The sequence below is a fragment of the Acomys russatus genome, chromosome X, assembly GCF_903995435.1.
Source record: "Acomys russatus chromosome X, mAcoRus1.1, whole genome shotgun sequence".
Taxonomy (NCBI): Eukaryota; Metazoa; Chordata; class Mammalia; order Rodentia; family Muridae; genus Acomys; species Acomys russatus.
Window position 1 is genome coordinate 51,626,800 of NC_067169.1, and position 288,358 is coordinate 51,915,157.

The 288,358-nt window shown below is 38.4% G+C and overlaps 2 protein-coding genes, 1 non-coding gene and 1 pseudogene across 3 annotated transcripts; 1 reads left to right on the forward strand and 3 right to left on the reverse strand.

The window, feature by feature from the left end:
* Positions 1–13,446: 13,446 nt before the first annotated feature.
* Positions 13,447–236,448, reverse strand: Tex11 (testis expressed 11). Its single transcript, XM_051141799.1, has 29 exons — positions 236,421–236,448; positions 235,948–236,069; positions 231,913–231,997; positions 225,206–225,285; positions 223,107–223,187; positions 222,904–223,023; positions 210,459–210,539; positions 201,568–201,653; positions 169,425–169,479; positions 163,209–163,304; positions 161,452–161,533; positions 157,907–157,985; positions 140,554–140,705; positions 136,282–136,367; positions 130,015–130,152; positions 118,003–118,105; positions 100,095–100,219; positions 93,242–93,327; positions 90,722–90,778; positions 71,709–71,749; positions 70,391–70,477; positions 68,363–68,433; positions 66,749–66,870; positions 56,915–56,982; positions 25,885–26,034; positions 23,965–24,073; positions 22,456–22,576; positions 14,272–14,436; positions 13,447–13,602 (listed from the first exon to the last, which is right to left on the reverse strand). The coding sequence occupies exons 1-29, from the start codon at positions 236,446–236,448 to the stop codon at positions 13,447–13,449; spliced, it is 2,832 nt and encodes a 943-aa protein (XP_050997756.1).
* LOC127185964 (U6 spliceosomal RNA) lies at positions 61,605–61,711 on the forward strand. Its single transcript, XR_007830230.1, has one exon. It is a non-coding gene; the product is annotated as a U6 spliceosomal RNA (small nuclear RNA).
* LOC127184594 (transmembrane emp24 domain-containing protein 2-like) lies at positions 193,387–195,468 on the reverse strand (annotated as a pseudogene).
* A 28,023-nt stretch (positions 236,449–264,471) lies between the features above and the next one.
* Positions 264,472–270,402, reverse strand: Slc7a3 (solute carrier family 7 member 3). The gene is made up of 12 exons (XM_051142158.1): positions 270,235–270,402; positions 268,826–269,225; positions 268,219–268,377; positions 267,871–268,048; positions 267,613–267,725; positions 267,269–267,491; positions 266,957–267,096; positions 266,765–266,867; positions 265,773–265,939; positions 265,163–265,329; positions 264,758–264,866; positions 264,472–264,627 (listed from the first exon to the last, which is right to left on the reverse strand). The coding sequence occupies exons 2-12, from the start codon at positions 269,193–269,195 to the stop codon at positions 264,497–264,499; spliced, it is 1,860 nt and encodes a 619-aa protein (XP_050998115.1). The 5' UTR covers positions 269,196–269,225; positions 270,235–270,402; the 3' UTR covers positions 264,472–264,496.
* Positions 270,403–288,358: the final 17,956 nt, after the last annotated feature.

Genomic DNA, 288,358 nt, shown 5'->3' on the forward strand with positions numbered 1-288,358 from the left:
TGTGATGGGGAAGCGATTCTGGATGAGACTAACCAGGTTTGAGTCCTGCCGCCATGTCCTGCAGCCAGTGAAGGGTCTGGGTTGCCTTCCTTGTGGGCTTATAAGACAGGGGTGAGGGGTTAGGTACAGAGTATGAGTGACCTCAAAGCAGCACACCACCAGAAAGTCTTACCTCAGGATGGATGACGACTTCCCCATAAGACGTAGATGGAATCACCTCCTCATTATACAGTCATTGCCTCCAGAGACCATGAGGATTACATACAGCTTTGAGAGAAAAGTCTAAGGTGACTAGAATCTTAGGTGAGGTTCTAACGGCCCTCCCCACTTCCCTTTTCAGGAGGGAATGCTAACAGATCCAGTCTGGAGGGTGGCTTGCAATGAGTCAGCTACTTTGATAAAGTTGGCTATAGTTGTTATGCTCCGAGGACATCATCCCACACCTTCTATGTCTTTGAGTCCTTCTGCTCCAGTCTCTTGCATGTTACCTGAGCCTTGGAGGGGATGATGTAGATGACTATTTTCTTCCATTTGGATGAGCATTGGACCACTATGCTATCGCAACAGTCACTGACTCTTTCCCACTTTACAAATCAGAGGCTAATGTGGAGGAGAGTATAACTTTTTCTCGCTGGAATTCCCCCTTATGTATTCAAGATTTTTGTTTCTGTTTTCCTGCACTCTAGTTGCATGTCATATCACCCACCCATGAAACTGACACCACAGCTCCTTTCAGGGACTGTGCTATGTTCCCTAGTTCATCAATTGTTTGGGGGGACATCCCAGTCATCAAGCAGGCACGATTCCCAAAAATACTAAATAGAGAAGACAGTTACCATAGAATTCTGACCAAGAACACTCCCCTCTCAGCTCGTCCTTGGTCTCATGTCCTGTCACCCACTGTAAAAGGCATAGGATTACCACCATAGCAAAGAAGCACACTTTCCCGTGCATATGGGGACAGGTAGCCGTATCAGGGTGCCCCTGTGGACTCTCTCCTCTTACATGGATCAGCCTCAGTTGTATTCCTCAGCATCTGTTGCAGGGGCCATGCAGTTACCCCTCCCCAAGCTATCTTTGGTTCTATCATGTCTCTGTTTTAGGTAAGAAGCACTTGGGAAGTTCCCCCTCCCTCAGGGGGATATGAACAAATGCCTACTTACTCCTAGATAAGGCATCAATCACAGACCAAAGTACAATACCAAAGTCCAATTTGGTGAACTAATTAGTTTATTTGACTTACTTATAGAAGCATGGGCGAGAGGTTACTTAAGCACAGTTGACCTCAAAACAGCCATACCACAAAAAAGCTTCACCCCAGCATAGATGAGGACTTCTCCATAGTTTTATAAGTGAAGTCTAGCCTTCTTCAATTAATCTTTAACACTCTTACTTCCTGAGACCACAAGACCATGTAGGGAGCTACAGGAGGGCGTGGCTGAGAGCTCAGGTAAGAGTCTAAGGGCTCTCCCCACCTCCTCCTATGATGAAACATCAACAGACATGATCAAGGGTGTCTGCTCTGAGGAGATAATGGCTGCTATCCAGAGGACATCTGGCTCTGTCCTTGTATAATCTTGGAAGTGATCAGACAATAATCACACAAATATATAGTTATCAACTGACAAGTTCTATTAAGGAATGCTCAGTGAGCAACTGTAAATGGCCTCCAAATTAGCCTTTCTTCCTCTTCACTCTCCCTTCTATAATTTACCCACTGTTGCCTAGGTTAACACTCCTAGGGGCCATTTCTGACTCTGCCAATTTCCAGCTTAAACCCCTTCAGAGGTTAAGTTGGTTCTGACTCAGAAAAGTGCAGCTTTTCCTGACTCTTTCTTTTGGATGCTTCTCAAAACCTAAGTATACCTTTTCTGATACTTTGGGCTTCCTCACTCTCTGTTGCTGGGATACAATGCCATGATCAAAACAAGGAAGAAAGAGTTTAGTTTGGCTTATGATTTCAGAGGGAGAGTCCATAATGGTAGGGGAAGCAGCAAGTGGCCAGAGCAGAAAGTAGAAAGAGAACAGCCCCAACTGCAAATGTGGAACAGAGAGAGCTAACTGAAAGTGGGATGGGCTATGAGCTCTTAAGACCTGCCTGCAGGGACATACTTCCTTCAGCAAGGCTCCACCTCCTAAGGGTTTTAGAACTTTCCTCAAACTCACTACCAACTAGGAACCTAAGTATTCAAATATATGAGCCTCTGCAAGCGGTGGCTCATTCAAACTACTGTATTCCACTCTCTGGCCCCCATAGCCTCATAGCCATATCATAATACAAAATTGCATTTAGTACTTCAAAAGTCCACATAGTCTGTCATAGTCTCAATGCTATTTTAAAAGTCCAAAGTCTCTTCTGAGATTTAAGGCAGACTTTTAATTGTAACCCCTGTAAAATAAATCAAATCACATACTTCTAGCATGTAATGGGACCAGAATATACCATCCCATTTGAAAAGGAAGGAATGGGGTCACAGTGAAGAAATACTGGACAAAAACAATAATGGGCTCCTTCAGGGTAAACCTAAATCCTGTAGTTCCATATCTGGTGTCTGGGACTTTACCTTTAGAGGGCTTTCATGGCTCCATCTTCCAGCTTTGCTTCCTACAACATACAGCTCTTTTTTGGGCTGGTTCTACTCTCGTGTGCAGCTGTCATTGATAGATGTCTCACAGCTCTGGCATCTCCAACATCCCGGGGTTCCCACTACAGTACAGGTTTCACCTTTGCAGCTTCACATACCAGCCTCTCGGGGCCCTCTTCTTGCAGCAACTCCAGCATTGCCACACTTTGCCTGCCCTCAGTGGTTCTCTGAAACTGTAAAGGAAGAATACATGGCCCCCTTACTCTTGTACTTTTCATGGCTCCAAAGTCTGTGGATAGCACAGTCAACTTTGAGTGGACCCAGGGACGAACCCTGGCCCCTTAAGTTGTATTTGCAGTAACATTTGTATATTTGTATGCTGGTTTCTGGGAGCATAAAACTCATTAGGCCTTTGCCTTTCACAAATTGGAAGCTTAGCTATGTGGAAGTCTTGACCTGAGGGTACCCTGTGCATTGTTCCAAGGCTTGGTGGTTCTAATCTCCTGAACAATGACAGTCTTTCTCATCACAGGCTGTAATGTTAAGCTTCCTAGTGCTCCTTTGCTGCCCAAACTGTACCTTTTAAATTTCTTTCTGCCCTACTTGCTCTTTTTACATTGTACACCCAAATAAGACAAATCAACAAGGGCCACGTGTCCTAGTTAGGGTGACTGTCACTGTGATGAAACACCATGATCGTCAGGAACTTAGGGAGGAAAGATTTGCTTTGCTTGTGCTTCCACATCATAGCCGATCATCCATGGAAGTCAGGGCAGGAGCTCAAGACGGCATCGCAGAGACAGGACCTGAAGCATGGAGGAATGCTTCTTACTGTCTGGTTCATCATGGCTGGGTCAGCTTGATTTCATATAGCACTCAGGACCACCCGGGAGTGGGTCCACATCAACTACCAACCAAGCACCAGAGGCTTGCCTACAAACCAGTCTGATGGGCACATTTTTTTAAAAAATCAATTTAGGTTCCTTTTTCCAAAATGACTGGCTTGTGTGAAGTTGACAAAACTAGACAGCACAATTGGCCCCTTGTCAACCTGACACACAGACATGTTATTATTCAACTAGAACCTTTTCTTTCTCATTTATCTACAAGATGGCATATTAATATTAACATCACAATTCAAAACATAAATAACTTTAAAAATTCCCCAGTCTGTAAAGGTTTAAAACTTCAAAAGTTTCTTTCAAAGTCTTTCTACAATATCTAAAGTTTCTCTAACATTTCCATGGTCTCTCTCTAAAATATTCAAAGTCTCTGTAAAATTTCAATGCTGCTTAGCTGTAGGTGCCTATAAAATGAAAAAAAAAATTATGTCTCATAGTTTCTTACTCCAAGAAAGAAGAACCAGGGCATGGTAACAATCTGAACAAAGTCAAACCAAACTCTTAACAGTGGCAAAGAACCCAGTGTCCAATATGTGGGATTCACTCATAATCTGGGCTTCAAAGGGCTTGTGTAGCCATCCACACACAGTACACACAGCTTGTCTTGCAGGACCAGGCCAGCACCACTCCATGGTTCTGTTGTCCTAGTATACTGGCATCTCTAAAATGCTGGAGTCCCCATTGCAACTAGGCTGCACCTTCACCAACAGCTTCTCCTGGGTTCTCTTTAGGGCTCTAAACCTGCCACATAGTACCAACTCTCAGTCTCTTTCCATACTTCCTTCCATACTGTGTTTTCACTGATACTGGGTCTGCACCTTCACCAATGGCCATCCTTGTGCATCATAACATCAAGCCTTAGCTGCTCTCCATGACCCCTGCATACTTTCAAAACAAGGATCACCTGGAAGACTCTTACAACAATAAACTCAGCTGCCACCTGGAAGACTCTTATAAAACCAAATCCAGTTCCTCACTTGCTCTGAGCCGTAGCTTCTGTGCACCAGCCCGAGAAAACACTTTCAAAAGATTTCGATTATACTAGCAAAGCAAAGCTTCCACTTTGGTTGCCTTGGTCTTCTGTTAATGACAGGTGACTCTTCAGCACCACAGGACCAAGCATCACATTCTTAATTAAAAATACAGAATTGCCCTAAGAGCCTTCATAAACCATCATCTGCATGTCTGCCAACATTCTTATCTCCCATGCTCCCACAGAACAGCCCGCTGAGCTCTGAGTACTCAATGGGTTTTCCAGCCCCAAGGTCAAATGCCACTAAATTTTCACCAAAACACATACCCATGTCTGTCAGAGCAATACCCCATGACCTGGAAGCAATTTCTGTCTTACTTGGGTTTTCTATGGCTAGATAAAAATATCATGATTATAAGAAACTTGAGGAAAGAATTTCTTTTGCTTATGCTCCCACATACCAGTCCATTATCCAAGGAATTCAAAGAAGGAACCCAAGGCTCGATCCTAGAGGCAGGAAATGAAGCGGAAGTCATTGAGGAACTCTTCTTACTGGCTTGTTCCTCATGGCTTGCTCAGCCTGATTATAGCGCCGAGGATCACCAGCCCAGGGGTGATACCATCCACAGTGAGCTGGGCCCCTCCCACATCAATAAGAAGTCAAGAAAATGCCTCACAGGCTTGCTTCCAAGCCAACCTAGTAGGGACATTTTCTCAATTGAGGTACCCTTTTCCAAAACGACTCTAGCTTGTGTCAAGTTAACAGAGAAGTAGCCAACATAACATGACACAGATACTTCAGATGTTATGCAGCCTTGAGACTTCCTTTGCCAAAGAAATTAATCCATCACTTTCTATTTGACTTTAGGAAAGTTCCCAGAACATGGGCTGAGAAAGCAGCCAATTTCTTTGCCAAAATATCAAAGAAATGGCCTCTAGCTTTGTTGCTATTACAGTCCTTGCTTCCCTCTGAAATCTTTAAGCCAGGCCTCTGCTGTCCAGTTTATTCTTAGCATTAGTTTTCCAGGTTTCTATTAGAAAAGCTCATTAGGTTCTACTTACAGAATTCAACCGCTTTTTTAGTCCAAAGTTCCAAAGTCATCCACATTACTTAAAAAACAAAACAAAACAAAACAAAACAACTTCTTACACCCAAACCCAACATGGTCAGGTTCTTCACAGCAACTAGCCATTTCTTGTACCACAATCTGTACAGACAGATTTCTCTAAAGGAACAGAACTGATGGCTGTCTCACACTGGAGAAGAGGCCAAGAATCTGGTAGTTGTCCATTAGACTGGAGGTCTCAGCAGTCGCAATCTGGCACTGGAGTCCCAGAGGATTCCTGGAAAGCTACTGGTCTTCAATGTTGGAAGCTCTAAGAGGCTGTGTCTAATATTAGTGAAGGAATGCTGCAGCAACAGAACTGATGAACTTGACAGTGAAGGTGAGGTAAGCAGGCCCAAAGTCATTTCCCTCTTTCATGTCCTTTTATCACATTTAGAGTATTTTTCTGCTTCAAATAATCTGATCAAGAACATCCCTCACAGGAGTCGCAGCAGCTTGTGTTTTGGTTGGTTCCAGAAGCAGTCAAGTTGGCAACCAAGATTAGCCACCACTGCCCCACCTCTAGGCCATGTAGCTGCCTCCTGCCATATGGTGGATCTCCATGCTCATAACTCAAATGGTAGGGATATTTTCCTTCCCTCTTACTGTCTCCTCTGGGAAGATGTTAAGATTTACAGCTTGCTTGCTGGTGTGTTCTTCTTTTAAACTCTAATAAAATTATTCTTGTGTTTCATAAAAACAATCCTCCAATGGATTGTATGATACAGTCCAAAGTCCTTGGAAAGATAATGAGAATTCTTCACCCTACCTTTTTAGCTTCTACCCACACAGTATTCCCCTTTGAACCCTCCATGCAGCAAGTCCACAGAGCTCCTCACAGTGCCTCAGACAGAAGGACTTCATGCCTCCTTCATTCTGCTGTATTTCTTGTGTTCAAATCTTATATATTGTTTCTTTTTTGTTTTCTTTAGCTTTTGGGTTTTTTTCTTCCCTTTTTGGTTTTCTTTTGGTCTTGCTCTATTGCCCAGAATGGCTTGGGGATCCTCTGCCTAGCTCCAGAGTGCTGGGACTATAGGCATGCCCCACCATGGCAGGTTCAAATCTTATCTTTAAGGCCTACTTCAATATTCTCCACAAAGCATGTCCTGGTCTTCTACTTTGGAATCCTTGCTCTTCCCTGAGTAGACACTCCCACATAACTCTATATCTAATATTGTACTGGCTCTAATCTAATAAAATTTAAGGCCACCTTTTCTGCTATCAGCAAATAAAACTCACTGAGTGAAAGATCTTGGTCTAAACCACAATCATTTATTGTCTAGAAGGACAGATGAATGAATGTATAAATGAATGTATGAATGAGTAATCATTGGTGGCTTCTTGATTAATAATAGGGAACAGGCTGTGGGTATGTGGCTGCTACATTCCCATCATCATTTTCCAGGAAGTTTGTTTGACTTACTTTCACCTTCTTCCATATCTTATTCTAGCAAGTGACCTTCCTATAGAGATGAGTGGCCTCACAAAAGGTGAGACTCTTCAAGGTCTATAAAGGTGTGTGCGTGCGTGCGGTCTGAGGACTTGTGAAAACCAGTTGGTTTTGTTGTTGTTTTAGAGACAAGATCTCACTTTGTAGTCCAGGCTGGCCCTTTCCTTGGCCTCTTTTTTTTCTTCTTAGATTTTTTAATAATTTGGCTGAGTATAAGGCATAGACTTTAGGGATAATTGTAGATTTTACATTATGGATTTTTTTTGGCCAACAGTTCAGTTGATCTTGATGACTTCAACTGAAGGGACACAAAGATGAGTAAATGGGAAAGGATTGGATCTAGGAAGAATTATTGGAGAGGAGTAAATATGATCAAAATATATTGTGCGGAATTCTTAAAGAACTAGTCATTTTTTTTTCAAATAAGGAGGTGCAACAGAACAGTATAAATCAAATATTATAATAAGCTAAGTACAGTGACACATGCTTATAATCTCAACAATTAAGAAGCCAAGGAGTTTTCCCTCTAGAAATTACTAGTAACTAGAAAGTTACTAGAAAACTCTTTGGCCTCTTAATTGTTGAAATTATAAGCATGTGTCACTATACTTGGCTTATTTTATTTTAATTTTTTTTACAAAAGGAAACTGGAATAAGAATACTAGGGATTTAACACAGGGCCTTGCACACTAGTCAAATGCTACACCACTGAGTTACATTCTTAGCCTGAGATGGCTGTATTTAGAGATGGAATTTTAGAATAAAGTGGTGTAAAATACTGGACTACTGGGCTCATAGCTAAGGACAGAAATTTCTGTGATAAATGGGAAAAATATGTTTCCAAGGGCTTTGATTATATGATAAAGAAAACTTTAAATTGAAAGCAGAGAGGGAAAGAAAAAAGTACTCTGATATTAAACTCAATTGCCTGTAGATAATCTTAGATATGACAGCAAAACCAGCTATCAGGGAGCTACTCATGAAGCCAAAGAAGGAATCTAGAAAACATCACACAAATAGAACTTACAACTTCAGATGTTTCTATTCTAATACATAGCATACACATTTGGTTTCACTATATAAAATCACCAATAGTCAACTATTTTTGACACACAAAATGGCAGCTTCATACGGTTATACCTAACAGTATAAAATAAAGTTTACATGTTAACTAAAGCATAACAGATTAGGTGCAAGTTTCACAGGGATGCAACTTATAAAAGGAATCTGGCATTAGAAGAAATATTGAGCAGTTACTCTTAGAATGGGAGATGACATTGTCTACAAAGGTGAAGGCAGTATCCTCTACAGAGTTGTGACAGTTACAAGGAGAACGGACAAGAACTTGCAGAGTGAATTACATTACATACCACCACCCAGGAAAGAGGCAGAAATGGATGTCCTGTATTGCTGATGGATGCAGAACACAAAAGTTTTAACACGACTAAATACAGCAGAAGTGGGAGATTTGGACCATAGTTGCTGTGTTGGATGATGACACATACCACAATCTGAGCACATAGATGATGGAGGAAGGAAACTCAGGGTCATCTTCAACTTTATTATGAGATAGAGGCTAGCCTGTATAAAAAAAAAAAAAGTACTGTAAGATTCATTGCAAAACACTTAAAGATTCTTTACTTTTCTTCCTGACAGTATTACCTACCAGAAAGAACAGCCACAAAGTCAACAAGAGGGATTCTTTGTTATTCGTAAGTTAATTACATACCGTGATGAATTGACCCATGCTGATCTGTCAAGCAGAAACTTGAAGAGTGACCATATACAACATCTTAGAATTTGTGAGTGTTTCAGGCTAGACAGTACTGAAGTGTTTTGTCTTAAAATTTAAGAAGTCATATTTGAAAGAGTTCAGAGGAAATAAAGGTAATGTGAAGGCAGGGGCCTTGGGGTTGTGTGCATGCTAGGCAAGGGCTATACCGTGGAGGCATCTTTTAGCCCCTTTTGCTTTTTATCTTTAGAGTCCTGCTAGACTGGCCTTGAACCTGTCATACTCTTACCTCAGCCTCCAGAGTAGCCAGGATAACAATTATACCATCAAGTCAGCTTAGACCTGACTTTAAATTACATCTGGGTCACTGACCAGCTGTCATGTTGTGTTGTGGTTTGAATGTGCAATGTCTTCTGTAGACTCATGTATTTGAACTCTTGGTCCCTACCTGGTGATGGTATTTGGAAAGGTTCTGGAACCTTGGAAGGTAGACCCTTCCTGAAGGAAGTGAGTGCTTTATGGCCTGGCCTCTTCTTCATTCTCTGCTTTCTAAAATAGTGAATTCAATGCAACTATGCAGCCCGTTGCGCCTGCTATCATGCCTTCCCTGCCTGCTACTATGTCTTCCTTGCCACAATGGACTGTATCCATTTGGATCCGTAAGCCAAAATAAGCCCTTTCTTCCTTAAGGTGCTTTTGTCAGGTTATTTATCACGCCAACAGGAAAGTAACTAAGATACTTTGATTAAGTTCTTAAATTTTCCAAGCTTCATGCTCCACAGAATAACAAGAGTAGTGGAGAGGAGGAGAGAGGAATGGAATCCCTATCTGACAAAGCTTGTTTTGACCATTAAATGAGAACACATGTGTTAGATTTCTTTGTAAAGCTGGACATACAAGCAGGTAATTAATGTCAGTATTTATGAGAAAACAAGCTTAGAAATTTCATGCATTCTTTCCACAATATTTATGTGAAGTGTCAGGGACTTAGTCACAGGAATGTACAGTTGTAAGGAAAACATTGCAGACTTTTTGGAGCTTTAAAGATACTGGAGGATGAGGCTACGGGTATAGTTCAGCTGCTAGAATGCTTCCTAGTATGCATGAAACCCTAGCTTCAACCCCCAGCACTCCAAAAACTGGATGTGGCAGTGCAGACTTGTTATATCAGCACTTGGAAGGTGGCGGCAGGAGGATCTGGAGTGAGAGCTTGCAGATGACTGGGACGTAGGCAGAGGGGCAATGGCTTAGAAGAGCCGAATGGCTGGGAGAAAACATACAGAGAAAAGGAGAAAAAGGTCAATGTTGAAAGAGTCACAAATATGTCAAGGAGGGAAGGCTAGAATAAATCTGAATATTGGATTGAAAATGGAGGCATCAATATAATCTCATGATTTTATACACGTGTGTGTGTGTTGGAATCATGTATAGGTATGTTTATACACATACCCACATGTTTATTTCCTAGCTCTGATCACTCTGAAGATCTAGAAACAGAGTCATGCCAGTTACGAATGGATGTAGCTAGGAACTAGATCATGGGGCCTATCACCATTCTCTATCCAAAGGAACCAGATCTCTGAAAAAATCATGGATTCCAGGATTGGGGTAGTAAATGCCTGAGAGGAGCCTGGAGCTTCTCACTGTCCACAAGTAAAGAAGTGCTTGCAAAAAATGGGGACATATCAAAGGAGCAGAGAACAAATAATAGTGGTGAATTAGTATCCACTGAACAAACAAGACTATAGTAATGTATACTAAAGTGTAGTTTGACAGTACAAATGGTAACTAAGTGGAGGTGAGTTCTGTGGCAGAGCATCTGCATGGATAAGGCCCTGGGCGGAGTAAAAAGTAGAGGAGCAGAAAGTGCGTTATCAAGGCCAACTAGTAAAAGCAACAGTGGAGACAGAGAAACCAACAATTAGCAAGCCATCACAGTAAAAATGGACCTAGGTAAGAAACTTGCTTGTGAACGTTAATGAGAAACAGGATATTTACTTAGTCCCAAATTATCTTCCACCAAGGACTTCATAATTACTTACTAATTACTAAGTACAAAATGTTTATCAATTAACCTCACACTGGAGAAACCTGACAGAACCATCTTAACTTTAGTCAGTAATAGGACAAATTGACACTGAGTGCTTGCTGGTGGGCCGCACCAGGAACACATTGCTTTCAAAGCTCTGCCTGTCCAAAGTGGGTAAACAGAATCTAATCAGCAGGAAACATCGGACCCACCGAAACTGAGGTCCACGCTACAAAGCCATTAGTCTGTTCTCTGAAAAAATGTTAGCGTCATTTGCAGGAGATGAAAAATACAACAACTAAGTGCCGCTTGTGGATTTAAATTTATGAAGGACTATTAGGACAACCATGCGAGTATGAGTGGACCTGTGGAACAGATGGTAGAATTGTATCACTGCTAGTTTTATGATTCTGGTATTTGTGCTATGGTTATGTATGTAGGGGAGTTTTTACAATATGCACTCTTGTAGTGGTCAGTTATGTTTTGTTTCTGGCTCTTCTTATGCCCTACTATGTATTCCTTAAAGTGATATTCTAGCCACATGTCCAGACAACCGAGCCAAGCAACCACACACTGAAACCTCTGGAAATGTGAGCCAAAATTAATTGTTCACCATCTATGTTGATTTTCTTAAATCTTTGTCACAATGGAAGATAGACTAAATGGTACCCCTATATTTCTGCATGTAGTCCATATTGTTTATAGTGTAGACATTTTAAGATGTTTTTTTAAAAAATCAGCATGCAAAGAATTTGAAGTGAAGACTTCAGACACCTATTAAGAACCTGAGAAAATTATACTGGCAAAGACAAGAATAAGAAGTATTACAGGGCTGGAGAAATGGCTCAGAGGTTAAGAGCACTGCCTGCTCTTCCAAAGGTCCTGAGTTCGATTCCCAGCAACCACATGGTGGCTCACAAGCATCTATGATGAGATCTGGCGCCCTCTTCTGTTGTACAGATGCACACAGAGCACTGTATATATGATAAATAAACATTTTTAAAAAGAAACATTTATAGTTAAGACTAAACTCAGATATCAAGCCCTGAAATATACATAAGAAACTGAAATCCATCTAGCTCCAAACACATCACATCTTACAAAATTTACATTAAATACTATTATTGAGAATATGTATGATACTAAATATTATTGAGAACCTGCATAACAAAATATCTCCCATATTTTGGAACTAGGAGCAAACTGAGTGACCAAAGTTTACTCAAGCACATTCTAAATAGCATAATTAGAGGGTAATAAAGGAACTCAGGCTCATGGTGGTGTGTCCTCATGTCACCTGCCCAGCAGGATTCCAGAATTGCAGAGTGTTCCTCCAATCTTTCCTCTCAATGGGAAGCATATATTGCACCTGCGATGTTCTCACTATAATGCTAAAAGGTTGGCACATACCCGTTTCAGTGCATGGATAACAAGAAGTCAAAGAGTCACTATGAATCTGATGCAGAAGACTACCTGTCCCCAGAATCTGGAACACAATCTCAAGGAATTGAGGAAGAAAAGAAGCAGCAATAAGGCAATGTGGCCAATCTGCATCCATAGGGAGGCAGGTGAAGGATGCACAGCAGGTGCACTGTGACTTTTATTACATATGCAGGTATTTGAAAACCAGTGGTTGAAAATGTTATAAACAGAATATAAATTAACCACGAGAGGGGTAGCAATGCGATACTTCACCACACTAACGTCAGTGCAGGCAGAACGAGCATTCTGAGCTCTGCAGGTCAGGCCTCTTTGGAATGTGAGATTTGTCTCTTGGAATGTAAGGTAAGGTGACCAGAACACAGGAGGAATGGCTGAGAGGCCAGAGGATGTTGAAGCCTAAGAAGAAAAAGCTGAACGACAGGGCAGTGATGAGTGAGGCCAGCTTCTGTCTTTGATTCTCTAAAGGGCACCTGGAATGGAAATAGCAGACTTATTACTGGGAAACAGATTTTTGTTCGGTAGAAAGAAAAGCTTTTTACCAATTAGGCAAACCAAAAGAAGGGTGCGTTTGATCAGTCATAGGATATGATTCACTGTCATCCCCACACTCTCTCACAGGGTCTGACTATGTAGCACAGGATATGTTTTAATAGACTGGGTAACACATTCCCAAGGATTCTGAAGAAAGATTTCATGAATCTGGTAAATTCAAGAGCCAGTGACCACTAGGCCCGTCCAGTGATGTTTACTGTTTTGTGTTATCTTTCAGCTTGAGGTTCGAGCACATTCCATTTTATTTGCATGGGGCATCTTGTTCCAGCATGGACAGTTTCAATCGAATCCTCAGCAGGCAGGAACATTCATTTTCTTCCTAGAAATTAGTTGATCACTGAGGTGAGAGTCAAAATGCTTTTATTTGAGAAAATTTCATTGAACATAAAAGTAGGGATTAAGACAGCACAAGGTCAAGGAAACATATGGCAACAACTGAAATATTCAATATTCATGAATATACACCTCTGAGTTGCTGTGAGCCAGCCTGCTTTACACGACTTCTTCCAACCATTATAACTCTTGACTGAAAAGTGAACTCACTCTTAACAACAACAAAAGATTACTTTATTTTTATTTTATGTGCATGCCTGGTTTTCTTGGAGACCAGAAGAAAGTACATGCCTGGTAACCTTAGAGACCAGACGACAGTGTCAGATCCCCTGGAACTGGAGTTACAGAGGGTTGTGAGCTGCCATGTGGGTGCTGGGAATTGAACCCTGGTCCTCTGGAGGAGCAGTCAGTGCTCTTAGCTGCTCAGCCATCTCTGCAGACCCTAAGTCCCACCGTTTATCTAATGCTTCCATGAGGGTGGCATATAGAAGATTCACCTGGAAAATAGAAGAGCAAACAGATTTTGAGAAGAAAATCAGTGTGGGAAAGCTTCCCAGATCCACAATGATGGCAGAGAAGTCAGGCCCTTGCCTTCTGAGATCTGAGTTGCTATTTGGGTACAAATAGTCCTCTCTGGAGGAATAGGAATCCTAGGGCACTAGGCCTGTTTAATTAGGAACAGGCAGCTCTAGTAAGGGAGGAGGTAATCAAAACAGAAAAGATTCTTTGTTCTTATTTGGTAATAAGGCCTTTTGGTTTCCTTACCAAACCTAGCCTAGTTAACTAATGATCTAGATGCTTGAAACCGAGAGTAATAGTCCCTGGAGAGGTGCCTGTTTGACCAGCCATTGTTTGCACAGAGATCAGCCCTTATCCACACACACTGGCACTGACTGGATATGTTTCTTCAGAGCATACTCCTGGCAGTCCTCGTAATTAGATTCCATTCACTGCCCCTGTGTTTCCTGTTCTCTACCCTCCTTGGTTTTCACTCTAAGAAATCACTACACAGTCTCCTACCCCATGAAGTGACAGGGAAGCACTGAGACCTTCAAAGAGAAAGATCTTTATCTAGTCAGGCAAGATAGAATATGTCCTTATGGGAGCCTGTTATGACTTCCATGCTCTCTAAGTCATGTCCCCCACTGCAAGAGTCTCCCTCATACCTTAGCTTCGTAGTTTATTTTGAGGGAGCCAAGGCGGCCAAGGAAATCCAATGCCATCCCAGCCCATTTCTCTGCAGATACATACTCGTTCCTGCTATACATCAATACGCCAATATTCCAAGACTTGGTCATTAGCCATAGAACCTCCTCCTCTGGATAGCCCTCCTGAAATCCAAGAAGAGTGGGTGTTTTACAGTTGTCATTGTCACTACTGATTGTTACACTGTATCATGTCCCACTGTCATTAAAGAAGAGGTGCTTGGCTAGCAGTGAGGAAAGACTGCTTCTGGAGAACAGGTGAGTACTTGAAGATACAGCAGCTGTAGAAAGTCCCACAGTGAAGTCTCATGAAGTGACACAAAAATGGGGGGGAAAGGCAATGAATCTCTCTTCTACTAAAAGAACATATAATCAGATAGCAATATCTGGTCTCTCTGAAGCAAGAGAAAAATCTGTATCCTACTTGCATCTTTTGTTGCTCCCATACTCAGCCAATTACCACCCCAATTCCTACATTTCCTTTTTTGAGATGGTCAAGAAACTGTTTTTATTGAGTCTCTTAATTTCCTTAACCAGAATGAATTTCTATTTTTGCGGGGGTGGTGGTGTTAGTTTTTGGTTTTTCAAGACAGAGTTTCTCTGTGTAGCCTTGGCTGTCCTAGGCTCCCTTCGCAGACTGGGCTGACCTTGAGAGATCTGCTTGCCTCTGCCTGAGTGCTGGGATTATAGGTGTGTGCCATTGCACCTGGCTTGAATTTCTATCTTGCAACAGAAATAATATTAATTTTTAGTGCTGAGATAATCAACTAAGTTACGAACAAAGGTCACATTTCTGAGATGGTCCCACAGCCTTATCAGTGGTTTCAAATGCCACTCATCACAAAATTATATTAGCTGCTTCGTAGTATTTTGCAATAGTGAAAAGGATTCGTAAAAAGAACGGCTTTCCCTGTCCTATTATAGGAGACGAGGAACAAAGAAAGCACTCGTGTTGAAGCCCTTCATTTACCCAATATATGTCAGGCCCTGGAGGGCGAAGATGTGAGAGAAGACTGTGGAAGAAGCTTCTTGAGAGTCAAGGATGTTGTCTTGGCTTTTATGTATTACTGTTGTGTTTCAGATGGGGATCTTGCTATGTTGCCTAGTCTATTCTTGAACTCCTGGGTTCCAGTGATTATCCCATCTCAGTTTCCCAAGTGCTGGAACTACAGACCACCATGCCCAGCTGTCCTTCAATTAGATCTACAAAAAACTTCTATGTATATCATACTGATAATGAGGGTACCAAAAGAGATGACACAAAGCTCTCAAGGACACATGGCAGCTTTGTGAAAACAAGGCATCTGCATATAAGGATGACTTCCTGAATCTCAAAGTACAACTCAGTGACAGAATGCTTGTCTAGTGTGTGAGGCCCTGGATTCCACCTCTAGTATCACAGGAAAAATGAGTTCCCAAGGTATGATTAAGGGTTTGTTGGAGTGACATGGACATTAGGTTCCCTGAAAAGGTGACAGAAAGGAACAAGAGCAGAGCTTGGTCAGAGGCAGTCTAGTTTGCCTGAAATATTAACTTCATAAATATCTACTTTTCAAATTTAGTCATTTCTTTCTCTTCATTCTTACAGCAAGCTTTACAATTTCTCTAAATTAGACCACATAAATTTGAAGTGTCACATATTTATTTCTTTCGGCCTGTTGAATTCTTTGTTTCATTTTTGTATCCTTGGAGTCCAATACTATGCCTGACACACAATAGAGGCACAAGTTTGCTAAATGAATTAATGAACAAATGTTTCAATCCTCAATCAAATGTTCACCTTGATAGTTCACAATTACTTCCATAAACTTTTGTTCCCTGAAATTTTGCTCACATACTGGAAAGCATTCTAACACATCACTGTCTTTCTCCTTTATTCAGCAGGGATAAAGTTTTTTTTTAAGGTAAAATGTCATTCACTTTTGTGTATTCACAGCCTGGAACACTATAAGAATGTGGTTATCTTAACTACGTGTATGGAAAGGTGATCAAACAAACGTGATGCTGAATGGGAGATACGAATAAGATCTAGATCTACAGAGATTCTAGGAAATGGCTAGACTAGGAAAACCCACAGTGAAAGACAGCAGGCTAGTGTGGTTACTAGAGGCTGCAAGAGATTAGCAGTGCTGCCAGGAGCTGGCATGTCCTCTATCAAAAAAAAAAAAAAGCTTCTTTTCTTAAACATTTGAAATGCCATATTCAACAGACCTCTGAAGAGTTTGAGGATCATCTATCTATTAAGTATACCTGATTTAGTTACTTGCTTTAGGCTTAACTTTGAAAACATATATTGGAGGCTAAATAAAACTCATTCCTGTAATTCATTATGTTAGTACTTTACTATAGTTAGAAGTATCAGTATTAAGGATTGAATCCATGGCTTCACGCTTGCTAGGTAAGCACTCTATTAATTGAACTAGTACATTCCTTGGCCCACATAATGACTTTAAGTTTCATACATGCTATAGCATGTATGAGTATGCCATTCCTTTTTTATTGGGTCATTTGGTTTGTTGGTGTTTAATTTCTTGAGTTCTTTATATATTTTGGATAATAGCTGTCTATTGCATGTAGGGTTGGTGAAGATCTTTTCCCATTCGGTAGACTGCTGTTATGTCCTGTTGACAGTGCCCTTTGCTTTATATAAGCTATCAGTTTCATGAGGTCCCATTTATTAATTGCTGCTCTTAGATACTGAGCTGTTGATGGTTCGGTTCAGGAAGTTGTCTCCTGTGCCAATGAGTTCAAGGCTCTTCCCCACTTTCTCTTCTAATAGATTTAGAGTATCTGGCTTTATGGTGAGGTCTTTGATCCACTTGGACTGGAGTTTTATGCAAGGTGATAGATATTGAGCTATTTGCATTCAGTTAGACATTCAATTAGATCAGCACCATTTGTTGAAGATGCTTTCTTTTTTCCATTGTATGGTTTTGACTCTTGTCAAAAATCAGGTGTGTGGTTTTATTTCTGGGTGTTCGACTTGATTCCATTGATCAATCAATTTCTATACCAGTAGCATGTTGCTTTTAATACTATTGCTCTGTAGTACAACTTGATGTCAGGGATGGTGATACCCCCAGAAGTCCTTTTATTGTACTAAATTGTTATAGCTATTCTGGATATTTAATTTTTACATGTGAAGCTGAGAATTGTTCTTTCAAGGTCTGTAAAGAATTGTGTTGGAATTTTGATTTTCCCATTGCATTGATTATGAAGATTGCTTTTGGTAAGATGGCCATTTTTACTGTTAATCCTACCTATCCATGAGCATTGGCGATATTTCCATCTTCTAACAGCTCCTTCAATTTCTTTCTTCAGAGACTTGACAGTTTTTTTTTTTTTTCATACAAATCTTTCACTTTCTTGGTTAGAGTTATAAAGGATGGCTACTGATTTTTTGCATTAATTTTGTATCTAGCATCTTTACTGAAGATGTCTATCAGCTGAAAATCTCTGGTATAATTCTGGGGGTCACTTATATATACAATCATATAATCTGCAAATAGTGATACTTTGACTTCCTTTCCAATTTGCATCTCCTTGATCTCCTTTAGTTATCTTATTGCTCTAGCTGGGCCTTCAAGTACTGTATTGAAGAGATAAGGAGACAATGGGTAGCAGTTCCTGATTTTAGTGGAGTTGCTTTAAGTTTCTCTCCATTTAATTTGATGTTGGCTATTGGCTTGCTGTATACTGCCTTTACTGTGACCAGGTATGGGCCTTGTATCCCTGATCTCTCCAAGACTTTTAACACAAAGGGGTGTTGAATTTTCTCAAAGGCTTTTACAGCATCTAATGAGATGATCATGTGCCTCTTTTCCTTTCAGTTTGTTTATATGGTGGATTACATTGATCAATTTTCATATGTTTAACCATTCCTGTATCTGGAATGAAGCCTACTTGATCATGGTGGATGATGTTTTTGCTGTGTTCTTGAATTTGGTTTGCAAGTATTTTGTTGAGTATTTTTGCATCAGTGTTCATGAGGGAGATTCTCTTTGTTGGGTCTTTGTGTGATTTAGGTACTAAGATGACTGTGGCTTCATAGAATGAGTTTGGTAATGTTCCTTCTGTTTCCATTTTGTGGAAGAGTTTGAAGTATATTGGTATTAGCTCTTCTTTGAAGGTTTGGTAGAATTCTGTGTTGAAATCATCTGGCCCTGGGATTTCTTTGGGGGGGGGACTTTTGATGACTGTTCCTATTTCCTCAGGAGGTATAGGGCAATTTAATTTGTTTATCTGATCTTTTAGGTTTTTAAGTCTGATATTTATGTAGTACATACTGGACTCAAACTCTCTATGTAGTATAGTATGGCCTTCAATTCCTAACTTTCATGCCTCTGAGTCCTGCGTGCTGGGATTATGAGTGTCTGCTACCATGTCTGGTCTTTTATTACAATATTGTTTTGTAAGTATTATCATTGGGGAAAGCTGAGTAAGGAGTGTACAAGATTGCTATGTTATTTCTTATAAGTATATATGTAAGTATATATAACTATAATTATTTCAAAATGTAAATTTATTTTATTTTATTTTTTTCATTTCTGTCTTATTTATTTTTATTTTTTAAATAATTTACTCAGATTACATCCCAGTTGTTATCCCCCACTTGTATCTTCCTGTTCCCCTTTCCCCTTTTCACCCTATTCTCCTCCCCTAGACCTCTGGCAGGGGGTATCCTCCCCCACCACATGAGCACCGCATATCAGGTCTCATCCAGATTGCCTGCTTTTCCTTCTTCTGAGTGCCCCCAGGCCTCCCCACCAAGGGGAAGTTTTCAAATATGGGGCACCAGAGCACATGTCACACTCAGTCCCCACTCTCCACAAAACTGTGGAGAATGAGATGTCCACAGGCTAAACCAAAAAGGGGTTCTATGTTTATAGCATCAAAATATAAATTTATTTAAGAAACAACCTAAACAATCTAATTCTTTTTTTGTTTGTTTCTTTCTTTGAGACAGGGTTTCTCTGTGTAGTCTTGGCTGTCCTGGACTTGCTTTGTAGTCCAGGCTGGCCTCAAACTCACAGCGATCTTGCTTGTCTCTGCCTCCCTGAGTGTTGGGAGTAAAGGTATGGACCACCAAGCCCAGCTAACAACTGAATTCTTAAAGAAGAAACTAGAATATGGACCTATTATAGAGTACATAGGAATACCTACTTAAGCATGTGCCCCCTTCCCGCTGGGCTTTTTCTTGCAACTAGCTCTGAATATCAGCCTAAGGCTCTCATTTGGCCTGAGATTTCCTTGTAAAAACTGGTAAAAATGTGTGTTCAAATAGAATGAGTCCAGTAATAATGGGAGAATTGAATGAATATTTAGGTAAACTCCAAAGTAACCTGTTAAAATATTAACCTTCAAATTACCAATATTAAAAATTGGTAGCACTCAGGGAGGCAGAGGCAGGCAGAGTTCAAGGCCAGCCTTGTCTACAAAGAGAGTCCAGGACAGCCAAGGCTACACAGTAAAACCCTGTCTCTGAAAAAAAAAAAAAAAAGAATTTGTATCATCAGGATGTGATTAGGTAGTAAATGGCAGTCCTCAGAAATAAGGTTAGTTATAAAGCATCCCAGAGAAGCTGGGTGTGGTGGCCCACACCTTTAACACATGTACTTGGGAGGCAGTGGCAGGTGCTTGTCTGTGAGTTCAAGGCCAGCCTGGTCTACAAAATGAATCCAGAACAGCCAAGCATACACAGAGAAACCCTGCCTCCAAAAAAAAAAAAAAAAATCCCTCAGAGATCCCTTGTCCATCTTGCCATCTGAAGTTAGAGCAAAAAATTCTCTCATCTGTGAGGAAGCAGGCTCTTACCAGAGACTGTACCAGGGCAGAGGACAACTTTTGGGAATTGGCTCTATCATAGATTCTCAGGATTGAACTCAGGTGGTAAATATTTATGTGGCAAGAACTTTTGCTCATTGAGCCAACTTGCCAGCCTAATTTCTATTGTTTGTAAGGCACCCAGTCTATAGTGTTTTGTTATAACAGTCCAAACTAAGACATGGTCAGAAGACCTGGGTTCTATTTCTGACTCCTATTTGTTAACCACAAATGATTTTAACTAAATTAGTAACTTAACTTTTTGAATTTAAAAATGTCAATTGTAAATCCAAGATAAATAATAGTGGCACTGTCTATTGAATCACTGTGGGAGGAGTTGTATGAGACAGTGAAACATGGATGCAAACTCTAAATCATAATGTATGAGGTAGAGGTTTTATATTTGTGTAATAGGCATTTTGCCAATGCATGGAGGTGGCTAATATAAATTATCAGCTTAATAAATAATAAAAAAGATAATGGGAGAATTTTCTCCTGAGCATTTGAAACACAGCAGATATATATAGCACATTCCATCAAAAGGGGGGAAAAGGCAATACACACACACACACACACACATATATATATACACGTATGTACACACACATACACACACACATATATATACACACATATGTACACACACACATACACACAAACATATATATGACAAAGAGCTAATAAAGCCACTAAATTATTTTCTGTATAAAAAGCTAAGCATATAATCATGTTTCAGCTATGGGCCAATAATGGACAGGAAACCCTGAGCATTTAACAAGTAAGGAAACACAACTCAACAGAAAGATACCGATATGCAAAAGTATGTAAGAAGCTACGTAGACTCTTACTTTTTACCATATATAACATTAATTTAAAATATATCATAGACCTATATTCAAAAGATAAAAATCTAAAACTTCAAGAATACCTAGGAGTGGATATCTGTAAACTTGGATGGGGCAAAGAATTTTTAGCATTACAATACTACCTATAAAAGAAAAACTTGATAAATTAGACTTCATTAAATTTTTTTCTTTTCAAATGATACCATTGGGGAAAAAAGAAAAGTTTGGAGAAAATATTTACAAATAAAAATTTATCTAGAATATATAAAGAACTCTTACAACTCAATTAAAAGACAACCCAGTTTTTAAGGAGTGGGAAAACCAATAGACATTTTTCCAGGAAAGAAATACAAATAGTCAATAAATATATGGTCAACACCATTAGTCATCAAGAAACTACTAGTCAAACTACAGTAAGTTACCATTCCAAACTCACTAAGATGGTTACAATAAAAACACAGGCAATAACAATGCTGGTGAAGAAGTAGAAAAAATTTGTTTTAGCTATTTTTCTATTGCTGTGATAAAATACCATCACAAAGGAAGCTTATAGAAAAAGCTAACCACAGAACTAGGAGGGGACCCTACAATTCTACTTGTACATATACATTTAAGGAAATTAAACATGTTTGAACCCGTCAGACTTAGTGGTGCATGCCTTTAATCCTAGGACTTGGAATGCAGAGGCAGGCAGATCTCTATGAGTTAAAGGAAGGCCAGCCTGATACGTGTGTGTGTGTGTGTGTGTGTGTGTGTGTGTGTGTGTGTGTGTGTATGTGTGTGTGTAATGAGGTCCCGGATAGCCAGAGCTACACAGTAGGACTTTGTCTCAATATATATATTACATAAACAACTGTATGCAAATGGGCATAGGGGCATCATTCATAACAGTTAAAAGTGGAAACAACTTAAATGTTTAACAACTAATGAACAAACACAACGTGGTATAGTATTTTTCAGCAAAAAAGAGTGAAATACTGGTAATGTGATAACACAGATGAACCTCAAAGGACATTAACTGAAAGGCAGCAGGAACCAAAGGAATTTTCACTGAAAAGAAAAAAAAAATCAATGGAAAGGGACTAAAATACAGATCTTCGTTCCTTCTACTTTATTGCCTGCCTCTGAGAAATGGTGAGAATAATAAGCCTTCTCACAAAGTTGATATAATCATAGGGGAAAGAAGTATATTAAGCTCCAAAAATATAAAACAATTCAAGATGCATGGTAGTCTTGCTATTCTGACCGAATCCTTTAGTCAACTTGTACTAGAAAAATCCTACCATTAATTATATTTCATAAACTCAGAGATACTTTGTCATAGATATTTACATTGTAATATGAATTTATCATAAAACTCGTATCAGCAAGTATCATTCTACACAAATTCAATTATACAAAACACTTCAATTTAAAAAAAAAAAACACTTCAATTTTTAAAAATCAGCTGAAAGTTCAGTATTGCTCTTTGACTTACAGTTTGGCTAAGGAGGCTCAGAGCATTTTTAAAATGGCCCCAAATTTCTTGCAGAGGATACAGCACGATACTTGATACTCCATCTGACACCAAAAGGTCAATCAACTTGCGTGTACATTCACTGGAAAATAAGAAATGTAAAAGGTCATCCTGTAAGGAAAGACACCATTGCCCTTGTTGCTAAGAGAAGACAAATCTGAGTCTCATCACACACCAAGAACTTCACATCAGTTCTGCTCGTTCCTCTATTTTTATCTTGCTTCTAACCTGGGAAGATGGATTTCTAAAGATGCAAAAGGGGTTGATCATTCCTTCCTTTGAACATGCCTGTGGTTGTCTTTTTAGACTTCATCTCCCTCATAAAGGAATTATTTAATGAACTTGTTATTTTTAGTGTGTGTGTGTGTGTGTGTGTACATGTGTGCATGCATATGTGTATGTATGGGCATGCTTATGCAGAGATCAGGGAACAACTCAGATCATTAGATTTGGCAGTGGGTACCATCATCTGGTGAGCCATTTGGCTAACCCAATTATGTCACTGTCATATTTTATGAGCTGATTCAATTTATAGGCATGTAAAGGATCATGCTACATCTTCAAGTGGACAAAGGAATTGGGATTTAAATAGAAAAAACGGAAATCTCACTAGGAAAAAAAGAAGAAAATATAAGAAAAATGGTGAAGCTGAGTGGTGGCTACTGATTGCTGATCATTTAGGATATTTAGCAAATGACATGAAAGAAGGAAAGATGCATATTATTTTAGTATATGGCTATACTGCTGGAGGTTGGTTTGGTGCTATGTATTTTGATGCTAATTACTGGCTCCCAAGACCTAGATGCTGCCCTGACTAGCATATTCTATGTTACCCACCCCTCCCCCAATATTGTTATGTAACCTTATCTCCTTGTTTGACCAATAAAAAGTTGATACTTGGGCAGAGCCAGTGGCAAAGGTTTGCAGGCTTTGGGAGAGAAGGATGTGGGGAAGGAGACGCAGACAGGTACTAAAAGAGGAAGAAGGAAGAGGATTGCCATGGGATAAGAAAGAGCCACATGGGCTAAGAGGAGAAACTCTCAAGTTCCACATAGAAAGAAATGGTCCAGATGAACAACCTGAGGGAGTATTCTGGGCTTTTGGACAGGAGGTATGGCACGGAGGCTGCGATATAATGGAAGGCAGCTATGGAGTTAACATCTGCCATGCCCCAGGTGATAAGGCTACTCTAAAATATATCAGGTGTCCATCTTTACTGATTGTGAAAGCAGGTTAAATAGTACTGCTGTAATAATTATAAGCCTAATAATAAGCATTTATTCAGCCACACCATTAAATGAACAGCAACAGCAGACAAAGAAAATCAGGACATACCCCTCTTTTCAGGATAGTTTCCCTATCATCTCTGTTGGCCCAGTTAACTATGGTGTGGGTGACTTAGGAGACACTGACTACAGTTTTTTTGGCTTGCAAAAAAACTGATTTGAGTGTTGGATTGCATTTACTAACCTGTATTTCAAAACATCAATTGGCTCTTTCTTTTTATAGATCAATAAAAGTCTTTTCAAGGCCTCCTGTGCAATAGTAGGATAGTGTGCAGGCTTATCCATAGCTAGCACTATAGGAAGAGAAGGAAAAAGGTCGTTGTGAATGCCACTATAGTCTTATTGATCACAATTTTCATGCAGGACTATAACTTGTATTCTCTAATGGAACAAAGACACACACACACACACACACACACACACACACACACACACACACACACTAACTCCACAGATACTTTCAGAGAGTCTTTTATTTCCAGGTAGAGTACTATGGTAGAACTTTCAGGACTATCAGCTTATAGTCTTCAACAGTGACAGAAAACCTACTGTTTCTGTAACTCTGCACACGGTCCTACAAGTGATGCAACGCTCTTATTAACCACAGTGAAGGAAGGGCAAGCTAAGAAAGAAACAGAAATAGATCAATAAAGCCAGACAACAAACACTACAATATACTGGTTTGTTGTTTCCAGATGCTGCAAATAGGAAGCCTTTGGCATTGCTGTGTCTCTGAGACTTCCAGATGCATTCAACAAGCCTGTAGAGCAGTTCCATTATATAAGGAGTTGGCAGTCACAGAGTATGCCTCATTGGTCCCATGGCTCTAGAAAATTCAAGGCAACTGTAGTGTACCGGAAGCTACCTAATACCTTTACTAACCATGCTCTAGCTCTTGAGGAGAGTAACAGGTAAAAGGGAAGGAAATCAGGGCATTTCTTGCACCATATTCTCCAGACGGATGGCTTCGAGGCCCTTAAGTCCTACATTATAGCTTAATAAATTATAATAAACAAAAATAAAAAAACTCATAATGGCATTTGCTGAGCAGTAGAATATGTTGGCTTGCTTGCTTTCTTTCTTTTTCTTTCTTTCTTTCTTTCTTTCTTTCTTTCTTTCTTTCTTTCTTTCTTTCTTTCTTTCTTTCTTTCTTTCTTTCGAGACAGGGTTTCTCTGTATAATAGTCCTGGCTGTCCTGGCTTTGTAGACCAGGCTGGCCTGGAACTCACAGAGATCTGCTTACCTCTGCCTCCCGAGTGCTGGGATTAAAGGCGTGTGCCACCATGACCAGCTGATAGTTTTCTTTTAAGAACTTTTCTAAATTCAATGTTTTATTTTACATACTAATTAGCAATTAATAAATGATTTTTTTCTGTAAAAAAAAAGAAATTTGAAAATGACAGTTGTGTTAAAATACTTCCAAATTTCTAGGGGCAGTGAGTACAGATACTTGCCACCAATCTTGATGACCCGAGTTCAATCCTTGGGGCCCATATGCTGTAAAGAGAACTGACTTTGCAAGAGTTCCATTGACTTTCACACATGCATGCACACACACACACACACGAACACGTACACGCATACACACAGAGTTTATATATGTATAAATAAACTGTATCAAAGTATTTCCAAATTCAGTAAATTACTAAGGTTGAGTCATCGTTGATCATCAAAGCAGCTATTTATCATTTCTAGCTACTTAAATAAAACTTACTTTCCAACGCTTAAGCTTTCACTATATGTAGTTACATAATTAAATTCTACATATAGACTACATTTGAGCACCTATTATGAGCAATGATTGTCACCAATATTTATTAGCAATATATATTTAATTTATATAATTTAATATATTTTATAATATATATAATTTATATAAAATATAATTTAATATATAATTATTTCTCATGATTCTAATGAAATTATAATTTTTTAGAGTGAAAAAGATAAGTTTATAAATAATTATAGTTCAAAAGAGCTTAAGAATGCCACCAGAGAAGGAGAAGCAATGTATTATGAGGAGAAATCATTTCCTATCTCAAGGCCAGAGAACAGTAGGATCTAGATGGTGCTGGCCTTACACAAGCACAAATATAGTACTTACATGCCATTGTTTCAAGTGTTCTGCTTTCCAAATCAGTCATCTTCCAAACTGAGTCCATGAAGCTGTCCAGTGATGGATCATTCATTTTGGTTTTAACTTCAAACTCATACAGCAGAAGCACTGCCTCACAGTCATCACCTGAGAAGTCTCCTAAACAGAAGACAAAGTTTAACATTTCCTGTTACTACACATTAGTACTCTCTCCTGTTCTAGCCTAACTGGACAGGTTTGCCAATAAGGGAAAATTAATTTCACTTGCCATTTGAAGGCCATTCCAGTCTCTATTGATGGACTTTAACCATTAAACATCTATAAGCACACCACTAATATTACTACCCTGTAATACATTTACTAGCATTTCCCACATATTCTGAAACTTTAGCTGTGATGCTTGTAACTGGCTAAAAAGGTGCTCTGTTTGCGATGGCTAAGATTCTAATTAACATACCTGCGTCCTTTGAACTTGTACGTATGTCCATGCTCATTGTCATGGCTGAATTAAACAGACACTATAGTGCTGTGTGAACTAACAGTTTTATGAGAAAACGTTCCAAATTTGTTTTGTTTCCTCAGTCAACAGTATGTCTTGGCGCTCATCATGGAAAGACTACTATTTCAGGTGATGTACAGCATCCTTTGGTTTTATTCGCCTTCTGAATGAATATTTAAGAAAGCTGGGTGCAGTAACATGCCATGGAGTGCATGGTATGGGGCTACACACCTGCAATCTTGGGAAGCTCAGTTGTTCTGAGCCTCTTCTAGGCAGCCTGCTGCTCTCTGCTTCTTTCAGGCAGCTTAGCCTGAGTGTCTCTCAGCACTACTTACTGCTTATATATGATTGGAGATGGAGGGACCTAGTGTATTTGTTCAGTTTCAGGAACTTTCTAAAGCCACAGAGCTATCTATTTCCTAAGCTTAAGGAGTTTCCCTGCAGGAAGGATGTTTTACTTCCCGTTAGAACAACCTGTTGTTTGACATCCCTACAAGCATCCTGAGTCTTAGAGAGCCCCATTCCACAGCACATCCTGTGGTTTCACTTGCCTTTCAATATACATCCTGCCTTAAATAGCCTACTGTTGCATACCCTTTAACCATCCTGTGTTTTAATGAGCTTCTTTCCAAGATGCACTTTCAGGAAACTGCTAAAAAATAGAGTGGCCCTTTCTAAAACTGCTTAGGCATAGAAGTATTTGTTTTCTAGATTTTGAATATCTACATATCAACAATGAAATACATTGAGAATTAGACAAACTCTAAAGACAAAATTCACTTATGCTTTGTTATTATGTCTATGCAGAGCATGAAAGTCATTTTATATATTAGTTTTTTCTACCACTCTCTCACCTTTCTCTCTCCGGTCTTCCTTTCCCTTCTATTTATTTGTATGTGTATGTATGTGTGGAGGCACTGTGGGTATGTGGAGTTCAGAGGCCAACATGCAGGAGCTGGTTCTCTTCACCTACCATAAGGGTCCTGAGGATCAAACCCGGGTCATCAGGATGGACAGCAAGCCCTCTTACCCAGCAAGCCATTTTGTGGATACTGTGCCCTCATTTTTGAGACAGGTTTTTGGTATGTAGCCAAGGTTGGCCTTGAACTCATGGTTCTCCACTCGCCACCTCTCAAGAACTGAAATTACAGCTATTACAACATTCTCAGTACATTTTTGTTTTGACTGTGACTGGTCATATGAGGTCAAAAGTAGATTTTTCCACTTGTGGCTTTATGCCTGTCCTAAAATGTTTTGGATTTTGAAAAATTTTGTGACTTAGATTTCCAGATTTCAACCTATAAAATAAATCATAATTTATAATCACTGCCAATAGATAATCAACAACCTCTGTACCTGTTATTACCAGTGTTGAAGTTAGAACATGATTCTCTCACAGTTATTTGTTACCTCCTAAATAATACCAAAATGTACCCTGCCTACAAGATGTGCAGGGATAAAGATGGAGCCAACCAATGACTGGCCTAACCTTAGACTCATCCTATGGGAGGCAGGCAACCCCTGACATTATTAACAATACTCTGCTATGCTTGTAGACAGGAGCCTAGCAGAGCTGTCCTCTGAGAGGCTCCACCCAGAAGTTAGGCGGAGCTTGGGGAGTCTTGTTGGAAGAGTTGGGGGAAGGATAGAAGGACCTGGAGGGGACAAGAACTCTACAAGATCAAAAGAATCGACTAACCTAGCCCATGGGGGCTTCCGGAGACTGAAGCATCAACTAGAGCATGCATTGTGTAGACGTAGGCCCCCTACACATATATAGTAGATGTGCAACTTTGTCTTCATGTGGGTCCCATAGCAAGTGGGTGCTTCTGACATGAACTGTATTGCCTTCTTTTGTATCACTTTCCCTTAGCTGGGCTGCATTGTCTGGCCTCAGTGAAAGAGGATGTACTCAGTCCTGATGTGCCAGGGTGTGTTGGTGTGGGGTGACAACTCCCCTTTTCTAAGAAAGGGAGAGGGAAAGGGGGAAAAGGCTAGGAGGATGGGAAAGGGAGGAGAAGATGGGGGCTGTGATCAGGATGTAAAGTAAAAAAATAAAAACATCAATTAAAAATAATACTATTATTACATTTAAAGAAACATTAGTGAGCCCTTCCTATTCTGCATAATATTCCAAATGACTTTTCTCTCCTTGCAGAGCATGTTCATTCCTTCAATCCTCCCTCCCTTATTCCTCGGAAAAGGGGAACACCCCCCTACCCATCCACCCATGCTCACTGAGTTGCATCAGGACTGAGTTCAAGTTCATCCTCTTCTCCTGTGGCCTGCCAAGGCAGTCCTGTCAGGGGGAAGTGATTGAAAAGCAGCCAATTGAGTCCGTGTCAGAGACTTTTTCCCCCTGACATTAGTTATATTAACAGATACCAATATTATTTGCTAAATTGTTTTTTTTTGTTGTTGTTGTTTTGTTTTTTAAGACAGGGTTTCTCTGTGTAGCCTAAGCTGTTCTGGAACTCACTGTATAGACCAGGTTGGCCACAAACTTAGGACTCAGAGGTCCACTTGCCTTTGCTTCCTGAGTGATGAGAATAAAGGTGCATGCTACCACCACCCAGCTTCTTTTGACTGCATGTACATCTGTGTGAATGTATTATAAGGCCTGGAACTGGAGTTACAGACAGGCATGAGCTGCCATATGAGTGCTTGGAGTTAAACTTGGGTCCCCTGGAAGAACAGCCAGTACACTTAAACATTGATTCATCTCTCTAGCCCCTGCTGATATACTAATACATAACAAATGTAACTATTTTTGTATAAATTAATATGCCAATGTTTGGAAACTTTTCATAATTAGGCAATTAACATTTTCCAAATGACAATGTATAGTATTACATGATAACATCATTCATAAGAGACCCATTCAGAGTACCAGACACTGGATTTTAGGGTTACTATAAGAAAAGTACATGGGATTGTTTTAGATTCTACATAACAGGCAATTAAAATAACAATCAATTGAATTTTAGTATAGTATGAAAAATTATATTCACAGGCATCTAAAAGATTATTAAAACATTTCTCTCAAATAAAGTTAAATAAACTAGCAAGTTCTAGTGTTCAACAGCACAGTGAGTTAACTATAGTTCACAATAGCCTATATAATAATACCCAGAAGAGAAGAGCATGAAGTCTTTAAACAAATAAGGAGATGGAAATGTAAATTACCCTGATTTGATCAGTGAATACTGTATTGATATATGACATATATAGATAACATTGAAATAAAGACATAATAAAATGGAAAAAAATAGCCCATGTTCATGAATTAGAAGATTTAAAACTGTTAAGATGGCAAAACTTACAAAAAAAAAACCAGGAAGTAATGGTGCATGCCTTTAGTACCAGCACTCAGGGACAGAGGCAGGTAGATCTCTGAGTTTGAGGCCAGCCTACTCTATAGGATAGCCAAGGATGAAAAACCCTGCCTTGAAAAAAAAAGATGACAATACTTTTCTAAATGATCTACAGATTCGATGCAACTCATCAAAATCCCAGATGAGGATATTTTCCTCAAGAAATTGACAAATTGACTTAAAAATTCATATGGAAAGTCAGCTGAAAGACATGACTGAATAACCAAAAATAACCAAAATAATCTTGAAAGAAGATCAAAACTCAGTGGCTAAAACTTCCTGATTTTAAAGCTTACTACAAAGGCACAAAAAGGCTGGGTCAGTGGTGGTGCACTCCTTTAATCCCAGCACTTGGGAGGCAGAGCTGTGAGTTCGAGGCCAGCCTGGTCTACAAAGTGAGTCCAGGACATCCAAGGCTACACAGAGAAGCCCTGTCTCGAAAAACAAAACAAAATAAACCAAAGCAAAACAAAACTCATAAAGGAACAAAAAGATGGTATTATAGTATTGCCATGAGGACAGATCTATACATCAATGAGATGTAATTGATAACCTAGAAATGCAGACATATATTTGGCAAACCAAATTTTCACATATGAAAAAAAAATCTATCCATAGAGAATGACTAGTCTTTGAAACAAAAAGTTCTGCGATATGTAAAACAATTACATGTTAAAGAATTAAACTTCTCTTGTACTTGATACCACATACAAAAATTGACTCAAAATGAATCAAGCCTTTTTCATAGAATGGAGTGAATTGTCATTCCAAAGGGACTAGCTTAGTTACTGTGTTAGTAGGTTCTTATAAAATGGGGCTGACCTTCCTTTTTTGTGTCTTGTTTATCTTTTCACCTTCTGCCATGTTATACTCTCATTACGTACCTTCACTGATTTTGAACTCCTCAGCCTCCAGAATTATGAGACAAATTATAGAATAGACAATAGCCATTTGAAAAAACGTGCACTATTGGTCATGAGGAAAAATAATTGCAAGAAAAAATCAAAGCCACCACTATACACTCACTAAGATGTCTGGAATAATAATAATAATAATAATAATAATAATAATAATAATAATAATAATAATAATAATAATAATAATAACAACAACAACAACAACAACAACAACAACAAAAACATTGCTAAGGAGGTAAAGAAATTTGAAGCTCTATACACTGTCAATGATAAAATATAAAATTGTGCCACTGCTTTGAAAAGCATTTTGTCAGTTTCTAAAAATGATTAAACATAGTTATCATATGACTAGCAATTCCACTTCTGGGTCCATACGTAAGAAAAGTAAAAATATGTACAGATAAGAACTTCTAGGTAAGTGTTCATAGAAGCATATTATTCACAATTACCATTAGATAGAAATAAGCCAAATGCCTATCAATTGATGAATAGATAAATAAAATAGTGTATTTGTACAATGGAATATTTGACTATGAAAAGTAATAAAGTACTGATACTTGTTACATCATGGGTGAACCTTGAAAATATGAAATAGTCTAAATTAAATAAGCCAGTCACAAACTATACATATTACATAATTCTATCTATATGAAAGATTCAGAATATGCAAATCTATCTGAACAGAACATAAATTAATGGTTCAGAAAATGCAAGGGTTGATAAAAGGTTCAAAGTTTCTTTCTTGGGTAATGAGATGTTGCCAGGCTGTGGTTGCACATATCTGAACACAGTAAAGTCTACTGAATTATCTATTTTACTGGTAAATTGCATGGCTTGAGTGATATCCCAATACATTCATTTTTTTTCAAACATTTAAATAAACTGGTTTATTTGTATATGTGTGAATCTGTGGAAGTGCATGCCACATGTGTGTGGGTACCTGCAGAGGCCAGAAAAGGCCATTAGATTCCTTGGTGCTGAGTTTACAGGCAGCTATTCATTGCCAATGTGGATGCCAGAAACTGAACTTGAATCCTCTGAAAATCAGCAAGTATTCTTGACTGTTAAGCCATCTCTCTTGCCCGCCCTCATTCACTTTACAAATTGAATCCTTTATATCCTGTTGTCCTTGATTTCTTCATGATAATGCCTGTGATTTTCATCTATATTTTTGCGTGGACCAGAGATTATGTCCTTTTGTTGCTTTGCAGTATTCCACTATACAAACACAATTCAATTAATTTAATTCATCCTTCTGTTGACATAGTTGTTTCTGATTTTTAGCTCTTAAGAATAGAAATATTATGAAGATTCTTGTACATATTTTAGTGAATAGATACATTTATTCCATTTGAATATGCCTATGGGTGAGATTGTAAGGTCATTGCTAAGATGTTTGTGTATGTGTGAGGTTTTAGTAGACACCACTAAGCATTTTTACAAAGTGATTTTACCATTTTATTGTATCTTTTAAATGTTACTATCCTCTATAATTTTTCTTATAAATCTTATTGTTTTACACTATGATATATCATTTTGTGAGATGGGATCTTACTATATTGCCCAGGATGGCCTTGAACTCCTGGTCTTAAGTGGTCCTCCTGCCTCAGCCTCTTGAGTAGCCACGATTACAGAATGTGCCAATGTGCTTAGCCTGTCTCAAATCAATGTTTATGTATGGTGTGAAGGAGGGGGTCAGGGTTAATATTTCCCCCATATTGACATGAAATTATTTCAATATTTTAATATAGAACAAGAGCAACCCAACAGACCTTTTCCCATTGTAAGACACTAGACACATTTCTTAAAAATCAAATCACTACTTGTGGGTCTATTTCTGGATTCTGTTTTGTGATGTAAGTCTTAAAACTCTATCTTTTCACAATTGCCCTTTGTATATCCATAAACATTTTCATATTATCCTGTCATTTTCTACAATTAAATTAGCTGAGATTTTGACTGGGATTCTTTAAGTCTATGGATCAATTTAGAGAAAACTGCATAACAACAGTGGCTTTTCTAGCCCATGAACATTGTATATATGATATGCGTATATACACACACATGCATAATCTTCATTTATTTAGGATGTTAAAATTTTCCAATGTTTAAAAATCAGTTTTGCGGTCTTCTACATCTTTATTGTTTAATTTCTAAACATTTAATGGATATTGATGCTATTTAAAGTGATGTTTTAGACGTTTTTTTCAATTATTTCTTGCTAGAATACAGAAATAAAATTAATTTTGTATAATGGCCTTATTTACTAACTATACCAAATCACTTAATTTTTCCAACATTAATAAAAATAAAACACAGATACTGAAAACCACATCATCAGTGTGCTCACTTCTATAACATGCACATGCACTTGCAGTGCTAGCATTTTTTGGGGGGGGGGAATTTCAGTTTGTTTCCAAGATGATTGGTATATCAGGGAACATTTACATATAATGTAAATTAAGTGCTCACTTATATTCAAAATTCTACGTAAAGTAGTAGACGAATGCAGAGAAGTACTCCTAGCTGTACTACGCTGTATAGAAATACACAGAACACATGCAAGTGCACAGCTCAAGTGTGTACCCATCACCTCAGTTCCCTGCGTGTATTATGAGCTATATACATCTATACCTAGTGCTACAACTTCCCCTCAAGCTCAGATACTCCTTCTTCCATGACTTCATATTTCACAAAGCTGCAATCCTTTGAATCTTCTTCTACAAGCAGCCATGAGGTCTATTTCAAGCCAAAATGCCATGTTTATTGTAGTATTGATGTATTTTAGTCATTTAACATACACCAAACTATAATTTTATTAGGTTGGTATCTTTATAAAATGTCTTTTAAGTTCTCATGTATATTCCTAACCTTATTTTCCCCACAGCTCCGTAGAATTTATTATACACATTTGCATGGTAGAGTCATTTTTAGTAACACATATGTCATGCTATAGCAGAAATGACTATACATGTAAAGTATATGCATAATTGCTAACCTATATACCCATGAAAAGCAAAGTTCTTAACTAGAGCACAGCATTGTGCACAATATTTTTATCTTCAACCTTGTATTCAAGTCAAAACAGTATTTTTCAAAGTTAAGTCAGATTTCTTTCATCAGTTCCTTCAATATGTTTCTGTGGTTAATTTTTTATATAGTCAGATTCATTTATCAGTGTGAATTCTATCTGTAGTTCCCTCCACTATCTGCTTATTTTTGTTATATACAGTGAAATTACTCTTTATGGCATATAGTTATATGTGTTTTGATAGTATATATGTAAATATATGCATATAATAGCATAGCTCCTTACAAAATACCCTTTGCCCTATTTCATTTCTTTCTTTTGTTTTTGTTTTTGTTTGGTTTGGTTTTGGTTTTTCAAGACAGGGCTTCTCTGTGTAGCCTTGGCTGTCCTGGACTCACTTTGTAGACCAGGCTGGCCTCGAACTCACAGAGATCCACCTGCCTCTGCCTCCCGAGTGCTGGGATTAATGGCAAGTGCCACCATGCCTGGCTCCTACTTCATTTCTTCTATTGCCCCTCACAGTGGATTCATTACATTTCAAGCCTCTGGCAATCACTAAAGTTATTTTTGGTTCCTATGCATTTATTTATTCCAGGATGTCAAACAAATGTAACTATATCCATACAATCTATATAGATATAGGCTTGCATTTTTAACTTAGCAAATACATTTAATAGCAATTTATTACTGAATAGTATTTCATTGCAAAGGTGTATCACAGTTCATTTATCCATTTCAGTCATGGAAATGGTTCTACTTTTATGATCTCTTTGGAGAGACAGAAGTTCCAACCAATATATATCTAGGGCAGAGTGTGTTTCCTTTATTTTTCAATACACAAATTAAGGCTGAGAGTCAGGTATGGTAGTATACCCCTGTGATCCTAGCACTCAGGAGGCTGAAGCAGGAAGATTGCAAGTCAGGCCAGCTTGGACAATATAAGGTTGAGAGATTAAATAATCTGCCCATAGAATCCCAACAAACTAATGGAGAGTCAGGACTACACTCCTAGGTGGTGTGAGTCACAGTCTACTACCAAAAGACATGTAGGGGAGAGGTGCACCTGGCTAGACAGTTGGAGAATAGAACCCATGAGACTAATTTTTGAAGTATTTGGCCTAACAAAGAGAGAACTAGCAAATTTTTGAAAATAGCCTTACATTAAGATGATCACAGATGGTCTTTAGGAGCCAGCCAGTAGAAAGTGATCAATTAAACCCAACATGTGAAATTGGTGACTGGGAGTCCTGGAATTATTCCAGCACAGTGTTGGGTGGAAGCAATGGTAGCATATAACTCATTTTTTGACACACGTGGGGGATTCATCACATCACATCACTAAAAATTAATTAAGGAGTAATCTTGGTAATAATTTGTCAGAGTGAAGATGTCATTTTCCATTCTTACTTTTCTGCATATTTTTATCAAGGATAAGCATTATTTTTTCTTTCATGCTTCTCTTTCATTAAGATGAGCACACTTCCTCCTTTCTTTGTTTAATGTGCACTACCTTTTTCATTGTAGAATTCTTGTACTAATTGTCACAAAATATTGTGTATATTATTAGACTAAACTTCCCAAAAATTTTTTTTGCAACTTCAGCATCTATCACTCCAGATAAAGACTTGTAGTTTTGTTTCTTTGTTTTGTGATTGATCCTCTTTTCTGATTTTGACATCAGGGCCATGGTAGCCTGATAAGAACAACGGGTTATTTACCTATTTTTCATAATTTGAAACTGAAATAGAATTAAATCATTTTGCCTCTGTCCTTCCTCTAGTCCTTTCCAGTTACGCTCCCTCTACCCCTCCCATATCCTCCCTCCATTCTCAGACTGAGAACCTCTTTTTCTGATTATAACTGTTTTACACACACACACACACACACACACACACACACACACACACACACCAAGTCCATCTTCGTTGTTTATGTGACATGGTTTCAGGACTGACTACTCTGTACTAGAAAAACAATCAGAGAGCTCATCCGGGAGAGGCTAATTCTCCTCCTCTCAGCAGTCATTGGTGCCTACAGTTATTCATCTAGGGGTGAGTAAGCTTCTTTGTATATTTGAAAGAATCTACTAATAAAATAAATTTCTTTATGTATCGGTATTTAAGATTTCATTTAACAGGTGCAGAACTATTCAAAACATTTGAAATTGGCTTATTCAGATTCTTTCTCTTTGGGCCAATTCTGATGCATATGTCAGTGAAAAAATAATACAGTTTTAAAAAATGTATCCATTTTGCCCATGGTATAATTTGTTGGTATGATGTTATTCATTATGTTTTCTCTGTCTCTGTCTGTCTGTCTGTCTATGTCTTCGTGTGTGTGTTTGTGTGTGTGTGTGTGTGTGTGTGTGTGTGTGTGCAGGTCTACTTGCATAGATGGGTGCATATATATAGAGGTCAGAGGTTTAGACTATTGATTTTCAACCCTCCATTTTTCTATTACATGCATTTGAAGCTATATTTTCATTTATTTTAGCTGTTCATAAGGTTTTACATTTTAATTTTTAAAGTTCATCATATTCTATAGCTTTCATTCAATTTTTTCTTTATTTGAGCTGTTCCAATTTTTCCTTCGTTCCTTCCTCTATCCATTTCCAGTGGAGTTTATCTAGTTATTTTTCTATTGTGGCTTTTTTTGTTTAATATTTCATTGTACGGTTTCAATTGCTTGAAATGAGACTTGGTTTTAGATTAGCATAAAATCTATATTGGCAAATGTTAATAAATCTCTCAGAAATAGTGTACAATCTATGGTTAATACGTGTATTTATTCTATGTATAATCTCAATTAGGGTTAATTGAGGTTTAAAGTTTGGGAAATCCTGCACAAATAATGACTGTTTGTAGATAAACTATAGCATATAGTTTACTCTGACCAGGAGACACCGTGCTAAGATAATTGTATAGGAAAATTTCTTGATTCACATCTGTATATTTATAAAGGCAAATTGCAATGAGATACATGCTAGGACTTCAGAAATTTGAATAACATTACTAATTAGGGCAGCCATTAAGGAATGGCAGTTGCTACTATCTCTTGAACCTTCAAGAAACCTCAAATCTACTGTACTTACTGCCATTAGGCCTTTGTTTTGTGTTGTTGGAGTAAGTTTACAAAGCCTGTGAGGCATAGTTAAAATAAACTGCTGCCAAAATTGAAGACATTTAGATCAACTTCTCCCACAGATATCTGAGTATCTCAGTGTGTTAGTTTTCTATTCCTGTAACAAAATACCCAAGATAATCACCTGAAATTGTGAAAATGTTAATTTTGCTTCACAGTTTGAGGTTTCAGTCTGTGAGTAGTTATTTGCCCCATTGATTTGGACATGTGATAGCACAAGGCATCACAGGAGAGCCTAGTACAGGAAGTTGCTCATTTCATGGTATCAGAAAGCAAGAGAGGGTGAAAGGAACGACCATGGTTCCAATATCCTCCTCAAAGGCATGCTTCCAATGACTTTACTTCCTTTTTCCCTCTACTAGGCCTCTTCTCTCTCTCTCTCTTTCTCTCTCTCTCTCTCCCTCTCCCTCTCTCTCTCATTTTTTTGTTTTGTTTTGTTTTTTGAGACAGGGGTTCTCTCTGTAGCCTTGACTGTCCTGGACTTGCTTTGTAGACCAGGCTGGCCTTGAACTCACAGTGATCCGCCTGCCTCTGCCTCCCAAGTGCTGGGATTAAAGGCGTGCACCACCACACCCGGCTAGGCCTCACTTCTTAAAGGCTCCACATAATAGCATCACACTAAGGACCAAGCTTTTAAGAGATTCGTTTTTTAGAGGACATATATGTAAACTAGCTAATTATCTAATTTCCTCCAAAGGAAACCCCTGAAACTCATGTTTTTATTTATGTAGCCAAGTCTTAACCTAGAATGTACCTAGAAAGTTCACTTGCTTGTTTAGCATATATAAAGATTAACTACAATTGCCTTTTCCTTTGGACAATCTGAAAACAATCTCTAAATGTTTCTTAGCCATTGAGAACAATTTTTACAACAAAAGTAACCCAGGACTAATTAGTACTTAATAAATAATGGAACTACTGAGCAAAGACTACCTGCTGAAGGAATATGCATGTAATCCTAGTTTTTGTGTACACAATTCAACAGACTTCCCCCTCTAAATCCAATGTAACTCTTCTTAAATGGTAGCTGTCATTTATGGTATTTAGATCAACTAGAACAACCTTTTCAGTTACAGGCTAAGAAGCCCATAATATATAAATATGTGATATAACACACACACATACGCATGCTCACGCATTCTCTCTCTCTCTCTCTCTCTCTCTCTCTCTCTCTCTCTGCCCTGCCAGCTGAACTGCATTTCTGCTGGTAGAAGGTCAATGCTAGGCTTTATTCTAAAGCTCTCCAGTGGTGTCTTGTTTGTCTTAATCACTAAGACTTTCTATAATGACTGTTGTTATTTTATACCAAAGTCAAAATTTTATCACTGGAAATAAATGAATTTTTTTCTTTTGATGACTTATGACAGAATTGAAGATTTTTCTTTATACTATGGCCTTATGACAATTTTACTCATTTTAAAAAATAAACAAGTTTAATAAATTCAATAACTAAGATTATTTTTCTTTGGCTACGTTCATTTTGTATTTATAAGAGAATCGTTATATTTTAGGACTATTGACTGAAATGCTCAAATAGATACCAGTAACAGAACTAGGTTAATTGTATTGAGGGAGAAATACAACACATTGAAACTTAATTTGTCTTGGCTCCCAGATTGAATCCCAAGTAGCATGAGGGCTTTGCTGAGTCTTTCTTTGCTCTTTCTTTTTATAATTGGGTGTATGTTTTGTTTTGGCTTCTAGCTTGTATATGGATAAAAATAAATTATTCTCTCTTAGTAGCATAGATGGCTGGGAATGTGTTTTTATGCTTTGATCATTTGGTGATCTTGGAACTGGATTAATGGACTGTCTAGTCTCTGATGAGTTAGAAACAGCAGTTTAATTTGTCCTTTTTCTCTCTATCCATTTTGAGCTCAAATTAAGAATTTCATGCCCATAGAAAAAAGAAAATAACATTTTGATATCTGGCAAGTTCCCATGTAACTCTTCACATGAATCTGAAACTGTAGATCTGAATTAATAAGTTCTCTGCATTTCTGTGTTTGTGTATCTGTAATTGAGAGAAGTCTTGACACTGCATCCTGAATGTGGAAAATATTTTCTTTTCTCTGGGGAATACTGATAAATTAGAGTATAAAACTATTCTAAATTAAAGGATATTTTGTTCCAATTGGTTTAAAGACATACACACTTACATAAATTCTTAAAATACCGAGGGAAAAAAATCCAAATTTTCAATAATAAATATACTAAAGGTATTCTTGCCAAAAAATCCTCCCTCAGAAATTGTGTGTGTTTGTGTGTGTATGTGTGTGTGTACATGTGTGTGTATAAATGCATAGATGTGTATATGTAGAGGCCCAAAAGCAACAATGGATATCATCCTTAGAAATACCATCTACTTTCTATTGAGGCTGGGTCTCTTCCTAGCCCAGAGCTTACCAATTAGTCTAGACTGGCTGGTCATTGAGCCTCAGGGATTTTTCTGTTTTTATGAGTTTGAATCCAGGCTGTTCTACATAGAGAATTCCAGAGCTACATAGTGAGGTTCTACCTCAAGTTTTTGTTTACTTGTGTAAAGTATTAAATATATATGTTTTATTTTTCTCATTTCTGTTTTTCCTTAATATAAACAGACATAGTAATTTCATATCATTGTATATAACATTTAAGGGGGCTGGGGAGTTGGCCCAGTAGTTCCTAAAGGACCTGGGTTCAATTCCTAGCACCCACATGGCAGCTCAAAACTGTCTAACTCCAGTTCCAGAGGCTCTGACATCCTTACACATAAAATGAAATTAAGTTTATTTTACAACTTTAAAATAAAAATTAAAACAATTTCAGGCAGAAAATATAAATCTCACTTAAACTGACTCATTGTTCTGACAAACTCTGCCTCATTAATATTTATGTTTTGTAGTGTGTTATTCTTAGATTATTTAAAATATACTTAAAACACTGGATTAATATTAAAGTTAGTTAACTAATGCATAACATTGTATGGCTATATAATTCTTAAGGAAAATAGAATACTTTCACATTGATTATTCATTACAGTTTTAAGTTTATGTAGATAACTTTTAAAAATAGTAATATCATTGGGTCATGTTAATGTGTTCATTTTTTTCTTTCTAAGATAATGGCAGCAGGTGGGTGTGGTGGTACATGGCTATAATCCCAGAACTCAGGAGACAGTAACAAGATCAGAAGTCTGAGGCCAGTAAAAGCTACAAAGTGAGACCCTACAAAGGAAGAAAAACAAAGGGAAGGGAGCTTACAAAGACAGAAAGTATGATACATATGTTCACAATCTCTACTAGTCTGCTGTGCTGTGTGTATATGTAAACTGTAGCCTTCAAATTTCCTTTGAAGTTGACATTTTGAATAAAGGTTAAACATAAACCAAGTGGTTGTTAGCTTATGCCTGCAATTCCAGCCTCAAGAAGCAGGAAGCAAGAAGATAACAAATTGAAGGACAGTTTAGGATACAAATTAAGTTTGCCTCAAAGAAGGACGAAAGAAAATAGAGGCAATTCCCTCTCTAATAAACAGCAATAAATAGTTGAAATTATATTATGCACAATGATGAAAATAAGTATGTGCTTCTCATTCTCAAGAAAAATGAAGTTGGCTCCTGAGGTAGGATATGTAGAAGGCAGGGTACTAGAAAGAGGACCACGAGCGTGGGGAAAAGCTTTGAGGCGGATAGAAGAACACTTTTAATCTGAAAATGCATGGGACGATACTGAGAGTAGAAAGGTTTAAATGGGGAGGAGGAACAGAGAGGTGGAGAACAGGAGGGTTAACCAAAACCAATGATATATGAACACTCCCACCCCCACACAAGCCTGACACTTGTAAGATAATTTTAAAAATATTCCTGATGATCCATACCTAAACACACGTACATATGATCAACACTCAATGTACTCAGGTGTGTGTGTGTGTGTGTGTGTGTGTGTGTGTGTGTGTGTGTCTGTGTGTGTGTGTGTGTGTCCGTGTCTGTGTTTAAAAGTAATTAATGAAGAGATCATGAATTTGAGGAAGAGGCACAACTGAGGTTGAATGGGGGAGGGGGAAGGGTAGAAATGATGTAAATACTGTATCCATGTGTGAAAGTCTCAAAAATAAAAAGTTTAAATAAAAAAGACCGTTTGAATAGAATTCTGGCCTCTGGACAAAACACTCAGGAGGCAGTAACAGGTAACGTGTCTCATTAGTGATCCAGTGAGCAAGCCTAATAAAACTCAGTAAGTCACACACACACACACACACACACACACACATACACACACACAGCGTGCAAATGGAAGGCAGCTTAGGATCTAGGAAAAGTTGGAGAAGTTAGGAGGGTGGATATGATCAAAAGCTATTGTAGACATGTATGAAGTTCTTACATATATATTTATCTATTATGGAAGAAGCAGGGGTTCATGGGACCCCACCCCTTCTTGAAGATGTATAGGCAATTATGGTTGCTGGGAGACATCTTTTTTCTTTCACTTATGTATTTTTCAATTACATTTCTATTTTTTAAGAATTTCATGAGTACTGTCTTTACATCATTCCCCTCTCCAATTCCTCACATGCCTGGCATTCTTTCTCAAATGAATGGCCTCTTAAGTCTTTAATCCTGCTACATATATGTAATAAATGTATAAATATGACTTGCTGAGAGAATGTAAAGTTGATCATATGTGTAGGAAAGGCTATCACGGGGCTTGTCTTCTAAAGGTGAAGTCTTGTGCGAATTCTCTCATCCACGTTGAGATGTCAATAGGTGGTGTCATGTTTTAGGTTTTACTTTTTTAGGGAATCGCATTGTTGAGAATTCCTGTATACAACTCCCCCTAGCACATGTAGAAGAGATATCTCCTAGAATATGTCCGGGTAGAGCCATAGGTTAGGTTTCATGAGTGATCAGTGAGCAACCCTAATAAAACTCATTGAGTCACACACACACCAAAGGTGTGAAAGTACAATGGAGACTAGCTGGGAAGAAGGAAGTTATCAGTAGGGGAGGACAAAAGAGGACCACGTGGAATGAATGCTATAAATACACTAAATAATATGCATGGGAATATACATAGACATAAAACCCATTGTTGTGTATAATTAATCTATGCTGATAAATATAAAAGATGGCAAAATCAGTTATATTTCTACATAACAGTAACAAATGACTTAAAAGAAAATAAAATAATTTGGCATATAATAGCTGCAAAGGAATAAAATGGTCAAGGAGTTGAAAGAACCACATTGTAATAACTGTAAAACACTTATGAAAGATATTAAAGAAGAATTAAATAAATAAAATCCCACACATCCATGGGCTAGAAGACTTAAGTCTATAAATATACTCATGCCCTAAGCAATTTCTACTAGAATTTGAAGACTCTTTCCCCCTCAGAATTGAAATATCCAATTTTTAAAATAACATGGAATTTTAAAGGCTCTTCCCCAAATACCAAAAGAAATCTATAAAGAAGGAAAAACAAAACAACAAAGACAGAGGATTAATACTTTCTTATTTCAAATTTCAAAAATGTCACAAACCTACAGTAATCAAAACAACTTGGTAATGCTATAAGGTTATACGCATATATTGGTAGGGTAGAATTAAGGGCCAAGAAATAAGCTCATTTATCGTCTATAGTCAGCTGATTTTAATAAAAAGGTATCAAGACCATTACGTGGGAGAAAGAATAATCTCTTCAGCAAATGATATGAAGGCAGTTGGATTTCTACAGATGAAAGAATGAAATCATATGCCTACTATACCACTAAGTACAAACAACAGCTAAAAACGGATCAATGCCATAACTAAAAAAGCTAATACAAAATTATTTTATAAAGTAGCAAAATGTTTTATTATATTTTATTTTTAATTATATTTATACATGCATATCTGTGTAGAGGATATGGGCATATGAGTGCAGGTGCCTGCAAAGTTGAAGAAAGGGTGTCAGATCCTCTGTAACTGGAATTATAGGCAGCCAAGAGCCACCTAATGTGGGTGATGAGCACAAAACTCCTCTGCAGGAGCAGTACTCTTAACTGCTAAGCCATCTCCCCAGCTCCAAGAGGGGCACATATGTCCTTAGACTTGGCAATATATTATGAGATATAATACCCAAGGAGGCATAAGCAACAAAAGGAAAGACATAAATATAATATAAACATAAAGACTTGAGTAGATAGGTAAGTATTCCTCCACAAAGATGATACGGAAATGATCAGTAATTATATGGAAAGATGTACAACATCATTAGTCATTAGAAAATACAAACCAAACTATGACATACCATTTTATACCTAGCAGAATGGCTATAATTTTTTAAACAAGCAGAATATTGTGAAGAGTTGAAATTGAAGTGTATTATTGCAATTTCAGGGATTTCAAACAGGAATAGAAAATGGCACAGCTGCTGTATAAGAGTTTGGTAGTTCTTCAAAAAGCTAGATATAAAAATGTCAGATGACCCTTTACTTTTACTTGTATGTATATATCTCAAATGAGAAAGCCAAATACATAACCACCAAAAGGTCATACTATCATTAATCACAATAACTAAAAAACTGGAAACAAAACAAGTGGCTATGTACTGATTGAAGGATGATAAAATGTGACCTATGTATAATGGAATATTATTCAGCTAGAAAAGCAATCAAGTATTCATCAATACTATAACATGAGCTTTAAAAACATTGTGCTGAAAGAAATAGATCACAAAGGAGATGTATTATGTGATAATATATAAAACAAATAATATACAATGTGGAAAATTGTAGAAGCAGAAAAAAAACCTGCTTAATGTGGCGCCCAACCTTTTTACTGGAGAAACCAAATACAAAATGTTAGATAACATCATAAGTATAATTAATAAGACTGACTTTTAAATTTATTCATGTATATATCTGTATTGCACATGTGTGGGGTTGCCTGCTGAGACCAGAAGAAACTATCAGATCCTCTGGAGGTAGAGTTAAAGGCAACTATAAACCTTCTGACTTCTGTACTAGGAACCAAACTGTGGTCTTCTGCAAGAGCAGCAAGTGCATTTAACCACTGAGACATCTCTCCAGACCTTCTTTTTTTGAGACAGAAAGTCAATATATAACCCTGGCTAGCCTGGAACTTTCTTTGTAGCCCACGCTAGCTTTCTCCTGCTTCAGTCCTCCAAGTGCTGAAAGGACAAGCGTGAGCCACCATATCCACATGTGACAGTGCTGGATTGTACAAAGTACACACTAAAAGTGGCAGAAATATTAGATTTATGTTATATATGTTGCTGCAATCAAAGCTCTTCTTGAAACAGTTATGCATTATAGTCCAATAAAGGATCTTATTGGGGCTAAGGAGATGGCATTTGCCATGCCATTATATTTTCAACAGTCTTTCAATTACATTCTCAATCATCCACACAAATAAAGCAGTAGTAGGTGCTTCAAGTTACTAACATGAAAGATGAGATTGTTATGGCTTCTGAGCTGACAGTGAACAGACAGTTTTCAGACCAGATCAGCAGATCAAGTCAGGCTTCCCAGAAATCAGTTTTGAGTTCAGAAGCCCATAGATTCATGAAAGTATCCAAGATCCAGCAGGACAGTAATCACATAAGACTGAATAACTCGCTAGGCACTGTTGTCACACACCTTTAATCCCAATACTTGGGAGGCAGAAGCAGGTAGAGCTCTCAGTTCAAGGCCAGCCTGATCTACAGAGCAAGGTCTACAACAGCCAGGGCTACACAGAGAAACTGTCTTGGAAAACCAAAAAGAGTAACAAAAGACTGAGTAACTTTGGTGAGAGAAACTTTTTATTGTGGATAGCTTTTGAGTACTGTTGGTGTTATATACCTTCAGGCAATAAAGTTCTTCTCTTTTTTAATTTTAATTTTTAATTATGTGTGTGCTCGTGTGTGTGCATGTGCATGTGTCAGTGTGTAAGTGCAGTGAGTCCAGGTGCCTGTGAAGATCATGGATATCAGATCCCCTATAGCTGGAGTTATTTATAGGCAGCTGTGAGATGCCTGACGTGGGCGCCTGGAATTGAACTCTTCCTCTGCAAGAGAAATATGTGCCCTTAACTATTGAGCCACCTTTCCAGCCCTCCTTTTCTTTTTAAATAAGTAAATTTTAACTAAAAAATATAGTGGATGCTCCTTCTATGAACTAAATTAAAATATTTTAAAATATACTTTTTGGTGATCTCCCCATTTGGACACCTGCTTATGAATTCAGAAACTCTTATTCAGTCTCTATCTTAGTTATAGTTCATATTGCTATGATAAAACACCAGTACCAGAAACAAGTTGAGGCAGAAAGGGCTTAGTTTGCTAACACTTCCACATCACAGTCCACCATCACAGGAAGGCAGGGCAGGAACTCAAGGCAGGAACTGAAGCAGAGGTCATGAAGGAAGACTCCTTAGCAGCCTGTTCCTAAATGGCTTTGTGCAGCCTGCTTTCTTATATCCTGCAGGATCCCCTACCCCTGGGCGGCACAACCTGCAATGGGTTGGGCCCTCCCACATCAACTACTAAGAAAATGCCCCACAGGCTTGTCTATAGGCCAGTCTGATAGAGATGTTTTCTCAAGTGTGGTTCCCCTTTTCAGATAACTCTAACTATTGAGTTGACAATAAACTAGCTAGAATACTCTCCCTACTTTTCATGGCAATATAGTTATTTGCATTGTTATATAAGAATTTTCCTCTTTTTTTTCCAACCAGGATATAAGTGGAAAAAAAAAAACGTAGTATACAACTAAGGCCTCATCTAGAGAATCATAATTAAACTTATATATATGTAATCAGACATGATGGTTATGAGAAGCTCTATATAAAGAATGTAGTGGACTTTCCTGTAACTTCATGAAGTAAATGCTCACAAAAGTGTCTCAGAGAATTAAGCTGACTGATAAGCTCTTAAAAGAGTAGAATGTCAGTGCAGGACAGTCAAGGCTACACCGAGAAACCCTGTCTCGAAAAACCAAAAAAACAAAACCAACCAAACAAACAAGAGTAGAATGCTTGGTAAATTTGTAGGTTCTCGAGAAAGAGGACTTCTCCAAGTTTGTAAGAATGACAAATGAAACATGACAGCATTCTTGGAGACCATTGCCTAGTTTTGTAATAGTCTACAAGAGGGTGTAAGCAATCTATCCTGAGAGTCCCTATAAGCACTTCTATTCAGAAGTGGCCTTAGTAGTTGGTTAGTGATACATGTGTGTGTGTGTGTGTGTGTGTGTGTGTGTGTGTGTGTGTGTGTGTGTGTGTGTATCTTTAGACTTACAAGGTAAATTTGAGGAGTTCTATTTGATTATTTTTGAGGCAAGGTCACACTATGTAGGCCTGGCTGTCCTGCTGCTCACAGGATCTACCTGTCTCTGCCTCCTGAGTGTTGGAACTAAAGATGTTTTCTATCATGCCGAGTAAAGAGGTCTGTTTGGTTATTATAACTATTTTGCTGTGCCTATGTAAGTAATCACTGCAAAACTAGCAAAATTAGCCTGATTTGTGATCAAGAGTAAAAATTCTCAAGATTCTCATGACCATAGATGAGAGAAGTAAATGGGACACTAGCCAAGAAAAACTGTGAAAGACTTTGAAGGAGGGAAAAGAACTTACATATCTTATCTAATGTACCCTTCAGAGATATCTCTACTTAGATTGTTTCTGAGTCATTTTTAACTCAGTAAGTCATAGAAAAATTCTTAATGTCAAGTTAATATTGCCTAAAGAATGAGAAATCAGTGTTTTGAACATTGAATAGTTTTGCATCTATTTGTAAATTTATTTCAAAATTATTTTAATTAATTAATTGTATGTATATAGGTGTTTGTATGCATATGCACTTGTGTTCCTGGTACTTGTCGAGGCCAAAAGAGGGCTTCCGCTCTCCTGAGACCGTACTAACTAAGGTTGTGAACTGTTATGTGGGTGCTGGGAATAAAACCAGAACCTGGATCCTCTGTAAGAGCAGCCAGTATTTTTAACCATTGAGCTATCTCTCCAGCCTCTATTTCAGAATTCTTTTCAAAAATGATTTATTTTTATTTTATGTGCATTATTGTTTTGCCTGCATGTATGTCTGGGTAAGGTTGTCAAATCATTTGAAGTTGGATTACAGACAGTTAAGAGCTGGGATTTGAACCTGGATCCTCTGGAATACTAGCTAGTGCTCTTAACCACGGAGCCATCACCCCAGCTATTTCAGAATTTAAGAATATTGGTAGGTGGAGAATCAGTTAAAAAAAAGAAAAGAAAAGAAAAGAAACCCAACATATACAGAGTTGGCAAAGAAAAAATAAAATAAAAATAATGGAATAAAAACATGGTTAAAGACAATTATGTAGAACATTCTAGAAAGAAAGTAATACTTAAATTTACACAGTGAGGTTGATCCAAGATGGCGGCGAGCAGTGTGGACCGCGTTTGGAGGCTCCAGTGAACAATTCAGGGAATTGCACAGATTTCTGAGCCAGGAACACCGAAGTCCGAACATCACGGCAGCAGGAGTGCTCCACGGTTCGGAGGGACTAGGGTGCGGAGGACCTGCGTGCCCCTGCACACGGGAGGAGTGTGGTTTTTCTCTGATCGGAGCGGCAGCGGCAGAGGCAGCAGCACCAGCGGCACCAGCAGCGGCGGCTGAGGTTTGCAGCTCATAGCCTTCCGGTGGAGGCGATTGGTGTGGTGGCTGGTGGGAATTGCTGCGGGAGAGGGGACTCAGGGCAGGATTTGGGTCGCGTGGAGCCTTTGAACCCAGACTGGACTCGGCGGACAGTTCAGCCCCAGAGTCCCGGGTATTGGCCCGGCCCAGCAAGCAATTCTGCCTGAGGCACTAACTCAGCTCCGGCCACAGCTCCCCTGCTGTGGCGCAGGCTTAGTTGAGCTCGCTGCTCCACGCTAGGCACTACCTCAGCTCAGCGGCAGCTCCCCTGCGGTGACACAGTCTGGGCGGAGCACTTGGTTTCACCACAGGCGCTAACTCAGAGCAGCCGCAGTTCTCCTGCTGTGGCGCAGGCTTGGTGACGTGCTCGGTTCCATCCTAGGCACCACCTCAGCTCAGCGGCAGCTCCCCTGCGGGGACACAGTCCGGGCGGAGCACTTGTTCCACTACTGGCGCTAACTCAGAGCAGCCGCAGTTCTCCTGCTGTGGCGCAGGCGTGGTGACGTGCTCGGTTCCATCCTAGGCACCACCTCAGCTCAGCGGCAGCTCCCCTGCGGGGACACAGTCCGGGCGGAGCACTTGTTCCACCACTGGCGCTAACTCAGAGCAGCCGCAGTTCTCCTGCTGTGGCGCAGGCGTGGTGACGTGCTCGGTTCCATCCTAGGCACCACCTCAGCTCAGCGGCAGCTCCCCTGCGGGGACACAGTCCGGGCGGAGCACTTGTTCCACCACTGGCGCTAACTCAGAGCAGCCGCAGTTCTCCTGCTGTGGCACAGGCTGGACAGAGCTCTCGGTTCCACCAGCTCTAAGACTCTGGTTGGACACAGTGTACAGTTTGAATCCAGAATTCCTGGCTGAGATTGGTGGTCAGTTCGGGCCCTGAGTCAATAACTGACCACAGCACGCACTTTGGGCCAAAAGGCCCTAGTGGAGCTTGGTGCGTAGTCCCAGCCCAAAAATTCTGGCTGGGCCCTGTGTGCATTTTGGGCCCAAAATCCCTAGCTGAGCTTGGCAGACGGTTCTGGCCCTGAGAATCTAGCTGAGTTCTGCCCGTGGTTCGGTCCCAGTGCTCCTGGCTGGACTTGGCAGGGAACACAGAAGGCTGTGGATACCTTGGCCTGACCCAACGCTCATTCAGAGACCCAGAACAATTGCAGGATCCACAGCAGAGGGGGACTGAGGATCACTGGCTGTGAGAGACCAGAACAACAGGGCTAACCTCCTAACATCCACACCAGTGAAGCTTTGAGCTCGCAGCCTAGGGAAATCGTAAGAAAACAAGTGAATCTATCGTCAGACACCCTCCATTCAACTCTGGAAGCTACCCAACAAAAACAAAGACGGCAAGATGTCTAAAGGACAACGAAAAAGCATACGCAAAAAAACCCCAAAACAACATGGCGTCTCCAGTTTCCAGCTATCCCAAAGAAAACCACCCAGAGAACTCAAATACAACGGAAATACAAGAAAATGACCTCAAATCCTTAGTAATGAGGATGATAATGGAGGAAACAAATAAAATTCGTAATCAAATGCAGGAAGACGCAGACAAACAGGTGAGAGACATAAAAGAAGCACATAGAGTGGAACTGGAAAAATTGCAGGAAAATGCAAACAACCAGATGAAAGAGATAACTAAAACGGTTCAAGCTCTGAAGACCTATAAAGAGGCAATGGAAGAAACTCAGGAATATACAAAAAATCAGATGAAAGAAATCAAAAAATCAGTTCAAGATCTGAAAATGAAAATGGATTCAATGATAAACACACAGACAGAAGAAAAACGAGAACGTGAGACCTCAGAGAAGAAGGCAAGCAACACAGAGGTGAGCTTTTCTAACAGAATCCAAGAGATGGAAGAACGAATCTCAGGGCTAGAAGATACAATCACAGATATTGAATCAACCATTAAAGAAAATGCCAAATCTGGAAAACTCCTGACACAAAACATCCAAGAAATTAAGGACACCATGAAAAGAAGAAATTTGCGGATAATAGGCATTGAAGAAAGAGAAGACATCAGACTCCAGGGCCCAGAAACTATTCTCAACAAAATCATAGAAGAAAATTTCCCCAATCTAAAGAAAGAGATGCCTATAAACATACAAGAGGCCTACAGAACACCAAATAGAATTGACCAGAAAAGAAAAACTGCCCGCCACATAATAATCAAAACACAAAACATGCAGAACAAAGAAAAAATATTAAAAGCTGCAAGGGAAAAGGGCCAAATAACATTTAATGGTAAACCTATCAGAATTACACCTGACTTCTCAGCAGAGACCATAAAAGCCAGAAGGGCCTGGACAGAGATCCTGCAAACCCTAAGAGAACACAGATGCCAGGCCAGACTACTTTACCCAGCAAAATTATCAATAACCATTGATGGAGAAAACAAAATATTCCATGACAAAAACAAATTCAAACAGTACCTATCCACAAACCCAGCTTTACAGAAGGTACTAGAAGGAAAACTCCATCCCAAAGGGTCAAGCTACAACCAAAACTACCCAGGAAATAGATAACTATCCCATGGCAAAAACACAACTACACAAACACTCGACTGGAAACAACATCAAAATTAAGACTCTTAACAGTCACTGGTCATTAATATCTCTCAACTATCAATGGCCTCAATTCTCCAATAAAAAGACACAGACTAACCGAATGGGTACATAAACAAGACCCAACATTCTTCTGCATCCAAGAAACACATCTCACCCATAATGAAAGGCATTACCTCAGGGTAAAAGGTTGGAAAAAAATATTCCAAGCAAATGGTCACAAGAAGCAAGCAGGTGTAGCCATTTTAGTATCGAACAAAATAGACTTTCAACCAAAATTAATCAAAAGGGATGAGGAAGGACACTTCATACTCATCAAAGGTAAAGTCAACCAAGATGACATCACAATTCTGAACATCTATGCTCCCAATACAAGGGCACCCACATATGTAAAAGATCTCCTAAAAAAGCTTAAACCACACATCGATCCCCACACAATAATAGTGGGAGACTTCAACACCCCACTCTCACTGAAGGATAAGTCATTGAAACAGAAACTAAGCCGAGAAATAACATCATTAACCAATGCCATGGGTCAAATGGATCTAACAGATATCTATAGAACCTTTCACCCAAACAAGAAAGAATACACCTTCTTCTCTGCACCCCATGGAACCTTCTCCAAAATTGATCACATCGTAGGTCACAAAGCAAGCCTCAACAGATACAAGAGGATTGAAATAATACCTTGTATCCTTTCAGATCACCATGCTCTTAGGCTGCAATTCAACAACAACAGAAATAACAAAAAGCCTACACGTTTGTGGAAACTAAACAACTCTCTGCTAAATGACACCTGGGTCAGGGAAGAAATAAAGAAAGAAATCAAGGAGTTTCTGAAATTCAATGAAAATGATGAAACAACATACCCAAATTTGTGGGATACATTGAAAGCAGTGCTAAGAGGAAAATTCATAGCACTAAGTGCCTTTAAAAAGAAATTGGAAACATCGCACATAAGCATCTTAACAACACAACTGGAAGCCCTAGAAAAAAAAGAAGCAGAAACACCCAAGAGGAGTAGACGCCTGGAAATTATCAAACTCAGGGCTGAAATTAACAAATTAGAAACTAAGAAAACAGTCCAAAGAATCAACAAAACCAAAAGCTGGTTCTTTGAGAAAATCAACAAGATAGACAGACCATTAGCCAAACTAACTAAAAGGCAGAGAGACAGTATTGAAATCAACAAAATCAGAAATGAAAAGGGAGACATAACAACAGACACTGAAGAAATTCAAAGAATCATAAGATCCTACTTTGAAGGCATATACGCCACAAAATTTGAAAATCTAAGGGAAATGGACGATTTTCTTGATCAAGTTCACTTGCCAAAGTTGAGTGAAGAACAGATAAACAAGTTAAATAGTCCCATTTCCCCTACAGAAATAGAAGCAATCATCGATGGTCTTCCAACCAAAAAAAGCCCAGGGCCAGATGGTTTCAGTGCAGAATTCTACCAGACCTTTAAGGGCGAGCTAATACCGATACTCTTCAAGCTACTCCAAAAGATAGAAATGGATGGAAAATTACCAACTTCATTCTATGAGGCCATAGTCTCATTGATACCTAAACCTCACAAAGACTCAACAAAGAAAGAGAATTTCAGACCAATTTCTCTTATGAACATAGATGCAAAAATACTAAATAAAATACTTGCAAAACGAATACAGGAGCACATCAAAGATATCATTCATCATGACCAAGTAGGCTTCATTCCAGGCATGCAGGGATGGTTTAATATACGGAAATCCATCAATGTAATCCATCATATAAACAAACTGAAATAAAAAACCACATGATCATCTCCTTGGATGCAGAGAAAGCATTTGATAAAATTCAACACCCATTCATGTTTAAAGTTTTAGAGAGATCGGGGATACAAGGCACTTTCCTCAACATAATAAAGGCTATATACAGCAAGCCAATAGCCAAAATCAAAGTAAATGGTGAGATACTCAAGGAAATTCCTCTAAAATCGGGAACAAGGCAAGGCTGCCCACTCTCTCCATATCTCTTCAATATAGTACTCGAAGTTCTAGCCAGAGCAATAAGACAACAAAAGGAGATCAAGGGTATCCAAATGGGAAAGGAGGAAGTCAAATTATCCCTCTTTGCAGATGATATGATAGTGTACATAAGTGACCCTCAAAACTCCACCAGAGAACTCCTAAAGCTGATAAACACCTTCAGCAAATTGGCTGGATACAAAATTAACTCAAAAAAGTCTGTAGCCTTCCTATACACAAATGACAAGCTTACAGAGGAAGAAATTAGGAAAACCACACCCTTCACATTAGCCACAAGCAATATAAAATATCTAGGAGTTACCCTAACTAAGCAAGTGAAGGATTTGTATGAAAAAAATTTCAAAACTCTGAAGAAAGAGATTGAAGATGACCTGAGAAGATGGCGTGATCTTCCTTGCTCATGGATCGGGAGAATTAACATAGTAAAAATGGCCATCCTACCAAAAGCAATCTACAGATTCAATGCAATCCCTATCAAAATAACTACACAATTTTTTAAAGACATTGAAAGTTCAATTCTGAACTTCATATGGAAAAACAAAAAACCCAGAATAGCTAAAACAATCTTGTACAATAAAAGATGCTCCGGAGGAATCTCCATACCTGATCTCAAACTGTACTATAAAGCAATAGTACTTAAAACAGCATGGTACTGGCACAGCAACAGGCTGGTTGATCAGTGGAATCGAATCGAAGACCCAGATATGAATCCACACACATATGGTCACTTGATTTTTGACAAAGGAGCCAAATCCATTCAATGGAAAAAGGATAGCATCTTCAACAAATGGTGCTGGTCTAACTGGAGGTCTATGTGTAAAAAAATGAAACTGGACCCATATTTGTCACCTTGCACAAAACTCAAATCCAAGTGGATTAAAGACCTCAACATAAAACCAGAGACACTAACTCACTTAGAAGAAAAAGTGGGAAAGAGCCTGGAACATATTGGCACAGGAGACAACTTCCTGAACAGAACACCAACGGCCCAGGCCTTAATGTCAACCATTAATAATGGGACCTCATGAGGCTGAGAAGCTTCTGTAAGGCAGGAGACACTGTCAAGAGAACAAAGCGACAGCCTACAGACTGGGAAAAAATCTTCACCAACCCTACATCTGACAAAGGTCTAATATCCAAAATATATAAAGAACTCAAGAAATTAAACACCACCAAACCGAATAACCCAATTGAGAAATGGGGCTTGGAACTAAACAGAGAATTCTCAACAGAGGAGTATCAAATGGCTGAGAAACACTTAAAGAAATGCTCAACCTCCTTAGTCATCAGGGAAATGCAAATCAAAACAACTCTGAGATTCCATCTTACACCCATCAGAATGGCTAAGATCAAAAATTCAAGCGACACCACATGCTGGCGAGGATGTGGGGAGAGAGGAACACTCCTTCATTGCTGGTGGGAATGCAAACTAGTACAGCCACTTTGGAAATCTATCTGGTGCTATCTCAGAAAAATGGGAATAGGGCTTCCTCAAGACCCAGCTATTCCACTCCTTGGAATATACCCAGAAGATGCTCCAGCACACAACAAGAAAATTTGCTCAACCATGTTCATAGCAGCCTTATTCATAATAGCCAGAACATGGAAACAGCCTAAGTGTCCCTCAGTAGAAGAGTGGATAAAGAAACTGTGGTACATATACACTATGGAATACTACTCAGCTATTAAAAACAAGGAATTCCCGAAATTTGGTGGATAAATGGATTGAGCTAGAAATGATCATAATGAGTGAGTTAACCCAGAAGCAGAAAGAATCAAATGGTATATACTCACTTATATCTGCATACTAGCCCAAGGGGCATGTCCCACGAAAGCCTTCACTTACCAGGAAACTGGGACAGAGGGGAAGGCATCCTATTGGGACTCTAAATGAGAGACGCATGGGAGAACAGCAAAATAAAAGGATCCAGAGGGTCCTAGAAATCTACAAGTAGAACAATATGATAGGCAGATTTGGGCCCAGGGGTCCCGCTCAAACTAAGGCACCAGCCAAGGACAATACAGGAGGTAAACTTAAACCCCTTCCCAGATCTAGCCAATGGTCAGAATATTCTCCACAGTTGAGTGGAGAGTGTGATACGACTTCTCACATACTCTGGTGCCTCACATTTGACCATGTCCCCTGGAGGGGGAGACCTGGTGGCACTCAGAGGAAGGACAGCAAGTAGCCAAGAAGAGACTTGATACCCTATGAGAATATATAGGGGGACGTAATCCCCCTCAGGAACAGTCATAGGGGAGGGGAATAATGGGAAAATGTGGGGGGGGGGGAGGAATGGGAGGATACAAGGGATGGGATAAACATTGAGATGTAACAAGAATAAATTAATAAAAAAAAAATTAAAAAAAAAAAAAAAAAAAAAAAAAAAAAAAATTTACACAGTGAAAGGATTTCATTTTTAAAAAATGGCCCAGAATGGACTACTGCATAGTAATCCATTCCTAGCAGTTTGTTCTGTTTCTAATTTTTCAGTGAATATTTATTTATTCATTTGAAATTTATTGCATCTGTGCACATGTGGAGGTCAGAGAATGACTTATAGGAGTCAGTGCTCTCCTTCCACCATATATAGGATTCCAGGGATTAAACTCAGCTTTTCAGGCCTGGCAGCTGGTACCTTTACTGGCTGAGCTATCTCACTGGCTCTGAATGAATAGCTTTTATTTTTAAAGCATCTTTAGGTTCACAGCACAATGGAAAGCAAAATACAGAGGGTTCCTTCAAGCCCTCCCCACTGGATGTCCATCTGTTTGTGCATTAGTTACAAATGAAGAACCAGCACTGACACATAATTTTCAACCAAATTCCATGTTTTGCTTGAGAGTTCCTGCTGAGTTGTATTATCTATGGGCTCTGGTAAATGTATGATGACATGTATCCACAATTGCCACAGTCACATAGAATAGTTTTCTTTCCAGGGAAACTGTTATTACCCACATATTTATCCTGGACATGGACAATCTGATTTTTTTTCTCTCTCTCCACAATTTTGCCTTTTTAAGAATGCCATACAGTCAGAATAACATAATTTGTAGTTTTTCAGACTGACTTCACTTAGTAAAATGCATTAAGATTTCTCCATGCCATTTTCTGGCTTGATATCTAACATCTCTTTAGTGCTGAATCATGTTCTGTGTATGAAATACACCATGTTTTATTGATCAGTTCCCCTATATTGAGAGACATCTAATAGGTGCTTTTAAGTTTGGATAATTTGAATAAAGCTTCTATAAACATGCATGTGCAAGTTCTTGTGTGGCTATACACTTTTACCTCCTTTGGGTAAATACAAAAGTAGCACGATTGCTGAGTCATATTGGTAAGATTATGTTTAGTTTTTAGAGGAGCTCCAAATTTCCAAAGTGACTATGCTGCATCCCCATCTGTAATATATGAGAGTTCTCTTGCTTTGTATAGTCACTGGGATTTGTTGTTGCCAGTGTTTTGGATTTGGTAATTTAAATATATGTCTAAGCTGGGTGCGGTGGCAAATGCCTATAATCTCAACACTCAGGGAGGCAGAGGCAGGCAGATCTCTGTAAGTTTGAGGACAGCCTGGTCTACAAAGCAAGTCTGGGACAGCCAGGGCTACAATAAAGAAACTCTGTCTCAAAACACCAAATTTAAAACAAATAAATATGTGTCTAGTGGTATCTCAGTATGGTATTCATTTGAAGTTCCCTAATGACTGTATACCTAAGCATGCACACACATACAAATACATACACATATACCAAAATGCCACAGATCACTTAATGATGGGTAGGAATGCACCATTATGTAATCATCATAGGATTATACTTAGACAAGAGTTACGATGTCACTAGGCAATGTAATCTTATGAGGACCATTGTATACTCAATCTATTTTTAACTGCTACGTTGTTAGATAATGAAAGAAACATACATAAAAGAAGATATGCTTTCTGTTCTTATGATGTAACACATAATTTCAGGTATAAAACCTAACAACAGTAGGTATGTTACTTAGGTCTTTTTGATCTTGACTTTTGCTGTTTTATTTACTTAAATGGCTGCCATAGATAGAGATATCTTAGATGTTTATGTTCACCTCTAATTATTAAAATCTGTCAAAGATATCATATATACACAAAAAGAAAACAATAGGAGAGTAGTTTCTAAATCCCACGAAACATGATTCATCCACATATTAAAACAACAACATATCATGACCGAATAGATTTTATTCTAGAAAAGCAATTATTATTTAATTCTAGGAAATCTATTATTATAATTCAGTATACTCATAGTTTAAAAAAGGAACATGATTATCTCCTTAGAGTTGGAGAAAGCATATAAACTGACTTGATAGCCACTGACTCAAAGCAATTGTAAATTATGAACAGATGAACATACTTTAGAAATCTAAAAGCTGATATGTACTAAGGAAACAGTAAGAAGCTTTTCTATAACTTCCAAAGGCTTACAACAATTTTGTTTATAAAAATATTTAGCAGTATTTGAAATGTACTGGTAAATTTGATTAAAGTCCAGTCTAATTATGTAGGAGCAATAACACCATGTTAGACAATATTATACTTTCTCAGAAAGTATTATTCTCACTACAAGCACTGTGCCATGAAGTAAAAATTCTAACATACAGTATAGAAAAATTCCAAAAGAATTATTTTACTGGTTATGAAGAATAGTGCAAATTTCTGGTAGCCAAAGTTTCTGGTGACTTTTTGCTCAGTTCATAAACTCTCTTCTGCTTGTAGTACTAGGCAAGCACTGTACTACTGAACTACATCTTTAGCATTAACTCACTTTGTAAATGTGTTACTAAACCCACTTCCCATTGTACCTGTTTGTTTCAGGAGTTTCCAAACATATTTGCATCTCTGGATCTGCTCAAGTGCCATTCTCAGTAACCTTTTCTATATAAAAAATATAACATATAATTAATCAAATTCAAAGAATTTTAAGCAAATTAAAATAATTTCAAACTGCATTCAATGAAAGTTAATAGTAAAATAATAAAAATAATTGTTTAGCCAAAGATTTTTCAATTAGTATAGAAATACTAGCTTCTATATGGAAATGTTTTTCTTTATTATATCAAGAAAGTGAAGATTAGAAAACCGTGAGCATTACCAATTTATTTAATAGTATAGAATATAATAATAATATTTCTCCTGGATAGGAGTATGAAGAATTCTATAGACTATTCCAAACAAAACAGAAATACCTGATAAAAATTACAAGCTACATCATGTGGCGCTGGAGGCATAGTAAGTAATATATGCTAAGAGCTTGCTTAGCATGTGAGCTAAGCTTAGCACTGGTTCTTCTATCTCCTCCCAATAAAAATAAACAAAATGCAATCACATAAAGTCATAGAAAATTGCCCAGAGAGTATGTATTTATTTGCTCCCAGAGACCTACTAAGCATCAGTCAGAGCAGTGAGAGCCCATACATATGGGCCATGACATGTTTAAATTAACCCTCATGTCAGTGTGATGTAAGCACTGCTTTAGTCAGATGTGGCCAAGTTTCTAGGCTAGGATTCTTAGGAGGTCCAAGACCAATAGACTTCTCTCTTCTCCACTGGGTCTGTATTATAAATGCTCTATTCGAAACAAGCACAAGTTTGAGTCCATATTTATTGGACAAAAACAAGGCAAGTTCAAAATACTTGGTCTTAATTGTTGTCATGTCAGCTTACAGTATAGTTTCCATGCTGAGAGACAAAAGGTAAAATAACTAAAGACCACAAGTTTCTACTCAGAGTTGAATATCTGATAAAAATCAAACCACTTCTATCTTTGCCCCCAAATCTAAAACAGTGGTTTTGTTTCATCTTAGTAGAAGACATGTTATGAGCTTTGAAGTTTTCCCTAGGGAGAATGTCTTTAACAAGCACAGAGCCTAGAGATATTCAAGTCCAGATCACTGGGGAAAACCCTGGACCTTTTGTTGGTGAACAAGACTAGTAGCTTAACACATAACAGACCAATTTGAAGTTACAGAAAAATTGGGTAAAGGGGAAATTACAAATATCCTTATCCATTCAAAGGGGCATTGGAGTGGATGTAGACATATTTTTGTTTTGATCCCAAGTGTGTGATGTGACAGACTTGTGGAAGGGCACTAATTTAATTGAATCATACTGTAGAGAAACTCATGTCCAAGAGTACTAGAGAGTGAGATCAAAATCACCTAGTAAGTAGTGAAGACTAAGGGTTAGGGGTGACACCAATAGAAGTCCATTTTGGAGCTTAAAAGGGAGATCAACCTGTATTTTAAAAAGTGACATGAATGTAGAAAGGAGACAAGTTGGGAAGGAGAAGGGGATCATTAGGAGTTGGAAGGGAAAGAAAAGTGAGGGGAGGGGGTTGGTGAATACGATCACAATATATTGTATGCATGCATAAAATTATAAAAACTAAAACTGTAGTTTGAATGTGAAATGATCGCCACAGCTTCATTTGTCTGAACACTTGGTCCCCAGTTGGTGATACTATTTGGGAAGGTCGTAGAATCTTCATCAGGAGGAGTCTCACTGCAGTAAGTGGATGCCTGGCAAAAGGTCTTAAAGCTTTACAGCTCAGCCCCACTTCCTGTTTACTGACTGCTTCCTGGATGTGGATGTAATGTGACAAGCTTATTCTCCTGTTCCTGTCACTTTGCCTTTCCTGCCTGCTGCCACATCTTCCTTGCCATGGTGGACTCGGTCTCTCTGGAACTATAATCCCAAATAAAGCCCTGTCCTTTAAGTTGTTCTTGTCAGGATATTTTATCACAGCAAAAGAAAAGTAAGAGAAAAAACTGGTTCAGAGAAGTGGGACTTGGGAGACTGTTTTGCAGTAGAAATGTAAAAGACTTTGGAACCTTGGGATAGAAAAGCCCTTGAGCCAGGTGGTGGTGCACACCTGTAATCCTAGCACTCTGGGAGGCAGAGGCAGAGGCAGAGGCAGGCAGATTGCTGTGAGTTTGAGGCCAGCCTGGTCTACAAAGTGAGTCCAGAACAGCCAGGGCTATATAGAGAGACCCTGTCTCAAAAAAAAAAAAAAAAAAAAATTAAAAAAATCAAAAGACAAAAACAAAGCCGGACTTGAATGCAGAGCTTAAAAGTTTGGGAGGCCAGAAAACAGAAAAAAAGTGTAGACTATGGAAGACCAGCTTATGAGGCTTTAGAGGGTGGTAGGGTGTCTTTTGAGAACTGGGCTAAAGGCCATTTAGTGTATATTCAGGCAAATAATCTGGCTGCATTCTGCTATTGTCCCAAGAACTTGAGTGAAGGTGAATTCAAGTTTCAGCCTTATTTATTTGGTAGAGGAATTTAAAGACAGGACAACGACAAAGATATGCCAGTTATTGGTCACTGCTCTCATTTGTATCTATATTAGGAGAGATAAAGTGGAACAAAAGAAAATGTATTTCTTTATTTTACATCCTGATTGTAACAGCCCCCTTTTCTCGTCCAACCATCCCATCCTTCCCTCTTCTCCACGCCCCCTCCCCTACTCCTAGAAAAAGTGGGGCCCCCTCCACCAGCCCACCTGAGCTCATCAAGTTGCATCAGGACTGAGCCCCTCCTCATCCACTGAGGCTGGGAGAGGCAGCCCCGCCAGGGGGAAGTGATCAAAAGCACGCAACAGAGTCCATGTTTTTAAATGTGAAGTTTGGTGAGGAAAAGTATATAAAAAAGCTTAAAGTTGTGAACAAAGAAAATATAGATAATAAAGCATCTGTAATTGTTAAAGAGGCTACTTCCATTAGCAAGAGACCTCCTGTTCTGGACAGAGACTATAATGGAGATGCCTGAAGGGCAAGATTCTCTCTAGCTTGTGAAAATGCAAATTCATTCGAAAGGGCAAAGTATAAACTCACAATGCCAAAGGAGCTTCCTGTTCCTGATAGCAACTGTCCAAAGAAGTGTTTCTCCAGGGTTAGTGCACAAAAGCTGATATGATTGTAGTTCAAAGGAACCAAGTTTCATCCTAAGGTCAAAGTAGAACCCGGCACTGTCATTCATGAGGTAGTGGTTTTGCAGGCACAAAGGTGTAAAACTGAGGGGGTCATGAAGTCTTGTAGCACAGTTCCAGAGAGCTGCTAAGGACAAGCAACATATTGCAGGGTCAGAGTCCCTGCAAATGTGTCCTGAAAGGCCACTGCATAAAGATGAGAAGATAAAGAGTAAATTGCAGTAGAGACTCAAGGCTACTGGAGAATCCAGAACCAGGAACGTCCACAGACTGAACCAAGAGAAAGGCAGCAGAGCTGGAGGGTCAGGGCTAAACAGACCCATTGGAACTGGGATGAGTCCATTATGACTTCCAGATGCCAGACTGGGCTGCAGGATTTGATGTTGCTTTACTGGCTTTTGCTCTTGCTTTGGTACAATCTTTCCTTACTATACCTCATTACTCTGTTTTGGAATTGAAATGCATAGTCATGTCTCATTATATGTTGGAATTACACAATGTCTTTCTATTTTACAAAAGGTCATAGCTAAGATACTGCCTCCATTCTCAGAAAATACTTTAGATTTTGGACTTTTGAACAGTGATGGGATTGGTAAGATTATAGGAACGTCTGAAGTTGGACTTCCTTTTTGCTTCAAAATATGGGCATGAGCCTATAGAGACTAGAGACAAAATATTGTGGTTTGAATGTTAAATGTTTCCCATAGGCTCACAAGTTTGAATGCTTTAGACTCTAGCACTAGTAGCACTAGACTCTAGTACTGCTGTTTGGGAAAGATGTGGAATTTTTAGCAGATAGAGACTTCCTGGAGGAAGTGAGTCACTGGGAGTAGGCCTTATAGCAAGTCCCAATTTTCTGTTCACTCTCTGCTACCTAAATATAGGTGTAATGTGACCAGCAAGCCTTCTCATGCTGCCAATATACCTTTCCTGCCTGCTACCATGTCTTCTTTGCCAGGATGGACCATACTGCTCTGGAACTGTAAGCCAAAATAAACCCATTCTCCCTTAAGTTGCTTTTGTCAGAAAAGTAACTATACAAAACTAAAATTTAAAAATAAATAAGGGTGATTAGGAAAAAGGTATAATATTAAAGCACTCTACTAAAACCACCAGTATCTCATTTTAGGAGGAGGGGTCAGGACAGATTGCCTTCTGTAGAGCAAAAACTGAGCCATTACACTGTGGGGAAAGTAGAGCTCAATGAGCTAGTTCAGTCAGTTCACTAAACAGTGACAAAAAGTGAACTAACAAGAGAGAACAGTAGTTAAGAACATTTACTATTCTTGCAGAGGACCTAGGTTTGATTCACAGCACTCACAGAGCTGCTTATTACTATCTTTAATTCCAATTCTCGTTTCTGGCTTCCAAGAGCACCAGACAAGTATGTTGTGTACATGCCGGCAAACATATGCAAAAAAAAAGAAAAAAAAAAAAGAAATGACTTTGTAAAGGTTCAAATGTTAAACTTAGCAAACACACATTTCAAATCACCAATTTTAAGTATAATTAAATAACTAAAGGAAGCCATATTTAAAGAACAAACATATAAGAATGTTCACCTAGTGCTCACTTCGGCAGCACATATACTAAAATTGGAATGATACAGAGAAGATTAGCATGGCCCCTGTGTAAGGACGAAACCAAAATTTGTGAAGCGTTCCATACTTTTGATGTGGGGACTCCCTCTTGGGACTCTAGGTGAGAGAGGTATGGAAAAATGGGGAAATAGAAGAATCCAGAGGGTCCTAGAAACCTATAAGAAGAACATCATGACAGGTGGATCTGGGCCCAGGGGGTCTGCTCAAACTACTGCACCAACCAAGGACAATATATGCAGTAAGCATTGAACCCCTACCCAGATCTAGCCAATGGACAGGACGTTCTCCACAGTTGTGTGGAGAGGGGGGACTGACTCTGACATGAACTCCGGTGCCCCATATTTGACCACTTCCCCTGGATGGAGAGGCCTGGTGGCACTCAGAGAAAGGATAAGCAGGCTACCAAGATGAGACTTGATAGCCTATGATCACATAATGGGGGGAGGCGGTCCCCTTCTGTCACAGGCCTAGGGGAGGGGAATAGGGTGAAGGAGGGAGGGAGGAACTGGAGGATACAAGTGAGGGGATAACAACTGAGATATAATCTGAATAAATCAATTAAATAAAAAATTAAAAATAGGAATGCTCACCAAATGTATTCCAATAAAGCTATACACATTATAAAAGTAATCAAATGGGAATTCTAGAATTGAAATTGAAATTGAAATGTGTGAGAAAAGCAACATTCAGTGTGAATTGACAGAAGCAGCAATCAGTAAATAAATATTTTAAAAGGTGATTATTGAGCATACCTTAGAGGTAGACTGTGTGCCCAACATGCACAAGGTTCGGTCCCCAGTAACAAAACTAGCAAACAAAGCAGTTGTATAATACATATAATGTACACACACACACACACACACACACACACACACACAAGAGTCAGATAAATTCAAACCTATATTTTTCACTCCTAGAGCAACCACTCTCAACATTAAAAAACCCCATGTGTTTATTTCAAGAGAAAGTAAGCAATGAGGAATAAAAGACACATTAGATGTCTGAACGGGAGTTATGACCCAGTGGTGAAGAGTGCTTGGTGTTCTTGCAGAGGACCCAGGTTTGGTTTCCAGCATGCATATCAAGTAGCACACTACCATCTGTTACTAAAGATTCAGAAGGTATGATTCCACCTTCTGTCCTTGGTGGACACTTTCACACACATAGTGCATATACAGACAAACAAGTGCACTCACGCGCATGCACACACACACATATGAAGGAAAAGATAAGTTAGATCTATAAAAGACAAAAAATAAAATAGCAGTTGAACTATAAAATAATAGCAATTATCAATTTATTAAAACTATGTACTAAAGGACAGGTAGTTTATATTCTGTCTGCAAGAGATAAGCACTATATCTAAAAACACAGGTTGAAAATAAAAGGATGAAAAAAGGCTATGAGTTAGATATTTCAACACCTCTATAAATAATAAACAACTAGGAAGAACATCATCAAAGATATAGAGAATTTAAAACCATACGTCTATAACTAACAAGCATATATCAAACATACCATCAATCCAACACCAATGTATATGCTCAAAATGAAAATTTCATATAAATATTTGTATATGAATTTATTAAGAGATTATTCATAATATTTAAAAATGTTTTTATTTTATGTATAGGAACTTTTGCCTGCATATATGTATATGCATGCTTAGATCCTTGACATCTATACAGTCCAGATGAGGGTGTCAGATTCCCTAGAACTGGAGTTACAGACAGTTGTGAGGCATCATGTGGGTGCTGGGAACTAAATAGAACAGCAAGTGCTTTTAACTAATAAGCCATTTCTCTTGACCTGAGGCATTATTAATAATATTTAAAAATTGGAAAGAACCCAAATATTTATCAATGAATGAGTGGTAATGAAAATGTGATATATCCAGACAATGTACCGTTACTCAGCTACAAGGAAGGATGTATGAAGTACTGATACTTACTAAAAAACAGAATCTGAAAATTTTTTATAAACGGAGCCAATCAGAAAAGAGTATAAATCATATTATTAGATTTACACAAAAAGCTCACAATAGGCAAACTATTTAGGCAGAAAACAGATTACTGGTTGCTTAGAGTAACTACTAATGGGTAAAAAGTGTCTTCTTAGAATGATAAAAAGATTCTAAAATTAGATTGTGTTGATAGTTCTATATCTCAAAATATGCTAAAAATGTTAAGATGTGAATTTAAATGGATGGTTTAGGATGGGGATAAAGCTTGGCGGCAGGACACATGGAGTATAAGACACTGTCTTCAGTGTGTTGGTCCTAGGCTTCTTACATTTTTTGTTTAAGGCTTCCTGACAATGCATTGGAAGACACCATTGTTTTTAGAGACGGAAAAACTTTCAGATTCTGCTAGCTCTTTTAGGCCCGAACTGCTGAGGCACAGGAGTACCTACTAGTCCAGGAATAGTCTTCTCTCCTTTTATTTTTTGAAAAACAAGTTGAGAACATTCAGATTGGCATCCACAATGCATCTCAAAACAGAACTGTGCTTCCTGTCTTTAGTTCTTCTTGATTTATATAACAAGAATGCTCCTTACTCAAAAGCAGGTACCCCCTGGTATGGGACAAGACACCTTGCGTCACTGGAAAACCTTTGTTTTTCATTTCCACCACTGACCCAGACTACATTAATTAATAAAAAAAGAAATGTGCTGTATATGTCTATGTTGTCCATTTTATCTGTGATGTCATTTACTTCAGAAGTTTCTCTGCTTACTTGTTGCCAAAATGACCTATTAACTGGAGAGAATGGGACACTGAAGTCATTTAACATTGTTCTGGGGTTAATCTGTAACCACATCTATTAGCATTTGTTTTATGAAGTTGAGTACAGCTGTGCTCAGTGTTTATATGTTTAGAGTCATAATATCTTCTATGTCTCTTGTGACTAGTTTTGGTTTTTAGTCTTTTTAGTCAGTAGTTTTCCTATATAGTATTAATAAACATGCTGAAGAGGAAATAGAAGAAATGATCTAATTTATAATTTGTTCAAAAGATAGCTTAAACTAAATTTAATAAAAAAGTGAAAGAACTCTACAATGAAAACCTTAAGACATGGATAAAAGAAACTGAAACAATCCCAAGAAGGTGGAAAGACCTCCCATACCCATGGATTGGAAGAAGTAATATGTGAAACTCTCTTAACAAAAGAAGTCTATAGATTCATTGCAATATCAAACAATAATATTCCGATTCCTCTTCCAAGAAATAGAAAAAACTTCAATTCATCTCACAGCATAGAGACCATGGATAGCTACACAATCCTGAGCAAATAAAATATAGTTAGAGGTGTCACCTCATTTCAAGTTATACTACAGAGCCAAAATAAAAATCATTACACTCCTGGCACAAAACCAGACATGTACATCATGGGACAGAATAGAGGACCAAAAGATAAACCCATGCAGCTACAGTCATCTGATTTTTGTCAAAAATGTGAAAATACATATTGGACAAAAAAAAAAAAAAAACAGTCTATTTAACAAATGGTGCTGAAGAAAATGGATAACCACATAAAGAATAAAATTAGATCTTTATTTCCCACTCTGCATAAACATCAAGTCCAAGCGAATCAAAGATCTTAACATGATACCTGAAATTCTGAAACTATTGGAGGAAAAAGTAGAAAAAACGCTTCAAGACACTGAATAAGGAAATAAGGCCAACAACTGACAAACGAGACCTCATAGAATTACAAAGCTTCAGTATAGTAAACAAGTGACTGACAATGGAAGAAAATCTTTGCCATCGATACATATATCAGAGGATTAATATCTGGAATACACAAAGAACTTTTAAAACTAACCATTAAGAAAACTAGTAACTCAACCAAAAATTGGTTAATGAATTGAGAGTTCTCAAAAGATGAGGAATGAGCCAGCAGTATCCTAAGGTAAGCACCCAGGTGTAGGGAACCACTCTACATGGTGGAAGAGGTGGTGAATGAGCTGGCAATGAGTTAAAGTGAACAATTATGTGCAGAGCACCAGTCCATGGGGTAGAGTACATACTTGGAAATGTTCAGCCTATAAGGAAGTACAACACAGCTCTTTATCAACACAAAGTACACACAGGCTTAATTTGACCCACTGAGCCTACCAGCTATCTCCCCTACCTGAGCAAGTAGCTACAGGGCCCAGTCTATGATACTCAACTAAGGTAAAATTGGGGCCAGTGTTTTCTAACTCAGTGTGTTGGCCCCTGAATAGAATGTTATTGTGGACATCAGCTGAATCTTAGGAAAGGGCTATGGATAGCCTAATCTCACAGAGAAAGATGACTCCTCAACCCTACTACAACTAAGTCCTCTCCAGAACATTGCAAATGCCTTCAATGATAGAAGAAACAACTTGAATTTTAAAAAGGACTACTGGGTTCTTGGACCTTCGGTTGGTCACACCCCAAATAGATCATGGTTGGAAAGGCTGCATTAATTCTTTAAAATCAAGCAGAGTTGAAGGTGTATGGGAGGAGATAATGCTGGTAGCTCCTAAAGAGGTAGGTTTAAGAAAGTAAGAGGGGAGGCAAGTGTGATGGCTAACATCTATAATCTCAGAAAGGCTGAGGCAGAAGAACTACCATGAGTTTGAGGCCAGTATGGTTTACAATTTGAAACCTTGTCTCAAAAAAGCCATTAAGAAAGGAATTGAGAGTGGAATTTCAGGCAAAGGTAAGAGATTTTGTTCTTGTTAGACATGAGATAACAATGACATGCTTAAGCAAATGTAACTGAGTAAAGAAAAAGTAAATCACTTCACTTGGCTATCAAAGCCTTAGAAACAGATGAGGTCTTCCATAGCAAATGTGTAAAAGGATCTGGAAGTGGAGGAAACATTTTAATGGATCATATATAGCCACAGAGAGACAATGAAGATAAACATTAATAATTCCATGGTAGGGGGCATCTAAAAAGAGGCAAAGCCAAATGTAACCTTTGCTTAGGAAGGCATTAACAAGTGTAAACCTTGAAGTCAAGATGCTATCAAAATGGAGGAAAAGATCCTCTAAGGGGAATAAAAATAAATGCGTCAGGGAAAAGAAATATCCTAAACAGCACACTTAACGCTCATTTGTTCTTTGAAGATTGCACATTACCTGTTCGGAAATTGTTGTAGCTTTTCTTCCTTGCTCTAGATCAACTGCAGCTGCTACAAGTAAACATGTTTTCTGTGCAATCAGTAGTCCTTGATCAGAAGGACAAAACAGGGACAGCTGATAAGAAATAACCAGAACATCAATGAATAGCGAGAATTCTGTCAGGTGAATACAATCAGAATGAAAATCAGCAACATCTTGTCTGAATGAAAAAAATTCTGCTGGAAAACCACATGTTGCCATAAAAATGATATAGACTATCATACTGATTTACAGTTTTAATATTATGGTCCTTTTCGTTGTTTTTAGCCCCTTTCCTTGAGATAAAAAAGCTTCTCTTCTTCAGTTGTCTTTCTCAATGACAAGTACTGTCATTTGGCCCTGAATGCCTATCTAGCAATTTACTTCTTGGGTGATGTTGTCATTTATAGGTGATTTCCCCCCTGGGAAGTAGTTTTTCCTTTGTACTGAGCAGAGCCCACATCAGTACTTAAAATTGCTATGCTTGAAGGGGACAATGTCAAATTTTGACAAGCATTAAGTATAACCTCATCATTAAACCTTGTCCTCTAGTTTTAGGAAATACTAAGAGCTTTTTACAATAATAAAACTCAAGGCCACTTTGATTCCCACATGTCAGTCTTATACGAGCATTATCACAAATGTCAAAGCTAATTAAAACTGCACTTATACATAAACTTGCAAATGCTTTCTTCTTGCTAGTACTAGTGATTTAGCCCAGGACCTTGTGCATGCTAGGCAGGTAGTCAACCACTGCGCTACCTCCCCAGTCCTCCAAAGACTTTCTTAATCTCCCTAAACATTTAGGGATAACGACCATGACCTTCACTGAATTAATATCATTTTAAGTTGTCCAGTCGCTTTAGGTCTTGGGTTACTCAAAGTGAGGGAACTCTGCTCTTCAGTTCACTCCAGCTCTAAAATTCTAAACATTTAATTGGTCTCAATTTGTCAGACTGTGATACTTCTAAATCCAGATGGGTCTATTCTGTAACCCTAACCCTCTGCTTCCATTCCTCCATCAGCACTTGAACTTCTTTCTAACTTTTTAATGTCTACTTTGGAGCCAGCCAAATGACTGCTTTCCAATGCTTAAAGTGAATCATAACAAATTCTGACATGCTAGGCATGGTGGTGCACACCTTTAATCCCAGCACTTGGGAGGCAGAGGCAGGCAGATCTTTGTGAGTTCCAGGCCAGCCTGGTCTACAAGGTGAGTCCAGGACATCCAAGGCTGTTACACAGAGAAACCCTGTCTCAAAACACTCCCCGCCCCCAAAAAACAAATTCTAACATACAGAACCTGCTCTAGGAAAAATAGGAAAGGTGACTAAAAACTTCTTATATCCCTTTTCAATCTCTGCTGTTTACAGGTACTTAAACTACATGTCTACACACTTATTGCATGGCCTTTCCTAATGTGTTGGTAGCTAGTAACATTGGAACATGCCCATTTTAAAGGTACTTATGTTTTAATATAGGACTCTGGAACTCCAGGTCCCTTCAAAAGCAAAGGAATAGTTCTGTAATGGTACAGCTCTATCATGTAATGGTAGGCTCTATAATAAACATCTGTGATGAGATTTACCTTATAAGAAACCATGAAAAAGTCTTTCATTGTCTCTAGATCCTTCTGAGATTGCAGAGCTAAGTTCCAAGCTGAAAGTTAATGTAAAAAAAACTTGTGAGAAATCAGCTGTTTACCCTGTATCATTATATTATCTGCAGTCAACATTTCCAATGCTATATACTGATTGGGGTGTTCTTGGGATTAATTATCTTTTAACTTAAAACTTAAACTTAATTAAAAAGAAGTTAAATAGGTCAACAAATTATTTTGTTATTAAAAAGGTAACTGACTTCATGTTTGTGGAGAAACATTTTGCTGAGAAATTTAGTGATTCCTATCACTTCTAATCATCCATTCTAAGTCAATAACACATGAGGCACTGCTTAATTTTTATTAGAAGATTGAGACATACAAAAAGAATTCTCAGTACTATATCAATCTGTCTGTCTATCTCTCTATCTCTCTATCTACCTACCTACCTACCTACCCGTAATAGTAACAATTAAAGAAAGATGCCATGAATTTGAAGGGGAGTAAGATGTTTGTGGGGCAAGGGATAGGATAGATTAGGGGAGGAAAGGGAGGGGAGATGATACATTTTAATTAAAAATAAATACAGAATAAAAGAGTCACCAAGTGGTAACTGAAAGTCACCAACCAGTCAACTGAAACTAGTAAAAGGAAGACAAAATTTACCAAGGATCAGAATATACTAAAATCAATGGTTACAGTATTTCTGGAACATTTCCCATCTTCCAGAGTTTAGTAGGCAAACCAATGTGAGTGACAAAAATATCTCTCTTTTCAAACCTTCCAAAGGTCAGAGTCATTAAATCTTTCTGTATTTTAAAATGCTTACCTTCCCAATATCTTAGAACTCACATTATTTATTCCCTTTGCCTAGATTAAAGCCTCAGGAAATTCCATAAAATAGGAACAGATTCATGTAGAATCAGTCTAGTCTGTGATGGTATTAATAATAGCTTTTAACTACCACCATAATTTTAATACCGTTTTATTAATTAAATCCCAGAAAGTGACATGACTAACAAAATAAACATATATCTACAGCAAGAAATATTTTGGCCATTATCAGAACACTGCAAGATCCTTTCACAGCCAGGCTCCCTCCTTATGGTAAATACTACCTAAACTTTCCTTCAGATTATTTTCATTAAAATTATTTTTATATTATTTACTTGCTTAATCATAGCAACTTCTCCATACATGAATATAATGCATTGCGATCATATTTACCCTCTCTGTTTTCTTTCTTACCTCTTAAATAGATCACTAGTTTGATTTCTAATACTAAATCAGTTTGGTGCGTTTTACTCTGTCTGTATATACACTGAATTTCGCATTGTGGTCTTTTTTTTTTTGGCACTTAATTTTTATTTTAATAAAAACTTTTTATAACATTTTTACATATACATTTATATTATTACATATATATATACAATAAACTGCCTACAGCAAGAAGAACCATGACACAATCAGGAATTATATAAATATTACATTCTTAGTGTTTTGGCTATTTGTATTTGATAGCCTTGCAGAAACATCTTTCCTATCTCAGTACACCTAAAATTCTGAACGTAAATCAATATCTCTCATACTCCTTAATGTCTGGCTGTTTTTATTTAACAATATGTTGCTGAAACGTATCCATGTAGTTTATTTTTGGTGGATCACATCAAAGAATATATTCAATTTTCTACAGCAGGTTTAGGAAAATAATTTGGGAAACTAAAGTTATCTAATTCATTACTTTGTTTTTTGGTCACTTCTCCATAGAAAGGGAAGAAAATAAGAATAGAATACTTTGTTACGTGTGAGATATATACGCTGTTTGTATGTAATCCTTAATAAAGATATGATCCAACATAAAAGATGTATGTATTTCTATTTTATATACAATGAAACCAAGATAAAGCAAATTATTCATGTATACTGTAGGCTGAAGAGAAAGAACCAGAATCTGTAAACCCGTTTCTGATTCTATTATACCATGAAGTTTTCCATGCTCACAGATTTTTCTTTTACCTATTTTTCTGAACCAACTGGCATCATTGAGCCAAGAATCCAAAGTTGGCAGATCTTCATCAAAATGCTGAGAAAACTGGTGGAATGCTATATCAAATAGGAAAATAGGACATTTATCTTAGACACTAGCAAAGTTTTTAATCATCCTTTTAATATGGATCTAGAAAGTTCATTTCTGTGTATATGTATATGGTTGCATATCAAAAACTATCCAAAGGAGGAAAAAGCATTACTAAGCACCATTAAGGCATTAACTCAAACTTTGAGAGAATAAATATATTCTTAGAGAGAATTATAAATTTATTTATTACTCTTATTCACTGCTTGAGGCACATGCTAGGAAATATAGAATATGAATAATAATTCAAACACTAAAATAATCTTAGTATGCATCAATCCCTGGGTTCACTCTCCAGCACAAAAAAAAAACCCCACAATAACAAAAACAAAAGCACCCTAAAATAACCATAGTATCAGGAGACTGGCATAATATTTACTTAGCTTCTACAGTAGATGTAATACAGAATCAGAACATCATCACCACAAAGCATTTATTACTTACCCCACATGCTCTTCTAAGAAAAAGAATACCAACCACCAAAGCTTTCTTCATTTGAAAAGGATTGGCCTCAAGCCCTTTTGCTATGTTTATAATCCTATATTTGAGGTATAAAATTCAACTATTGCAATAAATAGATTTAAGTGTATTTAGAAATGAGAATACCTTTTGAGCAAAAGGGATACCACCAAAGAAAGTATAGTGCTGGTTTAAAAAAATAAAAAGAATGTGATGTTGCTAGACACTAGTTTAAGGAAGTAGATAGGAGAAAGAGTGTAAGTTGGCAGAGGAGAGATGGCACAGACTTGTGTAAATAGGCAAAAGAAAAGAACTAACAATGCAAGTTAGGTTAAGAGGCCACATAGAACCAGTAGTGTTCAGAGAATTTCATGTGTCTTGAATTCATTTTTGCATATTTAATCATAGGACAGGAAATTAAAAGGGAGGAAGGAGGGAAGGAAAGAAGGAAAGAAGAAAGAGAGAGAGAGAGGAGGGAAAGATGGAGAGAAAGTAGGAAGGAGAGAAGCATCTTTAAAACAAATTAGGATAAAAATGGAGCTGAAATCACATGCAGAAGTAGATGCTAGTGATTAACTAAACACTTTCCTTCTTGTGGATACAGAAGCTAAAATAGATCCCTGTGGTAAACATTAATAAAGAGTATGAGGCTTAACTAAAATATTAGTCAGTATATGCAATATATTTTGAGAGTTCAACAGAGGATAGAGGCAAGATGAAAATAAGCAAAATCATAATTACCTGTATTCAAGTAAGTAAAAAGTCTATCCATTTCTTTCTTTCTAAGAATTAAAGAAAAATAAGTTTTTAATTGTTCCAAGTGTTTACCATAGGAAAATAACTAGAAAGACTCTATTCATGTTTGAGAATTGGGCTAAAAATGACAAAAATGTACACACAGTTTCTAGTTCAATGATAATCTATTACTTTAACACACTTGTCCACTGTAAGATACAGTTACTCAAAACCAGTGTCCTCACAGTTTTCTCTCTATTTCTTCCTCTATTCTTAGCAAGTGATTTTAATGGCTGGAAAGGTTTCGTATAATGTTATGAGGTTACAATATTTGGGAGCAGGTAGTGACCTCTGTGATCTTTAAGTTCTCGTCATTTTTAAAGATTTATTCATTTTATGTGTATGTGTGTCTGCCTACATGTATGTATGTTCATCACATGTGTGCAGTGCCTACAGAGGTCATAAAAGCATATCCGATCCTCTGGAACTACAATTAAAAGTGGTGTGAGTCACCATGTGGGTACTGGGAACCGAATTTACACCCTCTGTAGGAATACATGCTCTTAACTGTTGAACCATCTCTCCAAGCCCTCTTTTGTTTGTTTGTTTGTTTTAGGACAGGAATTTGAATCTCTGTTTTAAATAAAATCGTATAGAAGTCTAATGTCTAAGAAAAAGCAAGGCTGATGGGCTGGTGCAGTGTAATACCTGAGATTCTGTCTCGTGTTCTGAGGGAAGCAAACATAGATGGTGGACTTGAATCTCATCTTTAGGAAGTACCACATAATTTGCAGCATTCTAAGGAAAGCCATCTATAAAAACCATTTATCTAATACAAACTCCTCATTTTACAGCTGAGGAAACATGCCTCATGGTAGAGAACAGTTTATGTAAGGTGACACAGTTAGTGAAAAAGTCAACTCTAGTACCCTAATCTTTTAATCCTATGTCAAGTTTGTTTAAGGGGTTAACAAATTTCAGCAAAATCATTTTGGCTTCCCATTCTATTTTTAGGACTCTGAAAGTTAACATTCTGACCTAACAAGTAAAAACCAGAACAGACTGAAAAAAAAAATCAACAACTCTTCTTGGATCCATAACAGTAGTGAGGAAGAAGGCCAAGTTACTGCCAAAAAGATTGCTGAGGTGGTACAGGTGAATGCAGGGAGATATGGAGCAGAGACTTGGGAACTAATGCCTTAGTGAGAAAACCTGGACTACGGTTAACAAATCACTGGATGATAATCCTGGACAAGTCTTAGAGGTAAAAACTCCAAAGTGATCTATTCATAAGGAGGTTTCAACTCTTCTATAAAATTCAGCACGGTAGCTTAGCCAGATATTCACAGAGGCATTGGGGAAAAATCCCTTCATGTTTCTGGCAAGAATAGGGAAAATATATCATTTGAAATATTTTTATTTTGTGTGTATGAATATTTTGATTGCATAAATGCATATGCATCATATGTCTGCCTAGTGCTCATGGAAGTCTGATGAGAGTGTCAGATGCCCTGGAATTGGAGTTATGGATCGTTATAGATCACCATGTGTTCACTGGGAACCAAATTCAGGTCCTCTAAAAGTACTTCCTATCTCTTAACTGCTAAGCCATTGCTCCAGCCCATGTTCTTTTAAAAATTATTTTTTATTATTGTGTATGGGTACACATGTCACACACAGCACACACCTGAAGGTCAGAGGACAACACTAGGAAGTTAGTTCTATACTTTCCCCTTTATCCAGAAACCAAACTCAGGTTCCAGGCTTTCTTACAAGTGCCTTTATCAGCAGAGCCATCTTCTCAGCCCAATATTCTTTTAAAATAACATCTGCCCTCTATCCTTTACCAGAGTTCAATTTCAGCGTATTGCTGGAGCTTAATTCAGTGGAAATAGCTAAAAGCAGTTCACTTTAGTCACCTTGTCCATATAAAAGGGAAGAGAAAACTATAGAACAACTTCCCTCCCCCATAACTTGCCATCACACAACTAAAAAGCCTATTTGTATCAGTTCGTTTAACTTGGTTTATCATGTCTGTCTCGTGAGGGAATAGAAAATCATACTAAAAGGCAAAAAATAATTGGGGGAGACAGAGCCACCATTAGACAGGCAAGCAGAGATGATAAAATGATCAGATTGGGAGAGAGAGTGTGTGTATGCATGCGTGTGTGTGTGTGTGTGTGTGTAGGGAGAGAGGGAGAGAGAGAGAGAGAGAGAGAGAGAGAGAGAGAGAGAGAGAGAGAGAGAGAGAGAGAGAGAGAGAGAACGAGCAAGAGAGAGCGTGAGAGAGAGCGAGCAAGCAGGGAGAGAGAGACAGAACTTACTCCAGAGAACACTAATATACAAACATACATGGGCAGTATAAAAAGAGTAAAAGAAATTCTAAGAAAGAATCAAAAAGAAATTCTGGATATTAAACCTTTGTCAGATGTAGGGTTGGTGAAGATCTTTTCCCAGTCTGTAGGCTGTCGCTTAGTTCTACTGACAGTGTCTCCTGCCTTACAGAAGCTTCTCAGCCTCATGAGGTCCCATTTACTAATTGTTGACATTAAGGCCTGGGCTGTTGGTGTACTGTTCAGGAAGTTGTTTCCTGTGCCTATGTGTCCCAGGCTCTTCCCCACTTTTTCCTCTAACTGAATTAATGTCTCTGGTTTTAAGTTGAGGTCTTTAATCCACTTGGACTTGAGTTTTGTGCATAGTGACAAATAAGGGTCTAATTGCATTTTTCTACATGTAGACATCCAGTTAGACCAGCACCATTTGTTGAAGATGTTATCATTTTTCCATTGAATAGATTTGGCTTCTTGGTCAAAAATCAAGTGAGCAATAAAGAACTCAAGAAATTAAACACCACAAAACCAAACGACCCAATTGCGAAATGGTGCTTGGAACTTAACAGAGAATTCTCAACAGAGGATTATCAAATGGCCGAGAAACACTTAAAGAAATGCTCGTCCTCATTAGTCATCAGAGAAATGCAAATCAAAACGACACTGAGATTCCATCTTACACCCATCAGAATGGCTAAGATCAAAAAACTCAAATGACACCACATGTTGGCGAGGATGTGGAGAGAAAGGAACACTCCTTCATTGCTGGTGGGAATGCAAACTAGTACAACCACTTTGGAAAGCTATCTGGCGCTTTCTCAGAAAAATGGGAATAGGGCTTCCTCAAGATCCAGCTATCCCACTCCTTGGAATATATCCAGAAAATGCCCTACCACACAACAGGGACATATGCTCAACCATGTTCATAGCTTCTTTATACATAATAGCCAGAACATGGAAACAGCCTAAGTGTCCCTCAGTAGAAGAATGGACTAAGAAACTGTGGTACATTTACGCTATGGAATACTACTCGGCTATTAAAAACAAGGAATTCCCGAAATTTGTGGACAAATGGATTGATCTAGAAATTATCATAATGAGTGAGTTCACCCAGAAGCAAAAAGAGACAAATGGTATATACTCACTTATATCAAAACACTAGTCCAAGGGATACGTACCATGAAAAACTTTACTTACCAAAAAAGTGGGTCAGAGGAGAGGACATCCTATTGAGACTTTAGGCGAGAGTAGCACGGAAGAATGGGGAAATAGTAGGACCCACAGGGTCCTGGAAACCTACAAGAAGAACTTTATGACAGGCGGATCTGGGTCCAGGGGTCCTCCCCAAACTAAAGCACCAGCCAAGGAGAATATAGGCAGTAAGCTTCGAACCCCTACCAAGACCTAGCCAACGATCATGATATTCTCCACCGTTGAGTGGAGAGTGAGATCTGACTCTCACACGAACTCTGGTGCCCCTTTTCTGACCACGTCCCCCTGGATGGGGAGGCCTGGCGGCACTCAGAGGAAGGATAGCAAGTTACCAAGAAGAGACTCGATATTCCAAGAGCATATATAGGGGCAGGAGGTCTCCCTCAATCACTGACATAGGGGAGGGGAGAAGGGGGGAAGCGGGAGGGAGGGAAGAATGGGAAGAAACAGGGGAAGGGCTAACAATCAAGATGTAATATGAATAAATTAATAAAAAATGTAAAAAAAAAAAAGAAAGAAAGAAATGCTGGTGCTTCAAAACAGCAGAAATGAAATTCCTGTGATAGGCCTGTCAGCAGACCAGACACAGCTGAAAGGGGATATACCAACAAAGATTTCAAATACCTCAAACCAAAGAGAATAAAGACAAAAAGCCCAAGGACTGTGGAACAACTGAAAAAAGTGAAATGTATAATGGTAACACTGAAAAAAGAAATATCGGGAAAATGTGGGGGGGGGGAGGAATGGGAGGATACAAGGGATGGGATAAACATTGAGATGTAACAAGAATAAATTAATAAAAAAAAAAAAAAAAAAAAAAAAAAAGAAAAAAGAAATATCAAAACAGAAAAAATATGCAAAATCATAATGGCTGAAATATCCTCTCAAGTTAATATTATGTATCAAACCAAAGACTTAGATCAAGAAACAAAATTAAGGGGATAGAGGGGGAGGGCAGACAGACACAAGCAGAGCCTTAGCAGTATAGTTTAATACACAGAAAATAAAATATCTAGAAAAAATCTTCAGGAAGCCAAAAGGGGTAGGGGAAGACCCTTATAGATAGAGGAACAAATGAAAGAATTTATCTAACTTTTGCTCACAAATTTATTAGACAGCTTTTTATTATAACAACAAAATAGCTAACATTTTGTGTGTGTGTGTGTATGTGTGTGTGTTTGTTTGTATTAGAAACAGGTATATTTAGTATATAGTGGATTTGTATCTGGTAAGATTGCCAGATCACAGCACACCAGGCAGGGGCACATGTATGTAGAAGAGCTCACATAGCCAAGCAGAAATCATAAGGGGTGCAGGAGAGAAATTAGGATTTCTACAATCTCTTCTGAGGATACACTCCCAGTGATCAAAGGACTTCCAAGTAGGCCCTGCCTCTTTAAGGTGCCACAAAATTTTCAAATACTGCCTTCCTGTGATCCAGACCCTTGAGATACCTCAACCTATGTCCAAACTGCAACAAAAACCTCACAAAAAATAATGTAATGGTGTACTTTGTAAAGATCTTTTAAAGGGGAAGAATAAAAAAAGAAAAGCGATGAAAACAAAAAGTGAATGAGAACATTACTATTTCTAAGGAATTAGTCACAAAACATTGAATCAATAGCAAGCTAATCTTAGGATTTCTGGCACTCAGAATTGTACAGTATTTATTAAAGCTTTCTAAACAGAAAGACGATGTAAATTCAGTGAGAGAGCACTTGTCTAACATGCACCAAGGCCCTGTCTTTTATCCTTACTGCTGGGGATAAACACGACTTTTTGTCTGTCATATTTTGAATGGGAGAAGATATCTATCTATTACAGTAAACAATAAAATGGGGGGGGGGTATTCAGACAGGTAAGAAAGAACTATATTTCTTCTCAGATAATTTGTTTGTCTTTATAGAAAATCAAAGTAACAGACTCTACTGGCTCCCTCCCCAAATTCCACCCACTCCCACCCTCAAATACTGGAACTCATAAAGGGTCACCATAGGGTTTCAGAGTACATGGTAAATATACAGAAATCAAGTACTTTCCTATACCAACAAAGAACAAATGGAACTTGAAATGAAAAATATAATACTAGATGACCTGTCCCTGCCTGCCCTAACCAACAAATCTTTCCCATGCTTCATCCAACCTGTCAACCGAGTAAAAACCCTGCACAACCTTCTCCAAGATCTAACCTGGTGAGTCTTCCTGCTTCCCCTCACCAACCCTCCCAAATTAGGTCTAGCCCAAGTCCTATGTCCAGTGCCCTAGCCTAGTTAGGCCACCACTACCTGCTCTGAAACTAATCTATAGGATTCCTTAAGAACCCTCGCAGACCATGTCAAATCTTTCCACCCAGTCAGATACGCCAAACTTGGACCAGGACACACATCCTGAACACAGAAATTGAGCTGGTGCCTCTTAAGACCCTTGACCAACCCAGCTACAAACCCTGCCATTTACAGTGGTGACATACCTGCATGATATGCTGGTACAATAGTGGCACAAATATTGTGAGAATAACCAACCACAATTTTATGGGATGAAGGCCCACTCTACAAGACAGAACCCATGATTGACACTGCTTAGGTGTCTTAAACTTGATAGGCCATGGGCTTAGAAAAAATCAAACACTACTGATCTGCTTAAGAAATGTAGCAATAAAATGACTCCTTATGATATTCTGTTATACCCATAGAGTTGTGTCTTCCTCAATTATCATCAGAAAAGCTTCCTCTTGCAGTAGATTAGAACAACAAATACAGAGATCCACAACTGGACTATGGGAAAAAAGTGAGACATTTCAGAACTGTCAGTCCTAAATGGGATATCGTCATCAAAACCCTACCCTCAGGGCTCAGGAAGCTATGCAGAGAAGGAGATGGAAAGATTGTAAGAGCCAGAAGGGATGGATGACGCCAAAGAAACTTTGTTTTCCAGACACAACAGAACAGATGACTAATGAACTCATGGAAACTGGGGCAGCATGCACAGGTTCAAGCCAGACAGGGTCCCAGTGCTGGGAGGGAGAAGTGAACGCCATTTCTCTTCGCTAACCAATCTCCAAATGTCAACCATCTAAGAAGGAAAAATTAGTTTTGACCAATGGAACCACACTCAGGATAAGCCCCCATGCCCAGAAGTAGATGGCCAACACAAAATGAAATCAATTGTTCTGGGGGGATCAAAAATGGTGGCGCCAACTATGCAAGGTGTCTGAGCAGCAGGACAGACACTAGAGACTGGGTTGGGGGGCTACAGACCACAAGACCTGGACAGCCCTTGGTGAGAGGGGTCCACATGGTGCAGAGCACAAGTGGGTCTGGCCACAGGCCATCCAGGTGGTCCATGAAGGACTGGTGCCCAGTCACCAAAAACTGGCTATGTACCCGCCAGCAAGCTATAGCTGCTCCCCATATTTCAGACTCCGTATCTGGGACTGAAGTGTGGACAGTGAAGTGCCAGCATCTGGATCTGCTGGCCCAGGGGAGAACTCAGGAGAACGGGTGGATCTGACCTCAGAACATCCCATCAGTCCACAAAAACCTCACGGTCCTGTGGCCAAGGGCAGGGTCTCCAAAGCCCAGCATAGTCTAATTGGGCTGTACCTGCACTTTCTCTGACTGAACAGTGGGTTACATAGGATCAACATCAGTGTTTGCTGGCCTATAGGGGAGCCCAGAGTGTGGACCTAGGATAGATCTGACTTCAGATCACTCTGTCAGTTCACGGAAGGCCTCAGGGCCTACTCAGGGACTCAGGGACTACGCAGGGAGCCCAGGAGGCTGTGGACACATTCTCTGGCTATGGCACAGTTCCCACACTCTCTGGCAGACTGAACAGAGGCCCCAGGGCCCAGGTAGCTGAGGGCAGGGTCTCCAAAGCCCAGCCAAAGGCTGATAGTACCTAATACTATCTTAGACTGAACCTTGGGCTGCAAAGCAGCAGCACCAGCCTCTGCTGGTCCAGTGGGGAGCCCACGGTGTGCAGCAAAGTCCCCTGGAGCTAAAACCAGGTCATATGCCTGATCCAGGGAAGGGTTCCCTGATCCCCACAGGTGAGAGGTCTCAAACTATATACATTCACCAACAAACCACTCTCAGCAACCAGTGAAGGACACCAGAAACTACCTCCCAATGTCAGGAACAACAAGATGACTAAAGGCTAGTGTAAAAACACAAGCAACAAAAACCAAAATATTATGGCATCTCCAGAACCCAGTTATCCCAATGAATTTAACCTTGGGAACTGAAACACAACTGAAGCATAAGAAAATGACCTCAAATCCTTAGTAATGCAAATGATAATGGAGGAAATAAATAAAATCCATAAACAAATACAGGAAGATGCAGCCAAACAGATTGAGATTGAGGACCTTAGAAAGGCCCTGACAGAGGCCTATAGAGAAGGAATGAAAAAAAAAAATCACTAGTAGAAATTCAGGAAAATGCAAACAATCAGGTGAAGGAAATCAATAAAATGGTTCAAGATCTGAAGACAAAAATGGAAACAATGATAAAAGCACAGACAGAAGAAAGCTGGGAAGGAGAGAACGTTGAGAAGAAAACAGGAAATGCAGAGGAAACTTCGCTAACAGAATTCAAGAGATGGAGGAAAGAAAAGATACACTAGAAGAATTTGATGCAACCATCAAAGAAAGTGTTAAGTCTGAAAAATTCCTGACAGAAAACACCCAAGAAATCAAGGACACCATGAAAAGATGAAACCTAAGGATAATAGGAATTAAGGAAAAAGAAGACACCCAGCTCCAAGGCCCAGAAAATATTTTCAATAAAATCATAGAAGAAAATTTCCCAACTTAAGAAAGAGATGCATACAAACATACAAGAAATATAAAGAGTAATGGGATTAAGGTGAAAGTTTAAATGAATCCTGGTATATTTTGATAGGCTTTGCATAACATGGATGTGTCTCTTAAACCTGATTGAGGGATAAAGTTAGGCATTATAAACTGATTGGGAAAATGTTAAACTTACTATTAAAAAATAAAAGATACATAAATCTACTAATAAAGTATTGTTAATTGGATGAATTAAATGTGTCATATGAGGATATATACTACCTTGCTATTGGAAGTTAAAATTAACAGAAACTATCCCATAACTGAAATACATACAATTTCTTCTTCAAAACTGAAATACCCACAATGTCTCAGGTGACATTGGAAAGACATTTTAATGGGGTGGGTAGTGCTCAGAGTTCCATAATAAAATGAAAGTGTTTTTACAGCAACAAATAAAACCATGATCATGCTACCTGGAGAATGCAAAGAGAATATACACTTGAGCAAAAGTTTCTTTTCTTCTAGGACTGACTTTAAAATGGCATAAGAAAACATCATAGTTATTTTGACAGTGTCCTATAAGCAGCTCTCAACTGACCAGAAATGAGTTTTTTAATACATGGATGCCAGTTCCAAGGTTTGGAAGGACACATTTTATTAAAAGGTAAAAACAAATCAGCTCAACAGACTACATACTGGTTTCCCAGCAGTAACAGAAAAATGGAACACTGGTAAAACACTGTGTTTGGACACTAACTTGTGGGCAGGGACTAATGGCCTGGCCATATAATCAGACAGAAGGGTAACAGAAAAATGGGCTTTAAAAAGATGTAGTTGTGAAGCACAGCCCTATAAAAATCACTATGGGAATTTGAGGAGTACATTAAAGTAGGACATGTTGGCTTCCTGGTATGATGAAATGAGTGAACATCGGGGAACTGCATCAATGAAGAAGAAGGCTGTGTGATGATGCATCCCTTTTTATATCCCTCCAAGGTATAAAACGCCAACAATTGCCTTTCCTTGTTCTGCCTTTGCACTTCTACAATCTTTTGTTCTTCTACAATGGATATGATGATTTTTTTCAGGAGGGTAAGAACTGATATTTGTAGTTACAATGGAATAAATAGTAAGGACTGAAGCTGGGTGTGGTGGCACACACCTGTACCCCTATTCCCCAGCACTCTGCTGCAGCGCCCAGATGAGGCCCAATGGACAGTGAAGGAGGCTTCCACACTGCTCAATAATAGGAGTACCCATGTCTGCTGGCAAACCACATGACACAAAAGGAGGATCCCAGCATGGTAGAGCCTCAGAATGGTCCTGGTCTGCACAGAAGTCTCCTCGGATGCTGGCAGGCCTGGTACCTCCTCAGAGTGGCAATGGGATGGTTGGCTGCCCCAGAGCTTGTGCCAACTCCCCATCGGTCCAAAAGCTATATAACAATGCTTGCTGCTGTACAATAAAAGTAGATCTTCACAGGATGCTGGTCTCAGGAGTCTGTTTCCTGGGTTGGTGACTCCATCTCCCTTATCCCCTCCTAGATCCAGGTTCCCACAGTAGAGTCATACTAATAAAAACAGCCTGATATTGGCAAAAATAATAGATATAATGACTGGAATGAAATAGAAGGCCCAGAACTAACTAAATACACTCATCGTCAGACAGACAATTCTCCATGAAGGTCCCGAAAGACTGTATGGTTTAAGCCCTGGATTCATATGGTTAAGTGCTTTGACTGAACACTGAAATAAATTTTATTTGTGCCTCCAAAAGAAAAAAAACTAAATTGGTATGATCCTGTCTCAAACAAGCAAACAAATAAACTTCTTTTGTATACAATCTTTGATCCAGGATAGCATCTAGGTTAAGGAAATTGTCAGAGGTGTTTGGACAAACCTTTTCATAAGTGTTATGTAGCACAATGAAGAAGTGATGTGATGGTTTGGATAAGTACCCTTCAAATATCTATGACTGGGCATGGTAGTACCTGCCTGTAAATCCTAGCTAGTACTTGGAAGGTGGAAACAGGAGGATCACTGTGAGTTCAAGGCCAGACTGAGCTACAGTGAGTTCACAGCCACCCTGGGCTACACAGTGAGAACCTGTCTCAAAAAATGTATTGAAGAATAGCAGCCTTTTAATAAATAGTGGTGAGTTTAAAAGTGCATATCCATATATAGAAGACAAAAACTAGAGCAGTGACTCTCACCCTTTATAAAAATCAACTCAAAATGATCAAAGGCTTTAATGTGAAGCTTGAACCATTTCAAGAAAATGGACAAACACTTCAAAATATTGACATAGGCAATGATTTCTTGATAGGACCTTCAGTAGCTTATAAAAAGGCATGATTTCATAAATTAGATGTTGAATTTAAAAACTTCTGCATAACAAAGAAAATAATTAGTGAAAAGATAACCCAGAGATAGGAGAAATATCTATTAGCTAATCATATGGTAAGAGACTATTATCCAGAATATGTAAATATTTTTCTTTTTTTATTTTTTTAAAAGATTTATTTATTTATTATTATGTATAGTGTTCTGCCTGCCTGTACACCTGCAGGCCAGAAGAAGAGATCAGATCACATCAGAGATGGCTGTGAGCCACCATGTGGTTGCTGGGAATTGAACTCAGGACCTTTGTAAGAGCAGGCGGCGCTCTTAACCACTGAGCCATCTCTCCAGCCCTGTGTTGTGTCTTTGTTTGTTTGTTTGTTTGTTTGTTTTGTGGGTCCTTTGGTTTTTTTTCTTTTTTCTTTTATTAATTTATTCATATTACATCTCGATTGTTAGCCCTTCCCCTGTTTCCTCCCATTCTTCCCTCCCTCCCATTTCTCCCCTTCTCCCCTCCCCTATGTCTGTGATTGAGGGAGACCTCCTCCCCCTATATATGCTCTCAGAATATCAAGTTTCTTCTTGGTAACTACCTATCCTTCCTCTGAGTGCCACCAGGTCTCCCCATCCGGGGGACATGGTCAGAAAAGGGGCACCAGAGTTCGTGTGAGAGTCAGATCTCACTCTCCACTCAACGGTGGAGAGTATCATGTTCGTCGGCTAGGTCTTGGTAGGGGTTCGAAGCTTACTGCCTATATTCTCCTTGGCTGGTGCCTTAGTTTGAGGAGGACCCCAGAATCCAGATCTGCCTGTCATAAAGTTCTTCTTGTAGGTTTCCAGGACCCTGTGGGTCCTACTATTTCCTCTTTCTTCCATGCTACTCTTGCCTAAGGTCTCAATCGGATATCAAATGGCCGAGAAACACTTAAAGAAATGCTCGTCCTCGTTAGTCATCAGAGAAATGCAAATCAAAACGACACTGAGATTCCATCTTACACCCATCAGAATGGCTAAGATCAAAAACTCAAATGACACCACATGTTGGCGAGGATGTGGAGAGAGAGGAACACTCCTTCATTGCTGGTGGGAATGCAAACTAGTACAACCACTTTGGAAAGCTAACTGGTGCTTTCTCAGAAAAATGGGAATAGGGCTTCCTCAAGACCCAGCCATCCCACTCCTTGGAATATATCCAGAAAATGCCCTACCACACAACAGGGACATATGCTCAACCATGTTCATAGCTGCTTTATACATAATAGCCAGAACATGGAAACAGCCTAAGTGTCCCTCAATAGAAGAATGGACTAAGAAACTGTGGTATATTTACACGATGGAATACTACTCAGCTATTAAAAACAAGAAATTCCCAAAATTTGTGGACAAATGGATTGATCTAGAAATTATCATAATGAGTGAGTTCACCCAGAAGCAAAAAGAGACAAATGGTATATACTCACTTATATCAAAACACTAGTCCAAGGGATACGTACGATGAAAATCTTTACTTACCAAGTAAATATTTTTTAAAGAATAAATACTAGAATCAATTAAATTGGCAAATGAACTGAAAAGACACTTTCTAAGATGAGTAAGTACAATAAACCAAACACAGAAGAGATGAGTACTAGATATTTTCTTTCACATTTGCAAATTTAGAAAAATGACATGAGAGTAAAAGAAGAAATTTGGAAATTGAGAAAGGGGCTCTGGAGTGGACAAACAGGAAGGAGAAAGTAAAAGGAAAGATAGACATGATCAGTGTATGATATATACATGCCAATGTCACAATAAAACTAATTAATGTGTGCAATTCATACAGATTAATAAAAAAGATGGTGGACTCATTCTGTTTCTATGTAGCTATGCCCTACATAAATAGGAGTTGATTCGTTTACTAGACTAGTATTGTCTGAATCGGTTCAGCACAGTGGCTAAATCTAATGTTCCTACTAAAAAGTAGAATGTTTTAGTTAAAAATAGAGAAAAGGAGAAATAGTAGATAAAAGTAAGGCAAGAAAATGAGCTATATATGGGAGAATAGCAAAGTAGAAGGAATCAGAGGGCCCTAGAAACCTACAAGAAGAACATTATGATAGGCAGATTTGGGCCCAGGGGTCCCGCTCAAAGTATGGCACCAGCCAAGGACAATACAGGCCGTAAACATCAATCCCCTACCCAGATCTAGCCAATGGACAGGACATTCTCCACAGTTGAGTGGAGAGTGGGGTCTGACTTTCACATAAACTCTGGTGCCCCATATTTGACCACGTCCCCTGGATTGTGAGGCCTGGTGGCACTCAGAGGAAGGATAGCAGGCTACCAAGAAGAGACTTGATACACTATGAGCATATACAGGGGGAGGAGGGCCCCCTCAGTCACAGTCATAGGGGAGGGGAGTAAGGGGAAAATGGGAGGGAGGGAAGAATGGGAGGATACAAGGGATGGGCTAACCATTGAGATGTAACAAGAATAAAGTAATAAAAAATTTTTAAAAAATGAGCTATATAATAAGGGGAATGAGATATTACATCAACATCTCAGAGAAGCTAGGAACATATGATATTGTCTCAGGACAGCAAAATGGCTTGACAACTCAACCTGGGTTCAATCCCGAGGACCCACATGGTGGAACGAAAGAAAACATGGACTCTTCAAAGTTATTATCTGACTTCAGTATAAGTACCCCTCTCAAAAATAAACAAATGAATATAATATAATTAAAACACTATTAAAATCTAAGAATATGACATATAAAAAGATGTTCCTTAAGCTATGTCATCAAGAAAATGTGAAGTAAAACAAAAAGATGTCACTTATTTACCTATTACATAAGCCAGAAATCTTGCTCCAAAGTATTGACTAAAGGAGCTAAAATCTTAATACTACACAAAGGCCCGCAGATAGAATGTTTATAATACCATTTAAAACAACTAATACATTTCCAAATACAGAAGCAATCATGATGCCCTTTAATGGGTAAATGGAGAAACAAGATGTGGTACATTCAGTGCTGAAATGATATGTGCTATCAGTCATAAAATCAACATGTAGCAGTTATAAATGCTTATTACATGAGAAAAAGCCAAGATAAGAACACGTATGCCTATATCTACATGACATTGTGCAAGACAAACCTATGACTGTAGCAAGGAGTTAAAAAGGGAGGGATAAATAAGTAGAGGATAGAGGATGTTTAGAGCAAAGAAAGTACTCTGATACGGTATGGTATGGTATTATGTTCATCTTTGTCTAAATCATAGAATATAGAACACTGAGCGAGAACCTTAGGGAAAACTGGGTAAGGTGACAATGTATCAGCTTAGTTCCCTTAGCTATGACTTCTGTACTTATCTGGTAAAGGGTGTTGATGATGGAGGTTAATTATAGGTAAGCAGGGAGAAGGGATATATAGGGAGGGATCTCTGCACCTTCCTCTCAATTTTGCTCTCAACCTAAAACTATTCTCTAAAAAGGATTGAGTTAACCCAGCTCAAAAAGACAAACACTGCATGCATATTTTCTCTTATCGGTGGTTCTTAGCTCCAAATCCTCAATGTGAGTATAAAACATGGAGGAACCACAGAAACCAGGAAAGTATAAAAGAACAATAGGTGGGGGAGCGGTATGTGAAAGGGAAATAGCAAGATGTAGGTGATATGAAGTGGAAAACAGGAAAAAAAGGTAGTGGCTCCAACTCGGGAGGAGGTTGGTCAATACAGACAGAGATGAAGGACGAGGGACAAATAACACCAACATTATTTGATAAAGCCTCAAAGAATCATATTATTTTGTATTTTCCTAGAATTATATATAATACATATAAGTGTGTTTATGTATATAATATACAATATTTTACATATGCATATCTTAAAGAAAGTTAAGCTTGGAGTACCAGTGTTCCCCTAAAGAACTATAGACTAACAAAAACCCTGGTACCAGGCATAGTAAACCTCCCTTGGAATGGTTGGTCAGTATAGCCCAAGTGACCTTCGAAACTAGACTATCCATGTAGGCCTTGGTTGCCTCTCAGGTTGAAGGTGACCCCTATTGCTGAAGACACTTAGGTAGAGCATTCAGATGATCTGAAAGCTCCTTCCTGCACTCTAGCTCCCGCAGTGACAGGAAAGTATGATGCGCGCAGCCAACAGAGGAGGCAACAGAGTAGTCATACCCAGCTGCTACGCCTATGAACTATGACGATGGCCAGCAAGGTAAGGCATTTGTAATGATGCAGTAAGTGGCACTCACATGTTGGTGACAAACAACAGCTGCCCAACTGGACTACTCAAAAGGAGGGCAATCATGCCTGGAACTAGAAACCTAGCCAAGTTTCTGGGGCTAGTGAGGCCATGGACTTCAGAGAAGAATCCACTACTGCCACTTTGCTGGGCCAGCAAAGTTCCCTACTACATTCTAAAGCTTATCCTTACACCCTCTGATACGTATACATGCCACCCCTCATCAAAGAAGCCTCTCTTTACAGCAAATGGAGAAAAAAACACAGAAAACCACAACTGGACACAATGCAGAGATCAACTGATGTGTGGAGCCCTGCCGCCCTGCCGCCCTGCCGTAACGGGCACATCTATGTCACGCCTCCCCTGTCTATACCTCAGGGAACATTGAAGAAGACATGGCAGAAGACTGTAAGAGGCTGAATACCAGGAGTCTGCTGTGAACCAGTCTCTCCTAGGAATGGCTGCAAAGACAAGACCAGGACAATGACTATATTAATGGGCATTCTAACATGGAAGGGGAAACTGTCACAGGGTCCCACCCCTGGACAAAGACCTACAGGCAACAAAAATGACTGCTGGGAAAAAGAGAATTAGACTCTTCCAGGGATGAGCCCACTTCTTAGTTGTTGTCCAATGCAGAATTGTCAGCCCTAAAACAATATATACACAAACAACAAAAACAGACTAAGTAGGTGTTGTGTTTAGATATAGTTGTGCACACTCACATGTGTGTATGTGTGTGTGTGTATGTGTGTGTGTAAAACAATCATAAAGAAAAGGAGGCCATCAAATTGAGGGGTAGGCATAGGAGGAGTTGGAAAGTTGAAAAGATGGTACTTGGGAGGGGCTGAAGGAAAGAAAAGGAACGAGGAAAACTGATGTAATAAAAGAATATATTGAAAAAATTTTAAAAATAAACATAAGGGGGGAAAGCAGTAACTGATCAGATATTGTGATGCATGTCTTTAATCCCAGCACACTCCAGAGGCAGGTACATCTCTATGAATTCAAGGCTAGCCTGGACTACATAGTGAGTTCTAGGCCAGCCTGGGCTACATAGTGAGGCCTTGTCTCAAAACAAAAAAAAGAAACAAATGACCCAGTAACTATTTTAGAAGATAAGAAAGACCAGTGGGAAAGGGCTTTAGGAGACAGTAACAGGAAATGAAGAAGATCAAAGTATGTGACGCACACTTATCATAATGTCACAATGAAAGTCATTATTGTCTAATATATACATATAAAATCAATAACTGTTAAATCAAAATTCTGTATTAAGCCAATAAAAGTAAAAAAAAAAACTTCAAAGACAAAAGAAAAATCTACAGTGAGCATTTAACAGAATAGAAGACCATTTGCTCAATCAGAGGAATGAATATGGAAGCTCTGAGAAACTCATCTAAGGACATTTACAGGAAGTAGGGTAAGACTGGCTTTAGGCAGGAGTGAGAAATACAGAAAGACCTCATCTCTCTCTCTCTCTCTCTCTCTCTCTCTCTCTCTCTCTCTCTCTCTCTCTCTCTCTCTCTCTCTCTCTCTCTCTCTCACTCTCTCATCTCTCTCTCTCTCTCCTCTCTCTCACACACACACACACACACACACACACACACACACACACACACGCATGCACATATGCACATACAAACCCACACCAAAACCTGCCCATGACTGCAGGTAGTATTATTTAACAGTCTGTGATTTCTTGAACACAAATTTTGTAAGTCTTACAAGTTTATATATAATAACTTTATAGAAACCTTTATCAGTTTGAATTAAACTAAGCTAAAGTTGACTTCACTAATTTAATTCAGTTGTTATCTAGAACAACCCAGACAAGGTACATGAATGCAAAAATGTATCACAAAGAAGATTCAGGACACAAAAACATGTATGTAGAAGATAAACTGTTTTAAATAACTAAGCACACAATTTATAAAGATACCGTGTTGCTGAATAGTTTTACGTCAACTTGACACAAGCTAGAGTTACCTGGAAGAAGGGAACCTCAATTAAGAAAATGCCTCCATAAGATCTGGTTGTTAGGCATTTTCTTACTTAGTAATTGATAATCTTAGTTAGTAATTAATGGGGGAGGGCCCATCCCACTGTGGGTGGTGCCTTCCCTGGGTTGGTGGTCCTGGGTTCTATAAGAAAGCAGGCTAAGCAAGCCAATGGGCACAAGCCAGTAAGCAGCGCCCCCTCAGTGGCCTCTGCATCAGCTCCTGCCTTCAGGTTCCTGCTCTGTTTGACTTCCTGTCCTGGCTTCCTTCAGTGATGAACAATGATATGGAAGCAGAAGCCAAACAAACTCTTTTCTCCCAACTTGCTTTTGGGCCATGGTGTTTTATCACAACAATAGAAACCAAACTAGGCCATACTGTTAATCTAAAACTGTAGAAATCTTAAAATAGAAAAGAACTTAAAACACTGTAGTCCAGTTTTTGTTTTGCAGAGGAGAAAATATAGCTTAGAGAAATTAAGTATGTTGTGATTGCCTAAGATAAACGGAAAAAGTAAGTCAAACAACACACTAAAATTCAATTCTCTTGTTTATCATTATTGAGTTAGGTGTTTTACAATGTCTTTACTAAGTTAGTTGAATTTTTATCTTATCAAATGCTGACCTCTAACGGGAAAATGCTGGATTTTCTGCATTAGCATACATATTTGAAAGTAATAATATATAATTAAATGTTCTACAATTTATTATTAATTCATACAATATCCTCCTCCTTTACCCACTTCTGAATTAGAATTAACAGGTGGGGTTTGACTGAGTGCTACAGTTACATGAATTATGAAGAACTTTTAAGTACCGTGCTGAAGAGCTTGTAAAACACTAATTACAGTAATTTGAATAAAATGTCTCCCATAAGTCTTGGGTATTTAAATACTTGGTCCAAGTTGGTGGCTGCTTAGGGAGGATTAGGTGATGTTACTTTTTTAAGAAGGAAGTATGACAATGGAGAAGAGCTCTGAGGTTTCAAAGCACTGGCACCATTGTCACTATACTCTGTGCTTCCTCTTTGCAGTTTGAGATGTGAGCTCTCAGCTGCCACCCCACTCTGTCAGTTGTGCTGGTCGTGGTGTTTTATCAGAGCACCAGAAAATGTAAGGCACTGATATTCAGTTATTTAAATACACGTAGTGGCAATTATGTGCCTGCTGCTAAGCTAGATCCAGAGATACAAAGATACAAAGTTAAATACAAATGCTCCCAGCCTTCACAATTTGACAGCTATTAAAGTTTAGTTCTGAATTTCCTAACTCCCTACACCTTAAAAATAATTTTATTGTTGATAATCTCAAAGATGTTCCACTGTTAAAAGACAAGTTATGTTTAGTTCCTGTATGCCTACCACCCAGCTTCAACAATTATTAACTCATCCATCTTATCCCACTGTAAACCTGCAACTACTTCTGTATTATTTTGAAGTTTCCAGATATCACATCATCACACCCATACATATTTCAAGGATGCATCTCCTGGAGATGGAGAACACTCTTTAAATACTTTTTTCCTGCTGCCTAGAAATTAATGCCCTTCTTTCCATGACTAGTTAGGTTCTGGATATCTTCTACTATAGGAACTGTGAGGAGAAATGTGTTTCCATAGTCTTAGCTGAGATAACAGAGAACAAGAGGCAACAACTATTCACTACATCATTTGCGCTTTGTGAAGTCCATTGAATCTACAGTTAAAGAATTATAGAAAAACATGATCAGGTCATACATAAAATGTGAGGACTTATGAACTCCCAAGCACTCATTTATTTACTTATAGAATGATTTCCCTATAGACTGTATTTTTTAATCTATTAATATATTAATTCACCAAGTAACTAAGAAACTCCATGAAGCATACATTAGTTTTGTTTCCATTTTACAGATGGAAAAACTGAAGAAAAGAAATGACAAGAAACTTATCTAAGCTATACATCTCATAAATAATCATACAGAATATGAATCCAGGAAGATTGGCTCAAAATCTATATTAATTTCATCCACTACACAATATATCTTTCAATATAAGGTTTCCATTTAAGACTACTCTATGTTTTCTAATAGTAAATACACAATTTCTCTTTAAATAACTTACTTATTTTCAGATTCTGGCATATGAGAAACTTGTGGAAGAACAATTCGAACAAGACACCTGTGTAAAAAAGCAATACAGAAGATGATTCTTAGTGGTAGAGTACTTGTGTGAGTCTGTGCTAGTTTTCCCCCATTTTGACACAAAAACTAGAGTTGTCTGAAAAAAAGGAACCTCACTTGAGAAAATGCCTCCATAAGATCTGGCTGTAAGGCATTTTCTTAATTAGAGATTGATGGGAGAAGGGCCCAGCCATTGTGGGTGGTCCCACCCCTGGGCTGGTGGCCCTGGATTCTATAAGAAAGGAGGCTGACAAGCCATAAGTACCAAGCCAATAGGCAGCATTCTTCCATATTCTCTACTTCAGTTCCTGCCTTCAGATTCTGCTGACTTCCCTCAGTGATAGACTGTGATCAGAAAATATAAACCAAACAAACCCTTTTCTCCTCAAGTTGCTTTTGATCATGTTTTCATTATAGCAATAGAAAGTAATCTAGGAGAGGCCCTGGATTCCATCCCCGGCACTGCACACAGGGGAGGAAAGAAGGGAGGAAGGGAGAGAATGAAGGTTAAACCAAGAGCAAGCAAGTGAGAGAGATTCTTAGGAAGAAGTATGTCAAAGTTATTACACCAACCTATTAACCTTGATTATACCAGGATGCAGAAATGAGAAAAGAGGTTTAAATTAGTCTTATTTGTAGATCTTTGTATTGTTTTAAAGGTTGCAATAAAAACATAAACTTTATAGTTTGGGAGTGAAATTTAACAATTTTAAAACAAAATTATTATTTATAATAAGTTATTAAACAGTTCCAAGTTCATCTAAGTACAGAAACATCAAGTATGGTATACGACTCTGTGTTTTTTTCTGTAAGAAACCTATAATTGGTTTTTGAGTAACACAGAAGAACGAATGACAAATCTTTGAAGGGACCTAGAAGTATTGCTACAAAATGATATGACGAAGTAGTTGATTTTCAGACCTGAAAGTGCTTTTTTATGAAATAGTATCTGAGCCTGGTACACCTGTGTAATACCAGCATTTGGGAGGCTGAGGAAAGAGGGTTTTGAAGTTAAGGTTACTCTGGGATACATACTAAGATCCTATTTATAAAATAAAATAATAAAATAAGGTAAAACTTGAACTAATTAAATAAAATGAAATGATGGGGCTGGAAAGTCACATGTGGTAGTGCGTGCCTGTAATTGCAGCACTCAGGAGATTAAAAACAACAGGTTTAAAACCAGTTCCAGGCTAGCCAGAGTTACACACTGAGTCCTTGTCTCAAAATAGGTTTGTGGCTGGAGTTGTTGCCGGCCTAGAATAGATGAAGCCCTAGGTTTTATTCCCTACAGTGGGAAAAATAAATTACTTAAGAAAAAGAAATGTTAAATATTCTGAATGATTTTATTTTATTTTTTTTTCTTCCTTTTTTTTTATTAATTTATTCTTGTTACATCTCAATGTTTATCCCATCCCTTGTATCCTCCCATTCCCCTCCCCCATTTTCCCATTATTCTCCTCCCCTATGACTGTTCCTGAGGGGGATTACGTCCCCCTATATATTCTCATAGGGTATCAAGTCTCTTCTTGGCTACTTGCTGTCCTTCCTCTGAGTGCCACCAGGTCTCCCCCTCCAGGGGACATGGTCAAATGTGCGGCACCAGAGTACGTGAGAAAGTCGTATCACACTCTCCACTGAGATACTCAAGGAAATTCCTCTCAAATCGGGAACAAGGCAAGGCTGCCCACTCTCTCCATATCTCTTCAATATAGTACTCGAAGTTCTAGCCAGAGCAATAAGACAACAAAAGGAGATCAAGGGTATCCAAATGGGAAAGGAGGAAGTCAAATTATCCCTGTTTGCAGATGATATGATAGTGGACATAAGTGACCCTCAAAATTCCACCAGAGAACTCCTACAGCTGATAAACACCTTCAACAAATTGGCTGGATACAAAATTAACTCAAAAAAGTCTGTAGCCTTCCTATACACAAATGACAAGCTTGCAGAGGAAGAAATTAGGAAAACCACACCCTTCACATTAGCCACAAGCAATATAAAATATCTAGGAGTTACCCTAACTAAGCAAGTGAAGGTTCTGAATGATTTTAGATATTTGATTGAGGATATCCCAACTTCTGACAAAAAGAATTCGATTACTCTATTTTCTGTTAGAAGTATAGCCTGAAACAGAGTTGACAAGCAGTAGAGCACAGCTAACATCCTTTAGGTTACTTATTTTTCACAGTCACAAGTGTAGTGCCATCATGTTCCAATCTGACCCTCAGTATTACATGGGAACTATCCCTTCTAACAAATAATTTTTCTTTCTAGAAAGGAACAAGTGGGAGACAAGGTTCAACCACTAACCTTTGCTTTTGTTCTTTTAACTGAGAACCTTTATTACTGGCTCTACTTAAGGCCTCAATATCATCAATACTATACTGGCAAAGTTTGGAAGTTAAGAATAAGGAGAGGAGAGAAATCTTTACATGTCCATAAAACATGAATTTCTTACTTTAAAGCTCCAAGTACTTCTTCTGGGTCTTCTGAAAGTTCATATAAATATTCCAAAGCTTTTCCTGCCACAGACTGTTGTCCATTCTAAAAGAAACAAACATAGTATGTTAAGTTACATCTTAAAGAAAGTGATGCTTGGAACAGGTTATCTATATTCCTGCCTATTACAAAGAAATATATTCATTCATTTTTTTTCTCAAAAGAAGTAACAGTATAGAATGAAGCTATAATTCATTGAAAAAAAAGAAAACAGGTTCATTTTATCCTCAGAAACTCACTTCTGTTTTTCTTGTGTTTTTCCTTTGGCTCTTTTTATTCTGTTTGCTTTGTCCTATTCCAATTTGTTTGTTTTTGTTTTATTGTATTGAATTGTATTTTTAAAATTATTCCTTAGATTCCTGTTTTCTGTTTTTTGTTTTTGTTTTTTGAGACAGGGTTTCTCTGTGTAATAGCTCTGGCTGTCCTGGAACTCTCTTTGTAGACCAGGCTGGCCTCGAACTCACAGAGATCCACCTGCCTCTGCCTCTCGGGTGCTGGGATTAAAGCTGTGGGCCACCACACCCCAGCTTAGATGCCTGTTTTCTAATGAGAGCCAAAGAGTGTGGATCCAGATGGGAGGGGAGTTGAAGGTGTTGGATCCTCTAGAACTAGAGTTACAGATAGGTGTGAGTTATCATGTGGGTGCTGGGAACTGAACTAGGGTCCTTTGGAAGAGCAGCCAGCGCTCTTAACCAGTGAGCCATCTCTCCAGCCCCATCCAAGGTTTTTTTTTTTAAACAGTAACCAAAAGAACCCTAAATTGTTAAATTCCCTTGTTTCTAGTACTATAATACTGCAAAGGCTCTGTATATTCCCCTTCTGCATCCTTCTCTCACTTCTCTCAGCTCCTCCAACCTTTCTATTATACACTTTTAGTTTAGTCCATTATCAGAAAGGCCTTAACTATGAGAGACCTCTTATCTGAAAGTTTCCTCCATGTTATTTCTGCAATGAAAATGTATGTTTCATCCAAGGATACTGCTTACATGGGAAGCTTCTCAAGTACCAATAGATTTTGCTTTCATTGTCTTTCTAGCTTGGAGGTAGAGTATGTACCTTCATTTTTCAGTGCTATTTTCATGGTGTCCTCTCCCTTTCTTCCCTAAAATCACCACTTTGAATTTCTTGTCATCAGACTTTATCTGTTATTAGTTACCATGATTTCTATACCTCTTACTGTTGCCATGGTCCCTAGATCCTTTACTGTTGCCATGGTCCCTATATCCTTTATTGTTGCTATGGTTCCTGTATCTTTAATGTTGCCATGGTCTCTATTTCTCTTGTTTCTATGGTTCCTAAGTGATTTCTTCTCATTTGTTGCTGCATTAACTACTGCTAAGTTATTTTATCCACCCCCTCCTTCCCTCTCCCCATCTCTGGGAATTTTCAATGCATAGACATTTGATCTTTGTAATATTCTAGCCTCTCAATAACTTAAATTCCATTACTAATAATTAAAACAATTTCATACTGTCATAAACTGATCTAAATGCCTTTATATTTTTTAAAATACAAACTGGTAAAGTCACTATGGAAATCAGTGTGGCGGTTCCTCAAAAAACTAGAAACAGATTTATCACTGTTCAGCTGCACCACTCCCTGAGCACATTTCCAAAAGACTCTATAGCCTACTACAGACATACTTGCTGATCTACGGCTACTGTTGCTTTATTCACAATAGCCAGGAAATGGAAACAGCCTAGATGTTCATCCACTGATGAATGGGTAATGAAATGTGGACATATACACAATGGAATTCTATTCAGCTACAAAGAGAAATGTAATTTTCAGGTAAATGGATAGGGCTGGAAAATAATACTGAGTGGAGTGGCCCAGATGCATAAATAGAAAGGCCACATTCTTTCTCTTTCTTATTTGGGGATCTTAGATCTGAATCTTTAGGTTTGAGTGTTTAACCTGAAGTAGCCATAAAAGATAGGAAAAGAGAAAGAGACCATTGTGGGAGGTAGGGAGAAGACACGATAGAAATGTAGCTAGTAGGACATAGGTGCTATGAAGAGGGTTAGTGAAAATTGGGGGAGACCTAAATGAATGGTTAATATAGAGGGGGGCGATGGAAAGAACAACAAATGGTTTGAAAAAGCCATCGGGAAACTTAGTACTTTATAAGCTTACTTAAAATCACAGTTTTAATATAATTACCTCTACATGGCAAGATAAGGCTCCCATAGGAGCCAGTGTTTATTTAACAAAAACTCCAGTGCCTGGTAGGGGATACTTCCCTTCAAATTGTTGGTCTCTATATCCATTATTGTTCAAGACACTCCATCAAAAAATACAGGCTATTGTCAATTACTCTTGGTTGCCTGTTAGAACATGAACGTAAGACCCTGCTGATGAAGACACCATACAAATTAAGCTGGTATTGACCTGGAAGCTAGCTGACTGAGGGTTACCTCTAATAGTGTTGGAAGTTGTTATGCAAACCACCAAGGAAAACCTTTACCAAAGCCAGCTATAAAGCCTGAGATTCACAATAGGATTAGCAAGACATTCCCAATGGTGTGGCAGTGAGACTTGTATCCTGAGGCAACAAACAACGAACTGGACCTAAATCCCACTCAATTGGAGGGAACTCATACCTGGTACTGTAAACCTAGCCAAGAACCCATTGCTGGGAAGGTCATAGATCATGCGGTGATTTGAATAAGAAATGTTCCACATCCTTGAGCATTTGAATACTTGGTCCCCAGTTAGTGGTGCTATTAGGGGAGGCTTAGAAGAGGAACCACATCACCAGAGGCAGGGTCAAAAGCTACTTGCTATTTCCAGTTCATCTCTATCAGGTTTTGGGGGAACTTTTTGTCTTACTGGTCTTTTGCCTATGTACTTTGGTTTACAATTTAGTGGTTTTGCAGGATTTTTTTTGACTTGTTTTTGGAAGTTTCTCTTTTGTTTGTTACTGTGTGTGTGTGTGTGTGTGTGTGTGTGAAAGAGGGGGGGCATGGATTTGGGTGAGTAGGATCTGGTAATAATTGGAAGAGGGGAAATGTGATCAGAGTATATTGTATGAAAATGTTTTTTAATAAAAGAGGCAAAAAAAAGATGTGAGCTCTTGGCTTGTTGCTCCACAAAGAAGGCCTGCTCCACACTTCCCTTTCATGACAATGATGGACTGTCATCCCTCTGGGAGCAATAAGCTCCAAATAAACCATTTCTTCTATAAGTTACCTTAGTCATGTCATTTTATCACAGCTATAGAAACATAACTAATACATCACAGTGAACTTAGAACTTAGTACTACCATACAACTTAAGAAATACAGTTCCCAACCACCTTCTAAATACTCATCCTTATGACCTAAGTGAAGATCTCACGTATCAGCAAAGAAGCTTCTTTTACATTTCATCAGATGGAGACTATTAGAAAGATCTATAATTGGTCAAAAGGCAGAGAAAAAGGTGACTTGGTTGCCCAGTCCTAAATGAGACATCTATAACACAACCTCTATACCTTAGGCTCGGGGGAAATTGTGGAACACTGGGCACAAAGATTGTAAAAACCTAAGGACTTGGATGATAGCGTTTTTTCTGGGCAGGACAGGGATATAGCTCCCATGAATACTCAACAATATGGTTACCTGTGTAAAACCTGCTAAGACAACACTAATTTACACATCAGCATGGCTAGAGAAAGTTTCATAAGCCTCCAAATCCCCAGATGATGAACTAAAACATACCAAAGAAATCAAAGCTAAGGTCTGCATAAGAAAGAGAACATGTGTTTATTTATTATATCCTCACACAGTATATTTTTAAAGTTCCATTTTCCTGAAATTTCATTTGTATTTATAGTTGAATATAATTCCATGGTATATACGTACTACAATTTAATTATAAGTTCAATGATTGATAGACACCTAGGCTATTCAACTTCCTGAATATTGAGAATAATTTCATTTTCTTCATACTCTCTTACATATCTATGCATTCCCTCTATTACTGACTACAGCAACCCTGCAGTAAAACCTCCAACCCATTGATGCTTCCACGTTGTCATTGTGTCTCATTCACTTAATGTCTTCTGATACACCCTCTTAAAATTTTAGAAGTATTCATTATAATTACTCTACTTTTACTGACAGTTTTCATTCATCGCATTCATTTTATAAAACTGAAGATTTAGTTAAGTACAATTTTGCACTGACTTTTGTTCTTTCATTCATTAGGCAGAATGTAGAAGTTGTACAAAATTATACAACTATTTGCTTTATTTTTTAACATTATCAAATGAATTTTAATCCTATTGGCAAGCACATGGCACTTCCTTAGTCATTCATTTCCTGCCTTCATGAATGATTAGTTTATATCTTATCCTGCCTTCTCAAAATTCCTATATATATCTCCCAATGTCATCACTTGACAGCAAGTCTAAGAGAATAAAAAGACAATCCATCAAAGGAGAGTGAAAGAGAGTGACTGATAAGAATAAAACAAAGAGTACTAGAAGCCAATTGTGCTTCAAAAAAGAAGTCAACTGTATTGACTACTGATGATGATGGGTAAAATATAATGAGGACTAATATTTAACCATTGTACTATGCAGGACCAGGTCACCAGTGACTTTGACAAAAGCAGTTTGGTACGCTCTCCTGAAAAAAATCTTACCAGGACAAAGTTCAGGAGATATAAAAGAGTAAGTATAGATATTTCAAAGGAGCTTTGTTATAAAAGAAAGAAAGAAAACAAATTAGGCAATAGATGGTAAGAAGATGGCTAAGACAGTTTTTTTTTTAAAGTTTCTGTTCATTTGAAAAAGAAAGAAGAAATGTGTAAGTTATGGGAATAACTCAGTAAAAGAGAACACAAAGGCAACGGGTGATGTAAGAAGCAAGTGTTTAAGCTGAGAGGTTGGCTTTAGAAAGGAATATGTACAGTTTACCTACAATTATTGTTGAGAAGATAAAATATATGGTGTGATGCTTGGTATGTATAGAGAGATAGTTATAGGAATCTTGGAAGTCCTCTGCCAGGGTTCTTTAGGTTCTAGAATATGTATGTAGGTAAATTTTATGAATGGCTAGTGTTGTGCTTTCCATGTAAAATATCTCCCATAGACTCTTAGATTTCAACACTTAGTTCTGAGTTTGCAGTGTTGTATGGAAATGTTACAGAAACTCTAGAAGGTGAAGCCTTGATAGAGGAAGCATGCCAATGGGGGCAGGCCTTGGGGCTTTCTTGCCCAGCCCAATGTTATGCTCTATCCTTCCTGGACTACTGATGCAATATGACTGGCTGGCCTCGTGCTCCTACCACCATTCCTTTCCCAGCATGATAGACTTTAAGCCCTCTGTAACTATAGGTCAAATAAATTCTTTCACCCCCTAAATCACTTTTTCAAGGTATTTTATCGCTCCAACAGGAAATGAAACTAATAAAGATTAAAAGATAAGGTAGCTTATTCTAGAAAAGAAAGCAGTGTTTTACCTCCGTAATATCCCTTGTCTCGCCTATTATCTGAAGATTCGATTATCATTATCTCTCATTCTGCCTCTAATTTTTCCCTATTCAGCTCCCTGGAAATAGAAACTGCTTTCCCCAAAGCACTGCTTGTGATTCTGTTTGCTGTTTGTGTTTGGAGTTTTCTGAGATAAGCTCAGTAGTCAAAGGCAAGTAAAAACAGATGTATTTATTAAACTAAAATTTATACTTTGTGGTTAGAAAAGAAGAGATACAGGTTAGTCATAGTACTAGCACATATCTTTAATCCTAGCACTCAGAAAGCAGAGACCCATGGATCTCTATCAGTTCAAAGCCAGCCAGGTCTATATAGAAAGCTCTAGACCAGCCAGAGCTGCATAGTGAGAACACTACTTCCTCTTTAATAAAGACCACAAATGTTTAAACTGTTTCATTTAAATTGAGGAGAACTATATATTCTAAGTAGATACATATTTATTTGCATGGTGTGACAGATTCTCTATCTTTTTATAGAGTTGGGGATATAACACGGGCCTTTGTGCACGCTTGGCAAATGATCTACTATGAGCTATGTTCTCTGCTGCTGAAATAACATTTTTAAAACCTTAAGTTTCTCTGAGTTTTCAAATGTCATTGTTACCATGATCATCACCATCTTCTTCATCATCATCATGACACATCATTATTATGATGTGTGGGGGGGGCACATATGTGGAGGTCGGAGGACAAGTTTGTGAAGTTGCTTCTCTCCTTCCACCTTTATGTGAGTTTAGGGAGTTGAACTCAGGTTACCAGACTTGTTACAATTGCCTTTACCCACTGAGTTATCTCAGTGGTCCAGGAGTTGTTTTCTTTTCCTTCTTCTTCCTTCCTTCTTCCTCCTCCTTCTTCCCTTCTTCACCTTCTTTCCTTCTTCTTCCTTTCTTCTTCTTTTTTCTATTTTTCTACTTTTCTTCTTCTTTCTTCTTATTGTCTTTCTCCTCTTCCTCCTCTTATTTTCTAACACAGGGTTTCTCTGTCTTGGCTGTCCTGGACTCACTTTGTAGACCAGGTTGGCCTCAAACTCACAGCAATCTGCCTACCTCTGCCAAGTGCTGGGATTACTACAGGTATGTGCACCACCACGCTGGACATCCTGGAGTTTTTTAAAAATGGTGTTTTGGTACATTTATTTTTATTTGTTTTAAACACAAATTTGCTACTACCTCAGAAGAAGAGAAACATGACAATTCTCTATGCAGCTTAGTGTGAAAATATGAGATGAAAGAGAATAAAGGGAGGTCTCTCTTGTGCCTAGCTGATGGTGAGTTTATGAATTATTTTTCAAAAAAGAAAAGCATATACTATATTAGAAGATAAATATGAATTACCTCTAGAGCACACTGTACAGCTAACCTCAGGATTTTGGTAGTTGAAACTCCACTCTCAAATAGACTATTATCATATGATTTTTCATCTGTTAATAACATCTTTAAAGTATCGATTGCCTGTAAAGCTGAAATAAACAATAAAAATGTGAAATATTTTTAGCAAACATAATACTTATTTATGGTTAATTATAACACAATGAATCTCAAATCACTGTAAGAATATTTGCATCTTTAGAAAGATAAAATATATTGCATCATATGAATCAATAAACCACCAAAAAGGATTAGAATATTTTAAAAATGCCTACTGAGCACTTTGTGACTATGCGACTCCATAGACATATGGATAGAGCCTCAAAAGCAAACAAGTACAAGATGTTCATCTAGCGCTACACGTAAGAACAAAATATGGAACTTAAAACCTAAATTCCATTATTAATTGGTGGATTGAATGCATTGTGCAACATTCACAAAATGGAGTATAATACTATTAAAAGGGAATGAATATATTATATTCCATTATATGTCTTAAAGGTAGATAATTATAAATTAAATGTGTACAATAGACATTAAGTGACACATAAGTTATACCTAATAAGCCAAAAAGGCGATAAATAGATTCACAAAATCCAACTGATCCAAAAGAAGTAAGTAAAAAGCAAAACAGCAACAAAGAATAGGACATAATTGAAAGACAAAGAACCTAATGGTAAATTTATATCTAATCTAGATGAATGTGGTGGCGCAGGTGTGTAGTCTCAGTACTAGGAGCCTAAGGCTGCAGGATCACAAATTTAAGGCCTAGCCAGGAAACAAAATAACTTCAAGGTTATTCTGGGCAATTTAGTAAGAGTATATCTTATAGTAAAAAGCAAAAGAAGAGCTGGGGAGCTGGGGATATAATTTAGTGGCAGAATGCTTGCCTAGCATGTATGGGCCCGTGATTTAATTCCTTACTACCTGAAAATAAAGTAAGCCTAACATTATTAAGAATCATATTATATCTAAATAACCAAATGAACCAACTGAAAGGCAAAGATGATTAAATTAAAACAAAAAGAAACATTCAAAAAGACATTAAAAAAATTCTCCACCTCCCCTTGGTGGGGAGGCCTGGTTGCACTCAAAGAAAGAGTAAGCAGGCTGCCAAAATGACATTTGATAGCCTGTGACCATATAGTCGGGGAGGAGGGCCCCCTCGGTCATAGACCTAGGGGACGGAAATAGGGTGAAAGCGGGAGGGAGGGAGGAATGGGAGGATAGAAGGGATGGAATAACAATTGAGTTGTAATCTGAATAAATTAATTTAAAAAACAATTCATAACAATATCAAGATTACAAAAAAATTCTTTACTGGCATATACTCAGTTTACATAGTGTTGGGTATCATAAAGACAATCTCATTCAGTATAGTATATACATAGGTCATATTCTTTCCTCCTTCCCTCCTCTCCCTTTTATCTCCTCCTATTAGTCTCCTTCCTTCCCTTAATGTCCATTCTACACTCACAATGTTTATACACATTAATGATCTTACATATGTATAAAACCCCAGGATTCACCAATGACAGAAAGCATGCAATATTTGACTTTCTGACTTTCAAAGTATTCTGAGTTTGACTAACTTCACTTAATATGATGGTCTCTCCAGTTGTATCCATTTTCTAATTCTTCTTTATGCCTGAATAACATTTCATTGTGTACAAATACCACATTTAAACTTATTTTAATACTTGTTTGTATATGTAAATACACACGGGTGTCTGTATGGTACAACACATGTGTGGAATTCATTAGACTTTCTTTTTGGAATTAGTTGTGGGATCAAATTCAGATTGCCAAGCTTTCAGGGTAACTGTCTTTATCTACTGAGCCATCTCACTCGCCATCTTTGTTATTTTTTTCAGAGACAAGCTTTTATGCAGACAGAGCTACACTTGAATTTATTATGTAGCCAAGAATGACCTTGAACTTCTGATCCTCCTGTCCAATGGTGGGATCAGAGGTATGTGCGAACATACCTGATTTTATGTGGTGCTAGGGATAGAATCTAGACCTTCATGCACACTAGTTAAGCACCTTACAAACTGATCTACATCCCAGCCACAATGTCACATTTTCTTTATGCATACATCTGTTGACAACACCTAAGCTAATTATATACTTTGTTTTTGTGAATAAAAAATAAAAGACAAAGTTGGTTTAAAATATAGGATAAAATATACCATAGTAAATATAATCAAAAGTAGGAACATCTATATTAATGATAGACAAGTAGATTTTTAAAACAAAGAACAATTACTTAAGATAGGATATTTCAAGCTGATAAATGAATCAATTCAATAAGGATATAAACCTAATTGCTTATGGGTCTGATGATAAAATTTCATAATATAAGATGCAAAAATGGGCTAGTGAGATGGGCTAAGGCACTTGTTCCCAACGCTGATAATGGGAGTTTTATTCCTGGGACCCACATGAAGGGAGAAACCCCAATCCTGTAAGTTGTCCTCTGATACACACACACACACACACACACACACACACACACACACACACACACACACTCTCTCTCTCTCTCTCTCTCTCTCTCTCTCTCTCTCTCTCTCTCTCTCTCTCTCTCTCTCTCAATCCCAGGATCTAGACTAATCTCTTGTGTTATAGACTTCAGGCCTGTTCCAGTAGGCTCAAAAGCTAGGTTCATTCCAATAGACCTAGGTACCAGGTAACTCCCTTGTCTCCCCCATAATCCACCACACATATATATATATAAGTCCCATATCTTTATCAGCTAGCCTCAATAAACTGAGTCTCAAAATCCATCCCAGAAGACACAAGCACCAGACCAATCTCCTACAATTTTGAGCGCTGCCAAACTACCTGTAGACATGTGCACTAGCCTAGAGCATGGAGAATATAGTTATTAGCCAGGTATTTGGGTCCCAGAAAACTGTTCTAGACTATAGATATGTGAGTGCTGGCCTGAAGGACTGGCTAGGCTTCTAGAGCTATAAAAGGCTATTCTCAAATCTGATTACAAAAGGGACATTCCTGGGAGTTGGTCCCTAGAGGAATGCACCTGGCTGGCACTTGGATGCTCAGGCTAATGTTGATCCTAAGGCGAAGCTGGCTAGTTTAGACTAAAGATACAGATAGCCCCATTATATACAGTTTCTAGGAGCCCTCTCTAATATTAGGTTGTAGAATCACCTCAAAGATGAATCATTAGGTCCATTCAATGACCTACCGCCAGATCTATACTGATGTTTCCAGACACCAACCCCAATGGCCTAACTCAGGCCTGCCCAAGGATACATACAAAAAGCTTCCTAAGAACCACACACCAAGTATCCTGCGCAGACTCTCTGAATGAACTGACTGATGAAAGGCTTTTATAAATAAAGCTAACTGACAATGACCACTGTAATTCCCTCCCTTCTCAAATATGCGGATCCCAATGCAAGACCACAAAGATCAAACACAATTGTGGAAATAATAATCCACCCTAATTATTAAATAAGGTGCCAGTAAAGGCCTCTAAAGAAACTAGAGATTGACACACTGGGCTGCAAGGCACAGACTTGTAGTCCTAGCATTCAAAACCTGAGATGGGAGGATCATTTGTTCATAGGTGTTTGAAACCAGTCTGGGCAACAATGAAATCTTTTTTTTAAAAGAGAAAGAAAGAAATGCAGATTTATAAACTGCCTGTCTAATAATAATACAAACGAACACATTTACAAGAAGCTTAGTAAACATCAAGAATATAGAGAAACAGGGCTGATGAGATGGCTCAGCAAATAACGGTGCTTGCTGCTAAGCCTGTTGAGCTGAATTGGATCTCTGGAACCCACCTGGTTGAAGGTGGGACCAGACTCCCACATGTTTTCCTCTGACTTTCACACATACAATGTGGCCTATTTTCTTCTGCTTCCCTCTCCTCCTCAATAAATAAATAATGTTTTTTAATTAATTTATTCTTGTTACATCTCAATGTTGATCCCATCCCTTGTATCCTCCCATTCTTCCCTCCCTCCCATTTTCCCATTATTCCCCTCCCCTATGACTGTTCCTGAGGGGGATTACCTCCCCCTGTATATGCTCATAGGGTATCAAGTCTCTTCTTGGCTACTTGCTGTCCTTCCTCTGAGTGCCACCAGGTCTCCCTCTCCAGGGGACATGGTCAAATGTGAGGCACCAGAGTACGTGAGAAAGTCATATCCCACTCTCCACTCAACTGTGGAGAATGTTCTGACTATTAGCTAGATCTGGGTAGGGCTTTAAAGTTTACCGCCTGTATTGTCCTTGGCTGGTGCCTTAGTTTGAGCGGGACCCGTGGGCCCAAATCTGCCTATCATAATGTTCTACTTGTAGGTTTCTAGGACCCTCTGGATCCTTCCACTTTGCTATTCTTCCATGCTTCTCTCATTTAGAGATCCAATAGAATATCCTCCCCTCTGTCCCAGTTTCCTGGTAAGTGAAGGCTTTTGTGGGACATGCCCCTTGGGCTAGTATGCAGATATAAGTGAATATATACCATTTGATTCTTTCTGCTTCTGGGTTAACTCACTCATTATGATCATTTCTAGCTCAATCCATTTATCCACAAATTTCGGGAATTCATTGTTTTTAATAGCTGAGTAGTATTCCATGGTATATATGTACCACAGTTTCTTTATCCATTCATCTACTGATGGACACTTAGGCTGTTTCCATGTTCTGGCTATAATGAATAAGGCTGCTATGAACATGGTTGAGCAAGGAATTAAACACCACCAAACCAAATAACCCAATTGAGAAATGGGGCTTGGAACTAAACAGAGAATTCTCAACAGAGGAATATCAAATGGCTGAGAAACACTTAAAGAAATGCTCAACCTCCTTAGTCATCAGGGAAATGCAAATCAAAACAACTCTGAGATTCCATCTTACACCCATCAGAATGGCTAAGATCAAAAAATTCAAGTGACACTACATGCTGGCAAGGATGTGGGGAGAGAGGAACACTCCTTCATTGCTGGTGGGAATGCAAACTAGCACAGCCACTTTGGAAATCTATCTGGTGCTATCTCAGAAAAATGGGAATAGGGCTTCCTCAAGACCCAGCTATTCCACTCCTTGGAATATACCCAGAAGATGCTCCAGCACACAACAAATAATGTTTTTAAAAAGAAGGTAAAGGGGGCAAGATCTAGTAGATGCTCTTCAAGAGGACCTGGGCTCAATTCCCTGCTCCCACATGACAGCTCACAACCATCTGTAACTCCAGCCCTAGGGAATCTGATGCCCTTTTCTGGCCCCTGCAAGCAACAGGCACACTTGCAGGTAAAACACCCATATACATAAAATAAAATTTAAAATAATAAAAAAGAAATTAAGAAAACAAACAAAAACAAAACAGAGCTAAACATATAGGAGCATGCCTATATCCTGTATCCATAGCATACAGCAGAGGCAAGAAAATCACAAGTTCCAGGTCAGCCTGGCCCACACAGTGCGCTCCAAAACCAAAAAAATACTAATAGAAACTCTAGAGTTGAAAACTGTCATAAAGTGCACCAGTAGAAGGTCTGATCAAGTAGAAGAAACTGAACTCAAAGACAGTTTAACAATATGTAGGCAAAGAAGAGATGAGGAAGAAAATTATAAGGAATAAAGAAATAGTGTGAAATCTATGGGACAGCATCAAGAGAGCAGATGCTCTAATTATAATAATAAAAAGAAGTTGAGATACAAACAGAAATTTTGTTAAATGAAAAAATAGTAGAAACAATAAATTTCAGAAAAGATGTGAGTATCCATTTAGACTCTAAATTTTAGAGGTAGGTAGCAAGTGTCTAAGCAGATTTAACACAAGCAAGCCTTAACCAAGATATTATCAAGTAATAAAACATCAAAGATTGAGGAAAGGTTTGACAGTACCAGCTGAAAAGGAGTGGCACATTTCAGGGTGTGCTAATGGTCCAGAAATATCATCAACCATGAAAAATTGAGAAGACAGATCTCAAGTGCAGATGTTAAAAACGGCTAACTAGGAATACTTGGCAAGGAAATGAAGGGCAAATGAAAATTCCCAGATAAACACTAAAGAAGTATCATCAATATCAGAGATGTCTTGCTAGAAATGCTGAAGGGAAGCCTTAGAGCTGAAGAAAAAAACATGTTGATTAGCAAGATAAAAAAACCTAAGCCATGAAAGTACACAGTTAAATTCAAAATAGTCTTGATAAGAGTGTAATTCACTTGTATCTTTAGAATGAAGGTTAAAAATTAAAATATTAAACTGATACCTAAAATAATTTTAAAGAATATTTAATATAAAATATAAGTTGTATCAGAAACATAAACTATGGAGAGGCAGATGAAATAAAATTGTTGAGTTATTTTGGTATGATCAAAGTAGAGTAATCGTCAGCTCAAAACAGCCTATTATAAGATGTTTTAAATAAGACTTGCAGTAATCACAAAGATAAACTATAATTATTAGATAATACATACAGTAATCAAAGCAGATAACTACAGAATATCACCTGATTGCAAAGGAAAACAACAGGCAGAAAGGAAAAAGGGATCTATAAGACAAAAGAATTAATAGAATGGTAATAATATGTCCTTGTATATCAATAATTGCCTTGAATGTAAAGGGCTTAATTCTATAATCAAAAGACACAGAGTATATAAATATATTAAAGGCAAGAAAATATTGTATTTATAAGAGACTCGCATTTCAGGACAACCTTTTAAGGACACATAGTTTGAATGTGATGAGGTTAAAAAAAGGCATTCTACATAAATGGATGACAAAATAGAACAAGATTAGCTGTATTTATATAAGATAAAATAAATTTTCAGTAAAAATTATAAAAAAGAGACAAAAAACAATTATATAACACTAAAGGGTATAAATGTATTGAAAAGTATTATAAATGTATATATTCATCCAACATTAGAATACTTAAGTATATAATGAGAATGACACAATTAAAGGAGGATATAGATTATAATACAATACCAGTGAGGGCCTTCAATGTTTTACTTTTAACAATGTCCATAATATTATCCACATAGACAAAAAATAAGGAAACACTGAATTTAAACTATTATTTAGACCAAGTGGACCTGACAGACATATTGAAAATATTTTATTCAAAAGCAACAGCACAATATACATTCTCCTCAAACATATAAAACATTCTCCAGAATAAATTGTGTCTCTTAAGAATTTTAAGAATACTAAAGGCTTAAAAAAAGAATACTAAAGGCATGCTAAATATATCTTTCAAACATGATAGCACTATTGAACTAGAAATTAATAAAAGGAATAATCTTGAAAAAATTCAAATACACAGAAATTAACCGTAATGGTTATGGATAGGTTATGAAACAAAAAATAATTAAGGGGAAGTTTTAAAAATATTTTGAGAGAAATGAAAATGAAAACATAAACATCAAACCTATTCTAAGAGGGAAGCCTATAGTAATAAACATATACTTAAAAAATGAAAGGAAAAATATACATAAAAACTGAAAGAGAAGAATAAATTAAAAAATTAAACATTGAAAGAGTAAAAGCAAGAAAGAAAAATCAAGTGGAGGGAGGGGTACACACCTATAATCCTAGCACCTTGAAAACAGAGAAGATGATTGGAAGCTCAAGATTTGTCTGTATTACATAGTGAGTGAGGTCCAGGCCAGCCTGCTCTACATAGTGGGACTCTGGGGTAGAGGGGTATAGAGAGAAGGGACAGGGAGGGGAGGAATAATAATAATCATATCAAATAAACAAATTAGCATTATACCTCAAGGAATAAGAAAAAGAGCCCAATTATAGCAGAAATTAGTATATAGCAAAAAACCAAAATTTACATAAGTGACATAAAAACTAGAAAAACAAAGATGGCCAATTAGGGGGTGCACAGGGGCAGGGCCAGCAATCGCAGAAGGAACCATGAAGGAGATCACAGGTGCGAACATCTGAGGCTGCCTGCCAATGAAATACCACTCATGGATCAGGACAGCACTTGCAACCCTATCACGCAATGAAAGAAAGACTCAGAAGACAGAAGCCTTTTCAGAGGAACTTCCAGTGGAGCAAGAGAATTCCAGAAATCAGTGAAGTAACCTGAGAGAGTCCAAATGGAACCCAGCAATCAAGCAAGTCAATTTTTGTACCCTATACCTTCACCTAGCATTTTCTCTTTACATCTACTTCATTTAATACTTAATGTCACCTAAGCGGATCCTCTCAGTCCACTGTTCTTACCCTATATCGCGTAAACAAACAAACAAAACTCAAAACAAAACAACAAAAACTTTAGCCTTTTCGTTTGCTTTTCTTCTTCCAAAGAACAAAGTATATCCTGGTTTGCAGAGTCCATTATTGGATAGAGTGTATTTGCTTCTTTCCTTTCAGCCTCCCTTTCTAAAACTTCCTTATTCCCTTGTTGCCCATAAATTGCCATCTTCTATCTATGTTTACTTCCTTGGCTTTCTCTCTACCACCAAAATATCAATCCTTAGTTTTACAGTGTTTTTTTTTTTCTTTTTCTTTCCATTCTTATCCACAGTAACCAATGAATCAGCACACACAGTATGATTAATGTCCATTTACTTCCTAAAATGCTTAAGGGTGGTTGTTTTATAGTTGAATATTATTCACTCTCATAGTGGGTCTGCTCCTGGATACTGACTGTTCCTACAAACTGGGGATAGAGCCCAGTATCTGAACACAAAATCAAACCAAGGAAAACGACACTGCAAACACTTACATCGAAAAGAAACAAGGTGACAAAAAAAATTTTTTTTAAATATTTAACCTATGATTTGATTGTTGATGCACAAGTCCCCCCAACTCCTCCAAAAAAACACAAGCAACATAAAAAACTAAGGCATGTGGTATCCAAAACTACCAACCCCAGAGTAAAAGAATGATTATAAATTTGTTCAAAAAAGTCAAAAAGTAGACAAATAAATTCTCGAATGAATTCTAAGGAAACAAAAACGGCAGAATGATATATGAGCGTCTAGAAAGATATAAAAATGGAATAAAGAAATAGAAATACTGAAAGAAACTGAAATTATGCTAAAAATGAACAATAAGTCAAATTAAAAAGCCACTGTAAGGCTTGCCAAGAGAAAAGATCATGAATATAAGGACTTGCAGATAAGAATAAAAACAAAATTTAAAAACCATATGAATGAACGTGTAAGATCTCTGGAACAAGATCTATTCCAAAGGCATAGAAAATATTTTGAATGCAATCACAGTGGAAAATTTCCCGAATTGAGCAAAGGAGAATTCCATCCAAGTGCAATCCAAATATAAGTGGCATATGGAACATCAAATACATAGGTCTGGAAAAGAAACTCTTTACATCATATAAAACACTAACTATATATAATGAAATGTATATTGGAAACAACAAAAGACAAAGCAAAACAAAAAAACAGGTCACACATAAAGGAAGCCCATCAGAATAGCAGCTGCTTTATCATCAGAAACTTTTAAGAGCCAGAAGAGCATGAAATGATGTATTTTAAGTTCTGAAAGATTACAGCTGTCAATCCAGATTATAGTGCCTAGCAAAACAATATGCCATAATTGATGGAAAATCAAAAACATTCTCTGATAAAAGGAGAGTAAGCAATTTATGGCCAATTAGCCAGTTTGACAGAGGATACTAGAAGGAATCTTTTGGGATAAAGAGAAAAATAAAAACATCCAAGGGGCCACAGGGGAAAAATAAGAATCCCAAAAATAGTAGATAAGAAAATGATGATTAAGAAAACACTAAATACTAAGAATCAATAAGTCTGAATACTCAATATTTCATAAAAATTTGATTTAAAAATCCACCTACTTCCTGCTTCTAAGAAACATGCCTTGCCATAAAAAGACACTATCTTAGGCTACATAGGATGGTAAAAGGTAATCCATGCATTAGAACTAGGAAATAAGGTATTGCTATTCTGATAGCTGACAGAATACACCAGACAAAGACTAGTCAGAATATACAAAAACAGTCACTTTATACTGATGAACCAATCAACAAAGCATCACAATTCTAAAAATATATGCACTGAACATGGGGTACATCCAGTTTCATTTTTAAAAAACATCATTAGATATAAAGTAATAGGTTAATCCCAATATAATGGGTTACTTCAATACCCCACTCTCACCAACAGGTCATCCTAACAAAAAATAAACAGAGAAACATCAAATTAAATGACAATCATAGATAAAATGGACTTAACAGATACCCAGAAAGCATTCCATCCAAACAATACAGAATACACATCCCTTCTCAGCACTCCAAGGAACTCACTCTGAAACAGATTATATATAATAGGATGCAAAGCAAGTATTAAAAATCAGAGTACTGAATGGGAGAGAGGGCTCAGCAGTTGAATGCTTGCTGCTCTTGCAGAGGGACAAAGTTAGAGTATCAGCACACACATCAGGTAGGTCATAGATTCAGAAGATTCAAAACCTTCTGGCTTGTTCAGACACACACACACACACACACACACACACACAGAGAAACACACACACATTGTATTTAAAGTACACATGAAAATTGAAATAACTTCTTATAATCTATCTGATCACAAAATAATAAATCTAAAAATTAATAGCAACAGAATCTACAGAAAATTCTACAAACTTAGAGATTAAATAATACAATATTGAATGATAAATGGATTATTGAGGAAATTAGAAAACACCAGGATTTAATGTAAATAGAGACCCAACATACCAAAGCCTGTAAGATACAATGAAAGCAGTCTTAAGAAGGAAGTTTATAGCCAAAAGTGCCTATGTCAAAAATTCAGAGAAATCTCAAATAACATAAATTATATCTCTTAGAATCATGGAAAAATAAGATTAAGCCAAACATTGAAACAGTGAATATAAAGAAATAATAAAGATTGGGGAAAAAACTAATTATATGGCACAAAATAATTACAAAGAATCAATGAAACAAGGAGTGGATTCTTTGAAAAAAATCAGTAAGATTCACAAACATCTAGCCAAATTAACCAAAAGGAAGAAGACCAAAATTAGTCAAGGTAGAGATGAAAAAGGAGATATAGCAAGCTATCAATGAAGTTCAGATCATAAAGACATACCTTAAAAACTTACATCCCACTGAATTGGAAAATCTAAAAGAAACAGGTGACTTCATAGATGCATATGACTTAGCAGAGTCAACCCAAGATAGTACAAGGAATTTTTCTTAACAGAACTATAACAAGTGAGGAAACTGAATTAAAAAGCATCCTACTAAAAAACGTCCAGGCCAAGATGGAATATTACAGAATTCTACATGAACTTAAAGAATTAACATCAATCTTTTTAAAATTACTCCATAAAACAGAAAATGAAGGAAGGCTTCCAAATGTTTTTTTATGAAGTCAGTATGTTATACATACACAAACACACATGCACATGTGCGCGCGCGCGCACACACACACACACACACACACACACACACACACGGGGGGGGTGAGGGGGAGAACGAGAGAATATCACAGACTCTAATGAACTTTGATGTAAAAATCCTAAATAAAACACTTACAAACCAAATTCAAGAATACACCATGATCATGATCAGGGATGGTTCAATATATGTAAATCAATAAACATAATACTTGATATAAACAGACCCAAGGACAGTAATAACACAATAACCTCAAAAGATGCAGAAAAGGCCTTTGGCAAAATTCAACATTCTTTTATAATAAAAACTTTGAAGAGACTTGGAATGGAGGAAACAAAACTCAACATAGTAAGGGCTATATATGACAAACCTACAATCAACATCATGCTAAACAGAGAAAACTCAAAACATTTTCACTAAGATCAGGAACAAGACATAGGTGTTTACTGTCTATATGCCTATTGAATATGGTACTCAAAGTCTTACCTAGAGCAGCAAAAGAACAGGAGAAAACAGGAGAGATTCAAATAGGAAAGGAAGAAAAGTATCTTTATATGTAGATGATGAGATTCTATAAATAAGAGACCGTGAAGAATTCACTAGGAAACATTTAGAACTGACAAATAGTTTCAATAAAATACAGGATACAAAATTTACATCTAAAAATCAGTAGTCTTCCTACATATAATAAAAAAATACATTGATAAAGATATCAGGAGGATAATACCGTTTGTTGTTGGTTGTTTTGAGACAGGGTTTCTCTGTGTAGCCTGGGCTGTCCCAGATTCACTTTGTAGACCCAGCTGGCCTCAGACTCACAGAGATCTGCCTGCCTCTACCACTCTGACTGCTGGGATTACAGGTGTGCATCAGCATACCCTTTACAACAGCCTGAAAAAATAAAATACCTTGGGAACAAACCTGGACAAGGAAATGAACAGCTGCTGTAATGAAAACTTCAAAACACTAAGAAAGAAACTGAGGAAGACACTAGAAAACAAAATGAATGGATTGTAAGAATATTGTAAAACCAGATATTCCCCTCCAAATAAATCTATAGATGCAACGCAATAGCAATCAAAATTCTAACAGTATCCTAGGACCTATTATCTCCCCAACCATAGGCTTTTGATCAGGATTACAGTGTCAGGAATGAAATCCCCTCCTGTGAACCAGACCTCAAATCCAATCAGAAAGCTATTAGTTACCCCATAGCAGTCATGCCATTATCAGTATGCATAGCCTGCCTAGCAGGTTACCAAGACCATTGATGTATTTTATTCCAACACAGACGGCATGCATAGCATATTTTGGCACTATGAATGCTAGTCAACAAGGAGGAAGTGTTTCTGTCAGTTTAAGACTGATTTTCCTTAAAAAAAAAAAAAAAAAAAAAGACTGATTTTCCTATGTCCTGCAGCCAGCATGTGTCGTGTTTTCAACAACAGTGTCTTACCATACGGTTATGATGAGTAACCAAGGATAATGACAACAGCCTATGTTTCTTTGGAGATGTCTGGGCCTCCTTGACCAAGTAACTCCCAGGAAGCTATACCGTGCCTTGTACTATGATTTTCATTTATTCACCCATGTCTTCAGAGGGCAACAGTGTTGTCAAACCATACATATTAATTCTGTTTGAACTTTTTTAGTTGTGTTTTGAAATTAGTTTACTAACTAGTAGGTTTCCGTAAAACTTTTTCATAGATCCTTAGATTTTGGGTAACCTACTCTTGGCCCCTATTTGCCCATCCCCATCCCCATTTAATCCTTTAACCCTCCGTATTCCCTACTTCATTTCACATGCATCCTATTATCCTTCCACTTTTGAAAGTTGGATTATGAGGTAGTAGGCTTCCATATGGCTTTTTATACCCTTTCCATTAAGTTACACCTCCTCTTCACTTCCTAATTTCTCCCAGACTCCCACACCCATCCTTGCTTAAGCCTTTCTGCCCTCAGTGTTCCACTTCACTGCTTTTGTTTCACCTATAATATGTTACCCTCTTCATCAACATCCTCTGAAAAAAGGCAGTTACTGCATAACACCTACCTAAGACCAAGCCAGGCAAAATCACACCATAGGGTAGGTGATTTCCAGTCCCACTCCTTACTTAGGAGGTACTGGCATTTTATAGATGCTAGGGGAGGAAGAATAGTCTTTTGAGTATGTGATCACTGGTAGGTTTCCTGTGATCTACTGGATGGCTGCATATCAATGCACATACTGGCAGCATTAACTAGACTTAGTGGATTATAAAAACATAAAGATATGAAGCACATGTTTTCTCTCGTATGTAGATCTAGATTCCAATTTTTCAACATGTTCATTTATATGAGAATAAGTGTAGCGCTCAGGAAACTGGAAAGAGGAGCATGAGAGAAGCAAAAAAAGTCTTTAAAGGAATGACTTTAGTAGAATGTATATGATATAAAAGTGGAAGTGAGAATACTAGAGGTAAAAAAGATTAGGGGGGGGGTAGGTTCAATCCTAACTAATGATGTATGGAAAAAAAGCCATACAGAGAGCTATCTGATCATTGGTAAGATAATAAAAAACACAAAATAAATGAAAAGCAATTTGAATGAATGGGTGGTAAAGCCCCTTCTCATAACTTTTAAAACTTTTGAGTAGGTTGGCTCAAATGACAAAGTATAACCAAGTACAGTGAATTAAAAAATCTCCCCAATGCTTGAGCAATAATTTGCCCATTTCACATCTTCTAGATAGGTGGCCACTTTTTTTTTTAACTGCAGAGGAATTCTAACTCAGCAACATTGCTGCTCTAGCAAGGGATCATATCCAAATACCTTCTACATCTATATTATCTGGCTGGAATACAGATACATCCTTAGTACACATCTTTAATCACAAACAATGAAGGTAAAGTTAGTTTGTAGAAGATTCCATATTTGAAAATGATGATTTATTGAGAGGGAGACAAACTGACAAATTAGAGAAAGATTTGACATATTAAGATACGCTCAGCTCTCATGAGAACAGAGAAAAGAGGTGACTTAAGAGAGAACAGTGCAGAGAAAGAGAGAGGAGGCAGTTTTACCTGGAGAGTTTTACAGAGACAAGTTGAAGAGAGAACAAGCTAGACATAGGTGAAAACAGAACAAGACAGAGAATGAAAATGAGACAGAAGCTTAGAACAGATTGTTAGAGTTAACTGGAGACCAAGTAGAGCAATTCAGTCAGAACACGGGAGAAGCCAATTTGAATCAGCCAGCTTGAAGAGGAGTTTGAGCCAGAACAGCTGAGTTGAACCAGCTAGCCAGAATTCAGAAACCGCTAGAAAGAGTGAGCTTATTTAGCGGTAAGTCACAAGGCTGAAAACATTTTAGGCATAGATAAGATTGTATGGAGCTGAAAAGCTTTCAGGAATAGGCCTAGGTTAACAGATGGAGGCAGTAAGCCTCCAAGATGACAATTATATCTGGCAAATAAAAAATATTTCCATCTTACTTTCACATACCCTCTAGTATTTTAGGAGCTTAAACTAAGAATTACACTTGAAAAGAAAACAGAGGGGATGGAATATAGGAATGATATATAAATAATATGGATAAAGGGGTAGACTATTGAATCTATTTTTTTCTTTTTAATTTATTCTTCTTTTATATATTACATTTCGACTGCAATTTCCCCTCCCTCCCCTCCTTTCAGTCTCTCCCCTCCCCTCCCCTCCTCTTTCCCCCAGATCTACCCCTCCTTCATCTCCCCTCAGAAAAGAACAGAACTTCTAGGGACATCAAGCAAATATGGCATAACAAACTACAATAAGACTTGGCACATATTCTCATATTAAGGATGGATGAAGGGGAACAGGGTGAAGGAGGGAGTGAGGAGGAACGGGAAGATACAAGTGAGGAGATAACAACTGAGATGTAATCTGAGTAAACTACTAAAAAAAAAGGATGGATGAGGCAACCCAGTAGGAGGAAGAGGGTCCTGAAGGCAAGCAAGAGTCAGAGACAGCTCACTGTTAGGAATCCTGCAAGAACAATGAAATACACAGCCATAACATATATGCAGAGGACTCATATGGGTCCCTCATCTCTGTGAGCCCACTTGAGTCCCAGTCGGTTGATCATGTGGGTATTAAATATATTTTTACTAAAATAATTAAGTTAGAGTCCTCAATTAAAAGCTTTCCTCTTGAGAGAAAGAATGGTTGTGGATTTGGGTGGGTGGGGAGGTGATGAGAATCTGGGGGATGGTTAGGAAAGGGAAAACTAATCAGAATATATTTATTGTATAAAAGTGATTTTAATTAAAAGAACTTTGTTTTTAATATATGTATTGACAGCTTTAAAATCTAATAAATAATGCATTTATTGCATTGAATCTACTATTAAACTATAGAGCATTAGTAGCCAAAAATCTTACATCGGTATAAATATTTATATACTGATACAAAATTAAGGGTTTTTTTTTTTTTTTTTTTGGTTACAACATATGTATTAACTCTTGTTGAGGTATTGTACCTAGGTGAATCTTAAGGATGCAACGTTAAGTTCTAGACCTTTTAAAAGCTACTATTACAAACTGTTTAGGATAATTAAGTAATGCAAGTTAATATTTAGCCAATCAAGCTCACAGTCATGTCTGATACTAGTCTAGTTTATTATAGAAATATGCTTCCTAGGTTGAAGATAGTAAATAGCTAGAAACAAGCAACATTTGCCTATTAAGATTTACAATAGATAGATAGATAGATAGATAGATAGATAGATAGATAGATAGATAGAGATAGATAGTCAGTCTTATAAAACCCCCAGAGATTTACAGAATGTGGTATTTTAAGAATTGAGTTATTCTTTTAAGGATGATTTGACAATAAGGTATGTCAGCTCCTGGCAGCAGCCCCTTTCAACTTTGAGGAAGAGATGAGCATCGAATCCCTTTATAGAGTTTGCGTCAAATGTGGCAAGCTAGCCACTACACAAGAAACTGTCCTTGCCTCAACTGCTGACAGTATGCTGTCCAAAATGGACTAACTACACATAGAGACGTTGACTGCCAAGCTTTGCAAGGATGATAGGCTAGCCTTTCATAGTTCCAGCTTCACAAAAAGTCTGTCAGATATTCTGGGTCAGAAGGCTGAAGATGCTCCAACAGTTGCTAAGAAACTTGGGTGGCTGTCCAGGTTAGACAGCTGCCTCTGTCATTTCTATAATTTTGGAAGCTGCTTGCTCTGCACTTCCTATAAACTCAGGTAATATTTATTATTTCTCAGGTCTATGATAGGGTTGAGACTAGGTATAAAACAGTCTCACAATTAAGCTTAAGTTGTTTTAGGATTTAAAGAATTTATTTTAAAAAGGTTTTTTTTTTTAGGTCTAAGTAGATTTTTTTCAGGTTGATAAGTACAAACTATGATAGGCAGTGATCTGGGTATAGAACTCTGAACTCACTAAGATAGGATAGTACTTTCACCAAAGTTGCCAAACACAAATGGACTGGACATTGTGAATGTAAATCTTAACTGATTTATTTAAAATAATTATTTTTCTTTTTTATACTTTATTATAATTAAGAATAAAGCCTTTTTATCTGGACTAAAAGGGGGGAGATGTAGGTATAATCTCTTGCATATTGAATGGTTTCTTCACCTGTCAAAGAACAGCCGACTGGCCTATAGTTGAGGCAGGAAATAGGAGGGAGGAGTTCCAGTAGACAGAGTGAATGCTGAGATAAGGTGAAACATGCAGATAGATGATTTGCTCCCAGACACTGAGGAAAACAGATGCATGAAATCTGAGCAAAAGTAACCGGCAACATGACAGAACTAAGAATAGAATAAACAGGATATTAGTTATGAGCAAGTCAGGGAACATTCCCAGCTATATTGGCCTAGGCATTTGTAAATATACTTAAGCCTCAGAGTCATTATTTCTAGTAACAAGGCTGTGGGTAAAAAGCACAGGTTACCAAAAAACCTCCAACATTATTGCATAGTTTTTATGTAAATATTATTATGCCTTTAGTTCAGTGTCTTAAAAACAGTGTTTCTGATAGGAAAGATGTTTTCTTCGAAGTTGCCAAATACAAATAGCCAAAACATTAAGAATGTAACATATATATAATTCCTGATTGTTTCATGGTTATTTTTGCTGTAGGTAGTTTATTGTATATATGTGTAATAATATAAGTGTATAGGTAAAATATTTAATTTAAAAAGTGAATCTGTTTTCTTTCTTTTTTTGTTTTTGTCTTTCTTTATTTATTTATTTTAGTGGTTCTTCAAGACAGGGTTTCTCTTGTAGTCCTAGCTGTCCTGGACTCACTTTGTAGACTGGGCTGGCCTCAAACTCACAGAGATTTGCCTGCTTCTGCCTTCCTGAGTACTGGGGTTAAATGCATGCACCATCATGTCTGGCTGTATATATTTTCTTATTTTTTTTAATTCCTTGAGGGTTTTTATTGTTCACACATACATAGAAAATATTTATACCTCTGTCAGAGTTTCCCTCCATGACTGCAATCTTGAATAGATAAAACTGTGTAAAAATGTTTGTAGGATCCCATTGCTCAGCTTCTGCTATAGCCTCTTTAGCCTGAAAAGAAAAACATTGGGTTGATTTTATAAAATTCCTTAACATATTTTATCAATAATATTATTGATTGACACAATAGTTGAGGAGTACTCACAATGAAAAGGAACCTAAAAATTAAAGACCTGTTGTCTTAGAAGGCTAGGAAAATGGTTTTGCTTCTAGAACCAGAGTGATTAAGCTATGTTAAAATAACTTTCCTTCTGAAAACAAGCATAAATGTTGGATAACATGCTTTAATTAAAAAAAAAAATAAGAGAAATAATGGAACAACTGTGAAAGTTTCAAAAAAGTTATAAAACCAAATCTGAGAAAAAGTGAAGTCCCAGAAAGGAAGCACAGAACCAAAACTACTTTTGGATGGTAGGTGCTTATAAATGTGGGCAAATATTTACAGAAAATTTGACAGGCTTTGGTAAATCAGGAACTAGACATCAAGTTCCACAATATGACATGGTTAGACTAAGACTAAGTCAGAAATAGACTTACTCCTACTTATAGCCACTCCAGGAATCCACAAAGAAAGTTACTTTAGCACTGAATAGAAGGCAACACACCACATAGGGGGAAAATGTTCCTTGAGCTGTAGCACAAGTAAGAGTTTTTTGTTTGCAGCCCTAAATCACAGTATTTGGTGGGGAGGAGGCTCAAAAGACCTAAAGTTATGAATGATTGCTCCCAAAAATATGAAAGAAGAAATGGAGATCCTTTTAGGAGAAGAGGCATTCATTTTAGGCTTCAAAATATTTTATAAATAATTTTTCAAGAATTATGAGCTGTGAACATTAAAAAATAACCAAGCACCCTATAAAATCAGGCACCATAAATGAATAAAAGTAGAAATAATAGCTAATAGAAACATATATTCAAAACACAGAAACTGGGATAATGAAAAAATGTTACAAAACATCTACACTTTCAAAGTTTTAAAAAAGATATATTTAAAATGCAAGTAGGCAGCTGAGCATGGTGGTGCACACCTTTAATCCCAGCACTTGGGGAGGCAGAGGCAAGCAGAGCTCTGTGAGTTCGAGGCCAGCCTGGTCTACAGAGGGAGTCCAGGACAGCCAAGGCTACACAGAGAAACTCTGTCTCAAAAAACAAAAACAAAAACAAAAGATTAAAAGTAGGCAGATTAATAGTAATACCTAGTAACACAATGATCTTTCAAGCTTGTATGCATTCTAATTAACTTCTTCTATGCTATAACAGCTTTAACATTTTTGACTCTCATTGAACTTCATGGAAACAAACACTAATTTTAAAGATTTATTATTTTTATGTGTATGTGTGCTATGCCTACATGTATGCATGTGTACTGCATGCATGATTAGTGCTTAAGGACCTAGAAGAGGACATCAAATTCTCTGTAACTGTAGTTACAGTCAATTGTGAGCCACTAAATTGATACTGTGAAATAAACCTGAGTTCCTCTGTAAGATCAATCAGTGAATTTTAACCACTGACCCCTATTCACAAAGACTGTTTTAAACTGTGACATACTTGTTAAAAAAAGAGGAACTTCTTGAAGTGAAATATGTAATAAGCAAAATAAAACAACACAAATAGGATGAGTAGTAGATTAGAAACTGGTAAACAGAAATTTAACTGAATGATAAAACAGAAAAGAAGTAACAAAGAGGATGGGTAAATCCCTTGCCTAGCAGGAACAATACCCTATGTTTGGCCCTCTATCACCACAATCATAATGAAAACATGGTCTTAGTTAAGGTTTCTACTGCTATGATAAAATATCATGATCTAAAGGACCTTGGGGAGGCAAGGTTTTATTTTAGCTTGGATGTTACCATTGGAGCAGGAACCTGAAGACAGGAGTTAATAGAGGCCATGGAGTAGTACTGTTTACTGGCTTGCTCCTCATGGCTTGCTTAAGCTGCCTTCTTACAGCACTCTGACCACTAGATTATGGATGGCACTGCCCACAGTGAGCTAGGCCCTCTCACATCAATTATCAATCAAGAAACTGTACCAAGGCTTCCCCATAAGCCAATATGATTAGGCCATTTTCTCAATTGAGGTTCCTTTTTCCGAAATAACTCTAGCAAGTTGACATAAACTAGCCAGTATAAACATTAAATATACAGAACACAGAAAAAAAAAATGCTATTAACAATAAAATATAAACATAACTAAGAATACAAACCAGCACAATAAATAAATAAAACACATCAAAGGAGCTGGCAATTACCATCCATACACATATTTCAATTAAATCTAAATATTAATAGGCTCAATTCTATAATCAAAAGACCCGAGCAAGCTCAATGTATTAAAAAAAAAAATCTGTCCATGGCCTGTGCAGCAACAGAGGGCCATGTTGATGTCCATGGTTTGTACTGCTGCCCCTGTACGCCATGTGGATGTCTGTGGTCCTTGCTGTCACCAGAACCCATGTAGAAGTCCATGCTCCACGCTCCTGTTGACTACAAAGAGCAAAGAGGCTACTTTTGCAGTGGTATGAATGGCTGAAGACTCACAGCTGAAAAGAGGGGCATAGAAGACTTCTGTGACAATACCTAACCCCACCTCCATGCCAACCCACCCCAAAAAAAGTAACATCCTAGACAGGAAACCATTGAAGAGAACACTTACAAATTTTAATAGGACCGGGCATGGTGGCACAAGCCTTTAATCCCAGCACTCAGGAGGCAGAGGCAGGCAGACCTCTGTGAGTTTTAGGCCAGCCTGGTCTACAAAGTAGTCCAGGACAGTCAAGGTTACACAGAGAAACCCTGTGAAACCAAAAATAAAATTGTGATAGGGAAGTTGAAGTGTAGCTCTCCACAACTGAGAACTTCTGGTGGGGGCATAGGTGAGAAAGGCTGAGTTTTCTTTAAGGGGCTGACTACTGGGAGTTTGATCATGCTCCCATGAGTATATGGGCAACACAAAGTGAAATTGTGGGATTTCTGTTCCTTTTTATGGGGGAGATCACAAAAATAGGGAGCAGACCTGTGAGGACTAGGAAATGAGTATGATTGAGGGTGCATGATGTGAAATTCCCATGTAATCAATAAAAACAGTATGCGGGGGCGGGGGAACAAAATCCATGTATCTGGTGCCTACAAGAAACTCAGATTTAAAGATAGATACTATCTTAAAGTAAAATAACAGAAAAAATTATTCCAATAAAATGGGTAAAAAAGAAATCAGTTACTGTCATCCTAGTATCTAATAAAATAAACATCAAAGTTAAACTAATCGGAAGAGACAGTAAGGGGCACTTTATTCTAATCAAGAGATTAATTATTCAGGGGACTATCACACTACAGAACATATATGCACCAAAGACTGCTGTGCCTAATTTCATAAAAGTATACTACTCAAATTAAAGACACAGGTTAACACAAAACCAGTAACTGTAGGTAATTTCAACACCCTACTTTGTCCAAAAGATAGATCATCTGGGCAAAAAAATAGAGAAACCTCCAAATTAAACAACATCATTGTACATCAAATGGCCCTAACAAATATATACAGAATATTTCACCCAAATGCCAAAAAAAAAAAAAAAAAAAACCAAAACAACAACAACAAAAAACAAACTACACAACAGCACATGGAAACTTTTCTAAAACAGACACAAAGCAAACATTAAAAAATACAGATAAACTGAAATAATTCCATGTACCATATCTGACCATTATCCAGTAAAACTAAAAATTGACAGCAAACAAACTCCAGTAAGTATACTAGTTCATGGAGCTTAAACAACTCATTATGAAATGGTGAATAGGTCAAAGAAAAGGAAAAAATGAAAACATTCTTGGAATTAAATGAAAACGTTATCATGACTAAACCTCTTGGGTACATAAAAAGCAATACAAAAAAGGGACCTTATAGACCTAAGTATCTACACTAAAAGTTAAAAAAAAAATTAAATGACTTTATGATGAAACTCAAGAATTTGGGGGAAAAAGAATGAACCAAACCTAAACTCAGCAGATGACAAGAAATAATAATCAAAGTAGAAATTAATGAAATAGAAACAAAACAATACAAAGAAGTAATAAATCTAACAGCTCATTCTTGGCCCAAGTAACCATTTAAAAAAAGGTAGAGATGACCCAAATAAGCAGAATTAGAAATGAACAGAGAAATACAGAATATTATAAGGTAATGCTTTATAAACCTGTACTCCATGAAGTTGGAAAATCTAAAGGAAGTAGATCATTTTGACTCATCCAAATTACCAAAGTTAAACCAAGAAGCTACCTAAACATAGCCACACAAAAAAAGGAGATTGAAACCATAAGAAGCTCCTTCCCATCTATAACTGGTCATGTGGCCTTAGCTGGTATTTATGAGTATCTTTCTCTACTAATCATTCTGTATTTCCTCCACCCTCGGCAAATATTTTAGCAAGTCTTGGCTCTCTTCCTGGAGAAGTAACCCATACCTTCCTTCCCGATGGGTCTGTGTCCTTTGTCATCCTGCCTGGATGAGGCTGTTGTAATTTCCCGTTGCCTTTAATCATAGGACATGGTGGCACCAAGTGACACCCTGAAGGACGGACCTCTTGCACTCCAGACATCATCTTTCTCACCTCCACTGTGGAGAAGAAATCTTATTTCCCAATGATAATCTGGAACCCTCCTGACACTGTTATTTGTTTCTCAGCATTTTGGCTTAAGGGCATCAGAAGCTCAAAGTGGCCAAGGTGGGAGGGGAGTCTGAGCTTCTAGTTCAATGGAAATGTTTGCTACGGCTCCTACCAAAAGCAAATTACGGATTTGATTCAATCCCAATCAAAATACCCACAGCACTTTTCACAGAAATAGAAAAAACTCCTTAAGTTCAAATGGAACAAGAAAAGACCAAAGAATCCAAAGCAATCCTGAGCAAAAATTCTAATACTGGAGGGATTGCTATTTCAGACTTCAAGATATATTATAGAACTATAGCAATAAAAACAATATAGCACTTGCACAAAATCAAACAGACAGAGCAAGGAAATAAAATAGAAAACCCAAACATGAGTATTTGAAATTATAGCCAACTGATACTTGACAAAGAGGGGAAAAAATCATGGGAGAGAAAAGACAGCAAGTTCAGCAAATGGTGCTGGGAAAGCTAGATGTCCATATGCAGAAGTAGTAAATAAAGACTGACAATTAGCACCCAGGACCTCAGGAAACTTAAAGCGTCTGTACCATGAAGGAAACAATTATTTGAACAAAGAGAAAATCTAGAGAATGGAAGTAAACTTTTGCATATTGGACTACCTGGATCATATCCCAAAAGCCACTCAAATAAGTCCATTAGTAAGTAAGTATGTATGTATGTATATAGATATATAGACATATAGATATAGAGAGAATGTATCCATGTAATCAGTTCTGTTCCTTTAGATAACCCTGACTAATACAATTACCTATAATCCAACATTCCTTCATTAGATAATTATCCATAAAAAATAATAATAAAATCTGAAGTATCTGTACTTTCATGTTCATTAAAAGGACTAGTTAGTAATAACAAAGATGCATAAGCAACATAAATGTCCATTAATGGATAAATAAATTTAAAAAGCGTGCATGCAATGGAATATTATTCAGCCTCAACAGAAGTTCTGCAATTTGCCATAACATGGATGAACCCTGAAGATGTACTCACCAAAGTAACACAGTCATAAAGGACAAATAATGTAATTCTACTTTTTTGCAATATATAAAGAATTTAAGAGTGGAATAATTATTTCCAAGGACTAGAGGAAACTAATGAAGAGTTACTAATAATAACTATACAGTTAAGAGAAGCAAGATAGATCTTACCAAAATTTGTCATATAATATCATATTTGAATTCAGAAATACTGTTTTATATGTAAAAAACTAGTTGAGGATAGGTTTCATTTTAAGTTTAATAAAATAAAAATAATACTATTTGAATTTGGATCTTATTTGAGGATTTTAAAATATTGATTAAATTGTATTAATAGTTACTTATAGGACTGCTTATATATTTCTGGTTCTTTTCTTAATTCAGTGTGGTAAATTCTATTTTTTCTAAGGATGCATTCATGCATAAAGTTGTTCCAATACCAATACTCTCTTGGCCTTTTTCATTTTCTCTCTCTTGTCTCCTTGTTTGTCTTACTAGAAACTTTCTTATTTTATTAGATTTTTCAAAGAGCATAGCTTTGGCTTTCTGGGTCTCTTCTACTATCTGTTTGCTTAATATATGGAAAATTTCTACAGGTAAATAGTTTTATTTTAAAATGCTCTTTGGATTTATCATGTACTTGTTTTAGTAATTTCTAGTGACAGAATATTTGCTTTTGCACTTACAATTTTCTTAGAATATATTTATGTGAAATATTTCATGCATTTCCCACTAAGTGCTACCTCAGCTTTAGCCCTCAATATTTTAATTAAATTTTTACTTTTGCACAGCATCAATAAATAAGAACACACATTGTCAGTATAAAACCAGTTATCACACAATGACCAAAACTACATAATCATTGTCAATTGCAAGAGATTTACAGTACTAACCTCCATGAATATGTCTTGCCCAGGCATATATTTTGAAACACACTATGGTGGAGAATTTATATGAAAATCAAAGAAGGACAGAGTTAGGGGAACTGAGCTGGGGTATAATCAGAAAGGAAAACAAAACATCTTTTACATAATAAATTTTCTAGATATTCCATATCCAGACTGTGACAGTGGGTACATTGTAGTTTATATTTACTGATTTTATTTAATTATATAATAAAATAAGTATATTTTAATATTTAAATTATTTTTCAATAGTTTTTTAAGAACCTAGCAATGAGATCTCTTTAGTTCCAAATTTAAAAAATCTAGTCTTCCACAATCTTCTTTGACCATAATAGAATTAAATTGCATTATCAGAATTAAATTATATTATTAGAAGCATGCAGCTAAGAGACTCCCAATGTCTGAAAATTCTTCTAATATGAGAATGTTCTCAATAATATTTAGATGAAGTGACCATTCTGCTTTTATTTAAATATCTCCAAGAAGAGGGGAGTTCATTATATCTTATTTTTAAAACTATCTAAATTTTAGATAAGTGTAATTGTTAGATAGGGTCTTCTTGTGGTGATTCAAAGTTTCATTCACAGGTTTCATCCATAGAAACAAGTGCTCCATAAACATAACTGGTTGTCTTACTGGTAGCAGCACAGATACTGGAAGTACATAATGTTTATGTCCTAAATCTTCACTTTTCAAGTTTAAACTCAATACTGTCCTTTAACTAGTCATGAAATGAGTTGCCTTCCTTGAATGCCTTCCTTTTGGCCCATCAGAACTTGTCAATGTCGTTCTTCAAAATTATTCCCCCAATCCAACATTATGCTTCAGATATGCTCTAACCCAAGCAGCACAGGAAATGTGTTCAGTTATCCTTTCATGCATTATAGAGTCACCCCTCAGTATCTATGGCAGAGTGGTCCTATGGCTCCTTAGCTCCTTTCAGATACCAAAATCAGTGGATGATCAAGTTCCTTACTTGTACACGACACATACACACACACACACACACACACACACACACACACACATCTTCTTGTTTATTTAAAAACATCTCCAGATTATTTAAAATACCTAATATAATGAAATGCTATGTAAACACTCACCTCACTATATTATATAGGAAATAATGGAAAAATAGTCTGAAGAAGTCCAGTCCAAATGCAATTTTTTCTCAGGGTTTTTGATTTGCTTTCGGTTACATTCATAGATGGGGAATGCATGAATACAAAAAGCAGACTGTTTCTATTGATTCAATTTAACATGAGTGAACTTTCTTAGTATTGGTTTTTGTTTAGCTCACAGTCAACAAAAAGCCTTAAATGTGGCACATGTGCTTCTGATAAAACCCCATTTCATCCTTTCTGTTCTATTACAGCTGGCTTCGGGGATTCAGCACAAGATGTTTTGCTGTTTCCTGTTTGTCTCCATCTTCTGAGAATGGCTTGATCATTTCAGTATATTCAGGTAGGTTCTTTTGGGTCTGACTATCTGTTAACATATCAGCTACCTCTTTCACCTTTGGGCTATATGGTACATTCAATGAATGGTTACAAACAATTCTCTTCATCATATCATCATTCTAACTCCATATGATATTCCACATTAGTTTACACTTAATTTATAACTGTCTTTGGTTGCTTTATAATTATATTATTCATGTATATCTTGTACTGAAATAATATTTTAAAGCATATCTATACAGGGGAATAAGGTATATCTTCTACTTACTCTATAGCACCATTTACATATTAAGCAGTCAACAATTATTTGTTGCTGTGAAACCCCAAATTGGGTGTTTATTACACTATAACTTCATCAATTGAGCCAAAATTAATTTTCACCTCATATTTCATTAAGTGCTCTCTTTTATATCCACAAAGATGTATCTGGAGGGAAGGCAATAAAATCATTACAAAAACATTCAAAATAATTGAGCTAATAAAGTACAAACAGAAGCCACAGTGCCATCTAGTGAATCGCACTAGATTATGTGCACTGACCACAAGCTCATTTTCAGTCTTCTAGTGGTATAGTATGGTTTTTAGAGCTTTATATAATTGGCACAAACAATATATAAACAGAACATGAAAGATAAGTACTGAGTAAACAATCTTATCTTTGTGGCTGCTTTAATTCCTGCTTGGTTTTATTTTATGTGCATTAGTATTTTGCCTGCATGTTTGTCTGTACAAGGATTGGCTTGCCAGATCCCCTGAACTGGAGTTACAGAAAGCTCTGAGCCACCATGTAGGTGGATAGGAATTAAACCTAGGTCTTCTAGAAAAGCAGCTAGTATTCTTAACCACTGAGCAATCTCTCAAGCCGTGGCTCTTTTAATTCATACAGTCATCTTGTCATCCTTTCCTGTTCAGGTTTTCTTCTTAGTACTTATCACTATTTAATTAGCAACAGATCAACAAACTACAATCTTTGGCGAAATCTGAACCACCCTCTGTTTTTGCATAGTCAACAAACTAAAAATAGCTTAATTGGTTTTAGATGGCTAAAATATTAAAAGACAAATATCTCATGCTACAAGAAAATCACATGAAATTCAAACTTGAGTATTTCTAAATATAAAGTTTTCTTTGTGGTTTCTTCTGGGCATGTGTTTACATATTATTTATGGCAGTGTCCATAGTAAGAACAGAGCTGAGTGTTCCATCGGGGACTGCACGACTTACAAAATCTTAAGTATTTGCTGTGTGGCTCATTACACAAAAATCGTTGACACCTACAACATATCATAATGCTTTAAAAATTATCTCCCCAGATAAAATGAAAGCTCTACAGGGTCAGGCTATTTTTAGCCTATTTGTTCATTAGTGTATTCTCAATGCCAATACTACTTAGCATGTAGTATTCAGTAAATACTTCTAAATGGTTAAGTGCTGAAAAAATACAAATAGTTTTTTGTGTTAGAAAGTTTGGCAATCAAAAATGGAGCAGAGGAATCGAAGTTTGACTATCCCTGAAAGATGAAGGATTTCTTTTAATAAACAACAGTTCAAAATAATTGTAACAGAAGGAGAAAACCAAACAAGTATTTATGAACTAGGATTGAGATATGCAGAGTAAAGTCACCAGAAAAAAAGTACTTCTTTCTCCAAAATAAAGCTGGGTGAAGAGGAATAATTTGATGAAGTGCATGTCAGACTACAAGCTCAGCAATTCACACATGGAGACTTTTGCTCAAAGAAGTGAGATGTTTTGTGGCAATTAAGGACAAAAATAGTGTTTTAGAATTATGACTGCAGAATATGAAAGAAGACAACAGTCAGTATTACTGACTATATATAACTGGATTTTAAAAGCACAAAATTGTAACAGTTCCAATAAATGTAGCTTCATAAAATTTCTCAGCAATATTCATACTGCTCACAGGAAGCATTCAAAATAGCAGACAATGAAATTAGCAAAGGTTAGACAATGGCAAAGCACTGATGGCTTCTCCTCCCCTCTACCTTTCTATCCGTCCTACTGCATAGGAAAATGCTCTTTACATGTGCTAAGTATCCAAATAGTGTCTGCCAGGGAGACAGGAAGGATGAAATGAGAGCATAACAAACATGGTTACCTTCAACATTTCAAGATAACCTTTGGCTTCCGCACCCATATGGCCTTAAATTACGAAGTTGCACGTGCAGTACATGCTATTAAGACATACTGCTTTCCTGCCTGACCATTTTCTCCTCCTTACTGCTAACAACATTTCAACTCCAATTATAGGTTCACTTCCACACTGACTCCTAAACCAATCCTGTCATTAGTCGCAGATGTAAGAAGCCCTGCTTCAGGCTGGGGGCGGGGTGCTACAGTGGCAGGCCATTTTCCTAGTACACATGAGGCCCTGTGCCCAAGCTCCAGCACCACACAAAACATTTCTGTTTCTTGTAGAGCAAGACTGGACCTAGTCAACTTGTATTTTTCTTCTGGTAATTTTTTTCAGCTAGCTCTAAGCTGTGTCGAGTTTACAGGTAATGCTAACATTTTTCTGTTTTTAATCTCCAGAAAATCTCCTTTCTTTTATGAAGAGTCCAATATGTAATCTGCTGAGCTTCTAGCCACGGACATGCACCTCATCAGTTTTTCTCCTCTTCACCCATCCATCATGTAAACAATGCTTCAAAGACAGATTCTGAAGTTTAACTTCGGCTGTCAACCTGCCTGGATCTAGAATCAACTAAGAGACATGCATACGGGCAGGTGTGTAAGGGTATTTTCTGGGAGAATAACTTAGGGAAGAAGATCCCCAACTCAAGAGTTCATGGCAGTGCCTCCTGGCCACAGCCCAGATAAAAGAAAGTCCAAGGGTATTGCTTTTTGCCTTGGGGACAAGTGCATCTATTCTGTTGCTGCCACTACCAGTGTTACTGCCACTACCAGTGGTCCTGCCACTGCTGATACCATCCTTCAGTGACATTAGAACTCAGCTTCTTCAACCTGCTAATGGGGACTGAATATACGTGGCTCTCAGGAATCCTCCAGGCCTTAAGCATCAGATTGGGAAAGCTAAGGCTCCAGCCTCATATCCCTCATATTCCAGCCACCAGAATCCCAGCCTCCACTATGAACACAGCTATTTGTGAATGTATTTATTCTATTGGTTCTGTTCTTCCAGAGAATCCTGAGAACACAGAGAGAATCTTCAAAGAAAATCTATAAAATCACTACCCTTATTCACATATTTCCCCCAAACCTGTGAGTAAAACTTGAAAGGCAACAAAACCCTTCATATTCAATTGAGTCCACCCTTGTCTTTCTCAATTTTTGTTCTTCTAAGAACCAGTACCCTAGATTATGTGCACATTGTATGATCTTCAAAGAAGAAATGTCCCACATGCTATTAGAAATATGAATGGCTTTGTCATTCACAAAATCGTTTTCATCTTTTAGCTTCTATATTTTTTCCTAATGAAGAGTCGTACACTGAACTTTTCTTGAGTGGTTATAAAGACAGTATAATAACCAAAAAGTAAAAGAGTAGCTATGTTCTGCAATTATCTGCTCTCATTGGATATTTAACAAAAGTGTAGATCATAAAAAATTTTTTAAAAAAGTGTAGATCATAAAATTTTAGTCTGCTTTAAAGGACTATACAGCACATGTTTAGTGGCAAATAACCTTTCAGAATATGGTAAATGATAAGTGATAAGGTTAATAATTTTAAAAATTAATAGTTTCCCAAATACTCTCTCCTTTGTGAAGTTCTGCTTCCTGTTTGCAGTATACAAATCAAGAAGACGTCTATTTGACCCTGTTCGTATATGAAGGCACTCTCAGCCATCCTAAGTAGCTATGAGATCAGAGCACAGCATTCATCTATGCACCACTGCACAGAACATTTTCTGCTTCTGAAAATAGAATTGATAAATTAAAGCACCTTACGAAGTTGTTTCAAATGTAAGTAACAGGAAGCCATGTTCCTCTTCAGCTTGACCAAATCCAGATCCACTTGATCACACGCATACAACTTCAGAGAGTAACTGTACCAGTGTAGGGCACTGGCATAATTTCTGATCTGAAGTTAAAAAACAACAAAAAAATCACAGCTATTTCGAAAATTCACTCTAAATTTTCCCTACTACCCTCTATTGCCAAACAAAATGTTACAGATTTCACTTTTTAGACAAGCAAAACAATACCTACTTAATTGAGTTCTAAGTGTTTTAGTCTTTTTTTCTGTTTCCTACATGTTACAAAGTTCAGAGGCTGTAGTTGTACTTCAGTGACAGAGCAGATATTAGCACACAAAAGGCTTTGGCTCAGTCCCCAGTACCAAAACACAAAAGTTATTTATTTCACTCAAAGGATGAAGAGTCTAAAAAGTGGTACACAACCTCCAGAAAATTTCAAAGCCATTTTTAAAACTACCGAAAAACAATGATAAAAATCTTTAGTGACAGCACCCATAAATTACCATGTTACCATACCTTCCTTTTCTATATAACATTTTAACTTTATCCTTTTATAGATGCAAATTATAGTTATCACAGCTTATATACAATTTCATATTTTTCCTTAATCTTATTTTATATATATTAATCTAGATTGTTATAGTTTTCAATGACTACTTGTAAAGGAAATATTTAGTAAAATCAATGTATTATTTTCTTAGTTTCCTTATTTGATGAATTTCCACCATTAAAATTAATGCTACTGTATTCTTATACATAAATTGTTACTGTCAATTTTTCAACTATAAGAAATTATTAGGGGGGCTAGAGAGACACATCAGCAGTTATGGGCACTGGCTGCTCTTCCAGAGGTCCTGAGTTCAACTTCCAGGAACCACATGGTGGCTCACAACCATCTATAATGTTATCTGGTGCCCTCTTCTGGTGAGCAAGTTCACTCACATACAGTAAATAAATAAATAAATAAGTCTTTAAAAAAAATAAACTATTAGGAACAATCTAATAGAAATAGCTCGGTTTATTATTTTAACCTAAGACAACAGATTATTTATAAAGGCTATATAAGGTAAATGAGTCTCCTGTACTCTGTTAAGAAGTTTCCTGTCTTTTAATTAATGACTGAAGTCATTACAACTTCAAAGTAATAAAATGCCCTTTTAAGTAGATGCTATGCTAAGGAGGTAAAACACTGCCTTTGACTATTTGAACATAAGATTACATTCTTCAGAACTGAATGTGAAAGTTTAAAAGTTTGCAAAATTGGGCAATGGTGAGAGGAGCAGAATCAAAAGGAGACAAGAGATGATTCTGAAGTCATGTTTACCTTCTCAGTACAGAAATAAAGAAGCCTTAAAAGAGAAAAGAGTGACGGCTTGGCTTGTAACAATTAACTATAAGCCCTGCATATGTCTCTATATGCTTCTACTTTGTCTGGAATATAATTTCTTGTTTCCTATTTTTTCCTTTTTCTTTGAATCCTTCCTCTTCATCTTTAATTTAACTACAAAATCTACCACAACATATTTTGCAACATTGGCCTTGAACCCAGGGACCTTCTGCTTGATAGGTAATACAGACTTTTTCATCTGGCCTCTTCATTCAACTTAGTTGCAATATTTGTCCCTGTTGCTGCATGTATCAATAATTAATTTCCTTTTATTGCTAAGTAATATTTCATTATATGGACATATCAGACATTGCTTATACATTCATGTATTGATGGACATTTGAGTCATGTTTGAAATACTACAAACTGTGCCAGTGTGTTTTTATGTCAACTTGATGCTGGTTAGTCACATTAGAAGAAGGAACCTTAATTGAGAAAATGCTTCCACTACATTAGCCCGTAGGCAAGTATGTGATGCATTTTCTTGACTAATGATTGATGTGGGTGGGGCCATTCCAAAGAAAGTGGCGCCAGCCCTGGGTGGGTGGTCACAGATGGTATAAAGCTAAGCAAGCCATGAGGAATAAGTCATTAAGCAGCACTTTTCCATGGCCTTGGCATCAATTCCTACCTCCAGGTTCCTACCTTGGATTCCTGCCATGACTTCCTTGGATGCCATATAAACTGTAAGATGAAACAAACCCTTTCCTCTCCAAGTTGCTTTTAGACACAGTGGTTTTTTGTTTGTTTGGTTGGTTGGTTTGGTGTTTTGTTTTGCTTTTGTTTTTTGTTTTTGTTTGGTTTGGGGCTTTTTTTGCTTTTTTGTTTTTGTTTTTGTTTTGTTTTGTTTTGAGACAGATTTTTTTCTGTGTAGCCTTGGCTGTCCTAAACTCACTTTGTAGACCAGGCTGGCCTCGAACTCACAGAGATCTGTCTGCATCTGCCTCCCTGAGTGCTGGGATTAAAGTGTGAGCCATCACGCTCAGCTGACACTGTTTTATAACAGCAAGAGAAACACTAAGACAGAAATTAGTACCATATTGCTATGATAGATCTGACCATGTTGTTTTGAGGAAGATTGTAGAAGGAGTTTGGAGCTTTATACTGGAAAAGCCACTGCATGTTCAGAGCTCACTTGGTCGCTCTCTGGGAACCTGGAAGGTAATACTGAACTTCCTAAAGTGTATTGTTTCATAACTCCACCATAAAGGTTTCCATTCTTTAATCTTCCCACTAACATTTGGTATGCTCATTTTTTAAAAAAAATTTTGGTTATTCTAAGTCATAGCTCCTTAGGGATTTTTGTGTTTCCTGGACAACTCATAAATGGTCTCTTTTTTCCTATTGGTTATTGTGTCGGAACATGTTTTTGTGTAATTTCTGTTCGCATGTTTTAGTGTCTATGTTTGAAATTTTTGACAATGAGTGTTCAGGTGCTCCAGTAGCTTTAGTTTTAAAGACCTCTCTTCCATAAAATTACTTTTTGGGGGAGCGGTTCAAGACAGGGTTTCTCTGTGTAGCCCTGGCTGTCCTGGACTCGCTTTGTAGACCAGGCTGGCCTCGAACTCACAGAGATCTGCCTGCATCTGCCTCTCTAGTGCTGGGATTAAAGGCATGCGCCACCATGCCCAAGCTATAAAACAATCTTTTATTTTTGTTTAAGCAACCAACTCTTAAAATGTATTTCTGTGTGTATGTGAGTGTTCGTGTGGGCAAGTATGTACATGTGTGTACATATATTTAGATCAATGTCATGCCTTGGGAACCATACACTTGTTTTTGTGAGACAGGATTTCTCATTAGGACAGGGCCTCTCAGATTAGGCTATGATGGCTGGCCAGGGAGCATCAGGAATCCACCTGTCTTACCTGCCCAGCACTGGGCTTACTAGCCTGCCTCTTTTTTTGGCATGGGTGCTAGAGGTCAAATTTAGGTCTTGAGGCTTACATGCAAACACATTACCAACTGAACTACAGCCTCAGCCCTAAAGACATTTTCATAAGAGGAAAATACATTTATTCATGCAAGTACTAATTCTGGTGTTCTTCATTCTTTTGCATAGAGCCATACTTCTAGCTAGTATCAGTCTCCTGCTTTAAAGAACTTCTTCATAATACGGCTCTCTGCTGGAGTTACTTTAGCTTTTGAATAGTTCAAAGTCTTAATTTGGGTTTCATTTTAAAAGTTACTTTTAATCATAATAAAATGAATAACATCAAATTGATCATCATAACTTTTTACAAGAGATAAGATTTTGTTATGTATTCCTTGAGTAAAAGTTCTACTTTTTCTCTCCCCAACCTCCTATATTAACTATTTTTACTATGCAGGTCACTAGTTTATGTATATTCACCATATTACAGAACCAATCTCCAAAGCTTACCCATCTTGTAAAATGTGAGACTCTGAAGGCTGAAGGTATAATGCAATGGTAGAGTCCATGCCTAGCATGTATACATCCCTGAGTTCAATAGTCAACCTCATCCCAAATCTCTGACAACCACAACTGTAGAACACATCTCTATGAATATTACTACTTTATGTAACTCATATTAGTGGAACTGAATACTATTTACTTGACTAGCTTACTTCACTTAGCATAATAGTCTCAAGATTTACATTGTAGCAATTTTTTACCAATTAAAATATGTATTTAAAGGAAAAAGTGTTAAAAGAGGTATATTTTTTAAAATTATGTATATTCATTGTACATTGTACTGTGTTAAAGACATTTTCATACAAATATATTGCTTACATTGAGAATTCAGAGTTCTTTTTTTAGGATCAAATAATATTCTAGTGTATATAAATACTTAATTTGATTGTCCATTTATCTCTTGATAGAACATGAGTTGTGGTCATTTTTTGTTAGTGTGCACAGCATTTCTATGTACATGTATGCGCAAACATCTTGAGTTCTTGCTTTTAATTCTTTTAGATATATAACCAGAAGGTTTCATTGATTCACATGTCACTGAACTTTAATTTTTAGAAGTTCCATACAGTTTTCACTAGTGGCTACACAATTTTATATTCACACCAGTTGCCTACATTTAAAAAATGTGCCAGGTATAGAATTCTAAATTGACACATATATCTTCTATTTTTTTTCAGAGCCCGAGTGATTTTATTATGATAGGCAGATGTTTGACATGGAGCCACAGGATTTAGTGTTTCTTCTCCTAGGTTTTGGTCTTTTGTTGTTGTTGTTGTTCTTGTTGTTTAATTTTTTAGTTTTATTTTATTAATTTATTCATATTACATCTCAATTGTTATCCCATCCCTTGTATCCTCCCATTCCTCCCTCCCTCCCTCCCATTTTCCCCTTACTCCCCTCCCCTATGACTGTTCCTGAGGGGGACCTCCTCCCCCTGTATATGCTCATAGGGTATCAAGTCTCTTCTTGCCTCTGAGTGCCTGGTTCTGAACTAGTGAAGTTGCTTGAAATCAATTTGATCCTTTCACATATACTTAAATGATTTTTAGTTGGTTATGGAAAAGGGCTCATTATGGGACTAATTATTCCCTCCTATGACCTCTGAGATCTTTACTGTCCATGAGCCAGAGTTTTCCAGTCTGAATGGTAAGATAGGCTCTATCCGCAGACCTAAGTGATTGTCCAGTACTGTTCTTTGTAGTATTTTTAGATGGTTGCACCTCTGATTTGAGATAGTTTCACTCCCTGTGTATGTTGTGAAACACTAGTGAAGGAACTTCTGATAATTGGAGTCTCTCTGCTATACACTCATCTTCTGATACCCTATTGTGTGAATTCTGCCTTAGCTTCCCCAGACTTTCCACTCCATCTCTTCAAATCAGAATGCTTGTCAGACCATACTTCAGCTCCCCTTCCTATGCTGTTGTCTGGAAACTCATTAAGTAAGCCAATAATTAAACTGTTTACCCTATTTCTTATCATCCAGTGATCATTTCCCATTGTCAATGCTATCAAACCGACTTTTTAAAAATGTATTTCAGGAGTTTTCTGTGTTTTGTTATCAGAGGGGGAATTTGCTCTTTGTTTTGCTTTTTTGAACCAGAGTTTCACTATGTGGTCCAGTCTGGCCTAGAACTCTCAATGTTAGCTTAAACGTTCCTCAGATTCCAAATATCTACCTGCCTCCACCTTCTCAGTGCTGAGATAATGAGTATGTGCCACCATGCCTGGGCTTTGTCTTATATTTCTAGGAGGAGCCTTGTTTAAGCAAGGACACAAACTGGCCCCTGTTGCTACATTTTGGTTGAAAATAGAAATACTAACATGTTTTTTTAAAGAAACTATATCCCATTTTATACACACAGGAACATACATGTACACAAACGTTCAAAAATGTTTAAATGGTATAATGAAGAGCAATTTACCTTGCTCTTAAAAATTGATAATCTGTACAGGAAACCAAGATTGTTTTTATCATTTTTAAAACTACTTTTAAAAGCAAGAATACTTTCTTAAAGGGAATTACAATCCTCCACAACTTTCTTGCCTCTCACATCAAATTACTTTCCTATCAGTAATATCATTTCTCTTTACTAAAAGTTCAAAATGGGGAGGAATCATGACTTACTATATTTGAGTAAACATTCTGCACTGTGAATATTTATACATAGGTGGCATCTAAAAATAGAGACTGCTAAAGTATTATTTATTACTATATTTTTGCTTGCTTGTTTATTTGCTGATGTGGTACTGAGAATAGAATCTAGGGTCTTACACATGCTACACAAGTGCTCTGCCACTGAGCTGCATTTCCCAGATCCTGTTCTCTATGATTTCTATAGTGAACAGTGTTTTTATTTGGTGCAGAGGAGAAAGAATACAATGAGCAAAAACAGATTATTTCCAAACCTTAAAACTTCTGGCAGCTTTTTCCCATAGAATGTTGTGTAACCAATTTACTAAATCTCTTGTCAGTCGGTTTCTTGTTTGGTGACCTAAAAACAAACAAACATACAAAAAATCAGCCTCTGAAAAGACGCTAGATCCACTGCATTATACAAAGAATGCTAACTATATTCACATTAGACTTAATCATATAACTGTACGTAATCTTTAAGTAATGTCTATAAAGCAATCACATTCAGACAGGTTTTTACCTTCAGTTTGGTTTAGCACTGTAATTGGTCATATAATACAATCAGAGTTTGCTACAATCACTGGAATTCTCCCAACAGTCCCTGATAGATTCCCAGCCTAAATTAGATCATCTGGTGCCCTAATAAGGTTATTGTGAATGAGCAGACAGCAATGTCAGAAATCATTAATAATAACTGTTGATACTATTATATACTAAAAAGATCAGATCAAGTTCACAAGAAAGGCCAATTATACTTTACAGCTTTTTAAAAAGTACTTTAAGACCACACTTACAGATAAGCTCTATTCATTTAAATTGTAACTTGTGCCTGATTATTTCTGGTCTAGACACTTACAGAATTCAACTACAATAGCACATTAAAGTAAAGTTTAAATTGCAATAGAATTCTACACCCCTTTCTCATCTGCTCTTTTGGCACAAACCATCAATTTCCGCAAATGTCTTCATTAGAACACTAATACTCTCTGACTCACCAGTGGAGTCAGCAAATGTAGCCTGTTTCATGGCTTAAAATACTTATCTAAGAGTAACCAGCTATGTAATATGCCTCCTTAAAAGATTATAATACTTTGATTATATGTGTAAAACTCTAACAGATTTTTTGTAAATGAATTATTCTGTAAAATAATTTTTTAAGTTATCTGACAATTTCTTTCCTTAAACAGGAAGTCTAAGGCTAGGGAAATAGCTCAGTTGGCAAAGTGCTTGCTATGTAAACATGAGGACCACAGTTTAATTCCCAGAACTCATGTAAAAGGTCAGGCATGGTGGCACATGCTTGTTGTTCTAGTGCTGGAGAGGAGGAGAAAGTGGATCCCTGGGGATCACTGGCAGGCCAACCTAGTTTACTCAGTTCACTCCTACCTAATGATACGTCCTGTCTCAAGAGACAAGGTTGAGGATGCCTAAGGAAAGATACCTGAGGTTGCACTATGGATATAGGCACATATACAAACATGAACACTATATATGTGTGTATATATATACACACATAAACACAAAATATAAATACATGTCTAACTTCCTAGCTCTCTTATGTAAAATTTAACCTTTTCTTGACTATTAAAGGTCAACATCAACGAACACTTATTGTATTTTATTGTACTATCACCTTATTGCAGTAAGCAAAATACTTGTAGTCTCAGTGAGTTAGGAGGCTGAGGGAGCAGAATCACATGAGCACAGACTAAGCAACCAAGTAAGGTGCTGTTTCTGAAATATATAGCTTGCCAAAGGCTGAGAAGACAGTTCAGTTGGTAAAGTGCTCAGCTGGTTGTAGCATGTAAGCACAAGGACCTGAGTTTGGAGCTCCATACCCACATAAAAAGCTAGGCATGGTAGCATGCTCTTCTAATCCCTGGAGTGGGGAGGGAGAGATAGGAGGATCCTTGGATATTAGGAGTGTAATTAAATTAGCAAATCTAACCCTAGTGAGCCAGTCTACAGGAATTAACATATCACAGGTCCCAGTGAGCCTTTATTTCAAACCATAAGGTGGTTTTTAAGGAATGACAGCTAAGGTCATGCCCTGGCCTCCAACACACACACACACACACACACACACACACACACACACACACACACACACACACACACTACCACCACCACCATCAAAATAACAGGAATTAACAATCATTGGTCATTAATATATCTCAACATCAATGAACTCAATTACTCAATAAAAAGACACAGGTTAACAGAATGGATCCTTCATTAAGCTGCATACAAGAAACACACCTCAGCATCAGAGCAAAGTGTTGGAAAAAATTTTCTAAGCAAATGAACCCAATAAGCAAGCTGGAGTTGCCATTCTAACATCTAATAAAATAGACTTTAAACTACAATTAATCAAAAGAAATGGGGAAGGACACTTCATACTCATCAAAGTATGAAAAATCCACCAAGATGATGTCTCAATTCTGAACATCTATGCCTCAAATGCAGGAGCACCCAAATTCATAAAGGAAACATTACTAAAGCTTAAATCAAACATCAAAGCCCCCACATTAATAGTAGAAGACTTCAACACTCCACTCTCCCCAACAGACAGATCATCGAGACAAAAATTAAATGGAGAAATAATGAAATTAATAGAAGTCATGAATCAAATGGACCTAACTGATATTTACAGAACATTTCACCTAAACACAAAAGAATATACCTTCTCAGCACCTCACAGAACTTTCTCCAAAACTGACCATATAGTGAGTCACAAAGCAAGTCCCTTTGCATCTTGTCAGACCACCATGGATTAAAGCTGGAACTCAACAATTTGTCCTGCCAGCAAGACTTGCAGTAAAGATAGAACAGAAATTAAGGGAATAGCCAGCCGATGACTGGCCCAGCTTGAGACCTATGCTGAGAGAGAGAGAGAGAGAGAGAGAGAGAGAGAGAGAGAGAGAGAGAGAGAGAGAGCGCACGCAAGCACACCCCTGACACTATTAATGACATTGTACTATACTTCCAGGCAGGTGCCTAGCATGACTGCCATCTGAGAGGCTTCACCCAGCAACTGATGGAAAGATGCAGAGACTCACGACCAAACATTAGGTGGAGCTTGGGAAGTTCTGTGAAAGAATTGGGTTAAGGACTGAAGGAACTAGAGGGGTCAAGGACATCACAAGAAAACATACAGAACCAACCAACCTGAGCCTATAGGGGCTCACAGAGACTGAACCACCAAGCAAAGAGCATGTAGGGGATAGATCTAGGTCCCCTACTTATATGTTAATAGTTGTACAGCTCAGTGCTCATATGAAACCCCTAACAGCAGGAGCAGGAGCTGTCTCTGACTCTGTTGCCTGCCTTGGGATCCCTTTTCTCTAACCACTAGCCACAACAAAAGATGCTCCTAGTCCTACTACAACTTGATATGCCAAGGAAGGTTGATATCCATGGAAGACCTCCCTTTTTCTGAGCCTCTTCTGAGGAGAAAGGGAGGAGGGGAGGGGAGGGGACTGGGAGGAGAGGAGGGAGGAGAAGCTATGATTGGGATGTAAAATAAGTAAATTAATTTTTAAAAAGGAAAATGCAGCTCATAGGAAATAGAATTCAAAAAAGCTCTTAATGGATAACTTCCTCTCAGAAACTATTTTTTATTTTATCATAATTTCTTCAGATTACATCCCAATTGATATCCCCTCACTTGTATCTTCCCCTTCCCACCCTCCCTCCCTCTTTTGCCCTATCCCCTTCCCCTAGACCTCTGACAGAAGGGGACCTCCTTCCCCAAGCATATGATCACAGCCTATCAGATCTCATCCAGATAGCCTGCTTCCCCTTCCTCACCAAGAGGAAGTAATCAAGAAGCTATTAATGTCTTTGTTTTTATGAAAATATGATGCACACAAATTTAAACAATGTAGTAAAATACAACAGAAGTATGCATCACCTTAAATGCCATCATTCAGAACAAAGTTTCCTTTAACATTTAGTGACTAACACTCCAGATGAGGTCAGGCAGAGAATTTTCTAAGCCAGTGATCTACACACTTTAAAGTATGGGTGCTATGCAGAAAGCAATTCTGAGCAGAATTGGCTTTACATATCTGCTTTAACTACAGAAAATCAAATCTGTTTTGTGAAGTTTATGTAACACTGCAACACAAAATAATGCTGCTGCTAAAATGCTTTCAAATCAAGAATTTGGTTCCCAATATTCACTTCACAGCTTAAAAAAGCCAGAGTCTAAAGATACTGACTTGCCCAAAGGAACATAGCTAATCTGAGGTCAATCAGAAACATGAACTTGGGTTTAAAAACCTCATAATTTTCTACTATAGATGGGCTCAGAGGTTTGTCTGTAATTTGAAGATGTTTTGTCATTTTTGTTTAGTTGTTCACTACAGCATACCAAAGTTATGACCTCTAGATAGTTACACTGTTGTTGAAAACCATTAAGAAGAGAGGAGAAAAGGAAATTGGAAAAACTTGTTGATCTGAGGATTTTGCTATTGTTCTGACATTTATCTTAAAATAATAAGCAGATTAACAACTTTCAGAAAATGCAAAGTCTTACTGACCTATAAGGATTTCTTTAATCTCCTCTTCAGCATTCAGGTTGTAATCCTTTTGTAAAAGTATGTCAATGTAGAGTAACACAATTCTCTTCCTATCTTCTGGCAACTTAAAATGATCAGAGATGATCCTCAGAAAATAAAATCCAACAAAATCTCTGCCCAAAGAGACATAATTTTAAGCAGTGTAAATAGAACTGGTTTTTGATCCATGGAATTAAAATTTCAATGTGAGCTAAAACAAGCTTAGTTAATACCATTGAATATTTGTCATTAATAAATAATTATAGTAACACTTCCTTCAATATTTTTATTACTTTATATGACAGAGATAAGGAAAGAAGGGAGGGAGGAAGAGGGAGGGAGAGAGATTGAGAGGGGGGTAGAGGGAGAATGCACCTATGTCAGGGAACACATGTGGAGGTCAGAGAACAAATTATTGGAGTGGGTACTTTCAGTTTGCCATATAGGTCCCAGAAATGGAGTTCAGGTCTTCAGGCTTGAGGGCAGGCACAATTACATGTTGAGACATATTGCTAGATCAACATTTTCTTTATTGTTTTGTTTGTTTCAAGACAAGGTCTCACTCTGTAGCCAAAGCTAGGTTTCAACTCAGGAATCTTCCTGTCTTGGTTTCCCAAGGTCATGAGTCATCATGCCTGTTTTTTGTTTTTGTTTTTGTTTTGGAGGGGGTTGTTTTGTTTTGTTTATTAGAAACAGGGTTTCTCTGTATAACCATGGCTTTCCTGGACCTGCTTTGTACACTAGGCTGGCCTTGAACTCACAGAGCTCCACCTGCCTCTGCCTCCCTGAGTGATGAGATTAAAGGTGTGTGCCACCATGCCTGGCTTTTAATATTGTTAAAAAGTCAATACTCTCAGTATAGACTAATTAATGCAATAACTATTGAAATAGTAAGAGCTTTTTATTGAGATAGTGTATTCGTGTCACATTTCAAAGGCTCTGAAATAATCATAACAATCTTGAAAACAAAAAACAGAGTTGGAAGACTCATGATTTCTGATGTCAGAGCGTATTACAAAGATACAATAACTACAATTTATGGGACTGGCAAAAATACAGATAAACCAATGAAATGCAATAGAGGACATAGAAATAAATCTTGGCATGTATGATCAAATAATTTCTGATGAAGGTGCTATGACCATTTAATGGCAAAAATAAGTCTTTCAAAGAATAATGATGGAAACAAGTAGACTTTTACACTCCCCAAAATTGAGACTTTTACTTTGCAAAAATTAACCCCAAATGGATCTGAGACATAAATGTTCCAGCTAAAATTTCTCTGGTTGTACAAGCGATTCTAAGAAGCTTATATGATAAATAAATTCAGTATAATTTCAGGATATAAAACTAACATACAAAACTCAATAGCATTTCTATATCACAATTAAATATACTGTAAGCAAAACAAAGGCCTTTCTCCTTTTCTATAGCATGAAAAGATAAATAAAATAGTTAAGAATAAATATAACTAAGATGAAATGCTGATGCAAATGGAAGGATATATATCATCATAGATTAAAAGAATTAATTGCTAAGATATTTATGCTTACCCCTTAAATCTATAGAGTAAGGGCAATCTCTATCAAAATTCTAATATCATTTTTCATAGAAATAGAAACAGTAATCCTAAAATCTTATAAACTACAAATAAACCTAAATGACAAGCAAATTTGTAAAGATAAAAAGCAAGGGCTAAAAAGATGGCTCAGAAGTTACGAGATATTTCTACTGTTCCAGAAGATCCAAACTTGGTTCTCAGCACCCATGCCATGGGGCTCCCAACTGCCTGTAACTCTGGCCCCAGGGAACTGGATGCCTTTTGGCATTTGCAGGCATCTGCATACATGTAGCACACATTCCCACAGACACATAAACAAAATAAAAATAAATCTTAAAAACAGAAAGATACATAACACTTCCTGATTTTAAATTCTACTACAAAGCTATAGTAGTCCCAACAGTATGATACTATCATCAAAACAGAAACATCGAACAATAAACAATATTGAAAGCTAAGAAACCACTCATTCTTTTCTATAAGAGTATCAATAAAACAGCAGAAAATGTTGTCTCTTCAATAAATGACACTGGGAAAATAGATGTTCACATTCAAAACCATGAAACTGCACCTTTATCTTACACCATTCATACAAATTAATCCAACAGTAATAAATACTTAAGTATAATGCTTGAAAAATAAAACACCTAAAAGAAATAAAATAGAGAATAAGCTCTTTGGCAGTGGTCTTGGTAATGAAATAAATTCAACAGACAAAAGCAAAGTCAAAATAATCAAGTAAGACTATATAAATCTAAAATGTTTTTATAGAGCAAAGGAAACAAACCTTTAGCAAAAATGAAAAGGAACTCTACATAGTCAGAGGAAATATTTCATATCACATATCCAATATGAGGTTAGTGTATTTAAAATTTATATAGTTTATAAAACTAACCTGAGAGAGTGGCAGAGACAGGAAAATCTCAAAAGTTCTGCTGGCCACTTAGGTTAGCTGAAACATCCAGCCCCAGATTCAGCAAGTGACAGTGTCTCAAGATAAAACATTGTCTAAGCTAGCCACAGGAGGAGGTGAAGGAGAGATGCGGTAAGCCTGGGTAGCCTCTAATGTTCCAGGCATTTTAGCTTCAAATAGGGGTAGAATTTCCAACAATTTCTGAAATGGCCCTCAACACATTGCTAATGTTTTTAATTCTGACTCAGTATAGAAGATTGTAAAATGAAAAGAAAAAAAAGGTCAACTCTAAAAAATACTGAGGATACAATATATCATGCTGATTCAAAGATTCAGGCAAGAATTACTTATGTAAAAATAAGCAATTACATCCATCTCACTATTATTTATGGCAAGAAAAATAACAGAATAAATCTGAGAATAAATCCACCGCAGAGCCAGAGACTGGGAAAACATATTGTCTGTGCTTAGAAACCTTGAAAGATTTCTGTAATTAAAAGTAAATGCAATTTGACTGATAACAAACATCAGGCATGAGAATACTGAAACTAAAAAGAATAAATAGTTGGATAGTTATCTCACTCAACCAAAAATAAATAGCCTAGGAAAAATCTATTAAATAAGAAATGAATGGTACACAGGAAAAATTATTATGATTACAGAAAAACTGTAAACATTAATCCAATTTTCCATTGTGTGACAAGCAATAGAGACCACTTATATTTGAACCCAGGCTTTTCTGTCAAACAAATTTTAAGCAATATCGGGGACCAATTTCAGCTTATATAAGAAGCAAAGGATGCAAACTTGGGGGAAAGAATAACAAAGAAGAAAACCAATCAGCATAGTAGTGAAAATTCCTCTAATTCCTACATCAAAGAAGGGATGGTAGTAGTGTGTCTAGCCCACTGTAATAGCTAGTTTGTAATATATCCTCCCAATGAATTGTGCTTTGATCTGAGAATGCTTGGAATCTGAAGCCAGAATTAATACAGATTTGGGGAAAGTCATAATCTGAACCTGGAAACCCAGAGTGGCCCTAAAACTGAAAATCAAGCAAATTCTCCTGGTCTCCAACTTATCAGATTGGAGTAATAGCAACCAAATAACATTACACCCACTCAAGAAAGATAGGACCAGATAGTCACAGCAAGACACATTACAATCGTCCTAACTCCAGACATCTCAAGCATTTCATAAGAAAATCTAAACTAGACACATGATGACAGAGGGAGATATAGGATTAACCTCCAGATGTTTCAAACACTTCATGCAACAAATATGTAAGTGAAGAAAGTATAATTAATATTCAGTCTAGCCATGTTTTAATATCTAGAAGTTTGGATATTTGTAGCACCATCTGCTATCTGACTGCATCCATGAAACGCCCCTTCAAGCAACAGCCACCCATGTTGAGCCCAGTCAAGCCACAGAACTACAAGATAGTAACTTAATGCAACAAACCAGTAACTAGATCCCATTGTAAAAGAGCCCCATAAATAGGATCAAGACAATATGCCTCTTCTAGAAACCAGCACCTATACTGTAATCATCCATGAGAAAAAAACAAATTATCTGAAGCACAAACAAGAACTTTAAAATGGCAATTATGAATGTTTCTGATGGCCAATATTCAACTTGTGGGGTGTGTGTGTGTGTGTATGTGTGTGTGTGTGTGTGTGTGTGTGTGTGTGTGTGTGTGTTTGTGTGTGTTTCATTCCTTCAGTTCTGTTCCTTTAGAGAACCCTGAATATACACTGTTCAATAACCTTAAAGAGAATATAAACTAGTACTTCAGTGATGATGGTAAAAATAAAAGCAAGCCCTTGAATGGAATACTGAAAATGATTCAAGATAGAATTGAACAAAGAAATATTGCTACTTTTCCAACTTGGGCCCAGCACAATGGCTGCCACAAAGAAAGGTGGTCAGAAGAAAGGCGGTTCTGCTGTCAATGAGGTGGTGTCCCAAGAATACACCAACATTCACAAGCGCATCCATGGAGTGTGCCCCCCCCCCTTGAACACTCAAAGAAATCAAGAAATTTGTCATAAAGGAGATGGGGACTCCAGATGTGTGCTTGATATCAGGCTCAATAAAGCGTCTGATACAAAGGTATAAGGAATGTTCCATATAGCATCCATGTACATTTGTCCAGAAAATGTAATGAAGATGAGGACTCACCAAACAAGAGCTATACATAGATAACTGACATGCTTGTTAACAAATATTTTAAAAACCTACAGAAAATGTAGATGAAAACCAACCTGCTAAGTGTCAAATAAAGCTGCAGAACTGATTTTTAAAATATAATTGCTAAAGAAAAGCCAAACTAAAATAAAACTCAAAATGAAAAGCTCAGGAAGTCAAACAAAAAGATCAAAGGTAAGCCTCACAAACAGATTGAATGAAGTAAAAGAGGACAATTTCAGGTCTTGAAAACAAGGGAGAAGAAGTAGCTCAGCCAAAAAAAAAAATTATATCTAAAATAATGCAGACACAAAACATCCAGGAAATCTGGGGCACTGTGAAAAGACCAAATCTATGAATAACAGGTATAGAAGAAGGAGAGAAAACTCAGATGAAAGGCACAGAAAAACATTTTTTAAATCATAGAAGAAAATTACCAAATCTAAGGAAAGAGATGTATATCAAGGTTCAAGAAGCATACAGAACACAAAATAGATGAAAATAAATTCCTCAGGACAAATTAGAAATACTAAATATACAGAACAAAGAAAGAATAGTAAAGCTACAAGGGAATTAACCGTGAACTGCAGCCTATTCCCTGTGCTTCCTTTTCTGGCCCACAAATCCATCTGCTTTTTCAGATGCCACTCCAGCACCAAGGACACCGGGTAAGGCACCGCTTCATGCATATGCCCTGCCAGCTCCCCTTAAAGTACACCCAACAGCTGTAAAATGCACTCCATCCTCTTGACTCCATTTTCTGGCCCACAATTGCACCTGATTTCCTGGAGGGCACACCAATACCAGCAGCACCAAGCCATGCAGGCACCAGCAACCCCAGGCCACAATGGTACTAGGGATCCTGGGGGCAACACTGGTACCCAAAATCCCAGAGGTCATGCAGGCCACAACAACCTCAGTGGAGATGCCCAACTGGACATGGAGACTCTCTGGTCACCAGAACCCCAGGCCACTAAGGCCAAAAGACTAAGAAACAAAAACCAATGGAAAAAAATCCAAAAACATCCATGTAACAGATACACTCAGAAATCAGACCTAAACCTATAAAAACCCCAAATCCCAGACAACTAGAGGCCAGGGTAAGAACACAGTCTACAAGAGCCAAGGCAACATAGCCCCACCAGAGCCAACTACAGCAAGCCCTGGACATTCCAACTAAGTGGAAGCACAAGAAAATAACATTAAATCCAATCTTATGAAGATAAAAGAGGCCTTTAAAGAGGAAGTGAATAAATCTCTTTTAAAACCACAGGAAAATACAGTCAAACAGGTGAAGGAAACAAAACTGTTCAAGACCTGACAATGGAAATTGAAGCAATAAAGAAAACACAAAGAGAAGGAATCCTACAGATGGAAAACCTAGGTAAGAGAAGGAACTACAGATGCATCAGCAACAGAATACAAGAGATGTTAGAAAGAATCTCAGGTGTAGAAGATACGATAGAAGAAATTGATACATCAAACAAAATGTTAAATCTAAAAAGTTCCTAACACAAAACATCCAAGAAATATGGGACACTCTGAAAAGACCAACCCTAAAAAATAATCGGAATAGAAAAAGGTGAAACTCAAAGCTCCACAGCCCAGAAAATATTTTCAATAATCATGGACGAAAAATTTCCTAACTTAAACAAAGAAATGCCTATAAGCATATAAGAAGCTTACAGAACACCAAATAGATACAACCAGAAAAGAAAATCCTCCGGCCACATAATAATCAAAATACTAAATTTCCAGAACTGTTGGAAGTTAGTCTGATGTATTTTGATGCTAATTACTGCTTGTTATCTCTGTGCCCCAAATTTTACCTTGCCTAAGAGCCTAAAAGGCCATCACACCTGGGCAGGGCAAATGGGATAGGCGTGGCTAAGGTTCCAGGGCTTTGGGAGACAAAGAGAATCTTGGGAAAAAGAAGACCTGAGGAGAGAGAGAAAGAAGGCGGCCAGCACTATGGGTTAGGTAGAGAAGCACATGGTTGGCGTGGATGGAGATTTGGCCCAGATGATGATAATTAGCAAGTGCTTGGGATTATGGATGGAGATAGCTTGATGTAAATTATTAGAAGCAGATGGCATGGGATTGGGGCAGGGTATGGGATACCAGCCCTAATATGGGAGGTAGTTTACAGGATTAATATATGCCCTGCCCCAGGTTAACTAAGGCTATTTTTAAATATAACAGGTGTCTGTGTCTTGATTTATTGATAGTGGGTTAGAAAATACTGCCCTAATAATTATAGGGCTAATAATAAACATTATTAGGCCATACTGATAAATTAACCACAACACAGAAAAAAGAAAGAATATTAAAAGCTGCAAGGGAAAATAGGCAAGTGACATATAAAAGCATACCAACTAGAATTACACCCAACTTCTCAATGGATATTATAAAAAGCCAGAAGACCTGGCCAGATGTCTTATAGACATTTAAGAGACCACAGATATCAGCCCAGACTACTATGCCCAGCAAAACTTTCAATCACCACAGAGAAAAAAAACAAGATATTGGATGACAAAACCAAATTTAAACACAAATCCAGCCCTACAGAAGATACTAGAAGGATAATTCCAACCAAGGAAAGGTCAACTACACCCAAGAAAACACAGGATATAAATAATTTCACACCAGCAAAATCAAAAGAAGGAAATGTGAACTACTAACAACAACATAAAAATAATAGGAAATAGTCATTAATATCTATCTCTCAACATCAATGAACTCAATTCCCCAATAAAAAGACACAGGCTATCAGAATGGATGCATAAACAGGATCCATCATTCTTCTGCACACACACACACATACACACACACACACACACACACACAAACACACACACACACCTCAACACCAAAGATAGATATTGCCTCAGAGTAAAGGTCTGAAAAAAGATTTTCTAAGAAAACAGGCCCATGAAGCAAGATGGAGCAGCCATTCTAATATATAATAAAATATATTTTCAACCAAAATTAATCAAAAGAGAAGGGTGGAGCACTTCATACTTATCAAAAGAAAATCCACCAAGATGACCTCAACCATAAAATTATTTTTGTTGCTACTATATAAGTGTAATTTTCTACTGCTATAAATTATAATGCAAATATTGGATATGCTTTACAAATATGATGAAACAAGCAGAATTTTGTTTTATACATGTGTAATAAAATAAAAGTATATAAAAAAGAATATCAGGATTTAAAGATAAAGTGGAGGATCTAGACAAAGTAAGAAAAGAACATGAAAAACTTGAGGTATAGGAAAGGAATGTGCAGAAAATGTGATCCACATTTTAAAAACCCCTAATGTTTGAATTATAGATATAAACAAAAGAGAAGGAATCACAGGTCAGGTCAGTAGCACAGACCAGATCTGTAACAAGATCAAAGAAGAGAACTTTCCCTAGGTAAGGAAAGACATACCAATACAGATAGAAGAAACACACAGAACCACAACTAGACAAGACCAAAAAAGAAACATGGCGTGATCAACGTGCTAAATATACAGAACAAAGAAAAAATAATGAAAATTGCAAGAGAAAAAAAAAACAAGTCACATCAGAATAATAGCTAATATCTCTATGAAAATTCTGAAAGCCAGAAGGGCCTGGATGAGTCTACAACAAGTTGTAAAAGAACATAACTGCCATCCTAGACTACTGTATCCAGCAAAACTATCTGTTATTAAGTAAGGGAAAAATATTTCCATAGAATTATCCAAAGATCTTTTAAAAATTCCTATCTAACAAAAAAGGCTAAACAGAATACTGAAAGCAATACTTAGAATTTGAGAGAGGGATAAGCATAGCTGAGAGATTCTAGAAAGAAAATAAGCAAAGGTACAATTTAATAAAATACAAAACGCAATCAAGAACACAACCCATCAAAAAAAAAAAAACGTCAAAATGACTTTAATCTACACATACCTCTTATTAACAACTCCAAATATTAAAAGCATCAACTTTCCAATCAAAATCCACAGGCTGGATGAGTATATTAAAGAATAAAATTCCTCTATCGGTTGTTTACAAGAAACTTATCTATAAAAATATCTACCACCTTAAAAAGGAAGGGATGAGAAAAAAAATCCAAGTAAATGGGATCAAGAAGCAAGCAGGCATTACCATGTTACTTTCTGACAAAGCAGATATCCAACTAAAACTAATTAGGAGGGAGAAAGAAGGTCACTTCATTATAATCAAGGGCTCAATTAATCAAGAAAGTAGCACAATATTAAACATATGCATCAAGTTCTGGCATACCCTATTTCATAAAAAAGCATACTACTGGAATTAAAGATACAGAATAAAATAAACCAAATAACTGTAAAATATTTCAATACTCACTTTCTCAAATAGATAAGTCACCTGGACATAATGGACAGAAACCTTAGAACTAAATGATATATTAAGTCAAATAAACCTAACACATATCTAAAGAAAATATCACCCAAAGAGCAAAGAATGTGTATTCTACTCAGAAATATATGGAAGCTTCTCTAAAAACAGACCACATGCTGGGCCACAAAACAAACCTCAAAAAAGATAGAAAAACTGAAATAATTCCATGCACACTATCCTATAATTATGTAATAAAATTTAAAATCAACAGCAACTAAAACTCCAGTAAGAAAATCAGCAGCAAGTAAAATTCCAGTAACTATTTAAACTTATGGATATTAAGCAACTCAGTACTGCATGGTGAATGGGTCAAAGGAAACTCAAGAGAGAAATGAAAATATCACTGGAACTAAACAAAAATGAAAATACAATACAACAAAACCTCTTGGGCATATGAAGGCAGATTTCTAAGCCCTAAGTAACTACATTTTTAAAAATCAGAAAAATCTAGGCACAGTTGGCACACACTTTCATCCCAGCACTCAGGGAGGCAGGCACATCTCTGTGAGTTCGAAGCCAGTCTTATCTACAACATGAGCCCAGGACAGCCAGGGCCACACAGAGAAACCCTGTCTCAAAAAACAAAACAAAAAATCAGAAAGAGGTCTTTAATACACTTGGATTTGAGTTTTGTGCAAGGTGACAAATATGGGTCCAGTTTCATTTTTTTACACAAAGACCTCCAGTTAGACCAGCACCATTTGTTGAAGATGCTATCCTTTTTCCATTGAATGGATTTGGCTTCTTTGTCAAAAATCAAGTGACCATATGTGTGTGGATTCATATCTGGGTCTTCGATTCGATTCCACTGATCAACCAGCCTGTTGCTGTGCCAGTACCATGCTGTTTTAATTACTATTGCTTTATAGTACAGTTTGAGATCAGGTATGGAGATTCCTCCAGAGCACCTTTTATTGTACAAGATTGTTTTAGCTATTCTGGGTTTTTTGTTTTTCCATATGAAGTTCATAATTGAACTTTCAATGTCTTTAAAAAACTGTGTAGTTATTTTGATAGGGATTGCACTGAATCTGTAGATTGCTTTTGGTAGGATGGCCATTTTTACTATGTTAATTCTCCCGATCCATGAGCAAGGAAGATCATGCCATCCACTAAGCCACTTAGAGGAAAAAGTGGGAAATAACCTGGAACATATTGGCACAGGGGACAACTTCCTGAACAGAACACCAACGGCCCAGGCCTTAATGTCAACCATTAATAAATGGGACCTCATGAGGCTGAGAAGCTTTTGTAAGGCAGGAGACACTGTCAAGAGAACAAAGCGACAGCCTACAGACTGGGAAAAAATCTTCACCAACCCTACATCTGACAAAGGTCTAATATCCAAAATATATAAAGAACTCAAGAAATTAAACACCACCAAACTGAATAACCCAATTGAGAAATGGGGCTTGTAACTAAACAGAGGATTCTCAACAGAGGAGTATCAAATGGCTGAGAAACACTTAAAGAAATGCTCAACCTCCTTAGTCATCAGGGAAATGCAAATCAAAACAACTCTGAGATTCCATCTTACACCCATCAGAATGGCTAAGATCAAAAACTCAAGCGACACCACATGCTGGCAAGGATGTGGGGAGAGAGGAACACTCCTTCATTGCTGGTGGGAATGCAAACTAGTACAGCCACTTTGGAAATCTATCTGGCGCTATCTCAGAAAAATGGGAATAGGGCTTCCTCAAGACCCAGCTATTCCACTCCTTGGAATATACCCAGAAGATGCTCCAGCACACAACAAGAAATTTGCTCAACCATGTTCATAGCAGCCTTATTCATAATAGCCAGAACATGGAAACAGCCTAAGTGTCCCTCAGTAGAAGAGTGGATAAAGAAACTGTGGTACATATACACTATGGAATACTACTCAGCTATTAAAAACAAGGAATTCCCGAAATTTGTGGATAAAAGGATTGAGCTAGAAATGATCATAATGAGTGAGTTAACCCAGAAGCAGAAAGAATCAAATGGTATATACTCACTTATATCTGCACACTAGCCCAAGGGGCATGTCCCATGAAAGCCTTCACTTACCAGGAAACTGGGACAGAGGGGAGGGCATCCTACTGGGACTCTAAATGAGAGACGCATGGGAGAATAGCAAAATAAAAGGATCCAGAGGGTCCTAGAAATCTACAAGTAGAACAATATGATAGGCAGATTTGGGCCCAGGGTTCCCGCTCAAACTAAGGCACCAGCCAAGGACAATACAGGAGGTAAACTTTAAACCCCTTCCCAGATCTAGCCAATGGTCAGAACATTCTCCACAGTTGAGTGGAGAGTGGGATATGACTTTCTCACGTACTCTGGTGCCTCACATTTGACCATGTCCCCTGGAGGGGGAGACCTGGTGGCACTCAGAGGAAGGACAGCAGGTAGCCAAGAAGAGAGTTGATACCCTATGAGCATATACAGGGGGAGGTAATCCCCCTCAGGAACAGTCATAGGGGAGGGGAATAATGGGAAAATGGGGGGGGGGAGGGAGGAATGGGAGGATACAAGGGATGGGATAAACATTGAGATGTAACAAGAATAAATTAATAAAAAAGAAGTAAAAAAACAAAAAAAACTCAGAAAGAGCATAAATAAATGACTTAATGATGCAACTAAAAATTTTGGGAAAATAAGAATAACAAACCACAAACTCAAACAGATGGTAAAAAAATAATAATAATCAAAGCAGAAATTAAATAGAAACAAAAGAAAACAATACCAAAAAAATTAATGAAACTAGGAGCCAGTTCTTTAATAAAGAGGATCATTGGGCACTTGGCCCAACCAGGCAAATGAAAAAGAAAGATAGGACCCAAATGAACATAATCAGACAAGAACAGGGACACATTACAACATAAAACAAAGAAATACAAAATATTACAAGGGAATACTTTCAAAAAACTGTACTCCATTAATTTGACAAATCTAAAAGAAATGGATGAATTTCTTGATTCATCCAAACTCCCAAAGTTAAACTAAGAAGGAATCAACAACTTAAACAGACTCATAACAAAAAAGGAGATTGAAACATTAATTAAAAGCCTTCTGACTAAAAAAATGTCCAGGTCCAGATGGGCTCACAGCCGAATTCTACCAGACTTTCAAAGAATGACTGCCAATCCTTTACTGCTCAGGTAACCAGAAACTGAATGATGACTCCCAAACTTGCAGACTTCCAAAGAACTATAACCAATCCTTCACTCTTCAAGAAAACGTAAGAATCACTCCCAAACTAGTTCTATGAACCTGGAATTACTTCAGTGCAGAAACCGGTAAAGGTACAACAACAACAGAAATGTACAGATTTATTTCTGATCAACATAATTACAAATATCCTCAATAAAATAATAGCACACCAAATGCAAACACATATCAAGAAGATCATCGACCATGATCAAGTTGTGTTTATCCTAGAAAAACATGGTTGATATAATAATACAGAAGTCAGTAAATATGATAAATCATAAAATGGACTTAGATAAAAATCACAAAATCATCTCAAAAGATGAAAATGCCTTTGAAAAGTCTAACATGTTTTCATGATAAAAGTCCTACAGTAGAGCTGGAAGAAATATACTTCAACATAAAAAAGGCTATATATGACAAAACGATAGCGAATATGTTAGCTGATATCTTAAATGGAGAAAAGTTAAAAGCAATCCCATTAAAATCAGGAACAAGATAGGGCTGTTGACTATCCATACCCCTTTTTAAGATTCTACTAAAAGCACTAGCTAGAACAATAAGATAAAAGAAGGAAATTAATTAAAGGGATACAAATAGGAAAAGAAGTAAGACGATCCCTACTTAAAGATTATATATTTTATATATAAGAGATCCTAAAACTTCCACTAGAAACAACAATTTCAGCAACATGGCAAGGTGCAAAATCAAATTACAAAAATGAAAAGCCTTCCCATATTCCAACAAGAAACTGAGAAAGAGATGGTAGACACATTTCCATTTATAATAGCATCAAAGACAATCAAAATCTTGGAATAAAACTAACCAAGGAGGTGAAAGACCTCTACAATGAAAACTTCAAATTGCTAAAAGAAATCAAGAAAGACATTAGAAAATGGAAAAATACTCCATGTTCATGAGTTGGTCAAATTAAGGTTTTGAAAATGACTATCCTACTAAAAGCAATTTACAGACTCAATGCTATCCAAAGCAAATGAATAAAAATAACAACACTGAAGGGACTGCTATTCCAGATTTTAAGATTTATTATAGAGCTATAGTAATGAAGCCAATATGATACTGGCACAAAGCATATAGGAATTCCTGAATGTGCAAAGAAGTGCGTCTCTGCATCTATATCTGTTTCTTGTGCCTTTTTTGTGGATTCTTTTCCTTCTACTCGTTTTCTCCTATACCAATGTGTTAGTTTTTGGTTTATCTTATTATATTTTATTTTATTATCCTTTAGAATCTTCTTAGTTTTCTAATGAGAGACATAAAGGAGGTGGATCTGGATGGGAGGGGAGGCGGTAAAGAACTGGGAAAAGTAGAGAGAGAGGAAACCATAATCAAGATATACTATGTGAGAGAAAAAAGTTGTTTTCAATAAAACAAAAACATGTGTTATTCTCTCATTTGTAATTTGTAGTCCTCAATATTCTGATTTGAGTATATAGCATGGAGTAATCAGAGAAACTGGGAAAGCTTAAAAGGAACTGAAGCCAAGGCAGTGGTGGCGCACGCCTTTAATCCCAGCACTCGAGGAGGCAGAGGCAGGTAGATCGATGTGAGTTCGAGGCCAGCCTGGTCTACAGAGAGAGTTCCAGGACAGCCAGGGCTACACAAAGAAACCCTGTCTCGAAAAGAAAAACAAAAAAGGTGGCGGTGGCAGCGGCAGCAGGGAGAATAGGGGATATGAAGGGACTGGCGAGGAAGGGCTGGGGAATAGCAAAGTATGAATAGTATGATGTAGGAAACTAAAACAATGGGGTGAGGGCGCCAACTACAGAGTAATGAGGGCAGTATAGTAAAAAGAGAGATGAGGGATGAATAGCACCAATGTTGCTTAATAAAGGCTCAAGGAATCACATTTTATATATAAAAATTATATATAATTTATGTGCATATATCAAAAATTATAGTGTGTGTGTGTGTGTGTGTGTGTGTGTGTGTGTCTTAAAGGAAGTTATGCTACCTAGGATGACAATGCTCCCTAGGAGAACCATAAACTAACATAAACTAAAGTAGCAGGCATAAGAAACCTCCCTTCAAATTGATGGTTAGGGTAGTCCAAGTGACTCCCAAAACAATACAGATTATTGATGTAGCCTCTGTTTGCCTCTCAGAGGTTGAAGGTAAGCCCCTACGGCTAAAGACAATACATAGTTTGGACGCAGGACTTAGTGTGTGATTCCAGCTGGATCTGACCTAATAGCCTCCTCTGTGGTCTAGTTTCGAAGGTAATAAAAAATACTATGCAAGCTCTCAAGAAATAAAAGCCATTAGCAGTCCTACCCACCTCAAACACATTAACTCAAAAGTGAGTCCAGGACAGCCAAGGCTACACAGAGAAACCCTGTCTGGAAAAAAACAAAAAGGGGGGAAGGATCTGAAGAAATTGGCAGGGAGGAACTTGGAGAACAGCAAGGTACAGTAGGAAACTAAAACAATGGGCTAAGGGCACATATGAACTCATATGGACTCAAACATATACCGAGCATGGTGAAGTATCTGTACAGGTGCAATAAGTGACAGTCTGGGTAACTAACAGCTATCTAAGTGGACTTAGGGCCTACTCAATATGAATAAAATCATACCTGGTACTAAAAACCAAGCCAACTTCTCAGGGCTAGTGAGGCTGTGAACCTTAGAAATTATTCTACTACCACCATTAACTCTTTACTATATTATTTTTTGTTTGTTTACTTGTTTTGAGAGAACTTCAGTTGAGAAAATGCTTGTACCAGACTGGCCTGCCTGTGGGGCATTTTCTTGATTAATGATTGATGTGGGAGAACCTAGTTTACTGTGGGTGGTGTCACCCCTGGGCTTTAAGAAAGCAAGCTGAGAAAGCCATGGAGAGCAAGCTAATCAACAGCATTCCTCCATGGCCTCTGCCTCCATGTTCCTGCCTTGCCTTCCCTAGATGATGGGCTACAAGTTTGAAGATGAAACAAACCAAATTGCTTTCAGTCATGATGTTTTATCACAATGATGGAAACTCTAAGGAAGACATACTATGGAGCCTGTAAAAGATAATATCTATTGGAAGGCATTTAGGTCATTTAGGGGTGCTGTTCTTTCAAGAAAATGCTGTTTTTCCTGGAAGGAGTTTTTGGGACTGTGAGTTAGAAAAGCCTAAACTGGCATCATTGGATTCCTGTATTGAGATATAATCGCTAGTACCCACACATGCTCACATCATTGACATCCACCATGATTTGATACAGTCAAAAGGACCATCACTAGAATTAAGGTGATGCCAATGCCCTGATCTGACCCTGCAAAACTAAACAAACTGAGTTAAAGATACACCTTTTCTTGATAAGGAGTCTGTAACAAGTGTTTCGTTATAATGTCAAAAAGTTAACTCTACTCTGGATCATATAATGCTATATAATAAAATTATTAAGGAACAACAATTTTCCAGAGCAGATCTACCATTTTACATTTCAAGTGGCAGCATAACAAAGTTAGTGCTTATATACATCCTTGTTGCTATCTGCTATGTGTCTCTTTTTATTATTATAGCCATCTCAGTGGCTGAATTTTCACTAAAGTTTTAGGTCACATTTCCCTGATGGCTAATGATAGTTGCATCTTTTCAAGTGGTTATTCCACATTGATTCTGATGATGCCAAAGTTTGACAAGCACTAAAATGTCTCTAAAAACTTTAAAGACTCTAGATATTAATGATCCCATGAAAATAAATCCAAAGAACATAGCTGTAAAACAACACCTACTGATTTCTTCCTGTTTTACATTACTCTGGCATGCAGGTTAATGTATCTTAACTCTTGGGGTTTTCTAAAAGAATAATTTGGATTTTATTAATTTCTTATAATTATTTTAGAGAAATGTCATTTGAAGATCAGTGCAATGTAAGGCATATCAGAATTTAGGCACTCAAAATCCCTTAAATATGCAGAGTACATAATAGTAGTGCTCCCAAGTTGAAATAATTACAAGTTATCTCAAATTCTGTAAAATCATGGTTCACATACGTTCTTAAAAAGAAAAGGTCAGGGTGGGCACTGGTGGCACATGCGTTTAATCCCAGCACTTGGGAGGTAGAGACAGGCAGATCTTCATCTACAGTGTGAGTTCCATGACAGCTAGGACTACACAGAGAAACGCTGTCTTTAAAAAAAAAAAAAAAAAAAAAAAGGAAGGAAGGAAGGAAGGAAAAGGACAAGCTGAGATCTGAACATATTGACCCCTGGGAACCAATCTTTTAATGAGTGCTTGTACAAGGGTTGTCTGAGACCAGAAGCCCATGTTGTGGCCTGTTACTTGTACTTTGAATAAAAGTGCCAACGCAATGCATGCTCAGCTTACAGCGCACCCCCACCACTTTGCTAACTGGCCCATGCTGAAGGAATTGGGTTGTTGGTTGTTGCCAGTAATGACAAGGTTTTCATGTTGCCTTCCTCCTACTGCACTTTTATAAAAAAAGGACAAATGACACCCAGGTCAGACACTTGCTGAATCACAGCACACCACTCTCATGAAACTCTGTGCTGTCACAGAACAAATCACAGCTCAGATGACAAGTATTGGGTAGCTTGCTGGCAGCCAAGATAAACAGAAGGATAATCACACAGATGGCTAACTTGTCCTTTCTCCTTCTCAACTGGGTTTTATGAAGATGACCTTCACAGGACCACACACAGCTTTAAGGTTACCATTGCGCTCTTTGTTAACATTCCTTCACTCCACAGTCTTTTCCTGCATGGATTTCTTCACCAGCCCATTGTAACTTGGTTGGTAGGCAGTGCTGCCTCCACAGCCTGCCACTGCCGCCATCTTGGCCTGCCATGCCTTTAACTTTTATTTTACCAAACCATCGTGAAGTCTTTTTTTTTAATTCCTTTGAAAAACTTTAATATTAACTTCAAAAATAACTTTACAATTACTTAAGTGAGTTAGGAAGTAGCACTATATGCACCAGTACAATAATGTGTTTCTAAGAATGAATACGAATATATATTTAGTGCATTAATTAAAAACCACAGAAAAACGTTATTCATCAAAGAAAGAAAAAAATCAATTCATGATACCTTTTATTATTTATCAGGAACTGAATAATTCTCAGGCAGAACGTCAAAGGCATAGCAAAATATAAGATTTCCCTAGTAGCTAACAAAGAAAAACAAATTAATTAATTAATCATACTAACAAAGAAAAAATGAAAGTGAATAAAACATCAACTTTATAGTAAGTTTAACTATTTTCAATAACTTTTATGCTCAAAATATCCATATTAAAATTTTGCCTTATACCATATTTTATTTAATAATTCATTAAAATCTTTAATGCATTACTACCCACTACTAGAAAGAGGGTAGTAACACAAACAGGCTTATATGGACTGCAAAGTAAACTAGTGTAAACCTTCTGAAATCAACTTGGCTATGCTAAGAACACCTGGTTAAGAATTTAGAATCTGGAAAAAAAAAGAGTTTAGAATCTGAAGTCAGATTAAACTTGATGCCAGTTGCCATCTGTCCACCGACAGGCAAGTTATTTCATTTATCTGAACCTTAGATTTGTCACATGTAAAATAATGACTACACTACCAATTTCTTTATGTTACCAAGAAGATTCCATAAGATAATGTACATCCCACTGGGACTCTATGTAAGACAAATATAGGCGATGGGGAAATAGAAGGATCCAGTGGATCTTAGAAACCTACAAGAACATCGTAACGGGTGGACCAAGGCCCAGGGGTGCCTGTTCCAACTATTGCACTAACCAAGGACAATACAAATGGTAAACAACGAACCCCTACTCTGACCTAGCCAACAGACAGGATATTCCCCATAGTTATGTGGAGAGCGGGGACTGACTCTGACATGAACTCTGGTGCCCCATACTTGACCACCTCCCCTTGGTGGGGAGCCCTGGTGGCACTCAAAGAAAGAATAAGCAGGCCACCAAGATGAGACTTGATAGCCTGTGACCATAAAGTGGGGGAGGAGGTCCCCCTTGGTCATAGACCTAGGGCAGGGGAATAGGGTGTAAGTGGGAGGGAGGGAGGAACGGGAGGATAAAAGTGATCGGAGAACAATTGAGTCGTAATCTGAATAAATAATAAAAAATCAGGAAAAAAAAGATTATATAGCAAAGTATCTAGCACTTACTAACATTAAATGACAGTTCCTTTTACTGTTATTCCCTTTCTTCAGAAACTGAATTTCTGAAAAGCTATCTGAAGTATGAAAAAAGGTTTCTGAAAAAAGGATACCTAGGAGAATTTATACTATAAAAACAGAAAGGAAACATCATGAAATATCCACCAGCATAGCCGTAAACTATCATATAACTTTAAAACTGCTGAGCATTAAATAAAATTTACAAAAATGACTATACACTAACATAAAATATTTAAAACTACTAAATTTAAGACTACTAGTAAAGCCATACAAAATGTAAAACATACAAAAGTAACCAAAAAATACTAATAATACATCATCAAATTGCTTAAAAATTATTGTTTAGATTTAATGATTAATTCAGCAAATGCTTAATGAGTATATTCTCTAAATATACTCTGTCACTGTAGTCTCTCAACCTACCTGATGCTGCAACCCTTTAACTGAGTTCCTCATATTGTGGTGACCCCAGCCATAAAATTTCATTGCTGCTTCATAACTGTAATTTTGCTACTGTTGTGATTTATAATGTGGATGTCTGTGTTTTCTGATGGTCTTGGGGAAGCCCTGTGAAAGGGTCATTCACCTTCCCCTAAGATGTTGCAACAACCCACGGGGATATGCCTATTTTCAGTATCTTCCAATTTTTTATTTGATGAGTTTGTGATATCCTTTCCTGATAAAAATCTGTTCACTTTTAAAATTTTTGCCAGGTACGGTGGCATACAACTTTAATCTCAGCACTTGAGAGGCAGAGGCATGCAGATCGCTATGAGACCCATGTGGTCTACACAGCAAGTTCTAAGCCAGCCAAACCTATAAAGTAAGACCTTGTCTCAATTTTTAAAAATTTTTTTCTGCTATAAAAAATGGCAGTCAAAGTTGAATGTCTACAACTAGGCTAATCATTCAAAAAGGAAAAGAGTCTCAATACTGAGCATTAGGAAGGTTGAGAGACTACAGTGACTGATTTAGAGTATTTTTAAAAAGTAAAGACATGAACAGACTACATCTATGGCTGTAGCCAGTCAGGGTGTAACTGAGTAGTATAAGCTTGCCCAGCATGCGCAGTCAGTCCCCAGCAGTGCAAAACTGAAAAGACCATAAAGTTATCTTCTCAACACAGTAAAATGAAATACTTATTATTTTAATAGAAAAACATTAAGGTTATGGAAGTCTCAATTTATAACAATTTTCAGAAAAATTAGGTTAAACTGTTTCTGAAAGAATTCTAATCCAAAACTAACCAACTTCAAACTTGTTCATTTCAATAATATATTTTATTTTCATCTATAGTATTAGTCTGAGCAAGTCTATTCCTTTAGTAGGCTAACTGCCTTAGCTTGCTAATGCAAGAAAAGTGGACCTGTCATACTGGTTCTTAAGTTTTCAGCCTGTGTATACAGAGATGCTATAGAATCCTCTCTACATGTGAGCATCTTAGATCTTTTGAGTGATTACATTTCTAGAGCTGACAGAAAGATTCGGCAATATTAAATTAGCACAAAACTTAGGGCCACTGCCAAATTTGATTACTACCCCAATTATTAAAAATGTTCATTATACATATACCAATAATTGCACTAACACACAATTTATATAGTATAAATAACTCAGTTCTTAAAGATGACTAAAATATCCAGGCATGGTGGATCTACAACCCCAGAATTTGGGTACTAGAAGCAAGAAGAGCAGGAGTCTGAGTCTCAAGAACAGCGTAAGCTATATGGGATATATGTAACAAATGTTTTACATATATTTTCTCATAACATTCTCCAAACAACATAAGATAGGCAGCATTATTGTTGTTATTACTATTACATCTCTTTTGAAGATAAACTGAAACACAAAATAGAGCATTTGCCAAAACAGACACAGCTAGCTATATATCAGTATATTTATTTCTTGGTATATTCTTCACCCTTAATAATAATTGAAAAACAAATATCAATGTTTATACAAATAATTATTTAAAAGGGCATCATTATACAGTCTCATTCAATGGGTAATTTTTCTCTTTTGGCCACTGTGGAGGAGGCCAGGAATATCTCAGCCTGAGAACACAGATCTAATTGTTCTCCTTAGTACTTCCTCTACCCCCATGCCCATCTCTAAGTCCCTCAATAAAACAGCCATCCTTTCCCCACTATCCCTCCAAAACAAGAGTTCTTTGTTCATGGTTGTAGAAAATTTCATAAAGGTTGAGCAGCTGTAATTCTCCGCTAAACTAAAAGGAAACTGATTGCTTTGATTCCATTTTATTTTAAAAGCACCTTTTAATTTTGCTCCTATTCTTTCTTGTCTCTTTCTTACTAGTTGATAATTCCTTTTCTATTGATCAGTTTCCTTCTAAACTACCACCAAATTATACCTATTGTTAGTAAATTACAAAATTACTTTGTGCTGATATTTCAAAACTGTATGCTCTTTACACAGAGAAATGATACCTTCAAGGAGCTCTCCATTACATGCTTTGCCTTTCACGAGGATTCTCATCTTTAAGAAAAGCCCAGCTGGATCTAAATGTTCCTATTTTAAACAAAGAAATCACAATGATATTATAACTCTGGAATGTAAAAGACAATTCTCAAGTAATTGCCTGTTTTGTTCAACCTTTGCATGATGACTCAGAATCAAAGGAAGACAAAATTATAAAACACCATATAAATCATATAATAACATCTGTTCTATCCCCAAGGAAATTTCCTGATATTTTATTCAATCTCAATAAAATAATACAAGGAAACGAGCGTGCAAAACATTTCCATAGGCTGGCAAACATTTAATGGCAATGTAAATATTTAAATGGAAACTCTCACACCATAATCTAAGGAAAACTTTAAACACAGCTAGATGTATTTTCTATAACGTTTCTCCTTCCCTTTCCTCCTCTAAAGCCTCCTATATACACCTCCTTGCTCTCTTTCAAATTTATCGCTTCTTTCTTCATCAATTGTTGTTATATGGATATATGTGTGTGTTCCCAAATTTCTGCTTAGTTTGTACATGTTTTAATAAGCATGCTTTTTCAACAATGTTAGAAAGAACATAAAATGTATTATCATTTCTATATGATATAGCTTTTATATCTACCATTAATAACAATATTGCCTAAGTGATATGTCCAAGTTATTGTTAGCTATCCCTAAGACAACTGTGAATTCTTGCCTGGTTCTACTTTTGTCATCTGTACAACTGGCTAACCTTAAAAGAATGTAGAGAGTGGAAGCTTTTTAAAAATGTGCAGCATAGGTCCACAGAAAAGAATTCTTTCTTCTACAATGACAATTAGCTTCTACAGAAACATTGTAGTTACTGGATCCATACTTTGTAAATACTTACAGCTAGTCACTACATGATAACTTAACAATGAAAATTAAGGAAAACAAACATTGATGTATATGACACAAACACAGAGAATAAACTAAAAGTCAACTTTAACTTAGATTTATTATTGTGTTTAAATTTCTAGTACTGTATCTTTCCACACTCTGTCTCCTTTGAAGCTGTTTAACTTGGGACTTCAAATGATCGCATTATCTGATTTCCCACAGCTTCAAAAATAATGTGTTCATTCATCTTACATCCTGATTGCAGCCTGTTCCCTCCTCTCCTCCTGGTCCCACACTCTAACCCTCTTCCCTCATGCCCCCAAACCTGCCCTTCAGAAAAGAGGATCCCCCCATGCCAACTGGCCCCAGCACATCAAATCACACCAGGGCTAAGTGCATACTCTTCAATTGAGGCCAGATGAAGCAGCCCACCAATAGGGTAAAGGAATCCAATAGCAGGCAACAGAGTCCATACCAGAGACTGCCCCTACTCTGCTTGCTAGGGAACCCTCATGAAGATCAAGCTGTCAGGGGCCTAGGGGCTTATAGAAACTGAACGTACCTTCTTACAACATGTGTCCATAGTAGAAGGGTCACTAAAGCTAATGACATTTGAGGGAAACTCACTTTCATCTAATCATTCCAAAAGTCCCAACATAATATTGTCACTTTGAAGGTTAAGATTTCAACATAAAACTTATAGGGGGACACAAACATTCAGGTCACAGAAATATTTATTTTACCTTTATGTACTACAGAGTGTAACAATCTGTTGTATTCTTTTAAGGCATACTAAAGCAACTGTCTAAGCTGGACTTTAAGCTATGAATTAAAACTTTGAATTTTTAAGTTAATATTTAAAAGTCTCATACCTTATTTGCTAGGAATATAGCAACGAGGGCCTTATTATAATATTCTTCATCATCACAATCCAAATAAACGGTGGCTAGTAACCGCAGCACTTTAGCCTATAATAAACAACAGAGAACAGCTTCTGGCTAAGGGATAAACTCCAACACACAGATGACTAGCATTCGCACAATGATGGCATCATCTCAACCACGAGTTATCGTTTCTAATAGCACTGTCCTTATACAACAACATAGTCTCAAAAAATGTCTCATTGTCCTAGTTTATACCAAACATTATCTAAGAAATGATGGTGTTGTTTATACTTCTGCCTTGTTTAAATTTAATATAAATGAAATGTATTAAAATAATTATTTTCCTTGTCTTTTGTTTTTGTTTTTGTTTTGCTTTTTTGATGGTGGTGGTTTTTGTTTCTTTGGGGGTTTTCTTTGTATTATTTTTGTTTTGTTTTGTTTTTTTTTATTAATTTATTCTTGTTACATCTCAATGGTTATCCCATCCCTTGTATCCTCCCATTCCTCCCTCTTCCCCTTATTCCCCTCCCCTATGACTGTTCCTGAGGGGGATTACCTCCCCCTATATATTCTCATAGGGTATCAAGTCTCTTCTTGGTAGCCTGCTGTCCTTCCTCTGAGTGCCACCAGGTCTCCCCCTCCAGGGGACATGGTCAAATGTGAGGCACCAGAGTACGTGAGAAAGTCATATCCCACTCTCCACTCAACTGTGGAGAATGTTCTGACCATTGGCTAGATCTGGGTAGGGCTTTAAAGTTTACCGCCTGTATTGTCCTTGGCTGGTGCCTTAGTTTGAGCGTGTTTTGTTTTATTTTAGTGTTCGGAGACAAGGTCTCATACTATAGTTCCTGCTGGCCTAGAATTCCTCAGAATCATCTTGGGTGCAAATGCCACTGTGCTCAGCTTAACACAATTTATTTTCTTAATGGCACCTTACTAATAAAGTACTTTATCATCTCTAATTTAAAACTCAACTCAGCAGCATTTTAAAATGAATGAAATATCAGTTAATCAAGTCAGTATCTCTGGCCAGGACAACATTGATACAGGGAGTATTTGTAGACAATGTAAATGTGTTTACTTACATATTCATGGGAAGAATTGGAGGAGAGGAAATGGACTGAATCCAAACACATTATGTACATGTATGAATATTAAACAAAATATTAATAAATGTTAAAAATAAGAGGTTCTATTTCAATACACATGTCTCCCATTAAGTATAAGGATAGTAGGATAAGGCAAAAATGACCTATTAACCTTTTAAAAAATGTTAAGCATATTAACCCCTTCAGATTGATAGGAAGAATACTTGGGTTATCATTTCTCTTAGTTTTTAAATTCAAACACTAAGATGGATCAAATAAGATGTGTATAAAGTAATAGCATAATTACTCTGAAACAACTCTGTAAGAGTTTATAAGTTCCAAATAAATAAATAAAAGAGTTTATAAGTTCCCATAGAAAAATTTTATGGAGCAAATATGGAATCTCTACAAAATATTGTAGCTATTTCATATAGCTGAAATATTCATTTGACAGAAGAATACATAAATCTCAGAGTTTATGTTTTAAAAATATGAGCCAGACATCAACTAATACATATTGGATAATTCCGTTTATACAACATTCAAGAATAGGTCAAGATAATCTACAGTAAAAGTCAAGATATCGGGGTTTTCCTCTTGGGAGAGGTGTGTATTAATTGGCCCAGAGACAAAGAAACTTTTTAGAGTGGGGGAAGTTTCTGTATCTTGACCTATATAGTGGTTACAAGACTTTAAAAATATTCATCAAACTGTACACTTCAGACTTTTGAAATTTACTATCATAATACAAATCCATAGTTCTTCCAAGGATAAACGAAAAATTATTTCAGAAGTATCCCACCAAACTTTTTAATAGGAATATTCTACTTCAATCAAATGGGTACTATCTTCCATTCAACTTTCCTCATTGGATATCCTCTCATCCAAATTTCTTGTCTGGAACCCTCTTCTTTTCAGTTTGTAAATCCTTTCTACAAGGCCGATCTCCTACTAAAACTTTTAACTCCACTAGTGTACCCTGTCACATTTCTATGTGTCTTTCTATGTACTTAAGGTATCACTTATTTACCCCAATTATTTCATTGGCACTACTGTTTTTTAAATATATTTTTAATTTATTTCAGGTATAGTGTGTGTGTGTGTTCAAAAACCTCAAAACATGGCTCTGTGAATTTTGACAAAGTGGTATATTAAAAAATATAAAACACAAAAAATATAAAACACAAAACACTACTTTCATGTTTTAAGAATAGTAAAAGTAAAATAAATAATAAAAATAGTAGAAGTGATTGCAATGATATATTCTTTAAAAGGAAAGAAATTTTGATACATACTATAACACAGAATGAACTATGAAGACAGTTATGTTAAATGAAATAGGCCATTCACAAAGACTCAAATGACATTTGGTTGTATTTGTGCACATTACCTAGACTAGTTAAATTCATAGAGTCAAATAATACAATAGTGGTTGTAGTAGGTAAGATGAAAGGAGAATTGCTTTATAGATAGATTGTTACATTTCGTATCCTAACGGAATAAACCAGGCCTAAATACTCAAAATTACACTATGATATGGCATGTGGTAATCATATTGGTTGTATTTATATAATCACAGTTCATTAAATACTAAAACTAAATCAGTTAACTTCCATACCCAAGTGCAGTGGCCTAAAGAAATATCCCCTACTCCAAGAATGGGTTACCTCTAGTTGCATTGTTGGCCAAAGGACTCCATAGAAATCCTCAAACAATCCAGGCTTATTGTCAAGGCTATTCTCCACAAACTGATGATAATGCTCTATTGCTAAAAGCAACACCTATACAACCCATTGAACATGGAGAGGTCAAGCAGGAGCTTACCTAGAGCCTTCACCCTAATGACTGGTGTTCATGGTGCCAGAAGTTACCCTGCATGCTACCAGAGGGGAAAGGTTATACCAACCCAGCTACAAACTCTTCAATCTACAGTGGTGACCTGCCTGCAAGATGTGCTGGTGAAATAGTGGCACAAACATTGTTTGAGTAACCAACCACTATTTGATTGGATTTAAAGGCCCACTTCACAAGATGTAACTCAGACCTGACATTGCTTAGGCGGCCAAGAACCTGAAACTAGATAGGCCATGGATCTAGGGAAAAACAAAGTACTATTGTTGTGCTAAAGGAAGGTAGCAATAAAATAACTAATAAAGGCATTCTGATATACACGTAGATCAGTGCCTTCCTCGGCCATTATCAGAGAAACTTCCTTTTCAGTAGATGCCAAATAACACAGAGACCCACAATTGGACAATGTGCAGTGAGTGAGAGACTTTGGAACATTCAGTTCTAAATGAGATGTCTTTGAAGCCATCTCCATAAGGAGGTTCTTTGATGCTCATCATCCTCTTTGAGGTAGGCTGAGTGTTGCCAGGAGTTAACCTGTCTCATTGTCAATGAATCTTTAAAGTAATAAAAACATTTTTAAATGCCATATTCTGCATGTCTCTGGGGTTTTGAAGACCTTATCTTTCTATAAAGTCATATCTATCTGCTGCACCTAAGATGTATATTCTTGTGATAAAAGTAGACTACAACTGACATGACCATGATTTAATCTACTAACATTTAATTTGTATAACTTATTTCTCCTAAACAGCTTGCTATAGCACTTTCAAAGCACTGGGAGTAAACCTTGTATTATAATTGAGTTATTCTGACAAAAGGTCCTCATTTCTACCACAGACAGAATTCTGCCTTTAAAAAAAGGGGGGTGGGGGGCAAGCTCGGATGCAGGCACAGTCGACAGCCAAACTCTGCCAAGACAGGGTAAGCAAGTCCTCAATAGTTCCTGCCTGACAAATATGTCTGACAGATATATTGGGCCAGAAGGCTGAAGAAAATTGACTATCCAGGTAGAAAACTGTCTCTGTCATCTTTCCATTTGGAAAGCTACTAACCTGCACTCCCGGCATACTCAGAAATCAAGTTTACTCCTTCTCAAGTCTCTGAGGGAGTTGAAGACCAGGTAGCTTAGTTTTACAATGAAGCTTAATTGTTTAGAGTTTAAGATGTTTTTAGGTCTAGATAGGTGTTCTAAGTTGATAATGACAAGATGTGATGGAGACTGATTTACATTCAGAAATTTAGGTGCACCAAGATAGGAAAGATATCTTCTTCAAGGCTGTCAAATACAAATAGCCAAAACACTAAGAAAATAATATTTATACAATTCCTGATTGTGCCACGGTTCTTCTTGCTATAGGTAATCTATTGTATATATGTTTAATAATGTAAATATATATGTAAAAAATTAAATTAAATTAAAAAGTAAACATTAAGAAAAGAAGAAGAAAAATAAATAAATAAATACATTAGATGTCTTCATCAAAACCCTCCCCTCAGGGATCAGGAAGCCATGAGAAAGAGGAAATAGAGAGACTGTAAGAGCCAGAGGGAATAGATGATTCCAAGGAAATAGTGTCTTCCAGATACAACAAGGCTGATGCACATATGAACTCATGGAGACTGTGGCACCACGCACAGTGCTTGTACAAGTTCAGGCCAGGCAGAGTGTCAGTACTGAAATGGGCTCTTACCCTAACCAAGAAGCTAACCATGTGCAAAGAAAAATCAGTTTTATCAATGGAGCCTCACTGGGGATATTAAGCACACTTCATGTTAGATTCCATGGCTAGCAGTAGATAGCTAATATGAAATTAACTCAATGATATGTTCACAAAATTTTTGTCTCTTATCACATAGTTTGTGTATATTATGTACTAGTCTTTTGCTTGTACATTATGTTTTTATGGGTGTGTGTGTGTGTGTGCACGCGCATATGTGTTTCTTGTTCTTTCTCTTTGTTATTTTTCTATACATGTATGTGTTTGTGAAATTACAGTTCAATTTTTGTATGCCAATTTGTTTCTTACAGAAAGAGAAAGAAGACGTGAAGTTTGAGGGAGGATCTGGAAGGAGTTGAGGGAGGAAAAGACATGATCAGATATATTGTATGTGTATTGCATGATATATTATATTATATTATATATTGCATGTATTGTATACTGTATATTGTATGAAAATTTTTTTTCAATAAACAGCATTTGAACACTTGCCTCCCAGTCGAGGGTGCTTTTCTGGAAGGTTATGAAATCTTTTAGAGGTTGAACATTGCTGAAGGAAGTATATCATTGGAGGAAGATTTGAGAGTTGATAGCCTTGCCTCACTTCCAACTTGTGTGCCCTATCCTCTCTGCTCTTTGCTTATGATTGAAGATGTGATCTCTCAGTTTTTGGCCACTTGCTGCCACATCTCACCTCTGCCATTACAGACTCTTTCCCTGAAACTGTGAGGCAAAATAAACTCTTTAGTAAGTTGCTTCTCACATTAGAAAAGTAACTAATATACCAAGAATGTCCTACATGGTTGTTTAATGGAAACATTAAACTTTAAGCTATGTAATAATAAAAGCCATAATTTACAAAGTAAAGCACTGTCTAAAATGATATATAACATATATGTGTGTATATATATAAATATATAATATGTATGTTAAGTCACAAGTAGATTATGAATTTATGGGGTATATTATATTGCTATATATATTTTATGAAAATTAATGCACTAAAATGTTAAATAATGTACCCAATAGATAATTTATTCACCAATAAGGGGTCATTTGTCATAACTTTATAATAGCTATATTATATTTCCTTTAGACCCAACAACACCGGAAAGATGTTTACTTCAAGCTGGACAAATACAAATAGCCAAACCACTATGAATGTAACATTTATAGAACTCATGATTCTTATGATTGTTACATGGTTCTCCCTGCTGTATGTAGTTTGTTTTATACATGTGTAATAAATTAATATATTTATAAATAAATTATATTTCTTCAACCTACTTAAATTTTTTTTTTAATTTTTTATTAATTTATTCTTGTTATATCTCAATGGTTATCCCATCCTTTGTATCCTCCCATTCTTCCCTCCCTCCCATTTTCCCATTATTCCCCTCCCCTATGACTGTTCCTGAGGGGGGATTACCTCCCCCTGTATATGCTCATAGGGTATCAAGTCTCTTCTTGGTAACCTGCTATCCTTCCTCTGAGTGCCACCAGGTCTCCCCCTCCAGGGGATTACTTAAATATTTAATGATCCTTACCAGCATTTCTGGTTCAACAGAATCCTTATCCATCTTCCCAATTTCATAGCTTTGCCTATCATTAAAAAAGAAAAACCATATATGAGCATATATATACATTTCAAAATATATATACTAAGGATTATGCATATACATACATTTTAAAATATATATACTAAAAATTATATTACTAAAAAGGTGTGGTATAATCATACTTTATTCTAATTTTTCTATTTTGCATGATAATAGATTAGTAACTAACACATAAAAATCAATTTTATAAAGCAATACTTTGTAACTGTAGAAAACCCCTACTTCCTGAGGAGATAACCAACAAATCAACATTTTAGTTATAGTAATTTAGATAGATATGTTGTCCTAGTTAGTTTTCTGTCAACTTAATACAATTTAGTCATTTGAGAAGAGGGACCTTCAGATGACAACATCCCCATAGCAAATTGGCCTGTGGACAAGCCTGTGAGACATTTTCTTGATTATATACATAAGAGAGCCCAGCCCACTGTGAATGGTGTCACATCTAGGCAGGTGGCCACATTGGGAAAAACAACCACTTCAGTCCAGTGATCTCCTCCTCTATCTGTAGGAGGGCAAGAAGTGTGCACAACTGAACTGTCATAGTTAAGGCATGATCACATACACATACTCCATTATTGACCCATCATTGTCTCAAATCCAGTTTTTCTTAAAGACAGTTTGATAAGTCAACAAATCTGCATGAAATATTTTCCTAAGGGCAAGTTGCTCCTCTGGCTGACACCAGGCTTTTCTTTTTCCTTCTTACAATATAAGATTCCTCGTTAAAAAAAAAAATTTCAAGTTTGGAGAGAAATAATTGTTTGAACAGTTTGATAGCTAAATAACAGGACAGAAAAACGTCTCTCGTAATAATATTTTCATTCCATCCAGGTGATTATAATATTTTAGAATATTAAAAACTTGTTAAATAAACAGATCCAAGACCAGAAGTGACCATAACTCAGCACTTGGCAGGTAGAGTCAGGAGGCCAAGGAGTTAAAGGCCAGTTCCAGATTCAGGAGAGCCTGTCTCAGCAACACAACCACTAAACTACATAGTGAATTCAAGGCCAGCTTGGCCTATATAATGAGACCTTGTCCTAAAGGGGGGAAAAGCTGCATGTGCCAGTACATGCCTGCAGTCCCTGTGTTTAGTAAGCAGAAGCATGAGGATGGTGAGTTCAAGATCAGTCTGGGGTATAGAGTTAGATTTCATCTAAAAAGAAAAGAAGTCCAGAAATGAGAAGATTGAGTAATTAGCATGCTAGTAAAGATATAATTCTTGCCAAGTACCAGTTACTGTCAGCCCTAGTTCACAGAGACCTATTCTGGAACATTAACTCTTTTTCCAGTCAAAATAACCAAAAAGTATGGGACTAGAACCATCCTAGTAGGAATGAAAAGACTCTAAAAGAGACATTTCTGTCCCTCCATTTGGCAAAGCACCCAGAAGTTCCAGAGTAGCTCTAATGTCCAGGACTCTAGGCTCTGGCGTTATGGACACCTTAAGTTTGTTAAGCTTGTTTAGTTATGGAGTTATGAAATGAAAGAGCTCCATCACATGCAAGAATTCCTGTTCATGTTTCCTGATACCTGCTCTAGTCAGATAGCACCAAAGTTCTGCCTAGCGGAAAAGACAAGCAGTAAAGAAGATCTCTGCATCTTTCTCAGGGGAAGTGATTTTATATGGACTGAGACCAGAGGTGGTAAATGCAAGGAGGCTAGTTGCTCCAAAATAGCTGTCACAAGTGAAGGCTAGCATAAAGAACCAAGGAAAAAGGAGACAGGAACAAAATCTTGGGATCACAATTATATTTGAGGGTCCAAGAAAACCATGCCCATGTGTAAGGCTGCATCCACGTAGGTCCAAAGGTAATAAGTAGTAAGGCAGACTAGAAAGCATGACTTAAGGCATATACAAATCCACCAGCAAAGACTCTTCAGCCTAAGGGGTTCAAATAGGCCGGGCGTGGTGTCTCACGCCTTTAATCTCAGCACCTGGGAGGCAAAGGCAGGTGGATAGCTGTGAGTTCAAGGCCAGCCCGATCTACAAAGCAAGTCCAGGACAGCCAGGGCTACACAGAGAAACCCTGTGTGGAACCACCACCATCAAAAAAAAGAGGCTTACGTATAATTTCTGACCAAACACCAAATGAAAACTAAGCTAGGGAGGGTGTTGGGAAGGTAAACCTAAAACACAAATAAACCTCCTACTTAGGTTTTGAGAGATCACATGTGCCTAAAATTGTATTCTTTCACAAGCAGAAAGATAGCCTATGAATTACTAGTCCCTATCTGACTGCACAGCAAAACAATACATTCCTTCAACTATGAAAATACTCTGTAAACTAATAAAAAGGGAAAAACTCTGAGCAAGGGGCCACTAGAGGCCACAAACTGTGAGGAAATTTGATCAAGTTGGTCCTGCCAGATGACTACATGGATAATAAAAACATTAAGCCTCAAAGAAGGAGCTATAGCATGTAGGCTTGCTACAATGTACAGGACAGGACAGTGTGATCAATACAGAAGAAAAAAAGCCAGTTGTAAGAACTTCCTTTAGAAGCCTCAATGTTGCATTTAGTGGGCAAATACTTTTAATCCACAATTATAAGTATGGTCAAATAAAGAAAATATGCTTAAAGAATTAAAATAAAGTATTGAAACAATAGTTTGTCACACAGACTCAAAGCTTGAAACTGTCTTCTAAAAAAAAAGATAAAAAGATCTTCTGTCTATACCTATCCAAGTAATAAGCCTAGGTATAAAAACCACTGCTAGCCCCAGAATTAGAGATTCTTTTCCATATGCTGTCCCATAAGATCCTTAGATCCTTCTTCAAAAGTGGAAGATGTTGGTTCTTTTAAAAGATAAACAAGGTTGACAAACCCATAGCCAAACCAACCAAAAGAAAGCCAAAAAATACAGATTAATATAATTAGTAGTAAAAAGATATAACAGATTATATTGAAATCCAGAGAATCCTTAGAAACTAGTTTGAAATAATATTCTAAAAACCTAGAAAATCTAGAATAGATAAATCCCTAAACATATGATCTGCTGAAGTTAAACCAAGAACAACTTAAATCTGTAACAAGCAATAGAACTGAAATAGTTATTTTTTTAAGTATACTAAAAAAGAGAAGCCTAGATAGTCACTGTTGAATTCTACCAATCCATTAAGGAAGAGCAAACACCAACATTCCTCAAACTGTTCGTGATGGCTAATCTTGTTTGTCAATGTAAGTACATCTGGAATTAACTAAAACTTAAACTGTTAGGCCTTCCTGTGAGAGACTTTCTTGTTTTTACATTTTAAAAAATGGTGAGGATGGGCATATGCGAAGGAAATGGAAGTCAGAAGACAACTATGGGTGTTGGGTCTCTCCTGGGGATTGAACTTAGGTTGTCAGAGTTGGCAGCAAGTGCCTTCACTCACTGAGCCATCTTGCCAATTCTCATAAGGGACTTTCTTAATTAGATTATTTAAAGTGGGAAGATCCACCCCAAATCTGGACCACATCCTTGTGATGACCGCCAACATAAAAGGACATGGAGGAAGGGAGCTCTTCTTTTTGCCTACTTGCCTCATTGTCACTGGCAAATACATTTATCCTGTTGCTGAGACTTTCCTTCACCAGTATTAAAACCAACTTTTCCAGGATTTCAAAGTAGACTAAACTAGCAGCCCTCCAGTAATCCTCTGGGGCTCTAGCACTAGACTGGAAATGCTGATACATTCAGCCTTGTGGACTCAACAACTACCAGATTCTTGGCCTTTCTATCATCAAAATAACCAATTTAAACTATTTTGATCACGGCCTGTAAATAAGTACAATAAGTCATATGTGTGTATGTGTGTGCGTGTGTACACACACACACATTCTTTATAGCAGTTCTACAGTTCTGATCCTTTAGAGAACCCTAACTAATATATTGTTCCACAAAATAGAAAGGAAAGGAACACTATGAAATTCATTCTACATAGCCTCATACCAAAATCAGGTAAGAACACAACAATAAAACAAAATTATAGACCAATTTCATGATGAACATAGACACAAAAGTCTTGCAAGCCATATTCAAAAACACATTAAGAAGATCAGTTTTCCACATAGCCATTTACTATACTAATACTGTTCATTCAATTTGCAGTGATATGATCCTACACTTAAAAGACCCTAATGACTATACCAGAAAACTCTGCTGTCAGGATATGGTCCAAGAATGGAGTCATATGAGAATTCTGGGTGCCCATGAGAAAACTCCAAGAAAACAAAATAAGAGTCTTATGACCTCATCTTCTTCAAAAACATGGAATTGTTCTTGGAATGTGTTTCAAGCCACCCCCAGGTATAGTGGTTAGGAGTGAATACTTCAGACTATTCATTACATACAACTAGCTATTGTTTATTTTTTATTTATATGCCTCAATGGAAAAACATGTTTCTGCTGCATGCAGCTTGTCTGCTGTCACCCTTGTGATTGGAAACTTTACTCATGTGACTCTTATTAAACCTCAAGAGTATAAATTGTCTAATGCTCTGAATAAAGTTGACTATTACATGGGACTTTAGTCCACACATTTATCAGTGCCATTCTGGCAGGTTCCACCACTTCTGGAATGGTGACCCTCTATGATATGATAAATACTTTCTTCAAAGTAACAGGATGCAAAATTAACATACATCCTATCTTTATACCAGTAATAAACTTTCCAAGGAAGAAATCACACACACACATGCAAAAAACCACTCTTGTTTATACTAGTTTTGAGTAAATAAAATACCTGGGAATAAATCTAACCAAAAACGTGATTTTAATAAAGTTATCCAAAACATTGAGGATGATAAGTCAGACTCCTCAAACATGCCACTCGTGGATGAAGGACCTAAAGGTAAGACCTGAAACTTTAGACCTACTGAAAGAAAACAGAAATAAAACACTTCAAGGTGTGACACAGGCACAGGGGAGAAACTCTCAAAAAGATTCCAATAGCACATGAAATCTTCTCCAATATTTAACACATAGGACTGAATGGAATTAGACAGTTTCTGCACTGCAAATGAAAAAGCACCAAAGTGAAGAGACAGCCTACACAATGGGGGAAAATCTTTGTCACACAAATATGCCACACAGGTGATTAATATCTAGAATATATAAATGCAAAAATTAAATCAAAAAATAAAGTAAAAAATGGGCTAACAAACTGAACAAAGAATTCAAAAGAGGAGATACAAAGGATCAATAAATACCTGAAAAGTATTTGACATCCCTAACCATGAGGGAAATTAAAATTAAAATGGCTTGAAAGTCTATCTCATCTAATTCTAGTCAGACTGGTTATCATAAAAAATAACATAAACCAAAATAATTAGAAGACTGGCACAATAGCTTAACTGATAAGAATTCTTGTCATACAAGCTTTATGATGTGAATTTGGTCCACAAAATCTACAGTGAAAGGTGAGAACCAACTCCCCAAAGTTATTCTTTGACCTCCACACAAACTGTTGTCATGTATGCATCCTCAAACACAATACTTATATACATACACACAATAATAACAAAAACGTTTTAAAGACAACAAATGCTGGCAATGATGTGCGGAAAGAGGAATTTTTACAAAGTGTTGGTAGAAATATAAACTCACACGGCCACTTTTGAAGTCAGACTTAAGTTTCCTAAAAATTGGAACTACCATAGAATTCAGCTAGACCACTCACAGATATATACCTTATGAATGCTAGGTCAACATCCTGTGGAGATACATGCACAAATTGTATTAGCCACAATAACTAAGAAAAGAAACTAATCTCAATGCCCACCAATAAATGATTGGATAAAAAAAATAGGGTACATCAACACAATGAAATTTTAGTCAGTTAAAAAGAAATAAAAACAAATCCATGATATTTGCAAGAAAATGCATAGAGCTAGAGGTCATTATGTTATGCTAAATAAACCAGACTCGATAAATGCCTCATATTTTCTGTCATATAAAAAAAATCTAAATTTAAATTTGTATCTATTTGTAAATACATGTAAACATGCACTGGGGTGAAAATAAAAAGAGAACCCTGAGAGAGAAAGGACACATGTTAAGGGTAAGGGAAGGATGGAAGAGAAATGATAACATGATAGCAGAAGGGAGGACTCTTTAGGAAGAAATGGGGCAAGCAAGAAAAGAGAGATGGAGGACTACCTTAGTTTCTTTTCCTGTCACTATAATTAAAACACCTTGACAAAAGTAACTTCAGGGAGAGTTTATCCTGGCTTTCTGCTTAGGAGTACTGTCAATCTTGGTGGGAAATCCAGGCAGCAGAAACTTGAAGCAACTGGACAACTGGACATATTATATTCACAATCAAGAAACACAACACGAGGATTTTTTTTCTGTCATCTTTCTAGGCTGTCAACTAGTGCATAAGAATGTCCTGGCCTATGCTCTTCTGATGGTTTCAGTAAAAATGCCCCCCCCCCCGATAAAGCTCATATTTTTGAACACTTAGTCATCAGGGAGTGGCACTACTTTGGAGGGATTAGAAGGTGTGACCTTGTTGGGGTAGGTGTGGCCTTGTTGGAGGAAGTGTATCACTGGAGGGGTGGACTTTTAGGTTTCAGAAGGTCAAGTCAGACCTGGTGGCTTTTTTCTTCCTGCTGCCTGTAGAACGTGATGTAAAACTCTCTGCTACTCTGCACGCTGAGTAGGTCTGCATGCTGCCACGCTCCTTGCCAGGATCACAATGGACTAAACCTCCGAAATTGTAAGCACGGAGAGTTCCATCTCCTAGGATGTTATAAATCTTATGAAGTCAAAAATTAGAAGAATGAGGTAGAAAAGTGGGGAAAGGAGATATGTAAGGACAAAGTACAATGAAACATATGTATTAAATGCCATAATAAAATGCATCAATTTATTTGTTTAAATAAGTAATAAAACAAAAGATAGAAAAAGAACAAAAGAGGGAAAAGGAACCATAAGACACAGGGAAAAACCACAGAAAGTATGGGGACCCATGACAAATTCTGCCATGTCAGAAATCCTGTGCTTAGGCTGTATGCTGTGACCTTCAAGTTCCTGACCTTTGCCTCACCACAAGGTCTTGTGTTCTAGGCTATCCTTGGACTATTTACCTTTGAAAGAAGTGCAGAAGTCTCAACTTGGAACCACCCAGAGGATCTAGGAAGTTCTTACAAGGAACTACTCAGAGAACTAGGAAGTTCTACAGGGAGCGATTTAGGCTATTGCATTCTTGCGGGGGTGGGGGGTGGCTAGGGTAAGTGAGATAAGAATAGATCCTATTGACCTTGCCCTATATCTGTTCCTGCTAGTCGGCAATAAAGTGAATCTTGATCAGAAATGCCGTGACTTGATTCGTTATTTCTCGCGTCTCTGTATCCTATTTCAATCCCCACTCCCCCTTTCAAGTGAACCCTGATTCAATTTTTCCCGCGGGCTGGGACCCGACAAGAAAGCATAAATCTAATAATACTAATAGTAATATTAAATATGTATGAATTAAACAATACCAATACGATATCAGAGATATTCACATTAGATTAAAAGCAAAATCCAATAACATGTCATGTATAAAATCCACATCAATTTCAAAACTACAAAGAGTTTGAAAGTAAATGGATAGAACAAAATGTTCCCACTAACAACCATAAGAAAACTTGAGTGGCTCTGGTAATATGAGGCTGACTTCAAAATAAAAACAAAGATTCAGCGGGTATGGTGGCAAATGCCTCCTCTAAACTCAGGGAAGCTGAGGCAGGCAGATCTCTATGAGTTCAAGACCAGCCTCGTCTACAAAGTGAATCCAGAGCAGTCAAGGCTACACAGAGAAACTCTGTCTCAGAAAAAAATAAAAAACAAAATAAAGAGTCTAGAGACAAAGAATATTTAAAATATGGTAAAATACAGGTGGTGCACACCTGTAATTCCAACACTTGGGAGGTAGAGGCAAAAAGATCAGGAGTTCAAGGCCATCCTCCACTATATAGTTTTACTGTACTATTAATTCTATTTATATTTTATGGACTTCCTGGGTTACATTAGACCCTGTTTCAAAAAACTGAAAGCAAACAAAGGAGAGATATTTTATAGTAAATATATGCCACAAAAAATACATGAAAAAAAACTGACAGAATTGAAGGGAAAAATATATTACTTGACAATAATTGGTACCTTCTATACTCTTCTTTCAATAATGGATAGAAGTAAGTATAATTTAAAACATATACAGAAAACATAACAACACTATAAACCTATTAAACCCAAAAAGCCACTTATAGCACAGAGCACCAACATTCTGTTAAAATAAACATAGAAGGTACAGCAGAACAGAATATGTTGGAGTGTGGTCTAATGCTTTCTATGTGTCAATTACTTGTCCCCTGCCCATAAGATTCTTACTGTAGACTGTCATGTACCTCAAGTATTTCCATTTAACCTTACCTCCCTGTTTGACTAATAAAATAAGTCCTTACCTGGGCAGGGCAAGAGAAGGTAGGCTTTTGAAACAGAGAGGTTCTTGAGAGAGAAGCAGTCAGATATCAGAAGAGGATCTTGGGAAGGGCAGAGAGGAAAAGGAGAAGAAAGGAGGTCACCACCATGGGTTAGGTGGAGTAAGAAGCACATAGCTGGTGTGGAAGGAGGATTCGGTCACATGAAGAATGTTAGCAACTATTTGGGATTATGGATGGAAGGTAGCTTGATAGAAACTATTAGAAGCAGATGGCATGGGATTTTGGCAGGGGGAAATGGAAGGTAATTTAGCGGATTAATAACTGCCCTGTCCCAGGTAAAGCAATGTTATTTAAAATATAACAGGCATCTGTGTTTTCACTGATTGATAGCAGGTTAGAAAATGCCACTGTAATAACTATAGCCTAATAACAAACATTTACTAGGCCTTAACAGCAACAGAATATATGCCGGCCACACAAAATCACATTAGATTTAAGAGGATTGTAATCATAAAAAATATACTCTTTGAACATGTAATTAAGTTTAAGATCAACTACAGGAGGAAATTTGATAAATTAGTAAATGTGAAAATTAAACAATATACAAAAAGAAAACGAATTGTTTAATTAATAAAATTAGAAGAGGAATTAGAAAATTACCTTGAGTTGATTAGGAAAAAACATAAAAACCAAAACTTACGGGATATAATTAAAGGAAAATGTATAGATATAAACCCCAACACTTAAAAAAAACCCAAAGAGATATCAAATCAATATTCAAATAATCTATCCAAGGACAAATGAGAAATAGGAACATATAAAGTAAGAGCAGAAGAAAAGAAATCATAAATATTAGCATAGAGATGAAATAAAAGTTGGAAAACATGGTATATATCCCTTGGGCTAGTGTCCAGATATAAGTGAGTATATACCATTTGACTCTTTCTGTTTCTGGGTTAACGTACTCATTATGATCATTTCTAGTTCAATCCAATTGTCCACAAATTTCGGGAATTCCTTGTTTTTAATAGCTGAGTAGTATTCCATAGTGTATATGTACCACAGTTTCTTTATCCACTCTTCTACTGATGGACACTTAGGCTGTTTCCATGTTCTGGCTATTATGAATAAGGCTGCTATGAACATGGTTGAGCACATTTTCTTGTTGTGTGCTGGAGCATCTTCTGGGTATATTCCAAGGAGTGGAATAGTTGGGTCTTGAGGAAGCCCTATTCCCAGTTTTCTGATATAGTGCCAGATAGATTTCCAAAGTGGCTGTACTAGTTTGCATTCCCACCAGCAATGAAGGAGTCTTCCTCTCTCTCTCCACATCCTCGCCAGCATGTAGTGTCACTTGAATTTTTGATCTTAGCCATTCTGATGGGTATAAGATGGAATCTCAGAGTTGTTTTGATTTGCATTTCCCTGATGACTAAGGAGGTTGAGCATTTCTTTAAGTGTTTCTCAGCCATTTGATTTTCCTCTGTTGAGAATTCTCTGTCCTATTAGGACTCTATGTGAGAGAAGCATGGGAGAATGGGGAAATAGAAGGATCCAGAGGGTCCTAGAAACCTACAAGAAGAGCATTATGATGGGCAGATCTGGGCCCAGGGGTCCCGTTCAAACTGTGGCACCAGCCAAGGACAATACAGGCCGTAAACTTCAAAACCCTACCCAGATCTAGCCAATGGACAGGACATTCTCCACAGTTGAGTGGAGAGTGGGGACTGACTTTCACACGAACTCTGGTGCCCCATATTTGACCAGGTCCCCTGGATAGGGAGGCCTGGTGGCACTCAGAGGAAGGATAGCAGGCTACCAAGAAGAGACTTGATACCCTATGAGCATATATAGAGGGAGGAGGTCCCCCTCAGTCACAGCCATAGGGGAGGGGAGTAAGGGGAAAATGGGAGGGAGGGAGGAATCGGAGGATAAAAGGGATGGGATAACAATTGAGATGTAATATGAATAAATTAATGAAATATATTTTTTAAAAAGTTAGAAAACAATGAGGATAATTAAGAAACTCAAAATCTGGTGCTTTCAAAAGATTAAATACAAAGAGTAAAACCGTTAGCATTATGGACAAGGAAAATGAGCACGAAATTTTAAATTATTAAAATCGGGAATGAAAGAACAGGTACTACTGGCACATGGAGAAAAATTATCCCTAGAAAATTAAGATAACAACTGAGCTGGGCACCCTAGAACAAATCCCTTACTCTGGGACATTTCTATTTCCTGATCCATGTGAACCATTTTATAAACAAGCAAATAATTTTTCAAAAAAAATCTTACAAGAAAATATCAAGTAAGAAACTGATTTAATAGGGATTGCATTGAATCTGTAGATTGCTTTTGGTAGGATGGCCATTTTTACTATGTTAATTCTCCCAATCCATGAGCAAGGAAGATCATCCCATCTTCTTAGGTCATCTTCAATCTCTTTCTTCAGAGTTTTGAAATTTTTTTCAAACAAGTCCTTCACTTGCTTAGTTAGAGTGACTCCTAGATGTTTTATATTGCTTGTGGCTAATGTGAAGGATGTGGCTTTCCTAATGTCTTCCTCTGCAAGCTTGTCATTTGTGCATAGGAAGGCTACAGACTTTTTTGAGTTAATTTTGTATCCAGCTAATTTGCTGAAGGTGTTTGTCAGCTGTAGGAGTTCTCTGGTGGAATTTTGAGGGTCACTTATGTCCACTATCATACCATCTGCAAACAGGGATAATTTGACTTCCTCCTTTCCCATTTGGATACCCTTGATCTCCTTTTGTTGTCTTATTGCTCTGGCTAGAACTTCGAGTACTATATTGAAGAGATATGGAGAGAGTGGGCAGCCTTGCCTTGTTCCCGATTTTAGAGGAATTTCCTTGAGTATCTCACCATTTACTTTGATTTTGGCTATTGGCTTGCTGTATATAGCCTTTATTATGTTGAGGAAGGGGTCCCGCTCAAACTAAGGCACCAGCCAAGGACAATACAGGCGGTAAACTTTAAACCCCTACCCAGATCTAGCCAATGGTCAGAACATTCTCCACAGTTAAGTGGAGAGTGGGATATGACTTTCTCACGTACTCACATTTGACCATGTCCCCTGGAGGGGGAGACCTGGTGGCACTCAGAGGAAGGACAGCAGGTTACCAAAAAGAGACTTGATACCCTATGAGCACATACAGGGGGAGGTAATCCCCCTCAGGAACAGTCATAGGGGAGGGGAATAAGGGGAAAAGGGGAGGGAGGGAAGAATGGGAGGACACAAGGGATGGGATAACCATTGAAATGTAACAAGAATAAATTAACAATAAAAAATTTTAAAAAAAGAAACAGATTTAAAGTATAACTTAGAGAATGTGCTTTCCTGGCAGGACATAAGAGCACTACAGAAAAAAAGGTTTCTAAATTCCTAAACGAGACAGTTCTTAAGATTTCTTCTAGTTCTAAATTAATATCTATATTAAATTATATTCTGTGTTGAAATTATTATTGTATAATTTGTGTTTCCACTAGATGGTGCTAATATATTTCATTTTCTATTAAAATCAGTTTGTATTTTCTACCTAATAATTTGTCATAGTACATAGATAAATCCTTAATCTTTTCAATGTTTTTCATTTTTTTCTTTGAAAATTCACATATACATACAATACACTGTGATCATATTCACACCTCACCTTCTCCCATATCTACTTCCCAACTTCATGTTTTCTTCTTTTATATGTACATGTGTGCATGTACATAAAATGTTATGTTTCTGTATGACTTTTCAAATATCCTTAGTGTCAGTGATTTTACCACCATCCTAGCCCTTCCTCTGACCTTATGCTCCTATCGCCTTCCCTACTTAAAACTCCCATGTCATTAATCCCCTTACCCTCTTCATATAGCCCATGCTCTACTATGTCCCTTTCCAAATATACTGAATGAGTTAAGACAAACGCAGAAAAACAAATACTGCATGTTGTCTCTATAGCATCAAATCTTTAGATTTATGTATTTAAAGTGGAGTACCTGTATGAGCCAGGAAACTAGAAAGTCACCACAGGAGGGACGGTTAACCTATAAACCTAGCTATTATCCTGTCAATTATGCTCTCCTCACTACATACTTATAAAATAATGATACTGTACTTATTTTTTCCCAAGTAAAGACATTGTGCCACACAGCAATAGGATGAGTCAAAGTCAGTTGGACCCTTAGTAAGATTTTTTTTTCTGCCATCTCTACAATTTCTCCCAGATCACACTACATTGTTGTATATAATAATGTCAAAATTCTGAAGATCTTAGTTGAAAAACTATATATATATATATATAATAGCCAATGGTCAGAATATTCTCCACAGTGGAGTGGAGAGTGTGATACGACTTTCTCACATACTCTGGTGCCTCACATTTGACCATGTCCCCTGGAGGGAGAGACCTGGTGGCACTCAGAGGAAGGACAACAAGTAGCCAAGAAGAGACTTGATACCCTATGAGAATATATAGGGGGACATAATCCCCTCAGGAGCAGTCATAGGGGAGGGGAATAATGGGAAGAAATGGGGGGGGGGAGGAATGGGAGGATACAAGGGATGGGATAAACATTGAGATGTAACAAGAATAAAATAATAAAAAAAAAAAAAAAAAAAGAGATGTAACAAGAATAAATTAATAATAAAAAATTTAAAAAAAAAAAAAAAAAAAATTTGACATTAACAAATATTTAAAACTGCTAACATTTGGGCTCATATTAGTGGACCACTAATATTTGCACATAAAACCCATTTGTATTTTGTATTTTGGCTGCTTCTTACAATAAAAACTCTAGTAACTTTGGTGGTATACATTTCATTTTTTCTAATAAGGTTGAAAACTGAACTCAGGGCCTTATGCATGTATAATAAGCCCTCTACCACTAAGTCATATATTCACCCCTTCTAGCATATGTAACAACAATAAAGGACAAGCAACAGTAAACAAAAATATCTCACATTTAAATATAGTAAATATGATAGATATTGTTAAAATAGTTATGGAAATTACATAATCGAGGTTCACTAAACCTAAGTTCTATACACTTTAAAATCAGCAATATAGACAGTGTCCTTTGCCTTACAGAAGCTTTTCAGTTTCACAAGGTCCCATTTATTAATTGCTGATCTTAGAGCCTGAGCTGTTGATGGTTCTGTTCAGGAAGTTGTCTCCTGTGCCAATGAGTTCAAGGCTCTTCCCCAGCTTCTCATCTAATAGATTTAGTGTATCTGGTTTTATGTTGAGGTCTTTGACTCACATGGACTTAAGTTTTGTACAGGGTGATAAATATGGATATATTTGCATTCTTCTGCATACGGACTCCCAGTTGGACCAGCACCTTTTGTTGAAGATGCTTTATTGTTTCCATTGTATATTTGTGGCTTCTTTATCAAAACTCAGGTGGCTATAGGATTTACCTGTGGGCCTTTGATTCTATTCCATTAAGCGACCAGTCTATTTCTATGCCAGTACCATGCAATTTCTATTACTATGCTCTGTAGTACAGATTGAAATCAGGAATGGAGATACATCCACAAGTTCTTTTATTGTTTATTACTGTTTTACCTGGGTTTTTCTGGTTTATTTGGTTTTCCCCTATGAGGTTGAGAATTATTCTTTCAAGGTCTGTAAAGAATTGTGTTGCCATTTTGATGGGAACGACACTGACTCTGCAGATTGCTTTTGGGAAGATGGCCATTTTTATTATATTAATCCTATTGATCCATGAGCATGGGACATCTTACAGTCTTCAGGTACTTGAAGCACTTGTGTACAGGTCTTTCACTTGCTTGGTTAGAGTTACACCAAGATACTTTATAGTTTGTGGCTAGTGTGAAGCGTGTTGTTTCCCTAATTTCTTTCTTAGCCCATTTGTCATTTTTATATAAGATTTTATACTGATTTTTTTAGATGATCTTGTATCTAGCCACTTTGCTGAAGGTGTTTATAGGCTGTAGGAGTTCTCTGATGGAATTTTTGGGGTCATTTATGTATACAATCATACCATCTGTAAATAGCGATACTTTGACTTCCTCCTTTCCAATTTTTATTGCCTTGATCTCCTCTAGTTGTCTTATTCCTCTAGCTATAACTTCAAATACTATATTTAAGAGATACAAAGAGAGTGGGCAGCGTTGTTTTGTCCCTGATTTCAGTGGGATTGCAAAGGGCACTGTCAATAGAATGATAGAGCAGTCTACAGATTGAGTTAGGATCTTCACCTCCCCTACATCCAAAAAAGGACTAATATCCAAAACATATAAGGAACTCAAAAAATTAAATACCAACAAACAAAATATTCCAATTAAAAATTGGGTACAGGGCTAAACAGAATTCTCAACAGAGGAAATGCAAATCAAAATTACTCTGAGATTCCATCTTACACCCATCAGAATGGCTAAGATCAAAAACTCAAGTGACAGCACATGCTAGCGAGGATGTGGAGAAATTCCCTCCATTGCTGGTGGGAATGCAAACTTGTACAACCACTTTGGAAATCTATCTGGCACTTTCTCAGAAAATTGGGAATAGCTCTACCTCAAGACCCAGCTATACCACTCCTGGGCATATACCAAAAAATGTTCCACTACACAACAAGGAAATTTGATCAACTATGTTCATAGCTGCTTTATTCACAACAGCCAGCATCTGAAAACAACCTAGACATCCCTCAACTGAAGAATGGATAAAGAAATTGTGGTGCTCTTACACAATGGAACACAACTCAGCTATTAAAAACAAGGAAATGATGAAATTTGCAGACAAATAGATGGAACTAGAACATATACTGAGTGAGGTTAACCCAGACCCAGAAAGACACAACTGATATGTACTCACTTATAAGCAGATTTTAGCCATAGAGTACAGGATAAACATACTACAATTCACAGGCCCAAAGAAGATAAATAACAAGGAGGACCCAAGGGACGATGCTCAAATATCATTCAGAAGGTGAAATAGACAGAAGAAGTGGTTGAAGAGGGAATGCAGAGAGAAATGAGGGTGGAGATCAGACCTGGGGAAAACAAGGGCAGGAGAACAGGGGGCCTACAAAGAGAAGAGAAACCATGGGAAGGGGCATCTCTGTGACAAGCTGGAGACCCCAGGACAGGGTAGGCTTCTGGAGGATATGGAGGTGACTCCTTGTAGTAGAGGTCATGAAGACTGAAGAGAACACCCTCTAACTAGACAGGACTCCTACTGGAGGGAGGAAAACACCAAAGCACCTACAAAAACTTTGACCCAAAATTTACCCTGCCTACAAGATGTGCAGGGATAAAGATAGAGCAGAGATTGAAGGAATGTCCAACCAATGCTTGACCCAACCTGACACCCACCCCATGGGAGAGAACAAACCCTTGACACTATTAACAATACTCTGCTATGCTTGCAAACAGGAGCCTAGCAGAGCTGTCCTCTGAGAGGCTCCACCTAGCAGTGGTTCAAAGCAGATGCTGAGATTCACAAACAAACATTGAGCTATGCATAGGGAGTCTTGTGGAAGAATGAGGAGAAGAATATAAGGACCTGGAGGTGACAGGAGTACAACAAGAACAACAACAGATCCAACTAACCAGGGCTCAGAGGGGCCTGAAAAGACTGAAGCACCAACCAAGGACCATGCATGGACTGGACCTAGGTCCTCTACACAGATAGAGCAGATGGGCAGCTCAGACTTCATGTGGGTCACCTAGTAAGGGGAGCAGAGGCTGGCTCTGACATGAACTCTGTTGCCTGCTTTTTGATCACTCCCTCCAGGCAGTGCTGCCTTACCAGAATCTGGACCCAGGGTGTTCTGCTCAAACTACTGTACCAACCAAGGACAATGCATGCAGTAAACCTAGACCCCCTGTTCAGATCTAGCCAATGGACAGCACATTCTCCAGTTGTGTGGAGAGGGGGGACTGACTCTGACATGAACTCTGGTGCCCCCTATTTGACCACTTCCCCTTGGTGGGGAGGCCTGTTGGCACTCAGGGGAAGGGGAAGCAGGCTATCTGATAGGCTGTAATCATATGGTGAGGGAGGAGGTCCCCTTCTGTCACAGGCCTAAAGGAGAGGAATAGGATGAAAGAGGGAGGGGGGAATGGGAAGATACAAGTGAGGGGATAACAATTTAGATGGAATCTGAATAAATTATTTAAATAAAAAAGTTTTTTAAGGTACTGCAAGATGTGAAAAAAAAAAAAAGAGGATATGCTCAGGCATGCTGTGACTTGATGAGTTGAAGAATAGGGGATGGGGAGGGGAAGGAGGGAAAGGGGACAAAGAGGAGAGGAGGGAAGGGGCTACAAACAGAATGTAAAGTGAATTAATTAATTTTTAAAAATCAGAAATATAATTCTTATTTTTTAGTTATTTTATATAAAATATTTTTAATCTTTGGCATTTCTTTTTTTAATTTCTAGAAGTGAGATTGTTTGTTTATTTATTTATTTATTTATTTAGCTATTTGTTTGAGACCTCACCTGGGCTGGCATGGAACTCACTATGTAGCCCAGGCTAGTCTCAAACTTATGTCAGTTCCTTTGACTCAGCCTCCCAAATCCTGGGATCAAAAGTATAAGATATGTGCATGGCTTACAAAAAGCTTTGTTTTTCTTAATTTTGTATATATAAGGCTGGAGAATTGACTCAGCAGTATTCATTATTAACATTTTACTTACATTATTTTGGCAACTTTCGAAAATAGTTATTTAAGCATCTTGGACGTGTGTGTGTGTGTGTGTGTGTGTGTGTGTGTGTGCGCGCGCGCGCACACACACACACACATGCATAAGTACATGAGCATAAATGCAACAATAGATAAATGGAGGTCAGAGAACAACTTGTAAGAGTCAGTTTTCTTCTTCCACCATGTAGGTTCTGAAGCAGGAATTCAGTTTATCAGGCTTGGTGGCATGTGTCTTTATTCAGAGCCACCTACTGCTTGCCCACTAAATAGTTTAAATGTGCCTATTGATACATATACAAATAAATGTAACAGATCCTTAAATAACTATTTTTGGAAAGCAAACAAAGGAATATAAGTAAAATGTTAATAGTGAATACTTATAGCACTATACTTTAGAAAATTAACTTTCTACAATACGTAATATATTTAATTGCCATAATGAGCACAAGTAACTTACTTAACAAAGGGAAAAAAACCTGTAAACTTTATCTTACTATACCAAGAGTAATAGTAGTTGGTATAGTAAAATAAAGTTCTCTCCCAGATTTTATTTGCCACAACTAAAAGGTCTTTCTTAAGTCTAAAACTATAGACCCAGACTTGAAGTCTGTCCTGTTGTGAGCATGGTCCCACTTCTCTAGGCTCCAGAAATATCCCAGTGACAACCACATCCCTAAACTGCAGACTTTGATCTGCTTTTACAGCCTCAAGCTCCAGAAAAATTGAAAAATCTTGTAGGTAGGGTGAATTTTGGATCAAAGCTTTTGGGAGTGGGCTGGTATTCTCCTTCCTCTTAGAGACTTGTCTAGTTAGAGAGTGTCCTTTTCAGTCTCTGTGGCCAATGCTACTAGGAGCCTCAGCTAGAGTCCCTCTCATATCCTCCTGGGAGGCAACTAACCAAGGCCCAGAGGGGTTTGCTGAGACTGAAGCACCAACCAAGGACCTTGTATGGATTGGACCTAGGTCCTCTACACAGATGAAGCCAACGGACAGCTCAGGTTTCACGTGGGTCCTCTAGTAAGGGGAGCAGGGGCTGTCTCTGACATGGACTCTGTTGTCAGCTTTTTTTATCACTTTCCCCTGGTGGAACTGCCTTATGAGCCACAGGGGCAGATGGGAAATGGGGCTCTCTTTTTATGAGGAGTAAGGGAAGGGGGATGGGAGAGAGAGGGAGGGTGGGACTAGGAGTTGAGGAGGAATGGGGCTATGGCCAGGATATAAAGTGAATGAATGAATGAATGAATGAGTTCAAAAATCATTTAAGAACATAAAAATAAATAATAAATAACTATTTCAGTCTGGTTGGCTTGTTTTGGATCTGTTTAAGTTGTTGAAATCTTCTTGATTTAATTTTTGTAGATTCAAGTGTATTTAGGAATTTACCTATTGCTTCTAGATTTTCCAGCTCTTTGGAATGTTTTCAAAGGATTCCTCCAATGATCCTCTAGGTTTTACTGGAGACTGTTGTAAAAACTCCCATTCATCTCCAATTTTACTAATTTAGGTCTTTTCTCTTTAAAAAGACAGAGTAAAGAATGATAGAAAATCTTTGCCAGCTATACTTCTGACTGGAAATTAAATATCTAGAACATATTTAAAGGCTGACAAATTAAACACCAAAGACCACATCCTTCAATTAATAAATGACCTAACACATACAGTTCTCAAAAGAAATATAAATGACCAATAAATGTTTTTGAAATGTTCAACATCCTTAGTCAGCATGGAAATGCAAATTAAAACTACTCTAAGAATCCATCTCATCTCAGTCAGAGTAACTAACTATACAATAAATAGTTAACTAACTACCAATAAAACAAATAACAATACTAGGAAGGATGTAGGGAAAGAGTGAAAGTGTAAATTGGTGTAGTAGCAATGGAAGTTAGTATGGAGGTTTCAGAAAACAATTAACATAGAAATACCCCATGACCCAGCTATCCTGCTCCTGAGTGTGTAATAAAAAATATCTCGCCACAGAGATACATGCACATTCACAGTTTTTGCTATACCATTCATAATGCTTTAAAAAATAGGGGCCAGCAAGAAAGCTCATCCCTGCTGATGTATATCCAAATCCCTGAACTGATTCTCACAGGTTGTCCTCTGACCTCTACATGTTGACATGTGGAACACATAGAAACACACACATACACACAAATTAATCAATTAATTAAGTAAATGTGAACTTAAAAATGGAATGAAGCTGGGCAGTGGTGGCACATACCTTTAATCCCAGCACTTGGGAGGCAGAGGCAGGAGGATCTCTGTGACTTCCAGGCCAGCCTGGTCTACAGAGAGAGTTCCATGACAGCCAGAGCTGTTACAGCTGTTACACAGAGAAAGCATGTCTTGGAAAAAAAAAGTTTTGGGCTGGAGAGATGGCTCAGACGTTAAGAGCACTGACTGCTCTTCCAGAGGTCCTGAGTTCAATTCCCAGCAACCATATGGTGGCTCATAACCAACTATAATGTGATCTGATGCCCTCTATTGGTGTGCAGGTGTACATGCAGACAGAGCACTGTACACATAATAATAAATAAGTAAATCCTTTTTAAAAATGGAATGAGTCTAGATGTCCATCAACAGATGGACAGTAGAGAGTGTTGGGTGACTGACTGGGCAGTAAACTGTCTCAGCCATTTTTTTTCTTCATTTTGGAAGCTGCTAACACACACTCTGGGTTCACTCAGGTATTTAAGTTTTATCCCTTTTCAAGTCTCTGATGAGTTTAGTCTTTCAATTAAGCTTAGTAGGTTAGTGGTTAAGATGCTTTTAGATCAAGAAAGATGTTTTAAATTAACAGAGATGAGACATGATAGCTATTAATCTCCATTCAGAAATTTAGACCTAACAAGATAGGAAAGATGTTTACTTCAAGTTTGCCAAATACAAATGGTCAAATCACTATGAATGTAACATTTATATAATTCCTGATTGTCTCGTGGTTCTTCCTGCTATATGTAGTTTATTTTACTCATGTGTAATAATATAAATGTATATGTTAAAAAAGAAACATAATAAAAATATTTTTTAAACAAAACAAAAAAGATATCCATTCTGATGATTGTATAACTGCTAATGAACTGGTTGCTAGCATTTTAGGTGGTTCCTTTATACATTTAGGGTCCGAAATAATGAAACCTTTGTTTAAGAAGGCACTTTTATTGTAAATTGCCTTCTCTGTGTTTTTGCAGTTTCTAAATAGAAACAAAGAATAAAAAAAGAATAAGATGGTTTCCTCATTGCTCAACTGATTAAAAAAAAAGGAAAATGGGGTACCTGTATATAATGGAACTTTATTCATCCGCCAACAAAAATTAAATTGTGACATTTGCAGAAAAGTAGATAGAATTAGAATTCTTAGATTAAGTAAAATGAGCCCAATATAGAAAGAAAAATGCTACATGATTTCTTTCATATGTGAATTCTATGCTTTAATAGCTATATATGTAAATATATTCATATATGTGATATATATGTATTATGAAGATAGAAAGGAGACCATAAGATGGGAGAAAGATTTTGTGAAAAACACATACTACATGTGCCATGAAAGCAGACGGGGAGCTACTGAGGGCATGAAGGGGACCAGTCGGAAGAGGACAGGGGATAAGGAAGGAATATGGTGAAAAAGGATAAACAGGAGCAAAGAACATATTAAATGGAATACTGAAATCTATTACTTTGTATGCTAATTTAATTAAGGACTGAGGAGATGACACAGCTTATAAAGTACTTACCACATTACAATGAAGACCTGAGTTTGGATCCCCAGAACTCACATACAAAGCAGGCATAGCAGTACATGTCTATAATTATAGCACTGGAGGAGCAGAGAAATCTCAGAGCATCAACCTCTGGCCTCCATATGCCTGTACATGTACCCACAAACATACACATATAAAAATAATAAAGCAAAATAAAATAAAAACATATTTTAAAGTATCATAGAAAATAAAGAAAGTTAGTATACAATGCTAAAGTGTCAACTGAAAAGGAAGATATAAAAATTATATACACACACACACACACACACACACACACACACACACACATCACAAATGGGGCACCTAAATATATAAAATAAACACTAAAGGTTCAAAATGGTAAAACAGATTATGAAATAATAATAGTAGACTTCAATGTCCTATTTCTGAAATGAGTAGATCTCACAGACAGAAAATGAATAAGGAAACTCTGGACTTGATTAACATTTTATATAAGGTGGATCTGAAAGATAAATACATATAGAGGAATTTTTTAAACCATTACTTTATTTATTGGCTTTAACATCCTGATTACAGCCTCCCCTCTCCTCGTAGTCCCCCTCACACACTCTTTCCTCCCATTCTCCCCGTTCTTTCTCAAAGAAGGGGGATGTCCCTATGGGTACCAACCTGCCCTGTCACATTAAGTTGCTGCAGGCCTAAGCACATCCTCTCCCACTGAGGCCAGACAGGAGGTGGGCGGGAGTGAGTCTCTGTAACATGTCAGAGACATAGGAATAGGGGAGGCCCAAGAAAGTCTATGGGGGGTCACCCTAGCTGAGACTCCTAGCAGCTAGGGATATGGAGTCTGAAGGAGCCACCTCCTGTAACCAGGCAGGACTTCCAGTAGATAAGGACACCAACCCACCCACAAAATCTTTGGCCCAAAATTTGTCCTGCCTACAAGATGTGCAGGGACAAAGATGGAGCAAAGATTGAAGGAATGGTCAAAGACTGGCCTTACTTGAGACCCATCCCATGGGAGAAAACCCATCCCTGACACTATTAATGTTACTATGCTATGTTTGAAGACAAGGAGCCTAGCATGGTTCCATTCAGCAGCTGATGGAAAGAGATACAGAGACCCACAGCCAAACATTAGACAGAGCTTGGAGAGTCCTATGAAAGACTGGGGAAAATGATAGAGGGAGCCAGTGCGGTCAAGGACACCATAAGAAGACATACAGAGTCAACTAACCTGGGCCCATGGGACCTCACATAGACTGAACCACCAACCAAAGAGCATGCATGGACTGGACCTAGGCTCCCTGCATATACATATGCAGGGAGAGAGAGAGAGAGAGAGAGAGAGAGAGAGAGAGAGAGAGGGAGGGAGGGAGGGAGGGAGGGAGGGAGGGAGGGACGGACAGACAGACAGACAGAGACAGAGAGACAGAGAGAGAGATATGTTGGGCTTATGCTTGATATGGATCCCCCAGAAACTGGGGCAGGAGGGGGGCTCTCTCAGACTCTGATGTCTGCCATTGGATCCCATTCCCTAACTGAGCTGCCTTGTCTATAGAGGAATTTTAATCCAGGAACATGGCTGCTCTGGCAAGGGATCACATAGGTCTATGTGATCTGGTTGGAATGCAGAAATGTCCTGCATTACAGTATGATCTGGCTAGAATGCAGACATGCCCTTAGTACACACTTTAATCCTAAACAATGAAAGAACAGTTTTTAGAAGGTAGCAGGAAGGTTTGAAAGTGACAGACAAAGGAGCAGACAAAGTGATAAATTAGAGAATGAGACAAGAGATGGGCTACACTCAACTCTCACAAGAACTTGACAGGAAAGATAGTGTGGAGATTGGTGCAGTTCAATTGAATGCAGTTGAGTTCAAGTTCATACAGTTCTGTTTAGTTCGTGAAGTCAGTTCAGTCAGTGAAATTCAGTTCATAGAATTCAGAGGCAGTTTTTCCAAGCACACACACAGAATATTGGCATGTAACAGCTGCCCTAGGGTTTAAGTCACCTTATCAAAAACAAATTGTTGCAAAGATATCATGCAAGGTTGTGAAATTATTTGTCTTGAACATAAAAACCTGTAACAAATTTAAATTAAATTTATTAAAATTGTTACTTGTAGTTTTCCCCTTGCAAGATCCAAAAGGAAAAATAAAATATCCAGGTAACAGACATCAGTCACCACATAATCCTGGACCACCCACACAGAAAGCAGAGTACCTTTCATTAAACCCATCATCAGAGAGTACCTTCATTTAATATAAACAAAACTGACATGCAAAAAAAAAATGAAAGACTCCAAAGGATAAACAAAACCCTAGCACTGACATTGAAGACAAGGGCCCAAAAGCCATGAACTAAAAGGACAACAGTGGCTGTCTATCACTGCAAGCAATCCAAGAGGCTTTAACCCTTTGGTGTGAGAAGTGCAGGCTTCCACGTGAGCGAATTGGCTCTTCCTAATTGCCAACAATGGACATGCTAATGCAGCACAGAAGGGACCCGCAGTCTGTTCTGACACCTGGGAAAACGACTAAGCTATCAGCTACTTGTGTCAATTCCAATAGAGATGATTCAGTTCTGAGATTTTATATAAACCTTTAGGGAGAAGTGTTGGGACAAATCTTTAGTTTAAAAGTATGAGTGCTCACACTGGTAAAATACCCTATCAGGTCACTCTGCCCTGAGGCAGGGCCAGAAGGGTCAAGATTCAGTTCGCTGTTGCCATAATGACTCAACAAAATGAACCTCTGATGATGACCCACAGCTCAGGGACTCCTAGAATGCAGTCAGCTAAGAAAAAATTGTCAGGCTGTGAGCTACTTTCAGAACAAACTACATTTTATTATGAAAACCAAAGGTGAAAGCAAAATAGAGCACAGTCCCATACAGCATTAACAGCCTCTGGAATCTTGAAAGGTTCTGTATAATGGGGCGGCATTAAGGTAAGAATTACAGGCCAACCAAATGTCAAATCTTCACTCTAACTTTCCAAAACAGGTTTTCCCCAACACCTACTAATTATAAAGAAACATAAGTCACTGACTATTCATAAAATAAAAATGTATAAACTGTGACATTCTTATGACCAAGGTATTTGATAAACAAGAAAATTGTGAATTTAGGGTCAATAGAAAAAGGCCTTTTAAACATCCTTTGGACTTCAAAAAAAAATCTCTTCAGGTAGTAAATCTGTCCCAGTGTCATAGCAACTAGACCAAGAGCTTTAAAGAAGGACTGTTTGTGTTGTCATTGATGACTCTGTGTATTCTCTCCCAGACTTCCATAAACTCCTGTTCGTGCTTTACAGCTGTCATTGCCACTGCCAGCTCATTAATTATTTCTTCTAGCTTGTTCTGATGAGCTTCTGCTCTGTGTCTTGTCCTTTGTAAGCCTCCCCAATGTCAATGATGAACACTACTATCGTTGGAGTCATGATGGACCTCCTATTACTAAAGCAGAACTTGTACATCCCATCCATGTGGGCAGAGAATGTGTACTTCCCACTGGACTCTCTGTCTCCTCTATAGATTCCTTTACTATCTGGTCCTGTGATCTGCACATCAATGTCTAGGAAGCCACTCTCTGCCACCTCGAAGATGAGGCCCATCTTGGTGCCTGAGGTGACCTGCTCAAAGGAGCACTCCTCAGACTCCACCTCAAAGTTGACAAAGTAGCCCGAAGATGAGGCCCGCAGCACCAGCAGCTCTGCAAGTATCACTATGGTGCAGCATGGGCCAAAGCCAAGACGCAGACTGCAGCTCCCAGAGCTGCCCCCTCAGCCAACAACATTTTTTAAAACAAGTAATAAAATACTGCTCAAACTTTCTCAAAAATTAGAAAAATATGAGATATATCCAACTCTTTTTATACGGCTAGTATTACCATAATACCAAAGTCAGACAAGGAAATTACAAGTTTAAGAAGTGGATAGAGGTAAAAGAGTAAAGAAGAAGGGAAAGGGGAACAGAAGAAGGAAAAAGAGGAGATGGTTGCAGGTCAGTAAGAAAATGAAATTAGTATAGGAGAAATATAGGAACTCCTATGCTCAGAATAGCCAATACATGGAACAACTCAACTCCATCAACAGGAGAACAGATAAAGAAAATGTCACACACACGCGTGCACACATGCGAGCACACAAAAGCATGAATAAAAAGGAAATTCTTTCATTTGCCCCAACACCAATGAATAAGGAAAGCATTATGCTAAGTAAAATAAGCAAAGCACTGAGAGATGAATATTGCAAGTTCTCACTTAGATGTAGATTTAAAAAACAGTCAAATTCAAAGAAGCAAATAACCGAATAACTAACTTCTCAAGGTTTAATTTACAGCTTGGTGACTAAACATTAATAAATTTCATTTTATATGTAAAATTTATTGATAGATAATCTTAAATGTTATAACTAGGAAGGGGAGATAATAATATGAGTGAAAAGTCTTAGCCAGTTATGAGGTGTAAACTACTATTGTAAGCCCCAAGAGGTAGAAGAATAAAATAGAACTGATTTCTGCAATAATGGAGTTTAAGCCATACACATGAATAATACTGTAAAACTGTAGTATTTCTCTCAATCACTGTTCTATTTTTAAAATAAAATTGGAATCACAAAAAAATATGAGTGTATATATTTGCTAGCAAGCTGGATTATGATAATTTTATAATATCATATACATATAAAATATCACATTAATTTTGATAAATTATCATCTGTATAAAAATGAGTATTTTGAAAAGTGGACAGCAAGAGGGCAGGTGAGTAAGATCCTTCACCAACTGTCTAACTACAGACACAGTTCAGTGATTGTTACTGCACCACACTATCCTCAGAAGATTCAAGGAAAATCAGTGGAGTGCCCACGGGAAGAATCTCTGGTAAAGCCCTAACTGTCAAGAATAGACACGCAGCACCACTCATCTATCAAACTGCCGCTCAAGCCAGCATTACTAATGACTTATTGCAATGGTCTTAAGCAGACCTCTAACACTGTAGGAAGCAGCTACCTTGATGTTATGTTTGGCAGGCTGTTTGACATTTTTGTGGCATTGGTCACATGTATGACAGAGCTTGATGCTGATCACTTGACGGAAAAAGGCAAAAATCCTTCTGTGGTCAAACCACATCTCTATGACTATGAATATCTGATCTACCCCAGCAAAAGGGAAAGGTTAGGGGACTAGAGGAACTACCTTTGTGGAGTCCTAAGATTTATGCTGAAAAATACACCATTTATAGAATTGGGACAAACTTGGACTTAGATTTCACTCTAATACTGACAGTAACAACACACCAACATCAGGAAACTTGGATGTAGCATATCTAGTGCTGCAATAGTGGAAGCTACCATAAATTCAGGAGGAAATTAGCAGACTGCTTAGACTTTCTGGAAAAATAAACACAAAGTCACTTTACATAATTTCAAGTGCAGATGATGCTATGCAAATATCAAAAGTTTCCAGGAAACCAAGATCCCACCTAAAGGTGAAAATAACACACTAAAATTTGACTAGGTAGTAACCAGTATGGGCAAACTCTAGGATGGATGATTTAAAACAGAGCTTCAAAGGAAGGAAAAAGGAATAAAGGAAGCAGAAAGGACAGGGAACAGGAGGGGAGGGGAGGAGAAGAAAGAAAAAGAAAATGGAAAGGGAGAGGGGAAGGGAGGGGAAGGGAGGAGAGGGGGAAAGGGAAGAGGAGGAGAGGAGAGGAATCAAATGATCTGTAATGGAAATCACATAGGAGACATTCCTGGGCCTGTCTGCAAGGGTGTTTCTGGAAAGAATTAAGAGGATAGATGTACATTCAAAATAGATGGCACCTCCAGTGGATAATGTTGGCTATCCACGCCAACCTGAACAGCAGACATTGCTTTCCCTGGTAAGCCTTGCCCCTGAGGAGCTCCAATGGCCAGCCACCCGCCACGCCAGATTTCCCTAATAGCTATTAACAGCCATTCCCAGCCCCATGGCAGGAGAGTGGCCAAGCCCCTGGGCCCACCCTAAGAAAAATATCCTACCAATCCTAGGTCACTCTAGAAATCTCCTCCTCCACCCCCCCCCCCCCCCCCCCCCCCCACCTCCATGAGAAATCCTATGTAAATCCTATTTCCTGCCTAGTTCTCTTTTGCTTCTCTCCAAAGCAGCAGCAGCTACCCTCCTGGGTTTCTCCCTCCCAATAAATCTCTTGTGTGAGGTTTATTGTGCAGTGTAACTTTGTGGTATTCCTTGGCTTCCAATTGCCAGAATACCTTTTGAAGTGGAAGATTCTGGTTTCTTTAAAAACTCAGTTATGTAATGTGATGTTTTTCTGGAAGCTGTCTTGTGAGAAGGCATGTGGTGATTTCCTGAAAACAGACACCTGAAAAGGCACATGATGTTTAGAAAGACTATAAATAGAACCCCACAGACAATGAGACTACACCATTGCATTGCTACGCCCGTGCAATGCTTCACTGATCTTTACTTCATAGAGAGACGCGTGCCAGAGAACTTCTCATGGTATTCCACTAACTCATTTCTACTGGATCATACAGCCACTATTGATTTCTGTTTCTGTTTGGTGTTTGCTATTGAACTGGACTCCTGGTATCCTGACAACGAAGAGTGGAATCGCCCCCCAAGAAACTACTTCTAAACAGGTCCACACAATCCCCTTTTCCTACTAACATTCTTTCTCTCCTACCTCTGGTTGGTGGGTTGGAAGGGAGGTAGAAGCGTTTAAGAACCTTAAATAAAGCATGTTTCGAAAAAAATCTAATCCTACAACCTTTCCATCTGAGCTGTAACACTTATAGGTGATTGAGATATAAAGAGATCCAAGAAAAAAGTAGTGTGCACCTTCCTTCTTCCTGACCTGCTGCTGCTGAGACATGCCTCTCACCTCAAACTCCAGCTTCTCCGCCATGCAGTATGTAGTCATGCCAACAGCACTAGGGAGCTTTCAGGGTTTTAGAGACACATTGGGACTGTGAAGCCATTCAGCTTCTTGGACTCTCTGTCTCTCCAGTGTGTAGACTGCTACTGTTTGACTACATGTCCCCTATCTTTTAAGCTAACCTAATATAGTCCCTCTAATAATATATAACATTCTATTGATTCTGTTCCTCTAGAGAATTCTACCTAATAAAGGTTTTATTACTAAGAGTAGTTACTAAGAAACAGAATTGTTAAGGATAAATTTCTCTAATGGGTTTGGTGGTTTCCAGAGCTGGCTTTCTAATTCTACTACACCAAAAGTTGATAAAGACTTTCCCAGTACTTTGGAGAGCATAGGTAATCGATGGGTAAACTGTTTAAAGATCTGTGCACTATAAATACTTTTGCTGTCCTATTCGCTACTTATGAGGAGCAGGAGATTTACTGTCTCTACATGTGAGACTTTTGAACATTTCAGGAAATACACACAGTAATACACTTTGCTTAGAAGAAATAATGGCCAGATGTGTAGTTATATATTGATTCTTGGGTAGTAGCAAATGACTGGATGGTTGGCGACTTAGAAAGTAAATTATTAGAAATGATAAGAAAATATTTGGAGAACGGGTGTGTAGATACACTTTTCCAAACAGACAAAAGATGTAAAGACATCTCTGTGTGCGCCATTTAAATGCGCACCAAAAGGTGACTTTAGCAGAGGAATAATCAAGTAGACAGGATAAGCTAATCTGTATACAGCAATCTCTTTCCCTGGCAATTCCTGACACTGTTCAATGGGCCTATGAAGAAAGTGACAACTGCAGCAGGAATGACACTTATGTACAGGCTTGACAACATGTACCAAGGCTAACATGCCTATAGCTGCAGCTGAGTACTAAGCAGTGACTAAGACAAAGCCTCCTTACGACACAATTCTCCAGAGTGGCCAAGCAATGATTTGGTAGTAGGTTGATGACATTTGATGGGAGGACTACTTCCATCATGGAAAAGGGCAGCTCTTTGTTCTTACTAAAACAGATTCTTATTCTAGTTACGAATTTGCCTTTCCTGAACATAATGCTTCAGCAATCGTATCATCTATGGACCTAGTCATCTTCACAATATAACACACAGTATTGTCTCTGATCAAAGGAATTCATTTTACAGCCAAAGAAGTGCAGCTCATGGGCTCATGCTCATGGATGTCATAGGTTTTACCATGTTCCTAACCATACCGATGCTCATAGATTGAAAAAAACAAAACAAAACAAAACAGTGCAAACTAGATATCAATAGCCAGTAAGACTTGGGCAGGGTTCTCCAGAGGGTTGTATGTGTTCTGAATCATTATCCAACATAAGGTACTGTTCCTCCCCTGGGCAGTATTCACAAGCCCAGAAATCAATGGGCGAATGAGAATGGATCATTCACTCACCCCTAGTGACCCACAAGGAAAATTTTACAGTCCTATTCTTTCAACCTTATGTTTTGCTGGACTAAAAGTCTTTGTTATAAAGTGAGGAGTGATTCTGCCAAGGAGGCAATTCCACTGAACTAGGAACTAAGATCTCCTCATGGTCAGTTACTTTGAGCTTCTGATGCCCTTGAGTTAACTGGCTAAGAAAAAAATTCCAGTGTGAGCAGGAGCAATTGATCCAGACTACCACAAAAGAGGTAAGAAAGAGCATGTCTAAACTTCCAGAGATCCTCAAGATATCTCTTGATGTTCTGTGATCATATTCTGTGATTAAGAAACTTATGGGGCTGGAGAGATGGCTCAGAGGTTAAGAGCACTGTTTGCTCTTCCAAAGGTCCTGAGTTCAATTCCCAGCAAGTACATGGTGGCTCATGGCCATCTGGAATGAGATCTGGTGGGCAGGCGCACGTGCAGGCAGAATACTGTATAAATAATAAATACATTGTAATAATAATAAATAAATATTATATATATATAAAAGAAACTTGTAACAACCCAACCGAGGTGAGATGATAAATGGTCCAGAGTCTTCAGGAATGGAAGTGTGTGGCACCTTCCTAGGCAATGAACCAAGACCTACTGACAAGAGAATGGATAGTAGAGAATACCAGATAAGGCCACTTGGCCAATTACCAAATAAGGGTTATAATTACCGTCTTTCATCCTATTTTGTTAAAAAATATGTCTGTGAACATTTACATAAGTATTAAGTAGATATTTGTATTTTCTTCTCTTAAAGTCAAAATGGCATTTCTTATGTAACCTTTTATTGCTCATTTTGAGATTGTAATTTAATTACATCATTTCTCCCTTCCCTTCCCTCCTTCCAAATACCCCCATATGCTCCTCCCCACTCTCCTTTAAATTCATGGCCTCTTTTTCATTGTTATTTCATATATGTACGTATAAACATATATTTCTAAATATAATCTGTTCAGTTCATATAATGTTAATTATATGTACATTTCAGGGCTGACCCCATGGCATTTGCCCTAGTTACTTTTCCACGCTAAGATAAAATACCATGACCAATACACATTTGATCTACAAATACAAGTTACAGAGAGAGACACAGAGAGACAGAGAGACAGAAAGACAGAGAGTACCTGGAATCTCCTGAGTCTTTTGAAACCTCAAAGCCTGCCCCCAGTGACACATTTCCTCCAACAAGGCCACATCTAATCTTTCCCCCAAAAAATGGCACGAACTGGAGACTAAGTATTAAAATAGGACTATGGGGGCTACGGTGGCTTGAATGAGAATGGCCCCTATAGGTTCATATATTTGAATGATTTGTTCCCAGTTAGTGGACTGCTTAGGAAGGATTAGTAGTTGTGGCCTTGTTGGAGGAGGTGTGTCACTGGGGGTTGGCTTTGAGGTTTCAATGCTCCATTCAAGGCCCAGTCTCACTCTCTATCTCCTACCTGTAGATCAGAATGTAAGCTCTCAGCTACTGCTCCCACTCTGTGCCTGACTCCCTGTTGCCATGCTCCCCACCATGATGATCGCGGACCAACTCTCTGAAACTGTTAGCAGACCTCCAATTCAGTGTTTTCTTTTATAAGCTGCCTTGGTTAGAATATCTCTTCACAGCAATAGACTAGTAACTAAGACAGGGCTGTTTTCATTCAAACCACCACATCATTTAATGTAACAGCCATAAGATCAGTAGAGTTAAGTGCCCTTAAATCTATACTGTCATGTTTAAGCTATACAACATTAAGAAACTGGTCATCCTTCAAGGGAATTTTTCCTCTTTTCTGGAAGTAGGATAATTGTATCATATTAGGTCAAATTACCACCATTTTATTGTCTTCATTTGAAAATCAAGCATTACATAAAAATATATGGTTTGGTGTCAAGTTGACAAGAGGTGGACTTGTGATTGTCAATACTGATTGTTAACTTGACTGGATATGTCTCTATCTGGGGATATGCAAGCATTTCCAGGAACAGTTAATTAAAGGAAGAGTAGTCTTCTTGAAAATGGGCTGTATATTCTGGCTAAAGCACAGATAGTGAGGAGGTCCTGGCAAAAACAAAAAACAAAAACAACAACAAAAAAAAAACCCACTGCTGCCTGCCTCCTTGCCTTTTCTTCTTGCCAGTGAGTTCATCTAACTCTATGGAAGCAGCCATTCTTTGCTGACATCAGAATCCACCTTCATCAGGTTCTACTATGAAGTAAAGACTACTGACTCCCTTGGGAATCTTCAATACCTTTGGCACCAGATTGAAACTGCTGAGGCATGTAGCTTCATGGACTGAAAAGAAACCAGGTTTCCCCCAACCCAGATCTAGCCAATGGACAGGACATTCTCCACAGTTGGGTGGAGAGTGGGGTCTGACTTTCACATGAACTCTGGTGCCCCATATTTGACCACGTCCCCTGGATGGGGAGACCTGGTGGCACTCAGAGGAAGGATAGCAGGCTACCATGAAGAGACCTGATACCCTATGAGCATATAAAGGGGAAGGAGGTCCCCCTCAGTCACAGTCATAGGGGAGGGGAGTAAGGGGAAAATGGGAGGGAGGGAGGAATGGGAGGATACAAGGGAGGGGATAACCATTGAGATGTAATATGAATAAATTAATAAATAATTTTTAAAAAGTGAAAAAAAAAGAAACCAGGTTTCTCTGCGTTTTCTTTTATAACATATATACTTTCTATCACTTCTACTCCTCTACAGAATTGTAAATAACACAAGCTAAAGAACCAAATAATTTTGGCATGTTGGGCTTTTAAAGATTTAAATGGCCCAAGAACTAAAAAGTAAATATTAACTGGTCTCTATCATAATATCTCTGAATTTTCAGTTTTTTTACATTACCTAAGCCAGAATGAGGTCTCTCTACATTTATTCTGCTTGCCTGTTTCTACTCCAAGGTTGTAACAGAGTACATGAAGATATTTTGTCTGTAATATAAAAACATAAATAAATAAATAAATAAATAAACAAATAGATTCATTCTTTTCTTCAAGTAAAAAAAAAATATATAATAGTTGCTTAGAGTCTTAAAAATAGGCCAGGAGTGGTGACACACACTTTTCACCTCAGCACTCAGTGACAATTTAAGACAGATCTCTATTAGTTTGAGGCCTTTCTGGTTCCAGGCCAGCCAAGGCTACATAAATAACCATCATTATCAAAAATTCTCAATATATATAAGAGAGATACAAAGCATTCAAGTTGGGACTTCAGTTATATATAAAAATATTACAATAGATTACTTATAGATGTTGAAAGCCTCTTTGAAACTACCAGTAAGGAATCTGATACCAGAAAATAATAAGATTTCCCATGTTTATGGATTGGTAAAATTAATATTGTAAAAATAACCACCCTACCAAGTTAAGATTCAGCTTAATCCCATCAAAATTCCAACACAATTCTTCATAAAAAATTTTTAAATTATCTTAAATTTCATATAGAACCACAAAAATAAACCAGGATAATCATCATAATCCCAATCAATGAAAGAACTGCTAGAGGAATCATCATCCATGGTTTAAATTATACTACACCGTAACAGTAATTTTAAAAAACAGTATGGTATTGATATAAAAAAATAGCCACATTGATCGATGGAATAGAATTAAGGACCTAGATACAAGTCCATACATACACAGCTATCTGAATTTTGACCAAGAGACTGAAGACACACACTGCAGAAAAGGTAGCATCTTCAACAAATGGTGATAGTTAAAGTAAACAGTTACGTGCAGAAGAATGAAACTAGATCCTTATCTCTCAACATGCATAAAACTTAACTCCAAGATGGATCAAAGATCTCAATATAATACCTGATTCCCTAAATCTGATAGAAAAGAAAGTAGGAAATGTTTCATTTTATACAGAAAAGGACTTTCTGAACAGGATTCTGGTACTACAGGTACTGAGACCAATAACTGACAAATGGAACCTCATGAAACCAAACCCCTTCTGTATTGCACGGGACATTATCATTTGAGTTAATGGGAATCCTACAAAATAGGAAAAGAAAATCTTTACCTACTACACATCTGACAAAGGCTTAGTGTCTACAAAATATAAAGAGCTGAAAAAATCTAAACATCAGGAAAACAAACAACCCAGTTAAAAATTAGGTCAAAGAACTAATAGAAAATTCTCAAGACATGAAATGGCAAATAGTTGAGAAATATATTTTTTGAATGTTCAACATCCTTAATCATCAGAAAAATGCAAATCAAAACTACTTTGAGAGAATGGCTAAGATACAATAAATGCTGGTGTGGATGTGAGGAAAAGGAAACACTTATTACACTAATGGTGTGAATGAAAATTGGTTGCAGCTACTATAGATATCAGTGTGGTGGTTCCTCAAAATGCTGGAAATAGATATACTGTATGATCTAGCTGTGCTATGCTTGATATACACCTAAAGAATTCTATAACCTACCATAGATATACTTGCTCAAGTATCTCTACCACAATAGCCAGGAATGGAAACAGCCTGGGTATCTACAAACTGATGAGCAGAAAATTAAAATATGATACAGATAATGAAAATGTGATATATTTACATAATGGAATATGACTCAGTTGTTAAGAAAAGTAAAATTATATAATCTTCAGTTAAATGGATGGAGCTGGAAACAATCAACCTGGATGAAGTAACCCAGACCAAGAAAGACAAACATCTTATGTTTTCTCTCATATGTGGATGCCAGCTTTGAATATTTACATATGTATTTCTTTGGAATACCTATAGAGGTCAAGGAACTAATAAGAGGCCATAGAATTTGGGGAGAATTTTGAAAGAGAGAGAAACTGGTTACATAAAGGGAAAAGGGGAGTAATTGAATAGGAAGGGTTAAATGAGGTAGAGGATGGAAGGACAGGATAGAGGATGAAATATGGGGGGGAATAACTAATTTTAAAAGTCTTTTGAAAAGTTCATATGGAAACCTACTACTATTGAAGTTTCCTAAAAAAATATATAAGTATACATATACATAAATTTAAATGTTTCAATGAGGTTACCCTTTAATGGTGAGTGTAAGTGCTACAGCTCAGATGGAAAGGTATCCTGGAAGTTGGCAGCTAAGGGATACCACAAAGTCATACAAAGACGCTTACCTGTTCCCTTTTCCCCTGCACTCTCCTGGCTATCTCTAGCTCCAGCCTGCAGTCCCGCAGCATCAGTTCTCAGCTAGCCCATGGAGCTTATAGGAACAAACTGGCACAGCATTCCATTCTATGACTCTCTCTTCCTCAATGGACTCAAGATTTTATTACTACAGCTTGGTCTCAATACTGATCAATGGCCAAAACATGGCACACTTAATTTCCAAATTCTTTTTTTTCCTTTTCTTTTTTTAAAGATGTTTTTATTTATTATGTATACAGTGTTCTGCCTGCCTGTACACCAGGGCACCAGATCATATTACAGATGGTTGTGAGCCACCATGTGGTTGCTGGGAATTGAACTCAGGACCTTTAGAAGAGCAGGCAGTGCTCTTAACCACTGAGCCATCTCTTTTGGCCCTAATTTCTAAATTCTTACAGATTGTAACAACTGCAGAAACAAATGATCTCCAAAGCTCTTATATCTAAGGTTTCTCGGCTCCACATTTCCAAATGTCTTATCACTAAGGTTCTAGGTCCTACTTCCCCCTCCTAAAAATCTTTTATCTCTAGGATTTCTTTGCACTCTGCTCTCAAAACAATATGTTATAAACTATTATCTCAGGATTTGTAAGTTACTCATGGGGTATGGTTAAAAATTTATAAGGGACAACTGCTACTACTATGTTGTTAATGGACACAGTATTAAACTGACTCCTAATGAATGATTGTATACCTATAGATTAGTACAGACAGGTTTTCACTATGTAACTGGCTCACATAAAAATAAATTTTAAAAAATTAAAGATACAAAACTGGGTAGGTTCAAGAATATCATGATGGGTGGATCAGGGCCCAGGGGGCTCTGCTCAAACTATTGCACTAACCAAGGACAATACATGTAGTAAACATCAAACCCCTACTCTGATCTACCCAATGGACAGGACATTCTCCACAGTTATGTGGAAAGTGGGGACTGACTCTGATATGAACTCTGGTGCCCCATACTTGACCACCTCCCCTTGGTGGGGAGGCCTGGTGGCACTCAAGATGAGACTTGATAGCCTATGACAATATATTGGGGGAGGAGGTCCCCCTCAGTCTTAGACCTAGAGGAGGTGAATAGGGTGAAATCGGGAGGGAGGGAGGGAGGAACGGGAGGATGCAAGTGATTGGATAACAAATGACTTGTAATCTGAATAAATTAATTAAATAATAAAAAATGGGTAGGTTGGGATTGAGAGGCAGGTCTGGGAGGAGTTGGGGAATAAACATGGTCAAGATACATTGTATAAAATTCTCAAATTGTTTTCCTCTTATCCTACCTTGTATCATACCTTTCATGAAACTATACCCAAATCTCAATGTCTTAACAGTAGACACTGTTCTCATTCACATCACACGGGACATGGTGGCTGTTATACTCTGCTCTCTATGGACATGCTCTTACACAGAAGTTTCCCATCAAATTCTCTGCAGCTGGAGAACAGACAGAAGATGTGTGTGTGTGTGTGTGTGTGTGTGTGTGTGTGTGTGTGTGTGTGTGTGTGTGTGTGTGTGTGTTCGTCCCAAAATCTTGTTCAAACTTTGGGAACCAGTATAAGAGGTGGCATTCAACTAGGGCGCACATTCCATTGATTGTAACTTTATGAATCAGGTTTGTGCATGGTTAGAAAACTACTTTAGTGGCAAGCATAACAAAGAAGAGAACATGTATATGAGGCGGGGAGGGAGGGAGAGGACATTGGTTTTTTTAATAGGCCCTGCTTCATCTGTATAGAAACTCAGGAGACTTGGTTCAAATTCTTGGGTTTTTTTCTGATATCATTATAAAATATTATCTTTTATGGAAAAAATGCCTGGCCAAGCAGAAGTGGTAAGCACTTGGGAAGCATAGGCAGATGGATATCTGTGATTTCTAGGTCAGCCTGGTCTACAGAGTGAGTTCTAGAACAGCCAAAGCTACACACAGAAAAACCCTGTCTCAAAAACAAACAAAAAATTTGATCACTTGCCTAGCAAAATGAGAAACAAAAATACTGCTTTGAATTGTCAGATCCAGTAAAAGCATTACAGTAGGAAATATACTCAAAACCAAAGTAAAATTCTCAAAAATTCTAAATTTTGAAAAATATCCAAACAGCTATACAGCTATAAGGCTGTTTGTAAATAGTTTAATGGACCCTTTAAATTTCCTTTACATAAATTATCATTGAGACAAAAGCAGGAACAAGTATATGAAATTAAACCATTGAAAAATACTGTTATAGGGAAATCAATATATCAGTAGAAATATATCAGTAGCATGTTTAATAACAGTTTCAACTCTAAAATTATTAGAAAATGACATGTAAAGCTGTGTTATAATTCTAATAATTTATCTAAATGCTCCCTGAGTATTTGAAAATCACCTATCTAGAATTCTATCCATAAAAAGGAGAATTCGTTATAAGTTTTATGAGAGCAAAACTAAGAAGCAGATCCTGAAATAAAAATGTAAGATCTAAGGCTATTTATTCATGAATAATGTGTAAAGCCTTGGCTTTCTTCTTTAAAGATTTCCCTTTGAATGGCACTACATTCAAAAAGTATGAATTCAATATGCATGACTGAGCACACCAGATCTACTGTATATCAAAATCTAAAATAAAGAATAGTCTTGTTAATCTTGCTAATACGTGTTTGAAAAGTGTCTATTAGTATTTAAATGTATTCCTGACACTGCAGCAAAAACAGTTTAACTCATTACATGCTCCAGATCCCTTAGGTTCACACAAGGCCATCTCAATTATGTAGCTATAATGATGCTCTCACCAACTGACTGCACAGAGGCCTACAACTAAACTGGTTCAGAGGAAAATGTAAAACAAAATTCTAATCAACAATTATGTATACTAAGCTTTCATCCAGTTTCTTCAGTACTTTTTGTTTATGCTCTCACCATTCCTACAAATCTATTTACACTAAATGCAACTTCTTAGAGGGGAAAAATAACAACAAATTAATAAAGGGCTAAAAAGAAAGTCCTTGAAGGCATCTGTAGCATTTTTTAATGCAATGATCAAAAAACCACCAATATTGCTTCATTGGCTTATTAATTTATATATTCACTAACAATGATTTACTAAACAATAGTAGGCATTACTATAGGAATTAAGTACACATCACTAACAAAATTCCTGTCTTCATGAAACATTCCTAATATGATATGAAATAAGATTCATAAAAATATATGCTTAAATAAATGCTTCCATGCCCTGGACCCTGACTTTGATTCATATGGGGAAAGACGAAAGAGAAAAAGCAAGTAAGAAAGATTTTCTTAGCCTTACATAGGATGCTAAAATATATCAACTGAGGGTTCCAGCTACATCTATGTTAAAAGATTCTACAAGGTTAGGCTGGTGTGGCCTGAGGACTGTAGCTTACCTATCATGCACAAGGCCTTGGGTTTGAACCCCTGTGCTTCATAAACTGGATGTGGTGGTGCATGCATGTAATCCCAGAACTTGAGAGGAGAGGCAGGAAGATCAGAAGTACAAGCACTGAAGAACTAGTCCCAAACACAAAAGTGGAATGTAGTCTACACTTTAATTCAACAAGGACTATTGGCAATGTTAACACAAATATAATCTAAGGGAGTTAGGGATAACAGCCAACAATTCTTAGTGCACAGGTTAGCGTTAATGATCTATGGAGATTCTCAATTATGGAGAAAAATAGATGAAACATGGAAACTAAGAGCCTATGCTTCCTGATTAAGTAAGTCACCATTGGGAAATAAATGGACAATATTACAAAATTACTCCTATTGAAGCCTCACTTCCCTTTCTAACTATAAAATAAGTAATAACATTTGAGTTTTTCCCACAAAAATCTATAAAATCCTGACTTCTTATAAATTTGGCCTCTTGTCTCTACTTCTGTCATGAAAACATTTGGTACATGGAAAAAGGATGACTTTGTTGAGAAGGAATTTAAAATTATATTGTATAGTTACTATGATTTCTTGCATTATATGTCATATTTACTTCTCCAAATTGAATTCCAGTCTGATACCAAGATAACAGAACAAATCAAGTAATTATTAAGAGGTATAGAGTTATAAAGATATAGATATAAACTATCAATCTTTCCTAGTAGTAAAACAACCCATTCCACATGAAGTTATCGCTATGGAATAAAACTGGCCAAAAGAAAACTTAACATTAAAAATAATGAAAAACCTAAGCTGGGCATAGTGCTGTACGCCTTTAATCCCAGCACTCAGAAGGCAGAGGCAGGCAGATCTCTGAGTTCAAGGCCAGCCTGGTCTACAGAGTGAGTTCCAGGGCAGCCAGGGTACACAGAGAAACCCTGTCTCAAAACAAACAAACAAAAAACCATAAAGAAAATAGATATGCAAGTCACCAACATACTAGTCATACAGAAAAGGAACTACTAAAGCGCCAAGAACCTCCAGCCACTGCTATATTGACTGGCCCAGAAACAAAAATTTGATAATACCTACTTTACAATGCTGAGACTATATTGATGATAGGCCCAATTTATTATCGCTAATTAAAATTATTTTGTCCACCAACTTTTGTGTTTGATATGAGGCCTTCTATTTTAATTAAATAAATGACTTCTTCACGTTTTCCCTTCCCTTTCTTACCTTCCCATATTTGTATGTGTGTGTATGTGTGCTGTGTCCAGGTATGTATATGGCAGCCAGAGCCTGATGTTAGTATCATTATCACTTGCTTTCCATCATATTATTTTGAGCCAAGGTCTTTCACTAAACCTAAAGATCACCAAAAATTTGTATGTATTTACTTATAAGTGGGTATTAGACACATAGTACAAGAAAATCACCCTACAATCCACAGACCCAAAGATGCCAAGTAACAAGGAAGGTCTAAGGGAGGATGCTTGAATCTCACTCAGAAGGGAAAATAAAATAGGCATGTGAAATTGATGGAGGGAGGAAACTGAGTGAGAGGGGTGGGGAGGGGAACAAGGGTGGAGATTAATTATATGGAGGAGGAAGGACTAGGAGATCTATAGGGGGGATCTCTGGGATGGCGGAGGATCCCTGGTGTTAACCCTAGCTCAGAGTCCTAGCAGCAGGGGATATGTAGCCTGATGTCACCATCTCCTATAGCCAGATTGGAATTCCACTGGAGGGAGGAGGAAACCAACCCATCTATAAAACCTTAATTTGTCCTGCCTACAAGAAGTGTAGGGATAAAGACAGAGGAGAGTTTGAAGGAGTGGCAAACCAATGACTGACCCAACTTGAGACCTAGAGAGAACAAACCCCTGACACTATTAATGATACTCTGCTATGCTTGCAGACAGGAGCCCATTAGAGTTGTCCTCTGAGAGGCCCCACCCAGCACCTCATGGAAAAAGAGCAGAGACCCACAGCCAAACATTAGGCAGAGTTTGGGGAATTGGATTATATGGAAGAGGGGAAGAAGGATTGAAGGAGCTAGAGGAATCAGGGACACCAAAAGAAAACCTACAGAACCAACTAACTTGGGCCAATAGGGCCCCGAAGACTGAACAACCAAGCAAAGAACATATGAGACAAACCTAGGTCCCCAGCACACATGTAACAGTAGTGCAGCTTGGTCTTCATGTGGGACTCCTAACAGCAGGAGCAGGAGCTACTCTGTTGCTTGCCTTGGGATCCCTTTCCCCTAACTGGACTGCCTTGCCTAGGCACAAGGGAAGATGTGATGTGTCTAGTCCTACTGCAACTTGGAATGCCAAGAAGGATTGATATCCATGGGAGGTCTCCCTTTTTCTGAGCCTTTTCTGAGCAGAAAGAGCAAGGAGGTGAGGTGAAAGGGAGGGACTTAGAGAGGAGAAGGGAAGGGAAACTGTGATAGGGATGTAAAAATTAATTACTTAATAAAAAGATAGAGCAAGCAAAAACAAAACAAAACAAGAGTACCTGGCACATTATAAGCAATTAAATAAAAATATATGAATTCAGTTCTACCTTAAATATTTAAAGGAAGTTAACAATTTCACAAGCATAATTTATGTAGCCTTTGACACATTCACCATCTCATAAATATAATTTATATAACCTTTGACACATTCTCCCTAATATCCAGTTATATCTCTATCATTAATCCCTCTGTAAGAAAAAAGCCTGAAACAGGCATAAACAATGGAGGAAAAGCTGGCCAGTGGGAGTAAGCGGGTCAGGAAAGGGAAAGAAGGAAAGCAAAAGGCTATATTTAGAAGTTTTGATGAGACCTGGGGAAGAAAGCAGGTTTTATCCTATAAACCTCTCATACCTCCAAATCCCAGTATAGGAAAATTCTAGGACAGGGATATAATTAGCTGCATTCAATCTCATCAGCAAGGAAATAAACTGATTTTTAGGATGAAATCTTATCAAAATGATATAACAATAAAAGGATGAGCAAAGACATGTAAGAACAGGCTTCATCTTAGCAATGTTCTTTCTGATAAAGAACAATGGAAGTAAATTATTTTAAAGGTCATCTTAAAAAATAGAACTGATCTCAAATAGAATCTCCAAAAGGTTCCACATAACAGTGATAACTCTTCAACACTTTATATAGCATATTTTCAAACTCTTGGAGAAAAGGTACAGCAATTTCACTCACCATTTCAGGGAGCTTCATCAGCATATCTTTACAACGTAATACGCACGTAGATGCTTTCTTGAAATCCCCTTGAGCAACAGCCTAAGAAAGAGATGTCAAAACTTGGTTAAACTGAAATGACAAGATAATTGTCTCACATTCTGATTAATTTTATCTATTCATTCGTGTGTCTGTGTGTGTGTGTGTGTGTGTGTGTGTGTAAGAGAGAGAGAGGCGGGTAGGGAAATATACTAAGACTTGTATGGAACTCACTATGTATCCCAGACTGGTGTCCAATTCATAGTGATCCTCCAGCATGAGCCTCCCCAAATGCTGGGATTATACCTGTGAGTCACCGAATTGAGCTTTTTTCAATAATGTTATAAATTACTTTCTAATGGAGAAAAACCTCTACATTTGCTGTTTTCTTCTCTTTATATAAAGTCAAATATTCTTGTGCTTTGATTCTGGGGGGGGGGGGTTAACTCAGTACTGGAGCACAGGCAAATATTTAGATTCCATCTCCAACACCAAAAAGGTATAAAATACCCATTTTGCTCTAGTTTTCTCATTCCTCAACCTGACAAATAAAAACCTTGACATCTTTCTGAATAGATACTCCTCTGGCTAAGGTTTTTAATAGTAAAATGTTTTAAAATAAATACAAATTAAGGCAAGAACATCAATAAATCAAGTCTCACAGAGATTAAAAATAACATTCCCATTTATACTGTAACTATTCAGTGAATACTTGCCAAAGAAATCTTATAATTAAAGAGAAATACTTAATAATTGGATGTTGCTTTCTATTCTTATAACATAAAACAATGAGACTAATGCTCAAATAAACTACAAAATGTTTATCATTACTCAAATTATATTCTACAGAAATGACAGCTATAAAAATACATGTTATGGTTTTAATAGAAATATGAATATAGCTGCACAGTGAATCAAAAGATGTATAGTTAACTGTTGTGACAAAACTGTGGGGAGACTGGCTGTATAGCTCAGTGGTACAACACTTGCCCAACATGCATGGTACTCTGGGATTGAAAAAGATTGTGAATTCTTTTAGAAGGAAAGGAACATAAAATATACTTTGTTAAATTATAGAGAATTATTTTTCTTGGGACAAAAATCCAATAACCTTCAAACTCACAAGATAGAGAATTCAAGTAAAAGCAAGTCTTAAATAAGAGGGAGGGCTGGGGATGTAACGCAATGGTAGAATACCTTCCAAGGACATGAACGGCCTGTGTTCCATTCCTAGCATCACTACTCCCAAATAAAACAGAGACAAAGATATTTACAGAAGCAGAAAGATAAGAGAGCGTGCACTACCAAGCTATAGCCATTCTGGTGGGTGTCAGAAAGTCACATAAGCAAGTTTTGCACTTAGAGTTCAATTCATTAGATCTACAATGATGTGGTGGAAAGATTATGTATGAGCTTTGGGTCTCCAGCTATTTCATTTCCTTGTTCAGTGAACTTAAAACAAAGCAAAACAAAACCTCTTTAGGTCTCAATTTTCCTAACTACAAAATAGGGACAGTAAAGTCTACCATATAGAATTGATCTTATGACTATCAAATGAGATCACTGATGAAAAAGCATCTAACTATAACACAAGATACAATAATGTGAATGAACACTGAAGCTGAGAGTATAGCTTAGTGGTAGTATGGCCTAGGTGTAACTAACTAACAGAAAGACAGAGAAGGGGGAGGGAGAGGGAGAGGTGAGAAAGGGAGCAGGAGAGAGGAGTATTTTTGGCAGTTAAAATTACCATCAAGAATTCAGAGAAAAGTTACTTTTTCCTATGCAGTATTTAGTGGTAATAATGAAACGAAACCTTTTGAAATCATATTCTGACAAATCAATAAAGTGTTATATATTATTCTAATGGATCAAGAATCATAGATTTAGAAGAGCTCTAAGGCTGAATTTGAACTGTTGCTCAACGATGATTATAACTATTGTTACATAAGGATTAAATGCTACAATGACCATTACACAATAGACAATTAAGTGATAATGACAATGCAATTAATCTAACTACAGTAAATTACCTCAAATGGATCCAGAATAACTTTTTGCTGCTAAGTAGACCCTCTCTGCAGATCAGCAAACAACAATATTGTAGCTATCAGTACTACACCCAACATATACTAGACTGTCAGTTAAAATAAAATTCTTTCTTTTTTTATATACTTAGTACATTTCCTACAAAGGTCAAACATTTTGCAATTTCAGGTCTGCCATAACATGACATATCTTCCTACCTACTATTACCCTCCACAAGATTCACTTCTTACCTTAAAAATTTATCCTTTTCCAACATGTAATTGTCTACAATTTAAAAAGTATATTTTATGTTCCTTTCCTTCTAAAAAAAATTATAAAGTTTTTCTTCAATTCCAGGACACCATGAATGCTGGGCAAGTGTTCTACCACTGAGCAGCTATTCAGCCACTCTCCCCACAGTTTTTTTTTTAATTTTTTATTAATTTATTCTTGTTACATCTCAATGGTTATTCCATCCCTTGTATCCTCCCATTCTTCCCTCCCTCCCATTTTCCCCTTATTCCCCTCCCCTATGACTGTGACTGAGAGGGACCTCCTCCCCCTGTATATGCTCATATCTCCCCACAGTTTTAATTATTGCAATATTGTTAACTACTCATCTTTTGTTGTAGTATATAATTTCATTCATATTCCCTTTGTAACGCATCTGTCCTGTAGCTTTGTATTCTCCACAAAACTTACGTTTCTGTAAAACAGGTGCTACATATTTAAACTTACTAATATTTTTATCACCAGAGCACAGAGCAATAATTCACATACAGGCACCAATTAGCTATTAATGAACTCTACATATGCACCTGATACACTGATTTTCTTTTTTAAGTTCAATGTTATCATGTGTGTGTGTGTGTGTGTGTGTGTGTGTGTGTGTGTTGGGGCCTATGTTAGTGCACATATGCCGCAGTGCTTGTACAGAGGTCAGGGAACAACTAAACCATCTTGTTGCTCCCCTAGATTAATTTTTATTTCCTTCTAATCTATATCTCCATCTTTTTTACCCACCTCCTCCATTTGTTTCTGACTTTTGATAGTTTACCTATAAGAGTTTCATATACATTCTATTTGGAAATAAAATAACTTTCCATTGACCATGGTACTCTACAACCCAAATTTCTTATCTCCTCTTTTTGGTTCTACCTAGCATTCTTCCTTTGTTCTTATGTCTACTGCCTCTCTTTTTTCTCATTGTCAAATACTCTGACATACTGCATTGCACTAATTGTTCTCAAATTTTAACATCAAATAAAATAATTTAAAAGCCATGTCAAAATCAAGATTGTTGGGCCCTTCTTGCAAAATACGTGATTCCTTGGGCCTGGGTGGTACTAAAAAGTTTCCAAATAATATAGACTCTTTTGTTCCAGGAGCCACAAACTGCTTTGAAAAATCACATCTATAGACCAATTCTATAAACAAACAATCCTTTTGGTCTCAGGGACACTTTAACTGAAAAATTATCAAAGATTTGTGTTGCATACTACTTTTTAAACTATTTTGCATTCCTATACCTCTAACTCCCTTCCACCAACCTCCCAACACTAGGTAGGAGAGAAAGAAGGTTACTGGGGAAAGGGAACATGGACCTCTTTAGACTTTCCTGGCTGGTTAGGGTCAGCGCGGTCTTTGGGGCAATACCAATCTCAGTCATCAGGATACCCAGCAGTCCAGTGAACCAACAACCTTCTTCCTCCTCTAACCATCTCCTCAAAGCATTCCTCTCTCCCTCCTGCCCCCTCTCTCTCAGAGCTTCCTCTTCCTCTCCTTGGGCTGTGATATTTATACCTTCCCTGAGTCCTCAGAATTAAATTATCTCCAGCTGGCAAACATTACACCCCACTCTGAGCTGCACAAGGCTGTTATCGGCTGTGAAAATAAAATGAAAGTAGCTCCATATCCCACACTTGGGATTAAAACAAAAACCTGTTTACATAACTGAGTTTTTAAAGAAACCAAAACTTCCATTACAGACTTGGGCTGATGAGATTGTTGAGCAGGTAAAAGGCATTTGAGATTCTCTTCCAAAGAATCTGAATTTGGTTCCTAGTACCCACATCAGGCAGCTTACAATCACTTGTAGCTCCAGCACCAGGGAATTCAATGCCCTCTTCTGACCTCCATGAGCACCCTCACTCACATGTGGTATAGACAACCACACACACACTCACAAAATATATTTTTTAATTTTCAAGAACTTGAAAATATTTTCTTTATATCAATTAATACTTATCAATAGTATGAATTAAACAAAAAAATGTTATTTATCTTTAAAATAACCAAAAAGCTTGTGTGGTGGCACACACTTTTAATATCAGACTCAGAAGGCAGAAGCAGGTGAATCTCTGTGATTTCTAGGCAAGCCTGGTCTACATAGCAAGTTCCAGAATAGATGAGGCTACATAGAGTGATCTTGTCTCAAATAAATAGGTAGGTAGGTAGGTAGATAGATAGATAGAAGGTTAGATAGATAGATAGATGGATGGAAATAGCAAATTAGCCAGGCGTGGTGGCGTACGCCTTTAATCCCAGCACTCGAGAGGCAGAGGGAGGCAGATCGCTGTGAGTTTAAGGCCAGCCTGGTCTACAAAGTTACTCTAGGACAGCCAAGGCTACACAGAGAAACCCTGTCTTGAAAAAAAAAGCAAATTATCTGAAACGAGTGTTGTACACTTTTAATCTTAGCACTGCACTTCTAAACTGAGGCTGCAGGATTGGCATGGGTTTTAGCCAGCCTAGACTACAAGTGAATTAAAAGCAAGCATGGACTACAATTTTTTTGTCTCAAAAAATTTATATATTAACACTTTATTAAAAACAAGCTAAAGCCGGGCATGGTGGCACACGCCTTTAATCCCAGCACTTGGGAAGCAGAGGTAGGCAGATCTCTGAGTTTGAGGCCAGCCTGATCTACAAAGTGAGTCCAGGACAGCCAAGGCTACCCAGAGAGACCCTGTCTCAAACAAAACAAAACAAACAAACAAACAAAAAGCTAAATTATCCCCAAACAAAACAGTAGTGAAGAGTATCATTTTATATCTTTGCAGATCTATTTCACATCTGGCATTATACAATGCCTGGATTCTTCTATGTTATGCTTATGCTTGAGTATATAAAGAAATTTTAGTTTAATACATGGATGCAGTTTGAAAATAGTCTTTTCAGATATTTGTGGATATTCTTCTTTTATATAATACCAAAATTAAACTTTATTAAACATTTCATCCTTAGCTTACATTAAGATCCCTAGGTCTACTTACATTTTGTATAATCTTTAACCAATATGTGCTTTCATTAACAATATAAATGGTAATTTTTAAAACATTTGCTATGGTATACATATATGCAAATGTTAATATAGTGACATAATACATACGAAACAACCAAAGGAAGAAGAGTGTGATGGCTCAGTGGGAAAACAAATTACTAAAGACCTGAATGAGTCTAATCCCAGAACCCATGGTGGAAGAAGAAAACTGATTCCCAAAAGTTGTTCTCTGACCTCGCAGGCACGCGTGCGCTCACAGGCACGCGTGCGCGCGCACGCACACATCATCATCGTCGTCGTCGTCATCATCATCATCATCATCATCATCATCATATTTTTTAATCAATTGGGAAGATAGTGAGTTAAAGATAATTTGTGTCTCCACAGATTTGAAGCAAAGCTCTAGATGAGTGGGGGTAAAGTGTGTGTGGCTGTAGGAGAGGTGAGGGACATGGACAGTACAGAAATAGCAATAATTATAAACTAGAAGGTAGCCAGAAAATTAAATTTTATATCTGAAACAAAACCACAAAGCACTTGACAATGTAGTAAGGAAGTGGGGTTTTAGTAAAAAAGAAAAGGATAAGTGTTAATGAGTTCCACAGGCACACAATCTGGCAACCTGCAAAATTACAGCTCAAGATAAGTATCTGTAACCAGGCAGCAGGCAGCAAACAGCATGACAAGGGGCTCTCTGTGCTTTCTAAAAGCTCACGGGTGCTGCATAGGGGAATCATCTAGGAGAAGTCTCATAGTCGAATCTCTGTCAGAAAAGCAGAACGCCCTATATTTCCTTATCCCCTACCCCCAAATACACCCTGCTCTCCACTGGGCAAGCAAGTAACCACCTGGAGAATCAACATGGGCCCAGAAAACAGGCTGTAACTTAGATGAAGACTTGGGGTAGGTGGTGCTCAGATCTACTCAGTTAAGAAGTATAGGTCACCTAAAAGGTGCTTTGCTCTAGCTGTTTTCTACACTGAGAGTACTTAATATACTTAATATAAATGCAAACAATGTGGGTACTTTCTATACCCACATTCTGACAAGCAGAGATTCTGGTATGAGGGGCATCCAACCAAGCAGTCCTCTGGTTTAGTCAGTGGGACCAGTTTAAAAGCTGTGCCTATACTTTCCACATTGGCAAGCCTGGATGGGAAAATATATTGGCAATAATTCAGCCTGGCAATGGTCATGGAAGCATACATCGTGGCAGGAATGATAAGGTAGGGCTCAGCTTGCAAATGGCCCTTTCCGGACTATCTTGTTGGGACTTCAGAGAAAAAGCAAGTCGGTGCTGTCCTGCCAATAAATAAACTGCAAGGAACAAGCCTTAAGGGGAACTCTATCTTCTATCTCCTCAGAAGGGCTTATGTTGTATCCCAGTTTGAAGAAGCCCATCACAGCAAAGAAGGCATAGTGGGGAGAGTAGCTCTCAACTATGGCACAGAGCATGAAATAGCAGGTCACAAGTCAACAATAGAGCTTAACTGCTAAAAAGTTCACCCCTTGTCAATCAGACAACCAAACACACCACTTTAAAACCCTAACACTCCATTCCTAGCCCTCAAAGATCCTCAAAAGTCCATCTTATAATCCTAAACTTCTAATATCCCCACAATTTCGAAAAGACCCAACAATACTCAAAAGTCCAATGAATGGTCAGGTGCAGTGGCACATACCCCTAATACCAGCACTTGACAACAGGCGCATCTCTGAGTTCAAAGCCAGCCTGGTCTACATACTGAGTTCCAGGACAGCCAGAGTTAGATAGAGAGACCCTACCTTAAAAACACAACAAACAAAAAGACAATTTAAAGCATCTCTAAGATTCAACCATATGTCAAAATTAAAAATTATTTTAAAAAGAGATTTGGAAACGGAGTGTGGTACACATATTTAATCCCAGTACTCAGGAAACAGAGTGGAAGTCTGTGAGTTCCAGGTCAGCCTGGTCTATAGAATGAGTTTCAGACCAGCCAAGGCTACAATAGTGAGCTCTTGCCTCAAAAAATTCCAAGAAAAGGAGGGTTGGGGATTAACTTGTTGTAGAGCTAATGACTATCTACCATCCCCAAGACCCTAGGTTTACTTCCCAGTGCTATAATTATTTTAAGATGTTATCACCGGTCATAATTAATAATTATATAATTTTCATTATTGATCACAGTTACTACTACATTTTTCAGCTAGCTAAAGATGCCATTTTGAAATGAACATCTAGAATACTGAAGAAATGCTACAAGACTTTCTAGAAGCATAGAATCTTAGCATTAAGAAAGCTGTGAGCCACAGAGATCTAACTTCCTATCTAATGACAGAACCCTTTCTAGAATACATATTATGTTTTGTTCACACCTTTGCTTACAGGCTTCTAGTGACAACAGAATTAACTATCTTTCAACAAAGCTGTCAGATTTATAGTATCGCTATCTAGTAAATGGTTACTCTTTACATTGGTCTGAATTTTTTCCTCCTGTTTCTATTCTGTGGAGTTGATTGTTCTTTGATAATTTAGTCGTTAGTCATTAAACACTCAGAGAAGGGCTGTCATTCCTACTGTCTCAGTTTTTCAGCACCAACATCATTATATTCTCCAAATATTTTTCACATGGTATATTCTCTACACTAATCCAATTACTTTTAAAGTGCAATGCCTAGAAAAAAATCAAAATACACAAAATTTAGCTAACTAATACAAAATGCCCACTTAGATATTATTAAAATAGGCTAGTCTCCAACTCCTGGTCTCAAATTATCTAAGGACCCAGCCTCCTGAATAACTGTGACTCTGGGCAAGAACCAGCCCTCCTGGCTTGTATTAAGACACCTTTCTCATTGCTGAGATCTAATACTGACAAAAGCAACTTAAGAAAAGAAAGGCTTCTTTTGGGTTATAGTTCAAGGGACAGTCCATTATGGCAAGGAAAGGCATGGTAGTAGGAGTGTACGGCTTCTGTCATATTGTGTCCACAATCAAAAAGAAGGGTGCAAGCAATGCTAGTACTCAGCTAACTTTCAGTTTTTTATTCAGAACTAGACTTCAGCTCATGAACTGGCACTGGCCATACTCTCAGTGGGTCTTCTTAGCACAGTTAACCTCACAACCCCTCAGAGACATGCCCAGTGCTCTAACCTGATCAGATGAAGCCCTCACAGGCATGTGCTGAGCCTTGTCTCCTAGGTGACCCTAGATCCTGTCGGGTTGACAGTCAATGTAAACTGTTATGCTGGATACGGGATCTTTTTCCCAAATGTACCTCTCTCTCAGACTAGTACATAGGCAATTGGCAGTCTTGTACACAGTCTTGAACTATTGAAATATTGGCTTTTATAGGCTAAGAAATATCAAGTGACAACTCAAAGGCATAGAACAAATTGTAATAGTTAAGGTGTAAAACTGAGATTTACTCTCACCACCCAGGACACTAATACAGGAAGATTCAAGGCTAGCCCTGCCTACACAACCTACCTCAAAAATAATATCTAAGTCTGAGGTCTGCTAGACTTTATATCAGTATTTTATTAATCACCTTAAAGTAGTGAACAAAGGACATTAATAATAAAAGGCAAGGAAAAATTATGAAGTAAACATTTATGTACATGACCAATCTCATTTGCAGTGTAGGAAGCATTAGACAGAAAATCTAGTGAGATTCATATCTTGGGGGTAACTAAATGCCATCTAAACTGGACTTAAGGCCTCCTCAGTTGGAAGGAATTCATAGCTGGCACTGTAAACCTAGCTATGTCAGGTAAAACCATGGACCATGGAGGAAAACTTACTATTGCCACTTTCCCAAACCAATATAATTCCTAACAGCATTCTAAATAGTGATCTTTATACCAACAGGTTAGTATAGTTCTCACTCTTCATCAAACAAGCTTCTTTCTGAAGCAGATGGAAATTATTACAGAAATACATAAAACAGTAGACGATGGAGTGCCCAACCCTAATCAACACATCTGCAATGCAGCCCCTATGCCTAAGGCTAAGGGAACATCTCAGAAGAGGAAGCAGAGAGAACGTTAAGAGTCAGTGGACTAGGATGTCTTCTGGGATGTGTGTGTGTGTGTGTGTGTGTGTGTGTGTGTGTGTGTGTGTGTGTGTGTGTGTGTCTGTCTGTCTGTCTGTGTCTGTGTGTGTCTGTGTGTGTCTGTGTATATGAATAACAGGGAAGGTACATCCATGAAAACTCAACAACATGGTAACCTAAATAGGACTTGCATAATGATACTACCAGCTGACATGACAGAACAAATGGGGAAAAGCTAGAGACAAGTGATGGCTACTGACAGAGGGAGAACCAGTCCTCTCCAGGGATGAACTCCCTGACATGTTATCCAATCCCAAGTGGTCAGCCCTCTAAACACATACATATGAACACCACTAAATGGACTCAGGAGAAAAGGGGGGAAGGCGGGAGGGAAGGAAGAGAGAAAGAGAGAGGAGAGAGAGAGAACAAAAATTAAAAAGAAGGTCAATAGTTTCAGGGGAGGGGACATGGGAAGAGTTAGACAGGGGAGAAGGAGGAATGGAAAGGACCTGAATGACTCATGGATGAAACTCACAAAAAATAAAAGGTTCAAAAAAATGTTTGATTCAGATCTTAAACCTTCAGGTAAATCAGGTTTCCTCAGGCTGGAGAGATGACTCAGCAGTTAGGAGCACTAACTGCTCCTCCAGAGGTACTGAGTTCAATTCCCAGCAACCACATGGTGGCTCACAGCCATCTATAATGTGATCTGATGCCTTCTTCTGACCTGCAGGTGTACACTCTATACATAACAATAAATAAACAAATCTTTTAAAAAAAAATCAGGTTTCCTCTATTAACTTCAATTTCATCATTATAAAATAAAAGCTATCCTGGTTTGAACAATGCATAATATATGTATATAAAAATATGTTCTATTAATTTTGTGTCAATTAAAATTTTTAATAAAAAATATAAGAAAAAGGAGAATCATGCTGGTACACACAGCTTTATTCCCAGCAATCAAGAGGCAGAGGCAGACCTCTGTGAGTTCAAAGCTAGAATGGTCTACATATTGAGTTTCAGGACAAACAGGGCTGCATACATAGTGAGAAGATGCCTTAAAAAAAAGAAGAAAATATACAAAGTTTTTAATATACAGAACACTTTGTATTATGAAGATAGCAATACTTCTCAACATGGTCTACAGATTCAACTCCATTCCTATCGTAATTTTTTAACATATTTTATTAATTTATTCATATTACATCTCAATTATTATCCCATCCCTTGTATCTTCCCATTCCTCCCTCCTTATCGTAATTTTAACTGACTTCTTTGTACAAAGTGACAAGTTAATCCTAAAGTTCATATGGAAATGCAAGGGTCTCAGAATATGCAAAACAATATTGAAACAAAATAAAATTGGGTAACTCATTGTTTCTCATTTCAAAATTTACTGTAGAATTACAGTAATTGGGACAGTCTAGTGCCAGCACAAAGACAGATATATCCAAACAACATAGTAGAATACAGACCAAAAATAAGCCCTTACAATTGTGATCAATTCATTTTTTACAGAGGTACCAAAATTGCTTAACAAGGGAACAGAGTTTCTCAACAAGTAGCATTTGAGATAGTTGGATAGCCATGTTCATAAAAAACAATGGAGTTAGGTACTTACTCACTTAATATCTAGAAAAAAAAACTAAAAATGAATCATGGGCTTAAATAGAATTACTTGAAACTATCAAACTTTTAGATAGGGATAAAATGGAACTTCCACACACTACTGGTGGAAATGCAAAGTGGCATAAACACTGTGAAAGATAATCTGGCAGTTTCTCAAAAAACTTTCTGATTCTAAAATAGTTATATTTACTATCCATGCTGTCCAGCACTTTCACTTCAAGATGTATACCAAAGAAAAAGATGTAGACATAAAACTTCAGACATGACCTGAATAACAAGCAAATATTGGAAATGACTCAGATGTCTATCACTGGATGAATGGATAAGTTAAGAGAGCCTATCTGCAGCGTGACACATAATGCAACATAGTTGAACCTTAAAATAATTATGCTAAAGAAAAACGTTAATTACAAAGACCACTTGCTGTACATCACTACTTGCATGAAATGTCCATAATAGGCCAATTTACAGAGACAGAAAGTTGACTCAGGGTTATAAAGACTAGGATCAGGGAAAATGGAGCTTGACTGCTAATAGGTAGGATGGTTTCTCATGGAGTAAAAAATGTACTAAATTCAGACTGTGATGAGCACTATACAATCAAATCGCTGATCCACTGTAAATAGGTGCATTTTATGGTGTGGAAATTATAGGTTAATAAAGATGTTAAAATAATAAGATTATATTGGAAGCCCTCTTTCACTTCTAGAATTACCAGAGGCAAATTCATCAGTTTACATTGTGCCAACTAAAAATGGGCAAGAAATGATAGAGTACAACTTTGATGTTTTAATATCTACATAATGTCAGCAGGCTTTTAAAAATATCAGTGAACACCACAAAACAATTACAAATGAGAAGGCACCTTTGAGGCCAACTGGTTAAAGCTCATTGTGAATGGAAGAGACTCTCAGGGCTGGGGAAACGGCTCAGTAGGTATCAGCCATCAGAGCATCTCCAAGCATGAGATCTAAGTTCCAATCCCCGGCACACACTACGTCAACCAGCTTAGCCCAAACAACAAGTTTCCAGTCCAGCAAGAGAGGCATGTCAAGGGACTACAGCAGGTAATGATAGAGGAAGACACTTGATGTCTTACTCTGGCCTCCACTTGTGCACACAAAGGCACACCCTCTCCACACACTCACATGTATGCACCATACATACCATACATCCATACACATGAAATAATAGTTTAAAACATGACTATCATTATTTTTTAAAAAAAAATTATTGCCATAAGTAGCAGATGTTAAATGAAGTGGTTGAAAACTATGCTTAGCTATTGTCTTTCATTTCACCCTCATTCACACTACACGGATTACAGGCAGGACTAGTAGTATCAACTATCATAATATAATATACTATAGAAAGCCAAGGATATACCTTATGACTTTTACATTTACAAAATACTCAGTTGTAAGACCACCGTATTTACGATACCTACTGACTCAGCTTGGTAAGAAAGCACAAGGAAGATGCCTTTCTCCACAGTGATCTTGCACATGGTCAAGCTAGGCTCGGTGTAGCAGCTCTGCATTAGTTTGATGTACAATCTCTCCAGATTCTGAAAAGTGAAGCAGCACAAGCATGAGGCCTACCACAGATGTTACTAGTAACTGTCATTGCTAAAAACCAATGGTAACTTACAGCCATGGCAGCTTGAAAAAATTCATCAGCCATCAGAGCATTTCCAGTATCTAACCATTCTTTTCCTGTTTTCATATTCATCTGAAAAGCAGAAGTTACGAAATAATTTGATGGTGCCCCCGATTTGATCGCTTCCTTTTCTTCCCCTTGGTGGGGAGGCCGGGCAGGCACACAGAGGAAGGGTAAGCAGACTATCCGGATAAGCCTTGATAGGGTGTGATCATATGGTGGGGGAAAGGTCCCCTTCTGTCATAGGTCTAGTGGAGGGGAGTAGGGTGAAAGAGGGAAAGAGAGGGTAACAGAAAGATACAATTGAGGGGATAACAATCGGGATGTAATCAGAATAAATTATAACAAATTAAAATTTAAACTAAAAAAAGAAAATACAGTGATGGGAAAACATCAAACAATACAATCTTTGTTAAGCAGTAGCCATGTTAAAAGAAAAAAACTTTATACATCTCCAAAATTGGTTAAAAGATACGGGAGAAAATAATTTATCCTGTATATTGAGACCTAATACACGGGGGGGGGGGGGGGGGGGGAGCGGGTACAGCAATCAGCACTTCCTAGAGTTCTATACTCTGCTTGGAATTTCAACTTAAGTTGAAAAGAGCAATGATAACAGAAAGTTAATGTTTGTGTTGATTGGTTTTAAATGTCAACTTGCCACAACCTAGAATCACCTCGGAAGAGTCTGAATGAGAAATTATCAAAATCAAATTGGCCTGAAAAATATATTAAGAAATTCTCTTGTTTGTTAACTGATGTAGCTTTGGGTGCTGCCATTCCCTAGGCAGGAGATCTTGTACTAGATAAAGCAAGAGAATGCTAGATAAGAGCAAGCAAGGGAGGATGTGTATATTCTTTCTTTAATCGTGACTGTAGACATAATGTGATTGCTTGAATTCCTGCCTTGCTTCCCCTTTAACAATGGACTGTAACCTGGAATTATAAGCCAAATAAATCCTTTTTCCTATACATTGATTTTTGTCTGGCTGTTTCACCACAGTAACAAATTTTAAAATAGAACAATGACTTGAAAACACATCTTCTAAGAAAATATTTTTAATATATTAGTCATGTATGAAGTTCTCAAAATTTCCAATTATTATTATCATCTCAATATTTTTAATAGTTATAACTTATATAGAAAGAGATAAGTTCTGAAAGTTTAATGCTTCACATAATTGAAGAGAGTTATATGATAAACATTGGGCTATATGGGTCAGCACACCTAAGTTCAAATTTTCAATTCCCTCTTTAGTATAGTTTTGAATAATTCAATGACTGAATCACTATTAAATATACTTTACCTGTCAGGCACCCTGAAACTATATATATAAGCAATAGGTGATATTTAATATGCAAAACTGCTGTGGAAGCAAATAAGGACAAAATTGAGATGGAAGAATGAGCATGCATGGTACAGCCACCTCTTCTGGCATATAGATTCCCCAGAAAGGATAATGAAAAAAAATGCTAGGCATGGTAGCACACACCTTTAATCCTGGCAGAAGCAGAGGATCTTTTGTGAGTTCACAGCCAGCCTGGTCTACAGAGTGAGTCCAGGACAGCAAGGGCTATTACACAGAGAAACCCTGTCTCAAAAAAATGTATTTCCTTATACAATAAGTCCTAGAAATTAAGAAATATTTTCAGTGAACCATAAATTATAAAGAATCTCTAAAAATAGACAAATAAATGAGATAAAACCCACTCAGGACTAGGATGTCTTCTGAGATGTGTTTGTGTGTGTGTGTGTGTCTGTCTGTCTGTCTGTCTGTGTCTCTAATCACTTCCATTTTGAGGGGGAAATATTGGGACAGGATCTAGATATGTAGCCCTCCTTGGTCAGGTTAGTATACACTGTATAGTTTGAAATGGCCACTACCTTTTATCAATCCTCCTGCTCCAGCCCCCCAGATGCTAAGAGTACAGGCACGTGCCACTAGACCTGGTTTCCTTCCTGCATTTTCTTTCCTTTCTGGATAACATTAAAGGGTACTTCCAGTTTTAAACTAACTTCAACTAATTTCATAGAAGTAGTTACTCTGTCATTTAATTTTATTTCATTTCTTCAATTAATCAGGGCTTACCCAAATCTGCCTTTGAATAGCTTCTTCTGAAGGAGCTGAGATTCCATGCATACATACCAGCTTGCAAGCAATATAACACACTGCAAAATAGTAATTAGATATCCATTAAACATAAAGCACTCCTTCGAGATATATATATATATATATATATAGATAGATATATAGATATACACACACACATACATACATACACCAATGATTAAGGTAAAGACAGCTTTATTATTTTTAAAAAGTTGAGGGGGTTGTTTTCGCAGAGTTTTGCTATGGGCTTTGTTTAGTCTGGGTTCTTGTTGTTTGAGGCAGGGTGTCATGTAGGCCAGGCTTGCCTCAAATTCACTATGTAGCTGAGGCTAGCTTTGAAGTCCTGAACCTCTAAGCCTTCAACTCCTCAGTGATGGAATTATAGACATGAACCACCAGATCCAGAAGTGATTTTTCTTTAAAATTTTTTCATACAATATATGTTGATTATATTCTTTCTGCTCCCCCAACTCCTCCCAAATCCTTCTCTCCTCCCTACCCACCCACCTTCATGCTGTCTCTCAAAATAAAAAAAGGAAGGGAAAATCAAAACAAACAAAAAACTCATTAAGAAAATATACCAAAACAAAAAGCACACAAAAACACATGGTGTCCATTTTGTGTTACATCCAACATTTTTTTAATCTTCTATTTTACTTTTTCCTGTGCTAAGGTTCAAACACTCACGTAGTAAGTATTCTAGCACAAAGCTATAATCCTAGGCCCAAAAGAAGGATTTCAAAAGCAAATATTCAATTTTTAAAAATAAGTAACTTGAAGTTTATCAAATGAATTGCTTGCTTACTAATTCCAGTCAAATATATAATTTTATATTATAATAATTGTAATTCTAACATTTTAATATCTCTAGGAGTTAAATCTTAAATCCTCACTGAGGATGTCTGATTCCATATAATGCTCATGAATGATGTTGGCCAAATTATTCTCAGTAGAGTTACAACCTATAGTTCACTCATCATCTGACAAATTTCTAGCTATCAGTGTAGTTTTGCATTGTCTTCTAAAATCTGAAACTTTCTAAATATATATTTTCTTAGATGGCAGAAATGTTCTTGAAGTATAATACATAAAATTAGGTGCCTTTATTATACAGTTGACTGTCACAGAAAAAAGGAAGGTCTGCATAATTGAAACGTGTTCATATCTATACTCAGTTTATTGTAAGACATGAATTTCTTAATATTTGATTAATTTATTCATATTACATCTCAATATCCCATCCCTTGCATCCTCCCATTCCTCCCTCCCTCCCATTTTCCCCTAACTCCCCTCCCCTATGACTGTGACTGAGGGGGACCTCCTCCCCCTGTATATGCTCATAGGGTATCAAGTCTCTTCTTGGTAGTCTGCTATCCTTCCTCTGAGTGCCACCGGGCCTCCCCATCATGAGGACATGGCCAAATATGGGGCACCACAGTTCATGTGAAAGTCAGACCCCACTCGCCACACAACTGTGGAGAATGTCCTGTCCATTGGCTACATCTGGGTAAGGGTTCAAAGTTTACTGCACGTATTGTCCTTGGCTGGTACCATAGTTTGAGCGGGACCCCTGGGCCCAGATCCGCCCATCATAATGTTCTTCTGGTAGGTTTCTAGGACCCTCTGGATCCTTCTATTTCCCCATTCTCCCATGCTTCTCTCACCTATATGAAAAATTTTTTAAAACTGAGTTTATATATCACTGGACTACTTTTTTTTTTGAGACAGTCTCATACAGGCCAAGCTGGCCTCAAACTCACTATGGAACCAAGGGTGACCTTGAACTTCTGATCTTCCTGAATGCTCAGATTACAGGCATGTGCAACCATTCCTAGTTTACGTAGCACCGGAGATTGAACCCAGGATTTCATACATTCTGAACCAGTACTCTTCCAGCTGAACTACAGACCCAGTCAACATGATGCTAGATCTCAGTAATCATTCTCCCCATGCTGTTACCATTTCTAATAAATGTTCCACTATAAAAAAAATATTTCTTGGAGACCCAAGATGGCAGTGCCAAGCACGAACTGTGTCTAATCAGCAGGACAGAGCCTAGAGACTAGGCTGGGAGCTACAGACCACAAGACCTGGAGAACCCTAGGTGAGAGGGGTCCACACGGTGTAGAGCACAATGGGTTTGGCCTTGGGCCATCCAATTGGTCCACAGAGGACAGGTACCCAGTCCCCAGAGTCTAGACGCATACCCACCTGTGAGCTGCATCTGCACTCTCTATCTCCGACTCTGTATCTGGGACTGAACTGTGGGCTTTAGTGAAGCGCCAGTGTCTGGATCTGCTGGCCCAGGGCAGAACCCAGGAGAACGGGTGGATCTGACCTCAGAACACCCCACCAGTCCACAGAAAGCCCCAAGGTCTGGTGGCCGCGGACAGGGTCTCCAAAACCCAGCCAAATGCAGGATAATGGGCTGTACCTACACTATCTCTGACTGAACCTTGGGCTGGAGGCTATATACAGCAAGCCAATAGCCAACATCAAATTAAATGGAGAGAAACTCAAGGAAATCCCACTAAAATCAGGGACTAGACAAGGCTGCCCACTCTTTCCATGTCTCTTCAATATAGTTCTTGAAGTTCTAGCTAGAGCAATAAGACAACAAAAGGAGGTCAAGGGGATCCAAATGGGAAAGAAGTGACGTTATCCCTATTTGCAGATGATATGATAGTGTACATAAGTGACCCCCAAAATTCCACCAGAGAACTCCTACACCTGATAAACACCTTCAGCAAAGTGGCTGGATACAAAATTAACTTTAAAAAGTCAGTTGCCCTCCTATATACAAATGACAATCTGCTGAGAATGAAATTAGGGAAACTACACCCTTCATAATAGCCACAAGTAATATCTAGGTGTAACTCTAACCAAGCAAGTGAAAAACTTTTATGGAAAAAACATCAAGTCTCTGAAAAAGGAAATTGAAGATGATATCAGAAGATGGAAAGATCTCCCTTACTCGTGAACTGGGAGAATTAACATAGTAAAAATAACCATCTTACCAAAAACAATTTACAGAATCAATACAATCCCTATCAAAATACCTACACAATTTTTTAAAGACACTGAAAGATCAATTCTCAACTTTATACGGGATAAAAAAACAGAATAGCTAAAACAATTCTGCACAATAAAATATCATCTGGAGGAATATCCATCCCTGATCTCAAGCTGTACTATAGAGCAACAGTAATTAAAACATCATGGTACTGGCAAAGCAATAGGCTGGTTGATCAATGGAGTCAAATCAAAGACCCAGAAATAAATCCAAACACCTATGTGCACTTGATTTTTGACAGAGAAGCTAAATCTATACAATGGAAAAAGGATAGCATTGTCAACAAATGGTGCTGGTCTAACTGGATGTGTCTACATGTAGAAAATGCAAGTAGATCCATATTTATCACCATGTACAAAACTGAAGTCCAAGTGAATTAAAGACCTCAACATAAAACCAGAGACACTAAATTTGTCAGAAGAAAAAGTGGGGAAGAGCCTTTAACTTATTAGCACAGAAGACAACTTTCTGAACAGAACACCAACAGCCCAGGCACTAAGGTCAATAATTAATAAATGGGACCTCATGAAACTAAAAAGTTTCTTTAAGGCAAAGGACACCGTCAACAGAACAAAACGACAGCCTATAGACTAGGAAAAGATCTTACCAGGCTAATATCCAAAATATATAAAGAACTCAAGAAATTAAACACCATCAAACCAAACAACTCAATTAAGAAACGGTGTTCAGAGCTAAACAGAGAATTGTCAACAGAGGAATATCGAATGGCTGGGGAACACTAAAAGAAATGCTCAATATCCTTAGTCATCAGGGAAATGCAAATCAAAATGACTCTGAGATTCCATCTTAGACCCATCAGAATGACTACGATCAAAAATTCAAGTGACAGCACATGCTGGGGAGGATGTGGAGAAAGAGGATCATTCCTCCATTGTTTGTGGGGGTGCAAACTTGTACAACCACTTTGGAAATCAATCTGGCACTTTCTCAGAAAATTGGGAATAGTGCCACCTCAAGACACAGCTATACCACTCCTGGGCATATACCTGAAAGATGCTGCACCATACAACAAGGACACTTGCTCACCTATGTTCATAACAGCTTTATTTGTAATAGCCAGAATCTGGAAACAACCTAGATGGCCCTCAAACGAAGAATGGATGAAGAAACTGTGGTACATTTACACGATGGAATGCTACTCAGCTATTAAAAACAAGGAAATCAGGTGAGCGTGGTGCACACCTTTAATCCCAGCACTCAGGAGGCAGAGGCAGGAGGATTGGTGTGAGTTCAAGGTCAGCCTGGTCTACAAAGTGAGTCCAGGACAGCCAAAACTACACAGAGAGACCTGTCTCAAAAAAAAAAAAAAAAGACAAAACAAAAAAAAATGAAAATCTTGAAATTTGCAGGCAAATGGATGGAACTAGAAATAGAAATGATCATCCTGAGTGAAGTTAGCCCAGACCCAGAAAGACACACATGATATATACTCACTTATAATCAGGTACTAACCCAACATGGATGTCCTCTGAGAGTCTTCACTCACCAGGGGATCGGGACAGATGCTGGGATTCACTACTGGGATTCCAGGTGAGAATGGTATGGAAGAATGGGGAGACAGAAGGACCCAGAGGGTCCAGGAACCCTACAAGAAGACCATCAAGGCTGGTGGATCTGGACCTAGTGGGGCATGCACAAACTACTGTACCAACCAAGGACAATGCATGCAGTAAACCTAGACCCCGTCCCCCATTCAGATCTAGCCAATGGACAATGAATTCTCCACAGTTGTGTGGAGAGCAGGGACAGACTCTGACATGAACTCTGGTGCCCCCTACTTGACCATGTGCCCTTGGTGAGGAGGCCTGGTGGCACTCAGAGGAAGGGTAAGCAGGCTAATCAGATGAGACCTGATAGGCTGTGATCATATGGTGGGGGAGGAGGTCCCCTTCTGGCATAGGCTTAGGGTAGGGGGAAAGGAATGGGAGGATACAAGTGAGGGGATAACAACTGAGATGTAATTTGAACAAATTATTTAAAAAATTATAATGAAAAAAAGAAAATCTATTGGGAAATAAAGATATCTGATTTCATGAAAAATATTTCTCAGCTAAATTTATAGAATAATTGAATTGGTCAGACTTTTATTGCTTATCATGAAATATAAAAATCTCTTAGCAGTTATTTCTTCTGACAAATATTTTTGGTAAAATAATTTCTAATTGTATGTTTATACTGATTTGAATTTCCAGTTTTGAAATGTTTTGAAAAGGTTTCTTTTCTTTTTGTTAATGTTTATTAGTTCTTTAGTTATTTTCAAGAGCCCTGATAGTTCAGTTATGCCCTCTCTTAAAATTATCTTCAGTCCCCTCTTCAAATTTTCTTTCATTCTACCTTCAAACATACTCAACTCAACTCATCCACACCTTTAAACAAACAAACAAATAAAAAAACAGTCAGGCATGGTGGTGCATGCAGGTGGATCTATGTGAGTTTGAGACCAGCCTGGTCTACAGAGTGGGTTCCAGGACAGCCAGGGCTCTGTTACACAGAGAAACTCTGTCTCAAAAATATAAGAAAAACAAAACAATAAAACAAGTAACTTCACTGTGATTCAAACCTGTATTCCATTTCTCCTCTTCCTTTCAGTGCTAAGCTTTTTAAAATTTGTTTTATGACTTTATGTGTTTATGTTTTTGTCTGCATGTATGTCTGGTCTCACACAGACACGAAGCTGTCACATCTCCTGAAATTGGAGTTAAAGATGGTTGAGAAGAGCCATGTGGGTGCTACAAATTGAACCTGGGTCTTTTTTTTTTTTTTTCGAGACAGGGTTTCTCTGTGTAACCTTGGCTGTCCTAGACTCTCTTTGTAGACCAAGCTGGCCTCGAACGCACAGCGACCCACCTGCCTCTGCCTCTGACCTTGAACTCACAGAGATCTAACTGTCTCTGCCTCCTGAGTGCTGGGATTAAAGGCGTGCACCACCATGCCCAGCTCTATAGTTTTTCTTAGTTATTTACCACTGTTTATTAGCTTACCTCATGAAGAAATGCTTCTTTACATTTTTAGAAATCAGAGGGCTAGAGAGATGGCTTAGTGGTTAGACGGGCTGACTGCTCTTCCAGAGGATCTGAGTTCAATTCCCAGCACCCACATGGTCACTAACAGCCATCTGTAACTTATGTGTGTGGTATGCAGGTATGCAGGCAAAATACCAATACACATAAAATGGAAAATGTACAATCTACCTTCCTCACATGGCAATGTATTTCATTCTAGTATTAGCAGAAAGGAGAAGCAACTATTTGAAGGTCGTTTAGAATCTGGAAGATTTTGACCATGTATTCCCAGCAATCCGTGTTCTTTCACATTTCCTCAGTTTTTATTTTCCCATCTTTTGACCACCCTTGCTCATCTCCAGACTATCCTGCAGTGGTACCTTAGAGCTTGTACTAACAAAGAGATACCTCTAAAAAACCATGAACAGAGGGAAGCTATTAGCTTGGGAAACAGAAACCAGTGCTTTCAAACTATGTTTGGCTGTCACTTAACAAATTAATCCCTATGTAAGAACTTGTCAAACTTCAAGAATATTATCCCATGTCCAGTAAGACTATTTTTCATAATGAGTCTCACAGTGTATACATACATTTAGCTGTCTGGCTTTTACTCATAGACAATTCTATTCTCTTAGTAACTGTCCAGTTCCACAGCTTCAGTGCAATTTCTTCAATCTAGACAAAGGGAAACATTTCTTTAGCCAGTTAAGATTCTCTCCACCTTCAATTACATATTCTTTCTAATATGTTGTATGCTTATACAGTTATTGTGGGTCATTTCCTGACTCTCCAAATAAAATCCCAAACCAGCTTTCCTCACATCTTTATGTAAATAAAACCTATTTTAGTCTCACTAGCAACATCCGTGAAACTTATAGCAATCACTACATTTTACTAATACCTCCTCTCTGCTTTTGTCACATGTCTGGCAGTTTGAGGAGGTCAAACTCGAAGTTACATGAATGTTAAGCAAGCCCTCCACCATCAAACCACCCTCAGCTCCTTCTTCATTGAATTCCTATAGTCATTGTCAAACAATTTAGCAATTAATTATAAAACTGCATCGTTCACTCTAATTGTGATTTAGTTTGGTTTAGTTTAAGGGTTTCTTTGTTGTTTTGTTTGTTTGTTTTTGGTTTTGGAGTGGTGGAGAAGATAAAGTCTGTGTACCCCTAGCTGACCTGGCAATTCAGGTTATGGATCGGTTTGGCTTAGAATTTAAAACAATTCACCTGCCTCTGCCTCTTGAGAGATGGGAGTACAGGCATGCAACATCATCCCTGACCTGTTGATGTTTCTTGCCCTGTATTGAACCCTGGATCTCTCACATAACAGGGAAGCTTCTAAAACTAAGCAACAACCAAAGCTTAATTTTAAGTAGTTTTAATTCTTATCCTTATTTTCCCAACTAGACCTCTTTGTACCAAATATCATCTCTGACAGCATATTTAACATAGTAAATGCAAAAGTATCAAATACAGAATATATATTTAAATAATAGAATTCATCTTTTTTATTATGTTTTATTTTGGGAACTAGGGGACAAAGCTTCTAAATGTTCCTGTCAGTTTATGTTTCTATAAGGTAGAACCTAGGTAACTGAGTAAAAAGCTAACAGTGTTATAAGGAAAAAATGAAGACTCGAGATAGATGTAAATAGAGGACTAGAGAGATGGCTCAGTGCTTAAGCGCACTGCCTGCTCTTCCAAAGGACCCACATTCAATTCCCAGCACCCACATGGCAGCTCACACCTGTCTGTAACCCTAGCTCCAGGGGATCAGACACCCTCACATGGACATGCAAAACAGCAAAATGCCAATGCCCATAAAAAAATAAATGAGTTTTTAAAATATTTGCAAATGGGAAGGTGAGGGGAGGTGCTATAACTCAATGATAGCATGCCTCCCTAAATTCAATCCCCAGTTCTGATCCTTAATTCTGACAGGAAAAAAAAAAAAACGTTGGAGAAAGTTTTGGTTTCTGGAAAGAAAATTATAAAGGTAGTAACTGAGCCAGGATGGAAGCTATGCTAATAAATAAATGGTAAACAAATACAGATGGTAAACAAATACAGTTTTTAAAAAAAGAGCTCAGTAGAACAGAGTATGTTTAGCATGAATGAAGGCAAGTTCAATCCCCTGAACTGGAAATTAAAATAAAGGAAAGAAGCAAGGGAGGAAAGATACAACTGTAGAATTGAAAGTACTGCTGGAGAAGTTTCCACTGTAATTTGGGGAGGGGTCAGTGCTTGGGAACAAACCCTGGAACCTTATAATAGCTTTCCACTAACATTTGAGTACAAGCAAAGGTTATAATTTAAAAAGATTTAATCTGCTAAAAGACATTATAACTAGTCAACAAGTTCAGCAAGGCTATACAAAAAGATCAACATATAAAATTGAATGAATGCTAGGCTGAGGCTCAGCTCACTGACAGACTGCTTGTCTAGCATGTACAAGGCCCAGGTTCAATACCTGCACAAGAAAGTACAAGAAAAAAAAACACAAGAAAATAAAACAAAACAAAAGTTCAACTAAATTTCTATGCAACAACTAGAAATATAAAATTATTCAGGAATAAAACTAGTAAAATAAGTTCACATTGCATGCCCTAAAACTAAAAAATGAAAGATGACCCAATGAATAGGAAAACATATCATTTTTATAGGACAAAAAAACTTAATACTAATACAAAATGCTCCTTAAACTGACCTATAAACTTGTTCATGGAATCTATCTTTTTATATTAATATTAACATATAGTATATATTATATTAATACTATAATAATTATATTGATAGTTATACATGAGTACTTTGTCTGCATCTACAGAAGAGGGCAACAGGTTCCATTATGGATAATTGTAAGCCACCATGTGGAAACTGAGCTTAGGACTTCTAGAAGAACAGAGGAGCCAGTGTTCTTCAACGCCTGCTGAACAATCTCTCCCACCTCTGACCTATAAATTCAACTGCAGTCTTGATCAAAGTTTTATCTGCCATCTTTACATAAACTGAGGAGATAATCCTAGAATTCATATGGAAATTCAAAATATCAATAATACCCAAAAACAGTCTTGAAAACAAAGAAGACTCTTAGGGATCTCACATTTTTTAATTTCAAAATTTACTGTAAAACTACAATGTAGTAATGGCATAAGGAAAGACAGGGGAAGAGCATAAAGTCCAGAAATAAACCTCCACAGTTATGGTTAACAGACTTTTAGCAAGGGTGCTAAGACAAAGCAGATGGAGAAAAAGTCTTCCACAAATGATGCTACAACAACTTGTTATCCACATGCAAAAGAATAAAGTTGAATTTGTTTTTCACACCATATACAAACAAACTGAAGGGGCTGGAGAGATGGCTCAGTGGTTAAGAGCACTTTCTCCTCTTGGAGAAAATATAGGTTCAATTCCTAGCACACACAAGGTGGCTTGCAACTGTTTAACTCCAGCTCAAGAGAATCTGATGTCCTCTTCCAGCCTCTGCAATCACCCAGCATATATGTGTTGCAATCACCCAGCATATATGTGTTATGCACACATATATGAAAGCAAACATAAAAATTGGTACAAAATGATCATAAATACAAATATAAGAATTAAAGGTATAAAACTCTTTTTAAAATAATGTTAAAGACTGGAGCTCAATGGTTAAGATTAGTTCCTGTTCTTCCAGAGGAACAAAATGTACCTCCCAGCTGGACAGACTCATAACTACCTGCCAGCTCCTGGAGCACCCAATGCCTCTGGTCTCCATAGAGACTTTCCCTCATGCATCCACACATACATAATTTAAAAGTAATAAAAATAAATCTTAAATTCTATTCTAAATCTTAAATTTTATTTATTTTGTATGGTAGGGGACACAAATGCAGGTCAGAGGACAACTTATGGAAATTGTTTTTCTCCTTCCACCATGTGAGTCTTAGGAATCAAACTTAGGTTCTCAGGCTTGGCAAGATGTACCTTTACCTGCTGAGCTATCTCACTGACCATAAACCACTGCAAGAAAATACAAGAGTAGGTGCGCTGTGCATCCATGAGGACCTGAGCTCAGATCCTCAAACACACACACATGTCTAATCCAGACATGGTGGCATACACCTATAATTCTAGCACTGGGAAGGTAGAAACAGAAGGTTCACTAGGGCTTGCAAGCCAGCTAGTCTTGCCCAGTCAGTAAGCTCCTGGTTCAGTGTGAAACCCTGTCTCAAAGAAAAGAAAAATGGGGCTGGAATGATGGCTCACTGGCTAAGAGCATAAATTGCTCTTGCAAAGGACCTCAGTACAGCTCCAGGGGACCTGAGGCCTCTGGCCTCCCTCCATAGACATGTACTCATATGCACAAACTCACATGCAGACAATACACCTGTAGATAACTAAAAATAAGTCTTTTGGGGGGAGGGTTTCAAGACAGGGTTTCTCTGTGTAATCTTGACTGTCCTGGACTCACTTTGTAGACCAGACTGGCCTCGAACTCACAGCGATCCACCCATCTCTGTCTCTGCCTCCCAGGTGCTAGGACTAAAGGCTTCTGCCACGACACCCGGCTAAAAATAAATCTTTTAAACAAACTTGTCACTAAAAATTAATCATAAGTAAAATTGTTTTTTTACCAACCTGAATAGTGTATGTTTCAACCATAGACTCCCTGTTGACATTTAATACTTTCATGAAGAATCTGTCAACCAGTTCATGTAGTCTCCATGAATCACCAGTTATGATGAGGGTTTCAACAATTTCTGAAATAACAATAATAATTTTAGTAATAAGTGTGTTATGAACAATTGGTTAAAGTTAGCAAAGCATTGTGAAACTTGTTCCTAGATCTTTGACCAAATAAATATAGCATTAAAGAACTTGAATTTGGTGATCATTGCTCATTCTCAGTAAGTAAAATGTATTGACTCCACAAAAATGATGTTATTATGGATGAAGTTAAAACAACTACAAAACAGACACTAGCGATGCCTTCCAACTTAAAAAATGTAGAAGATGAGGAGGGTGGGTATACATCCTGTAAAACTGAAATCTTTATTATTACTTACAAGCATTAGTCAAACATCAATTTATGCCAGATCTGAAGTACTGACCTTCCTTTGTAAGGAAAAAAAATGACATGTCTAATTAGAGACAACATTGTCCAGTCATTGAATCTGTATAAATGATGGACCTATTTTCTAAACAATCTGAGTACCAGATCCTCCATATAGCTGGATCTTACTAAGCCATGGAATGCATTAAAGCAAAAGAACATGATGTACAGTCAAATTGATACCTTTCATATTATCAAAATTGAGGATTTTCCCCCAAACTCATGTAACAAAGTTTCCAAAATTTCCATATTTTGCTTTCCTTCTGACCATTATACAAAAATTAAAATGTTATTATTTTTAATCATAAAATACTATAAAAACATCTCCAAACAGTGCTAAACAAGTGTATGTCTGTAGGGGTGTGTATGCAGTTGGGATTTAGAGCCTCATACATGTTACCCAAGTTGCTATAACACTAAGCTATACTTTCAACTTCAACAAACAAATCTTTAATCTGCTACAATAACTTATTATTTTCACCTAAATGTTAGAAAGTAGATTCAAATAAAGACCTCACAAAGCAAATTATGTTCAAATATTTTTATAGCATATAGCTACCTTGACTGACACACACTAGTTACCTGAAAGGAAGGAACCTCGGTTGAGAAAATGCCTCCATAAGGTCCAGCTGTAGGGCATTTTCTTCATTAGTGATTGATGCGGGAGGGCCTAGCCTACTGTGAGTGGTAACGTCCCTAGGCCTGTGGTACCGGGTTCTATAATAAATAAGGCTGAGCAAGCCCTGGGGAGCAAGCCAGTAAGCAGCACTCCTCCATGACCTCTGCATCAGCTCCTGCCTCAGTTCCTGCCCTGTTTGAGTTCCTGTCCTGACTTCCTTCAATGATGGGCTACAACATGGAAGTGTAAACTAATAAATCCTTTCCTCCCCAATTTGCTTTGGCCAAGATGTTTCATTAAAGCACTATTAACGTGAACTAGGAAACCACTGGATATGCAGAAATAATTAACATTATATATGATAAGATATATTTGAAAAAAATAAACCTGTATCTTTTTTTCTTCCCATAAATTATTTAGTGTAAAAATTCATATTAAATAACTCAGGCAGGATATACAGCTTAGTGGTACAGCAGTTACCTATCATGCACAAGGTCTTAGGTAAAAAAAATTTTGCAAAAAACTTGATTCTTCAGGTAAGTTTACTTTGAGATGATATTCATATATTATAGTCCTGGCTTAAAATATCAGCAAGAGGCCAGGTGGTGGTGGCGCACACCTTTAATCCCAGCACTTGGGAGGCAGAGACAGGCGGATCTCTGTGAGTTTGAGGCCAGCCTAGTCTACAAAGTGAGTCCAGGGACAGCCAAGGCTACACAGAGAAACTCTGTCTCGAAAAAAAAACAAAAGTATCAGCAACAGGATGGAGGATATTTTTAATGATGTTTTTAAAAATCCACATATTATTCTAAAGCATATTTTTATTTAAAAAAATAATAAGTGCTAGAGATCAAACTTAGGGCCTCAAGAATATCAGACAAGTTTTAAGCCACTGACTTTAATACCCACCCTTGAAATGATAAAAAATAAGCCAGATCCCAATTAAGAAAATGGAGCAGGGCGTGATGGCACACGCCTTTAATCCCAGCACTTGGGAGGCAGAGGCAGGAGGATCGCTGTGAGTTCGAGGCCAGCCTGGTCTACAAAGTGAGTCCAGGATGGCCAAGGCTACACAGAGAGACCCTGTCTCGAAAAAACCAAAAAAAAAAAAAAAAAAGAAAGAAAATGGCATTGAGTATTAAATCCAGGGCCCAACCTTTAAATGCTATCACTGACCTACATTCCTCAGCCACAAACCCATATAAATGTTTAAGTTGCTATTTTTAAAAATCCTAATATGTGACTAAAGGGACTTTCCTATAATCCCAGCACTCAGAAGGCAGAAGAGGCAGGTCATCATAAATCAAGGCCAGGCTGATCTACAGAGAGTTTTGGGCCATCCAGGGCTACACAGTGAGACCTTGTCTCAAAACTGAGATCAAAAGCTCAAGTGACACCACATGCTGGCAAGGATGTGGAGAAAGGGGAACACTCCTTCATTGCTGGTGGGAATGCAAACTTGTACGGCCACTTTGGAAATCTATCTGGCGCTATATCAGAAAACTGGGAATAGGGCTTCCTCAAGACCCAGCTATTCCACTCCTTGTAATATACCCAAAAGATGCTCCAGCACACAACAAGGACATTTGCTCAACTATGTTCATAGCAGCCTTATTCATAATAGCTAGAACATGAAAACAGCCTAAGTGTCCCTCAGTCAAAGAATGGATAAAGAAACTGTGGTACATTTACACTATGGAATCCTACTCAGCTATTAAAAACAAGGAAATCTGGAAATTTACAGGCAAATGGATGAAACTAGAAACAATCATCCCGAGTAAGGTAACCCAGACCCAAAAAAGATACACATGGTATATATTCACTTAAAATTGGATGTCCTCTGAGAGTCGTCACTCAGCAGAGGGTTGGGACAGATGCTAGGACTTGCTATTGGGACTCCAGGTGAGAGAGGTATAGGAGAATGAGGAAATAGAAGGACCCAGGGGGTCTGGGAACCCTACAAGAAGACCATCAAGGCTGATAGATCTGGACCCAGGGAGGTCTGTTCAAAGTACTGTACCAACCAAGGACAATGCATGCAGTAAACCTAGACTCCCCCCTCCCCCATTCAGACCTAGCCAATGGACAGTGCAGTCTCCACAGTTGTGTGGAGAGTGGAGACTGACTCTGACAATAACTCTGGTGCCCCCTATTTGACCACTTCCCCTTGGTGGGGAGGTCTGGTGGCACTCAAAGGAAGGGTAAGCAGGCTACCAGGATGAGACCTGATAGGCTGTGATCATATGGTGGGGGAGGAGGTCCCCTTCTGTCACATACCTAGGGGAGGGGAATAGGGTGAAAGAGGGAGGGAGAAATGGGAAAATACAAGTGAGAGGATAACAATTGAGATATAACCTGAATAAATTATTTAAATAAAAAAAGAAAAACCAAAGAGTCTGAGGCAAACTCAGGTGTTATAAAGTATTTTTAAAAAACTAAACAACAACAACAAAAAAGCCTAAGATGTTATGAAAGATAAACTACTATAATTTCTGGTTGGGGCATATATAAAACTATGAAACAATGGTCGGGCGTAGTGGCGCATGCCTTTAATCCGAGCACTCAGGAGGCAGAGGCAGGTGGATCACTGTGAGTTCGAAGCCAGCCTAGTCTACAAAGCAAGTCCAGGACAGCCAAGGTACACAGAGAAACTCTGTCTCGAAAAACCAAAGCAAAAAGCAAAAAACAAAAACAAACAAACTATGAAGCACTAATTTTGAGTTTTGAATGCCTTAAGGAGTTAGTTTTATATAATTCCCTTTTATCAAAGTAATCGTGATCTTTTCAAAATACATTTTCAATGTCAATCAAGGGAACAACTTGATTGATACCAGCAGAGAGCATTGTCATACTGCAGTACTTTAGGATGAAATGCAGTCAGAAAATCTGAGTAGGAGGTAGAGATCACATACTTGAATTAGAGTTCCACTAAGAAGGAGAAATTTGCTTTTTGAAGAAGCTCACAAAAGAGATTCTAAATGCAATCTTCCTAAGATGTGAAAACAGCATGTCAGACATATTAAGGTTATATCAAGCAAAATTATATACTGGAAATAAAAACAAAATGGTTAAACAATGTTATCAGAATAAAATATAATTTATGGCATGATTTTAGTCTATCTAATTTAAAGATTCCTGCTAGCTAAAACTCTGGCATCATTCTATTGTGGTGGCTCTGTTAACTGGCATCAATTACTGCTAATTAGGTAGACAAGATTATATGTACAGAATAGTAGAAAATAAATATTTCCCCTGTCTAAAGAAATAAATTTATGTTACAACATGGAAAAATCTACCAAAGGCCCGTCTGTGCCCCCTCCACAACCTCAGTGACCTCCATTGGCTCAACCAGTCAGTCAAAAGTCAAAGCAGCTCAAAGGTCTACCAGGGTCAGTTCAAGAATCTACTTCCTGTCATAATGATTACATTCAACTTCTTTAGGGAGAAAAGAACAAAAAGCAAGATGTGACGGCTCACACCTATAATCTAAGTACTTGAGAAGCCAGCCTGTGCTATAGAGTGAGACCCCCATCTCAAAAAGAGGTGGGGGGAGGGGGAGAAAATAAGCATGTGCATAGTGTTTCAGACGCATGCTTTTTGTCAAATGCATTCTCAGGAATTACTAATCTACTCAATACAGAAGACATTGTTTTGTAAAAGGGGCTCAACTTTCAGCACTGAAAAAAAGTGGAAACAGTATACGATCATAATAGAGCACCTCAGCAGTAGAGCACTTATCTAAAAAAATAAAGTAACTTCAAAAATAGGAAGTGACTTCAGAAAAATGTTCTTAGGTCTAGATAGTTGATAATAACAGGATGTGATGGAGATTGATTTACATTCAGAATTTTAGATGCACCAAGATAGGAAAGATGTTTTCTTCAAGGCTGTCAAATACAAATAGCCAAAACACTAAGAATGTAACATTTATATAATTCCTGATTGTGTCATGGTTCTTCTTGTTATAAGTAGTCTATTGTACATACGTGTAATAATATAAATGTATATGTAAAAAATAAGAAAATTAAATAAAAATAAAAATAAAAAAGAAGTAACTTCTTAGGTGACACAAACGGAAGATAACAAGGCTGTCAGACAAGCGACAAAGCAAGAAAACTATAGGGAAAAAAAAAGAATGTACACAAAGAAAGGAAACACACACACACTACCAACAACAAAATAACAGGAATTAACAATCATTGGTCATTAATTAATATCTTACAATATCAATGGACTCAATTTCACTAATAAAAAGACAGAAGCCAACACAATGGATGAGAAAATGTGATCCACCCTTGTACTATATACAAGAAAAACATCTCAGTATCAAAGATAGACATTACCGCAGAGTAAAAGGCTGGAAAAAAGATTTTTCTAAGCAAATGGACTAAAGAAGAAAGCTGAAGTAGACATTCTAATAGCTAACAAAATAGACTTCCAACCAAAATTAATCAAAAGATATTTTAAAGGACATTTCATATTCATCAAAGGAAAAAAATCTCATCAACATGATGTTTCAATTTTTAAGGTGTATGCCCCAAATGCAAATGCACTCACATTCATAAAAGAGACATTACTAAAGCTGAAATCAGACATCAAACTCCAAACATTAATAGTGGGAGATGTCAACACTCAACTCTTACCAATGGACAGGTTATCAAGACAAAAAACTAAGCAGAGAAGAATACAACTAACAGACGTTATGAATCAAAAGAACTTAATAGGTATCTACAGAACATTTCACCTAAACACAAAAGAATACACCTTCTCAGCACCTCATAGAATCTTCTCCAAAACTGACCATATACTAGGTCACAAAGCAATCCTCAAGAGATACAAGAAAACTGAAATAATCCCCTGTATCTTATCAGAACACCACAGATAAAAGCTGGATTTCAACAACAGAAAGCCTACAAAAGCATGGAAACTGAATAACTCTGCTGAATGATCTCTGGGTCAGGGAAGAAATAAAGAAATTAAAGATTTCCTAGAACTCAATGAAAATGAATGAACAACATATCCAAACCTATGGGACACAATGAAAGTGGTGCTAAGAGGAAAGTTCATAGCACTAAGTGCCTTCAAAATTAAATTAGTGAAATCTTATACTTGCAACTTAAAAGCTACCTGAAAGCTCTAGGGAAAAAAAGAAGCAAACACACTGAAGATGAATATATGGCAGGAAATCATCAAACTCAGGGCTGAAATGAATAAAATAGAAACAAAGAACAATACAAAGAATCAATGAAACAAAGAGTTGGTTCTTGGATAAATTCAGCAAGATAGACAAACTCTTATCCAAACTAACTAAAAGATACAGAGAGAATATCCACATTAACAAAGTCAGAAACAAAAAGGGGACATAAAGCACACACTGAAAAATCTAAAGAATCATTAGGTCATACTTCGAAAACCTATATGCCACAAAATTGGAAAACCTAATGAACAGTTTTCTCAATAGCTATCACTTAGCAAAATTAAATCAAGATTAGATAGATAATTTAAATAGACCTACAACCCCTAAGAAAATAAAAGCAGTCATTAAAAATCTCCTAACCAAAAAAAAAAAAAAAAAAAAAAAAAAAAAAAAAAAGGCCAGAACAGACAGTTTTAGTGAATACCAGCCTTTTAAAGAAGAGCTAATGCCAAATTATTTGGCATATTTGCCAAGAAGAACTATGCCAAATCCGAAGGAACATTGTCAAATTCTTTGATGAGGCCACAGTCACTCTGATACCCAAATCACACAAAGATTCAACAAAGAAAATTACAGACAAATTTCCCTCATGAACACTGATGCAGAAAACTCAATGCAGACAGTTGACAGCTAAACTCTGCCAAGACAGGGTAAGCAAGTCTCAAAAGTTCCTGTCTCACAAATATATCTGTCAGATATATTGGGCCAGAAAGCTGAAGACGATGCTCCAACGTTATAGAGAATTTTGGGTGACTGTTCAGGCAGCCAACTGTCTCTGTCATCTTCTCATTTGGGAAGCTGACAACCTGCACTCCCTGTATACTCAGGTAATTAATTTTATTCCTTCTCAAGTCTCTGATGGGTTGAAGACCAGATTGCTTAGTTTTACAATTAAGCTTAGTTGTTTAGGGTTTAAAATGTTTTTAGGTCTAGATAGATGTTTTAAGTTGGTAATGATGAGATATGATCGATATTGATTTACATGCAGAATTTTAGATATACCAGAATAGGAAAGATGTTTTCTTCAAGGTTTACAGATACAAATAGCCAAAACACTATAAAAGTAACATTTATATAGTTCCTGATTGTTTTGTCGTTCTTCTTGTTGTAGGTAGCTTATTCTATATATGTGTAATAATACAAATGTATATGTAAAAAATGTAATAGAAAAAATTTGTGGAAAAAATACTCGCAAACTGAATACAAAAACTCATCAAAAAACTTCACCAGTCATGATCAAAGTAGGCTTCAGCCCAGAGATGCAGGGATGGTTCAACATATGAAAATTCATCAACGTAATCCACCATATAAACAAATTAAAAGAAAAAGGCCACATGATCATCTCATTAGATGCTGAAAAGGCTTTTTGATAAAAATCCAACACCTCTTCATGATAAAAGTCTTTGAGAGATCAGGGATACAGCAGACATACATACCTAAACATAATAAAGATTTATAGGAAGCCTATAGCCAACATCAAATTAAATGGAGAGAAACTTATAGCAATTCTACTAAATTTAGGGACAAGACAAGGCTGCCAACTCTCTCCATCTCTATTCAATACAGTACTTGACATTCTAGATAGAGCAATAAGACAACTAAAGGAGATCAAGGGCATACAAATTGGAAAGAAATCTAAGTATCTCTATTTACAAATATGACAATACACACTGACCCCAAAATTCTACCAGGGAACTCTTACAGATGATCAATACTTCAACAAAGTTGCTGGGTGCAAGATTAACTCAAAAAAAAGTCTGTAGCCTACCTATTTACAAATGACAAATGGGCTGAGAAAGAAATCAGGAAACAACCCCCTTCACAACAGCCAAAAATAATATAAAATATATCGGGGTAACTCTAACCAAGCAACAAAAGACCTGTATGATAAAAACTTCAAGTTTTTGAAGAAGGAAGTTGAAAAAGATATCAGAAGATGGAAAGACCTCCCATTCTCATGGATCACTAGGATTAACACAGTAAAATTGACCATCCTAATCTATAGATTCAATGCAATCCCAGTCAAAATTCCAATGTAATTCTTTACAGATCTCAGAAGAATAATACTTAACTTCATCTCAAAAAACAAAATACCCAGGATAGCTAAAACAATCCTGTACAATAAAAGAACTTCTGAAGGTTATCACCATCCCTTATTTCATACTATACTACAGAGTAATAGTAATAAAAACTGTATAGTATTAGCATAAAAACAAGACAGGTTGATCAATGGCGTTGAATCGAAGACCCATAGGTAAGTCCACATACCTACAGCCACCTTAAACATCTATGTCAACTCCCAGAATAGGTTTTTAATATCGTTTGCCCATCTGCTTGCAATATTTTTGTGTTGTTTTTTGTTTTAACATATGGTGTCAGTCTCTTTATGTAGCCTTTATTGTCTCAGAATTCACTGGGTTTTTTTTTCTTTCTTTCTTTCTTTTTTTCTTTTTTAAGATTTCTTGAGTATTATGTATACAGTGCCTTGCCTGTATGTACATACACCTGCATGCCAGAAAAAGGCATCAGATCACATTATAGATGGTTGTGAGCCACCATGCATGTTGTTGCTGGGAATTGAACTCAGGACCTCTGGAGGAGCAGTCAGTGCCCTTAACCTCTGAGCCATCTCTCCAGCCCCCTGCTTGCAATATTTTTAAATGTACTTTTAACAGTATTTTTTCAATATACTAAAACAGTATATTTGTGTATCTCCTAAAATTCCTGGGAAATCTGACCTGAAAATATGCTATGGATTGTGAATTTTGTTTCCTTACACTAGCTCACAAATGGTCCCAAATACCTATTGTTTCCAGTACATAAATGAGAAAAGCTGGAATAATGGACAAACTTTTTTTTGAGACAGGGTTTCTCTGTGTAGCCTTGGCTGTCCTGGACTCACTTTGTAGACCAGGCTGGTCTCAAACTCACAGAGAGCCGCCGGCCTGTGCCTTCCCAGTGTAGCGAGTGCTGGGATTACAGGCATGCACCTCATGTCCGGCTTTAAAACAACAAATTTACTAAGACAAACCAGCATGTTTATCTCTGCAACCCAGGGTTTTACATGTAGACCGCAAACACTTCCTCAGAGCTACCTCTTGAAACAAAGGTACTTGAAGCATTTTCCATGCCTCACTCTTGCAAATGCTGGGATTATAAACCAGGTGTGTGGTTGACATCCGCACTCTGGAAGCTGAGGTAGGATTGCAAGTTTGAGGATAGCCTGAGCTACGTAAATTCTAGGTTAGCCTGAGACACAAAGTAAAAACTGTCTCAAGAAGCCAAAGCGAGATTAAAAACCTTACAATACGCAAAACAGTATGGCATTTCCTTTGTTACTACGCAAAGCTCCTTACCTTTAAAGTCCATGAAGCAAAGGTCAACGATGTCACCCATTTTTCTTAAATCTCTGTCTCCGGCCTATGGAACAAGAAAATATTTTAATATTCTGTCCTTTACTCTCTAATTTCTCAAAAACACTTTTTTTCCTGACAATTTTTCCCACTACTTATTACCTAAACGGATAGGGAGGTTGAGGAAGCTGAAGAGCCAGGAGAAAGTTAAGAAGGGAGACCGACTGCAGCTGTCTCGCGAGAGGTCCAGGCGGGAAAGGGAGAGGCAGATTGATTTGCGCTCTGTGGTTGGTCAGGTTGGCACGCACTGCCCCGCCCTCGCTGTTCAACGGCTCTCAGGCACGCCCCACCCCCAGCCCCTTGTTCCCGGCTGCGTTCTTTGCCACCTTCTTTCCCACTTTTGCAAGCCCTTCCGCAAAGGGTCGCTGAACCGGAGCTGACGCTTTCTGGCACGGCCCTGCCATTCACACCCCTCCAACCTCATCAAAACGACCACTTAGGCCCTCCTTCCCCTGCCCACAGACCTCTCGTTCCCAAGGCATTGCTCCGGAGCAGCTTAAGGAAGTATTTTGTAATGACTGTTACTTCTTGCTCTTTCTAAACCGCCATCAGGTGTGAGGCCCTAGGTTTGATAACACATACACAGAGATGAAATAAATCACCTAACAAGGATGGAGCACTTCCTTCCCACTACACCTCTCACCTGCTGCAACAATAGCCTCTTAGCCTCGATTGAGCCTAAAACACTCCTCCAGGGAGCAAAGCTCCTCCCCTTCCAGTGCGTCATCAAAAGCCACTTCCACCTGGCCTTTACCCTATGTTGGTCTTACGCCTTGGAATCCATTGTAGATTCTCTACACTGGATGAAACCAGAATGAGACTCTCAAAACAAGGACTATGATGTAAAACTAAAAGAGTACTGCCATTCAAGGAAAGGACAGGTGGCCAGGATTACAGGAAAGAGCAAGAATTCACAAACATGCGCATACAAAGTTAATGGGGAAACCATGTGTGTGGCTCAGTGTTTCAAACTGGTGAGGGATTCCTGCACAGTAACACAGGTTTGCAGTCCCAGCAGTCAGAGACCTGAGAGCATGCATTCTGGATTGCCTAGGAAGCATAGCAAAACCCCAGGAAATAAATAAATAGTGTCAAAATTCAGAAAGAAAAAAAAAAGAAACTGAGCACTCTGGCCAGAAAAGCAGGTAGACTAACCATAGACATTCATATTTCCCTCCATTCCTCCAAGTCCAACACCCCCAGTCTCATCCCAAGCTCTGTAGCGCTCCTCACTCTCTGCCCCCACCCCGTTCCCAGGAGATTAAGCAGATCCTGGTGGAAAAGCATGCTTTCATCCCTCCTATGGATGGCTTTACTCTGCCCTTTTAGCCCATCCCTATTCCTAAATGCCAGCTTCCAATACCTAAAAGAACATGTTGCCCAGAGCTCCTCGTGGATACACCTATCAGGATCCCAATGCACAGACATCACACACTCCTAAGAAACAGATTGGACACCAAAAACCAAGGAACAAAACATCCTTCTAACAAAAAGACCCGAGATCAACACCTAGAATTCCAGTCTTCTCAAACCCTAATGCCTAGACGCCAGCATAAAAACCCCATCAATAACAACCAGGACATGGTAATTGGGGAAAATAAGATATGATTAAAAAAAAATTTAAACAATAACCATCTAAAAATCCAGGCCTACAGAAGGCACTAGAAGGAAAACTTTAACCTAAACACATTAATCACACCCAAGAAAATACAAGAAATGAATAAATAATTTCAGACCAGCAAATCAAGAGAAGACATACACACACACACACACACACACACACACACACACACACACACACACACACACAAAATAACAGGAATCATCAAAGAACCACACCTTAACATCAAGCATATATATATCACCTCGGGGCAAAAGGATGGAAAGAGATATTCCAAGCAAATGGACCTAAGACACAAGCTGGTGTAATGATTTTAAAATCTGACAAAATAAACTACAAACAAAAACTAACCAGAAGAGACAGATAAGGACACTACATACTCATCAAAGAAAAAGAAATGTACCAAGAGGAATTTCAATTTTTAACGTCTATGCAACAAACACAAGGGTGCCCAAGTTCATAAAAGAAACACTATTGCAGCTTACATCACCTATTATCCCTCACACAATGATAGTGAGAGATTTCAATACCTTACTCTCACCAATGAACAAATTAGGTTATGCAGACAAAAATAACACAGAGAAATGTTGGAGTTAACAAACCTTATACACAAAATGAACCTAACATATTTACAGAACATTTCATCCAAACACAAAAGAATATACCTTCTTCTCAGCATCTTATGAAACTTTCTCCAAAACTGACCCATACTTGAACACAAAGTCTCAACAGATGCAAAAAAAAAATTTTTTGAAATGACATCCTGCATTCTATGTGACCACCACAGATTAAAACTGGATATAAACAACAGAAAACTTACCAACTCATAAAAACTGACCAACTCACTATTGAATTTAAAAAATAGGTCAAGACAGAAATTAATAAAGAAATTGAAGACTTTCTAGAATTGAATAAAATGAATATACAACATATCAAAACTTATGGGACACAATGAAGGCAATTCTAAGACGCAAGGTTTTAGCACTAAGTGCTTATGTAGAAAAATGGAGAGATCTCATATTAGTAACTTAACAATATATCCAAAAGCTCTTGAATGAAAAGAAGAAATCACACCCAAAAGGAGTAGAAGGCAAGAAATAAACTCAGACTTGAAATCAATAAAATACAAAGAAACAAAAACAATACAAAGAATCAATGAAATGGAGTCTGGGGGAGGGGGTTAGTTTTTGTTTGGTTGGTTGTTGGTTGGTTTTGGTTTTTTTGAGACAGGATTTCTCTGTATAGCTCTGGCTGTCCTGGATTTGCTTGATAGACCAGGCTGGCCTTGAACTCACAGAGATCTTCTCTGCCACCTGAGTGCTGGGATTAAGGGTCTGCACTGCCACACCTGGAGTTAGTTCTTTAAGACAATAAACCCTTATACAAATTAACTAAAAGGCAGAGAGAGAGAATATCTAAATTTACAAAATCAGAAATGAAAAGGGGGATATAATACTGAGAAAATCCAGACACAGAGAAAAACACAGGCACTAAGAAAATCCAGAAAAAAATCTTTACTTCACCAAAATGGAAAATCTAAAAGAAATGGACAATTTTCTTTCTTTCTTTCTTTCTTTTTTTTTTTTTTTTTTTTTTTTTTTGTTGTTGTTGTTGTTGTTGTTGTTGTTGTTTTTGGTTTTTGGTTTTTTGAGACAGGATTTCTTTATGTAGCCTTGACTGTCCTGGACTCATTTTGTAGACCAGGCTGGCCTCGAACTCACAAAGATCCACCTGCCTCTGCCTCCTAAGTGCTAGGATTAAAGGTGTCTCGAAAAACAAAACAAAGAAAGAAAGAAAAATGAGTAGGCTTCCGATGTACAAATGGCAAATGGACTAAGAAATCAGGCAAACAATGCCTTTCACAACAGCCTCAAATGATATAAAAATATATTGGGGTAACTCTAACCAAACAAGTGATGGACTTTTATGATAAAAATTCAAGACATTGAAGAAATAAATTGAAGATGTTAGAAGACGGAAACATCTCTCATGCTCATAGATTGGTAAGATAAATATAGTAAAAAATGGCCATCCTACCAAAAGCAATCTACAGATTGAATGCAATCCCCCACCAAAATTCCAACACAATTCTTCACAGATCTTGAAAGGACGATTTTCAGCTATATAGAAACATTTTTTAAAAGAATGCTAAAAAAAAAAATTAAAAAAATTTAAAAAAAATTAAAAAAAAGAATGCTAAAACAATCTTGAATAATAAAAAAAAACTGATGAAGGCATCATCATCCCTGATTTCAAGTTATACTGCAGAGCTATAGTAATAAAAACAGCATGGTACTGGCACAATAACAAACATGTTGATCAATTGAATCAAATTGAAGTCCCAGACATAAGCCTACTCACCTATGAACACCTGATTTTTTTTTTTATAAAGAAGCCAAAAATATACATTGAAAAAAGACAGCATCTTAAACAAATGGTCAAACTGAATGTCAGCATGTAGAAGAACGCAAATAGATCCATGCTCATATCTACATATATCTCCTCTTAGAGTCTGTACTAAGATGTGTTTCAGCTGGCAAAAGCCAAGCCCCCACAGGAGGTGGTTCGTCTTCTCGTGGATAAACATCACCTGTTCTCTCACAAGTCTGTTCCCCATCCCACACTTTGGATCAAAACAAAAACATGTGTACATCCACTACAACACTTACACAATGAAGTATTACTTGGCCATTTTAAAAAAACCATGAAATTCAGCCAGGAGTGGTGGTGCACGCCTTTAATCCCAGCACTCAGGAGGCAGAGGCAGGCCGATTACTGTGAGTTCAAGACCAGCCTGGTCTACAAAGTGAGTCCAGGACAGCCAAGGCTACACAGAGAAACTCTGTCTCGAAAACAAAACAAAACACAAAACAAAACAATGAAATTCAATGGTAAATGGATGGAACTAGAACAAATCATCCTGAGTGAGTATCCTGACTAGTTTTATGCCAACTTGACACAAGCTAGAGTTATCAGAGAGGAGGGAGCATCTAGAGAGAAAATAGCTTCCATAAGATTAGGCTATAGGAAAGCCTGTGGAGCATCTTCTTAGTTAGCAATATGGAGGGCCCAGCCCATTGTGGCCTGGGCCCTGGGCTGGTGGTTCTGGGTTCTATAAGAAAACAAGCTGAGCAAGTGATGATAAGACAGTAAGCAGCACTGCTCCATGGCCTCTGCATCAGCTCCTGCCACCACATTCCTGCCCTGACTTCCCTTAGTGATAAACTGTTACCTGGAAGTATAAGCTTGAAGCAAACCCTTTCCTCCCCAGGTTGCTTTTGGTCATGGTGTTTCCCTGCAGCAATAGGAAGCCTAACTAACCCAGAAAGACCAATATGGTATATATTCACTTACATGTGAATAATAGCTGTTAAGTCAATGGTAACCAAGCTACAACCTATAGAACCACAGAGGGTAGGTCTAGAGTAAGGGCGTAGAAGGGACAAATAGATTCCCCCTAGGAACGGGAAATAGAAAACAGAGTTGTAGTTTGATGGCGGCATGGGATGAGAAGATCAAGTGGTGAGGGGTGTCGAAAGGGAGACAAGAGAGAGAATACAGGGAGAAACAGCTAAAATTAAGGACCATTTGAGGAGTAGTAGAAAAACCTAGAGGTGAGAACATCCTATTGAGACTCTAGGTGAGAAAAATATAGGGGATAGGGAAGTAGGTGGATCCAGAGGGTCCTAGAAACCTACAAGAGGAACATTATGATGGGTGGATCTGAGCCCAGGGGTTCTGCTTGATCAAAGGCACCAACCAAGGACAAAACATGCAACCATCATCAAGCCCCTACCCAGATCTAGCCAAGGGACAGAACATTCTCCACAGTTAAGTGGAGACTGGGGACTGACTTTCACAGGATCTCTGGTGCCCCATATTTGGCCATGTCCCTTTGTTGGGAAGGCCCAACGGCAGTCGGAGGAAGGATAGCGGACTACCAAGAAGAGACTTGATATCCTAGCACCATATTCAGGGGGAGGAGGTCCCCCTCGGTCACAGTCATAGGGAAGGGGGATTGGGGTGAAAGTGGGAGGGAGGGAGGAAAGAGAGGATGTATGGGATGGGATAGAAAATGAGATGTAATATGAATTATTTTATCTTTCAATAAAAATGTGTTAAAAAATAAAAATTAAAATTAAAAAAAAGAAAAGAAAAACCTAATACAGTAGGTGCTTTTTAAGTTATATACATATATGAAGGTGATCTAAATGAAATTTCCAAATAATGGGGAGACAGAGCCCCAACTGGACATCTCTTATCACCAATTGAAGCTTGCAGTACCCAGATTGTGTTGCACCTAATTGAATCATTCGCCAAAAGGGTCCCATGAAAATCCCCAAAACAACCCAAGCTATTGCCAAGACTACAGGTTGCTCTTCAAAAACTCACAGCAAGGCCCCATTGCTGAAGACAACACTCACACAACTCACTGAACATGGAGAAGTTGAGCAGGTGCCTACATAGAGCCTTCACCCTTACATGATAGCATCTTTAGCACAGGAAAGTACTCTCCATGCTACCAAAGGGGAAACAGAAACACCAGCCCTTTCATTTACATTGGTATCCTGTCTGCAAGATATGCTAGAGTGACCCAAAGCTTGTGGGAGTCATCAATTATTATCTGATTTGACTTAAGGCCCACTCCACAAGATGGAACCCATACCTAACTGTGTTTGTGTGACCAGGTGCCTGAGACTAGATCATTCAGGGATCTAGGGGAAAACCAAATATCATTCTAAAACAAACAACGCAGCAATAAAATGGCTGCTAATGACACTCTGTTACACCCAGATCAGTGCCTTGCTCTGCCACCTTCAAGAAGCTTCCTCCTGCAGCAGATGGTAACAAATACAGAGACCCACAGTCAGACAATACGCTGAGAGAAACCTTGGAACACTTAGCCCTAAATCTCCACCAACTCCCTCCCCTCAGAAGAGGAGGCAGCAAGAGTGTAAGAGTCATGTGGGTTGGGAGGAGACCAAGAAAACAAGGTCCTCTACATCAACATGATCGATGCACATATGAGCTTCACAGGGACTGGGGCAGCTTACCCGGCGCCTGCACAAGTCTATGCAGGGTCCTTTGCATATATATTATGGATTCCAGTTTAGAGTTTTTATAGAATCCCTGAGTGAACCACTAGGGCGTTCCCCGTCTCTGTCTCTGTCTCTGTCTCTGTCTCTCTCTCTGTCTCTGTCTCTGTCTCTGTCTCTCTCTCTCTCTCTCTCTCTCTCTCTCTCTCTCTCTCTCTCCTCTCTCTCTCTCTCCTCTCTCTCTCTCTCTCTCTCTCTCTCTCTGTCTCTCTCTCTCTCATTTTTGAAAACAGGGTTTTTCTGTGTAGCCTTGGCCTGTTCTGGAACTCACTGTGTAGCTGAGATCCACCTGCCTCCCACGGGCTGGGGGATCAAAGGCATGCACCACAACTGCCTGGCTATTTTATCTTATTAAAAAATAAAAGATCCTACCCAGATCTAGCCAAAGGACAGGACATTCTCTACAGATGAGTGAAGAATGGGAACTGACTTTCACATGAACCCATATTTGAGACCACGTCCCCTGGATGGGGAGACCTGGTGGCACTCAGGGGAATGACAGCAATGATACCAAGAAGAGACTTGATACCCTATGAGCATATACAGGGGGAGGAAGTTTCCCTCAGGAACAGTCATAGGGGAGGGGAATAAGGGGAAAATGGGAGGGAGGGAGGATGGGAAGATACAAGGGATGGGATAATAATTGAGATGTAATATGAATGAATTAATAAATAAATTTTAAAAATAAAAAGAATTAGAAAAGACTGAAGAAACTTACTTCTAGGACTAAAAAGATGGTTCAGCAGATCCAGTTTCAATTCCCAGCACTCACATGGCAGCTTGTATGCATCTGTAACTCCAGTTCCAGGGGATCCAAGGCCATCTTCTGGCCTCTACAGGCACTGTACCAACATGGTGCACATATATGCAGACAAAACACTCATACACATAAAATTGTGGTAATATTTTAATTTTTAAATTTGTAGTTCCAAGGCATGTTTCTGCTGCTCTTGCTCCTATCAAATCTAATGTTTTGAATCAGACTTTAATGTAATTCATGTGCACTATGCTAGGCCAGCACCCTACCCACCGATGTCCATCAGTACCTCCTGTCAAACCTAAAACTACCTAATGACTGCCCTGCAGACTCACAGCAAATTTATGTATCTCAGTCACTTTCAAACGGTTTTAGGTGAGGCATAGACTATATGAGTAAATAACCTTGCTTCTACCTAATACATATGCAATGCCTCCCAAGTAAGAAAAAGACATACTGAAATCTCCATTAAGATACAACATAGCCTCCAGATTTGCAGACAAACCCAATATCAAAACATCAAGCTGGGCGGTGGTGGCGCACGCCTTTAATCCCAGCACTCAGGGAGGCAGAGGCAGGCGGATCGCTGTGAATTCGAGGTCAGCCTGGTCTACAAAGTGGGTCCAGGACAGCCAAGGCTACACAGAGAAACCCTGTCTCGGAAAACCAAAACAATAAAAAAGAAAAAAGAAAGAAAGAATGGTTTAAAAAAAATTACATTAACAAGCATGCGGCAGATGCTGGGTTTCTATCCTCTATACTCAAAAAATATTTTTTAAAAATTAAGAAAGAGGAAGCCGGGCGGTGGTGGCGCACGCCTTTAATCCCAGCACTTGGGAGGCAGAGGCAGGTGGATCGCTGTGAGTTCGAGGCCAACCTGGTCTACAAAGTGAGTCCAGGACAGGCAAGGCTAATAACATAGAGAAACCCTGTCTCGAAAAACCTCCCCAAAAAAAAAAATTAAGAAAGAGGGCTGGAGAGATGGCTCAGAGGTTAAGAGCACTGACTGCTCTTCCAGAGGTCCTGAGTTCAATTCCCAGCAACCACATGGTGGCTCACAGTCATCTATAATGTGATCTGATGCCCTCTTTTGGCCTGTAGACAGAGCATTGTATACATAGTAAATAAATAAGTCTTTTTTTTTTTTTTAATTAAGAAAAAGAAAAGCAGTAGCTGGGCTGCAGAGATGGTTCAGCTGTTGAGAGCACTGGCTCCTGTTCCAGAGGACAGCTGGGTTCAATTCCCAGCACCCACATGGCAGCTCACCACTCTCTATAACTCCAGTTCCAGCGGATCTAACACCCTCACCGAAACATACATGAAGGCAAAACACCAATGCACATAAAATAAAATAAGCGTCTTGATTTGGTTTTTGTTTTTCATGACAGGTTTCTCTGTGTAGCCCTGGCTATCCTGGATGTGCTCTGTAGACCAGGCTGGCTTCTTCAAACTCACAGTGATCCGCCTGCCTCTGCCTCCCAAGTGCTGGGATTAATGGTGTGTGCCACCACTGCCTGGCTAATTAAATTGTTAACAGGACTACAAAATGAGAAGTCTCACTTCACTGGAAGGATCAGTGACTAAAGAAAACTACACAGGCTTCCGCAAGACCCAGCTATTCCACTCCTTGGAATATACTCAAAAGTTACTCCAGCACACAACAAGAAAATTTGCTCAACCATGTTCATAGCAGCCTTATTCATAATAGCCAGAACATGGAAACAGCCTAAGTGTCCCTCAGTAGAAGAATGGATAAAGAAACTGTGGTACATTTACAATATGGAATACTACTCAGCTATTAAAAACAAGGAATTCCCGAAATTTGGGGACAAATGGATTGATCATAATGAGTGAGTTAACCCAGAAGCAGAAAGAGTTAAATGGTATATACTCACTTATATCTGCATACTAGCCCAAGGGGCATGTCCCATGAAAGTCTTCACTAACCAGGAAACTGGGACAGAGGGGAGGACATCCTACTGGGACTCTAGATGAGAGAAGCGTGGGAAAATGGCAAAGTTGAAGGATCCAGAGGATCCTAGAAACCTATAAGAAGAAAATTGTGATAGGCAGATTTGGGCACAGGGGTCCCGCTCAAAGTATGGCACCGGCCAAGGACAATACAGGCCATAAACTTCAAACCCCTACCCAGATCTAGCCGATGGGGTCTGATGGGGTCTGACTTTAACACATACTCTGGTGCCTCATATTTGACCATGTCCCCTGAATGGGGAGACCTGGTGGCACTCAAGAAGAGACTTGATACCCTATGAGCATATACAGGGGGAGGAAAGTCCCCCTCAATCACAGTCATAGGGGAGAGGAGTAAGGGGAAAATGGGAGGGAGGGAGAAATGGGAGGATACAAGGGAGGGGATAACCATTGAGATGTAATATGAATAAAATAATAAAATAAAATTAAAAAAAGGAAACTACACACAAAAGGTAGAAATTTGTATATTGCATGAGTATCTCCATTTTCTTTTTTGCTTATGTGGCCTCTCTAAATACTACAAATGAGAGTTAAAAATAAATAAATAAATAAAAAGGAGAGACTAAGAGACAAGAGAGAATATCAAAGGAGCAGGTGCCTATTCAGAATATTCAGCCATGATTAGTAAGTGGCAGGGCACTGTGGAGCAGGCATCTTTGCTACACAGTGAGTTTGAAGCCAGTCTGGCCTACAGGAGACCCAATCTCAGTGGGAAGGGAGAAAGGGAAGAAAGGAAGAAGGGAAGAAGAGAGGGAAGGAAGGAGAAAGGGAGGAAAGAAGGAAAAACTAATAGTAAAATGGCATCATGTGACACTTAACATGCCTCAGATGTTTCCTTGTCCTAGAATAACCTACAAATTATGTGTCCTCCCATTTAACAAAATGTTATGGAAATAGTGAGATAGAGAGTACCAAAGATTAGTGGACAGCTTGAACTCTAAAATGAGAACCTGAAAAGACTCTCATTAACAGAATGGATTCAAAGAGAGAAAGCAAGCAAGAACGGAAACCAATTTCCAAGGTAGCATGACATTGTGTTAAAAGATTAAAGAGATTCTCAAGATAAGCACGCAATGATAGGCAGGAAATTTCCAAAAAGCAAATTATTAGCAGCATGAGAAAGGCCAGTTTGTTCTTCCAGATAATAAAACTACTGTGAATGAAATTATATGGTAATTGTGCAAGTAGAAAAAAGAACAGGATGGAAAGCTAGCCATGACGGCGCACACCTTTCATCCTAGCACTCAGGAGGCAGAGGCAAGTGGACCTCTCAATTCAAGGCCAGCCTGGTCTACAGAGTGAGTCTGTTTCCAAAAAAATTAGTCTATAAACAAACCAAATATATACAGTATGAAAACTATTTAAATCCATGGGGCGAAGACTCATTCAAGAAAAAAGTTGAAACAATTGGATAGCTATTTCTTTTCTTTTCTTTTTTAACACACATGCAAAAACAAAAACAAAACCTACCAACAACAACAACAATAGCAAAATCCTTACTATGTCACAAACCAAATTGAATTCTAGAGCATGATCTGGAGCCAAAAGCACAAAGAAAATAACTAGGGGTTTTTTGGGGGAATGTATTTGGGGAGAAATTGTCCTGTTTTAGTTTTGTTGTTGTTGTTTTGCTCTTGTGTTTGTTTGGTTTTGGTTTTCCAGCTATGGGGATTAAACTAGAGCCTCACACTTGCAGGCAAGTGCTCTAGCCTCAGCCCTAGCAAGTTTCTTGCTGCTATTTCTGTTTTTGACACAAGTTCTTACTATGCAGCCCCGGCTGGAGCTCATTATGTAGACTAGGCTTGCCTCAAGCTTGCCTGCTGGGGTTTGCCAGCAGAGATTAAAGGCATGTGCCCAGTATAGCATGCTTTGGCCCCTAATAAGTTTTAGAATACATTAAAAATAAAATCTTAGTATAAATAATAAATCTTTTTAAAAATAAAATCTTACAAATGGCAAAATAAGCAAGGTTCAAACAAAAACCACAGACTAGAGAAAGATTTTAATAGATAGACGAATGATAGATAGATATCACATATATATCAGATAACATTAGCAACTTTAATATAAAAAGAGCTCTTCAAGCTGGTTGTGGTGGCTCACACCTTTAATCCCAGCACTCAGGAGGCAGAGACAGGTGGATCTCTATGAGTTCAAGGCCAGCCTGGTCTACAAAGCAAGTTCAGGACAGCCAAGGCTACCCAGAGAAACCCTGTCTTGAAAAGAAAAAAAAAGGCTTCTTCAAATTAAGAAGGAAAATATCAAATGTTTTTGCAAATAAAGAATGAAAGGGCATGGTCAGACAATTTAAACAAGAAGAAATATAGCCAGTAAACAGGAGAAAAGATATTTATCCATATCAGCCAGCAGTCATAGAAGTGCAAATGAAAGCAAAGTGCATTTTTTTCATTTAGTAGATTGACAAGGATTTAAAAGATTAAGAAAAGTCTCAACGGTAGTAAGATATGTAGAGCAGGCACTTGTTTCCTGTTGGTAGGGGCACAAATTATTTTAACTTTTCTGGAACGAAGATAGTTTAGTAATACATACAAAAATATTTTATTGTGGGCCTAGGGAAGTGGCTCATGTCTATAATCCCAGCACTCGTTCTGTGGCAGAAGGATCTGTTTGGGCTCAAGGAGACAGCCTGGCCTATGAATAAGTTCTAGGACAGCTTAAGTTCTAGGAATGACACCCTTCCTCAAAAACTAAGAGAGAGAGAGAGAGAGAGAGAGAGAGAGAGAGAGAGAGAGAGAGAGAGGGAGGGAGGGAGGGAGGGAGGCCTGGGGAGATGGTTGCTTTACAAGCATGAAAACCATAGTTTAGATCCCCAGAACCCATATAAATGTTGAGTGGATCTGATCACCTGCCTTGGGAGACAGAAACAAGGTATCCCTTAAAACAAGCTGCCTAGTAAGACTAGCCACATCCGCAAGCTCTGGGTTTGGTTGAGAAACCCTGCCTCAAAGAATAGGGTAGAAGAACAATCAAGGATGAGTCCCAACATCAACTTTGGGCCTTCACATGCATGCACACCCACATGCACTTGCACCCACACATGTGTGTATGTCCACACACATGCAAACTATCCATGCACAAACACACATGAAAGAAGAGAAAAAAAATAGGAAATAACTTTAAAATGTTTCAAATGCATAAAATGGCCAGCAAGATAGTTCAGCTGGTAAAACTGCTTGTCCTGCAAGCCTGGAGACCTCAGTTCAATCCCTAGAACTGACATAAATGTGGACGGAGAGAATCAGCTCCACAAATTGCCATCTTACTCCCACAGGCATGCTGTGGCATGAAGGCTCACACAGACAATAATAATAAATAAAATATTAGACTTTTTAAAGAACCCAAAACTTTACAGTGAAAGAAAAAAAAGCACAGAAAGATGAAGTTCTTATCTGATTGGCATATATTTTCCACCAATAAAATAGGCAAACTCGAGAATGAGAGTAGGAGGGAATCACGACAAGAATGCAGATAAGGTAAGAAGGAGCAGTTTCAAAGAGAGAGGAGATAACGACAAGAGCATTTTCAGCCACATACAGGGCGTAGTCATGTGTGACCAGCATTAACCTGCCCAGTCATGTGAATGTCTGCAACAATCCTGAACTGCACAGGTTAAAATGTGGCTATGAATGTTTGGGTTCCTGCAGGGGTTAAGAGGGAGTCTGGAGACTTGATTGGGGAGTTGGAAGTATTTGCAAAATAGTAATACTAATAATAAATTCAGGAATTTAGGTGGGTACGAAAGCAAAGCAAAGACTGAAAGAGAATGATGAAAAGAGAGAGTGTGGGGGGCAGGGCGGGAGCTAATGATGTTAACGAAGGCGGCACATGATGTCGAAGAACTGTAGTGGGGTTATTTGAACAAGTGAGGGGGGTTAGCTCTGCAGGTTGTAGATAAGAACCTGCTTGAATTAGTGATTTCTGAAACCTGGATTCTGCCAAGCTCTATTGTCTGGCTACATGAGCAGATTGCAGAGATGGAATTCCTTAATTCCTTGAAGCAGTTCACAGAACCACTCCCTTCTTCATGTTAACACATTTCCTTTTTTTTTTTTTTTTTTTTGACTAGAAATCAAATTCACTACCCATTGCACAACACTCCAAGCTACTTCCACTTTGCAATTGACACATAATTATATGCACTTCACAGGTATAGTGTAATCATTCAATACAGTGCATACAATGCATAATGATCAAATTAGGGTAATAAGCACCTCCAGCTGCGCAAACATGTGCAATGTCTCTTTTGTTAGGTTAGGGTTTGGGGGGGGGTTCTTTTTTGGTTCTGGTTTTTTTTTTTTTATATATAGGGCCTCACTCAGGCTAGCCTTAAACTGCCAATCCTACCTGTCTCTAGATGCTAGGCATGTACTACCATGCCTACATATTCTCTCATTCTCTCTCTCTCTCTCTCTCTCTCTCTCTCTCTCTCTCTCTCTCTCTCTCTCTCTCTCTCCCTCCCTCCTTCTTTTCCCTCTCTCTTTTAGTTTTCAGAGCGACATATAGAATCCCACTAATAGTTTAAATTTATTTTACCTGACACATAAAAACATTAAAAATGTACATATAAATTGGGTGCCAGGTGACGATATGATACATATATCCATGGCATAACGTAAAGTACAGTAAAAGGGCAATATAGTTGGCAGACTGGTGTCCTAGAAGGCACAAAGACCTGGGTTTGATTCCTAGAACCCCATAAGACCAGGCACCATAGTACATGTCTACAGTCCTAGCAGTCAGGAGGTGGAAGGGAGAAGACCAGTTCAAAGTCATCCTTAGCTACATGTAATAGCAAGATCAAGGGCAGCCTGTCTAAAAACAAGAAAAAAGAACTGCCTATAACCTCAGCTTGAGGGAATACCACACCTCTGACCTCTGTGGGCACTTGCGTTGGTCTGTACATACCCTCCCCCCAACACATATACATAATTAAAAGAATAAAAATAAATCTTTTGAAAAAAGAATTAACTAAAAAGTAAAACAGAGTAAAGTGTCTATTGTAATGGTTTAACTATCATTGTCAATTTGCCTGGGTTTGGAATCAGCCAGGAGATACAATTCTGCATGTGTCTTTGAGGGAATTTCCAGAGAGATTTAAGTGAGGGGGAAGAATCCACCCTGAATGTGGACAGCACCATCACCTAGGCTGGGGTCTCAGAGGGAATAAGAAGGGGAAACAGAGAAATCCAGCTGTGCACTAGCTCTCTGCTTGGCAGCACAGACCAAGCTGTTCCTCTTGCCATGCCTTCTCTCCGTGATGAGCGACGTCTCTGCAAACTGTGAGAAAAAGAAAAAGAAACTTGTTATTAAGTTGTCTTTTTTGTCCAATTCTTGGTCACAGCAATGAGATAAGTGGTGACAACAATCAAAATCCATTCTTCTGGCTTTTTGAAATATATAGTACAGTGTCACTACCTATCGTCATCCCGCAGCGTAATAGCATATCATTTCTACATATTGGGAGCCTTTGAATTCCTCTCTACTAGTTCTTTGAGCTGTTGAAAAATACTGTTAACCTAAAGAACAGCTGGACTGATTCTTCCTAGCTAACTGTATTTTGGGTATTATTACCCAGCTTTCTTTCTGTCCTCTCTCATCCACACACTTCCTGCCACTCAGTTGCACGTATTGGAAGTAATGACTTCCTCTTGTTGTTGTTGTTTGTTGGGTCAGTTGATTGGTTTTGGTTTTTGGTTTTTGGTTTTTTGCTTCCAAGGCAGTGTTTCTCTGTGTACCCTTGGTTGTCCTGGACTGACTTTGTACACCAAGCTGGCCTTGAACTCACAGAGATCCACCTGCTTCTGCCTCTCTGAGTGCTGGGATTAAAGGTGTACGCCACCACACCTGGCTAGAAGTAATATCTTTCAAGAGCCTTGATCAAATCTGTTCTTTCTGTCTTAGTTTTTCACTTTGCTTCTTCAAAAATCCTATGCTGTGGGCAAACTGAATTGACTCATTTTACCTTTTTTTATCTAAAGAATGTGTCATGTTGCCCAGGCTGACCTCAAACTCACCAGCCAAGAATGACCCAGAACCCTGCTTCTCCTGCCCCCACCCTCTAAAGGACAAGATGACAAGCATAGACCACCACATTTGGCTCGTTGTACCTGTCACATGTTTTTCTTATAATTTATTCAGATTATATCTCAATTGTTTTCCCATCACTTGTATCTTCCTGTTCCTCCCTCCCTCTTTCACCCTATTCCCCTCCCCTAGGCCTGTGACAGAATGGGAGCTCCTCCCTCACCATATGGTCACAGCCTATGAAGTCTCATCTTGGTAGCCTGCTTACACTTCCTCTGAGTGCCACCAGGCCTCCTCACCAAGGGGAAGTGGTCAAATATGGGGTACCAGAGTTCATGTCAGAGTCAGTCCCCACTCTCTACACTACCATGGAGAATGTCACCTTTAAACCTCAGGAAACGCCTTTGACAAAGACTTCCCCACTGAGACCTCAGTGAATTTTCATGGTAATCTTCGAATATCTGTCTGAGGACACTTCCGGTTTCCTACTTTCTGTCTTCTTGTTTTATTTAGGTCAATTTTATCTGTCTTCTCAAGGAAATCAAGATTAGAGCATGCCTAAAACAATTTTCCACACTGTCTTCAAGGCCAGTACCAGAGACTAGTCCACTGTGAACTACATGAATGTTTCCAATATGTGGTATGTGATTTATTTTAGGTATTGCACAGCCAAACATATCAAAATAATTGAATATCTATTTTGTTGTATATTTTAAAAGTACCCCCTTTTTCATTTTAGATAATAGCCAAAATATTTTATTTTGAAAATAAACATATTTTGGGCTGGAGAGATGGCTCAGAGGTTAAGAGCACTGACTGCTCTTCCAGAGGTGCTGAGTTCAATTCCCAGCATCCACATGGTGGCTCACAACCATCTATAATGTGATCTGATGCCCTCTTCTGCCCTGCAGGTGTACATGCAGGCAGAGCCCTGTATACATAATAATCATAAATAAATATTTTTTTAAAAAAAGAAAAGAATGATATTTTGCTAGGCAGTGGTGGCACACACCTTTAATCCCAGCCCTTGGGAGGCAGAGGCAGGTGGATTGCTATGAGTTTGAGGCCAGCCTGGTCTACAAAGTGAGTCCAGGACAGCCAAGGCTATACAGAGAAAAACTGTCTTAAAAAAAAAAAACTAAACCAAACAAACAAATAGAATAAGCATACTTCGCTGAGGGGTGTGGTTCCGTTGCTACACCACTTGCCAAACACACACAAGGCCCATGAGCTTTAATAAAGGCCCTGAAGAACTTTCTGTGTGTGACTGTTTTGCTTATTTGTCTTTCTGTGCACCATGTGCCTGCCTGGTGCCTGCCAACACCAAAAGAGGGCGTAGGATCACTCAGAACTGGAGTTGTGTTTGTGAGCCACCATATGGGTGCTGGGAATTGACCTTAAGTCCTCCGGAAGAGCAGTCTGTGCGCCCAAGCACTGAACCATCAATCCAGCCTCATATTTAAAGTGCTTTTAATTGGAACAGATTATATCCGTCTCCCCTTTCCCCCACGGGTACTCTAACCCCTCAAACTCTCAAGCTGATAGCCACTTTTTCCTTTTAATAAATGAGGTTAAATATCTTTTTTTTTTTTTTTTTTGTATGTGTCATTTCTTTTTTCTGGAAATGACACACTAGTACTCATTTTTCTATCAGGATCTTTATCTTTCTATTAACTTGTAACAGCTCCTTGTATATAAGGGAAATTTTACAACTTCTGCTGCACTTTTCTGTGTTTTATCCTGAAAAAAAAAATTACTTCTACAAAGCTTCTATCACATATGACATGTGTTGATAACTTTTAAATCTGTAACCCTGGCCCAGAACTTCTAGTCCTAGTTGCTGAGTAGCCTTAGCTATGTGAACTCACCGTGCATATTTCTAAACTCATGAGATTTGTGACTTAATTTCCTTCTGGCCTGTCTTTGAAACTTATATGACTAGGGTACACTCGCCTAAATCCTGCTCTTTCATCTGTAAAATACAATTATATCTACTTCATAGCCTTAATAACAAAATGAGATTTATACAGAACTGACTGGCATAAATACTGAATAAATGGTAGCATTATCTCCCCGCTCTAGCTGCCCAACTACTCCCAAGCCCCGCCTCCTCCTTGTTGCTGCCAAATATCCACCTCCTTGCTAGGAAGTCTTGTGACTCAATCCCTTACACACACACACACACACACACACACACACACACTCCTCTCTCTCTCCACAGGGAAGTTCCCAATCCCTTGGGGTGTACAAGGCCATGCATACAAAACCATGTGCTTGTTACTTACTGCTACACTCCAACTGCAGTCAGGCCACAAAGAATCTGTTTTACCATAATTTGGTTGTTTCCTGTGCTGCTGTTCACTGGCCATCATGCCCTCCTTCAGTCTACTCAAGCATTCAGGTCAAATGTGGCCCTCATCACTCATTCGTCCCCTGGGCCCCAAATCAAATTCCTGTTTTATATTCATGTTTACCTGCTTGTTTCCCTTACTAGACTGTGAGTTCCTTGAGAGCAGTTTTACTGTTTGTGTTGCCAGCCCTCAGCACAAGGTCTAAAATTTTGCCTATTTGTTAAATGAATGGATAAATGCCTAGTTTTTAATGTGAGTGGAGTTTTAGCCTCTGATCTCCTACTGTTCTATAGGAAGCAGTACCCTTGCATATACAGTACTTTTAAAAAAAACCTCTAGTGTCCACACCTCTTCCCAGCAGTTAAAATGTGCTGCCAGGTTGGTGAACGGAGTATGCAACTGATCCAACTAAAAGACATGCTGTGGAAGACACTGGCTCCGTATATAACATAGCCAGTGTTGAGTCCCCCTGCACCCCCAGAAAGCACTGCCGTCTCAGTACTTATCCAGGGCCTAATCTTCAGCGCCAGGAAGGACATTCTCTCTCCAGGTGGCTTCTTTACGAGTGTGAGTAGTTAGACTGCTTTTCCTACCCTCTCCAAACCCTCGTCCAGAAGGCACATGTCCAGATACAGCAGAAAGGTTTGTGGCTGCTAGGGAAAAAGACACTTCCCTGAGCCTCTCCAGCCTGAAAGCCAAGCTTTACATCATCTCTAATAAGCAAAGAACAGGACAGGATTTTTTTTCCATTTTCTTTTTAATGACATTTTTTGTTCAAAGCCAGGAAGCAGCTACAGAGACTATTTGAAAGTAGACAAGTTAAAATAAAAAAGAAAGAAAAAGCAAAGATGCATCAATCATTCCACACTAAATACAGAGCTCTAGTTAGTATGCCTCACTAATACCACATGAGAGGCCCGTGGGGTCGAGAGTACTCTCCAATATCGTGTAGGGGGACCAGACAATAGTCAGGTATGGTTAGGTCAAATGGCATGAATACCGGAAGCAGTAAGATCAAGGTCTACAGTTTGGGCCCTTGTTTTAGGTAGGGGTTGATGATTCTTAACTTCTTCCACACTGTGCTGCATCCCATAGCCGAAGTAGATAGCAAATCCTAGTAAAGAAACACAACTGTAAGGTGAGGATGTGTAACCTGGAAAGTCTTAATAGGTCTCCAACTAGAGAAATCAAGAGGGAAAGGCTAGGACACCGAACAGGCTTCCTCTTCAAAAGCAGATACCTACCAATCAGCATCCAGATCCCAAATCGGGCCCAAGTGCCAGAAGTCATTTGCATCATCAGGTAAATATTCACAAAGATGCTCAGCATTGGGAGTAGAGGGATAAGAGGCACCTGCAAAACAAGATAAATCTTCACATACAATGCAATGACCTAGAAACATGGCCTCCTCTGCTCCCACTGGGGGCAGAGCAGACCGTGTTCGACCCCTACTCAAGCTCTGGGTTTCAGCAGCCACTCCTTTCTCACATGTTATTAGACTCTCCAAATCCAGGACTTGAGAGAGCATCAGCAAATAGTCCAGCCTAAATAGCTCTGGTGTCTACCCTCTTGTGTCCAATCAAAGAACATAAGCTATGAGCCCTAATTGTCCCAAGATGGACTGGGGAGAGGAAAGGGACATAATTTACCTTAAAGTGAAGGGGAGTGGAGTTCTGTGACTGTCTCGAGATAATTCCAGCAATTCCAAGAATAGGTCCCAGGATCAGCACCACCACTGTGACCCATACTGGGTCTCCAGAACAAAGTGCACTTGTCCACAGGGTCAGCACCAGACAAAGAACAGTCAGTAGTATAGCTTCAAAAGTCAAGTTGAGAGGCATCAAAACCAACTCTTGAGATCAATATATTAAGATGTAAGACATCCCATTCCAAGGAGGGTTACCCTCTTGCTAGACCTCTCTCGCCAAATGCCACCGCACAGTGTCCACCCTGTTATACTGATCTCTCCAAATCATCCCAAAGTAAAAAGCTACTGCTTGGGGATAGAGATGACTCAGCAGTTAAGAGCATTTGCTGCTCTTGCAGAGGACCTGGGGTTCCCAGTACATGTATGGCAACTTACAACCATCTATAACTCCAGTTCCATGGGATCAGATACCTTCTTCTGACCTATGTAGGTACCAGGCATGCACATAGTGCACATACATACATGCAGGCAAAATACTCACACATAAAAATAAAGAAATCTTTAAAAAGAAAGAAAGAAAGAAAAGAAAAAGAAAAAACCCCACTGCTCACCAAGCAGTGAGGAGCAAACATAGACAATTCGGCCAGAAAGGAGGGTGGGGATGGAGTTGACTGGACAAAATAGAGCCTGAAGAGTCAGCTTCTCTGTTTCAAGTGTTTCCTCCTCCTGCAATTCCACTTCCTGTTCATCATTCTTTATTTCCTGGTCAGGCTGATATCTGTGACAAGAGTAAGAAACAATTTTAAGAATACACTTAACCATTCACTAGTTTTTTTTTTAAGGTAGCCTCTTTACTAAAGTGAGAAACTTGGGCCGGGGAGACAGCTCTCTAAAGCATCTGCTACCAGGCTAGAATGATACCTTAGCAGTTAAAGAGTTTTTCCTTCTTTTGCAAAGGACCTGAGTTCAGTTCTTAGCACTCACATTGGGCAAGTCACAACCACCCACAAGTCTAGATCCCAGGGATTCAATGTCCTCTTCTGTCCTCCAATGACACCCATACAGACGGACTCTTGCATGCACAGACTCTTGTACGCACCCATGTGCGTGCATGTGCACGCGCGCGCACATACGCACACACAGACAGAGACAGAGAGATTGAGATTTTTTTAAGTGTTTGCTACACAAGTGTGATGACAAGACTTGAGTTTAGATGGAGCTCCAGCACGCATACAAAACCCAGGTGTCCTGTAACCCCAGTGCTAGGGAGCTGGAGCTAGGATTTCTGGAATTCACTAGGCAGCCAACCTAGCCAACTAGTGAGAGACTCCATCTCAAAAGTGGAGAGAGGGTTAAGGGTTATATGTAAATAGCTAATTCTGACCTCTGGCCCCCCCCCCCCCCGCGCGCGCACACACACACACCCACACACACACACAAACAAACATACACTTACAAGGATATACAAAACACTCATAGGGGGTGCTTTGGACAGAGCAAGATACCCAAATTACTGAAGGAGAGTCAGGGTGACTGAAAGCAGAGGAGGAACAAGCATAATATCATGCTCATCCAGAAACACAAAAAACACAAAAAGTCTCACCTGAGGATGAGAACACAAATGGACACCAGAGAGTAAGCAAGCAGCGTCCCGATTGACATGAGGTCCACGAGATCACTGAGTTCAAAGAGGAATGCCATGAATGCTAAAATTGGCAAGGAGAGAGCAAGTGAGAGAAGGGTGAAGTTAAAGGAGTTGGTGAAACAACAGAAACAGGTGGTTTGGTTTGGTTACCTGCAATAACACCAGATACCACAGTTGCCACAATGGGGGTGTGTGTTCTGCTGTGAACCCTAGCAAGGACACGGAACAGGAGGCCATCTTCTGCCATTGCATAGATCACCCGAGGCATAGGAAACATAGAGCCCAAAAGGCTGAAAAAGACAACGTCCAAGTGGCATGAGGTCACCAAGGTATCTGTTCCAAGCCTGTGTGTTTCCAGCATCTCCACCTCCCCTTCCCAGCCCTCCTAAGGAGCATTCTCTGGCACAAAATGGACACAACTGGAAACTACATCCAGCAAGGAAACAAATACTTAACACTGACCTAGTGGAAAGAGCACAGAGGGAGCCAACAGCCACAAGATAGCGGGCAGAGCCCCAGCCAGCGTAGAGAAATGCTTCAGGTAGAGGGCTCTCAGGCTGAAGCTTGTAGTAAGGCATCATGAGGGTAAGTGCTGAGGACACACCAAAATAAGCCAAAAAGCAGATGGACAGCGAGATTACAATACCCATGGGGATGGAGCGCTGGGGATTCTGAGCCTCTTCCCCTGCAAGAAAACACAGGGCACAGTGTTCTGAAGTAGGAAGGCAGGCGTGCACTGCTACCACTCCCCATTCCGTAGGGTCACACATTGCACCAAGGCCAGCCAGGATGGTGCGACTTATTACCGGTGGTTGCAATACAGTCAAAACCAACGAAGGCATAGAAACAGGTAGCAGCGCCACGGAGAATCCCTTCTAAGCCAAAAGGCATGAAACCTCCAGAGCCCATAGAGTCCAAGCTAGAATGAGAAGGAACAGACACAATAAGAGTGTGTTCAGCTAAGTCTACGCCTCTTCTCAAATGCCCAGCTGCTCACTGTTTGCCACTCCCAGTCCAGATCCCCGTCCTCCCCCATTATGGTCTCAGCTCTGTGCCTTTCTAACCTACAAGTGTCATTGGGTCCACTCATGGTCAAGCAATAGTCCTCTTTGGTGAGCTTCCAGTTTCTCAGATCTCCCTTAAAGAATCCAGAGATGATGACAAAGCCAAGGACCAAGAGGTTCACCCCTGTGAACACTTTGGTAACCAGGGCAGATTCACTTGCCCCCAAAGCCAACAAGCCTGTGGGAGAAAATCTTTCAGGATCCCGAGGACAAAATCCTTTCTGCAAGCTTGCATTTCCTTTTTCCTGCCCCTGCTGTGGCAGACTCCTTCCTCCCCACATTATCATTCCCTCAAGCCCTTCCCAGGCCCGGCCCCAGCTACCATGCAACCCCGCCCCCTTGCCTCACCAGTGAGCAGCAGCACAAGGGCCAGCGCAAAGAAATCTGGATATTCTGAGAGGACATGAGGCACATTCAGTGAGATGGTCCCTTTCAGACTCTGAGAGATGTGGTTTCCAATCAGGTTGTCAAAAGCAGAGCTCCAGGCCCGGGCCACACTGGCAGTACCTGGTGTAGCAATTGTATTTTCTTCTGTAATCCCAATACTCAGGGACACTGTGAGGTCCAGTTCTCTCCCTCCTACACACCAGCCTCACACAGGTTCCTGACATTATTACCCACCTTACATGTGTGTGTGTGAGGTCTCTCTATGTAGCTCGGGATTAGCCTGGCCTCAAACTCAACAAACTCCTGATCCTCTTACCTCAGCCTCCTGAGTGCTGGAATTACAGGTGTACAACACTTAAAGCCCAAACCAGCATCTTAGTGAACACGAGACAGAATCGAACAGTTATTCTGCACCTTCGACCCCTCCATACACCCCTACAAATAGAAATATAGACATCTAGAACGTGTTGAGATACTAGGAAAAATAAAGAACATTTCAGCTTCACCATTCCTTTGCTATTTGTGTAGTCATCCAACCCACCCAATCCACCCCAAGCTTCTATCTCACCAATGACGTAGGAGAGGATGAGGTTCCAGCCAGTGGTGAAGGCCCAGAGTTCACCTACGGTGACATAACTGTAGAGATATGCAGAACCAGAGCCGGGGACCCGGGCACCAAACTCAGCATAACACAGTCCAGCCAACACAGACGACAGAGCAGCCACCAAAAAGCAAATCACAATGGCTGGTCCTGCTTTATCTTTTGCCACCTCACCAGCCAGGACATACACACCTGCACCCAAGGTGCTACCCACACCCAGGGCTACTAAGTCGAGGATGCTCAGGCATCTGGCAAGGCGAGTCTCGCCCATGCCCAGCTCCAACACACGTCTCCGAACCAGCTTTTGACCGAATCTTCGAAGTGCCTGCCACCGCATTCTAGTAGGAAGCGAAGAGGAGGCTAGGTTCTGGTAAAAAGCAAGACAAAGGCCCTTCAATAGGTCCCATTATCCTCCAAGCTCTAAAAGTGAATTACAAAACACTCCACTAAGTACAGGGACAAAGGAGGATGGGCTGAGGGGGGAGGAGGGGAAAGCAAGCCACTTTACCTCTAATAGCCAATTTCTCCATATGCAAATAAGAATTACAATAATAATGAAAGTAGGAATTTCAGTCTCTCTGAGGCTGGTGGAAGGACTCATTTCAGAAGAGGTTAGTGAAAGCCCCCTGTAGCACAGTGGTTGGCCGCTAGTAAGGGTTTGGACATTAGGTTTCTTCTTTCTCTGGCCAAGAACCTATGGGCTTTACCCTAGAGCCCAGCCTAGCAGCCCTGAAACCTAACGTTTCTGTTTCCTGGCCTGTGGCTCCTGGTGAATCAAGCGGAACTCAACTCAGAGCAACTCTGGGAGAATCCCTTTTCACACTCAATACCCACATCCCTTTCAGTGAGCGCCCAGGCCACAAGAGCTTCAAAGAGACATGGCTCCCCACCGCCTGGTCTGACCGTGATCTTAACCCTCCACCCTCCTCGCCAAGCCCACAGCGCTCCACCTGAGCCTTTTTTGACCAGGGAGAAGAAAGCAAATGTTTCCCTCGCGTCGGGCTAGGCTGACCTGTGAGCACCAGCGTTGAGGCAGGGCTTCACGTATCTGAAATTGGGAGATGCGCCTGGCGGGCGGGGGCGGGAGGGGGGGCTGTTGGCAAAGCCAGCCCGAGATCGTTTGCACTTCCCTCTCTGCAGGCTAAGGGTCCCGCCCGGTGACTCTAGATTCAGCATCTAGATTTTTATGGTTCCATCCACAAACAGTCTGGGGCTGCGCTGGAGATAGAGAGCCCTGGCTCCTGGGCTAGGGTCTTGGCAGCAACAGGTCACAGCTGCGCTGATGCAACTGCATGCCATGGTTGCCTGAGAAGCCTAGGTACACGAGGAGCCTCCCCCTCCCCACTCTGACACACGTGTCGTCCCCAACGGCTTACCAGAAAGCTGTGGCAAGCAGAGAGGGCGAAGATTCTCAGATCCGGCTCAGTGAGGCTGACTCCGGTCGAGTTGGGTTGGGTCTGCAGACTTGAGCTGCTCAGGCTTTAATGATGCAGCTGAGGTCGTTGCGCGCCAATCGCCCCTTATATGCACTGGGAGGAGGAGCCAGTAACGTCATGGGATCCCACCCCCAAGCCCTCTCCCTACACAAGACACACCACACAAAATACATACCAACGCACGCACTTGTAAACACGCGCACACACATGAGCGTGGACACACGAACACACACACACACACACACACACACACACACACACAGGGTCACTTGGCTTTGCAATATCGGTTGCTTTTGGCCTGAGACTACTTCCCAACCAAAAACATCAAGCAGGACATGGGGAGGGGTGCGAGGAGGAGACACAGGGGAGGGGGGATAGCCTTTACTCATTTGCCTCTCTAGTGGACAGAAGACAATAAAAAGCTCCCTGACCATAGATCTACTTTTATGTAGGATTAGTCAGAATTAGTGATTATAGGCAGCACTGGGGACGGGAGTGAATAGAAAGAATTGGGTTGGGATGGAGGATGGGTGGGGGGGGGGGGGCAAATAACACCGAGACTCTATCTCTACCTTCTCCCTCAGCGTTCTTGTCTGCAAGAAATCCTTCAGAAGGACCGTGTAAGGTTATGAACAGCCATTTGCCTGCTGCCCCTGCTCTCACCGTCAACTGTTTCTAATGCAGACAGCAAGCGAATGGAAGACAGTTTCAAACCACCTGTACACGGATAACTATTCCCATGTAGATTTCTAGGCCACAATGTATTTGTAGCATCTCTCCGCCTTCCAATCAATGTTAAATATTAAATTATGAATATTTAAGTATTGAGGAGGAGAAACTTTAAAATGTATAATGATGGGCATCAATCCCATAGGGCTCCCCAGTGCTGAGACTATACCAATGAGCTGATCCAGCCCCACCCTTTTCATTACATTTTACTGATGACTCGTGGAGCTTCATAATTATTGTTGACCCACCCTTCCGATAAAAGCTGGCCTTTGTTTTAAGGTCTGCTTCCCATATGTACTGTACCTCATTCAAATGTACAAGAAAGAGGAAGTGTGAAGCTCAAGCAAGAGACGGGTCCTTTTAGGCTAGGAGTTACTAGGAAACCGCAGACGATTGAAGAATCTTAAGATGATCCATGTTAGTTGGCTCTGTTGGTCTTCCCGTGCAGCTCCTATTCCTTCCAGGTGCCAGGGGGCTTGCAGAAACTGAAACACCAACCAAGACAATGCATGGACTAGACCTAGGCCCTCTACACACACACACACACACACACACACACACACACACACACACACACACACACATATATATATATATATTGGGATGGGCAGCTTGGTCTTCATGTGGGTCCCTAGTAAGGAGAAAGGAGGTTGTCTCTGACAAAGACTTTCTTGCATGCTTTTCAATCACCCTCCTGTTGGGGCTTCCCCGCCAGACTCCAGACTACCGTGGTAGAGGATGTGCTCAGTCCTGAAGCGACTTGATATTCTGGGCCGGGTAGGGAGGCGCTCTCCTTTTCTGAGGGGTAGGGGAATTGGGGATACAGGAAAGGAGGAGGGAGGGTGGGACCGAAGAGGAGAAGAAGGGAGGGGTATGATTGGGATGTAAAATGAATTAATAAATTTAAATTTTTTAAAAAGATGATCAATGTGGCTCTATCAGCTCTTACTCACAGTAAGGGGCAAACAGTAAGAGTTGGGAAAGTGTAGTTCTCCTCTGCCAAGTCATCTTAGCAGTCAGGGCGAGCTCAAAATACATTGTTTCCCCCAATGATCCACTATGAATGTGTCATCAGTCATCTAGCATCCAAACCCTCCTTTAGAGTCTCCTCTGTGGTCCAAGCCTACATGACACTCACTGTGTAGCTCAGGCTGGGCTGACCTACAAAGATGCCTGAAGCCAATGGAGAGTAAAGACCTAGCAAGTGCAGCCTGGAAGAAAAGGGTTGGTAATAATAGATGTCCCCCTCCAGGATTGCCAAGTATCTTAAATGTACTAGACAATAAACAATAATTCTTGAAACCCTTTAAATCACAAATTGGTTCCCCTGGCAACCAACCCCCATCAGGAAGCTATTCGGGTACCCCAGCCAGCTATCATCATTAGCATACGAAAAGATATTTATCACTTTGGAGATTCCAAGGACTTTAGAACTGGGTACCTGGAAATTGGGCTGAATATCAAACAAATTTGTATAACTTATTACGAATTGTGAAATTACAGAGAGAATATCTACATCATAAAGTTCACCCTTTTTTGAGACAGAGTCTCATGTAACGCAAACTGGACTATAAATAACTTTTAATCGTCCTGCCTCCATTTTCTAGGTATTATGATTATAACCATGCACCATAGTACCCATCAAAATCCATACTTTCATTTCTTTGTTTTATTGAGATAGAATTTTGTGTAACCCAGGCTGACTTAGAATTCTCTATGTAGCTCAGGATAGTCTTGAGCTTAGCATCCTCCTCCTATTCCACTATGCTCAGCCTTGGGGAAAAAAATGCACCCTTTTAGCTGGGTGTGTTGGCGCACACTTTAGTCCCAGCACTCAGGGAAGCAGAGGCAGGTGGATCTCTGTGAGTTCGAGGCCAGCCTGGTCTACAAAGAGAGGTCTAGGACAGCCAGGGATACAAGAGAAACGCTGTCTCGAAAAACAACCCCCTACAAAAAAAAATCACCCTTTTAAAGTGTACAGCTCAATAGAGTTTAACTATAGTCACAGAGTTATGCATCTATCAGTTTAAGAAAAATGTCATCACTAAAAGAAACCCTATGCCCATTTCTAGTAACTACTCACTTCCTCTAACCATTCACTTCAATGTTGGCAACAATGAACCTATTGACAGAGATTTTTAAGGCCAAAGCCTGGAGGATTCTGGCAGTCACAATAACCTCTTTAATTAAAGTTAAAGAGACAATTAATGGTGAAAAACAAAGAAAATAAATGTATTCAATGTACTACATTGGGAAGACCAACAGTTATGGCCTGTGAACACCCCATCCTCAGAGCATCCACCTGAGGCTTAGGCTTAAGTAGCGATCAGAGGTGTATATATAAGCAGTCCTGGTCAATCTGTGGTCTCAGCTTCAGTCTCTCCCACAAAGTGGTCGGACAAGTTGTGTGAAATTTCTTCCAGAAAGATGAACTCCCCTGTGGCTGTCCCCAGCATGAGATTCCTGGAGAAATTTTATTCCTTGGAATTCATTGTCTCAATAGTCTGATAGCCAAAAAGGGGAGAACGGGTGTCCCTTTAGAATACCTTCTCTCCAGCCAGGATAGTTGCAAACCTTTAGATGTTGATTGGAAGCTACAAAGGTTCAATTATGTGGGAAGGATACCTACGGAGGTCAAAGCATGACCCGGTGAGAACAGGTGAGGACACTGTATCACATTTGAAACAGTAACATTTGTTGGTGACCCATGCAGAGGAACAATAAATGGCTTTAGAACTCATGGGATGTGTTCCACTGGTTAGCACAACCATTATAGTGTGCCTCATGTGCCTGGCAGGGGCAGAGCCCCGAGGACTATGTGTCCTGAGGACTTCATGCTGTTGTGGACGTCTGCTGCTTGTAGCCCCAAGTTCCTCCTAATCTATGATTTGTATGAAAACTCTAAGGGGGAAGGGGGGTTGTTGGAAAGATGGCTCAGCAGTTAAGAGCACTGTGTGCTCTTCCAGAGGTCCTAAGTTCAATTCCCAGCAATCACATGGTAGCTCACAACCATCTATAACCTCTAATGTCCTCTTCTGGCATGCCGGTGTACATGCAGATAGAGCACTCATAATACATAAAATAAATTTAAAAAAATAAAACTTTGAGGGGGCTTCCAGCCCCTTTCTGGGCAGTATCATTAGCACTTAGTCTAATAGTGATTGGTTTTTGTTTGTTTGTTTTTTTGTTTTTCGAGACAGGGTTTCTCTGTGTAAGAGCCCTGGCAGTCCTGGACTCACTTTGTAGACCAGGCTGGCCTCGAACTCAGAGATCGACCTGCCTCTGCCTCCCGAGTGCTGCGATTAAAGGCGTTGATTTAAAACAAAAGAGATTTATACACCTGCATGTGAGAATGGCATCAGATTCCAGTATAGACGGCTGTGAGCCACCATGTGGATGCTGGCAATTGAACTCAAGGACCGCCGGAAGAACTGACAGTGCTCTTAACTGCTGAGCCATCGCTCCAGCCCCGTGATTGATCTTCTCAAGTATTGCTGCTGGAGCAGATTAATGATTCATCTACCACCCTTAGAAAGAACTTGGAGATGTAGATTGCTAGGAAAGCTAGGTTAAAATGTTTTTGCTGGAGGTTTTGATGTAGAACCTTAGGGAACAATTTGAAGTTCAGAACGGCACACTTTTAATAGTTGAGCTAGGGATTTTTTGAGGTCAGGGAACAAGACTAGACTAGCACTGGCTGACGTGAATCTCTCGCTAAAGCTGGGCTGGTGTTCAAGATGATGATTAATTTCTTATACCCATTTTTGCCCTCAACTTCCTGATATGATGTAATTTTAAAAAACTGTCAATGAGTAGATGTGCACCTTGAAGGTTTAAAGTAGATATGACTGATTTTTTTTATATAAAAGTATGGGTTTATGATTCTTTTAAGATTTTTATAAGATTACCTTTTATGAAAAATAATAAAATAATTGAGCCTTTCTTTGTAACTGCAAACTGTAGCCTGCCAATAAAAGAAACTGGCTGAGAAAATTACCTTGCATGCTTACACTTTCTTATTCTATAACAAAATAGTTACAAATGTATGTGAGTTCTTAGAAATAATTTGTTCTTTTACCCATAATATGTGTAACATTTGAACATGTGAGGGGGTTGGGGGACTTGTTTTTCTATGGGTCCTCATTGTAATCATTCACTTAAAGAAAGGTAGAATTTAATCACACTTTGGCTTTTATATTACTTGAGAGATTTTTCTGGGATATATAAGATGTAGGAGAAAAAAATAAAGTTGTCGGAGCTTTGCTCCATCCAACCAGTGTGTATATGTGTATGTACATATGCATATATATGAAGTTGGTTGGAGTTTGCTCCATCCACCAAATATCTATATGATTAAAGTTGTTGGAGCTTGTTAGAGCCTTGATTCATCTACTAGGTATCTGTGTGTGTGTGTGTGTGTGTGTGTGTGTGTGTGTTCTTCACCCCAAACAAGAAAGAATCCATTTGACCTAAAAAGAAGTTTCCTGTGTCTGTGTGGTCTGCCCATGCTATGCCTCCTCCTTCAGACCCTGATGTGTCAAAACTGGACTTTGACAAGCACTGCATCTACTTGTATATACTTGAAAATTGCCGTGTAGATTTTGGCTTTCTCATATCAGATGGATAGGAAAAGTAAAGTGTAATCACACACAAACACACACATACAGGCACTTGCACACACACGTACATGTGCTCTGCCAAGGTGTGATATGTGGTGGATACATTTATGAACTAGCATATCCTAGAGAGAAGCCACACCTATCCTGAACATTCTACAAAGACTTATTGATGAGTACCTCAGTGATTGTGAAGAAGTTGGCATGCAGGTCCAAAGCCAATTATCTTGGGCCATCTTAACTCCATTAAACAGTAATTTATTGTCCATCCTCATATATGACCCAATATTCTGTGACTATCAAGTGAATCCTTCAGGAATATATGCACAGATCCCAACCTTCCACCAATGTCATCAGATCAAATCAGAGGCCTAGAGCAGACCTTTCCCAACTTGCTGTAACCTGATATACGCACCACTGTGTTTGAAAAGTGTCTGGATTTATGGAGTTATTTTTTGTTATGTTACTAGAAAAATCTAATAATCCTGTTACCACATTGGGGTAAAACTTAAGTCTCTGTCCCTGGGCCATAGTCACTCATATTTGGCTCCAGAATAAACTGTCTCTTATCTCCTGACAGATTTGTGGATTTGTTGTTGTTGTTTTTGTTTTTTGAGACAGGACCTTACTGTGTAACTCTGGCTCTCTTGGAGCTCACTACATTCACCAGGCTGACCTTGAACTCATAGAGATCTCCCTGTCCCTCCTCCTGAGTGCTGGCGTCTTTAAGGCCATCGTGCTAATTAACTTCATTATGGCAGTTGTTTACAGTAAATGCATATATCAAATCATCATGTTGTGTCCTTTCAATATATGAATTGTCTATTTACCAGGTATACCTAAGTAAAGCCGGAAACAAAATAAGTAATTCAGATGATAAACCAGAAGAAAGGAAATCACTAGTTTGCATTCACCAAAAGTCATAACTGACTTAAGCAAAGATAATCAATAGGCAATATTTAGGTGTTGAGAATCCCAAGTCACATGATTTCGAAGCATTACCCTGCAGGTTAGATAGTCATTTAAAGGGAAAGTTTCACATATCTGTCTTCTATTTCTGTCATTTAATAACTACAAACTTAGCTACTTACACCACCACAAACTTATCCACCAGTTTATGCAGATCAGAACTGATCTTGAGGGGCATAATTCTCCTAAGGGCCTCACAAGGTCTCAGATGCTGTCATCTTCTGGTGCTTATTACTTCTTAAATGCTCTGATGGAGACGCTACCTTCAGGCTCCTTCTGGTTGCTGGCATAATTCATCTCCCTGCAGCTGTAGGACTGAGGTTTCTGGTTCCTTAACCACATGGTCTACAGCTTCAAGCTATGTTGCTTCACACCCTCCGGCTGGGAACCTCTCTGGTTTCTCCACATTTATTTTTTTCGGGGGTGGGAGTGGCATTGGAGACTGAATCCTTGTGAATACTGACCATGGGATCCACCACTGACTGAGCTATACTTTAGTCTCATGCTTCCATTTAAGAGCTCATAATACAAGAAGATTAAAACAATCTTCCTATTTTAAGGTCTTCCTATTGGTAAGTTGAATCACTACTCAACAACCCTTGTACTATACAGCATGCCAAATTCACCAATGTAACATGAAGGAATGTTGGGGATGGTGACACACACTTTTAATCCCAGCACTCAGGAGGCAGAGGCAGGTGGATCACTATGAGTTTGAGGCTAGCCTGGTCTACAAAGTGAGTCTAGGACAGCCAAGGCTACACAGAGAAACCTTGTCTCAAAACAACAACAACAATAAAACAAAAACCCAACAAAAACAATGCAGGGCCTGGGAAGATGGCTTGGTAGGTAAATCCTTAGAACTCCCATGGTGGAGTAAGGGAACCAACTCCTGCAGGTTATCTTCTGGTCTCCACATGTGTACCATGGCAGGCACATACACTTGCTCACACATAGTCTTACCTTTCTTTAAAAAGATATTTTCTTTGTCTCAGTCATAAGTGATACATCTATACCACCACTATCCCCAGGCTGAGGGACCATTCAGGAGGAAAGGTGGGAGAGTTGTGTGAAATGTTGATTTCCAAGCATGATGTCACTATTGTACTCCTGAACTCACAGCAGTTATGAGTACCTGTGCAAGATCGCCATTTCTTTCTTTCTTTCTTTCTTTCTTTCTTTCTTTCTTTTTTGAGACAGGGTCTCTCTGTGTAGCCTTGGCTATCCTGGACTCACTTTGTAGACCAGGCTAGCCTTGAACTCATAGCGATCCACCTGCCTCAGCCTCCCGAGTGCTGGGATTAAAGGCATGAGACACCATGCCCGGCTTAAATCTCCATTTCTTATCCATATGCCAGTTGGTGGACAATTTGAGTGCATTTCTTGGGCACTGTAAATAGCTAGTGCACCATTTTCTTTTTTTAATAACTCTTTTTTGTTTGTTTTTAAAGATTTATTTATTATTTATACAGTATTCTGCCCACACAAGAAGGCACCAGATCTCATTACAAGTGGTTGTAAACCACCATGTGGTTGCTGGGAATTGAACTCAGGACCTTCGGAAGAACACACGGTGCTCTTAACCTCTGAGCCATCTCTCCAGCCCCTACGCCATTTTCAATAACTGTGCTTTGTCACATTTTAACATCTGTTAAGGCAGAAACCCATCCTTTTGTAAACTATTCCAAGACTATATATATATACATATATATGTTTTTCGAGACAGGGTTTCTCTGTGTAACAGCCCTGGCTGTCCTAGACTCTCTTTGTAGACCAGGCTGGCCTCGAGCTCACAGAGTTTCACCTGCCTCTGCCTCCCTAGTGCTGGGATTAAAGGGGTGCACTAGCATGCTCAGCTAAGAGGTTTCATTTTTGTTTTGTTTTGTTTTGTTTTTCGGGACAGAGTTTCTCTGTGTAATAGCCTTGGGTGTCCTGGAACTCTCTTTGTAGACCAGGCAGGCTTCAAACTCACAGAGATCTGCCTGCCTCTGCCTCGCTAGTGCTGGGATTAAAGGTGTTTGCTGCCATGCCCGGCTAAGGGGTTTAATTGTTTTTTGTTTTTTTTGTTGTTGTTGTTGTTTGTTTGTTTGGTTTGGTTTGGTTTGGTTTTTTTTTTTTTTTTTTTTGGTTTTTCGAGACAGGGTTTCCTCTGTGTAGCCTTGGCCATCCTGGACTCACTTTGTAGACCAGGCTGGCCTCGAACTCACAGCAATCCGCCTGCCTCTGCCTCCCGAGTGCTGGGATTAAAGGCGTGTGCCACCACGCCCAGCTAGGGGTTTAATTGTTAAAGTGAAATACTTTACAGTCAATTCTGCTATAAAACTATTTTGAAGATGCAAATTGGTTTCAAGAGGTGACAATAGGAACTGAATGCTAGTTTTGCTTTGGTCATCTGCAATAGATGATTTTAATCACTGAAAGCAGTAGGCAAATGCAGAAAACTGATCCCAGTGCAAATCACACAAGAATCCATATAAAGAACCCATGAATACGCTATGATGTGTATTTCCTGTATACACTCACCACAAATATTATGAGCCACAGTCATTCACATCTGATGTTACAACTTCCCATCAAATTTCAGATACTGGGGGCTGGAGAGATGGCTCAGAAGTTAAGAGCACTACCTGCTCTTCCAGAAGTCTTGAGTTCAATTCCCAGCAACCACATGGTGGTTCACAACCAGCTATGATGAGATCTGGTGCCCTCTTCTGGCCTGCAGGTGTACATGCAGGCAAAGCACTCATAAGTTTTTTTGTTTGTTTTTTGGTTTTTGTTTTGTTTGGTTGGTTGGTTTTGGTTTTTGAGACAGGGTTTCTTCATGTAGCCTTGGCTGTCCTGGACTCTCTTTGTAGACCAGGCTGGCCTCTGCCTAGGATTAAAGGTGTGCACCACTATGCCCGGCTGCACTCATAAGTCTTAACAAAATAAAATGATAAAAAAAAAGTTCAGAAAAAAAAAAAAAAAAAATTCAGATACTGTTTTTTTCATCACATCACAATAACCCACAGAGTATCATCCTTGACATTCATTTCTTTTATTTTTATTTTTTAAATTTTTTTGAGATTTATTTACTTTCATTTTATGTGGATGGGTGTCTTGCCTACATGCGTATCTGTGCACCACATGTATGCAGTGCCCACAAGGAAACAAAAAAAGGGAGTTACAGCTGGTTGTTAGCTGTGGGTACTGGGAATCCAATGTAGGTCCTCTGGAAGTGCTAGTAACAAACAGCTGAGCCATCTCTCTGAAGCCCTTAACACCCATTCCCATTAGCAAATCCCAGATTGGTTTCAAGCAAAGAGTTTTATTATCATTGTATTCATGTGCTCTTTAATATTAAATAGTTAAAAATATGTATCTCTCTCTATATATATCTTGTATTTATTTATTTTGACAAGTTCATACATGTATATAAAGTACCTTGATCGCATCCACTCCAACTCCTTTCCACCCCCACCCCACCTTCATGTCCTCTCTTGCCGCCACAATTGCTGCCTGCTAGAATGCTGCCTGACCTTCTTCGCTTGGTCTTGGTCAGTTAACCACACCTGCTGTGGGCTCATGAGTGCAATGATCACATCGGTCCAGAAGACACTGTTTAACAGCACTCTTCCCCATCCTCCTACTTTTACATTCTTTCTACTTCCTCTTCAGGAGTTGACATAGACAGCCCACTTAGTGCCCAGCACTCAAGAGTCACTTATTCTCATCACTTTTACTAGTTATGAGTCCCTGTACCAGTCAATAGTTCCTGTTGCCAACTGAAAAAAGAAGCTTCTCTGGCGAGGGCTGAAAGCGGTTCTAATCTGCGGGCATTGGCGTGAATGCTTAGAAGGCAGCTTAACCACATGTCCAGTTAGCATTACAACAGCAATAGGTTCCTCCCCCCAACCAGGAACTGTGTGACCTTTCAAGCCACAGCTACCTACTTTTCTTTTTCTTTTTTCTTTCTTTCTTTTTTGTTTGTTTGTTTTGTTTTTTGTTTTTTTGACAGGGTTTCTCTGTGTAGCCTTGGCTGTCCTGGACTCACTTTGTAGACCAGGATGACCTCGAACTCACAGCGATCCGCCTGTCTCTGCCTCCCAAGTGCTGGGATTAAAGGCGTGCGCCACCACCACCCGACTTCTTTTTCTTTTTTTCATGTTACTGACAAAGAATCTCAGCGCAGTGCTCTAATCACATCTTACTCAAGTCCTGTGGTTTTAAATGGCACCATCTTGAGCAGATGGGTGATTTTTTAGAAATTCATATGTTTCAAGAGAGCAAAACTGACTGATTTCATTCTCAGAAAAATCTTGCCAAAGTTCTGAATAAAATCATAGTGAATTCAACTCTTCTTGACAGAATATTCTTCTATTAAGCTTTTATGCAGAAAAAACAAAAATGTTTTTCCATTAAAGTCATTTTATATGCCTCAGGTAAGTTTTGTGTTTTAAGTCATGCATATCTCTCATTAAGTTCATTTTTAAAATAGTATATACATTTCTTAGTATCGTGAATAGCTTATTTTATTGTGGATTCTAACATGATACTTATGATGTATAGGATCTCTGCTGCTTTGTACATATTTCATGAAATAAAGATGACAGTAGTGATGTCATTCTGTGATCCAGAGTCCACCTTGTACTGTAGCATCAACTGTGCACTTGCTGACATGCTGAAAGGAAGCATGTGCTTTGAAAAGACATTCTGAGGACCGTTTGAACTAATCTTTTTTCCTTAGAACGATAATTTGGCCTGAGCTGGTCTGCAGTGGACCGCTAAGCTACAGCAGTAAATTTAGGGCCAGAAGGATGTCTTAGGAAGTGAAAGTGCTTTATTTACAAGCCCGATGAGCTGAGTTCTAGCCTTAAACCCACAATGAAAGGAAAAAACCCAACTCCTTACTGTTGTCTGCCAGTCTCCTCACATGACAAACACACACACACACACACACACACACACACACACATCCCACACACACACACACACACATCCCACATGGGAAATGATGATAATGATGATGATAAATGGTTAAAGTAAAAAAAATAAATTTATTTATAATCATAATCCTTGACAGGCAATCTGTGAAACACAGTTAAACTTTCTCTTTTTACTCTTAGCTAACTCTGCAAGCGTCTCCCTGGTGGGATGCATTGTCAGTTTCTACTGAAATGTGTGTACCCCTCCTTACAATTCTAAGACTCTCAAGTAAATACTATTTTGTATCACAGATCATCTGTTCTCTTACCAGGAGAATGCCTTTCTTTTCCAATATCGATTCCTCTTATTGCTGTTTCAAATCTATTGTTCTGGCCAAAACACCCAAGAAAATAATGTTTAACAATAGTGGTAACAACAAGCACCCTTTTTTTATTTTCATTTTGAAAGGAGCAAGTAACTTAGGCATAGTGGTGCACACCTTTAATGGCAGGAATCATGACTTACAGGCAGGTAGATTTATGTTTCAGGTCAGCCTTGTCTACATAGTGGGTTCCAGACCAGCCAGGGCTACACAATAAGACTTTGTCTCAAAAGAAAAAGGATTGGGGGAGAAAGTGTAACTGCTAGTTTGGAGTCTCTTCACTGCATTAAGCAAATGCCCTGGGGCTCAGTGGCTATGCTCTTGCCACACAAGCAGGAGAACCAGCTTTCTGATCATTCAGCCAGTCTGGCCACCTGCAAACCCCTTGCTTGGAAAATGGGATCCCCTGGGGCAAATATTTAGTTAGACTAGCCAAATCCTGTAAGCAAGTTTCAGAACAAAGTGGAGAGTGATCCAGGAAGATACCTCACACATATTCGCACACACATACACACACACACACACACACACACACACACACATACACACAGCACCCTACCCCACCCACACCCACACCGCACATGCAAAAATTAAAATAAAAAAAGAACATACCCTAATTTTACATCTTCCCTGTAAGATATTTTCTTTCATTTTCAGTTTTCTGACCTCCAGGCTTTTTTCCTTTTATTTTTCTTTTTCAAATCTGAAACACCCTTGTCTTCTTTACCTAAAATGCCAATTCATTTCTCAAGACCATTGATTGAATGGAACTTTTTCTTTACTACACATCTAAAATTCAACTCTGATATAGACAAAAAGGGGGATTGCATTGGCTTATGAAGCTGAGACATGCAAGGAAAGACCACACTTTAAAAACAAGATTCACACAATGGCATCAGGATTGTCCTGTTCCTCTCTCCTTATAACAATGTGCAGGTTTTATATGTGCTATATACAGTTAGAACCCAAAAGACTGTCTCCATGTGAATAGTGAGCACTTAACAAGTAGAAGCCAGAAGGACAGTGAGTTTCAGGCTAGCTTGAGCTACATAGAAAGACCTGCCTCAATAAAATTCAAGTCACTGAAGTGCGCTCTCTCTCTCTCTCTCTCTCTCTCTCTCTCTCTCTCTCTCTCTCTCTCTCTCTCTCTCTTTCATTGTTGGTACTGAGGATGGACCCTAGGGTATGCTCTACCACTGAACAATATCCCCAGTCCTTAAAAGAAACTTCTAGAGAGGACCTGAGTTCAGTTCCAAACACCTATGTCAGATGGTACACAACCACCTGTAACTCCAGCTCCTAGGGATCTGATCTAATGCATCTGACCTCTGTGGATACTTGCATTCAAGTATATATACTCAAACAATCATACACACAGACACACACACAGACACGCACACACACACACACACACACACACACACACACACACTGAAAAGTAAAACTAAATCCTAAAAACATAATAAAATAAAAAAATCTCTACACTCTATTTGTCTTTGTCTTTATGAAATAACCACTCTGACTAGCCCTGCTTTAAAAAAAAGTGTGTGTGTGTGTGTGTGTGTGTGTGTGTGTGTGTGAGTGTGTTTGTGTGTGTGTGTGTGTGTGTGTGTGTGTGAGTGTGTGTGTGTTTGTGTGTGTGTGTGTGTGTGTGAGTGTGTGTGTGTGTGTGTGTGTGTGTGTGTGTGTGTGAGTGTGTGTGTGTGTGTGTGTGTGTGTGTGAGTGTGTGTGTGTTTGTGTGTGTGTGTGTGTGTGTGTGTGTGTGTGTGTGTGTGTGTGTGTGTGTGTGAGTGTGTGCGTGTGTGTGTGTGTCTGTGGTGTGCAGTGCATGATTGGGTGCTGATTGAGGCTGAAAGAGAGCACCAGATTCCCTGGAGCTGGAGTTACTACAGTTGCTTGTGTGGTACTTGACCTAGATGCTGGGACCTGAACTTGGGTCCTCTGCAATTGCATAAAGTACTCTTAACCACTGACCCACCTCCCCAGTCTCCTGCCTGTGTTGTTTAAAATTAGTGTGCATCCCAAGGTTGTAGGGTACTACAGATGATCAGACTAGGGTAACAAGCCAGCTCTGCACTCAGGGGTACAATGGAGCTTTTATGCAGAGCCCCAGTAGAGCCCACAGGACAGGGAGCAGTGGGTCTCTGTAGGTCTGAGCACAAGTGTCTACTGCTGAGACAGGAACTTTTTTCTTTTCTGTATCCTTACAGGGATCACTCTAATGGCTTTGATCTAGCACTTGCGTGGCTCAGCTCTTTTTGGTCTCCACTGCTTAAGTCACCCCGTCTGTTGAGGATCCATTCTGATATGGCCAAGCCTTCTGGTGACCCAGCTTGCCCAGCTAAAGAAGTCTCATGTCAGGGAGTATTAAAAGGCCACACTTGGCAGGCCAGGTATGGAATCACTTTGGAAACTGAGGCAGGAGTATCCTGAATCTGAGGATGGCCTGGATTACATAGTGAGATAATGAGACTATTAGACACAAAACAAAAAACAAAAACAAAAAAAAAAAAAAGCAAAACAAAACAAAACAAAAACCAGCCCTTGGCCCACACCTTTACACCACAGCCCTTCAACAAGTTTCTTCAGTAAGAACTCTGGCACGTTCAGCTCCATTCACTTGTGTCTTGTCACTGCTTTCCTCAGCTGTCTCCAAACTATCAAGAAGATGCTATGTGTTGAATTCTCAAAGCCAACGCCGTCTACAGTGTGTCCTCTCAAGCGTCACCCTGTGAACTCATCCCATAAACTTCCCCCTCTGTGTGGTACCGACTCTCCATGTAGCTCCCTGCTCACATGCCTAGCACGGCGCTGCCTGGAGTAAAGGATAACCACAAGCACACGCTCATTTCCTTCGTGAGGCAGGGCCACTCAAATGCCAAGATGGTTAGAATCCCAGCACCTGGCATCTTACTAAGTGCTGGTCTTCATGAGGGGAACCAATTCTCTTTCCAATCACCTTTGACATAAACCTTTTCAAACAGTTGTTACAAGTTTAATCAAACTCTACTAGTTTTCAGCCTATCCTCCTACCTCTGATCTTTCTTAATAATCTCTTGATTCTATATTAGGAATGCTAACCCTCTAACCAACCACCATATGCCCTTTGCCTACCTCTTGTCTATTTAATTGTGGACTCTGCAAAGTTTACCTCATGGAGAGGAGCCAGGGTGGTCTAAGGACCTGGAAGGAAGAGACAGAACACCTGGTGTGAGTGAGAGATAGGGTTGGATAAACCAGCTGTGTCTGAAGAAAAGGTGGAAATATGCAAGTTACAGCTGAGAGCAATAAGGAGAAAGACGAGCCCCTGAAAGGCAACAGTGAGAATGAATGAACACATCAATGACTAGAAATGAAGATTTCAAGGGATCTGAAGACACTCAGATGGTGGCTTTGTGCTCATATGGCAAAAAGATAGAGCACAATGGATGATGCTCTTAAACTAAGCATTCTGGAGGAGTAGATGGTAGTATTCTCACTTTCAAATAGAATCTCCAGTTTTTCAGGTTAAAAAAGTTATTTCAAATGCAGGAGGGAGGGAGGAATGGGAGGATACTCAAGATGGGATAACAATTAAGATGTAATATGAACGAATTAATAAAAAATTATAATGCAATAAAAAAAAGTTGTTTCCGGTTTAGAAATGCAGCATGGTAGAACGCTTACCCACTTACCTAGCATGCCCTGTGGTTGATACTTAGTGAAAAGGGCAAATGTTTTTTCCTCATCATTTTAGCTAATTAAAAGAGCCAGTTCTAAGAGTGCTTGACTTATACTTAAAATGTCACCTATAGTGCACCACCGCACCAGGCTCTCTTCCCTAATTCTTTATTTTTTCTTCCCTATTCTTTTTTTTTTTAAAGATTTATTTATTATTTATACAGCATATGTGCCGCATGCCAGAAGAGAGCACCAGATCACATTATAGATGATTGTGAGCTACCATGTGGTTGCTGGGAATTGAACTCAGAGCCTTTGAAAGAACACCCAGTGCTCTTAACCACTGAGCCATCTCGCTAGCCCCTTCCCTAATTCTTAAAGGATCACATTCATAAAGGAAGTATAGACTTCAGGAAAAGGAGAAGCTGGTGAAGACAGTCCTTACCCTAGGAAATCTATTTAGCTTATACCACTTGTGGACTATACATTCTGGCTCCATTAGTTTCTGCCAGGAGAGTTCTGAATATTTATCTGGCAAGCACAGGTTAGGGAAGGAGTCATAAGACGCAATAGATATAGAGAGGCTATGCGTATAATTCCAGCTCTAAGTGAGGTATGTTGTGGCGGTTTGAATAGGAATGGCCCCCATAGGCTCATATTTGTAAGTGGCACTAGGCGGTGTGATCTTGGAGGAGGTGTGGCCTTGCTGGATGAAGTGTGTCACTAAGTGGGGGGGATATTTTTGGGTTTCAAATGTTCAAGCCAGGTCCGGCGTTGTACTTTTCCTGCTGCCTGTAGACCGGGATGTAGAATTCTCAGCTATTTCTCTAGCACCATGTCTGCCTGCATGGCTCCATGATTACTGCCATAATAATAATGGACTAGGGGGATGGAGAGATGGTTCAGAAGTTAAGAGCACTGTCTGCTCTTCCAAAGGTCCTGAGTTCAATTCCCAGCAACCACATGGTGGCTCACAAGCATCTGTAAAGTGATCTGGTGCCCTCTTCTGGCCTGCAGGTGTACATGCAGGCAGAACCTGTATACATAATAATAAATAAATTTAATAATAATAATAATAATAATAATAATAATAATAATAATAATGGACTAAACCTCTGAACCTGAGAGCCAACCCCAATGAAATGTTTTCCTTTGTAAGAGTTGTCATGGTCATGGTGTCTCTTCACAGCAATAAAACACTAAGACCTATGGTGAAATACTCTAATTCTTCAGGAAGGCTGGAAACAGCACTTTCCTTAGACCCCCTTGAAGTGTTCTTAAGCATTTCCTGATATGATTGATCATTGCTTTCATTTTATTCATTTAGCTCACAGACTAGTAGAGAAGACAAGCATATAAACAGAAAATTACAATACACCATATATTAGTCAGCATTCTCTAAAAGAACAGAAGAACCTAAGCCAGGCAGGGCAGAGGTGGGGCATGCCTTTAATCCCAGTGCTTGGGAGGCTGAGGCAGTCTCAAACAAAACAAAACAAAACAAAGCAAAATAAACAGAACCTATAGAATGAATATATACACATATATGTTATATGTTTAATGTATATGTATATAATAAGGGAATTTATTCAATTAGCTAGTCGAACAATGGCTGTCTCACTCTGCGGAGGCTGAGAATTTGGAAGTTGCATGAGGCTGGATGTCTCAGCAGCCCCAGCCTGATGCTGAAGGACTTGGAAAGCTGTTGGTCTTCAGTCTACATTGGAATCCTGAGGAAAGAGGTTCTGATGGATGGACTTGCCAGCAAGAGTGAGAGCAAGAGCGAGCAGGAACAAAGCAGTTTCTTTTTGTTTGTTTGTTTGTTTGTTTTTTGTTTTTTGTTTTTTCGAGACAGGGTTTCTCTGTTGGTAAGATGGGTAACCACAAAGTACAATGATATACATGTATGAAAATGGCCTAGACCCATTACTTTGTATATATGTTAAGGTTTTTAATGTGTAGTAAAGTATGAACCAAAACTAGACAGTGAGTCTTTGTCTCGGCACCCCCCTTCTGTTTCCTTGGGCTACGACTTCCAAGTGGCACATACCTATAATTTCAGCATTGGGGAGACTAAGACAAAAGGACCAGGAGTTCAAGCCTAGTATGGGTTTCATAGCAAATTAAAAGCCAACTGAGGCTACACAGTAAGATCCTTTCTTTTTTTGTTTTTCAAGACAGGGTTTCTCTGTGTGGCCTTGGCTGTCCTGGACTCTCTTTGTAGACCAGGCTGGCCTCGAACTCACAGAGATCTGCTTGCCTCTGCCTCCCGAGTGCTGGGATTACAGGTGTGCGCCATAGCACCTGGCTTGCAAGATCCTGTCTTAATAAAAGAAAAAAGGTGGGAAAAACCTTGACCTTATAGGGGTAAAATAAAGTGACTTAAAATTAAGAATATCTAGAACCATTCATTGAAATAAATCCTAACTGAATCAGCAATTTAAGTGGATTACTTGTCTACTACAATTTAAGATAATCCCATCGTTATCCCAGTTCCCCTGGGTGAGGAGTCCAAGCATAAAGTAGCTGGGTCCTCTTCCTATACTCCCACTGGACAGAAAACAAGTGGGAGGCCAAAGCTAGCAGCCGGAGATCAAGATGTCCTTCGAAGTTCACATGGCTGTTGGCAGACTTGAATTTCCTGTGGCTGTAGGGTTGACACACTTGGTTCCTAGAGAGTTCTATGGCCTTCTCTGATGACAATTTAAGTCATGATAATTTGCTTCCTTAAAGTTTTCCTTACTAAATTTAGTTGAAATAAAGTTTTCTATAATATGATATAATCATGAAAATTACCAACTA

Excerpts from the sequence above, each read along its gene's own strand:
- Tex11 (XM_051141799.1), bottom strand. The coding sequence starts at position 236,448 with ATGTCATTTTTTTTCCTTACAAAGGAAG. Across the intron at positions 163,305-169,424 it reads CTGTTGAACCAGAAATGCTG|GCTAAAGTGCTGCGGTTACT; the intron begins GTAAGGATCATT and ends TGTTTATTATAG. Across the intron at positions 26,035-56,914 it reads GAAACTCCTGAAACAAACAG|GAGACTTCTCAGGTGATGAC; the intron begins GTACAATGGGAA and ends TCTTCTGTTTAG.
- Slc7a3 (XM_051142158.1), bottom strand. The coding sequence starts at position 269,195 with ATGCGGTGGCAGGCACTTCGAAGATTCGGTCAAAAGCTGGTTCGGAGA. Across the intron at positions 265,330-265,772 it reads TGTTTGCTCCTCACTGCTTG|CTATACTACTGACTGTTCTT; the intron begins GTGAGCAGTGGG and ends TGACTTTTGAAG. Across the intron at positions 264,628-264,757 it reads TGGGATCTGGATGCTGATTG|GATTTGCTATCTACTTCGGC; the intron begins GTAGGTATCTGC and ends TTTCTTTACTAG.